Consider the following 243,793-nt stretch of genomic DNA (forward strand, 5'->3'; position numbering starts at 1 on the left):
TTTCTGTGAGCACTGGGTTGGTGCTAAAGTTACAGGTTAACATCATCTCAAAGCAGAACAATTTTTCTTTGTACAGATCAAAATGGAGTTTCTTGTGTCTTCCTTTTTCTACACAGACACAGTAACAGTCTGATCTCTCTTTCTTTTCCCCACACTATCCTGGCTAACACGGTGAAACCCCATCTCTACTAAAAAATACAAAAAAATTAGCCAGGAGTGGTGGCAGGTGCCTGTAGTCCCAGCTACTTTGGAGGCTGAGGTAGGAGAATGGCATGAACCTGGGAGGCAGAGCTTGCAGTGAGCCGAGATCGCACCACTGCACTCTAGCCTGGGCAACAGAGCCAGACTCCTCTCAAAATAAAAATAAATGAATAAATACACAAATACATAAATAAATAAATAAATAAATAAATAAATAAATAAATAAAAGAACTCAAACAGTTCTTTTCGAGTGTAGCACAACTCCCCATGAGTCACACACTCAACCTCACCTCTAGGGGGCCACTGGGACTTCAGTCTATTTACAGATCTAGAGGCAAACAGAGATGCTTCTGAGGAAAACCAATATTATCTTGACTGGCAACTGCCTCGGGGGAGGCCATCACTGTTGCCTCAGGCAGCACAGGATTTATCTCCTCAGCCAAAGGTGGAAAAGCTGATGGCAGCATAGGTCAGGGAGGGAATGTTGCCGCTACTGGAGATGGGGAAGCTGTTTCTTCTGGCAAAAAAGTTGCATCAGAGTTTACAAACTCAGTGTCCCTAGCTTCATCAGGGCCCCTCCAACACATCTCCATTCCAAGTTGCAGGGTCCCATTCTTTTCCAGTCAATGCCCTCAATTTAACAGTAGGCACCTGGCGAAGCTCTGCATGCATCTTTCGTTGAAGGTCAGCCACTCGCATGATAAGAGTTTATGTCTGTTTTTTCCACAATTTCAGCTGTTTCTTTGCAGGAGATAAGAATCTCACTCAGGGCAATCTTAGTAGATCTGAGGCTCAGTATCTACTTCTGAAGCTGGGAGACAGAATCCCTGAGTTTATCATTTTCTTTTATCACTTTGTCCACTAAACTTAGGAGCAACCAGCCAGCTTCATTATGTTGCTTGGTGTTCCATATATGGTCAAGGGTACTATGTATAGTCACTGAACTCCTTGCCTCTCACAAGTGGTGAATCAGGAGTGTCAAATGCATTTATTTTGCATAACTCTCGAAACAGTTTCTGCCAAGGACTATTGGTATTCTCCACACTATTAGAAATAGAGTCCTTAGCATTTTTGGGTCGAATCATATTAAGCAGCCAACTCCAGAAACCCCAAAACCAATGAAAGAACTCCATCCTTAATGTTCTGTTCCTCTAGAACCACTCCTGGTACCAAAATCTGTATTAGTCAGGGTTCTCTTAGAGGGACAGAACTAATAGGATACACACACACACATACACACACACATATATGTTTATACTTAATAAGCTCATATATATATATATATGAGCTTATTAAGTATTAACTTACACAATCACAAGGCTGTCTGCAAGCTGAGGAACAAGAAGAGCCAGTCCGAGTCCCAAAACTGAACAACTTGGAGGCTGATGTTCAAGGGCAGGAAACATCCAGCATGGGAGAATGATGTAGGCTGGGGGGCTAGGCCCATCTTGCCTCTTCACATTTTTCTGCCTGCTTTATATTGACTGGCAGCTAACTAGATGGTGCCCACTCAATTAAGGGTAGATCTGCCTTCCCCTCCGCCCACTGACTCAAATGTTCATCTCCTTGGGCAACAACCTGACAGACACTCCCATGATCAATATTGCATCCTTCAATCCAATCACACTGACACTCAGTATTAACCATCACATCCTCAATGGCTGCAAATATCATGAAAATACAGAACACCATAACTTTTTGTCTCCTGATGAAAATCACGAAGAAGTCGAATCAAATCTGGTTCTAATCAAGTCTTCAGGACAATTTATAGGTTTACAGTTAATGCAGAGGAAAGAGGAAGAGGTGAAAACACTACAAATGCAATTAGTCAAACCCAAACTCTGGAAAACTACATCATTAATGACCTAAGTTTTAAATAATTCAAAGATAGGAAAATATAAATGAGGAAAAACTAAAGAACAAAATAAGATTATAAAATAAAAATGGAGCAATTGAAACATTTGAAACATATTTGAACACTGATCCAAACAAAAAAACTTTTTAAAAATTTTATGAGACTATATGGGAAATTTGAAGTTTCTGAACTCGATATAAAAGACTTACTTTTTTGGTGTGAGAAATAGCAGTGTTATTATATTTTTTAAAAAAGTCATTTGAGAGTATATTAGTCCATTTTCCCACTGCTATAAAGAAATACCCAAGACTGGGTAATTTATAAAGGAAAGAGGTTTAATTGACTCATAGTTTCACATGGCTGGGGAGGCCTCAGGAAAGTTACAATCATGATGGAAGGGGAAGCAAGCACGTCTTACATGGAAGTAGGAGAACAAACAGCAGGAAAAACCGCCACTTATAAAACCACCAAATCATGTCAGAACTCACTATCATGAGAACAGCATGGGGGAAACTACCACCATGATGCAATCACCTCCCTCCCTCCATGTCAGGATTACATGAGATGAGATTTGGGTAGGATTACATTTAAGATGAGATTTGGGTAGGGACACAGAGCCAAAACATATTAGTGAGATACATGCTGAAAGATTTATCAGTGAAATGGCAATGCCATAAATATTCAGGAAACAAAATTGGGTTCTCGAATATGATAGCAGGAATGGGGGGAAATTGTTGATATGTCTTTCAGAATGCAGAGCAAAAATCCCAAGAGATGGGAAATACAGCATAATTTTTTAGAAAAGAAAGAAAAGAACAGTCCAGGAAATCTAACATCCAAGTATTAGAAGTTCTAGGAAGAAAAAAAAAAAAGAGAGAGAAAACTCACAGAAGGAAATCACCATGGCAATTATTTAATGAAATTTCCTAGAACTGAAATGCTTCCCTGAATGCCTAACTCAGCAGATAAAATCAAGCACAGAAAAAACGTAGCACCATGAAGTTTGAGAGTACTATTATACAATAGTTCGAAATTGTTTGGAAACTCTACAAGGCTCCAAAGAGAGGAAGAGTTCATGAACAAAGAGTCAGGAATAAAAATGAATTAGAAGTTGTCAAGAAAAATACTGCAAGTTAGAAGACAAATGGACCAATACCTTCAGAGCTCTGAAAGTATTTTCAGTTAGAATTTGGAATTGCTATTTATGCTTTCTCAAGGAAATACTGGAGGATATGTTCTGTGGTAGGCCAATTCTCCCTGACAATCACACAGACAGGCCTGCATAGCACTTCAGTCACACAGACAAATTTCCACAAAGCTGCCTTAACACTGAGCAAATAGTTAAGCCTAGGGAAATCAGTGCCCAGACATCAAAGCTAGAAATGAAACATATGGTCAGTAGGAGCCTTGCATGGGCTTCTCCCTAACCTGGAGCAAACCAAAATAATAGAGACAGTCTTACATCCCTAGTGCCAGGAACCATATCTCAGACAAGTCAAGGTAACAGAGGCAGCTGTTTGAATAGATTCATTGGAGAGTCTAAGGCAGCTCTCCAGACTAAGCTGTAAAAAAGATAAGATAGAAATAATCATGCTGGTACCACAGTAGACAGGCCTTGAAGGTACTGGGGCCCTTTTAATCAGACTTAGCAAGCATTTTTTGCCTCTGACCTTCTAGCTGAAACAAAATAAGTTACCAATAGGCTTAGGCAAATGCTATACTGCATGTAGGCACATAACCCCAACCTATATAAGCACTAAGAAAGTTGTAATACTTTGAATTGGTCTGGTGGAATTATCTCCGGCCTTCTCCCTGTATCCAGTTACAGCAATAAATTCCCTTCTTCCCTAGTTTGTCTGCTTCTCATTATTGGGTCTAGAGAAAACACAGCCAGATCCAGCTTGGTTCCAGGAACAAAAATTTTGGTGAGCCAGCCAGGAGGCCGCCAGGATGGTGCTGCCTTTGGTGACTGGCAGTTTGCGATGAGACAGTCATGAGGAAACTCCCAGCAGTTACTGGGTAAAATTGTCCTGGGGACTCTACTGAGGGCTGTCCTGTGGACAAAACCGCATATCCTTTTCATCACTGGGAAAGAACGGAAGTTTGGCAGGCGCAGACATGCTCAACGAGTCAGTGAAAACCGGACCATTTATTATTTCCTTATCTGGGCTATTAAGCCTTTTGTTCAGTACCGTTAGGAAGATAATAGATCTTTTTTGTACACGCGTTTGCTACTTGGTTTGCAGGCCGATTTCACCTAGGTGCACTTCCTTCTGTGTCTGTCTGACACTATCTCTGTGTCTGTACCCATAGCCTTGTTGAATTTAAGATGGGGAATGCTGCTCCCTTCCCCCAGGGAGCCCTCTGGGAAAGATCCTGTCGGATTGGAAACAGTATGGGTACTCTCCCATTACTAAAAATAAAATGATTTACTATTGTAATATGGCTTAGCCAACATATGTTTTGGGATCTGGGGAATGGTGGCCAATTTTTGGATCTTTAAGCTACTTTACTATCTATCAGAACAGTTTTGTCAGTGTCAGGGAAGACAGGCAGAGGAGCCTTATATACAAGCGTTTATGTTACTGCATAATCAAGAAGTCAAAGGAAATAAGCTAATGGTGCAGCGCTCAGACAAGGTTTGTCTCAAGTCCCAGGGAGAGGGAGAAAAGGAATTAGAGACTCAACAAGTATTAAATGTGCTTAACCCAGTAAGTGGCGACCCAGAGGGAGTCAATGCCCTGCCACTCACTAAGAAGGGGGAAGGGCCTTCACCCTTGGAATAGGAAGAGGCTGCAAAAATAGTCTCTTCCTCCCAAACTAGACAAGGCACTAAATTTGACCGGAGAGACACTGAGCCTGGAGTAGGGCAATTTTCCCTCCAACAATATCCTGTGTGAGTTCATAAGCAAGGAGCCAGCAGGATATTATTTGGCATATAGTCCTTTTCCATGTCTGATTTACTGAATTGGAAAAATTCCAATTCTCCTGCAGGGCGGATCCCCAGAAAATGTCCAAATTGTGTACTGCTATCTTTGCCACCCATTGCCTTACATGGGCTGATGTGCAAGCCGTCCTAAACATCACGCTCACAGCAGATGAGAGAAGGCTAGTGTTACACAGGCAAAGGAGGAGGCACGGTGCCTTCATGATGAAAGCCCCAATGATAGCCCAGACCCTAAAGAGGCAACTCCCCCAACTGACCCAAATTGGGATCCTAATGAGGCAGGTGGAGCTAGGATGAATCATCTGGAACACTATAGAAAGTGCATCCTAAAGGGCATTGGATCAAGGGTGCCAAGACCTGAAAGTCTGAACAAAGTACAGGCACTTTAGCAGACACCTATTGAGGACCCCTCAGAATTTAGGGAACAGATCTCTCAGACATGTGGAAAGTATACAGAGTTAGACCCGCAGGACCCTGAACTAGAATGGTGGATATGACCTTTATAGGGCAAAGTGCCCCAGACATTAGGAAGAAACTACAAAAAGTGGAGGGGGCTATTGGAATGAAGCTTCCCAATTAATCAACATTGCTTTCAAGGTACATAATAGCAGGGAGGCCAAGGAAACCAAGGCACTTCGGCAGGCAGCTGTACTCCTGGCAGCTTCAGGAGGAAACCCAAAGAAAAAAGGACCCCCAAGGCAGAAAGGGAAAATAGAAAAGGACCAGTATCCTTGCTGTCAGGAAATAGGACTGCCCCAAGTTAACTCAGAAGGAACCCAGGTCACTTATGGCTGTCAAACCCAAAAATGAACCTGAGGAAGATTGAGGGTGCCCAAGACTCCCAGCAGCTCCAACTCTAACTGACACCAAAATTTCCCTAAAGGAGCCTCAGGTAAAGTTGATACTGGTGCTTGTTATTCGGTAGTTAATACACCAATCACTAAGCTTTCTGATACTTTCTGTCAATATAGTCAGGGTAAGTGGGCAATTGAAATCAGAACAGTTCCTGCACCCCCTTTCATGTAAAGTGGGCAACAATTTGATAACTCACCAATGCACTTATGTGCCAGACTGCTTGATATTTTTACTTAGCAGAGATTTACTACGCAAGTTAGAGGCTCAGATCATCTTCCACCCAGAGGAACATCAGCTGTGCCTTCAAATGCCTCCAGAGCATGGACTGCGGCTGCAAGCACTGCTGGCGAGCACTGAGGCCCCACACCCTGAGGCAGAGGCAATTCCTCAAGAAGTCCTCGACAAGGTGAAGCCAGAGGTCTGGGTATCAGATCAACCTGGGAGGGAAATTAATGTGAGTCCAATAAAAAACAAACTGAAGGAAGGGGCCCAGCCTGTCCGGAAAAAAGCAATACCCCTTAAAGAAGGAAGTCTTGGAAGTTATCCAGCCAGTATTAATCTGGTTTTGGCAATATGGCTTAATAAGGCCTTGTCAGTCCTCATACAATACTCCTTTCCTGCCATTAAAGAAGCCTCATTCCCATAAGTATAGGTTTGTGCAAGATATCAGAGCAATTAATGATATTGTGGAAGGCATTCACCCCACTGTGGCTAACCCATAGGCTATGTTTGCTTTACTACCTAAGTATAACGAATGGTTTACAGTGTTAGACTTAAAGGATGCCTTCTTTTGCATACCAGTGGAAATAAAAAGCCAACTATTGTTTGCTTTCGAGTGGACAGACCCTGAGACAGCTGCACAGTTTCAATATTGCTGGACTGTGCTCCCTCAAGAGTTTAAAAACTCCCCAACTGTATTTGGAGAGACTTTGATTCAAGCCTTGAGAGGCTTGCAATTAGAAAATGGGGTGCTACTTCAATATATGGATGAGTTATTAATTTCTAGCACCTCAAAACAAGAATGTCAAGAAAACACTGTAAAGACCCTAAACCACTTGGCAGCTTGTGAGTATAAAGTTTCAAGTAAGAAGGCCTGAATATGTAAGCAAACTGTAAAATATTTAGGGTTTCTGTTACAAGATCAACTAAAGCTCTGACAGTGGAAAGGCGAGTGCAATTGCCTCCATCACAATGCCCACAACCAGGAAGCAACTAAAGGGGTTCCTAGGAATGGCAGGATTTTGTAAAATCTGGAGTCCCAATTATGTGTTAATAGTAAAGCAGCTATATCTAAAAGGAGCAGACCATGGGAAATCAAACACCAAATCACATTTGAATAACTAAGCATAAATTAATATCTGCTCTGGCTCCAGGACTGCCAAACCCACACAAACTTTTCCAACTTTATGTGCATGAAAGACTAGTTCCAGCACTCTGGGTCTTAACACAAAAATTGGGAGAAATACTGCAACCAGTGGCCTGTTTTTCAAAGCAGCTCCATACTGTGGTTAGGGGCTGGCCCCCTTGTCTTAGGGCAGTAGCCACCACCTGCCTGTTGCTCAAGGAAGCTAAGAAGCTGATCTAGGTCAGCCCACCACGATTTCTGTGCCACACTAAGTCTTGGCGTTGCTAGAACAAAAGATGGCTATTAGTTAACGGCAGGCAGATTAGGCCAATATCAGGCTATCCTGCTTGATGACCCTGCAGTGAAACTGCAGACCACTGGAACCTGAAACCCCACCACTTTGCTGCCACCTACTGGGGAATCAAAGGAACTAATACATGACTGCCTAGAAGTTACTGATCGAGTGTTGTCTAGCCCCCCAGATTTGAAGGACGCAGCCCTCTCACGTGCAAAAGGGACATTGTTGGTGAACGGGAACAGTTTAGCCATTAATGGAAGAAGGAACACTGCCTATTTTGTAGTGAGTCTCAGAGGGAATAGAGGCAATAACTCTCCCAATGGGGACTTCTGCACAGAAAGCTCGGTTAATGGCCCTTACTAGAGCCTTGCAACTGTCCCAAAGTAAGAGTGCCAACATGTACACTGATTCCAAAAGTGCCTTCATAATAGTCCATGCACAGGGTACTATCTGGAAAGAAAGGGGCCTACCGAAGGCTGACAATACTGAAATCAAATACACAAAGCTACCAGAGGCAATAAAGTCCCCAAGAGAAATAGCTGTTAAGCATTGCCCAGGCCATCAGTGCAACAATTCTGAAGTAGCTAGGGGAAATGCTTTCTTAGATTACACAGCCAGGCACCTGGCCAGCTCCAATGTTGAACTCTGGGCTCCTTTAATTCTCCAAATAGATTTGGCAGCCTTCAAACCCAGGTACAGTCTTGAGGATGAAAAGACTACCAAAGACAAAGGGTTTATTCAGGATGAAAAATTGCTGGAAATTGAATGACAAAGGCCTAGTTTGGGTGTCAGAGATAAAATTTCTTTCATCCTATTCTTTCTCTTTACACCTAGAATTGTTTCTGCACACACTGCTAACATCTTTCCACAATGGGCACAGGACTATGCAGACAGCCTCCAGCATGATCCCTGTTGGGTCTATGGCCTGTTACCCTTTTCTAGCACCACAGGTTTACCATGGTGGGTCTCACTTAAGCAAGGGAAAGATTGGAGACATATACAAGTCTTCCTGGATTTAAAACACTGGACCGGGTCACAAATGATGGGAGTGACTAGGGCTAATATATCAGAATGGCTGCACAACTTTAAATGACATAGGACATGGGTCTTTCCTTCACCCGATACTAAAATATATTCATGATGGCACACCTTTTGGGCAAGATGTCTCATTAACTTTCGTATAGAAGTATATGAAAAAGAAAAGGAATGAGGGCCCATTTAGAAAGTAAAATCCTATGATGCCCCTTTTGTATTAAAAATGAGCCCAACGACCATAATACAGGACAGCCTGGACAGCAAGGGAGAGAGAAACAACCACTAGAGAATTGGCAAATTGACTTTACTCAAATGTTACCTGCCCCAGGAGGGTACAAATATCTCCTAGTTCTGGTGGACGCCTTCTCAGGCTGGGTAGAGGCATACCGATCCTGCTCTGAGTGGGCAATGGAGGTAGTTAAGGTACTGCTAAAGGAAATTATTCCTCAATATGGGTTTCCTGACATTATCCAGAGTGATAATGGACCTTCAGTCACATAGGAAATAGCCCAACAAGTAAGTAAAGTACTAGGGAAAAAATGGAAGCTACACACAGCCTGGAGGCCTCAATCCTCCAGACAAACTGAAATGATAAATCATACCTTAAAAACAACCCTCACCAAGCTATGTCAGGAAACACAGCTAAAGTGGCTTCAGTTGCTTGGGATTGCTCTGCTCCAGGTAAGAATAGCTCCCAGAAGTGGGATCAAAATAAGTCCCTATGAAATCTTTTCCAGGAGGCCTTTTGCAGCCAACTTGTCCCGGGTGGCTAGAATGTCTCCAGACAAGGACCTAACTATTAAAACTTATGCCACTCACTTGGAACAAACTCTTAACCCTTTGCATAAATTTGCTTCTAACAGAAACGTCATAGACTTCGTGGAAGCCCGCCACCGGCTCCAGTCTGGTGATCAAGTGCTGCGGAAGGAATGGAAGGAAGCTGGTCCTGCCCAACAACTACAAGAGAAAGGGAAAGAGCCCTATGACGGGCTGTCAACTACTGACTCGGCACTGACACTAGCAGGCATCAAGCCTTGGGTTCATCATGTGTGGGTAAAGAAATTCCAGTCACCCGAGAACTCCACCACGGGAACACCTGCAACCACTCAATGGGAGGCAGAGCCCCTAGAGGACCTGAAGTTTCTATTCAGAAAATGATAAGAATTTCTTTTATCCTATTCTTTCTCTTTTATACCTAGTATCGTTTCTGCATACACTGCTAACCTCTTTCTACAATGGGCACAGGACTATGCAGACAGCCTCCAGCAGGATTCCTGTTGGGTCTGTGGCCTGTTACCCCTTTCTAGCACTACAGGTTTACTGTGGTGGGTCTCACCTACGCAAGGGAAAGATTAGAGACGTTTACAAGTCTTCCTGGATTTAAAACACTGGGCTGGGTCACAAATGATAGGAGTGATTAGGGCAAACATGTCAGAATGACCCATAAGCACAACTTTAAATGACCCAGGACATGAAAAGCCATTCTTGATTAACAAAACAAGAGACAAAGTCACAGCACTAGCTTGTTAGAACCAAAAGTGCCCATGCAAACTTTTAAACCCCAAAATGTTTGATACCAGCGTGGCTTTCTCCAAATTTTGGATGGGCTTATATGGTTAACCACCTCTACTGGGCACTCCAGTCAACTAGCCCCCTTGTGTTGGGAACAATGAAACCACTCCCTTGACCACTGGCCCAATGCCACATGGGTTATGGGATGGATTCTCCCAGATCAGTGCCAACATATTATAGCACTCCAGCAAAGGGATGCATTTGCCACAGATTGGTCTCAACTGCCCAGCCTGAAGATTGGGAGCAACAGCCCAGTATGCTCCCAACAGGACTCAGTGGTTTTGTGGCACCAATTTGTGGCCATGGCTCCCTGTGGGCTGGCTAGGATGCTGCACTCTAGGCCTCCCATGAGCACAAGGCTGCTGGGTACAAAAAAAAAAAGAAAAAAAAAAAATCCAGCCAGTCTTCCACATATGATTAATAGGTGGACTAAGTCAGTCTTTCATTAGTATGATCATCTAGCTGCAATATTCATGCCCTCAGTAGGGCTAGGAACTGTTATATGGCATATAGAAACCCCAGCTAACTTTACCAAAAGGGCTCTGAATGACAGCCTCCAGAGCATCTCTCTAATAAATACTGAAATGTGTCACATGCAGAAGGCTATTCTACAAAACTGAATGGCCTTGGACATCCTTACTGTAGCTCAAGGGGAAACTTGTGCCCTCATCAAAACTGAATGCTGTGTGTATATTCCAGATAACTCTGGGAACATCTCCCTGGCATTAAAAGACGTGCACCAGAAAATTCAGGCCATCTCCAGCCCAGAGCTGTCACTAAGTGATTTCTTGCATCAGGGTTTAGTGGAAGGCCCTCTTGGTGGCAGAAAATTCTGATGTTCTTAGCCATTATCCTAGGCATAGTTGTCACTTTATGCTGTGGAATGTATTGCTACTGTGTGCTGTTTCAGAACATTCCTTGGACTCATGCAGTTATGTTTCAACAGGCACTGCCCCTAAGACCCAGAAATGAAAAATACTTCAGAGAACAGGTGGACCTCTTCCACTCCAACCCCAGGTTCAAGCACCCCTGATGACGACCCCTCTCAGCAGGAAAGAGCCAGAATGATCACAACGTCCAGCACTCCAGCAGCTCCTCTGGCACAAGCATGACAAAAATCATACACAGATTGACAGTGGGGATTGTGGCAGCCCAATTCTCCCTGACAATCACACAGAAAAGTCTCTATGACAATCACACAGACAGGCCTGCATAGCACTTCAGTTACACAGACTAATTTCCACAGAGCTGCCTTAACACTGAGTAAATAGTTAAGCCTAGGGAAATCAGTGCCCAGACATCAAAGCTAGAAATGAAACATACGGTCAAGACTTCTCCCTAACCTAGAGCAAACCAAAATAAAGAGACAGTCTTGCATTCCTAGTGCCAGGACCCATCTCGGGTCGATGAAATCTGAGATGAGTCAAGGCAAGAGAGGCAGCTGTTTGAATAAATTCACTGGAGAGCCTAAGGTAGATCTCCAGACTAAGCTGTAAAAAAGATAAGATAGAAGTCATCACTGTCATACTACAGTAGACAGGCCTTGAAGGTACTGGGGCCCTTTTAATCAGACTTAGCAAGCATTTTTGCTTCTGATCTTCTAATTGAAACAAAATTAGTTACCAGTAGACTTAGGCAAATGCTATACTGCATGTAGGCACATAACCCCAACCTATATAAGCACTAAGAAAATTGTAACACTTTGAGTTGGTCTGGTGGAATTATCTCCGGCCTTCTCCCTGTATCTGGTTACAGCGATAAATTCCCCTCTTCCCTAGTTTGTCTGCTTCCCGCTATTGGGCCACGAGAAAACACAGCCTGACCCGGCTTGGTTCCAGGAACATGTTTCACAAAAAATGAAAGCATGGCATTCAGAAAACAAGAATTTTTACACTGGAGACAGCTGAAGGGAATCCACAGACTGATGGAAGAGAATCCCAGGATGACTCTGTGTCCCAGTTCTAGAGGGTGATCAGTGAGATGGCTCTCAGAGAGGTCAGAAGCCCTCAGAAACCTTGTTTGAAAAAAAATGAAATTGGTAGAGTATCCACTAGGAATAACCATATTAAAAATGATTCAGACAACAGGCAATAGTTCAGGGTTGAATTCGTGATAACTACTTAAAGTCATCAAAAAGGACACATTTATCCTACCCTCTCTGTACAAACTACATTTCAGGGGAATCAAATAGTTGATAAAGGAAAAGTTAGTGCTGACAGAAGAATTTTAGCTAATGCAGAAAAATACTGGATTTATTATTTTTATTTTTTGGGTTTTTAAAATTTTTTTGAGACAGAGTCTCGCTCTGTCGCCCAGGTTGGAGTGCAGTGGCGCGATCTCGGCTCACTGCAAGCTCCACCTCCTGGATTCACGCCTTTCTCCTGCCTCAGCCTCCCAAGTAGCTGGGACTACAAGCGCCCACCACTACGTCCAGCTAATTTTTTGAAAAATACTGGATTTAAAAATCACCATTTAAAATACCTTATGAAGTAATATTAACAGATATAGGCAATGATCATCAGTGAGTGCTAAAAAGTATTAGGTGAAAGGTAGGAAAGAGAATTTTATAATGAGGGGATCAGGCTGACACTGCCTGCATCCACTGATCAATCTTAGCATCTCTAAAACTGAGATGCCAAATATCTTGTGCCTTATAATGTGACATAATTAGCTGTGCACAGCATTGTCTTAGTTTGGATTGTTTAAGAAGCAGGCCTGGGGAGAAGAATTCTAGTACAATAATTTGTTTGGGAGGTGATCCTACAAGTTTCCACTAGTGTAGTAGGAAAGTGATACAGGGACAAGAAGGAAACCAATAGCGTTTCATCAAAGAGGCATCCTAGGGCCAGGCGTGGTGGCTTAGGCCTGTAATCGCAGCACTTTGGTAGGCAGATTTCTTGAGCCCAGAAGTTGGAGACCAACCTGGCCAACATGAAGACACCCCCTCTCTACAAAATATGCAAAAATTAGCTGGGCATGGTGGTGCACACCTGTAGTTCCAGCTACTCGGGAGGCTGAGGCAGGAGAATTGCTTGAACCCAGGAGGCGGAGGTTGTAGTGAGCCAAGTTCATGCCACTGCACTCCAGCCTGGGCCGAGCAAGACGCTGACTCAAAAAAAAGACATCATGGGAAACTGAAGCTTAATCCCACTAAGGAACACTAAGAAACAGCATTGAATATGTGCCTCAGAGTATATTACCTAAGAGGAGAGGGAGTTGGAGTATTTATGAAATGCTCTTCAGTTGTTAGTCAAGAACTACTCTCAGGGAATATTCATTCCCTGGTATTTTTGGATTGCATGCACATAGGTCAAGAAGACTCTGGACCCAAAGGAAACCCTCATGCAAAGAAATGGAACTACTCACAGGTGGAAGTCAGAACGATATTTGCCATGGTAGTAGGAATTAAGGGGATATGGGTGGGCACCAGCAGTGTTTCCTGTACCGCCCATGAAGTATTTGTTAAAAAAAATATGTAGCATGGGTATATTTCTGTAATGTTTCTCTTTGTTTACACAAGAAGTTACTACTTTTTAAGAATAGAAAAAACAACAAAGAATTCCACAAGGAAAACTATAAATATGTACAAACACGTGTATATGTACACACAAACATTCAGAGGAAAAATATTTTGCTAAAAGAAAGGTAATAATGGTTTTACTGCATAGCTCAGTTCTAAGTCATACATAGTCATGAGAATGTAAACTATGAATATAAACCTTAACAAGATTGCAATGTAACTAGATGGAAATGTTGAAGGGATATGAGAATAAGTATGTGTGTGTGGTGGTGCTGGTAGGAGAGGAGAAATAAATTTTCACTTTCTGTTGTGAGAAACCAATAACAAATGCTTCTAAGGTCTGAATGTTTGTGTCACCTTATGATTCATATGTTGAAATCCTACTCCATGCCCAAAGTGATGGAATAGGAGATGCGGCCTACCCATTAAAGTTTCTGGGACTTGCCAGAAGATTTCTAGGTCAATCTGTGAGAAAATTACCCCTCTAGTCAAGCAGTTTCATTTTACCAATGACTCAGCAAAACTGTGGAGGTACATCTTCTCCAACAAGGACATTTACTCTAATAAAAGCAAGGTAAGAGGAATAGGGCTCAAGGAAACCTGAAATATCACTTATTAATTTCATCTGAAGTATTTCCTTATGGTTAACATAGTCGAGAGACAGAGCAAGATGGCCGAATAGGAACAACTCCAGTCTCCAACTCCCAGCACAAGTGACACAGAAGACCGGTGATTTCTGCATTTTCAACTGAGGTACTGGGGTCATCTCACTAGGGAGTGCCAGACAATCGGTGCTGGTCTGCTGCTGCAACCCGACCAGCGAGAGCTGAAGCAGGGCGAGGCATCGCCTCACCTGGGAAGCGCAAGGGGGAAGGGAATCCCTTTTCCTAGCCAGGGGAACTGAGACAAACAACACCTGGAAAATCGGGTAACTCCCACCCCAATACTGCACTTTAAGCAAACAGGCACACCAGGAGATTATACCCACACCTGGCTGGGAGGGTCCCACAGTCACAGAGCCTCCCTCATTGCTAGCACACCAGTCTGCGATTTAACTGCAAGGCAGCAGCGAGGCTGGGGGAGGGGCGCCCGCCATTGCTGAGGCTTAAGTAGGTAAACAAAGCTGCTGGGAAGCTCGAACTGGGTGGAGCTCACAGCAGCTCAAGGAAACCTGCCTGTCTCTGTAGACTTCACCTCTGGGGACAGGGCACAGCTAAACAACAACAAAAGCAGCAGAAACCTGTGCAGACGCAAACGACTCTGTCTGACAGCTTTGAAGAGAGCAGTGGATCTCCCAACACGGAGGTTGAGATCTGAGAACGGACAGACTGCCTGCTCAAGTGGGTCCCTGACCCCTGAGTAGCCTGAATGGGGTACATCCCCCACTAGGGGCAGTCTGACACCCCACACCTCACAGGGTGGAGTACACCCCTGAGAGGAAGCTTCCAAAGTAAGAATCAGACAGGTACACTCGCTGTTCAGCAATATTCTATCTTCTGCAACCTCTGCTGCTGATACCCAGGCAAACAGGGTCTGGAGTGGACCTCAAGCAATCTCCAACAGACCTACAGCTGAGGGTCCTGACTATTAGAAGGAAAACTATCAAACAGGAAGAACACCTATACCAAAACCCCATCAGTACGTCACCATCATCAAAGACCAGAGACAGATAAAACCATGAAGATGGGGAAGAAGCAGGGCAGAAAAGCTGGAAATTCAAAAAATAAGAGCGCATTTCCCCCTGCAAAGGAGCACAGCTCATCACCAGCAACGGATCAAAGCTGGTCAGAGAATGACTGTGATGAGATGAGAGAAGAAGGCTTCAGTCCATCAAACTTCTCAGAGCTAAAGGAGGAATTACGTACCCAGTGCAAAGAAACTAAAAATCTTGAAAAAAGAGTGGAAGAATTGATAGTTAGAATAATTAATGCAGAGACTGTCATAAACGAAATGACAGAGATGAAAACCATGACACGAGAAATATGTGACAAATCCACAAGCTTCAGTAACCGACTCGATCAACTGGAAGGAAGAGTATCAGTTATTGAGGATCAAATGAATGAAATGAAGCGAGAAGAGAAACCAAAAGAAAAGAAGAAAAAGAAATGAACAAAGCCTGCAAGAAGTGTGGGATTATGTAAAAAGACCAAATCTACGTCTGATTGGGGTGCCTGAAAGTGAGGGGGAAAATGGAACCAAGTTGGAAAACACTCTTCAGGATATCATCCAGGGGAACTTCCCCAACCTAGTAGGGCAGGCCAACATTCAAATTCAGGAAAAACAGAGAATACCACAAAGATACTCCTTGAGAAGAGCAACTCCAAGACACATAATTGCCAGATTCACCAAAGTTGAAATGAAGGAAAAAATCTTAAGGGCAGCCAGAGAGAAAGGTCGGGTTACCCACAAAGGGAAGCCCATCAGACTAACAGCAGACCTCTCGGCAGAAACTCTACAAGCCAGAAGAGAGTGGGGGCCAATATTCAACATTCTTAAAGAAAAGAATTTTCAACGCAGAATTTCATATCCAGCCAAACTAAGTTTCATAAGTGAAGGAGAAATAAAATCCTTTACAGATAAGCAAATGCTTAGAGATTTTGTCACCACCAGGCCTGCCTTACAAGAGACCCTGAAGGAAGCACTAAACATGGAAAGGAACAATCGGTACCAGCCATTGCAAAAACATGCCAAAATGTAAAGACCATCAAGGCTGGGAAGAAACTGCATCAACTAACGAGCAAAATAACCAGTTAATATCATAATGGCAGGATCAAGTTCACACATAACAATATTAACCTTAAATGTAAATGGACTAAATGCTCCAATTAAAAGACACAGACTGGCAAACTGGATAAAGAGTCAAGACCCATCAGTCTGCTGTATTCGGGAGACCCATCTCACGTGCAGAGACATGCATAGGCTCAAAATAAAGGGATGGAGGAAGCTCTACCAAGCAAATGGAGAACAAAAAAAAGCAGGGGTTGCAATCCTAGTCTCTGATAAAATAGACTTCAAACCATCAAAGATCAAAAGAGACAAAGAAGGCCATTACATAATGGTAAAGGGATCAATTCAACAGGAAGAGCTAACTCTCCTAAATATATATGCACCCAATACAGGAGCACCCAGATTCGTAAAGCAGGTCCTTAGAGACTTACAAAGAGACTTAGACTCCCATACAATAATAATGGGAGACTTCAACACTCCACTGTCAACATTAGACAGATCAATGAGACAGAAAGTTAACAAGGATATCCGGGAATTGAACTCATCTCTGCACCAAGTGGACCTAATAGACATCTATAGAACTCTCCACCCCAAATCAACAGAATATACATTCTTCTCAGCACCACATCACACTTATTCCAAAATTGACCACATAATTGGAAGTAAAGCACTCCTCAGCAAATGTAAAAGAACAGAAATATTATAACAAACTGTCTCTCAGACCACAGTGCAATCAAACTAGAACTCAGGACTAAGAAACTCAATCAAAACCGCTCAACTATATGGAAACTGAACAACCTGCTCCTGAATGACTACTGGGTACATAACGAAATGAAGGCAGAAATAAAGATGTTCTTTGAAACCAATGAGAACAAAGATACAACATACCAGAATCTCTGGGACACATTTAAAGCAGTGTGTAGAGGGAAATTTATGGCACTAAATGCCCACAAGAGAAAGCTGGAAAGATCTAAAATTGACATTCTAACATCACAATTAAAAGAACTGGAGAAGCAAGAGCAAACACATTCGAAAGCTAGCAGAACGCAAGAAATAACTAACAACTTTAAAACAGTTTTTTCCAATTCTGTGAAGAAAAAAAAAAGTGACTATGTTTTTTTTTCCCCCCCAAAAATGGGAGTTTAATGAATAATTAACATTTCATAATATAAATATAGTACAACTTATTTAATAATTTCTGTAAAGTTTGGAATTGGAAGTTTTTTTTTTTAATTTATTATACTTTAAGTTCTAGGGTACATGTGCATAACGTGCAGGTTTGTTACATATGTATACTTGTGCCATGTTGGTGTGCTGCACCCATCAACTCGTCAGCACCCATCAATTCGTCATTTATATCTCCCAATGCAATCCTTGCACCCTCCCCCCACCCCATGATAGGCCCCGATGTGTGATGTTCCCCTTCCCGAGTCCACGTGATCTCATTGTTCAGTTCCCACCTATGAGTGAGAATATGCGGTGTTTGGTTTTCTGTTCTTGTGATAGTTTGCTAAGAATGATGGTTTCCAGCTGCATCCATGTTCCTATAAAGGACACAAACTCATCCTTTTTTATGGTTGCATAATATTCCATGGTGTATATGTGCCACATTTTCTTTTTTTTTTTTTTTTGAGACGGAGTCTGGCTCTGTCGCCCAGGCTGGAGTGCGGTGGCCGGATCTCGGCTCACTGCAAGCTCCGCCTCCCAGGTTCACGCCATTCTCCTGCCTCCACCTCCCAAGTAGCTGGGACTACAGGCGCCCGCCTCGTCGCCCGGCTAGTTTTTTGTATTCTTTAGTAGAGACGGGGTTTCACCGTATTAGCCAGGATGGTCTCGATCTCCTGACCTTGTGATCCGCCCGTCTCGGCCTCCCAAAGTGCTGGGATTACAGGCTTGAGCCACCCCGCCTGGCCACCACATTTTCTTAATCCAGTCTGTCACCGATGGACATTTAGGTTGATTCCAAGTCTTTGCTATTGTGAATAGTGTCGCAATAAACATATGTGTGCATGTGTCTTTATAGCAGCATGATTTATAATCCTTTGGGTATATACCCAGTAGTGGGATGGCTGGGTCATATGGAACATCTAGTACTAGATCCTTGAGGAATTGCCATACTGTTTTCCATAATAGTTGAACTAGTTTGCAATCCCACCAACAGTGTAAAAGTGTTCCTATTTCTCCACATCCTCTCCAGCACCTGTTGTTTCCTGACTTTTTAATGATTGCCATTCTAACTGGTGTGAGATGGTATCTCATTGTGGTTTTGATTTGCATTTCTCTGATGGCAAGTGATGATGAGCATTTTTTCATGTGTCTGTTGGCTGTATGGATGTCTTCTTTTGAGAAATGTCTGTTCATATCCTTTGCCCACTTTTTGATGGGGTTGTTTGTTTTTTTTCTTGTATATTTGTTTGAGTTCTTTGCAGGTTCTAGATATTAGCCCTTTGTCAGATGAGTAGATTGCAAACATTTTCTCCCATTCTGTAGGTTGCCTGTTCACTCTGATGGTAGTTTCTTTTGCTCTGCAGAAGCTCTTTAGTTTAATTAGATCCCATTTGTCAATTTTGGCTTTTGCTGTCATTGCTTTTGGTGTTTTAGACATGAAGTCCTTGCCCATGCCTATGTCCTAAATGGTACTACCTAGGTTTTCTTCTAGGGTTTTTATGGTATTAGGTCTAACATTTAAGTCTCTAATCCATCTTGAATTAATTTTCGTATAATGAGTAAGGAAAGGATCCAGTTTCAGCTTTCTACTTATGGCTAGCCAATTTTCCCAACACCATTTATTAAATAGGGAATCCTTTCCTCATTTCTTGTTTCTCTCAGGTTTGTCAAAGATCAGATGGCTGTAGATGTGTGATATTATTTCTGAGGGGTCTGTTCTGTTCCATTGGTCTACATCTCTGTTTTGGTACCAGTACCATGCTGTTTTGGTTACTATAGCCTTGTAGTATAGTTTGAAGTCAGGTAGTATGATGCCTCCAGCTTTGTTCTTTTGACTTAGGATTGTCTTGGCAATGTGGGGTCTTTTTTGGTTCCATATGAACTTTAAAACAGTTTTTTCCAATTCTGTGAAGAAACTCATTGGTAGCTTGATGGGGATGGCATTGAATCTATAAATAACCTTGGGCAGTATGGCCATTTTCACAATATTGATTCTTCCTATCCATGAGCATGGAATGTTCTTCCATTTGTTTGTGTCCTCTTTGATTTCACTGAGCAGTGGTATGTAGTTCTCCTTGAAGAGGTCCTTTACATCCCTTGTAAGTTGGATTCCTAGGTATTTGATTCTCTTTGAAGCAATTGTGAATGGAAGTTCATTCATGATTTGGCTCTCTGTTTGTCTGTTACTGGTGTATAAGAATGCTTGTGATTTTTGCACATTAATTTTGTATCCTGAGACTTTGCTGAAGTTTCTTATCAGCTTAAGGAGATTTTGGGCTGAGACAATGGGGTTTTCTAAATATACAATCAAGTCATCTGCAAAGAGGGATAATTTGACTTCTTCTTTTCCTAACTGAATACCCTTGATTTATTTCTCTTGCCTGATTGCCCTAGCCAGAACTTCCTACACTGTTGAATATGAGTGGTGAGAGAGCGCATCCCTGTCTTGTGCCAGTTTTCAAAGGGAATTTTTCCAGTTTTTGCCCATTCAGTATGATATTCGCTGTGGGTTTGTCATAAATAGCTCTTATTATTTTGAGGTACGTTCCATCAATACCAAATTTATTGAACGTTTTTAGCATGAAGGGCTGTTGAATTTTGTCAAAAGCCTTTTCTGCATCTATTGAGATAATCATGTGGTTCTTGTCTTTGGTTCTCTTTATATGCTGGATTACATTTATTGATTTGCGAAAGTTGAACCAGCCTTGCATCCCAGGGATGAAGCCCACTTGATCATGGTGGATAAGCTTTTTGATGTGCTGCTGAATCTGGTTTGCCAGTATTTTATTGAGGATTTTTGCATCAATGTTCATCAGGGATATTGGTCAAAAATTCTCTTTTTTTTGTTGTGTCTCTACCAGGCTTTGGTATCAGGATGATGTTGGCCTCATAAAATGAGTTAAGGAGGATTCCCTCTTTTTCTGTTGATTGGAATAGTTTCAGAAGGAATGGTACCAGCTCCTCCTTGTACCTCTGGTAGAATTCAGCTGTGAATCCATCTGGTCCTGGACTTTTTTTGGTTGGTAGGCTATTAATTATTGCCTCAATTTCAGAGCCTGCTATTGGTCTATTCAGGGATTCAACTTCTTCCTGGTTTAGTCTTGGAAGAGTGTAAGTGTCCAGGAAATTATCCATTTCTTCTAGATTTTCTAGTTGATTTGCGTAGAGGTGTTTATAGTTATTCTCTGATGGTAGTTTGTATTTCTATGGGGTCGGTGGTGATATCCCCTTTATCATTTTTTATTACGTCTATTTGATTCTTCTCTTTCTTCTTTATTAGTCTTGCTAGCAGTCTGTCAATTTTGTTGATTTTTTCAAAAAACCAACTCCTGGATTCATTGATTTTTTGGAGGGTTTTTTGTGTCTCTATCTTCTTCAGTTCTGCTCTGATTAGAAAAATTTCCCTAAATAATGAATTTTATAAGGCCAGGTTACTAAAAAATGTATTTTTAAATTATGTCTTGCCTGTAATTTAAAGGAGATCTTCACAGTGAGTGGAAATAGCTTCCTAAAATTCTAGGTTTCTACCAATTTTGTGGCATTGAGTAAACACATAACTTCCATGAACCTCAGCTTTCTAATCTGTAAGATCAAAGGGTGGAGGTGGATCAATTTATCTCAGGATATTCTTTCTTCTCTAAAATTATTCTAGGTTCTTAATTTAGGTGCCAGTAATATCTGAGAATAGTAATTTAATCAAAACCACAAATGGTCTTTGTACCCCTTACTCTATGTAAAACATTGTCTTAATATTAATAATTTCTATATGTTAAAGTAACTGAGTTGTAAGTAATGAGATGCAGCATATCTTATTTTCCCTCGGTTCTTTTAGCATAATTATGAAATTCATCCAACATTTTTCATGTGTATCAGTAGTTTATTCCATTTTATTGCTGAATAGTATTTTTATGGATATACCATGATTTGATTAGTCTTTCATCTTTTGATGGACATTTGGGTCATTTCAGTTTGAGGCTATTGCAAATAGAGTTGCCATGAACATTCACATACAAACCTTTGTGTGGACATTGGCTTTCTTTTCCCTGGGTAAACCTAGGAGAGGAATCACTGGGCCATATGATAGGTGTATGTTTAATTTTTGTAGAAACTGCCAGAACTGCTTTCCAAAGTGGTTGTACAATTTAACATTCCTCACAGTGACATATAAGAGCTGTAGTTGCTCTACATCCTCACCAACACTTGATATGGTTGATCTTTTTACTCACTGTAGTCATATGCAACAGTTTCTCACTATGGTTTGAATTTGCACTTCCCTAATAATTGATGATGTTGAACATCTTTTCATGTGCTTATTTCCTATCTATATATCTTCTTTGGTTAAGGGTCTGATTAGATATTTTGTCTATTTTTCACTGAGTTCATTCTCTTATTATTAGGTTTTTTAAATTACACATCCCATCTCAGACATTTTATTTTTTATCTCTAGAAGTTCAACTTGGGTCTTTTAAAAAGTATCTTTCATGCCTCTACTTAACACGAGCAATCTTTCCCCATCCTTTTGAATTTATGAAATATAACTGTGTTAATGTCATTATCTATTATTTATACATGTTTACATCTTTTTGTATTGATTCACTTTTCTCATTAGAGTCATATCTTTCTCTTTTTGTTCTCTTCTTTCCTCCGCCTTATTAATCCTCTGACATTGTGAATTTTACCTTGTTGAACACTGCATATTTCTGTACTCTATTAAAAATATATTCTTGAGCTGTGTTCTGGGTCACAGTTAAGTTACTTGGAAATAGTTTGATCCATTCATATCTTGTTTTTAGCATCATTAGGTGGTACCAGAGCAGCTTTTTGTTTAGGGTTAATTTTTCTCTATTACTCAGAACACCCTCTTGAGTACTTTGCCCAATGCCAAGGTTTTGTACTCTGGCTAGTGGGAACACAAACTCTTTCTGCTGGTTGTGAGCTCCAGACATTTTCCCTCTGCTCCTTCTAGGTAGTGTTTTCTCTGGCCTACATTAGTTTTCTCACTTGTCTGTGTTCAGGTGGCCTTTCTGTAATCTCTGGAGCTCTCTCTGTGGTAGCTCCCTCTTCGCTGGTACTTTGTGCTATCTCTTGGACTCCCAGCTTCGTATCCTTAATTCAGGGTAACTGCTGGTTTTTGTCTAGGCTCCTCCTCCCATAGCAATGGCCTGAAAACTCTCCACAGCTAGTAAGCTGGGACAATTATAGGACTTACCTCATTTGTTTTCTCATCTCTCAAGGATCATTGTTCTTCACTGCCTATTATTCCAAGTCTGAAAACCATCGTTCCACATAGCATTTTTGTTGAGGTTATTTTAGTTGTTTCAGGTGGAAGAGTATGTCACATCCCTGCTACTTTCTTTATCTGCCTAGAAATTGAAGTTGCCTTTTTAAATACTATTAATTTTTATCATAATAATTTCCTTGCTTTAGTTTTTAAGTTTCACCATTTAAATATACATCTTTAGACAATGTAATTTAGTCTTGGAAAAATTGGAAATATTGGGTTTGGGGGTATGTATTAATTCTGTACTATCTGCTTCATATTTCTATAAATCTAAAATTGCCCAAAAAAAAGACTTTTTAAAAAAAAAAAAAAAATGAATCCTGGCAGCCCAATGCAAATACACTTCTCTCTTGTTAAATCCTCAAATGCTCAACATCCACTGAACCTTTTCAAACAACAACAGCTGGCAAATTCTCTTTACCTCTGGTATCTTAACTTCATTAATGCAGCCCTACCAGTGATTGACATGGTGTTATATCAGTATTCTATTGCTGCTTCTCTCTTCTGTGGACTTAAAATGAATTATCTGGGTGATATTTCCTGCTCCCTTTTTCTAATAAATATCCTAGAGAGCGGTTGCTTTTTGACTTCACCATAGACTCAGACTAGGGAGCATGCCAGCAGAACCTATCTCCTGGTTTTCCATTGTTCCCTAGATAGCTCTGTTTTGGTAATTAGCTAACATTGGCACAACAGTTCCAGCTTCATGGGTGTCCATGCGCTCTCTCTTTCCACTCCTCACCTCCTTCTTCTAATTAAATAAATTAAATAATTACTTTTCTCATTATTTTCCGACAGTCATCCAGAGCAAGTAACATGCTCAAAACTATAATTTTCAGCATATATTTCAGAGATCCTTTAAAGAAAAATGCTCACCTAGAGCAATTTTTTTTTTTTTCTGCAGCTATTGACAAAAGCATTTCCTCCAGCAGTTGAAAAAGCTGCCTAACCAGCTGGTTTACCAGCATGACTTGTAGTTGAGTTTCCCAATAAAAGTCCCCACTGGGCTTGCACATTGGTGAAGGGACATGTAATATTGGCACTTCTCCCCGAGCTAAACAACTGAAGGAGTGTTTTCTCACTCTTAATAAGAGTGCATATACCTCTTTTCCTGATGTTACGTACAGTTAGACTCTTTCCCATAATAAGAAATTGAGACAGGTTATGTTAGTTAATGGAGTTTTATTCTAAAGATGGGGGGAAGAAAAGGGGAAAGGAGGTGTTTTCAGCAGCCACACAACCAGAAAATAAGCAGAGCACCCTAGGACTGCATATAATGGAAACTCAGTTACTCTTAGCTTCTGCTTCTATTGGTCTTACCCCTACCAACTAATTGACTGATTTTCTCAAATTCAAACTACTCAAAACAGAATATATAATTTGGTCTCCCTATCACATTCCAATTTAAGTTACTCATGTTTTCTCCTTCTCCTCCTCATCCTCTTTCTTTCTCCTTCCCTTTTGCTTAGCCTTCCTATAACCTCTAGTCCTTTTCTCCTTGGGGGATCCAAAACACTGAGTAGGTCATAGTATCCTGAGTTTTTGTGATGTAGAGTCCTGAAAAATCCACACATTAATTTCAAGCAAGCCACTCAGAAACCCAGATGTTGCATTACTATTTTATAATGGTGAGAATCTTCCCCCTTTTAGAAAGATCTTGTGCTAGGCTTCCTTATCATTGCTGGCTGGGCTAAGGAGGGCTGCCTTTGGGTCAGGTGCTCAGTTGGGTCTTGTCATCTGGGACCAGGAGATGGGATCATGTCATTTAAAGTGCAATAACCAATTCACTAGGAAGCACCCAGATAGAAGCCATGGGTCAGGAAGAAAACGAGTCACATACTACTCTCTTCCATAACAGACCAGTTTTCCCAGAGTTCCTTCAGTGGAAACACCACTTCATTGGGAATGCAGTGTGCTTTTTGTGAAAAAGGATCTTGTTATAAATTTCATTCCACAAATATTTATGAATGATTACTAAGTGCCAGGCACAGTTCTATACTCATAAATATTTGAGGAATGCTGTGTTATACAAATTAAACAGATTTTTATGCTGCAAAACTCTTACCACTTTTAGCATGCCAATGAGCCCAAGTGAAGGGCCATAGATTATACTGTCTCTCAAATTTATAATACAAATGCTCTTTATCTGGAAAACATTTCTTCAGCCTCATATTAAATAAAACATACATCTTGAGAAACACTTAAGTCTACATTTGAGGATCCAGGAAACCACACTGTCAAGGGACACATGTATTGTAGCTAGTCCCCACAGCTACCCTCCACCCCTGATGAGCCACACATCCTGGTATTCATACTCCTGTGTAGTGCTCACCTACTTTGAATCCAGGCTGACCTTGTGACGACTTACTTAGCCAACAGAATGTGGCAGAAGTGACTGTATGTCAATTCCAGACTCAAGCTTCACAGCCTCTTAAGAAGTGTGGCTACCTTGCTGGAAAAACTGCATGAAGAGGCCACATGGAGAAAAAGAGATTCTCAAACTATTTGGAAAAGACCAAGGAACCCACCTTCCAGAAAGAACTGAAGTCCCAGATATATGACCCTGTTGAGCATTAGCCAGATGCCATCATTCATGCCATCCTAGCTGAAGTGACAGACATGGGAGTAAAGAAGCCTTCTTGGATGTTCCAGTCCCAGTAGCTATCAAGCAAATCCAAGATGAGCCCTCTCTGTATGTCCAAGCCAAATACCCAGTGCACAAAATTGTGTGAGATGAGAAAATGCTTGTTGTTTTAAGCCACTAAATTTTGAAGTAGTTTATTAGGCAGCAATAGTTAAACAAAAAATATATTAACTATTCTGGAAAAATTACTACATAAACAATGTATCGCACCTAGATTACATTTATAAACACATATGTCTATTTCAGAAATGACCCATTTTAGAGGAAATACTTTAAATATCATTTTTTACAGAGACTTAAATAATTTCACCGTTTATTATAATAATTGTCCTTCATTTACTTTTGTACCTCTTTATCAGTAAAAATTAAAGATCAAATAAAGGAAGTTATAAAATATTTAATCACAGAGAAACCAATTTAATTGTACATATTTTTGCAGTAAACACATTAAAAAAGGCCGGGCGCGGTGGCTCAAGCCTGTAATCCCAGCACTTTGGGAGGCCGAGACGGGCGGATCACGAGGTCAGGAGATCGAGACCATCCTGGCTAACATGGTGAAACCCCGTCTCTACTAAAAATACAAAAAACTAGCCGGGCGACCTGGCGGGCGCCTGTAGTCCCAGCTACTCGGGAGGCTGAGGCAGGAGAATGGCGTGAACCCGGGAGGCGGAGCTTGCAGTGAGCTGAGATCCGGCCACTGCACTCCAGCCTGGGCGACAGAGCGAGACTCCGTCTCAAAAAAAAAAAAAAAAAAAAAAAAAAAAAAAAAAAAAAAAAAAAAAAAAAACACATTAAAATGTTTGCATACGATAAGTAACTAAGAAAGAATTGGATTGAACTTGAGACATCTATTTGTTTGTAAGAGGCTAATCTAATTAAAAGCACATCTGTTTGTTTATGCTGCAACGAATCTCAATAGCAATTAGGAAATTATAAATTCTTAACATAAAAACGAGCCCAATTTTAGTCAGAGAACACCATCCTGTTATTTACAAGCTTGGGGGTACTAATTATTTACCCTGCAGAAGGTAAAAGGCACTAGTGAATACAGTACTCCTTCTCCTCCTGCTCTTCCTCCTCTTCTCTTCTCCTTCTCCTCCTCATCCTCTTCCTTTCTGGTTCCCTTTTCTCAACCTTCCCATAACTTCTAGTCCTTTTTTCCTTGGATGTCCAAAATACTGAGTAGGTTATAATATCCTGCGTTTTTGTGATGCAGAGTCCTGAAAAACCCATACATTTATTTCAAGCAAGCCACTCAGAAGCCCAGATGTTGCAAGACTATGTTATAATGGTGAGAATCTTCCCCATTTTAGAATTTGCCCTTTTTTAGGCTGAGCAGCCTAGCAGCATAAGATGCACAGGATCCTAAATCACAGTTCTTCAGTCCTTACATTAAAGCTGCATTCTTCTTGGTTAACTTTATTGGGCATGACTTTCTGATGTTCACACAAATTATTTCATATGGATGTTTTAGTATATACAAATGACTAAAGCAGAGTTGTTTAATAAGAATTTAAATATTTAAGCGTACGTTTTCATTTTGGAATTACAGTAACATATTTCAAGAGAATACAAAAAGATGCACTAAATGGCATTATGTCCAATAAAGCACAAAGTTAATAATGCTATTTAAGGAAAAACTGGAAGAAGGAGGGCATTTTTTTCCTATTTCTTGCAACCAAGTGTTTGGAGGCTATCATAAGGTTGGCTACTTTGTTTTGTGTTTCTTTTTAACATGTTGGCTTCACCCTTTTCAGTTTTGACCTTTTGATCTCTCTTTCATCTGACAATTCCAGGACAAATGCTGGCATATAACACATATTTAATAGAAGTATTATAATTCAGGCAGACTTGCATGTCTCTGGTTCCTATAAGAATTTATTTCTATCAAGGAACAGTAGTACTCTGTGTTATCTCATCGGTTAGCATACAGTGCCTAGTGTTAACTTTCCTTCACCTTCTAATCATAAATTAGATTCTACTATGCTAATCTTAAGAGAAACTGTTGTATTAAAGGAAACAGATCACTATAACTCAATCTAAATTTACTTAGAAGGAATTATTTCATTAAAGGTACTGCACCTGAATATATCAAGAAACTGCTCTCTAGTTGTGTTTCTGCAAACAATGAACTGACCGAGACATGAAAGAGTACCCCGAAGAAACTATAGATATGAGTACTGTGGCTCATTGGTTTGAAGAACAGAAAGTTTCTCTTTGATGCTCCACAATGTTTTCCTTTCTTCTCGTTTTTTTTTTTTTTTTTTTTTTTTTTTTTTTACATTAACTTCGTGATTTATTGTATGTATGTATACAATCTGCCCTCTGCAAACTGGAGAATTACAAAAGTCTTTGGTGTAAGTATTTAGTCTTAATCCAAAGGCTTGTGAACTGGGAGAGCTGACAGTGAAACTACCAATCAAGTTTGCAAGCATGAAAACCAGGGTGAGGCCGGGCGCAGTGGCTCAAGCCTGTAATCCCAGCACTTTGGGAGGCCGAGATGGGCGGATCACAAGGTCAGGAGATCGAGACCATCCTGGCTAACACGGTGAAACCCCGTCTCTACTAAAAATACAAAAAAAAAAAAAAACTAGCCGGGCGAGGTGGCATGCGCCTGTAGTCCCAGCTACTCGGGAGGCTGAGGCGGGAGAATGGCGTAAACCCGGGAGGCGGAGCTTGCAGTGAGCTGAGATCCGGCCACTGCACTCCAGCCTGGGCGACAGAGCAAGACTCCCTCTCAAAAAAAAAAAAAAAAAAAGAAAGAAAACCAGGGTGGACCACTAGTGTAATTACTGGAGTCTGGAGGCCCAATAAATGGAAGCTCTGATGTCCAAAGGCAGGATAAGATGACTCCACCAGCTCAAGAAGAGAGAGTGAGGATAGGCACAGTGGCTCACATCTGTAATTCCAGCACTTTGGGAGGCCAAGGCGGGAGGATTGCTTGAGGCCAGGAGTTCAAGACCAGCCTGGACAATATAGCAAGACCTCGATCTCTACAAAAATAAAATTAGCTGGATGTGGTGGCATGTGCCTATGGTCCCAGCTACTCAGGAGGCTGAGGCAGGAAGATCACTACAGATTGAAGCTGTAGTGAGCCATGATCATGCCACTGCACTCCAACCTGAGTGAGAGAGGGAGACTTGAACTTGTCTGGGGGAAAAAAGAAGAAGAAGAAGTAGAATAAGAAGAGAAAGAGGGAGTGAATTCACCCTTTCTCCACCTTTTTGTTTTACTGGACTCTGTAAGGATTAGATGATGCCTACCCACATGGGTGGAGATGTGTCTTCTTTTTCCCAGTCCGCCAATTCAAATGCTAATCTCTTCCAGAAACATCCTCACAGACAAACTCAGAAACAATGTCTTACCAGCTGTGTGGGCATCTCTTAGCCTGGTCAAGTTGACCCGTAAAATTAACCATGACAGGAGTAAACCTAGATAAAGCAAAAGCTACAGAAAAACATATGCAAATATGTTTTATCTCTCATCAGATCCTAAAAGATGTCATTTTATCTAAAGAGAAAGAACCCAAGGTGAATAAAATCTTTGATATGTCCATTCCATTTTTACTTTGTGTTTACGCATGGAGGAGTATGGGGGTGTATGTATACACAATACATACTTGTGTACATACTTGTATAAAAATAAGGCCAAGTTATTTTTTCATTTGGACATCAAGGTAGAGATACCATAAATGTCTGGTAAAACAGAATCTTAGCTGCACTGATTACTCTTTAACCAGTCAAACTAATCAGGACTCTTTTGGTCGCAAGTGACTGAAACAATTCAATTGCAATTAAGATGAAAGTGACTTTATAGGCATAAAGAACTGATAAATTTAGATGTAATACAAACTTCTAACACAGCTGGTTTGAATGCTCAAAAGACACGAGGATTGTTTCTATGAATCCCTCAGCTCTCCGTCCATCTGTGTCAGCTTTACTCTGGAAAAACTTTTTAATGAGGAGTATCAGTTTGGCCCGCAGCAGTTCCAGGCTGCCATCCTAGACTAAAAACTTCAGTAGAAAGACAGGAACCAGAGAGATGCAGGTCTGTCATGCTAGGAGGTGTCCAGGGGCTGTGTCTTATCTGTCTGTCCTGGACAATAAACCCACCTATTCTAGAACTTATCACAGGGCTGGGGTGAGGGCAGTGTATGGAATGTTCTGACTGGCCAGACTAAGCCACAGGTCTTCTGGAACTTGGGGAGGGGCTGCACAGTAAGAGATGTTATTCCCACACAAATGATAGGAAAAGATGGAAGATGGAATAATTCACTAAGGAAAGTTGGAAGTTCTTCTACCAGTATTGGGAGGGATAAATACTTGACAAATAACACCTTCATATTAACCTGCTTAATTTCTTTCTTAGAAAGGTATACAACAGGATGGGGTGGGAAGATTCAGTTATTTGTACTTGATAGTTATTTGAGTTCTAGAGAAGGGAGAGTTGGTTCAATGAAAACAAAAGTAGATTCAAGAAAAGTTTAAGGACTGTGGAAAGAATAACTAGCTTTCAGGGACAGTACCAAAGAGCAACTGGCCAAAAAATCGTACTACTGAAGTTTTACAGTTGATTCCCTTTGCCTTTTCTGACCTAGCATCACCTTTTGAGCATCCTTTTCACATGTAGGTAACTTTCTGCCTTTTAATCCACCTCCACATGGTAGAAGCCAGAAAGCTGACTCTCTCACACTCACTTGCGGGGAAGCTACAGGTGTATAACCTAGGCTACCCCAATCACACATACCCGTGTGAGACATCATCCCAGAAATGAGCTACATGACAAGGCAGGAGCTGAAGGAAATCCACATTCTGGCATAGGTAGCAGCTGAGATGTCATCTCTTATGGTCAGAATGATGGAATTCCTGATGTTTCATGTCCAGAGTGAGTGGTGTGTGCCTTAGTGTCTAGTTGCATCAGAGCCTTTAATGGCACAATTTCACAATGCAGTTAGAGCATTGTTTCTGACTGCATAGTCTCCAAACCCAACTTTTAACCCTCCAAAGATTCTCTGGGCTAATATTCCTTAAGAAATATCCTTTTTCTGCTTAAACCAGCAAGAATCTTAATTTGTAAACTAAGACCCTAATTGAAACAGTGACTGTATCAGATTTCTAGGGCTGCCATTACAAACTACCACAGAGTAAGTGGCTTAAAAAACAGAAATTTATTTTCTCTTATTTATGGAGGTTAGAAGTTAGAGATCAAGGAGTCTTCAGGGTTGGTTTCTTCTGAGGCCCCTCTCCTTGTCCTGCAGGTGGCCATGTTCTCCCTGTGGCCTCACATGCTTTTTCCTCTGCAGCCATCTGTGTCCAAATTTCAACTTCTTATAGGGACGCTCGTTATATTGGATTAGGGCCCACCCTAATTACCTCTTTAAAAATGCTATCTCCAAATACAGTCACATTTTGAGGTACTGGAGGATTAAGACTTCAACATATAAATCTGGGAGAGACACAGATCAGCTTGTAACAGTGACCATAACTGTTCCAGAGATAACAAAGAGGACCAAGATTTGCAGAGAAGAAATTTACCATTGCTATCAAAGAAGTTAATGTACATACTCTATAAATGAAAGAGGAGTATTAAAATATTTATGTTGGAAAGAAATTTATGTACTGAAGTTTACCAGAGGTATAGCATGGTGTAAAAGAGAAAACTGAGCAATTGTTAGATGAGTTTACCAGTGCAGACACTAGTTCCTAATAATAAAATTGGGTCAAAATTATTTGGATAGTTAACTAAGCTTTCTATTGAACGTTATACAGTGACTCCAACCTAAATTCTGTACTTACTGTAGGAATAAGTATAGCCCTCCTAGATTAAGAACATGGACATTGGAGACAGCCTCTTGGTTTACACAAATCACAGTTTTGCCACTTACCAGCTTTGCAAGTTTTCTGTACCTCAATTTTCTCATTTGTAAAATGGGAGGAATTAACAGCATAATTTTAAAAGTCAAATAGGTATTATGTGCAAAACATTTATAATACCTGGCTGATATGGTTTGGATTTGTGTCATCACGCAAATCTCATGTTGAATTGTAATCCCCAATGTTGAAAGAGAGTCCTGGAGGGAGGTAATTGGATCATGAGGGCAGATTTCTCCCTTGCTGTTCTCGTGATAGTGAGTGAGTTCTCACAAGATCTGGTTGTTTAAAGGTGTGTAGCACCTCCCCCTTCACTCTCTTCCTTCTGCTCCAGCCATGTAAGATATGCCTCCTTCCTCATCACCTTCTGTCATGATTTTAAGTGTCCTGAGGCCTCCCTAGCCATGCTCACTGTACAGCCTGTGAAACCATATGCCAAACCTCCTTTTTTTGTTTTTTTAAATAAATTGCCCAGTCTCAGGTAGTTCTTTATAGCAATGAGAGAATGGACTAATACAGAAAATTGGTACTGGGAGTTGGGCATTGCTATAAAGATACCTCAAAATGTGGAAGTAGCTTTGGAACTCATTAATGGGCAGAGGTTGGAACAGTTTGGAGAGCTAAGAAGAAGACAGGAAGATGAGGGAAGGTTTGGAACTTCCTAGAGACTTGTTAAAAATGCTGATAGTGATATAAACAATGAAGTCCAGGCTGTGGTGGTCTCAGCTGGAAATGAAGAACTTATTGGGAACTGGAGCAAAGGCCACTCTTGCTATGCTTTAGCAAGGAGACTGGTGGCATTGTGCTGCTGCTCCAGGAATCTGTGGAACTTTGAACTTCAGAAAGATGATTTAGGGTTTCTGGCAGAAGAAATTTCTAATCAGCAAAGGATTCGAGATATGGTTTGGCTGCTTCTAACAGAATGGGCTCATATGTGTGAAAAAAGAGATTATCTGAAATTGAAACTTATATTTTAAAGGAAGAAAAGCATAAGAATCTGGAAAATTTGCAGCCTGACCACATGGTAGAAAAGAAAGAAAAGAAAACATTTTTTTGCGGGGGAGCAGGGGGTGGGGTGGGGGGGTGAATTCAAGCGAGCTGCAGAAATTTGCATAAGTAAAGAGGAGCTGAATGTTAATAGTCAAGACAATGGGGAAAATGCCTCAAAGGCATTTCAAAGAACTTCGAGGCAGCCCCTCCCAACACAAGTCCAGAGGCCTAGGAGGGAAGAGTGATTTTCTGGGTCACGCTCAGGACTCCATTACTCTGTGCAACCTGAGGACACTGCTTCTTGTATCCCCACTGCTTCAGCTCTAGCCATGGCTAAAAGGGACCCAGATATGTCTCAGACTGCTGCTCCAGAGGATGCAGGCCTTAAGCCTTGGTGGCTTCCCCGTGGTATTAAGCCTGTGGTACACAAAGGGCAAGAGTTGAGCCTTAGGAGCCTCCGCCTACATTTCAGAAGATGTATGGAAACCCTGGATGTTCAAGCAGAAGTTCAGCTGCAAGGGCAGAGCCCTCATGGAGAACCTCTACTAGGGCAGTGCAGAGAGGAAATGTGGGATTGGAGCCCTCACACAGAGTCCCCACTGGGCCACTCCCTAGTGGAGCTGTGAGAAGAGGGCCACTGTCCTTCAGACTCCAAAATGGTAGATCCACCAATAGCTTGCATTATGCACCTGGAAAAGCCGCCGGCACTCAATGCCAGCCCATAAAAGCAGCTGAGGGAGCTGTACCCTGCAGAGCTACAGGGGTAGAGCTGCCCAAGGCCTTGGAAGCCCACCCTTTGCATTAGTGTGGCCTGTATGTGAGATGTGGACCCAAAGGGGATTATTTTGTAGCTTTGAGATTTAACTACTGCCCTGCTGGGTTTCAGACTTGCATGGGGCCTGTAGCCCCTTTGTTTTGGCTGATTTCTCCTTTTTGGAATGGGTGTGTTTACCTAATGCCTGTATCCCCACTGTATCTTGGAAGTAACTAACTTGTGTTTTATTTTACAGGCTCACAGATGGAAGGGGCTTGCCTTGTCTTGGATGAGACTTTGGACTGTGGGCTTCTGAGTTAATGCTGAAATGAGTTAAGATTTGGGGACAGCTGAGAAGGGATGATTATATTTTGCAATGAGAAAGACACAATATTTGGAAGGAACCAGGGACAGAATGACATGGTTTGGCTCTGTCACAACCCAAAATATCATGTCAAATTGTAATCCCCATGTGTCAGGGAAGGGGCCTGGTGGGAAGAGATTGGATCATGGGGCAGATTTTCCCTTATTGTTCTTGTGACAGTGAATGAGATCTCTCACGAGATCTGGTTGTCTAAAAGTGTGTAGCACTTCCCCCTTTGCTGTCTTCCTCCTGCTCTGGCAAAGCCTGCTTCCTTTTTGCTTTCCACCATGATTCTAAGTTTCCTAAGGCCTCTCTAGCCATGCTTCCTGTACACTCTGTGCAACTCTGAGCCAATTAAACCTCTTTGCTTTATAAATTACCTAGTCTCAGGAAGTTCTTTATAGCAATGCAAGAATGGACTAATACATGGGCATTCACTAAACACTCACTTTAGGTGGTTATTACTACCTAAAACAAATTAAATTCCTTCAGAAGTTGTAAACGTCCAATATATTTTATTCTTTTTTATTTCCCATCCAATACATTTCCATGACTAATTACAGTATTTTCCTACCACTTCAAAGATTTTTCTCCCAACCTTCCCCTCATGTTCTTTATTTACCCTAAATGATCCTGGGCATTTGCTACTTTTTCTTTCTAGTACCTTCCTCATTCACAGTTGTCTTCACATGTATAGATACACACATCATTAGCAACCTCTTCCTTTCTTTCCTGAATTTTTAAAACTCTCCTCAGTTACCTCGGGAAATTCCTTCTTGATCTCTGGTTCCAATTTTAAAGAGTCGAGATCCAATTATATTTTGAAATAACCTGTTTATATTACACAAATTTTATAGGAATAATTCTAAAGGTGAACACTAGATGGCAACATTTTTAAATTATGCTGTTCTAAAACTGTGTCTGATAGATGGCAAATGCTGACAGCCTTAAAATAGGAGTATAGAGTTCTTTAGTTTCTGAAACATTTTTTTCTTTTCAGTTTTAAACATCAAATAAGCTTTTAGATATCTCCATAAAGGAACTGTATGGTGTTTAATTCTTAAAAATAAAGTATTTCTTTTTATATCTTATATAATCTCTAGTCTTTCTCTTTCTAAAATATTTTCTAATTTTATTTTTTTCTTAAAATAACAAATCTAAGCTGTATTTATTTATTCATTGTGCCATATTCTGTTTAAGGTATTTTCAGTAGTTTAGTTGTTTGAAATAATGAGTTTTTATTTAATTTAATTTTATAGAGAGCTAGAGATATTTTATATAATATCCATAATTATAAATATAATATATACATATTTATAATTGTATACATATATAATTGTATTCATACATACATTCTATGTATATACATACAATAATTGTATTGTGTACATATATAAATACATATATACACACATATATAAAGAGGTATACATATTTTTTTCTTTCCTCATGTGTTTTCTTATGGAAATTTGAGCTCAGAGACTAAAAAATAACAGGTGAGAATTTCCTGTCATGAGGATGAGGGAGAGTAGGGGTGTATTTTCTATGAAAACCCAGTTGTTTTGCAAATCTAATTTTCCTTAGGAAGTGAAAATGTGAACTGGGATTTCATTCTTGGTGAAAATGTAAAATTCATTAAATAAAAATATACCTTATTATAAAAATATATTTTACAGCAAGGAGCTTTCAATACAAAACATCACTTATGACTCCAAGACAAACATGGACAAAGAATATGAACGATAAAGAAGACATGCAGAAAGCTAATTACCACATGAAAAGCTTAAAATCACCAGCATTTTCACAAATCAACAATCAAATGCTCTTTTGCCTTTAAGCTTAGCAAAAATAAAAACAGTGTTTGCTTTCTTCCTCTCCCCCTTATCATACTGAATATTCAAAAGATTGTAGTAACAGCCTGAGTTTAAATCCCAGCTCAGAAATCTACCTGTCTATCTGGACTTGGTCCAATTTTTTTGCTTCTCTCTGCTACAGTTTCCTAATCTGTAAAACAGGACTAATCAGCAAAGTGAGGATTAAATATGTTAATCTATGTAAAGTTTAAACAAGGGTATCTGGGTCGGACATGGTGGCTCATGCCTGTAATCCCAGCAGTTTGGGAGCCTGAGGCGGGTGGATCAAAAGGTCAAGAGATCGAGACCATCCTGGCCAACATGGTGAAACCCTGTCTCTACTAAAAATACAAAAATTAGCTGGGTGTGGTTGTGGGCACCTGTAGTTCCAGCTACTCAGGAGGTTGAGGCAGGAGAATTGCTTGAACCTGGGAGGTGGAGGTTGCAGTGAGCCAAGATTGCGCCACTGCACTCCTGCGACAGAGCGAGACTCTGTCTCAAAAAAAAAAAAAAAAAAAAAAGGACCTGGTTGGCATGATGATATTTTGAATACACTGGGTTAAAGAGAATATATTATTAATTTTGTAAGAATACCTGCCACATATGTGTTTACCTAATATATGTACCAGTTATATTAGCATTGTATACATATTACATAGTATACATATTATAATTTTATTCCAGTGGTGGATTGGGTATAGAATGTTTAAAAAAATAAACAACAGAACTATAAAGATAAGTAGACAAAAAAGTCTACAGAAATATTATCTGAAAAAGAAACAGAAGGATCTTCTAGAAATGTAACTGTTTAATCTTTTAATCAGTAAACAGATTAAGCAGGTTTTAAAGGTATTTAGAAATAAACTCTGATGCATCAATAATATCTATAATCATAAACTTAACTCACTGTTCAATGACTGATTGTCCAATTGCATTTTAAAAATCCAGCTAAACACTATTTAGAACATGGGGACATAAAACATAAGGACATAGTAAAGCATTAGTAAAAAGACATACCTGACAGATATTAACCAAAAGACATCTTGATGAAATATTAGTATTGGAATAGGTTTATGACCAAAAATATAAAAACAAAAGCAAACTACCCCAAAACATTTTTAAGGAAAACTAAGTTCACCAAGAAGCTTTAATGATTTCTGTTTTGTATGTATGTGACAAAAGAGCCTTAAAATATAAAGCAATAATTGATAGAATTACAGGAAGAAATGGACAAATCTACCATATAATGGAAGATTTCAATATTCATTCACTCATCTTATTCAACAACTATTTTTGAGTGTCTGCATGCTAGGGACTCTTCTGTTCACTGGGAATAAGACAAAAATCCTTACCTTTTTGAAGCCTAGATTATAATGGAAGGAGAGAGAAAATATATACAAATACATAAATGTAGTAAAACCTTGTGAAAATATATCCAGGATATCATACATTCTAAAACTATAAAATGGATGTTTTGCTCCCATCCACCACTCTATCCTACATGTAGAACAGATAGGGAGGAGGAATAATGTTTTTGTTCCGAGGTTGGTGGATGGAATGGGGTACATAATAAAGAGGGCATCCAGGCAGCAAACTAGCACAAAATCCACAGGAGAAGTGGGGTTCGAATCCTGCTTGCTCAGTAATTGCCCCATTCAGTATTCCCAAACTGGGCCAATAAAATTAGCACTATCTAGCTAGGAATTTCCTGGAACCATTACTGCTTTCCTGATGTCCAGTCAACTACAGGCCCTGAATCAATCCCATCAATACTTAGGTTGGAGTGGACAATCACCGCCAGGTGGTGCCAAACTGTTAGGACCAGGATTGGTTTGCATAGTGAAGCAATATCTCCAGGACTGTGCACTCTCCTACTCATTTTATTAATTTCCCGCTGAAAAACAATAAAAATAAATCAAAGATGAAAGGTTGGAAAGGAAGACAAAGGACTTCATTATTTTACAAATGATACAATAGTGTATACAAAAATTCCAAAAGACAACTTATTAGAAGCAGTAACTTTGCCATAACATTGCTATGCAAAATTCAGCCACATTTCTATAAAAATCTAACAAGTACTCGGTAAAGATTTCTATAGCATAGCAAGCACAAAGAAAATTTAATGTAAAAAGAGATTCCATTTAAATAGCTCAAAAATAGAATACCTAAAATTAGTTTAATAAAGAATAATAAGGCCTGTACAGAAACTTTATGAAATGATATTAAAATACACTCAGATCTAAATAGGCTGTGTTCATGGAAAGGAAAACTCAGTTTTTTCAAAGTCAATCCTCCCCAAATTCATCAAGAGAGTTAATATAATCACAATTAAAATATCAATAGAAGTTTTGTGAAACATGACAGTTTCAACATAATTCTGAAATTTATGGAAAAGCAAGAATATTCACTCACGGCTTGCCTCAATTAAAAATGGAAACTTGGACAACCAAATACTGAAACTAATGATTAAGCCATAATAATTCAGATAGTGTTTTGGCATAGGGAAAAGCCAAATGACCAACTGAACGAAAGAGATAACCTAGAAACACCAAAGACTATATGGAAACTTGATACATAACAGATGGCAATGGTGATCAATGAGAAAAGTTTATACTGAGATTAAACAGATAAATTTCTATTTATAATAAATAAGTAGGGAAAAAAATCATTCTACCTTAGAGTAAAATCTCATGTAGATGGAAAGACGGAAGTAGAAAATCACCATTTGGCAATCATCATAGTAATAACTGATTCAGACAAAATTGCCAACCAATGCCAAAACCAGTGGGTTGAAATTTGGTAAACAACAGAGTAGTTACATCGTCTCAAACTACTTCTACTTAAATTGCTTTATTACAAAGAAGAACAAACAGTACTATTAGAGTGAATAAACCTTGACGACATCACCTTAACCAAGTAATCAAAGTAGACAATATCAAAATTGGAAAAAACTGATATTTTATTATTTCTGTTGTGTTGCGTGGAAGGGACACAACCTCATTTATGTTGTATTCCTGATAAAAAATGGATAACCTAAATCTAATCATGATGAAACATCCCATGAAGAAAACCCACATTCAAAGACCTCCTACAAAATAATTGGTCCAAACTGTTAAAAAATGCCAAGGTCAAGAAATATAAAAGATAGACTTAGGAACTGTTCCAGATTAAGGGAAACAAAAGGGACATGACAACTAAATGTAATATGGGATCCTGCATTGGATCCTGTACCGTGGGAAGAGGAGATGGAAGGGTAGAACAGGGTGGCTATAAAGGACATTTTATTAGGACTATTTTATTAGGACAACTGAAGAATTTTTAAAATAAACTATAGAATAGGTATAGTATTACATTGGTGTTAAACTTTCTAATTTTGATAATTGAATATTCCCATTCTTAGAAAACATATGCTCAAGTATTTAGGCAAAGAGATGTCATATCTGCAACTTATTCTCAAATGGTTCAGACAACAAAACACGCATAAAAAGAGGGATCAAGAAAGCAAATTTGGCAAGTGATAATAATTGAATCTGGTGAACGTGTACAGGAAGTTTTGCAATGTTCTTGAAACTTTCCTGTGCTTTACATTTTTTTTTAAATTAAAAGCTAAACAATAGCAAGGGAATGGTAAATAAAAAACTGAAAACAGTGGTTACCTCAGAAAGTTGGGGGAGGCCAGAGAGTGAGAAGAGGGGAGGAAAACATAGGTAAGTGCAACAGTGGTGGTTATATTCTAGTTTCTACAATAGAAGATGGAATTTTGAACATTCATTGTGTTATTTAGCTTTAACAATTATCTATGTGGTCAGCCCTCTGTATTCATGGGTTCTGCATCCCTGGAGTGAACTGATTGCAGATTGAAAAATATTTAAAAATATACAAACTAAGACAACAATAAAAATAATACAAATTTTTAAAACAATACATTGAAATGACTAATTACATCGTATTTAAATTGTACTGGTTACTATAAGTAATCTGAGATAATTTAAAGTATACAAGAGAATACGCACAGGTGAAATGCAAATACTATACCATTTTATATAAGGAACCCAAACATCCACAGATTTGGGTATCCCAGGGTGTTCTGGAATCAATTCCCGATGGATACTGAGGGCTTATTGTACATTATACATTATATATTTGTGTATGTATCAAATATTATATTTTAAAAGATAATAAAGGGATAAAAGGATAATGAGGCATGAGTCAAATATGTCTGATGAGCTGTATGAATGCATGAGCTGTATGCCCTTGAGTTATGTTTCTTTTTCTCTCTGAAGTTCTGGTTCATCACCTACAAAAAAAGGGAATAAAAAGATCTATTGTGTTGTTTTGTGTAAAATGTTTGGCAGCAAGTATTCATTAGATGGTAGCTGTTGTTATTTTCTCTGATAGGGCAAAGATAAAGGGAGAATACCTACAATGATAGGCTTGATAAAAGTGATGAAAGTTTGGAATGCTCTTCATTATCAATCGGTAAGGAAGTTACCTAGGGAGTAAAACTGAGCCAGTGTTGGGAATGAAATAGATAGAGCCAATGAGCTTTATATGTAGTTTTTTTCTCAGCTGCACGCCATAGTCTGGAAGTAAGACTTGGAAACAGAACCTCAGATATTTATATTGAAAGGTCTAGAGGAAGCTCAACAAAGCAGAAGGGGCCACAGAGAATGAGGCAAATGCAGCTGGTCAGGAGATTCTGCCTGGGCAGTAAGCTTTCTCTTATTTAAAATATTGGGAAAGGAGACACTATTTAGGGGAAGTCAAAGATATAAAGTGAGCTGATAATTTAGTAGATTAACTAGAGACTGTGTATGAAAGAATGCCTAACAGAATAATAGTTTTCCAGTACAAAATATGTGAATTCATTTCTAATTTATACAAGAAATTAAAAAAATTATTCTTTTTAAAATTTTGTATTTCCATAGGTTTCTGGAAAACAAGTGGTATTTGGTTACATGAGTAAGTTCTTTAGTGGTGATTTGTGAGATTTTGGTGCACCCATCACCCGAGCAGTATACACTGAACCAAATTTGTAGTCTTTTATCCCTCACCCCTCTCCCATGCTTTCTCCCAAGTCCCCAAAGTCCCTTGTATCATTCTTCTGTCTTTGTATCCTGGTAGCTTAGCTCTCACTTATGAGTGAGAACATACAATGTTTGTTTTCCATTCCTGAGTTACCTCACTTAGAATGATAGTCTCCAGTTCCATCCAGGTTGCTGTAAATGCCATTAATTCATTCCTTTATATGGCTGAGTAGTATTCCATTTTATATATATATATAACAATTTCCTTGCCCAATCATTAATTGATGGGCATTTGGGCTGGTTCCATATTTTTGCAATTACAGTGTGGAGATTCCTTAAAGAACTAAAAGTAGAACTACCATTTGGTCCAGGAATCTCACTACTGTGTGTCTACCCAGAGAAAAAGAAGTCACCACACGAAAACTCATTCTTACATAATATACATACAACTAGCTTGTACAATTTTCCCTATAGTTTACCACTTTTTATGTACCAACATCCCTACACAAATTTTAAAAACTCAATTAAATATATATTGAGCAGCCACTTTGTTCAAGGACAGCTTCACTATAAGGTATATAATAAAATAACTGTTATAAGTCAATGATTGAGTGAAATTTTAATTTTTCAGTATCAATTGCTTTATAGGAATGAGCATATATACACAGCTCATTTAAGCCCACCATGCATGAAATCAAACTCAAAAAGTATGAAAACTAGAGCAAATTTAATGATGTTTATACATCGCCAAGAGTCAATTCAGTGAAAAAACTAAATAACATCAATTGTTTGGTATCCGAAACCTGAAATTTTTTCTATGTAAATAGTATACAGAGACAATCTATCTCTCTAAAATAATAGAAATATTGCCAAAGTACTACACTATACTAGCTGTTGGTATGTGGGAAATTCTTTTGGTTACTTGTTTCTGTGTTTAATTTCTTGAATATTAATTATTTCTATCTTACATCAACTATTTATCATTATCTTCTTTTTATATCAATATGGTACTTTAAGAGACAGGGTCTCACTATGTCACCCAGGCTGGGGTGGAGTGGTACAATCATAGCTCACTGTAACCTTCAACTCCTGGTTTCAAGCAATCCTCTTACCCCAGCCTCCCAAGTAGCTAGGCCACAGGTATGGGTCATTATGCCCAGCTAATTTTTTATTTTTATTTTTTGTAAAGACAGAGTCTTGTTATATTGCCCAGGCTGGTCTCAAACGCCTGGCCTCAAGCAATCCTTTGGCTCTGGCCTTCCAAAATGTTGAGATTATAGGTGTGAGCCAATGTACCCAGCCCAACATGATACATATTAATCAACACAATGTTATCTATCCTTTCTCCTTTCCTTGCTTCCTGTACTAAATGCAGACAGCTTCAGAGATGACGGCAGGTATTCAAGTAGAGGATTTTAAAAGAAATTCACTATAAAATTCTGGGAGTTACAGGTACAAGAATTAGTAAGCTAACCACTGTCTTGTTTTTACTCCAACAGCTTTGCTACAGTCACTGTGTTCTCCACAAATAGAACTATGTAGAGAAGTTATGACAACTAAAGTGAATTTCCTGAGAAATGTAATTTTGGAGAAATTGAAGGATTTAGGAAGAGATGATACAAACAGAGACATAGCAATGTTGCATTTGAACTGATGTAACAAACTGATTATGAAGAGGCATAGGGGAAGAAAAGGATATTCAGGGGAATAATAAAAAGTCATCCGTGACCAACTAAAAATCCCATGTTCAAAATAAAGAATGAAAATGCTACTGTTATTTTAATCACTATGTTTTAAAAAAGAAAGATAATGTCTTAATTCATTACCCATATTTCTGCCAAAATTATCTTTGAAAAAAATTTCTTAATAGAAAAAGAAAAGAAAAAGATAATGCCACAGGATTATTTAAAGAGAAATGGAGATTTCTGGTTTGACATGGTGAATTGAATAGATGTATCACTTCTATTCTCTCCTGAATGCCTATTAATATGACAATAGTAATATTTAAAATATATAGGCCTAAAAGAATCAAAATGACAGGAGAGAAGACACAGGGGGTCAGGAAACATCAACGTATTTTGGAGGATGGAAAGCTTGATTACTCAGGAGAATAGAGGAAGCTGAACCTGTTTCTTTAGAAGGAGGAAACAGAACCAAGCTGCAAAGGCTCTAGAATTGGGTTTTGCAGAAAGGGAGTGCAAAGCCCAGGTCTGGAATTAAGAGAATTATTTGAAATCCTGTGTAAGAGGTGGTTAGACCCTGAAAAGCCTCAACATCCCCTTCCAAATTCTTAGGCTTGAGATTTATTCCTTATGGAACATGAATCACAAAGAATTTAGGCTTACAGACAACAGGAACAGAAAGACTCAAGAGGAGATATGGGACTAAAAATAGGTGGATTAAGTGGAATCTATATATTTATCACAGAAACACACCCCCAAACCCTGCCAGCCCTCATTCCCTGTCCAGGTCCCCAAATACCCACAGCCAGGTACACACACATCCCAGGGACAAGACTGAGAAACTTTCAAGACAGAAACTGAATGACCCCTGAGAACATGCTACAGATTCAAAGACATTTTCAGGTATGTAAAGTCTCAAATAGGGAGAAAATCAGTCAAGAAGAAGCTAGGATTCTAGAAACATGGGCTTCAACGGAGAAGACAGCTGAGGAGATTTCCTAGGAAAATATCAAAAGAAAGTGCCAGAGTAACGAAGCATAAAATGGAATTACAAGGCAACCAGTCAAGATTGGAGAAGAGAATAAAGATTTCTGGAAATAAATTTAAAATGGAACTCAGATTCTCTGACAAGCACTGGACTATGTGAAATCATATTTAGAAGACAAGTGAATGAATAATTGACACAATTATTGACACCAGGGGAAAGGAAGGAAACATAATTATGTCACACTACTAGATTCAGCAATGAAATACATGTAGACAGTGAAACTAATGTAAATACAAAATAAAATTTAGCCAAATTTGTGATTAATTTATTTATGGTGGGAAGTTGGAGGTAAGGGAAACAGGGTGGCTGTGTAAGAGAACTACATCTTCATCTACCAATGTGAAAAGCCAATAGATTATGTAAAAGATGAACATATCAAGATATAGCAGTGTAAATGTATAGCTCTTACATATACAGATAAATGCCAAAAGACACAGGAAAAGGATTAGAAATTAGAGGGTAAGAGTGGATACAGGGACAGGTGGGCCATTTTTAAAAAATTATAACTCTCTGTTATAGCCTATTATTTTAATTACATTAGTGAAAAATCATAACACTTGTGCTTATATTCTGTGTTTCTCAACAATTTTTAACCCATAACTGCATTTGGTGAGTCGAAAAAAAAAAAAAAACCCATGCATTTAAAAAATATTATTTTGAGGTTGGAATAAAGCAAACTTTGTGACTAAAAACAATTTACACAAAATGCTGTTTTGTTTTCAAACTGTTCATACCCTTGCTTGACCCTACTTTCAGAATTAGTTAAGAACATACTTCGCCATCTATCTGTAAAGAGAACGTTCACTTTTTTTCATTTCATGGCTGAGGACTTTACAATGTCTTCTTATTCCAGTCAAACCAGTTGAATGCATTCAATCCCCACTCTTTTCAATCTGGCTTTCAATGCCTGCTTCTCTCTCCTACTACCCTCAGTCTGCTTATTTAAACTTACTGTCCTTCACATTGCAACAGGCACCCTCTGCTCAAGTTAAATGAATCTCTGAGAACTCTGCATACAATGGGCCATGCCTACTTTCATCTTTTGGGTCAGGCTATTGAATATCTGGACCCATTTCCTCTGTACCTTGCCAAGGCCTTCCTGTCCTTCAAAATCTGCCAAAAGATTGGCAAAGACAATTCTTACCACAATTCTGAAATTTTATCATCTTTGAAACTTAGATTTTTATAATTAAAACTTGAAAGTGCTACTTATAGAAAATGAAAAAAAATGAATGAAAGACATCCTTTATGACATTCTTTGGCAAAAGCAAAATTTAAACAAATGAACATTTGTCCAAATTCAAGAGACTTTGCTAAGTCTATTCAGCTGACGCCATACCAGTTATCGTCACAAACAATGTGATGGGCCGATGATTTTTTTCAGCATTGTGGCATTCCCCATTAGAGAGGAGTCATCTCTTTAAAACACCCAGTCCCAACAACATGTACATGCCTGTAATCCCAACACTTTGGGAGGCCAAGGTGGGTGGATCGCTTTTAGCTCAGGAGTTCAAGACCAGCCTGGGCAACATAGCAAAACCTGTTTCTACAAAAAAGTGAAAAAAGAAAAAAATTAGCCAGGCACGGTGGCTCATGCCTGTAGTCCCAGCAACTTGTGAGGCCAAGGATGGAGAAGAGCTTGAGTCTGAGAAGCAGAGGTTGCAGTGAACAGAGATTGTGCCACTGCACTCCAGCCTGGGTGACAGAGTGAGACCCTGTCTCACCAAAAAAAGAAAAAAATTGGAACACGTATGCAAGCAGATCCGAAAGAAAAAATATGAAACAAACCTTAGTAAAACAACTGATAACCCCAAAATCAAGATGAAAGATATACTGTCAAATTTCTATTTATAAAAAAGCACAGTAAAAAATTTATACTCCCACCAACAGTGTAAATGCATTCCTTTTTCTCCACAGCCTCACCAGCATCTGTTTTTTGTTTTTGTTTGTTTGTTTGTTTTTGACTTTTTAGTAATAGCCATTCTGACTAGTGTGAGATAGTGGTATCTCATTGTGGTTTTGATTTGCATTTCTCTAATGATCAATGATGTTGAGATTTTTTTCATACGAGCTTTTTTTTCATATGTTGGTTGCATGTATGTCTTCTTTAGAGAAGTGTCTGTTCATGTCCTTTGCCCACTTTTCAATGGGGTTATTTTTTTCTTGTAAATTTATTTAAGTTACTGTCTGGGCATGGTGGCTTGTGCCTGTAATCCCAGCACTTTGGGAGGCCGAGGCAGGTAGATCACCTAAGGCCAGGAGTTCGAGACCAGCCTGGCCAACATGGTGAAACCCTGTCTCTACTAAAAATACAAAAAATCAGCTGGGCATGGTAGCAGGCACCTGTAATCCCAACTACTCAGGAGGCTGAGGCAGGAGAATTGCTTGAATTGGGGAGGGAGAGGCTGCAGTAAGCCAAGATCTTACCATTGCACTCCAGCTTGGGCAACAAGAGTGAAACTCTGTCTCAAAAAAAAAAAAAAAAAAAAAAAGTTGTTTAAGTTGCTTATAGATGCTGGATATTAGACCTTTGTCAGATGCATAGCTTGTAAAAATTTCCTCTCATTCCATATGTTGCCTGTTTATTCTGTTGATAATTTATTTTGAGGTGCAGAAGCTCTTTATTCTAATTAGATCCCATTTGTCAATTTTTGTTTTATTGCAATTGCTTTTGGCATATTCATCATGAAATCTTTGCCCGTGCCTGTGTCCTAAATGGCATTGCCTAGGTTGTCTTCCAGGGTTTTTATAGTTTTAGGTTATACATTTAAGTCTTTAATACATCTTGAGTTATTTTTTGTTTATGGTGTAAGGAAGGGATATAGTTTCAATTTTCTGCATATGACTAGCCAGTTATTCCAGCACCATTTATGGAATAGGGAATCCTTTCCTCATTACTTGTTTTTATCAGTTTTGTCAAAGATCAGATAGTTTTAGGTGTGTAGTATTATTTCTGGATTCTCTATTCTGTTCCCTTGGTCTATGGGTCTGTTCTTGTACCAGTACCAACTGTTTTGGTTACTGTAGCCCTGGAGTGTAGTTTGAAGTTGGGTAGCATGATGCCTCCAGTTTTGTTCTTTCTGCTTCTGATTGTCTTGACTACAAGGGCTCTTTTTTGGTTCCATATGAACTTTTAAATGGTTTATACACTGTTGGTGGGAGTTGAATCATTGTGGAAGACAGTGTGGCAATTCCTCAAAGACCTAAAGACAGAAATGCCAGTGGACCCAGCAATCCCATTACTGGGTATATACCCAAAGGAATATAAATCATTCTACTATGAAGACAAATGCAGACCAGGCATGGTGGCTCACACCTATAATCCCAGCACTTCAGGAGTCCAAGGCGGGAGGATCACATGAGGTCAGGAGTTCAAGACCAGCCTGGCCAATATGGCAAAACCCTATCTCTACTAAAAATAGAAAAATTAGCAAGGTGTGATGGCGTGCCTGTAATTCCATCTACTTGGGAGGCAGAGACACGAGAATTGCCTGAACCCAGGAGGCGTAGGTTGCAGTGAGCTAATATAACCCCACTGCACTCCAGCCTGGGTGACAGAGGACAGAGTGAGACTCTGCCTCAAAAAAATAAGTAAATAAATAAAATAATAATAATAAAGACAAATGGACATGTATGTTCATTGCAGCACTATTCACGATAACAAAGATATGGAATTAATCTAAATGCCCATCAGTGATAGACTGGATAAAGAAAATATGGTATATATATACCATGGAATACTATGCAGCCATAAAAAGAAGGCGATCATGTCCTTTGCATGGACACGGATGGAACTGGAGGCCATTATTTTTAGCAAACTAATGCAGGAACAGAAAACCAAATACCATATATTCTTACTTATAAGTGGGAGCTAAACTATGAGAACACATGAGCACAAAGAGGGGAACACACACCGGGGCCTATCGGTGGAGGGTGGAAGGAGGGAGAGGATTCGGAAAATAATTAATGTGTACTAGGCTTAATACCTGGGTTATGAAATAATCTGTATAACAAACTCCCATGACACACATTTACCTATGTAATAAGCCTGAACATGTATCCCTGAACTTAAATAAAAGTGAAAATACATAAATAAATAAATATTGCCATCAAGGGGGCATTAGGTCTCTCTTGCTCATGTCTCCACAGCTAGCACAATACTTGGTACACAGCATAAACTCACCGCATATTTTATGGAAGAAGGAAGAAAGGAAGGAAGGAAATAAAAGAGAAGGAGGAAAGGCAGGAAAGGAGCAAGAGAGGAAAGAAAGGAAAAAGTGGAGAGGAGAGGAAAGGAGAGGAGGGAAGGAGATAGGAGACAAAGAAAATAAAATAAAAGAGTAAAACAGAAAACTCACAGTCAGGAGTAGAAGACCAACAGTGATATGCCATGATTTCATGTTCGGGAGAACTCTTCCGTTAGCTTCACAGGTAACTTGATTGTCCTCTTTCTAAATCTACCTATTTAATTCATTTAACAAACATGTACAATCACAACAGTTTAAATACATTACAGACCTGCTTCATGGTTTACTTCCTAAAATTTTTCAAGCATTTAGTTCGTACACAAACGCTAAAAAGTATAAGGGAAAACAGAAAGAAATATAAATTCATGTACACAGGCTTATTCAAAGTTTAGCTTTTAGACTTGTTTACTTCAAAGTATCTCCATGTGTTGATACTGACCAAACAACTGGGTAGTTTGTTAACATAAAAATGTCATAATCTTAAGAAATAATAAAACCATTATTCTATTTAAGTCATTTTAAAAATTTCTTTGAATTGATTATTTACTGAATAGTGAAATTATAATCATACATAGTAATGAAAAAAAGTAACAATAATGTAATAAAATGTAAAAATAAACTCAAAGCTGGTAATTATCTTGCTAATTTAACTAAATCCAATTAGAATGAATTTGGGTGACCTAAATGATCTAGTTTGACTGACTAGATTTTCTCTTAATAGTTAATTTTTTTCTTTGTACTTGATAAACTTAGTACAAAGGTACTCATTTATAATTTAAAGTGACCTATTTATCATGATTTTCCAGTAACACTAATTCCTTCAGAACAAATATTTCCTCAAAATCTTGTGCTTTACTGATAAACTATTTTTATTCACTTGATAAACATTTTCTTTTGTGTATTTTTGTGTGGGACAGCTCTTTATAAACCCCTCGAATTATTCATTTATTTATCTTACAAGTGGAATCATAACTTTTGCTGCTGTTTTATTTGCTATGGAAAGAATACAGTGTTTTACTACAAAAGCACACCAGGAAGCCCTTTAATTCTGGTACTTCTTACGCTTGAGTTATAAAAACAGGCTGGGATTATGGAGGAAAAAGATTAGAAAGCAGTGTTTATCATTTTATCCAAAACTATACCCCAAACTAGCTACAAAAGTAAGTCTTTTTAAAAACATCACACTGAGAACTATGATTTTAAACCCCTTCATTTAACTTTGTTTTGCCTTTGAAGGGTAAAAACTCCTTGAACTTTAAATAGCTTTTAAATGTTGACTCTACTCTCTCATTGAGTTTTTCAAGTCCACAAGTCACTATTTGTTTGATCCCAAATAGCATTTGCAGGATAGGCCCCTCACTAACTATGCACATGTACTTGCCAACCGCCATTTCTAGAGCTAATTGTGGTACTAGTGACCAAAGGGTAAAGTCATAATAACCCCAGTGGGTAGAACAAAGGCTAAAAGAGCAAAACTCTGTTTCTTTCCTAGTCCATTTTTCTCATGTTGAATTCTTAAATATACTAAAAACAGAAGGGGAAGGAGAGGTGACGGGTAGGGGAATTTATTTTATTCTTGGCCTTAAAAATAGGGCAAATGTGTATATCAAATCTCTTAGGAAGCCTATGTTATTAGATATTAATGTAATGATAATAAAATGAAAAAAACGTATTCAGGTATACATTAAAATAAATTTCAAAAACATTTGGCCTACATTAGTGGTTCTCAGCCCTGGCACTGATTAGAATCACCAGGAAAGCTTTTAAGTAACACAAAATGTCTGTGCCCAGTCCCCTTGAGTTTCTGACTTCATTGTCCTGTGGTGGAACCTAAGCATGGGCATTTTAAAAATCACTAAGATGATTTTAATATGCAGCTGCAGCTGAGAACCACAGGTCCAAATCTTGCTAAATAAATACTTGGGCAGATTTTTAACCAGAGCAATTGGTTGCCTCAGCACCAACAAACCTTTGCCAAGGGCCTACACAGTCCAGCCACTGTGGTAGGCTCTGAGGATACAAAAATATTTGAAAATGAAAGACTTCATAATACACTTGCAATTCAAATTTCTAAAAAAGTAATATTTTTTAAAATCTTCCTTTTTTACTATAATAGAAATATACACTAACATATTTCTGATGAAGTGAACTATTTTAAAATACCACACTTGATTTGAAAATAAACCATAATTTGAAACATAAGGACATAAATGGCAATAACAAACAAAATATTTACTAATAAAAAATGAGGACTAATGGCTCTAGGATTTAGATCAACACTAGAATGGTGAGCTCAAAGCAGATAGCCAAAATCATCATTTTCCAGATTCATACACAATCACTTTTTAATGAAAAATCCTAAGAGTAACAGTGGTCATCACTTAACTCTGATAAACCAGAGACTTTCCACAACACAGAGAGATGGAAATAACAAACACTGGAAAAAAGAAAGGAAGAAAATGCGAAGAAATTAGCTCAAGCTATTGCTAGTCAGAAAGAAGAGGCTGCTTACCATGAGAAATGAAGTGGTGAGATGATTCTAAACAACTAAAATTTAAAAAGCCAAAAAATTCTTCAGCATCCTCAGCCAGAAACTTTATGTGGTTTTATTTATCTTGACATGTGAATTCTAAAGAATCATAATGGCTGTTAGGTTCAAGTCCTAGCTGAAGTCTGAGGGGGTGGGTGGATGGGGAGCAGGGAGTTGGAAGAATACTCAAGAGACAGTAGGCAGATGAGACATGGTTTTATTCAGCAGCTCATCCACATGGTCAGTGCTGCATTTATGCACCTCACAAACAATAGTGGCTCCAAGCCAGGTGATGAGCCCCTATGTATGTCTACATAGCTGTGCTTACATTATACATGGGACTGTGTACCTGCACTCCAATCCTGCTGTGTCATACAGGAGGTTTACCTTGGCCTATCCTCGACCAAAGCACATCCATTACCTCACAATAGTACATATTCAACTGTGAAAATAAAAACATCCTCCAAAGGTAACTAAAATTATCAGTAGATTATTAATAAACCAACTAAAAGCTCAAAGAATTAGAGTTCCCAATTGAATAAATCCAAAGATTTGAACCATAACGGGCCATGTTTACAAAAACCAAGAAATTGGCCTTAAAAAAAAAAAAAAACTTTCTTTTTGACAGGTCTGGCAAAAAAAAAAACAAAAACAAAAAACAAAAAAAAAAAAAAGAGAGAAAAAAAAACATAAACAATATCTTGCACCCTAATTGGATATCCAAATAATAAGTATTAGTATTAGCATTACAATCAGGAGTCACATATATTGGTCTGATTCCAAAGTTAGTGCTAATAATTATGTTTCCTGAGGAAAATCTGGAAGGTACATAACACCTATTGAAAGATACTGATTTAAAATGCATAGTTTCCTCAGATTTAAAATGAATCTCTATTCAAAGTCTATCTGGAAAGAAAGACATTGTTTGAGGGAAACATGTAACATTTATTTGCTAGTCTTCTTGTACTTGTTTCCTTGAGAATGTCAATGCTTTTTCAATTATGAATTGTTTAAAGGAGTTCTTAGATATCCTTGGAATAGCCCACTATGCCTGTATAAGGTCTGGTCACTACCATCAACACTACCAATAATATTAACAATGATGGCAGTGATTGTGATAATTCCTGGGTCCCTATTATATGCCAGGTCCTTAATGTAGATTAAGCATGTTGTATATCGTCTCATTTAATCTTCACAATTAACTCATTTATTCATAGTTTAAGAATGAGAGGACTGAGACTAAGCAAGACTTTTAAATCTGCCAAAGATCACAAAATTAAGAAGTGGCAGAACTAAAACCAAAGTTTCTTAGTCTTCTGTTTCTTTTTTTCCAATGTGGAAATCTAATACATTTCAAAAATACATGCTTACTATAGGAAAATTCTAAAATACAGAAAATTTGAAAAGGATTAAAAGTTTGACTCTGAAAGATAACTGGGAGCCGGGCGCGGTGGCTCAAGCCTGTAATCCCAGCACTTTGGGAGCCCGAGACGGGCGGATCACGAGGTCAGGAGATCGAGACCATCCTGGCTAACGTGGTAAACCCCGTCTCTACTAAAAATACAAAAAAAAAAAAAAAAACTAGCCGGGCGAGGTGGCAGGCGCCTGTAGTCCCAGCTACTCCGGAGGCTGAGGCGAGAGAATGGCGTAAACCCAGGAGGCGGAGCTTGCAGTGAACTGAGTTCCGGCCACTGAACTCCAGCCCGGGCGACAGAGCGAGACTCCGTCTCAAAAAAACAAAAAAGAAAGAAAGAAAGATAACTGGGAAATAATTTTCAGTATATTTTCCTCTTATTTTTATTTTTGCTGTGCTTTTTTCACCAGTGCCTGTGCTCCTAAATACGAAGCTCTGCCAACCCCCCAATGCTTTCATTTGTATGTACTCAAAATGCATCCTTTGGGAAATTCTAGTCATTCTTTGTCCATTCTGGTCATACGTATGCTTCAGTTAGAAGCACATACAAATGCACGGTGAGTGAGCACCTGCTGTTCTTCTTTCCTACCTTCCCCATGGTTATCATTTCCTCTATCCTGTCTATTCCTAATCAATAACTGGCAAAGGGAATGAAGCAAAAATCCAGATGACCAGATAAGCCTAGGATTTTTTGAAGACACACCAAAGTAACATAATGAGTCACTGGGAAGCAGTGTCTCTGGTCTCAGCACAGAGATCAAAGTTGTCATCAACCCAGGTCTCTTGAGAATGGATAGTGGGCACGTTGGTATCTTCAAAGTTCAACAGTAATCTAATGACATATGCTCTAATTTCTAATAAACACACACACACACACACACACACACACACACACACACACACACACACACATATAGCTTATAACTGTCTCCCTAGTGATTTTCTTCTTGAGCCAATATTTCTGGGACACAAATTTCAGAAAGTGTAGATTGCTGTGACTTCTTTGAAAGGCATTTTGGAAATAACTATTGGAGTCTAAAATACACTTACTCTTTAATTTGCAGGTTTTTTCTAGAAATGTATTCTTCTGACCTACTCAGATAAGTGCACAAAAAGTAGAAAAGTACAAGGATATTGGTAGAGCACCGTTTATAATTGAGAGGAATTAGAAATCACTGATACATCCATCGATGAGGGATTTGTAGGTGCCTGCCCTGTGGAATTTTCATTCTTGTGGATGTTTAACTTACCCTGCAGTTGCTCCTGCAGTTGCTGTCTTCATTGAAAATACACTCTGAGTTTGCGTTCTGGAACTGCTCCATTCCTACCACAAATGGTATCACTGAAAGATCGTAAAATTTGCTTTTTTTATGCCAGTACAGCAAGAACAACTAAATGGAGGCATTATTCCGTTTGTTTAAATGTTCCAAGAGTAACATAAAATTAATCTACCTAAAATTTTTTTCTACTGAAACCCTTAAAATATATATATATATTTTTCTCCCCAAAGTGACGAGGAATTCACGTTCTCTGTTTGCTTTCCAGATTCTCTTGTGATGACAGTGGTAGCTGAGTATCCAGATTAGATTTTAAAACCAGAGTCACTATTGGGATCCTTTCAGAATTCCCATGACTCTCAAAAATTGTGGAAGGATGAAAAAAAAAAGAGGGAAATTTCTTCCTGGCCACTTTCCCCAGGCAGTAGTCCAAGAACAAGAATTATAATGTGTTTTATATCCTGAAAGTCAACTATTTCAAAATGTGAGAAAAATGTATCTTTGGAAAGGAATTAAGCAACAACTATTGTTCATCTTTGCTTGGAGATTACAACCAGCCATTGTGTTATTTTCTAGAAATTGTCTACCTTTTTTCACAAATGCAACTACTTTGTGAAAAATTCGGTAGAACTCAATGTTTAGATTATAGGTTTAACTTATATAAGTATCATTTTATTATTTGCATAAAGTAACAGCATACAGTTTCCATGAGGATCATGTCAAAAATTTTAACAAAGGATACAGAATATCCTTTTGTAGATGAGTACATTGACCGTATGCAAATTAGACTGCCAGGGTTTAAAAACAATTGGTCTTAAACAGTCTCTAAAATCTTAAATACAGATTTGACTAGGGCCCCTGTGCCTGTACAAGTCCCCTGTACTATATTTGCAGAGAAAAATCAAAGTCCCTGATGGAGAACTAGGACGGCACACAAAAATTTAGATAAATACCAAAAGCAAGAGCAAAGATGGTTTGGGTACTTCAAAATAAAATACTAGATCTAAATTTCTCCACATAAAACTCTTGAGCTGGAAAATATGATTACATCATAAATAGCCTAAAATATGACCCAATGCCAACCTGTAGTTATAATAATCTTTCTTGCTGAAATGTTGGTTTCCTTATAATGCAAAAAAAAAAATCAAGAGAAAAAAATTACATCTGTTATAAATTTCTAAATCAAGCCATTTGACAGGGCAAAAGGAAACTTCAACATAATCAAATTTGCTGTATTATCACAAATTCAGAATTAGTGCTGTCATAGAATCTTAAGACTGGAAGAGATCCTTAAGTTTATCTAGTTGAACATCCAACATTCTATAACATTCTTACCAATTCCTAAGTATATATTCATTGAGCACATATCATGTACCAAGCCTATGGTAGGTGATTTCTACCCTATTCTTAAGAAAACATCTAAAAGAAAAAATTCTCCACCTCCCAGAGCAGCCATTCTTCACTGGACAGCTCTAGCAATTATCCCTGAACTGACAGCAGTTTATCTTCTCTTTCTAGAATCTTCTGACACTGTTCTGAATACATTCACCATTGACATCTCTATTGTAAAATTCAATGTCCCTCTTTAATTTCCTATTGTTTAAACCAGAGTTCTCCAACGCTCTTGGGTCCGGACTGGATACTGGTCCATGGCCTATTAGGAACCGGATTGCACAGCAGGAGGTAGGTGGCAGGCAAGGGAGCATGACCGCCTGAGCTCCATCTCGTCAGATCAGCCGAGGCATTAGATTTTCATAGGAGCGCAAATCCTATTGTGAACTACACATGTGAGGGATCTAGGTTGCACATTCCTTATGAGAATCCATCGAATACCTGATGATCTGAGGCGGAATAGTTTCATCACGAAGCCATTCCCCTGTTCCATGGAAAAATTGTCTTCCACAAAACCAGTCGCTGGTGCTGAAAAGGCTGGAGACCACTGGCTTAAACTATGTAGAACATTTGACACTAATAACCACACCTTTCTTTAAACTTCTGGTCTAATTTCATTTCTTCTTTCCAAATTAGATCAGATACCCTAATTAGAAGTTATTATAGAATGCTACATTTTTCCCACGGAACACTTAACAGAGATTGTAAACAATTGCTTAAGAGGGTGAAACTTGATGCCAGACTGCCAGGATTCAAATCCTGCTCTAACATGTACTAGGTGACTTTGGCCAAGTTTTCTCTGTATTTCCATTGCCTCATCTATAAAATGAGGATAATAATGGCACCTACCTCATAGGTTGCTATGAGTACTAAATGTGTTAATATTCATAAAATCCTTAGAATAATATAACTGGCAAATAGTAAGCACTGTATTTGCAAGCTCTGTAAATTATTTGATTAAAGTCTGTGGTCTCTACTAGGTTGTAAATTCCATGAGGGTGAGAATCATGTCTACTCTGCCCACCATTTTATGTCCCCTGCCTAGTTCTGTCTCTTTGGCATCAAATGTTTGCTAAATGACTGAAGGAATAAATGTACAAATGAGGAAATGAGGGAAAAAATCAAACAATGGCTGTGGAATAGGCACCATCTCATATGAATATAGTGCATCCACACAGCGATCATCCCATATCTCACCCATTCTGGTCACTGCCAAACACCTATTCTAGACCATTTTCCAGGAATGCTCCCTTCTTGACAGAACTCAGTTAACTGTTCTTCTCTTCTAGGTCTCATCTCCTGACTTGCACATTTCTGATTATATAAACCGAGCTTTGAGAAATGCTTATGGTTCCTTCAGTCTTGGCAACATGAATAAATACCACTTTCTAGCACACTGAATGCACTTCCTCCTCGGCCCTCAGTTTTGCTCACTCACTTGATTTAATGTTTCCCCAAAACCTAACAGTCCAAGGCTGGTGTGTGTCTAGGCTGATACTGAAACTCAGGTCTTCTGACTCACGATGTATGATGCCATTTAAACTCTAGAAATTTGCCATTTTAGGATAAAAGGTTATGAAATGTGTCAATCTACTACTCAAGGTACTTACTTATTCTCCTCTTTATTTCTCTAAGATCTTTCCATTTTGGCTACATATAAAAGTGTGGTTCCTATCCAATATTTCCTAGTATTACTATATATTTGATAAAGTCAGCTTTGCATTAGCAACTTTGTTTTGTTTTTACTGTTGTTGCATTCTCTGTCATCTTTAAAAGGGAGCACTTAATGGAATTTAAATCATATAAAACACTGGGACCATGACAAACATTATTTTCCTAAAATGAAAGCTTACAGGGGTACAAAATCAGCACTGTAATAAAATGGTGGCAAAGATCCTCATGTCTTCAGGGTACAAGATGATAATAGGATATGAGAGAAAAGGGATGACAGCAAACAGACTTTGTCTAAAAATCTTAGTGTGGTTTTCTCATGTAATATTCAGCCACTATCTTGTGAATATGTGCATACTATAAAATATCTGGACACAGAAACAAAATTTGAAGGCTACATAACAAATTATGGGTATCAAAATTAATTTATCTCTTCCTGTTTATTTCCTTCAGACAGAATAATTCTCAACCTGGTTGAGGAGGTAGATTTCTTGGCCCTTGAAAGTCAGGAGAATTAAATACAAGAGAACCGTAGGATGCCTGGAGTCAAAGATCACAAAAAGTGCTCCTCAAATCAATCATCTCTCACTATCTCAATTTTCCCTCTGAAAAGTTCTCTGGAAAATGAAGCTGGAAACGGTTGTTAAATATATAAGAAGATTGTGTTTACCCAGAAACAAGTCTTTATCTAAGATTAAGAAAGTGGTAGTGAATTCTGAATTACGTTTTTTTTTTTTAAATCATAAAACATTTAAACTCTTTCAACACAAACACAAAAACACAGCACATTTCAAAGTTAACACTGAGAACTTTTATAAATGTAAATTTTGTTGTTGTTGGATATTTATCTCGTGATGCTATTGACTATTTGCCTGAAGTTAGAATAAAAGTTTAAAATTTTGTATCAAAGAGCCAACACATAGATGGACTCAAAATAATGAAGTCTATTTTTTCTGTCATTTACCCTCCCACAGGTGAATAAGTGGGTCGCTTTGCTCCACATAGTCATTCAGGGATCCAAGTTTTCTCCATCTTTCTAACTGACTTCATTTGCCTTTGAGAACATCATATCATACTTATCTGGTATACCGCCTATCTTTTTCACTATCCTGTCTCAGTTGATTAAAATCTGTGGTCTTATTTTTCTGTGGTTTATTTTTGTTTGGCTGGTTTCTCCTCATCTCCCCTACCTCTAAATGGTGCTTGAACTATTTCTTTTTTCTATTATCACTCACTCCCTAAGTGATCTCATCTAGTCCTGTGGTATTAAATAGCCTCTATATTGATGGCTTCCAAATTAATACTTTTAGTCTGGATCCCTCTTCTGACCTATAGACCCAGATGTTCTATGGGTCACTTGTCACCTCAGTTGGAGTCTAATAGACATCATCATCATGACATATCCAAAATAGAGTTACAAGTATTCCCCCCAAGTCCTCTTATAGTCTTTGCAATCTAACTTAACACTAATCCTGTTTCAAGTTCCTCAAGCCAAAAATCTTGGTGTCACCTTTGACTCTTTTTTTCTTCTCTTAACCCCTGTATCCAATCCCTCAGCAAATCTTCATGGCTTTATCTTCAGAATATCCAGAATTCAACAGCTTCTCCTCCCACTGCCGTTAATTTGTCTGTGCTACTATTTGCTCTCATTTTATTTCCTATAATGGCCTAATACCAAGTTGGCATTTCAAATCTTTCCTCCCTGCTTTATTTTTTTTCTTTAGCATTTGTTCCTAATAAACTATACATTATACTTCTTTACCTTTTTTATTGTCTGAGTTCGAGGAGGGCAGGGATTTTGTTCTCTTTTGTTCACTGACACATCACCAGCATTTTGAATGCTGCCTGTGTCATGGGATCTTTCACCAGCCAGAAATCTCTGTGGCTGGCAGTGCCTTCTGCCTGAGCATTACTCATGCCCACTGGGTTCATCCCACCCACTCAGCCTGGCAGGCTGTGCTTGGCTTGCACTACTGGCCTGGGTCCCATACCTGCCAAGGTCAAGCCAGGTGCAGAACAGCAAGGGGTGTGTGAGTGAGCAAGTGTGGGGTCCAGCCACTGTGCACAGCCAGGCATGCTGGCTGCTTCAACAGGGTGGGTGGTTGTGCGAGGCTGTGGCTGGACCAGGGTGTACCACAAGCAGCTTCTGTTCCAGGTACCCACGTCTGGATGAGGGGAACACAGTGGCGCCTGGAAGCTTGGAGACACCAGGAAGTGCAGAGCTCCAAAGAAGTTGTCACAGCTCTGGCTCAGGCAGCCCCTAGATGTGAGCTCCCCAAAGGGTCACAGCTCTTCTGTCCATCTCGATGCCAGCAATGTGGTGAGCGGGAGGTGGTGGGGGGGGGTGTGTTTCAGCCCTGTTTGTATTACAGCTCATTCAGTCCTACCACTAAGCAGGTCTAGAGTTCTTGTCCCATGTCCAGGAAGAAAGAGGTTCATGGACGACTGGAGGGTGAGGGAATCAGAGAGGAGATTTACTGAACGACAGAACAGCTCTCAGAAGACTTGAGTGGGTAACTCCTTTCCACAGACAGCTCTTCCTGAGGAGTCAAGGAGACCTGAAGTTGGTAGCTCCCTCCTGTAGCTGGTAGTCCCGACATCTGTGTGGGTCTGCCTGAGTCCAGGGTTTTTATGGGCTCAGAAGAGAGTAAGTGCATGCTGATCGGTCCATGGGCAGGATAGGAAAAAGTACCTCAAGTTCTCACTCCACAGCAGACTCCACCCAGAACCGGCAGCCTGGTCCCCAGGCTTCAGGCCTTCCCTGACTAGAAGGTGGGATTTCACCAGGGACCAACCCCTTTCCACCCAGGAGCCTATCTGCCTCCTGCTGCCATTAACATGCCTTCCATGGCAGCCAGGCTGTTCATGCCCAGGGGGCACCTGCAGGCCAGTGCTGAACCACTCTCATCCCCACTTTGGCCTCCTTCCCATGCTTGTCAGCATCCAAATTCTGGAGGGGTTCGAGTCAGCATAGCATGTCAGTGTTGCCCCGAGCATACACACATGCAGCTGGGTTCTGACAGCTCCCAAGCTCAGCCACAACTTTGCTTTGCCTTGGAGTGGATGCCAGGAGCAGGGAAGAGGCCAGGGAGCAGGAGCAGGCACTTTCAAGCCTGCAGGGGCAAGGGGCTTCCTGGGTCCCCCAAGAGCACAGGGATTCTCAGAACTGGAGCTGAAGCTAGGTGGCTGCAGCTGTGCCCAGGAGCACAGGGTCTCCCTTGCCCCACCGCCAACTTGGTAGGGGGCAGGCCTGCTGCCCCCACCAGCTCTGCAGAACATGCAGCCTTGTCCATGCTTCCCCTGCTGAAGCTGGCATCCCCACAGTGGCTATTCCACATAAGCCACTGCCACCATCGTCTGCATGAAGTAGACTCAGTAAATATTAGTTGAAAGAATGCATGACTGTTGTTTCTTCTCCATTGTCTACTTTTCCTCAACTTTCTTCTCCATTGTCTGTTTTCTTCAACTTCATGGTTGAAACTCAGTCCCAGGATGGTCCATGTTTACCACCCAGAGATGGGAAAGAGAATGGAGGAGTGAACATGCCATGTTTCCAAGTCTTAACCTGGAAATAACATATATCACTTCCACTGGTACTCCATCAGGGAGACATTGGATACATGGCCATCTCTAGCTGCAAGAGAGTTTGGAAATAGTATCCCTAGCTTGTAAGCCAAGGGCTCACATACGTCTCTATAATTTAGAATAAGGAAAGAACATAATCTCTGAACAGTTGGAAGTTTCCATCTTACTTGGATTTATAACAGCTTAATTCATTCAGAATGACAATGGAATTAAACTGCTTTAAAGTCCCAAAGTGAATTACAGACTAAAGGTAGACCAAGTTGTTCAATAATATACAAACCCAGGAGTATTTTACAAGCTATTGATCACAGAATTGCTTACTAAAGCATGGCTGAGACAAATCCCATTTAAAGACCACACCAAGTCCCATATATTCTTACTAATTGCTTTAGACAGAAATGGTCCAGAACATATGCACCATATCTTCAGACTTGTATTATTTTATTGTTTAGTGCAACTTGCAAAAGTTGTACAGAAATAATATTGGAACTGAGGTGGAAAAGAAATGTGGGTCAAAACTCCTGAAATAGTGTAAAGAAAGGAATTTGTTACTGAGTTTCCTATCTTGTCACCTCAATTACTACAACTCCTAAATTAACAAAACATTGGACTGACTTTCCTCCTTCTAAAAGAGTCTAACAACCTATGAAATAACCTAAAGAGATTCCAGCAGGACTTGGCAAAGGAAAAAATAAATGAAACATTCAAAAAGAGAGCTAGAAGATGGAGTGTAGAAAACCTGCTAATCCAAGACCAAGCACAGATCCTTGCGGGAAACAGTCTCAGGTATTGAAATTAATCAGACTAGAAATAACAGTATTATGCTTTACCTAACATTTAAAAATTTTTAAAATCCTTTTAAGTCTTGTAAAATTAATTAATTGAAGTTAATTCCCACAATTGGCAAATAGAGTTTATGTTCTCATGCATCAGGATAGAAATGTAATAAAAAAAGTGTTTGTTCATTGGGCCTCCTTTTTCAGCATCTAAAATGTGTTAAGTGCCTGAAAATAAGCACGGTTCATATCTAAAAGGCTTTTGTTGACCTACTGCAAGACTTTATGATATTTTAGGCAATGACTTTGTTTCTCTGCCAAGGAATCCAAAGAAACAGTGTCAAATAGCCATCCTTTCCTCTGGTTTTCACTGTGTCACATGAAGGGTATTCAAATAAAAACAGCTGATGGGAGCAAGGCAAGAAGATGAGGCGCTTAACTGTATACTTAAAACTAGTATCTCAATTGTTGTAACTCCAAACTACTGTTACTCAGCTTCTAAACATTCTCTCCTCCCCTTTTTAAATTATTAACAAGATTTGGATTTCATCTAATATAATTTATTAACACATGTAAAACTTATAGCATATGATTTGCAAAGTTAAATTTTAGTTACTATTTTAAAAGTTTCTTTTCTTGGTTATAGCTGTTTCGGAAGCACTCAGTTTATTGAAAAAGTTATACACCTTGATGTGCTGAGCATTTACTTGTTTTTTTTTTTGTTTGTTTGTTTGTTTTTATTATTATACTTTAAGTTCTAGGGTACATGTGCACAACGTGCAGGTTTGTTACATATGTATACATGTGCCATGTTGGTGTGCTGCACCCATTAACTCGTCATTTACATTAGGTATATCTCCTAATGCTATCCCTCCCCCTTCCCCCTCCCCACAACAGGCCCCGGTATGTGATTTTCCCCTTCCAGTGTCCAAGTGTTCTCATTGTTCAATTCCCACCTAAGAGTGAGAATATGTGGTGTTTGGTTTTCTGTTCTTGCAATAGTTTGCTGAGAATGATGGTTTCCAGCTGCATCTATGTCCCAACAAAGGACATGAACTCATCATTTTTATGGCTGCATAGTATTCCATGGTGTATATGTGCCATGTTTTCTTAATCCAGTCTGTCATTGATGCACATTTGGATTGATTCTAAGTCTTTGCTATTGTGAATAGTGCTGCAGTGTGTGTGCATGTGTCTTTATAGCAGCATGATTTGTAATCCTTTGGGTATATACTCAGTAATGGGATGGCTCGGTCAAATTGTATTTCTAGTTCTATTTCCAGTTCTAGATCCTTGAGGAATCGCCACACTGTTTTCCACAATGGTTGAACTAGTTTACAGTCCCACCAACAGTGTAAAAGTGTTCCTATTTCTCCATATCCTCTCCAGCACCTGTTGTTTCCTGACTTTTTAATGATCGCTATTCTAACTGCTGTGAGATGGTATCTCATTGTGGTTTTGATTTGCATTTATCTGATGGTGAGTGATGATGAGCATTTTTTCATGTGTCTGTTGGCTGTATAAATGTCTTCTTTTGAGAAGTGTCTGTTCATGTCCTTTGCCCACTTTTTGATGGGGTTGTTTGTTTTTTTCTTGTAAATTTGTTTGAGTTATTTGTAGGTTCTGGATATTAGCCCTTTGTCAGATGAGTAGATTGCAAAAATTTTCTCCCATTCTGTAGGTTGCCTGTTCACTCTGATGGTAGCTTCTTTTGCTGTGCAGAAGCTCTTTAGTTTAATTAGATCCCGTTTGTCAATTTTGGCTTTTGTTGCTGTTGCTTTTGGTGTTTTAGACATGAAGTCCTTGCACATGCCTATGTCCTGAATGGTATTGCCTAGGTTTTCTTCTAGGGTTTTTATGGTTTTAGATCTAACATTAAAGTCTCCAATCCATCTTGAATTAATTTTCGTATAAGGAGTAAGGAAAGGATCCAGTTTCAGCTTTCCACTTATGGCTAGTCAGTTTTCCCAGCACCATTTATTAAATAGGGAATACTTTCCCAATTTCTTGTTTTTCTCAGGTTTGTCAAAGATCAGATGGCTGTAGATGTGTGATATTATTTCTGAGGGCTCTGTTGTGTTCCATTGGTCTATATCTCTGTTTTGGTACCAGTACCATGCTGTTTTGGTTACTGTAGCCTTGCAGTATAGTTTGAAATCAAGTAGTGTGATGCCTCCAGCTTTGTTCTTTTGGCTTAGGACTGCCTTGGCAATGCGGGGTCTTGTTAGGATCCATACGAACATTAAAGCAGTTTTTTCCAATTCTGTGAAGAAAGTCATTGATAGCTTAAGGAGGATGCCATTGAATCTTGAATTACCTTGGGCAGTATGGCAATTTTCACAATATTGATTCTTCCTATCCATGAGCATGGTATGTTCTTCCATTTGTTTGTGTCCTCTTTTATTTCACTGAGCAGTGGTTTATAGTTCTCCTTGAAGAGGTCCTTCACATCCCTTGTAAGTTGGATTCCTAGGTATTTTATTCTCTTTGAAGCAATTGTGAATGGAAGTTCATTCATGATTTGGCTCTCTGTTTGTCTGTTACTGGTGTATAAGAATGCTTGTGACTTTTGCACTTTGATTTTGTATCCTGAGACTTTGCTGAAGTTGCTTATCAGCTTAAGGAGATTTTGGGCTGAGACAATGGGGTTTTCTAAATATACAATCATGTCATCTGCAAACAGAGACAATTTGACTTCCTCTTTTCCTAATTGAATACACTTGATTTCTTTCTCTTGCCTGATTGCCCTGGCCAGAACTTCCAACACTGTGTTGAATAGGAGTGGTGAGAGAGGGCATCCCTGTCTTGTGCCACTTTTCAAAGGGAATGCTTCCAGTTTTTGCCCATTCAGTATGATATTGGCTGTGGGTTTGTCATAAATAGCTCTTATTATTTTGAGATATGTTCCATCAATACCGAATTTATTGAGAGATTTTAGCATGAAGGGCTGTTGAATTTTGTCAAAAGCCTTTTCTGCATCTATTGAGATAATCATGTGGTTTTTGTCTTTGGTTCTGTTTATATGCTGGATTACGTTTATTGATTTGCCTATGTTGAACCAACCTTGCATTCCAGGGATGAAGCCCACTTGATCATGGTGGATAAGCTTTTTGATGTGCTGCTGGGTTCAGTTTGCCAGTATTTTATTGAGGATTTTTGCATCGATGTTCATCAGGGATATTGGTCAAAAATTCTCTTTTTTTGTTGTGTCTCTGCCAGGCTTTGGTATCAGGATGATGTTGGCCTCATAAAATGAGTTAGGGAGGATTCCCTCTTTTTCTATTGATTGGAATAGTTTCAGAAGGAATAGTACCAGCTCCTCCTTGTACCTTCTGGTAGAAGTCTGGTCCTGGACTATTTTTGGTTGGTAGGCTATTAATTATTGCCTCAATTTCAGAGCCTGCTATTGATCTATTCAGGGATTCAACTTCTTCCTGGTTTAGTCTTGGCAGAGTGTATGTGTCCAGGAATTTATCCATTTCTTCTAGGTTTTCTAGTTTATTTACATAGCGGTGTTAGTAGTATCCTCTGATGGTAGTTTGTATTTCTGTGGGGTCGGTGGTGATATCCCCTTTATCATTTTTTATTGCATTTATTTGATTCTTCTCTCTTTTCTTCTTTATTAGTCTTGCTAGGGGTCTATTAATTTTGTTGATCTTTTCAAAAAACCAGCTCCTGGATTCATTGAGTTTTTGAAGGGTCTTTTGTGTCTCTATCTCCTTCAGTTCTGCTCTGATCTTAGTTATTTCTTGCCTTCTGCTAGCTTTTGAATGTGTTTGCTCTTGTTTCTCTAGTTCTTTTAATTGTGAGGTTAGAGTGTCAATTTTAGATCATTCCAGCTTTCTCTTGTGGCATTTAGTGCTATAAATTTCCCTCTACACACTGCTTTAAATGTGTCCCGGAGATCCTGGTATGTTGTATCTTTGTTCTCACTGGTTTCAAAGAACATCTTTATTTCTGCCTTCTTTTCATTATGTATCCAGGAGTATCCAGTAGTATTCAGGAGTAGTTTCCTGTAGTTGTTCAGTTTCCATGTAGTTGAGCAGTTTTGAGTGAGTTTCTTAGTCCTGAGTTCTAGTTTGATTGCACTGTTGTCTGAGAGACAGTTGGTTATAATTTTAGTTCTTTTACATTTGCTGAGGAGTGCTTTACTTCCAATTATGTGGTCAATTTTGGAATAAGTGTGATGTGGTGCTGAGAAGAATGTATATTCTGTTGATTTGGGGTGGAGAGTTCTGTAGATGTCTATTAGGTCCCCTTGGTGCAGAGTTGAGTTTAATTCCTGGATATCCTTGTTAACTTTCTGTCTTGTTGATCTGTCTAATGTTGACAGTGGGGTGTTAAAGTCTCTCATTATTATTGTATGGGAGTCTAAGTCTCTTTGTAAGTCTCTAAGGACTTGCTTTTTGAATCTGGGAGCTCCTGTATTGGGTGCATATATATTTAGGATAGTTAACTCTTCCTGATGAATTGATCCCTTTACTATTACATAATGGCCTTCTTTGTCTCTTTTGATCCTTGTTGGTTTAAACTCTGTTTTATCAGAGACTAGGATTGTAACCCCTGCCTTTTCTTGTTTTCCATTTGCTTGGTAGATCTTCCTCCATCCCTTTATTTTGATCCTATGTGTGTCTCTGCATATGAGATGGGTCTCCTGAATATAGCAAACTTATAGGTCTTGACTCTGTATTCAATTTGCCAGTCTGTGTCTTTTAATTGAACCATTTAGTTCATTTACATTTAAGGTTAATATTGTTCTGTGTGAACTTGATTCTGTCATTATGATATTAGCTGGTTATTTTGCTCATTAGTTGATGCAGTTTCTTCCTAGCATCCATGGTCTTTACATTTTGGCATGTTTTTGCAATGGCTGGTACTAGTCGTTCCTTTCCACGTTTACTGCTTCCTTCAGGATCTCTTAAGGGCAGGCCTGGTGGTGACAAAATCTCTAAGCATTTGCTTGTCTGTAAAGGATTTTATTTCTCCTTCACTTATGAAACTTAATTTGGCTGGATATGAAATTCTGGGTTGAAAATTCTTTTCTTTAAGAATGTTGACACTACTTGCAGGCAGTTAGAATGTCAATCATTAAAAAGTCAGGAAACAACAGGTGCTGGAGAGGATGTGGAGAAATAGGAACACTTTTACACTGTTGGTGGGATTGTAAACTAGTTCAACCATTATGGAAAACAGTATGGCAATTCCTCAAGGATCTAGAACTAGATATCATACGACCCAGCCATCCCACTACTGGGTATATACCCAAAGGATTATAAATCATGCTGCTATAAAGACACATGCACACGTATGTTTATTGCGGCACTATTCACAATAGCAAAGACTTGGAATCAACCCAAATGTCCATCTGTGACAGACTGGATTAAGAAAATGTGGCACATATACACCATGGAATACTATGCAGCCATCAAAAAGGATGAGTTTGCGTCCTTTGTAGGGATATGGATGCAGCTGGAAACCATCATTCTTAGCAAACAATCACAAGAACAGAAAACCAAACACCACATGTTCTCACTCATAGGTGGGAACTGAACAATGAGATCACTTGGACTCAGGAAGGGGAACATCACACACCGGGGCCTATCATGGGGAAGGGGGAGGGGGGAGGGATTGCATTGGGAGTTTACCTGATATAAATGACGAATTGATGGGTGCTGACGAGTTGATGGGTGCAGCACACCAACATTGCACAAGTATACATATGTAACAAACCTGCACGTTATGCACATGTACCCTGGAACTTAAAGTATAATAATAATAAAAAAAAAAAGAAAAGAAAGAAAAAAAAAAAAGAATGTTGAATAATGGTCCCCACTCTCTTCTGGCTTGTACAGTTTCTGCTGAGAGATATGCTGTTAGTCTGATGGGCTTCCGTTTTGGGGTAACCCAACCTTTCTCTCTGGCTGTCTTTAACATTTTTTCCTTCATTTCAACTTTGGTGAATCTGACAATTATGTGTCTTGGAGTTGCTCTTCTTGAGGAGTATCTTTGTGGCATTCTCTGTATTTCCTGAATTTGAATGTTGGCCTGCCTTGCTCGGTTGGGGAAGTTCTCCTGGATAATATCCTACAGAGTGTTTTCCAACTTGGTTCCATTCTCCCCATCACTGTCATGCACACCAATCAGACGTAGATTTGTTCTTTTCACATAATCCCATATTTCTTGGAGGCTTTGTTCGTTTCTTTTTACTCTTTTTTCTCTAAACTTCTCCTCGCTTCATTTCATTCATTTGATCTTCAATCACTAATAATCTTTCTTCCAGTTGATCAAGTCAGTTACTGAAGCTTGTGCACTTGTCACATAGTTCTCGTGTCATGGTATTCATGTCTATCAGTTTATTTATGGACTTCTCTGCATTGGTTATTCTAGGTATCCATTCTTCCATTCTTTTTTCAAAGTTTTTAGTTTCTTTGCGCTGGGTACATAGTTCCTCCTTTAGCTCTGAGAAGTTTGATTGACGGAAACCTTCTTCTCTCAACTCGTCAAAGTCATTCTCCAACCAACTTTGTTCCATTGCTGGTGATGAGCTGAGTTCCTTTGGAGGGGGAGATGTTCTCTGATTTTTTGAATTTCCAGCTTTTCTGCATTGCTTTTTCCCCATCTTTGTGGTTTTATCTGCCTTTGGTCTTTGATGATGGTGACGTACTGTTGGATTTTGGTGTGGGTGTCCTTTCTGTTTGTTAGTTTTCCTTCTAACAGTCAGGACCCTCAGCTGCAGGTCTGTTGGAGTTTGTTTAAGGCCCACTCCAGACCCTGTTTGCCTGGGTACAGCAGTGGAGACTGCAGAAGATAGAATATTGCTGAATAGCATGTGTTGCTGTCTGATTCTTGCTGTGGAAGCTTTGTCTCAGAGGTGTACCCAGCCGTATGAGGTGTGAGGTGTCAGTCTGCACCTAGTGGGGTATGTCTCCCAGTTAGGCTACTCAGGGGTCAGGGACCCACTTGAGCAGACAGTCTGTCCATTCTCAGATCTCAACCTCCATGCTGGGAGAACCACTGCTCTCTTCAAACCTGTCAGATAGGGACATTTACATCTGCTGAGGTTTCTGTTGCTTTTTGTTTAGCTATGCCCTGTCCCCAGAGGTGGAGTCTACAGAGGTAGGCAGGCCTCCTTGAGCTGCGGTGGGCCCCACCCACTTCCAGCTTCCTGGAGGCTTTTTTTTACCTACTTAAGCCCCAGCAATGGCGGGTGCCCCTCCCCCAGCCTGGCTGCCACCTTGCAGTTAGATCTCAGACTGCTGTGCTAGCAGTGAGGGAGGCTCCGTGGATGTGGGAACCTCTGGGTCAGGCATGGGATATCATCTCCTGGTGTGCCATTTGCTAAGACCCTTGGTAAAGCACGGTATTAGGGTTGGAGTTACCTGATTTTCGAGGTGTTGTATGTCTCAGTTTCCCCTGGTTAGGAAAAGGAATTCCCTTCTCCCTTGCACTTCCCAGGTGAGGTGATGCCTTGCCCTGCTTCAGTTCTCGCTGGTTGGGCTGCACTTGCGGACCAGCACTGACTGTCTGACACGCCCCAGTGAGATGAACTCAGTACCTCAGTTGAAAATGCAGAAATCTCCTGTATTCTGTGTCGCTCACGCTGGGAGCTGGAGGCTGGAGCTGTTCCTATTCCACCATCTTGGGCGCCCCTTGCATTTACTTGTTTTTAAGGACTTCACTACTTGTTGGAAAATTACAAAAAAACTTCATAAACTGTGAAACCCAATAAATAAAGAGCATTTTCCATTTTCATAATACTATAATCTACTTTAGCTGTAATATCAAAGTACCAGCACCAATTTTTAAATCAGAAGAGATTTCTATCCAATTTTAAATAAAATAGTGCTTAGCATGAGCAAAATAATCCTTTCCCTTTTTGTTAGCACTACTTCCCCAATATTAATTGTTAAAACCTTCAACCATCCCTTTTAGGGATTATTCCTTAAAAGATTAGCATGTTGCCTAAATGGGACCTTAAAATCATTGAACCTGAAGTAACTGCAAAGAACAAATTAATTTTGAAACAATTAAAATATGGCAAGAAGCATTTGAAATCATTTGGGCTCTAAATGGTAATCAGAATTTAACTCTCTCACCTTCATGCCATTTTCACAGCTGAGGGGTGCTAATTTTGCTTGCATTGTAGTATAGAATCATTTGGATTTTTAAAGTGGGTCTCAATCAGCAATTATTTTTATAATACTGAGTCTGTAGTGGTCTTGTTTATTTCACATTTTATGGTTAGATTGTCTAGTCCAGCTGGCTATATCCAGTCTCCAGGATCCAAACCTTGCAAGGCAATGAGAACAGTATGGCTGTGCTGTCTGGAAGGCCAACTTCACAATCCTGTGGCAAGTAGAGCCTGAGAAATATTTGCTGAAACCTTATTCTGCTCAGTTCTGTGGATCCAGCATACATTTGCCATTTGCCAATAGCTTTATAATCACTTTTCCTCATGGCCATACTTCTTAGCTATGAAATAGGTTACTATTATTTTTCCATTTTTCTTAAGATTATGTAAATGAGACAGAGGAAAGGAAAGTTATTTTTCTATGAAATAAGGCACATAATAGGGTATGTATTAATTCAGATTTACTGTGTTAAGACTAGAGACTGCCAGTCATCTGCTGAGCAGAGCGTGGGGTTCATATATACTGTACATTCCTAGCACATTTTTGTTCTCATTCCCAATCTTCTGAAACAATTGGTCCATTGCCTCTCCAACCCATTCAGATTCACTCTGTAGCAGACATGGTTGTGATCTGTAATATTTGCTAGAAGCCAAGAATGTATTACTCTTCTGACTTAATACACCTGCAAACAATGGATCATGTGACCCATCTGGTGGCCTATATAGAATGCTTTTATGCAACTTCCTTTTAAAGAAATACTTGGCAGTTGAACTCATAAAACCATAACTTGAAATGATAGCCTTTTCCTCTGCTAATCCATATGGTTTCCCCTGGTTTGCTGGGGTTGGAGGTTTTGAAATACAATTGTACATATGCTTCCAATACACCAAATGTAAAAGAAATCCCTTTCCAGGTGAAGTGCAAAGCATGTTGAATTGCATTCTTACAAAAAACATAAAGTACATGTTCCTTGTGATTATTGCTAAGATATTTATAGAAAACAAAATCCCAGTCCAGGCTTTGCAAATGTGGGCAGACCCCTAGGCATTCTTTGGAATATGAAATATTTCACAGCCTGGTATTTTTTGGTTACTCTTTCCTAAAAAACATACAACATTTTTTTCAAGCTTAGGCAAAGAGTCTAGTGATTGATGTATGATTTACTTAAATATCCCTCCTATTTCTTGAGCTGAGGGGCAAGGAGAGACTCTGTTAGGGTGGGATGTCAGGTAAAAATCTGTCTTCAGGTTCCCTTTCGGATGGCACCCTATCTGCTCACTGCCTCTACCTTCTCGATGATCGCATACATGTTCATGGCATCTGACATTTTATAACAATGCATGATTTTATGCCTTTCCCATAATCTTGATAAAAGTACTATCACCAGTGTTGATAACCTACAAAATGTGCTGTAAAATGTGACTCTGTTTCATGGGCGTTGCACCCACGGTCACATTCTAATCCCTGCACACTTTGAAGAACCTCTGCTGACAAGCACTGTTGTACTCCACTCCATCATCTCACTGAGAGTCACTGGCAAACACACCCCTACCCTTATGATGATATCCCAGGTGCTCAACATGGCCATCTTCACCTCCACCACCATAGGACAACACACTGGCTTTCAGTTCCTCAAAAGGGCCCATCTTCCCTCATAAGACCTTTGCTGTTCTTTTAGCCTAGGATACTTCCCATCTATCCAACATTCATTTCCCACCCCTCGAACACACAGGCACAGGTACACACACACACACACTCACGCGTGTACGTTTTTATTGACTCTGACTCAGCTTTCAACTCTCAGTTTAATATCATTTACTCAAACTATGGCCTTCCCCAATCCCACACTTCTAAATTAGAATCTCCTATAGCAATGACTCAAGTACCTGATACTTCTTTTTCACAACAAATATCACTATTTGAAAATACATATATATTTGTTGTGACTTGGTTTTAAAGTGTCTTCCCTCACTAGGCTAACAGCAAGCTCCATCAAGACAGTCTGGGTCTCTCACTTACCACTGTAGCCCTGGCAACTAGAATGTAGCAAACACTCAATAAATAAGTATTTGTTGAAAGAATAAATTTTGTTTCCACATTGCATGTCAGGAGAAAAGGTCTCAGTACATTGGTCAAACATTTTCCCAAGGTTCTGGTTCCCTGCACTAATACGAAGTTAAAAAAACAAAACAAAACATTGAGATGTGCCTTTTAATTGTCACAGGGTAGCATGCCCAGAGATGGCTATCCAGTGTTGGATCATTCAGGCATCCTTCAGAAGAGCAGCTATCTCACCTCCTGTCTGGTCCTAGTAGGAGAGAGCTAATAGCACGTGGCCATGCAATCCCTTTGCATGACAGGTAGAAGCTATTTGGATGTTTCCCTGTGTTCTCCACACAGATTTTACTCCTTCCCCACTTTCTTCTGGATATCTTTCTCCACCTGAACAGCTAGAAGGCATTAATCATTCCCAATAACTATCTTTGTCTTCTAACGTTGTTAGGTGGAGTTGGGGAATGTTACCTTTCACAATGCCTCAAATCAGATTGTCACACGTTGTTAAGCCTGGACTCCATGGAGACCACATCATATAAGCTCCAAGTCCAATCCTTCATCCCTAGAGCTCTCTAACTAGGGGAGATTAATGTGCATGCCACTACTTTGTTGCAGGATTGCTATTGCCTCAAGACTTCCTTATGCAGCTACAGCACAAACCATGGTTACAGAATGTTCAAACTAGCAGTTTCAACTCTATCACATTCTTGTCCAGAATTTCTGTCAATCCCTTTGCATGACATGAGGAGAATTCTGCTTAGTAACAGAGGACAGAGTCTCATGAGAGGAACTCAGTGACCCTCCAAAGGCAATCTGTGATGAATAGCATAGTCCTGGAGCCACTCCTATTAACAACTAACTCTAGGCAGGCCCTGGGTCAGGTGTGCATTCTCCATAGCTGGCTTATGACCCATGGCTGTAATCACCAGAGACACTCCTTAGCATCTTCCAAGGCCATAAGCAAGGCTAGTAGCTATAACAAATAAATTATTATCAGAAATTCTTGCTGAAGGCAGCTGACTTTACAGTTCTTGGGCCACTTCTTTTAAATGTCGTTCCCTTGCAGTTCCTATTGGTCTTGGCTATGCATAATTTATCACTTCTCTTTTTAAAGCGCTATCAGTAATCAATAAGAATATAAACACACCAACTGTTTATTAATGTTCTCAAAGCAACTGTTTTCCCATGCCATGTTATTCTTTTCGCAGCGGTAACTAGAACAATTGATGTCCTTTTTATGTTGGTTGTTTTGCTCAGGTTGAGCCACAGCTAAATGAAACATTAGCTCGTCTTAAGGAAGAACATGCTACCCTGGAACTTGTAAGTCAGGATGAATCATTTAAAGCATAGTTGAAACTCAGCAGTGCTGCAGCACATTTGAGGATTCAATATATTAAAGAATGTCTATTGTGTACATTATGTTGAGATATTTTTCCCAACTAGCAAATCCTAACTACATTCCTACCCTGCAAATCACTTTTTGGTAATTATTGAAGTTATTGAAGTCTTTATCCATATTACATGTATTTAGTAGTTTAACACTACTGTGTAACTGTTTAATTAATATATGGCTAACGCCTTCATTAAGTCACTCAATAAATATTTATTAAATGCCTACTACATACCAGTCACCATAGTGTTGGTGATACAACAGTGAAATAAGTCTCTCTCCGTGCCTTCGAGGTCCTGCTTTTAGTCTACTCTATTTCTGCATGTGAATTTTTCATTAAACTCTGGAGAATGGGCACTAGGTCTCATTCATCTCTGCACTCTCAGTGTCCTACTGAGTGCCTGGCAAACAATAGATCCACAATGAGGGCTTGTTGAATAAGTGAATAAATAAACAAAGGAATGAATTAAGAACCAGAGGCTACTGAACAAATATCTAGAGATCTAGGTAGCCCAGAGACCACTGGACTAAGAGGCAATATCCATTTTTCTCTCTCTTTAAGTTTAGAAAACAAAATAGACTTAATCTTTGCCATGATTCCTGACATCTGGCTCCCAACGAGCCTTCAGAACCTGCCATTTTCCCATGAACATATTATTTCCTCCTGTTCTTTCATTTGTTCTATATGAAAAAGTTGTCCAGAGTAGCACAAGGAGCAAGCTGTTTAGTTTAATAAGCAGCTAATTAGCCAGGGCTTCTTCCCCTTCTATCTCCCAAAGCAGGTCACGTGGTGGGTTATTGCTAGCTTTTGAGATTCATCTAATATATGCATTTTCTTCTGTGAATTTATTAGATCAGTCCTGAGCCTCAGGCGACTCAGAAAGCTGATGCCTTGTAGGAAGTAGAATGTAGCAAAAACGTGATTCTTGTGTCTTGAAATTCACTATGTATGTGAACTCCACATTTGAGTAAGGCATAGAATCAATCTGCAATTCTTTACTAACAATGGCCCAAAGAGTCACCCCGTCCCCCTGAGCCTAGGAAGAGCCTATTTAAGTGATTGCTCAAGAGGTTCCCTGAAGATGTTCAGACACTCAGCACCAAGCACCATCCCCTGGATGCTTCCACTTAGAGATGTAGGGAGAAGTCGGGCTTTGTCCATTAAAACTGAGAGGAAAGTTCTAGTTAGTGAAGAAGAATGATCAACATAATGTCACTTGTCTGCATATAGATCATTAGCCTGAACATTTTTGTTTCTGGGTTTGAAGCAATCACTATGCATGAATCATGCTACTTTCAAGACTATGATAATTCTGGCAGATTATAAAACAGCAAAATAAATAAATAAGAAAAAAGGCTATGATAACTGTGTAGAACAGAAAACTCTTCAAAAGCTTCTTTGGCAAGAATAGTATTCATTCATTTAATTAAAAACTTACCTACAAAGTGAGAGACAGCAAACTAGCCAATAAAGATGAGTATAGACAGGTTCCTATCCTGGAGGGACTTACAATCTAAGGAGTAAGAAGAGGTCAAAGGAAGGGGGATTATTCCGAATTTATTAAGTGTTGTGGAAGAATGTATACAAACTGCTCTGACAGTAAAGAGGTATGCAAAATCTGCTCTAATTTATACAATGGAGGCTGTGTAGCTCAGTGGTTAAGAATGCAAGCTCTGGAGACAGATGCCCCAGCCCACAGCCCAGTATCAAGCCTCACAGGGCACGAAGACTAAAGGACTAAATGAGTTAATATAAGCACTTGGTGAACACTCAACAGTTATTAGCTCCTCTCCCTGAATGAAGCTATCAGGCTTGTTCTATCCATTGCTATTTGAAATGATCTTTGCCCGATGTGTAACTCCATTTTTTTCTCATTATTGAATATTAATTCCACTCTCCCAAGTCTTTGCTAAAAATATAAATACAAATTGTTGTTGAGCATTAGCTGTTAAAAGCTGTTTCCAAGACCAATGAGTGTGTTGGCAACAACAACAACAACAAAATCAGGCTTGAAAGGGTGTAGATCCCAAAAACAGCCACTTGGAGGTGGCCGCTAGTGCAACATGAAAGAGTACTCAAGTCTCCCAGGGTCTAGGAAACAAGTTTTTTCAGTACAAATAGGTATACTGTTGAGCCCCAGGAGAGATGAAGGGACTCCAACTGACAAATTTTAAGGCATGGCCACAGGTAGTTCCAAATACTTGTTTAATCCCAAAGCTATCTTTGGATTATATTTTGGGGATGAGGGTGATGAAGTCTGTCCCTACCTCTTCATTTTTCATAGGGAAAGAGGGAAATTTCTAAACTCCAGCCCTTGGAGGAAAGGACTAGAAACACTTCTGGACTCTCTTGACTCCTCCTTCCCAAGAAAGGGGGAATGATATCTCTGATTGGTGACATAGGAAAGAAGAAATAGTGTTGGTCTTTGGTCTCTTTTCTCTCTCTTTTAGAGGGCCTGATCTCAGGATGCTATGGACTGAATTGTGTTCCCCTACAAAAGAGATGTTAAATTCCAAACCCCTCAATGCCTTAGAATGTGACCTTATTTAGAAATAGGATCTTTAAAGAGGTAATCAAGTTAAAATGAGGTTATTAGTGTGGTCCCTAATTCGATATGATGGGTTTCCTTATAAAATGAGGAAATCTGGACAGAAACAGATGCAAGAAGAGGGAAGGTAAAGTCAAGAGGCAGGCAGAACACCATGTGACAATGAAGGAAGAGATAAGAGTTAATGCCACCATGGCCGGGCGCGGTGGCTCAAGCCTGTAATCCCAGCACTTTGGGAGGCCGAGACGGGCGGATCACGAGGTCAGGAGATCGAGACCATCCTGGCTAACATGGTGAAACCCCGTCTCTACTAAAAAATACAAAAAACTAGCCGGGTGAGGTGGCGGGCACCTGTAGTCCCAGCTACTCGGGAGGCTGAGGCAGGAGAATGGTGTAAACCTGGGAGGTGGAGCTTGCAGTGAGCTGAGATCCGGCCACTGCACTCCAGGCTGGGTGACAGAGCGAGACTCCGTCTCAAAAAAAAAAAAAAAAAAAAAAAAAAAAAAAGAGTTAATGCCACCACAAGCCAAGGCATGTGTGGGGCTACCAGAAGCCGGAAGAGGCAATGAAGGATTCTTCCTGCATAGGCTTCAGAGGGAGCATGGCCCCACTGACATCTTAATTTCAGACTTCCAATATCCAGCACTGTAAGACCATACATTTCTGTTGTTCTAAGCTCTAGCAAACTAGTACCCAAGACACTTTCTCCATTCACCCTGCCATAGAGTGCCTTCTCCTACAAAGAAACCTGCATGTTCATCCTGTTCAGTGACTAAAAGTGTTGAATTAAATAGATGTGAAGTGGGTATGGCCAGGAAGGGGGTCCCCTTTTCTCAACAGATTTCACTGGTAGCAAAGCGAATCATTTGATGTGTATCTTATTTCTCAATCATTCCTGAATTTAGAGTGGGGAGAGAGGCCTGATTTTCTAGCCTAAACCCCAAATCTAGGCTGAGGCACATACTTTACATGTATTAATGCATGTAATCTTCATAATAAACCTATAAGAATATGTCCTATTATTATGCCCATTTTATAGATGAGAGAAGAGGTCACATAACTTTCCCAAGGACAATGAATGCTGAGGACTGAACTGCAGGCAGCCTGGGGCCAGAGTCTACGTCCTTGCCCAGAGTCTACGTCCTTGCCCACTAAGGGGCTACATTCCAAGGAATAAGCCGTTAAATGGTTCTATTAAAAGGGATTCTAAGGGTAATCACTGTGGTCCTCCCTGTGTACATGTTAATAAGTTTGTATGCCTTTTCTCCAATTAAAAAAAACAATAAAATAAAAGGGATTCTGTGGTCAAATTTATGAAGAGAACCCTGGGTGAAAAGAAATGTTTTCTTTAATCTCTTCTAATCTTCTCAGAGTCCTTAAAATGTCAACATGCCTTGTGACTCTTAATCAGGATATGGAGCACAGCGTTTGACCACAGAGCACTTTTCAGGGAGCACTTCTTGGGACCGGTGTTCTGAAGAACACCAATTTGGGAAACACTGAGAGAATATTTTGAGTAGGAGGTACTCTTTCATTTGGATATAGTTCTCGAATCTTTTGTAATTTCTATAAGCCAGTCAAAATGCTCAGAAATCCCTTAGTTTAAATTTTACAAAGAGTTTTATAGGGTTTATAGGGAAGGCTGGGCATTGAGATCCATGCGCTGAAGCAGACACATGTCCCAGGCACAGAAATAGAAGACAATGGAATGACTGCAACATGGGAACACAGCAAGGACTGCAGAAGGTAAGGCACAGCCTCACAGGAGGATGGGATGATTTCATGGAGGAGTTGGGCTTGAGTGGGCCTTGAAGGATGGGTGTGACTTCAGGCAATCATTTTGGATTAACTACCTTAGGAAAAAATCACTCTGTTCCAGGATGGGGTCAGATGTCCTGCTGACTCCTGAGATCTGTTTTGATCCCACAGTTTGGACAGAGTAATTTTCCTACAGCTAAGCAGAGATTATAAATTGGTAGCCCTTAGGAAGGATGTGACCAGCAGATCCTTGTTTGGACAACACAATGTGGCTGGCGTGTGTGTATACGTATGTGTATGTGTATGTGTATGTTTAATTTCACATATGTACTCTTGGGACTCACCATCTCTCCCATTTTACTTTCCTGTCCAGTCCCAGAAGTCATCTGAGTTCCCCTTTCTAGGCTGATGTAATCACATGCACAACTAAAAGATGACGTGCCTTTACGCCCCTGTCAATATTTCTGTATGACTGACAGTATCATGGGAAACATCAGAGAGGAAGGTTCTTCCCAACCATTTTCAGCATATATGTTGTGTTACTTACCAAAACCTGCCTTCAAAATGAATTCCCACTCTAGAGTAGTAGTATATATATTTGCACTAGTCCTGTCTATTCAGTATTCAAGTTCAGTACTTTATATAATGGATTATATTACATTAAACTAGATAGATCTATCATCCTCTTAAATGTGGTGGGAAAAGGAGAGGCACAGCATGCCAAGTAATTTAAAATGTAATCTTTAAGAATCATTAGATAATGATCTGCAGGCCAGCTAAGTTATTTTCCTAAGGAAATTTTTGTCTTGAAATCTTTTATACTTTTGGTTGTTCTATGCCAGTATGGTTGCTTCACTAATGTTCAGAAAGTAAACATTATATGCTTACAACATATTGGTATGGTCATAGGCACTTGAGTGCAATAAAATACATCCCTACCTATAACACTCTCAGTAGAAGCGTCACTATAAGAACTACTCTATGCCTGTTTATATTAATAATTACAGTCACAGGAGGTCTGGACGATGATGTCAACAGAAAAGCTATTTTGAGCTCATTTTTTCCTTTGCTTCTCAAGAGGGGCAGAGATACTCATTTCACTTCCCCAGTCAAATTCGTTTCTCACTTTCAGCGATGCTGCAAACAGAATTGACTTTTTTCTTTCACCTTTGCACCAGCATTTTCCTAGTGGGACGTTGTGACTCTGAGAGTCCACAGGATTTTGCAGAGCAGTACTGTGGAAATGCCCTGACTTCTGACTTCCTCACCTCCCCTCTGGGCACTCATTCCCTCTGAAGGGCTTGGGTGGTGGGAAGAACAGGGCAGAAGATTGTGCCAGCAGCAGTCGCTCCCTCACTGGAGAGGGGTTGCCCCTGTCCCTTAGCAGATATTGCTGTCTATGCCTTCCTCTCACGGGGCAGGAAACTGCACTCATGTGGACAGCAGGGCACTGAGAGCAGCCAGCATTGAAATGTTTATAAGTGAACAGAAAACAATGAGTTGGAAAGGGTGGAGCAGAGGACTTTGTTCTTCATTATAAACCCTGCACTAATTGATGGGTTAACTAAATATTATTAGTATAATTTTTTTAAGTTTAAGTCCTCCCTTAAATGTTTGGGCTGCTGCCTCAACCCCTTGCTACCCTTTGCAGGCAAAGCTTCCTGAAGGAATTGTCTACACTTCCTATATCTCCTTCTTCATCTCTCCTTCAATCTTACTGAAAAAAAAAGGAAAAGAAGTTGCAATGTATAAATGATTTTTATCAATATGTGCATAGAATTTTAAATATTTGGCTAGTACTAAAAGGCTTTAATGAAAACTCACACTCCCCTGCCCAGTCCACAGTCCTGTTCCCCTATCCCACTCCCAGTGGAAACCACCTTCAACTTTTAGGCTGTTTTTACTGGTAACTATTTGCTGCTATTTCTTGATCTATTTTAATTTTTTAAAATTCACCTCCTGTTATAGAAGTTGAACTCTGTCAAGACACACACACACACAGAACTTCCCTTTCTTTCTTCATCCTCTCAATATCAATTTACTATAATGTTTGGCTAAGTCAGCAGTCACAGTCACTGACATTCCTATGAGCAGTAAATATTCACTGCTTGACCCAAGTTATTCCTTGTGAATATTGTGGTTTATCCTAGAGTTTAAACTGTCTTTGCTTAGCTTTCCATGTAGCTAACAATTTTTTTTCTAAATGTTCTGATAGAGCTGCTGAAACTCTACTAATAATTTTTGCCAGAAATGTGAACACATCAGTTCCTTTTTCACCTGGCAACCTCCCTCCTAAAGACCTCTGTCTTCTACCCCAGGTAGGATAAGCTGGTTGCCCTCTAGAAAGACCAGTGCATGAAACCCCGCTCTTTCTCTGTTGTATCCCCTTCTCTTAATCAAGGTAAGGTAACTGCCATTATAAATAGATCTCAAAATGTATAAAAACACGCTACTGAAGTCTATTTCGTACTCACTGCTATGGACCACATTGTGTTTCCCTCTCCTGTGCCATACGCAGTGAAGCTCTAACTCCCGTGTTTATAGATAGGCATTTTAGGAGGCAATTAAGGTTAAATGAGGTCCTAAGGGCCAGGTCCTAATCCCATAGGATTGGTGGCCTTATAAGGAGGATATCGCAGCACCTTGATGTTGGAATTCCTAGCTCCAAAACCGTGAGAAATTAATGTTCATTGTTTATGCCCCCCAGCCTGTGATATTGTGATATAGCAATCCAAACTAAGACACATACATAACTGTATAGTGGGTAGGGTGAACTAGTTGTCAGGAAGCCCTCTTCCATGCAGCCACTCAGAGACCAGGTGGACAAGGGCACTCTGCCATCTTTAAGACACCCCATTAGGTTTGCCTGGGAGCCATTCCCATTCCAGCCTGCCAAAGGTGGAAATGAGCATGGAGGAACACGTGTGGGAAGTTTTCATAGGCCAGACCTGGAAATGGTGCCATTCATAAACACTACTGTTAAAGTGGCTATGTGTCAGCCACGTGGGCACACTTAATAGCAAGAGGAGCTAGGGAATACAGTAGTGCGTCCCAGGAAGAAAGGAGCATGGGTCAGGATAAGTGGTTGACTGACTGCTGCACCTCTGTATACTGGATCTCATTTTCCTTTTGTATTGCTAGAATTTATACACCAATAATTTTCTTTAATTCAAATGCACATGGAGGGGGAAGTCTTCAGTCTTTACATGTCAAAAAACAATTTTACCTCATATTGACTAAGTTGACTGTGCATATCAAAGTCACAGCTCCACCCTCATCTAGCATTTTGTGTGTTACTCAGCAGTCCATGCCATTCTGCATGCTCATCCTTTTCACTTGCTTTATTTTTTCTCTTAATAATCTTTTGGTGTCTCATCTTTGTTGCTGGTTCTGAAATGCCACGTTTTATTGATTGTATTAGGTATTAAGTGTCTCTTTCAATGTAGAAACCCATGAAGTTCAGTTTTAGACATATTATTTCACTGATAATTTGTTCCCTCTTTCCTTTCTCAAATTCTGATTAGTCAGAAGTTGGACTTACTGAATTGTTCTAATTTCCTTGCCTGCTGCTTTGGAAAAGTCTATTGGAAAAACAGCTTTGAAACAGTCTATTGGGTGTTCAGTTTTTCCCCACATAATCTATGTGAGGATGTTTCATATAGCCAAGGGATACACCTGTCAACTGATGGCTATTTCTTTTAGTGATTTATTGGGAAGCAGAGGTCACTGTATCACGTCATACTTGCTTCCCATTCTTCTTTGCTTCCTTTTTCCCTTATTTTCTACCCTGGGATTTCACTTCCCAATAAAGGAATCATGCTTTGCCTTACTCTATATTCTGAAAGAATGTCAGAATATAGAGTAATGTCAAGGTTGAGGGGTGTTTGTCAGCTACAAATATTAGGGTGCTTGTTATGGACGGAATATTTGTTGAAGGTCTAAGCCTCAATGTGATGGTATTTGGAGGTGGAGACTTTGGGAAGAAATTAGGTTTAGATGAGGACATGAAGGTGGGCCTCCATGATGGAATTAGTATCCTTATATAATAATAGTTATATACAATTATAAGGATATAAAGATATCCTTATTCTTATAAGAAAAGGAAGAAAGACCAGAGTTCTCTCTCTCTCTCTCTCTCTCTCTCTCTCTCTCTCTCTCTCCCTGTGTGTGTGTGTGTGTGTGCAACATATGAGGACAGACAAAGACAGTGCCTATCTACAATCTAGGAAGAGGGCCTCACTAGGAATGGAATCTTTATGGTCCTTGATCTTGGAATTCCCAGCCTCCAGAATTATGAGAAATGAATATGTGTTGTTTGAGCCACCCAGACTATATGGTTTTTTGTTATGAAAGCCCAAACTGACCATGACAGTACCTTTTCCCTGGATGATTCTGAAAATATCAGTACATGTCAGTCTTTTCTCAGGGGTAATTTAGATTCTCTGGAGAAGAATCCTTCAATCTGCTAATCCAGTCTGTTGCCAAATTCTGGGAGTAGGGCAGGAGAAGGGAGTCCAGAAACTACAATTCAGTGTGACAATTTTCTCCACATTAGGACTCCATGCCTTGTCCTTTTGCTGGTCCTACTGTCTCAAAGTCAAGAGTCTCTAATCAAATTTCTCCAGAGAATAAGACTCCTTAGGCAGGTTGGAAGCACATGGGGATAGGGTCCTCTGGCTAGACCATGAAAGGAAGGGGATTGGTGAGCTCAAGCATTCTATAAAACTTTCAACAAGCATTCCTGTTTTCATCCAGGCTTCTTACCTCTGCCTTCTGTAGTACCTGGAGTACCTGGAGAATCCAAGTGCAGAATATCTAAAGGTTCCTACACAGCAAACTGCCTCGTTCCCCATTAAATTTCTCATTCCTGTTACCGCTTCCAAGTATACAGGTGTCAAATCCATTTCTACTTCTCCATATACTTTCCATATTCCAAAAATGTATTGCCGTTGTTGCCTGCTCTTCTTTTCTTTCTCATATGCTTTGACATTGTGTGTTATTATCTCTTGTTATTCCTCTTTTCTTATTTAGTGGGGATATATGGCAGTGCAATCCTCCAACTTATCCTTGAGCCATTTCCACTGCCCAGAAACTTCTTTTACTGAGGTCAGCAAAGATCTCCGTGTTGCCAGTATAGTGGGGGCTTTTCTAGCTTTATCTTCCCCAGCTCCACAGCCAGAGATGATATTGTTGACCATTCTCCATTCAACACCTCTCCAGGCATCTCCTGGTTTTTCTCATACATTACTGGTTCTAATTATCTACCTTTTTTCTTGGATTCTTCACCTCCACCTGACTTTGACATATTGAAATTCCCCAGGTCTTAATGTTAGGACCTCTCTTTTCTAGCTGTGTTTTTCCTCTGGATAATTTCATCCTCTCTCATGACTTTAACTACTATCTACTTCCAGATTGATATTTCTAGATCTCACCTCTCCTCTGAGCTCCAGATTCTTCTACCCAACCCCCTATTTAACATCTGCTTTTAGACATCAAATAATTATTTTTACTAATCCAGCCAACATTTATTGGGTACCTACTGTGTGTCAGGGAATATTCTAGGTTCTTGGGACAGATTAGTACCAAATCCCTCTCTCTCATGATGCTTTCTGAGGAGACAAGACAAAGATTAATAATAGACTTTATAGAAGTGTTATAGTATAACAAAAGCTGATGAAATAGAAGTGATGCAAAAAAGAAAGGGTAGAGTGCTGGGGATGAAAGAGCAGTTGGGATCTTAAATACGATTTTCTGTGTAGATCTCATTGAGATACTGAAATGTGACAAAAGACTTGAAGGAAATGAGATCAGGAAGGTATCTAAGATATCTGTAGAAAAATTATTCCAGGCAAAAGGAAGATACTACAAAGGTCCGAGATAGGAATGTGCCTGGCATGTTCAAGGAACAGCAAGGAGACCAGTGGAACAGAATGAGCAAGGAAAGTGTAGGCAACGAGGTAACGAGGAGTGGGTTGCAGGTAGGGAGAAAATATAAGGATTATATACCATTGAAATGACTTCAGCTTTAACTCCAGAATTAGACATGGACTCACTGGATAGTTCTGAAAAATTTTTTTAAATGTTCCTCTTACTGCTGTGCAGTGAATAGATACCACAATGGAGTATGGGTAAAACAAGTAGGAGACTGGGTCTGTCTAGTGCAGAAATTTCAAACTTAACATGTATAAAACTGAATTTTTAACCATTCTCCCCTAAATCTAGTCTTCCCTATCTCTGCCCAGAAGCTGAGGCCAGACACCTACAAGTCAGGCTCAGTTCCTCCTTTTCTATCACCTCCTTCTCTCTAAACCCATCAGTAAATCCTAACCTCATCCTGTGAACTCCTCGCCATCTCTGCAGCCATCCTATTTGTTCAACAACCATTGTCTCTTACCTGTTCTGTCACAACTGCCTCCTCATTTATCTCCTGCTTTCACTCTTACCACAATCCATTTTTTTCCATACAGTAATCTTTTGAAAATATAAATCAAATCACATCATTCCTTGCTTAAACATCATCAAAAGGAAATGGAGAGAAACTGCTTACTAAGTAAGAGTTGTATTTGGAGTGATGGCATGTTTGTGAATTAAATAAAAGTGGTGGTTGCACACACCGCAAATGTACTAAAAGCCACTAAATTGTTCACCTTTAAATGGTTAATTTTATGTTATATGAATTTCACCTAAATCAATTTTTAAAAACGCTTTGATGGCTAATCATTGCGTTTCTTACTATATAATTAGGTGTAGATTTGGTTGCAAGTTTTAGAAAACCCAAAATAACAGGGACTTAAACAACGTAGAAATTTATTTCTCTTTCACATTAAAAAAAAAAAAAAAAAAAAAAAAAAACCCTGAGAATAGCCCTTATCAATAGTCAGATAGGATGCACGTGGAGTGCAATGAGTTAAATATGTTTGACTGAGGGGCTGAGAACACCAACCAGTGCTATTCTCCATGATGTAACCCCAGATATAAGTTACAAGATAGTGCAGTGTCAAACAGACAAACAAACAAAAAGACAGCATCCAAGAGAAATAAGGCTCTGGAATCAAATTTGTGACAAATACTGGGGTCTCCTTCACTGGGGCTACCACAGCAGCAGAGACACATCATCTGATGATTGGGGGTGTCTATCACTCTCTTAGCCAACCCCTGGGCTTCATTCCTCCCAATCATCTCCTAAAAAAAGAAAAATAATTTTATATTTATTATTCAGATGTATTATATTTTATAAAAAAGAAAAATGCTGAGATCGTCTTTCAAAACCATTATTTAGGGGTAGAAACTGCCAAAACAATACAGAAATCAGAAGAAACAGAGCAATAAAATTTTCCAGTTTGGGAAGGGAGAAAAACACAATGATAAAAGCATTCCTTGGCTTTTTTCTCTGCCACCCAAGTTCTATTTGTACTTGACAAGGCCAAACTAAACTTTTTTGCCTTGTTAGGAACTGCAAGGATTTTTCCAATTCTTTTTTTCCCAGACCACAACAGACCTCTTTCAGTATAGCTGGTTGATTTCAACATTTCACCTTAATCCCATTGGATTTCTCTCCCCCGTTTTCTCAAGAGAATGTCATTGGAGTACATATTTCAGTGCCAAAAGAATGAGGGAAATGTTTTAGTTGAGTTTTTTTTTTTTTTTTTTTTTTTTTTTTTTTTTTTTGAGACAGAGTTTTACTCTTGTTGCCCAGGATGGAGTGCAATGGTGTGATCTCGGCTCACTGCAACCTCCGCCTCCCAGGTTCAAGCAATTCTCCTGCCTCAGCCTCCCGAGGAGCCAGGATTACAGGCATACACCACTGCATCTGGCTAGGTTTTTGTATTTTTAGTAGAGATGGGATTTCACCATGTTGGCCAGACTGGTCTCAAACTTCTGACCTCATGTGATACACCTGCCTTGGCCTCCCAAAATGTTAGGATTATAGGCGTGAGCCACTGCGCCTGGGCGAATACTTTTATATCACTGATTCCTACTCAGTGAAGCTTGGATGTCCAGGATAAAAACAGATTCCTTCCTTCAGATATGTTTTCATTTGGCCAGAACTCTGCATCCATCTTTCTGTTGTTGCAGTGGCAGACATCATGGGAGACAATCTCAAAGAGTTTCAAGGACTAAGGAATTGCCTTATTAAATGGTGGTATCCCAAATTTTTTTGCTTTGTTGACTATTTCATTTACCTCACTAATATTTCTGCAATTCTAAGCATTTCTGTTCATGCAAAGTAAGAACGGTGTCTCAGTTAAGAGCATGGTCTCTGAAGCCAGCTGCTTAGCTCAAGCCTGGCTAAGAAAGCTATATAATCATGGGTGCTCCCTCAGTTTCCTCATCCTATTGAGATGTAGAATTGAGATAAGCCAAGCACATTCTAAGTGCAATGTAAGTGCTAGCAACATTCAAGAGTTAGGTATACATTTGTTGCTATGGATCATATGAGGCAAGACTAACACCATCCTGCCCTTATGCAGTTTATTAAGGTTTAGGCAAATTGCTTAACATAGCCTCGATTTAATTATTTGTAATAAAGTGTCCTCTCACAAGATTGTTGTGAAAATCATGAGATATGCCAAGAAACATGCTTAACATGTGGTATGGTGAATATTAAACACTCAATGAGAACTAATATTGTCCGGCAAGAAAAGCAGATAATTAAACAGCCTGAGAAATGTAATAATGTATGATAGAAAAAGTTCAGGGTGCTAAAGGAGAACCTACCAGGATATCTAAATTGAGTCCTGATAAGTAAGAAGGAGTTTGCCAGATAAAGAAGAAGGGAAAGAGAGTTTCCAGAAAAGGAGGCCAGACAGCCTCACCATTTTAGATGAACTAAAAGAAGTTTAACACAGAATGGGAGCTGGGAATAGCAAAAGAAAAAAACGAAGTGATAGACAGAAATCAAGTCATAATAGACATTTTAAGTTACACTCACAGTTGTACTTGATCTTGAGAAATAGGAGAAAAAGGAAGCTATGCAATGGGCTTAAGCAGGAAAGTGATAAAACCAGAAGGCACAGAAAGCATCTTAGAGTCTGGTGGCCATAGAGAGTGGAATGGAATGGAGGGGAGCAAAACTGGAGGCTAGAGACGCCTTCAGAAGCTGCTGCTGATCCTAAATGAGAGATGGAAGGGGGCACTTGGGCAGGGTAGTGACAAAGGGTGGAGACCTAGTATCCTTCCTCAGTCACACTGCTTTGCTGAGCACTTCACATCTTTATTTGAAATGTCCTCTTTTTTTCTTACACGTACAGAGTTCACTGTGACTGTTTCTTTGGTTCAGCTATTCTCTGTAGTGAGGAGTATCACTTGTCCTCCTGAAACTTCCAAAATGTGATACCACTGCTGCAGGTGCTGGAGGAGCATTCACATGTTTGCTGGCTTCGGTGCTTATTATCTCCCACAAAGAGATTATCTCCCACAATTTTATCTCCCTCAATTCTTTTTTTTTTTTTTGAGATGGAGTCACCCTGTCGCCTAGGCTGGAGTGTAGTGGCACGATCTCGCTCGGCTCACTGCAGCCTCCGCCTCCTGGGTTCAAGTGATTCTCCTGCCTCAGCTTCCCAAGTAGCTGGGACTACAGGCGCATGCTGCCACACCCGGCTAATTTTTGTATTTTTAGTAGAGATGAGGTTTCACCATGTTGGCCAGGATGGTCTTGATCTCCTGACCTCATGTTCCGCCCACCTCGGCCTCCCAAAGTGCTGGGATTACAGGTGTGAGCCACCATGTCCTGCCTATCTCCCACAATTCTTAATCAGATGTTGTTTAAGTGTTGTACCATGGGTTTTACATGCTGTTGTCTGGAGCTGCCCCCAGATATGCCATGTGACCAGGAGTGCCGCAGAGATGATTAGGACCCCAGTTTTCTATCCAGAAGGTTAATGTTTACCTTACCTGAAGAAGTACAAGAACTTCTTCAGAAAATCAAATAATGAGTTACAAATTTCTTCCCCACCTGACTATACACTATCAAACAATTTTTTTTAATTCCTTGGAAATGACTTGGCTGGTGGAGAACAGGAAGAGTGTAAATTAGCTCTTTTATGGGAGCCCCACCCCCTCAAATCACCGACTTCTTCATCAGAGTACAATGTGACTTGGCATAATCCGTATAGAGGTTACAAGTTGTGATAAGATTAATGAGCAATAACTAGCTTATTTAAATAAAGAAGAAATGCCATGTTAAAGGTCATTGACCTTGACTGTTTTTCTCATAAAGCATTATGGGATTTGCAGAGGAGAGGATTTATGATTTGTTTTGTTTTTATTTTTGTCCAATAGATACCCTGGGAAGAATGACCTCAAGCAAAATTGTAAGTAAAGGAGGTGAACTTAGCATTTCCTACTTTACTGTTCGCTTTACTCTTTGCTTTCCCAGCCTTCAACTAAGACAGGCCCAGTCCCAGGGAAGCAGAAATGATCACGGACTCAGATGGCAAGAAGAACCTGCTGAAAAACATGGATTTGGGGTCACGAAGATAACAGAAGGAAGTGCAAGTCAGAGCCAATTCAGTTGAGATCAATGTCCAATCTGAGTGCCATAAACAGCAGGTCTTCCTCCCCTTCTCCTCCCTTCTGACCCTCCCCTGTGCAACTTAACAGGTAACTTCACAAACTTCAGATTTGTACTGCCACTACAACAGCAAGCTTTGCTCCATGTCACTAGTGCAAAAAAGACCCTTGGTTACTACTAGATTAAATCATATCATTATTTGGAACTGTGCCCAGTCCAAAACAATAAACTTGTAAATCTCCCTCCTTTTTTCTCTCTCTCTGACAACAATGTCCTCAAATCTACACTTCAAGTTCACATGGAGACTTAATCTTTACCCCTTTCCCAAACTCCCAGTTTCCTCATCCCCTTCATGGACTTTGTAGTCTAACCTGAATTCTCTCCCCTCACTGAATTCAATGTATTAGGTTTCTACTTTATACCAGACATTGTTCTAGACCAATTGTTCTCAACTGGTTGTACACTGGAATCATTCGTAGAGCTTAAAAAACAAACCAACACTGTGAGTAGTCCCCAGCTAGAGATTCTAATATAATTGGTTCATGGTGCAGCTTAGGTATAAGAATTGTTAAAGCTCTCCAGGTGATTCTAATCCACTGGTAAGGTTAAGGAAAGCAGGTACTGATCCAGGTGCTGAAGATATAACAATAAAAAGACAACTAAGGCAGAGCCCATATTCTAACAAGCTCAAATTCTATTCCTCTTCATTCCTCTTCTTCTTATCAGTTGCCTCAATTCTCTCTCTCATTTTTTTTTTTTTTTTGATACAGAGTCTTGCTCTGTCACCCAGGCTGCAGTGCAGTGGCATGATCTTGGCCCACTGCAACCTCCACCTCCCAGGTTCAAGCAATTCTCCTGCCTCAGCCTCCCTAGTAGCTGGGACTACAGGCATGCGCCTGTAGTATTTTTAGTAGAGACGGGATTTCACCATATTGTTCAGGCTGGTTGCGAACTCTTGACCTCAAATGATCCTCTGCCTCGGCCTTCCTGGATTACAGGCGTGAGCCACCATGCCCAGCCAGCTGCCTCAATTATCTTTCCAGCTTGTTCTCTTACTATAGTTGCTCCTTCAGGTTTTGGTCTTAAATGGAACCATCAAACCACTGACTGAACTCGAGCACCCAGGTGTCCTGGCACAGCTGTGTTAAACATGTGACTCTGCTGGTTAGCTCCATTACAAATGTATGAGCTCCATTCTCAGCTTGGCTTTCAACACTGGAAAATTTTTACTTATATTTTGCCAATTCCCTTTCTCATTTCTGTCAGTAGATATTTCAAATCTTCATCTCTCTCTTAAGCCCCCATCAAGAGCCTGCCTCTCTACTCTTAGCTGATAATTCAACCTCTTATTTAACAAAGAAAATCACAGACATGGTAGTAAATTCCTTCAGTGATCTTCCTCTCAACATTAACACTATACCTTTTTTTCTCACTTGTATTTTTCATTTTTCTCTCTTCTCCACTCTCTACAAATGTGCTCAAGCATCTGCCTGCTGAATCTGCTTTGAATCACTCCATTTCCTCTCTCTCCACTCACTGACCTATATCTTGAAAGAAATCCCTATACTTGTTGCCACAACCTCCTTTTTTCCACTTATTCCTTCATATTGGCAACTTGATTTCCAATGTTATCATTCTATAGGACTTCTTCGCAATTCTTCCATGTCATGACACCCAAAGAAAATTATTATGTTTATTCAGCATCTAAGGACAACAAACAAAGTCACTTTAGCTGCTCCTGGTCATGTCAGAAACTGAAGGGGCTTATCTTCAGCTCACCTGTAATCATTCATGACTTACCGTCCTGCCTTGGCATATGAGGTGGGAAGGTGTGCTCCACTAAGCTGCTCTGGCGAGGGACACTAGTGGCCCCCATTGACAAGTGGAACATCTGCTTCTCTGTCCTCATCTGCTGTATAGCAGAGTTTACTGATTGTGAAAACTCTTTAGTTAAAATGGTCACAGGTTGGTCAAGATAATGTGGAACTGGAAGCCAGAAAGTAGGTGAGAATAAGAGAAGGCTACTTTCCTTTCACTGTCTCCTAAATTAAATCATTTGAGAAAACTCTGCCATCAACAGGCAATGCCTTGGAATCCATGCTCAGATTAGGTGGCCAGGGATAGTCATTACTACAGGCAAAGGGCCTCAGAGTCTTAATTTGGCTAAACAATAGGTAAATGGTGACACTCAAGAATTACTTGTAGGTTGGGCGTGGTGGCTCATACCTGTAATCCCAGCACTTTGGGAGGCCAAGGCGCATGGATCATTTGGGGTCAGGAGTTAGAAACCAGCCTGGCCAACATGGTGAAACCCTGTTTCTACTGAAAAATACAAAAATTAGCTGGGTATGGTGGTGGGTGCCTGTAATCCCAGCTACTCGGGAGGCTGAGGCAGGAGAACCACTTGAACCTGGGAGGCAGAGGTTGCAGCGAGCCAAGATTGCGCCACTGCACTCCAGCCTGGGTGACAGAGCAAGACTCCATCTCAAAAAAAAAAAAAAAAAAAAAAAAATTACTTGTATATCACTGTAATCCTATAATGGTCTCACAAATTAATTGTACGTAATTAAGATCCTGAGCATAGATTACCTGCATGTTTCTAAGGAGAGGCCATTCAAGGAGTTTTTGCATTAGAAACCTTAACATGATGTGTGTGTGTGTGTGTGTGTGTGTGTGTGTATGTGTGCGCACGTTTTGAGATGGAGTCTTGCTCTGTCACCCAGGCTGGAGTGCAGTGGTGTGATCTCAGCTCACTGCAACCTCCACCTCCTGGGTTCAAGTGATTCTTCTGCCTCAGTCTCCTGAGTAGCTGGGACTACAGGTGCGCACCACCATGACTGGCTAATTTTTGTATTTTTAGTAGAGACAGGATATCATCATATTGGCCAGGCTGGTCTCAAACAACTGACCTCGTGATCTGCCTGCCTCGGCCTCCCAAAGTGCTGGCATTACAGGCGTGAGCCACCGTGCCCGGCCATGTGTGTATGTTTTAACTTGGGATTGTCCAGGGAAAACCTGTTCACCCTACCTTTACATAGATTTCTTTTCTCCTTATTGGCCCTTACTGTAGAGGTTAAGGTTTGGCCTGAGAAAAGAGCATTTTTCCAATAAAATAAGAGAGGATAGAATGTTAACAGCTTGGCATACAACTGTATATCTAAACTGTATAGCAGTTGGTATAGTGGGAGGTGGCCTGATCAGTAATTGGCTAAGTGAAATTCTGAGAGTATGGTCTCTTCCATTTGTCCTATTATTCCTATCCCACACTGGGCTGGGCATGCTGGAATTTACTGCTTTAGGGAGTTGTGCTGGCTACTCATCATTTGCTCCTCCAGATCCATTCTCCACCCTTCTCAGCCCTGTTCTCTACCCCTGGACGCTGACTGCATTGCCTGGGTGTCCTCACCCTTCAACTTCTGATCGGGGGTCAATCAGCAGGAGATACCAGGGAGAAATCTGAGAGTAGGAGGAGAGATCAGGATACTTGCATCTCTCATTCTCTCCCTCTTTTGCTGCAGTTCTGAGCAGCTACAGTCCTCCACCTAAGGCCACAGCTCTCACCCAGCAGCTCCCCTCAGACAACCCCTGTTCCATAATTCCATCTCTTATTGGCTCTGGAAACATTTTTCCTTCCCTTACAGCCTACAGGTGGTAATGACTTCCCAGTAGACACTGGGTTCTTCATCATTTTTTATGGTATCTTTGTGCTGACCTCTCTGCTACACCCTTTATAAATAGTCCCTTCATTAAGCTCCTTTTTGTTAAACTCTTTGAGTATGCATCTTTTCCTTGCCAAGATCTTAACAATATGAGTACATGTATAGCTATATTCCTATGGTTCTGCATTTCAGTGAATATAATTACTATTATTATTCTAGGTTTTTCTCTTAACTTTTTCTATTTATGCAGTTATTTACAACTTATATTACTTAGCATGTAGGAGGGGCGCCCAGAAGTTAGTGTGTTGGCACTGTCAGAAACAGGTGAAACCAGTTCTAAGTGGATTGGCATGTCATCCATGAGTTGAGTTGAAAATGTATGAAAATAAATATGAAACAAGTACACTAAGTTTTAATTTACTTCCAGGTGAAATATGATTATGTTATGATAAATATAATTCTAAGTGTTTATCTTATTTTTCCCAACCGTATTGAGAGCTCTGTTGCTTAGGCTGGAGGGTTTGGTGCAATCCAGGCTTACTGCAGCCTTGAACTCCTGAGCTCAAGTGAACCTCCCACCTCCTGAGTAGCTGGGACTACAGGTGCCTGCCACCATGCCTGACTAACTGTTTAATTTTTTTTAGAGACAGGGTCTCACTATGTCACCCAGGCTGGTCCAGAACTCCTGGCCTCAAGAGATCCTCCTGCCTTGGCCTCCCAAAGTGCTGGTATTATAGGTTTGAGCCACCATACCCAGCCTGAGAACACTTTGAAACCAGGAATATATGCTACTCTTTTGTCTCTTTTATAAAACTCAGGCTAACCATGGTGGCTCATGCCTGTAATCCTAGTGCTTTGGGAGGTGTGGCCGAGGTGAGCAGATTGCTTGAGTCCAGGAGTTTGAGACCAGTCTGGGCAACATGGAGAAACTTCGTCTCTACAAAAAAATACAAAAATTAGCTGGGTGTGGTGCCAGGCACCTATAGTCTTCGCTACGCAGGAGGCTGAGGTGGAAGGGTCACCTGAGCCCAGGAGATCGAGGCTGTGGTGAGCTGTGATTGTACCACTGCACTTCAGCCTGGGTGACAGTGAGACCCTGTCTCAAAAACTAAAAAATAAAAAAAAATTAAAAATAAAAATAATAAAACTCAGCATACAATAAGTACTTGATAAATGGTTATGGGTTAAATGGGTGAAAAGGACACTTAATTAAATGTATTTATTGAATAGCAACAAGTTGCTAATAGTGAAACTGGAATACAAGTCACAAAAATAAGGTAAATTCCTCTTTCAAATTTAATCAGAAGAAAAGTAAATGTAATATATTAAACCAGATGAGAGGAAGAGAGGGTTAAAAGAAAGACAAGATTAATTTATGTGAACCTGCTAGAACAGGGCAAGGGCAGGAGAGAATGAAGACTATCAGGTTGGGTGTGTCTATGGGGCTGGGTATTATGTCAGGAAATTCAGTAGAAAACATTGGATTTTGAGAGCCCAAAAAGAAATAAGAATTAAAAAAAAAAAAAAAAGGTAGGCAATTACTTTCTTTTGAATCTTTAAGCATTCGATATTAATTACTGAATTTCTAGGACTAAAAAGTCCTAGAAATTTAATTTAAGGGGATGTTGTAAAGATATAACAAATGAGTTATGCATAAATCCATATGCAAGTGCTCTGGATTCTTTTCAGTAACACCATTAGTACAAATGCAAGGTGTTATTTCACATTGAATTTACAGATTGTATGTATGATATATACTTTAATGGTTACTATCTGAAAACACCCAAGCTTAGGAGAGTTGAAGAGGCTGAGGAGAAGTCAAGAGTTCAGTTTATTATTACTCCTCTTTCAGTCTCTTTATCATACCATATTAACTACTAGGATGTTGTAAAGATTATTGACATCTTATTTATTCATGTTTGAGATCATTGACTGGATACTTTCATATGGAAAATATAGCACTGTATAATTATTACCTTCCCTTCCTGTATAATTATTACCTTCATTATAGAAAAGGTTTGGATAATCAAGCAGACTTTGTACATTTCTCGTTAGACAGTTCAGCTTGAGATAACTGCTGAAAAGTCAGGTCTGCGTAAAGTTAGCATGTCCTCCAGCAATATCACTCTTTTTTACATTTTTAATTAGAAAAAAAATCTGTTTTAATTTGCAATTCAAGTACTTTTAAGAAGGGCAAGTTGGAGTAAGGTGATTTAATCATATGTAGTGCCCCAATAAACTGTGGAGAGGAGGATGTATGTGTACTTCTCACTGGAATAGAGCCAGGGGAAACCACGGAGAGGCAGTTGATGGAGACATGTATGGTCTAGAGGGCTAGCAGGCTGTCCAGATGTATCCTACAGGGAGTCACTTTCCTGGTGTGGGCACCAGTTTGTTAAGAGTTTGGCCTTTAGTTTGGTAGACTTGTCATTCAATTTTGCTAAAACACTGAGGTGGCTGGCCTTCTAGTGACTGACTTACAAGAATTATAGTCACAGAACACTCTCGAAACTGGAATATAACTATTAAGCTTGTAAGTGAATTCCCTTCCTCTAGACTATTCTAGGCTGGTGACTGAAGGAGATTGGGAATGGGATGGTGAGCCCTCGTCTTTTTCTTTTTTTTTCTTCTTTTCTTTTTTTGAGACAGTCTTGCTCTGTTGCCCAGGATGGAGTGCAGTGGTGTGATCTTGGCTCACTGCAACCTCCGCCTCCTGGGTTCAAGTGATTCTCCTGCCTCAGCCTCCCCAGTAGCTGGGATTACAGGTGCCCACCACCATGCCTGGCTATTTTTTTTTTTTTTAGTAGAGATGGGGTTTCACCATGTTGTCCAGGCTGGTCTTAAACTCCTGATCTCAGGTGATCCACCCTCCTCGGCCTCCCAAAGTGCTGGGATTACAGGCGTGAGCCACCACACCCGGCCTTAGGCCTCTTCTTTCTATTGAGGCCACTGAGAAGAGGCCTCAGTCTCCCTGGAGAAGCTTTTCAAACTACTTAAGTCACCTCTGTCTTCCCTTCCCTTCTCCCTCTTATCCAACCCCAGACAGTCTTATAATTTTGATAGCCCCTTCCAAAAAGATGGCATCATCCCTGATGAATATTATAGCTAATATTTCTTTAGATAGTATATAATATGCTTCAACTACATAGCAAAAAATTTGAGGATTATCACCTAAGCCTAAAAATTTCTAAATTTTTTTCAACATAAACATCATTTCAGGCACTTACTTGAAATAGTGTCTGGAATCCCTCCCCTGAGGGTTCATGAAATCATGGGTGAACCCCACATGGTGATGATCCTTAGGAAACTTGCAAGTTCAGGCAATGCTGTGCTAGACCAATCCCCCTGGGAATCAAATCATTGTCAACGTACAGAACTCCTTTTCTTTGCTGCTGCTGAATTTTCCAAGGCGTGTGTTCCCACTACTCTCTAGAAAACTCTCTGCCTATATCTGCCAGGTCCTACGTGGCCCCAACACTTACCCCTTGATGATGGAAGTGAAGGTCATACAGTAAAAACAAAGCAATGTTAACCAGTCAAGCACACCCACAGAATTCCACAGGTTAGACCAGCTTTACTTCTGGCTCAAGCATTAAGTTTCAACCAGACTCCCCCGAGTGATGGATATTTGTACTGTTTTCTCTAGCCCTATCAGTTTACTCCCTAACCACTCCTGCTCCATCCATAGCTGTATATTATCCCAGCAGGGCCCATGGCTTCCTCTCTTGATCAGCAGAGTGGTCCAAGCTCTACCCCTACTAGAATCTCTCTCACTCTTCCCCAAGAGCTGCTCAGTACTTTTTAACTGTTTTTCTCCTATTTCCGTAATATTCATCATAATTTGTCATTCATTATCACATATATCTAAGTGCAGGTTAATGGTCTTTGGGTCCTGCAGGAAGAAAAGGGGAAAGGTAGGGATCTTCATAGCAGTGCCAACCTAAAAGGAAGAAGTTGAGGCAAAATTAATATAAGTGGAGAATTTATTTGGGCCAAGCTTGAGGATTGCAACTCAGGAGCACAGATTCAAGTTGCCCTGAATATACACTCCAATTAGCAGCAGTTACAAGTGGATTTTTAAAGGCAGAAAAGGGGATTCATACAGAGTTGTTTGTCAGAAATTCTCATTGGCTTATTGTTACAGAAATAACAGTGATTAGTGATTGGCTAAACATTGTTAAGCTATAGGGTGTGAGTTACAGTGTCCAGTGTGGCATTATCAGGCTAATTTATAGCTACTTGTGGCAACAGCAAGAAGTTTCAAGACATGAATACATAGCTCAAAGCGGGGAGTGGTACATCACAGTGGTTTCACTTTAAGGTCTTTCTGCACCTGATAATTAAAAGAACTTGCATTCTCAGATAAAAGTTCTTTTCTCCCTGTGGAATCTAAAACAAAATCAAACTCGCTGGTTGTGGTGGCTCATGCCTGTAATCCAGCACTTTGCAAAGCCAAGGCAGGTGGATCACTTGAGGTCAGGAGTTTGAGACCAGCCTGGCCAACATGATGAAACCCCCATCTCTACTAATAATATAAAGTTAGCCGGGCGTGGTGGTGCTCCTGTAATCCCAGCTACTTGGGAGGCTGAAACACAAGAATCGTTTGAACCTGGGAGGCAGGGGTTGCAGTGAGCAGAGATTGTGCCACTGCACTCCAGCCTGGACAACAGGGTGAGACTCTGTCTCAAAAAATAAATAAATAAATAAATAAATAAATAAATAAATAAATAAATAAGTCAAACTCGTAGAAACAGAGTAGCATGGTGGTTGCTGGGGACTGGGGGAGGAGGAAGTGGGGAGATGTTGATCAAAGTGTACACACTTTTAGTTGTAAGATGAGCAAGTTCTGGGGACCTAATGTACAACATGAGTGGTGGCAAATGTGATCATCATTACACAATATATAATATATCAAATCACATTGTATACTTTGAATATCTTCACTTGTCAATCTAAATATTTTTTAAAAATTATAAATCTCACCACCTGACCTCTTATGTTTCCAAATTCTTCCATCTGTTACCCCTGGTCCATATGTTTTGCAATGTCTTTGGAAACTCTAGGCCACTGATCCTTTCACTTTTCCCTTATTCATTAACCTCCTCCTCTATTTGCTTGTCTCCCTGACCATCTTTTATTTCCTAGTCCATTGTTTCACTGATGCCATCCTAGACTTTTTCTTTTTTGGTCTATCAATTCCATCTACCAGCCCCATTCTCTGTGCTCATGCCCAGGTGGCTGAGTGCTACTAGAGAAAGCCACTTTTAGTTAATACCAAGATTATGCCTGATTATACAAGAGTATAGTAATCTATAGTGCTGACTTCGATTCAGCCTTTGGTGCCATCTGTCAATTTTACAAAGTTCTTGTTCTGACTTTCCAGAATGGTTACTTCAAATTGTTTCCATTGTTTTCAAAACTTTCCATGTGTTCTACTTCCTTATTCTCAGTTGATGATGTCACCTTGTGGTCAGCAGAATGGGCCCACAAAGTTGAGCACATCCTAATCTGTGGAACCTGTGAATGTATTATATTACATGGCAAAAGTGACTTTGAAGATGTAATTAGGATTGTAGACTTTAACACAGTGATAGTATACTGGATTATCCAGGTGGGCCCAATTTAATCACATGAGCCCTTAAAAGTGGAGAATGTTCACCAGCTCAGGCAGGAAGATGCGGCTGAAGGAGAAGGCAGAAACATTCCATGTGTGAGAGCATTCCACACACTGTCACTGATCTTGAACAGATGCCTCTAGGAGCTAAAAGTGGTCCCCAGTTGAGAGCCAGCAAGATGTTAGAAACCTTCGTCTTGCAAGTGGAAGCAACTAGATTCTGCTAACAAGTTGAATGAGTTTGGAAACTTACCAGAGTCTCCTAATGACAGCCCAGCTGGCCGACACCTTGATGTCAGCCTTGTGAAACTCAGAAATGAGAAACGCGCAGAGTAGTCTATAGAACTTCTGACTTGCAGAACTGTGAGATAATACATTGGTGTTGGTTTAGGCTGGTAAATTTGTAATTCATTTGGTATAGCAGCAATCGAAAACTGACCCATGTCTCCTAACAGAAAAACTGAAGCATCAAAAGGAACTTTTTCTTTTATTTTTTTGAGACAGGGTCTGGTTCTGTCACCCAGTCTGGAGTACAGTGGCACAGTCTTGACTCACTGCAACCTCCATCTCCCCGACTCCAGCCATCCTCCCACCTCAGCCTCCCAAGCATCTGGGACTATAGGCATTCGTTCCATCCCTGGCTCATTCTTGTGTTTTTTGCAGACATGGGCTTTTACCACGTTGCCTGGACTGGTCTTGAATTCCTGGCCTCAAGCGTCTGCCCACCTTGAGTCCCAAAGTGCTGGGATTACAGGTGTGAGCCACCACACCCCCACCTGAAAAGAACTTTTTCAACGTTGTACAAGCAGCCTATGAACACAGCTGCACCACTCCCATGTTTTTCTTTTCCCTTTCTCCCCCTTGTTGTTTTGGAGGAGTTGTTCCCTCTCATCTTTCAGGCTATTACTTCCATCTGTGTTCAGATGCTATTTCCTCCCAACTTCTCAGGAACCTCAACTCCTCACTAACCTCCCCATTACCTCTTTCCTTATCTTCTTTACAGATTCCTTCCCATCAATGGTCCATCAATCTTAGAACATTTTCATCAGTCTAGAGAAAACCCTGTACCCATTAGTAGTCACCCTTCATTTCCCACCAACCCAAATTATATTTTAACAAACTTATTCTGGGAATGCTTTAGCACCCCTTTTGTTTATTAATTTATGAGACAGGGTTTTGCACTGCTGCCCAGGCTGGAGTGCAATGGCACTATTACAGCTCACTGCAGCCTCGATCTCCTGGGCTCAAGTCATCTTCCCACCTCAGCCTCCTAAGTAGCTAAGACTACAGGTGTGTGTCACTATACCTGGCTATTTTTTTTTCAATTGTAGAAATGGGAAGGGCTAGGCTCAAGCAATCCTCCCACCTCAGCCTCTCAAGGAGTTGGGATTACAGGTGTGAGCCACTGTGCCAGGTGTGCACCCTTTACTGACCAGCTTTCCAGGTAAGCCAACTCACAGGTTCTCTGCTGAACCAGCTCTTCCTCACCCCACTCAATCAGGATTCCCCACGTCCAAAGCATAAGCAAACCCCCTCTGGTTAAGGTCAACAAAGACCTCAATGTCACCAAACCCAATGGACATTTTCTAGTCTATTTTAATTGTGATCTCAGGAACATTTGATATAAATGGCATCTCATCTTTCTCAAAAAGAGGCTTTCCTTGGCTTCCTTGTCACCACATTCTCCTGGTTTTCTTCTCTTTCTGGACATGTATTTGTAGCCTCATCTGCTATGTTTTCCTACTTTACCTAAACTATAATGTTGAGTTTTTCCCTTGGACCTCTTCTCACTCTCTAATCTTTCCAGACCATCTCAGGTGATTTTCCGTGGCTTCCCTTATTATTACATGCTGGCAATTCTCAAATTTGTACCTCCAGTTCATGCCTCTTTTCTGAGTTCCAGACCAGTATCATCAGCTGCTCACTTTTCATCTCCTTTTATACATCTCACAACTCAAACTCATCAAGTTTGAAACTCATAATTTGCCCCCCAAAAGCTGCTGCTGTCTCAGCACTCCCTCTCCTGGTAAAGGGCACCACCATCCACCAAAGAGCTCAAACCAAAAAAAAAATATAGAAGTCATCTTTGGCTTCATCCTCATATCCCAACTGATCTGCAAATCCTGCAATAAACATCCTCATGCAAAATTTAAAAAAGAAAAACCTTTCAATTCCTGAGACATATGTTTGTTTAGAAGGTAACATGGTGATTCTTTTTATTTTTCTTTTTATTTTTTATTTTCTTTTGAGACAGAGTCTTACTGTTGCCTAGGCTGGAGTGCAGTGAAAGGATCTTAGCTGACTGCAAACTCCCCCTCCCAGGTTCGAGCGATTCTCATGCCTCCGCCTCCTGAGTAGCTGGGATTACAGGCATGTGCTACCATGCCTGGCTAATTTTTTGTATTTTTAGTATAGACAGGGTTTCACTATGTTGACCAGGTTGGTCTTGAACTCCTGGCCTGACGTGATCTGCCTGCCTCGGCCTCCCAAAGTGCTGGGATTACAGCCATGAGCCACTGCGCCCAGACCACAGAGATTCTTAGATAAACAGCCATGGGCACAAAGTGGGAATTCAACACAAGTTTGTGGGTTGAGCAAATGACTTTAGATATGTTCAGATTCGAGATATTATAAGAGGAGATAAGTACTCTAGATATACATGTTTTCCTAAATCTGTATGTTTTATCAAATCAAAGAAATATCTGTAAAACTTGATTCACACTGCCTTGGAGAAAACAATTGACAGGAACACATCTATCATCCATTTCTCCCCCTTGAAACACTCAGTGCCATTATTTTCGAAAGGTGATGAATTGCAAATTTTGTCAGTTTTCATACACGGTAGAACAAAAGGTACAGTTAAAAAAAATCATCTTTCTGTGAAAAGGATGTTACTATTTTTTAAAACATAGAAATTGAGTAATTTGCTTTCTCATATGTTGATGATGAATAGATTGAAAAAAACTACATATCATCCATTATCAATTATATTATTTAATATATGTAGTTGAGGATATTTAAGTGGTATAATAAAATGACCTAATTATTTATTTCACAATATTTAAACTGAGGCACAATAGTAACCACTAATTCAAAACTACTCATTCAACAGCCTTCCACACAGAGGCTTATGAGGGAACTGCAGGGTTTATATCAGGCAACAGTGCAGACAGAACTGCAGGCTGTTTGGAGCTTTTTGACTTTATCCATGTACACAGGCCAAAAAGCCCACAATATCATTTGAGATCTGTAGAAAATTGTATTTAGACATATCCCATAATGTCCAAATATTTGGATCATGAAGTAGGGAGTAGGTGGGATATTCACCCAAACTTACTTATAGATGGCTATACATTTGAATCTAGTCATTCAGTGTTACCAATGGATAGGACACCCACGCTTCTGAATTAGCTCTGTGATTGTCTATAAAAACTGCTGATTTGAATTTTGACTGCATCCTAGCAAACCAATCCATTTGCTATTGCCTTCTGGGCAAAATGCCTGGGCTTTGTAAATTTGAAAATGAGCTCCTTATTGAAGAGAAAAAATAAACCCCAGGACTATAACTTTCGATTGGTGGTCTCCTCTGGATGCTAACCTTTAAAAGTAGATTTAAAAGAGTCCATTTTCCACAACAATGATGTTGAGCCCTTGGTTAATTTTAGGAGCATTTTTCATTTGGGGGAAACTTCTGCATTGTGACAACATCTTTTTTTGGTTTTATTTTTTTTAAAAAATTTTGGGGGAACTGGGTGCAGTGGCTTACACCTGTAATCCCAACACTTTGGGAGGCCGAGGCGGGTGGATCATGAGGTCAGGCATTGGAGACCAGCCTGACTAACATGGTGAAACCCCGTCTCTGCTAAAAATATGAAAATTGGCTGGGCGTGGTGGCGCTCACCTGTAATCCCAGCTACTCAGGAGGCTGAGCCAGGAGGTGGAGGTTGCAGTGGACTGAGATCACGCCACTGCACTCCAGCCTGGGTGACATGGCAAGACTCCATCTCAAAAAAAATTTTTTTTTAATTTAATTTTTGTAGGTGCATAATAGGTATATATATTTATGGGGTACACACAATATTTTTATATAGGCATATAATGTGTAATAATCACATCAGGGTAAATGGGGTATCTACCATCTCAAGTATTTATCCTTTCTTTATGTCACAAACCAATTACATTCTTAGTTATTTTAAAATGCACAATTACTGTTGCCTGTAGTTGCCATTTTGCTATCAAATACTAGGTCTTATTCACTCTATCTAACTATATATATATTTTTTTACCCATTAACCATCCCCCCTACGCTTCCCAGCCTCTGGTAACCATCATTCTACTCTCTATCTCCATGAGTTCAATTGTTTTAAATGTTAGCTCCCACGAATAAGTGACAACATGTGAAATTTGTCTTTCTGTGCCTGGCTTATTTCATTTAACATAATGACCTCCAGTTCCATCTATGTTGTTGCAAATGCCAGGATCTCATTCTTTGTTATGGCTGAATAGTACTCCATGGGTATATGTAACACTTTCTCTATCTATTCATCTGTTGATGGACACTTAGGTTGCTTCCAAATCTTGGCCATTGTGAATAGTGCTGCAATAAACATAAGAGTGCAGGTATCTCTGATATACTGATTTCCCTTTTTGGGTGTATATACCTAGCAGTGAGATTACTGGGTCATACGGTATCTCTATTTTTAGTTTTATGAGGAACTTCCATACTGTTCTCCATAGTGGTTATACTAATTTACATTCCTACAAACACGAGGTTCCCTTTTTTTCCCCACAACCTCGCCAGCATTTGTTATTGCCTGAACACCTTTTCATATACCTGTTTGCTATTTGTATGTCTTCTTTTGAGAAATGTCTATTCAGATCTTTTGCCCATTTATTACTCAGGCTATTAGTTGTTTTTTTTTTTTTTGGTTGTTGTTGTTGTTGTTTGTTTTTTCCTATAGAGTTGCTGGAGCTCCTCATATATTTTGGTTATTAATCCTTTGTCAGATAGATAGTTCCCATTCTGTGGGTTGTCTCTTCACTTTGTTGTTTCCTTTGCTGTGCAGCAGCTTTTTAGCTTAATATGATCCCATTTGTCCATTCTTTGGTTGCCTGTACGGTGACAACATCTTAAAGTTGTGAGTTTGGGGACTGCCTGCCTTGTATATTCTTTTCTGTTACTGTCATCTTTAAGAACCACAGACAAATGATTGTTGACCCACATGATACCTGCACTAGAAACCCAAAGATTCCCGTCATTATTTTTGTTGATTATATGGAAGCACCCATAAACCAGTGCAAATTCTAAACATAATTACCTTGTCCAGAAGCAGACATTAATGTAAAATATTTATGTCAATAAAGATTTAGCCAAATTCCCTCAGATTGGTCATTCCTAGTGAGAGTCCTTGAGACTGCCATCGTTTACTTTGAAAACTGCCCAGCAGGTGTATGAATAGCAACTCCAGGACAATGTAGAACCGTTACCATTTTAAATATAGCAATCCCCCTTTAAAAAAAACTACTGAGGCCTTCGAAGAAACCACGCACGGCTGCCTTGGGCCCCAAAAGCTGTGGAAAAGCGCAGTATTCAGTTAAGCAAATAACTACTTCCACTGTTTATTTTGGTTACGGTTCCTTAAGTGAGAAGTAAATCAATTAACAGAAAAATGACACGATGGTTAGGCATAAAAGGGACAATGCTGCCAGCCTCATTAGCTTGGAGCACCCTTCCAGCTCACACCATAGGGACTGATGACTAACCTTGCCAGGCAGCGCTGGAGGTTTGGAAACCCACCTCTTTGACCTAGGCCCGGTCAACACCGGTCAACCCTCTGAATCAACGCTGGCGCTCCCAAGCCCACTCACACGGAAGCAGTTTCCGAAACAGGCGGGGTGCGGGGGTGGGGGATCCCGTTCCAGCCCCACCCCTGAAAGTTGCTGGGAGTGGCACCCAAAGAACTTTCCCAGATTGATCTCTGTTGCCGCTCGGGGAGGTCAGTTCCAGGCCCTCAGCCTTTCGGCCGGGAGCCAAACTGCCCTGCCTGCCAAGCCCCTCCTTCTCTGCACCTTAAACAGCCGCGAGGGGAGAGTCGGCTGGGATTTTCTTCTTAAGAAGTCGCGCAGGTTTTTCGAGCTCCACTCTGCGCCTGGAGAGCCACGGCAGCAGGAACAGGCACTGCTGCCACCGGGCCGACGGGTGAGTCACTGTTTGGAAATGGAGTGGGCGGGCGAGGGTGTGAGAGAATGAATGATGTCAGGAGCGCGCTGGGCGCAGGGTGCAGGGAGCGGGCCGCGCGCGGCGGGCGGGGAGAGCGGGCGCGGGGCCGCGGTCAACATTGAGCGCCGCGCCGTGGGTTGAGTGGGGCGGGGAGACCCAGCCCTCGGCGCGCACGGAGCCGCCTTCGGCCGCTCGGAGCCTGGCCGGTGCTGCAGCGCCGCCGAGTGCGGCCTCGGAGACGGCGGCCGCGGGAGGGACCTGGAGAGCTGCTTCCCCTAGTCAGGCCGCGGCGTGGGAGGGCGAGACCCCGAGCAAACTTTCTAGCGGCTTCGGCCCGGGGGTGGTGACGCCCGGACCTGGCCGCGGCGGCTGCGGCAGCGGGCTCCATCCCGTGGCAGATCCCCTTCCCGGGAGCAAGTGCCTTCAGCTGGGAGTGTCTGGAGCCCCGGCAACCAGCGGGTGAGGAGCGCGCGGAGGGGCCAGGAGGAGGATGGGCTGGGGAGCGGCTAGTCCTCCGAAGCGCGGGAGGGGAAAGGTGGATTGCGAAGCGGGGACGTGGCTCTAATCCGGCCCCCACCCTCCCTACCCAGGGCATCCTTCCTCGATTTTGTGGTCTGGTGGAGAGATGTGTGCCTTAGTCTCCTTCCTCTGAGCAGTCAGCGCATTCATTTGCAACCCATTTCGGGTACCTTGGTCCTGGCGTTGAAAGGGCACAGGTTATAAACCACAGATTGTCCAGAACCACTCTGGAGGTCAGGACTGAAGTTCAGGTGGTCAGGTGGTGGAGGAGGAACTGTGTGTGGTTTGCTTTTCTTTCTTTCTTTTTTTTTCTTTTTTTGAGAGGCACTTACTGATGATGTGTGAACAGTAACAGCCCAGCTCTTGGGCAGCCCACACCGAAACCCTTCAACGTGTGGCATTTCAGAGCTGCTCCCCTTAGGGAGGGGAAGACTTGGTTTCTCAGCGAAAATAAGGGGCAGTGAACCCCTGTCAACATCCAGTCAGCAGTATGGATAATCATTACTTATCCGCGGCTTGAAACCAACTCAAAATGTTATGTCCTGTAGTCTTTTTTATTAATGTTGCCATTCCTCTATTTCAAGTCTTGCGTGCTCTAAAATGACCTTAAAATCATTTTGACGTGTGTGTTATGTTTTGAAGAGATTCAGCTGTTTAGTGTCACTGGATTCGGCGTGGATTTTGAATCTGTACCTAACTTTTCAAATGCTTGGTTTCATTTCCAGTCTTCTGTGTTAACGGTGGGTGCTCAGGTACATTAAACATTCTGAACCAGTAAAATGGGATTATTTCTACTTCAGATAATAAAGTGGATTAAATAAGGATTAATAATGAGGATAATAATGAGGATTAAAGCGCAAAAGACCTCTCATAATGTCTGGTACAAAGCAGACCCCAATAAATTGTAGCTGTTTATATATAAATAATAGTATGTTCCAGCTGGCTTAGCTAATAACCAATTAATTTCCACAGAATGTCCTTCTTATAAGCCTGGTGGGCCGAGGGTTAGCGTGTGAAATGCTGTGGCAAGTTCTTTAGATTGGGAAGTGATGTTTTCAGCAAGTTAAACATTTTAGTACGGATACCTGAGAAGGTTATGGTTTTCATCCTGTGTCATGGGAACTGCCATTTACTGTTTAAACAATGTCAGAGCAATGGCTGAAAGTGACAACCTGGAATTTACAGGAAGAATGTGTAGGAAGCAAACTTTACCTTTACCTTTTTTTTCTCTCTCTCTAAAGAAGCAGTGCAAGCAGTGCAAAATGTCCTCTTTATGGCCCTTTCCTTGGTCTTCTGAAATTCTTACTTCACAATAGTCTGGTTGAAGTGGTTTTGTTTTTTTGTTTTTTGGGTTTTTTTTTTTTTTTTTTTTTTTTTTACAAGTTAATGTTTAATTTGGTTCGTTTGGTTTCATTTTTAAGAAAGCTGGTTAACTTGTGAATCTAGAGGGAAGCACTTGGACACCTTGAGGTGGCTGCACCCTGTTCTGAGTTTCTCCCCTTCCAGAATCTTGTAAAAGCCCTAGGAAATGTTTGGAAGAAACTTTAGCACTGTGCACGTGTTTTTGAAGACATGTACTCTTACCATAACTATAACAACTTATAGGGTGGAAGATCTGGGAGCTGTGTTACCAGCGTACCGTGTAGTGAGATCATGGACATGGGAGTCCAGGAGGCCTAAGGCTCTCTGAGAAGCTGTGTTCCTTTGAGCAAGTTTACTTAAGCTCTTTGAGATTTTTGTGGGACTTTAAACAAAATATAGGGAAAAAATAGAAATAATCTTAGAACTGTTAAAATAGACAATGGAATACCAGTGAGAACTTTCTTTTAAAGTGATACTTTGAGGTGAGATGTTTCTTTTTTGAAGGAATAATTACTGAGAGTTTTGGACAGTTTTAGACTAAACAATTACTTACTCACCTTTAGCACATTGTCTCAATGGAGAAACTGAAGGCTTTGTCTTGAACTACTAGTACCAGATATTTATTTGCTGAACCTTTAGTGTGCAACAACTACATAACAGCCACCGTGCTAGGGGCTAGCAATGCTAAGGAAGGAGGAGATAGTTGCTACCACAAGGCTTACAGTCCAGTAGAGACCTCAGGCTGTGATTATCAAGAGGGGGAAAAAGGAGTCAAAAAAGGAGAGTGCTGGGGACTTGGGAAGAGACAAGAAGTGATTCGGCTGTCATAGGCTGCCTCCCACTGATAATAGAAGATCTGGTGGCATTCTGAATGGTCTTGAATAGGGGCTCATAAATTCTTTATGAGGCTGAATAATAAAAGTATGCCTTCTTGCTTTACCCAGTAAAATATTATGGACAAGTGATAGCTCTTCGGTTTAAATAATTTTAAATATTCAAAGCAAGCTTGTTTAAATGAAATCTGAAGGGTCAGCTCAGCTCAACTAAGATATATTTGCTGTGTGACTGGGCGCAGTGGCTCATGCCTGTAATTCCAGCACTTTGGGAGGCTGAGGCAGGCAGATCCCTTGACGTCAGAAGTTCAAGAGCAGCCTGGCCAATATGGTGAAACTCCGTCTCTACTAAAAATACAAAGATTAGCCAGGCACGTTGGTGCTCGCCTGTAGTCCCAGATACTCGGGAGGCTGACGCAGGAGAATCACTTGAACCCAGGAGGTGGAGGTTGCAGTGAGCTGAGATTCCATCACTGCACTCCAGCCTGGGCGACAGAGCTAGACTCTGTCTCAAAACAAAACAAAAAAAGATTTACTTGCTGTGAACAAAACACTGGTACATTTTTAAGAGGATTATCAGTGTATGAGTATTCCAATTTATTAGTTTTCCCCATATTATAAGTAATGTGTTACTTATGGAAATTTATAAGTATAGGCAAAACAAATCAGCCATAATCTCACCACCCAGAAAATCATTTAACATTTATATCTGCCCCCTCTTGATTACGTCTCTACTGGGCTGTAAGTCTTGGGTAGCAACTATCTCCTTCGTTTTTGACCCTGTGCACAGATAAACAGCTAACAAGTATTGATCTTACTATGGGCCAGGCAACGTGACAGTTGCTTTATATATCAAATCTCTTGTAATTCCCACTCCAATCTAGTGAGGTAGGTACTCTTATTACCTTCTCTTACTGAGGATAAAACTGTTTTAGGGAAATTAAGTAACTTTCCTGAAGTTGCACAGCTAAAATTTATCTCTACAAAAATGGGTTCGTTCTCTGTGTTCCAACTTAGGTTTTCTCTCCTCATCCAAACACGGACAACTGTGTGTCACTAACATACTTGTACACAGCATCATTTTTAGTTTTCTGTTACGTGGTTGTGTCTCAAGCAATCCCCAATTGCTGAACACTTAGTTTGTTTCTAGTGTTCACTATTTTAAGCAGCTCTGTATTAAATCTTTATGGCGATATCTGTCTACACGTTCATGATTATTTCAGTTATTTTGCATTTTTAAAAGTGAAACATAATGTTTAATTTAGCTGCCCTTTTTTCTAAACTGTATTCGGAATTAGAGAACTGTTCCCTGTTCTTTAATTTAAAATTCCAGAGTCCTAATTTCTGAGTTCCTTTAGTGTGTCTCATAAGACTTCAGCAATAGGATCAACTTTCTCTGTGGAGCCGCACAGTGGATCAGTAGCTCATTATGCAAGGAATTTATCTGTTGAAAAGGGAACATACAAACTTTCTTAAAGTACTGTTTGCGTTTGTTATTTTTTATTAGCTATGAAGCTAAATGTCTTTTGTGGGGAGGTATAGCAGAATGGAGGGCTGCTAATTTTGCCAAGGAGCTCTCTGAAGGACTTTCTACTTCTACGGTTTGATGAAGCATTAGAACCCAGTGAGATAGATGAATGACTTTCAGGTGTTGCATTTAGCAGCCTTATCACTAGCTTTAGAATAAGTTCCATCAATTTTAAATAGGTCATCTGGTTTTTAAAACGTTACACATTTGTTGTTTGACATTTTGGGGCTGATTTAATCAAAGCGTGAGAAATTTCCGTTAGTTTATTTTCGTTATAAATATAAAGCATTTCTTGAAACATTCTGAAGTTTTACAATAATATCACATCTTTGCTACTCTGAGTCAAAATTTTAGTTTTTCCTTCGGTTTTCTATTTTGATTTCCAGTGTTAATTTGTCTTTAAGGTTTTGATAAAGGATGTTAGAATATGAGTAGTGTTCATTTCAGCCACTTCATACGGATACCCAGATCGGTTCACTTTATTAATTTCTAACAATGACTTGTAATTCAAAGCAAAATTTAAAGAAACAGCTAATATAATTAAAGCCAAATCAGATGAGTTATTTTATAATTGGTTTTCCCTCTATTGACAAACTCCTATACAATTTGAATTCAGCCTTATAATTTTGTGTTTATAGTTATTTAAATTGATATCTCACCTTAAACTTTCAAACCAAACTTGTGCACATTTTTTTAAAGAAGAAACTTTAACTGAATTGTTACTTTTATAAGTACAGTCTTTTCTTTCACTATACCCCTATTTACTATTTATATTATTTTTATTTTACTTTTTAAAATTGAGACAGAGTGTTGCTATGCTGCCCAGGTTGGTCTTGAATACCTGAACTCAAGCGATCCTCCCGCCTCAGCCTTCCAAAGTGCTTGAATAACAGGCATGAGCCACCCTGCTCAGCCACACAATTCCTTTATTTTTCCTTCCAGCTTTTATTTTGGGTGTGCAGGTTTGTTACATGGGTAAATTGTGTGTCACAGGGGTTTGATGTACATATTATTTTGTCACTCAGATAGTATAGTAACTGATAGGTAGTTTTTCAGTCTTCACCTTCCTCCCACCTGAAGTAGGCCCCCGTGTCTGTTGTTCCCTTCTTAGGGTCCATGTGTACTCAGTGTTTAGCTCCCACTTATAAGTGAGAACATTCAGTATTTGGTTTTCCGTTCCTGCATTAATTCACTTAGGATAATGGCCTCCAGCTACATGCATGTTGCCGCACAGGACACGATTGCATTCATTTTTATGACTACATAGTATTCCATGGTATGTATGTACCACATTTTCATTACCCAGTCCACTGTTGATGGGCATCTAGGTTGATTCCATGTGTTTGCTATTGTGAATAGTGCTGTGATGAACATATGTGTGCATATATCTTTATGGTAGAATGATTTTTATTCTTTTGGGTGTATATCTAGTAATAACATTGCTGGGTCAAATGGTAGTTCTGTTTTCAGTTATTTGAGAAATCTCTAAACCGCTTTCCACAGTAATTAGCTGAGCTAATTTACATTCCCACTAGCAGTATATAAGTGTTCCCTTTTCTCTGCAACCTTGCCGGCATGTTTTTGACTTTTTAATAATAGCCATTCTGACTAGTGTGAGATGGTATCTATTGTGGTTTTGATTTGCATTTCTCTAGTAATTAATGATGGTGAGCATTTTTTCATATGCTGTTGGCTGTGTGTATGTTGTCCTTTGAGAAGCGTCAGTTTGTGGCTTTGCCCATTTTTTAATGGTTTTTTTTTTTTTTTTTTTTTTGCTTGTGTATTTAAGTTCCTCATAGATTCTAGGTATTAGACCTTAGATAGCATCCTGTTTCCAAACAGAGGTGGAGACCGTTCAGGAAGACTTGCAGCATTAGTTGAATGTGAAGTTCTGTCTTTGAAACAGAGAGAGGTCAATTGTGTGGATTCTCCAAGCTTCCCCAAACACAGAAGATGGAGTTAGTGTTGATAAATAGTGGTGGTTAAATAATGATACCGTAAATACTAGTGAAGATTAAATGAACTGCTATCTTCATCTTCAGACAGCTCTGCAAAAATGGAAATTCTATCCACTCTGGAGGTATAGAAATAATTAAGAAAGTGTTTAAAGGTGAAACAAGGCAAAAGTAACCTCAAGCCTGTGATCCCAGCACTTTGGGAGGCCGAGACGGGCGGATCACGAGGTCAGGAGATCGAGACCATCCTGGCTAACACGGTGAAACCCCATCTCTACTAAAAATACAAAAACTAGCCGGGCGTGGTGGCGGGCGCCTGTAGTCCCAGCTACTCGGGAGGCTGAGGCAGGAGAATGGCGTAAACCCGGGAGGCGGAGCTTGCAGTGAGCTGAGATCTGGCCACTGCACTCCAGTCTGGGCAACAGAGCGAGACTCCGCCTCAAAAAAAAAAAAAAAAAGTAACCTTAAAGTAGCCAAGGGTACAGAGCTGGTGGGAAGTGGAGCAGGGATTTGAGGGCAGGCCCAAATGATTCTAATGCCATACACTTCCCAGTACCCTACATAGCTTTCTGTCTTCTCTCCACTAGCTTCAGCGATATATTGGGTTTTGAGAGACATAGTTTGATATAGGACTGTATGTGTACATTCTCGTGGAACATTTCTCTGGTCTGTGCTGCCTTAAGATCATGAAATTATGCCAGAGGTGAACCCTGACAGGCTTAGGCGGGCTTGGACTTGAGTCACAGCACTGCTGCTCACCACTAGATGCCCTGGAGCAGCTTCCACAGGTGAACCTCTCTTTCCTGGCTGCATAACGGGAGTAAAATAATATTTACCCCATAAAGTGACTATACGAATTACATGGCTCCCTGTGTGTAAAACATTGAGAGTAAAGCCTGCTTCACAGTAAATATTCAAGGGCTCAGCGATCGTTGTTTTCTGCATATAAGCTGCACTTCTAACTTTTAAAAGAGTTCAGTCCTATTGTGTCAAATGGAACCATTCTTTCTCATTAAGGTAGCATGTTTCTTTTGGAATGGTATGTCCACATCCATGTGTTACATCTTGGCTGTGCTAATAGGAGCTGGAACCTGTCCCGTATTTTTCCCTGCCCCCTTTCCTTTGGGGTTAAAATAAAATGATTGAAGTTCGTTGTACACTGCCATTGAATTCAAGAACTTTCATAAGAAGTGTATAACATCAGCTGTGAATGCTGAAAAGCTTTTGAAGCCACAGTCACAATATGCCTGCCCTCTTAGCAGATGCTGGTAGCGGTAGTCTAGCACAACTGGTACTGTCCCTCACAGAGCTTAGGCTTCTGGGGAGTATTGTACCATGAACACCACTGTCCCAGAAAGTGCCTGGGCCACTAAGAATCACAAACCCTACTGTCCTCGCCAATGCTGTGCGTCTTTCTTTAGGAGGCCCTGAGACAGTTTATTTAACACAGCTGCTACTGTCTTCTGACATTTGCATTTGTTCAGCGAGTTGTTGAACCACCCAGTTATTACTACCCCAGTAATTGCTACCAAACTTTAATAGCAACAAAGTGTATTGTTTTGGTTAGTGTAATATACCACTTATTCTGCATGAATGTAATTGAATATATTTACATATATATAAAATATATGCCATATGCTAAATTAGCTAGGACTCAGAAGTTTGCTCCCTTGAAATATAGTTTGACTGGCAAGTTATAAGCAGCAAGCAGGAACATTTAAAAGTTTATTTAACAAATACTTATTTTCACTATGTGTCAGGGTTTGTTCTAAGTACTTAAAACTGTTACTCATTTACTCCTAAAATTCGCTTTAAGGATCCCTACTTGAGACACAGCGAGGTTAAGTCACTTACTTAAGGCCACACAGGTGGTAAATAGTTGAATTAGATTTTGAAAGCAGGCAGCCTTACTGCAGAGTCTAATCAGTGCACTGTTGCTTGTGGAATCTAGCATGTTTCTCACAGTTTGGGCCCTATTTGTGTCCTTGTATATGCAATTTTGCCAAAGAAAAAATTGCACCTGTTCAAACATATGATCAACTCTGTGATTTACCATGTGGCGGATTACAATTAGATTATGTATTTCAATATTGCTATTGAAAGACATTGATAGACTGGGCACTGTGGCTCACACCTATAGTCCTAGCACTTTGGGAGGCCAAGGTGGGTGGATGGCTTGAGTCCAGGAGTTTGAGACTAGCCCAGGCAACATGATGCAACCCCTCCTCTACAAAAAAACACAAAAATTAGCTGGGCCTGGTGGTGCATACCTGAAGTCCCAGCTGTTTGGGAGGCAGAGGTGGTAGGATTGCTTTATCCTGGGAGGTTGAGACTGCAGTGAGCTGAGATTGCGCCACTGCACTCCAACCTGGGCGACAGAGCAAGATCCTTTCTCAAAAAAAGAAAAAAGACGTTGATACTAATTTTCACTATGGTGTTATCAAGCATTTCTCTGTAAAAGCTGAGTGCATGGTCGACCCTGGTGATGGTCTGGGAAGGAAGCATGTATTCTCCCATTCCCCACTGAGCACACTCAGCTAAGCAAGATGAGCAGCGATCTCGGGTCTCTTGTCCTAACAGCATTCGTTTTATATTTTAGCTTTAGGGTTTTCATTTGTTGTAAATTAAAATAGTTAAAAATCTTTATTGGAAGGGAGTAGCTTGTACACTTGAGGTTTCTTTGTTTTCTAATTACTGTTGGAGATGGTAGTAAGCAAAATAATGGCTCTCCAAACATGTTCACATCTTAATTCCCAGAACCTATGAATCTGTTATGGTATATAGCTTGAACATTCCTAATCCGAAAATCGAAAATGCTCCAAGATCTGAAACTTTTTGAGTGCCAGTGTGACACTGTAAATGAAAAATTGCACACCTAATGTCACATGATGGGTCATAGTTAAAACAGTCAAAACTTTGTTTCATGCACAGAATTATTTAAAACATACAAAATTACCTTCCATCTGTGTGTATAAGATGTATATGAAAAATAATGAGAATACTCCAAAATTAAAAAAATCCAAAACACTGCTGGTCTCAAGCATTTCAGATAAGGAATTCTCACTCATCCTGCATGGAAGGGGGAATTCGGGTTGCAGATGGAGTTAAGGGTGCTGACCAGCTGATGTTGATATTAACATTATCCTGGATCATCTGGGTGAGCCCAGTGTAATCACAGGGATCTTCTGAGTGGAAAAGGGAAGCAGAAGAGTCACAGCAGGAGAGTTGACATTATTGGAAAAACTCAAACATCCATTGCTGGCTTTGAAAATGGAAGGAGGCCACAAGCCAAGGAATGCACACAGTCTCCAGAAGCTGGAGGAAGCAAGGAAATGAGCTCTCCCATGGAGCCTCCAGAAAGGAGTACAGTCCTTCTGACAGTGTGATGTTTAGCTCAGAGGGATCCATTTGGGACTTCTGACCTCCAGAACTGTAGGAGAAAAAATATGTGTTCTTTTAAGCCACTGACTTTGTGGTAACTTGATAGAGCAGCAGTAGAAACAAATACAGAGCAATCTGTGTTTTGATTTGTTCCTTATGCCAGTCCTAGAAGAGGGCTGCCTGATCTCATGATTTATTACAGACACATTAAGAATAGCAAGGTTTACATTTTGAGGGCTGTTTTATTTTACATGTAAAATTAACCACTTTGTGGGAGGGAGAGTTAACTTTTGATAATTCTATGTATTTCTATACCTAGCAATTATTTAAAATGACAGTACCAAGGTTTCCAGGAAAAAAGTGTCTTAGTGATTCTGGAGCAGGTAGAACCACTTGAGCCTTTTTTGTCAGAGTTACCTAACAGGAATGTGTCTCTGCATCCCGTGTAGTTGTGTCATGCCTTTGCATTTGTTTAGGGTGAAATGATAGTCCCAGCATGGTGATACTGGGATGGTGGAGATTATCACTTAATTTTTACTCTAGGTTCCTTTTAATTTTTAAAGATCTTGTATTTTCTCTATTTGCCTAGCAATGTTATTATGAAGTCCCAGAGAACAACAGCTGTAAACAAAAGGTGGCATCATTCATTGGGTCATCTATTGTAAGTACGTAGAGGGCTATAGACTCTCAGAGTAGACAGTATCTCAGAATCATAGTGTCAACTTCTGAAAGTAAAAAGAACAAGAAGCTGGGCCCAGTTGCTCATGCCTGTAATACCAGTGCTTTGGAAGGCCAAGGTGAGAGGATCACTTAAGGCCAGGAGTTTGAGACCAGTCTGGGCAACATAGCCAGGCCTCCATCCCTATTCTGCCCCTCCCCTGCCTCCCCACCACCGGGCCTCCCCCCCCACCAAGCCCCCCCCCGCCTCCCCCCCACCCCACCTCCCCCCCACCCCACCTCCCCTGCCTCCAAAATTAGCCAGGTGTGGCATGCACCTGTAGTCCCAGCTACTCAGGAAACTGAGGCAGGTGAATCTCTTGAGCCCAGGATTTGGAGTCTGCAGTGAGCTATGATCATGCCACGGCACTCCAGCCTGGGCAATAGTTAGACCCCATCTTTAAAAATAAAATGAATAAGAATTATAACAATAGATGGGGTTTTTTTTTTAAGGAACCTGTGATAACAATCCTATATTCAGTTTAAGTTCTTCTCTTTGTACAATGTAGCAATAGCACTTGTGTAAGAAATAAAATCTTGGGAATTTTCTTGTGTCTTAAAAAATGGAATCAGAAATAGTGTAGAATTTTGGTAATTTTTATGAAATACAGGTGGAAAATTAGCTGGATGGTGTTAATATACATAGCAGTTTCTAGGGGGACGAGATTGTCTTATGTAGAAGTATAAAAAAATTGGAAACTCTAAAACCATAGAGATAGAATATTTTCGTATTTGTAATTCTTTTAAATGCATTCTTTTTAGATTTGGAGTCACTTTGCGACTTTAAGAGGAAAATATCTGTACATATAAGATGGATTGAATTCCTCTTATAAATGTGCATGTTTGAATAAAAACTTGATGTGGGAGGATAGAAAGTTTTGGTCTGTATTCTAAAATGCTTTTAGAGATTTTTCTAGGCCCTTGCTTCTCTAATTTAGAAACTTCTTGAGCCCTGGCTCTGTGGGTGTAGTATCCCATCAGACTCTGACTCATTTGCTTACATTTTATCCTTGTCAAGCACAATTCTTGGTTAATAGTTTGCTTTGTCCTGCCAGTATCTCCATGACAGAATGGGGATGTCTTGGCTATATAAGTAGTCAAGTAAGGAACCTTCGCTAGTACCAGAAGGGTATCTGTTCCATCTCCCAGCAATTGTTGATAAGTTTAAAGATTGATGTTCTCTGTTGCATCTTTTGTTAATATGAACTAGAGCTTATTTTTCTTTGATGAACTAGTTTCTGAGCTTAGAAAGAGCAGACTCCGGACCAATGTGCCCAGCATCCCTAAAGAGTTAACCATCTCCCAAGAACCTAGTACTGTCAATGGAAATATAACGTGAGCCGTACATAATAGCCATTTATGTAATTGATTTTTCCAACAGCCACATAACAAAAAGTAAAAAGAAACAGATGAAATTATTTTTATAACATTTTATTTAGCCTAGTATACCAAAATATTATATGTAATGTTACCAGTTATAATCAATATAAAATTCTTGAAATTTTTACATTCTCTTCCAAGCCTTTGAAATCTGATGTATATTCTACACTTACACGATGTCTGAGTTCAGACCAGCTACATATAAAGCACTCAGTTGCCACGTGTGCCTGGCACCTCCTGTACTGGGCAGTGCAGCTCTAACCAGCCTTATCCTTAAGGAACAATATCCCACGTAAATCTGAAGACAATTCATTAAGCGTTGCCATCCAATGACTTTGACATGTTGTATTTTAAAAACTGAATTATATCATGGAGTTACTCAGTGAGTGCCACAGCACACTGGTTCCAGTATCTTTTGCAAGTATGAGTTAACAAATGTTACAGTGAAACTTCTCTCTGAGGTTATCTGTACCTTCGATTTGTGACTATCCATGCCAGGAGATGTGCCTGGGCCTGTAAATGAAATGTTTAGATTATTTTATTCATGAGTATGGGAAAGATGGCCACTCATACTCTTTAGCATCTGGTCTGTTCTCTTAGCTCCAGTGCATCAGTACATTTAACTCCTGATCTATCACCTCATTGTCCACCATCATCTTTACCCTATCCTTGCCTTGTTTTTGTGTGTAATGTTGTTTACTAATTTGTGTTCTTCCTCAGTTGCTTATTGTGACAATTTGGGAAGCAAGGCCACTGTAAAACCTCGATCAGAGAAAACATTACTTGATATCAAATATTCGGCGGCCAGGAACAGATATGATTAGAATGTAAGAAGCCCCAGGCATTGTAGAGACTGGGAGAAAGGATGGGCAGGGGAGGGAAGGGAGAGGAGAGTACAGTTCTCTGGGGGAAAAATAACTCAGTGCAGATGAAGGATTTCGTAGCAGAAAATTCACTGACTACTAGGGAAGCCACTGCATTCATCAAGCTCCCAGGATAGGTTACCTTGGATTTCATAAATATATTGACTTAATCAAATACCTACATGACACAGATTGCTGAGACACAGTCCCAAGCCCTCCTCCATTCCTTTGAAATTGATTAATGTATTTAACACTTTTTTTTTTTTTTTTGCACTTGCTAGGTGCTAGACCTCATTTTTTATTCTGGGGATTCAGCAGTAAACAGGAGTCTAGGTTTCTCCTCCATTGGAAATCGGTTGTATATGTTGAGAGAGGAAAAGGTGTTGGAAAGCAGGATTGATAGGATGATAGGCAAGTAATACCAATGAATAAGTTGAGATTTGGACTAGTTCTTGGAAGGAAATAGAGAGTGACTGGGGTAGCCTACCCTAGGACAGTCAGGAAAGGTTCGTCAGAAGAGGTCAGGTTTACACTGAGATGTGAAGGATGAGAAAGACTCAGCAGAGTGAACAGCATGTACAACCTGTGGAGGGAAAGAGTGTGCTTACACAGGAATGGGAAGAAGGCCAATCTGCTGCAGCCTGTGAGCAGCAGAAGTAGGTGAGAGATGGGTGTGGCGAGGCAGGTGGGACCGAGTGGGGTAGGGCTTGCAGGCTTTGTAAGGAGTATGAGCCTTGTTCCAAATGCCATGATAAGGCATTGTGATGTGACATAAGAGGGAGAGTGAGGTCGATTTACATCTGTAATAGATCACTCTGGCTGCTGGGCTGGCAGAGAGTGGAGTAGGAGGGGGTTAGAGTAGAAGGAAGGAGAGTTATGAGGCTATTGGGAGCATTCTATATGAGAATTGATGCAACTTGGAGAAGGGTGGTGGTGTTGGAGATCGAGATTGACGGATGGGTTTGAGAGTTTTGGAGACTTAAGGTACAGTATGTACAGTACTTTCTAGTAGTAGAAAAGTACAGTACCTTCTAGTAGTAGAAAAAATTAAGCATGGCTCCTAGTTTTTTTTTTTTTTTTTTTTTTTTTTTTTTGTGGGTGAAGAGTTGTAGTTTAGCCATTGATTAGAGTTGCCATTAGTCATCCTAATGGTGACAGATGTCAAATAGCCAGTTGTGATGCAGAGACCTGCATTCAGGGGTGAGATCAGGGCCAGAGTTGTGTCAGTGTAGAAGTCATATATAAAGTTATGGGAAGTCTAGAATCACCAGGGAATATTTTGTAGGCAGAGAGGCCCTGAGAAATAACAGTTAATAGGTCAAGTAGGAGACCATAGGGTAACCAGTGAGGAGGACCAAAAGAACAGTGTCCCAGATGCCACAGGAACCAAATGTTTAAGACAGGGTGGAGTAATCAGTTCTCTTGTAAGTTCTTGAAGAGTTGAGTAAGATGAGAACACAATGTTCAATGGGTTTAGCAATGTGGAAGATACTTGAGATCTTGTTGAGCATTTTTAGAGAAGTGATTCAAAGCACAGCTGAATCACCTCCAGCATCCCCTGCAGGAAACTTTCCTGCTCTCTCTCGTTTCCACTTTACCCTGTGGGCTAGAGGCCTTTTTCTTCTTTTCCTTCTCCTTCTCCTTCTTCTCCTCCTTCTTCTCCTCCTTCTTCTCCTCCTTCTCTTCTTTCTTCTCTTCTTTCTTCTCTTCTTCCTTCTTCTTCTTCCTTCTTCTTCCTTCTTTTCTTTTCTTCTTCTTCTTTTTTTGAAGTTACATATTAAAAATTTTTTTTGAAATAATTGTGCATTTACAGGAAGTTACAAAGATGATTCAGAGGGTTTTGTTAGCCTTCACTGGTTACTCCTGATTGTTGCATCTTGTGTAACTCTAGTATCAAAACCAGTCTTCTTTTTGTTTCAAAGTTTGCAGGCCCTTGTCACTCCACTACCATATTGTAATCTGGTTTTCTGTTTATATTGTATTTCTTCTAGATGGAGCTCCTTGAGCAGAGTTCATCTTTTTTTTTTTTTTTTTTTGTACTTCCTAGCATGGTACCACTTCATACGTGTTTGCTGAGTTAATGACTTGAATATTCTTGAATGCTGTATTTTTGCTTCCATCATCTGCTACTGTGTTCTCTTAGGCAGAAGCAAATGAAGAACCCAGGTTTCCTGTTTTCCAATCAATCTGCTAACCTCTTCCTGCACCACCTGCCTTCTGTAGCCACTGCCTTGCCTGGGCTGAGGATATCTTTGCCCAGAATTACATCACTCCCTCTCCTCTCTGACTCTTCCTCCACCACCACCAAGCCAATTGCCAGTGATTGATTCTGAAGGCTTGCTTAGCTCCATTCCTTTCTTGGACATTTCATTTGTACCCTGTACTTTCTTGGGAGTCATATATGAAAACTTGTGGAAATCCCCTTCTTACCCATTTCAGAAACCCCATCTTTCCCCCACCTCTTGAGTTCTTTGGGTGAAGACATCTCTGAATTTACTTCATACAATTTACCATTTTTGAAACCTTCATTTGCTCCATTGCACATTTAAGTATCTTAGAGACCTGGAAAGTTTGGGTTCTATTTGCCTGGTAGCAGTTGACTATGGCAACTTCAAAAGGGTTCTTTTTAGCAACTTCCCCCCCGCCCAGTAGTTATTTTGCTACCAGGGCTGTGTGGAAGTGTTTTTTGTTTTTTTTTTTTTTTTTTTTTTTTCCTTCTCTCCTACTTCTATCAGTTTGTTTTCCGCTTCATTATCCTCCTGTTGCAACACCCCAATTATGCTAGTTGCTGTGGAGATGTTAAGTGTATCGCTAATGGAGGATTATTCCTTTAGGTGGAGGGGTAGAAGTGAGAGGAGGTTATAAATCTTGTTTTTGTGTAAATGTTTCCTAGTAACAAAAATAATGTTACTAGAGACTGTGGTATATAAATGGCCATATAGGATTTGCTTGTGCTTTTAGAAGGGATTGGATTTCTTAATTAAAGAAAATATTAACTTAAGATTCTGATCTTATTTGAGATTAATACCCTATTTTAATACTTTGCTGTTCATTCTTTAAGTCCCTTGAACATAAATTCCCCATATAGACAGAATATTTTCTTGAAGTGATCTTTTAAAATTTATTTTTTAAAAACTTTTTAAAACTTTACTAGAGGGAGACACATTTTTGAATATTATTCCATCTGATTTCTATTTCATGAACTCTTGCAGCTTCCCATGGCCTTTATTCTGTAATAATTAAGGTGATTCTGTGTCCTGGTTCACACTAGTCATGGTGTGTACCTATTGTCCTAGTATACTTATTCATTAGTAAGGCTGTCTTTCACTCTCAAAACTGGCCAGGTTTGGATGTTAAATTATATGGTCACCTTAATTAAAGACTACATTTAATAGAAAACTGAAGGAATGAAGTATTTCATGTATCTTGTTTTAATCCACATAACTTTTATACACATATGCACATACATATGTAATTTTTCACTTTTTTCAACTAATAGAATCTTGCCCCAATGTCTTGAAACTGCAGAAAGATATATATTTTCTTGTTATTGTTGTAAGCAAGTGAAAAGAGCTTTTCTTGATAGAGCTCTGATTTCCTCATATTATGTTTTCACTAAGATTCACTGCACTGTAATAGTGCCTGACTTGGCTTCTCCTAACTGGACGAGGGCTGTTTTTGGGTGGTCAGTGTTGTACAAATATTAGCTGTTGTGATTTGAAAAGATCGTATCTCAAGTTTGATTCCCTCCTCCATATACATTTTCACCTCATGTTCACGGTAGATTTCTTCTCCTAGACTGTTCGTAGTCTCATCTCTCTATTAGCAGCTCAGTTATTGATATACCCAAGGATAGACTAATAGCCACTGGAGTGAATAGGAAAGGAAGGATATTTTAAAACTTGAACACAGTGAGGGGTATAAAAGTTCCATGTTGATATGCAATCTTGCATTTAAAAAGTATTCACATTCTTTCCCTAACACCTTCCTCTTAATATCAAGTATATTATTGTAAAAACTCTGAAAATGATACTAAAATTTTTATAATTTAATGAAAGATCCTGGAGAAATTTTTGGGCAGGTTATGTTCTAGGGTCAACAGGATCTTGAAGTGATTGTAAAGGTAAGTAAGAGTTAGTGAACTACTAGTATTGGAGGCCACCTTTCAGGGTTAATCTCTAGAAAAGAGTCCTGTTTCACTCTTCAACATGTCAGCAGAATCAGGGTTGGTGAAGGGAAGAGCTTGGTGACAGCCAAGCAAGCACCTATTTTGTGCCAGGGTGAGTGTACTGTTGTAAGCAAAACAGACGTGGTCCCTACCCTCATGGAGCCTACCACCTATTGTGGGAGATATCCAATTAAAACAAGGAAATCGGTATGTAATTACAAGTTATGGAAGAGGACCCATGTTGGGAGAATAAGAAGAGAGACCCACTTTAGAGAGTGATTAGTAAAAGGCCCCTTTGAGGAAGGAATATTAAAGTTGAGAAGGTGCTGGCCATGTGTATTTGTTAACCTAAACTAAAACTCTGTGAAGTTGGTGGTGTATCAAGGTCAGACTCATTAAGTAATTTGTTCAGGGTAATCGAACCAACTATTAGCAAACATGAGGCCCTTCTGGGTTCCTCCTGCAGAGTTTCCCCATCTTTTTTTCATTATTGACCCCTGAAGGCATGTTTTTAGACAAGTTTTTTCTAGCCACTCTTTTTCCCCTGTGAAATTTTAATGCCTTTGGAAGACTACAAACCTTTTTTTTTTTTTTTTTTTAAATATACCTTTCAAGCACCAATCTTTGCCCTTGTTGAGAATGCATCATCTATTAGTAGGGCTCATTTTGAGGCAGTCAGAAATTATTCTTGGATGTTCAGTTGGACTTTAAGTCCCTTGAGGTAGAGACCAACACTAGTTGGGAAAGCTGTAATAATAGATGCTACCTACCATGGTACTTTTTTAAAAAAAATTATTTTTTTGTGGGTACATAGTAGGTATGTACTTATGGCCTTTTTTTTTTTTTTTTTTTTTTTTTTTTTTAAGGGACAAGGTCTCACTATGTTGCCTAGGCTGGAGTACCATGATGCAGTTACAGCTCACTGCAGCTCAAATGATCCTCCCACCTCAGCCTCCCAAGTAACTGAGACTACTGGCAGGCCACCATGTCCAGCTAAGCTTTTCAGTCTTTTTGTAGAGATAGTCTTGCATTGTCACCCAGGCTGGTCTTGAACTCCTGGGCTCAAGCAATCCTCCTGCCTTGGCCTCTCAAAATGCTGGAACTTACAGGCATGAGCCACTACACCTGACCTTTAAAAAAATTTTTTAAAAATATTCCATGAGGTTGGGAGAGGCAGAATACAGATGTTGGAAGTAGAGTTTGAAAGTTCTTAGATGGCTTATTAAGGGTAATCATGTAAAACATATTAGGTTGTGAAGAAAGTAGGGAATATACTTGAAATTAGGTAAGAAAGCTGTAGTCTGTATCTTCTTCTCTGTATCTGTGTCTGTGTATTAAGCTGTGTATTAGGCTGTTCTTGCATTGCTATAAATAAATTTATTTAATTTATTTAAAGGCTTTAATTGACTCACTATTCTGCAGACAGTACAAGAAGTGTAATGCCAACATCTGCTACTGGTGAGGGCCTCAGGAAGCTTACAATCATGGCAGAAGGTAAAGGGGAGCAGGCGTCTCACATGGCTAGAGCGGGAGCAAGAGAGAGACAGGGGAGGTGCCACACACTTTTAAAGAACCAGATTTCATGTGAACTCAGAGTGAGAACTTGTTTATTACCAAGGGGATGGTGCTGAACCAATTCATGAGGGATCTGCCAGGTTCTACCTCCAACACTGGGGATTACATTTCAACATGAGATTTGGAGGGGACAAACATCTAAACTATATCAAGTTATATATATATCTCATATATATATATGAGACATTTAGATCAAATTAGTTCTAGTTGTCTGGTAGACAGTCATGGAAACTAGAGTAAGGTATACACGACTTAGTGACCTGTCTTGTAATTCCCATGTGTGCCTCAAAGAATTTTTGAGGTGGACTCATTCTATCGAACAGACTTCAACATTTTAAAGGTATTACATCCTTTTATTTCATCAGCCACTAGTGCCAGATAGATCTTAATTTTTTTTTGACTCTTTAAATCCTGTGGTGTAATCCAAGCTGATTTTTCCCCCTTTTAATCTTTTTCTTTTGTTTTCCTTCTTAACAAGCAAATTCCCTTTAGTAGGGGCAGGAAAATTATGAAACTACATCCAGAAAGGATGTGATATATAAAAGTTCTTTCTAAATGGTTTAGTAGGAAAGGCAAAAGAAAGACAATACATGGTATTAGTTGCTACATTTCATTTCTGTTCTTTTTGCCGCATTTGCGCAAGCAGTTGAGCCCCGACTTTGCCATCATCACTAAAGAAAACAAGGCCTTCAGTTTGTTTTTAAATGGTGTGCTTGAACCTTCTATTAAAATGTTGTTTGTGAAACAGTCTTAGGGTTGGGTATAGACTTACTTTTTTTTTTTTTTTTGATGAAAACTTCTTTACTTTTTTATTCAAGTAATTAATTATTCTGGTATTCTGAGACTCCTTTGATCCCTTCAACTTAAATATTGACAAAATGCTTAATTTGAATCATTTGCCCTCAAAAACATTTTTACTCATTTATATGAGAATTGATCTAAAGAGAATGTGGATTGAGACTTTAAACTTATCCCTAATTTAACAAATTATTAAATGTTTATAAAGCACGAATGTTCCTAATAGTTTCTTAATATGGAATTTGGAAGCAGAAGTAGTGGAAGACGTGTGGTGTCAGCTGTGAATTGCCATGGATGTGCTTGTCAACAAAGAGAAGCCAAATAAGCTGAGTGTCATGGCAACAGAGATTGGAGAAGGAGCTCTGAGTCTTGGACTGCTCAGATCAACCTCCATCCTCCGGGTACTTTCACCTGAAAAGGCTCAAAGATCTCACATCCTTTGGGTTAGGACTGAAGAGTAAATTTATTGTGCAACAGAATGCTATGTTATAAAGGGCATTCAGTGTGACCAACCAGGTTCCAAGAAGGCTTGGATGTCATCTTCCCTGTCCCTCAAGTCAGGAGCAAGGCAGAGCCCATTGAATTCTAGATGTAATTCACAGAAAACACCAAAAGGTTGTTTGAAATTGAGATGTTTTTATTTAAACTCACAGTATAAAACTTACACGGAATTTTGAAAATGGCAGAAAATTATTTTTGGGGACCTGGCTGTTATTTCTGCAGTCAGTTTTCTGTCTTATGGTAGAATCTTATTTGTAGATATGCTTCATGTTAACTGTAATTTAATTTATTTAAAGGCCTTAATTGACTCACTATTCTGCAGACAGTACAAGAGTAGTCTGTAGGTAGTAGACTACTACCTGCAGTTTCAAGAGGTGTTTCAAGAGTAGTTTCAAGAGGTGATTAAAATACCTCTTTTTGCTGGGTGCGGTGGTTCACGCCTGTAATCCAGCACTTTGGGAGGCTGAGACAGGCAGATTGTGAGGTCAGGAGTTTGAGACCAGCCTGGCTAACATGGTGAAACCCAGTCTCTACTAAAAATACAAAAAAAGTTAGATGGGCATGGAGGCAGACACCTATAGTCCCAGGTACTTGGGAGGCTGAGGCAGGAGAATCACTTGAACCTGGGAGGCAGAAGTTGCAGTGAGCTGAGATTGGGCCACTCCAGCCTGGGTGACAGAGTGAGACTCTTATCTCCAAAGAAAAAACAATTCGCTTTTTAAAATCATCTTGTATTTGGCCAGGTTGGGTGGGCATGTAACTAAAGTGGCTAGGGGTATTTAAAAAAAAAAAGTGTTGGATGGACATGGTGGCTCACACCTGTAATGCCAGCACTTTGGGAGGCTGAGGCTGAAGGATCACGTGAGCCCAGGAATTCGAGACCAGCCTGGGCAATGTAAGGAAAGCTCATCTGTACAAAAAATAAAGATAAAATTAGTCAGGCATGGAGGCACACACCTGTGGTCCCAGCTACTCTACTGGAGAGTCTGAGGTGGGAGGACCACCTGAGCTCAGAAGGTCGAGGCTACAGTGAGCTGTGATTGCATCACTGCTCTCCGGCCTGAGCGACAGAATGAGATCCTGCCTCAAAAAAAAAAAAAAAAAGTGTCTACTCTCATTACGACTGAATTTTAGATTCTAAAATGAACCAATGAAATGACAGCCCATCTCTTCAAAGAGCTCATGTGTAAATAGGATTTAACTAGGTACAGTCAAATACAGGTGAATTGTCTTTCAGGTGCTAATTGGTGTAGCCTTTGATCTGCCTTAGTTCCTAATGGAGACTGGATCATTCGTTCTCTCTTAAACTGGGGAGAGAGTTAATACGAGCTGTGGCAGATGATTGTAGCTCTCCTAGAAAGAAGCTTGGAAGTCGTCTTCCCTGTCCCCTCAAATCACAGGCAGGCCAGAGCCCATACATGCAAGAGCAGTTTTGCTGAGCCAGGAAGGGGAACTAATCAGGAAAAATGAGACAAGAGGCTGGGCTGAATGCCCCAGGCCAGGGAGCAGCCAGTTATAGAACTCCTTAGAGATGGAGTCTTTTGGGCCACAGGATGAGGAAGATGATGTAGCATCCTGCAAGAAGCATCTGAGGCCTGGGTTAGCAGAACCTTCCTTCTCCGAGGCTCTGGGAACAGTCTGGATTTGGAATTGGAAGCAGGAAACAAGAAGAGAGAGTGATATGATATGTTGCAGGAGTAGTAAAGGAGCCTGTGATCTGAAAGGGAGGAAGAGGAGTGTGTGGCCATTTCATGAAAATAGGGTTACTGAGAAGAGCATCGTGAGGTGTGCTCTGCACCTTCCTCTGTTGTGTGTGGTTTGTACCCCAACATTCTCAACGCAATCAACTGGTCCCCAAGGGTGCTTCACTGTTGTGAACCTAATGGGACTCACAAGCCAAAGAAAGTATAGGATAGCTGTCTCTCCTCGAGAAAAGGTTTTTACAAAAGAGAAATCTGGCTTGTAGTATGGTTCCTTGAGACAAGCAGCTACTGAACTCTTTAATTAGGGGCACTATTAAAGTGAATCTTGGGCTACAAGCATGTTCTTAAGGGATGTCCAAAAGATGTCATTTTGGAAGTAAAGTATCTCTTAGGCATTGTTTCATCAGGGTACAATTTTGCAGATGCACATTAAGGATTTGTGCTATGCTTCCCTACATGTGCTTGTGTTGCACACTGAATGAGGGATAAGGCATGTCCTGTCATTTGTTATATAAAGCTTCACCTTCATGAATATGTATGTTGAATAGGAAAGCTATAGGAGGCAGTGATGGAGTTACAGATCTAAATGTTATGCCACAAAATGGAATGCTGCCCTGACCACAAATGTCGTTTCATCAACATTAAGCTGCATTTAGAATGCTCTCTACTTTTAGAAGGCTTAAGTGCTTTGGAATTATAAGGCAGATTTAGATCAGTGATTGTATTTGAGCAAATTGTCATTATTCTTAAAGGACCTAACTAGGGGTGGGGAAAGCTTTTTTTCACTAATATTTGGGTGTTGCTTTGCATCTTAAATCATGTAATTGGAGTATTTCTTGTTTTACTTCTTGAAAACAGATTATTGTTGTCTTAGATATTACTAGAGTTTATAGTTTATAGCTAATTCTGAGAAGGACTTTTTTTTTGGTAAATTAATAGGTGTTTCTTAAAAAGCAGTTTCAGATTTACAGAAACAATAAGCAGAAAGTACAGAGTTCCCATAAGCTATACCCCTACCCCTCAGTTTCCCACATTAGTGTAGTACACTTTGTACAATTAATGAGTCAATATGATACATTATTATTAACCAAAGTCCATAGTTTAGAGTTCACTTTTTATATCATACATTCTATGGGTTTTGAAAAATGTATAATGACATGTAGCTCTCATTGTACTACTATACAGAGTAGTCTCACTGCCCTAAAAATCTATGCTCTATTTACTCCTCCCCATCCCTCAACCTCTGGCAACCACTGGTTTCTTTACCGTCTCCCTACTTTTACATTTTCTACAATTTCATGTAGTTGGAATCATACAGCATACAGCCTTTTCAGATTGGCTTCTTTCATTTAGCAATTTACAATTAATGTTTCTTCATGTCTTTGTAGTTTGAAATAGCTCATTTCTTTTTAGCACTGAATAATACTGCATTGTGTGACGTACCATAGTTTGTTTACTCATTCACCTATTGAAGGACCTCTTGGTTGTCTCCAGTTTTTGCCAGTTATGAATAAAGTTGCTTAAACATTTGTGTGCAGGATTTTGTGGGGACAGAAGTTTTCAATTAATTTGAGTAAATACCAAGGAGTACTATTTCCTTGTCACATGATAAGACTCTGTTTAGTCTTATAAGAAACTGCCTTACCATCTACCACATGGGTGGATTATTTTGCATTCCCACTAGCAATGAATGAGAGTTCCTGTTGCTCTACATCCTCATCAGCATTTGGTGGTGTTAGTATGGATTTTAGCTGTTGTGTATGGTTGTAGGTCATTGTTGTTTTAAATTGCAAATTCCTAATCACATATGATATTGAGCATCTTTTCATATAATTTTTTGTCATCTATATGTCTTCTTTGGTGAGGCATCTGTTCAGATATTTTGCCCACCTTTTAATTAGGTTATCTTTCTTGTTGAGTTTTGGGAGCTCTGTTTATGTTTTGAATATGTCTTTTATCAGATGTGTGTTTTGCAAATACTTTCTCCTGGTCTATGACTTGTCTTTTTCTTAACAGTGTCTTTCTTAGAGTAGAAGTCTTTAATTTTAATGGAGTCCAACTTACCAATTTTTTCTTTCTTTCATGCTTTTGGTGTTACATCTAACAACCTATTGCCAAACCTAAAGTCACTTAGATTTTCTCGTATGTTATCTTGTAAATTAGTATCTAGATTCATTTTTGCACATGTGGAAGTCCAGTTGTTTAGCACAATTTGTTGAAAAGACTATCCTGAGAAGCAGTACTTTAACATGCAGAGAAACAGACTGGTTCTCTAAGGGAATGCTTAATTTCTGCTTGAGTCCCTCGTGTTCCCTCTGTAAACCTTTCATGAAGTTTCGTAGAATAGAGAGCCATGTCTACAGGAGGGTACAGTGTGTTGCCTTTCTCCTCAGTTATGTCTGAGAGCACTCCTGTCCAGCAAAACTGACTGCAATGATGAAATGTTCCATAATTTTGCACTGTCCACTACAGTAACCATAAGCCACATGTGGCTATTGAGTACTTGAAAGGTAGCTAGTGTGACTGAGGAACTGAATTTTAAATTTTAATGAATTTAAATTCAAACTTAAGTAGCCCCATGTACCTTGTAGCTGTTATATTGGACAGTCCGGCACTAGAAAGTTAGAACAGATTTGAGAGACTATTAAATCAGTGTCTTTATTTTTCTCCTTCAACAAACACTTGATAATACTTACTATGTACTAGGAGATTTCTGAGTCCTGAGGGTACAGATGAACTGCAAATTGTGGTTGAATTCACTGTGGTCCACAGAATTAAAGTGACTTTTTAAAGATCACAATTGACTTTTTAAAGATCACAATGTCAGAGTCCAGATTAAAACCAGATCTACTAATTGTAATAAATAGTTTTTGCCCATGGTCTTTTCCCCAGAAAGCTCCTTGGCTTCTTGTTTTCATCATATTTCCCTCTGCTCTCAATTAGAAAGTAGCTCATGGGCAGGGAAGGAGCAAGATGGCCGAATAGGAACAGCTCCAGTCTCCAACTCCCAGCGCGAGCGACACAGAAGACCGGTGATTTCTGCATTTTCAACTGAGGTACTGGGGTCATCTCACTAGGGAGTGCCGGACAATCGGTGCTGGTCAGCTGCTGCAGCCTGACCAGCGAGAGCTGAAGCAGGGCGAGGCATCGCCTCACCTGGGAAGTGCAAGGGGGAAGGGAATCCCTTTTCCTAGCCAGGGGAACTGAGACACACAACACCTGGAAAATCGGGTAACTCCCACCCCAATACGGCGCTTTAAGCAAACAGGCACACCAGGAGAATATATCCCACACCTGGCCGGGAGGGTCCCACGCCCACGGAGCCTCCCTCACTGCTAACACAGCAGTCTGCGATCTAACCAAAACAGCAGCAGCGAGGCTGGGGGAGGGGCGCCCGCCATTGCTGAGGCTTAAGTAGGTAAACAAAGCCGCTGGGAAGCTCAAATTGGGTGGAGCTCACAGCAGCTCAAGGAAGCCTGCCTGTCTCTGTAGACTCCACCTCTGGGGACAGCGCACAGCTGAAGACCAACAGGGGAAGCAGCGGGGCAGGTGCAGATGCGAACGACTCTGTCTGACAGCTTTGGGGAGAGCTGTGGATCTCCCAACTCGGAGGTTGAGATCTGAGAACGGACAGACTGCCTGCTCAGGTGGGTCCCTGACCCCTGAGTAGCCTAGCTGGGAGAAATCCCCCACTAGGGGCAGTCTGACACCCCACACCTCACAGGGTGGAGTACACCCCTGAGAGGAAACTTCCAAAGGAAGAATCAGACAGGTACACTCGCTGTTCAGCAATATTCTATCTTCGGCAACCTCTGCTGCTGATACCCAGGCAAACAGGGTCTGCAGTGGACCTCAAGCAATCTCCAACAGACCAACAGACAGTCCTTCTGACTGTCAGAAGGAAAACTATCAGACAGGAAGGACACCTATACCAAAACCCCATCAGTACGTCACCACCATCAAAGACCAGAGACAGATAAAACCACAAAGATGGGGAAGAAGCAGGGCAGAAAAGCTGGAAATTCAAAAAATAAGAGCGCATCTCCCCCTGCAAAGGAGCACAGCCCATCGCCAGCAACGGATCAAAGCTGGTCAGAGAATGACTTGGACGAGAGGAGAGAAGAAGGCTTCAGTCCACCAAACTTATCAGAGCTAAAGGAGGAATTACATACACAGCACAAAGAAACTAAAAATCTTGAAAAAAGAGTGGAAGAATTGACAGCTAGACTAATTAATGCAGAGAAGATCATAAACGAAATGACAGAGATGAAAACCATGACACGAGAAATACGTGACAAATGCACAAGCTTCAGTAACCGACTCGATCAACTGGAAGAAAGAGTATCAGCGATTGAAGATCAAATGAATGAAATGAAGCGAGAAGAGAAACCAAAAGAAAAAAGAAGAAAAAGAAATGAACAAAGCCTGCAAGAAGTATGGGATTATGTAAAAAGACCAAATCTACGTCTGATTGGGGTGCCTGAAAGTGGGGGGGAAAATGGAACCAAGTTGGAAAACACTCTTCAGGATATCATCCAGGAGAACTTCCCCAACCTAGTAAGGCAGGCCAACATTCAAATTCAGGAAATACAGAGAACGCCACAAAGATACTCCTTGAGAAGAGCAACTCAAAGACACATCATTGCCAGATTCACCAAAGTTGAAATGAAGGAAAAAATCTTAAGGGCAGCCAGAGAGAAAGGTCGGGTTACCCACAAAGGGAAGCCCATCAGACTAACAGCAGATCTCTCGGCAGAAACTCCACAAGCCAGAAGAGAGTGGGGGCCAATATTCAACGTTCTTAAAGAAAAGAATTTTAAACTCAGAATTTCATATCCAGCCAAACTAAGTTTCATAAGTGAAGGAGAAATAAAATCCTTTACAGATAAGCAAATGCTTAGAGATTTTGTCACCACCAGGCCTGCCTTACAAGAGACCCTGAAGGAAGCCCTAAACACGGAAAGGAACAACCGGTACCAGCCATTGCAAAAACATGCCAAAATGTAAAGACCATCGAGGCTAGGAAGAAAGTGCAGCAACTAACGAGCAAAATAACCAGTTAATATCATAATGGCAGGATCAAGTTCACACATAACAATATTAACCTTAAATGTTAATGGACTAAATGCTCCAATTAAAAGACACAGACTGGCAAACTGGATAAAGAGTCAAGACCCATCAGTCTGCTGTATTCAGGAGACCCATCTCACATGCAGAGACATACATAGGCTCAAAATAAAGGGATGGAGGAAGATCTAGCAAGCAAATGGAGAACAAAAAAAAGCAGGGGTTGCAATCCTTGTCTCTGATAAAACAGACTTTAAACCATCAAAGATCAAAAGAGACAAAGAAGGCCATTACATAATGGTAAAGGGATCAATTCAACAGGAAGAGCTAACTATCCTAAATATATATGCACCCAATACAGGAGCACCCAGATTCATAAAGCAAGTCCTTAGAGACTTACAAAGAGACTTAGACTCCCATACAATAATAATGGGAGACTTCAACACTCCGCTGTCAACATTAGACAGATCAACGAGACAGAAAGTTAACAAGGATATCCAGGAATTGAACTCATCTCTGCACCAAGCGGACCTAATAGACATCTATAGAACTCTCCACCCCAAATCAACAGAATATACATTCTTCTCAGCACCACATCGCACTTATTCCAAAATTGACCACATAATTGGAAGTAAAGCACTCCTCAGCAAATGTAAAAGAACAGAAATTATAATAAACTGTCTCTCAGACCACAGTTCAATCAAACTAGAACTCAGGACTAAGAAACTCAATCAAAACCGCTCAACTACATGGAAACTGAACAACCTGCTCCTGAATGACTACTGGGTACATAACGAAATGAAAGCGGAAATAAAGATGTTCTTTGAAACCAATGAGAACAAAGATACAACATACCAGAATCTCTGGGACACATTTAAAGCAGTGTGTAGAGGGAAATTTATAGCACTAAATGCCCACAAGAGAAAGCAGGAAAGATCTAAAATTGACACTCTAACATCACAATTAAAAGAACTAGATAGGCAAGAGCAAACACATTCAAAAGCTAGCAGAAGGCAAGAAATAACTAAGATCAGAGCCGAACTGAAGGAGATAGAGACACAAAAAACCCTCCAAAAAATCAATGAATCCAGGAGTTGGTTTTTTGAAAAGATCAACAAAATTGACAGACCGCTAGCAAGGCTAATAAAGAAGAAAAGAGAGAGGAATCAAATAGATGCAATAAAAAATGATAAAGGGGATATCACCACTGACCCCACAGAAATACAAACTACCATCAGAGAATACTATAAACGCCTCTACGCAAATCAACTAGAAAATCTAGAAGAAATGGATAATTTCCTGGACACTTACACTCTCCCAAGGCTAAACCAGGAAGAAGTTGAATCCCTGAATAGACCAATAGCAGGCTCTGAAATTGAGGCAACAATTAATAGCCTACCCACCAAAAAAAGTCCAGGACCAGATGGATTCACAGCTGAATTCTACCAGAGGTACAAGGAGGAGCTGGTACCATTCCTTCTGAAACTATTCCAATCAATAGAAAAAGAGGGAATCCTCCCTAACTCATTTTATGAGGCCAACATCATCCTGATACCAAAGCCTGGCAGAGACACAACAAAAAAAGAGAATTTTAGACCAATATCCCTGATGAACATCGATGCAAAAATTCTCAATAAAATACTGGCAAACCGGATTCAGCAGCACATCAAAAAGCTTATCCACCATGATCAAGTGGGCTTCATCCCTGAGATGCAAGACTGGTTCAACATTCGCAAATCAATAAACGTAATCCAGCATATAAACAGAACCAAAGACAAGAACCACATGATTGTCTCAATAGATGCAGAAAAGGCTTTTGACAAAATTCAACAGCCCTTCATGCTAAAAACGCTCAATAAATTCGGTATTGATGGAACGTACCTCAAAATAGTAAGAGCTATTTATGACAAACCCACAGCTAATATCATACTGAATGGGCAAAAACTGGAAAAATTCCCTTTGAAAACTGGCACAAGACAGGGATGCCCCCTCTCACCACTCCTATTCAACATAGTGTTGGAAGTTCTGGCTAGGGCAATCAGGCAAGAGAAAGAAATCAAGGGTATCCAGTTAGGAAAAGAAGAAGTCAAATTGTCCCTGTTTGCAGATGACATGATTGTATATTTAGAAAACCCCGTCGTCTCAGCCCAAAATCTCCTTAAGCTGATAAGCAACTTCAGCAAAGTCTCAGGATACAAAATTAATGTGCAAAAATCACAAGCATTCTTATACACCGGTAACAGACAAGCAGAGAGCCAAATCAGGAATGAACTTCCATTCACAATTGCTTCAAAGAGAATAAAATACCTAGGAATCCAGCTTACAAGGGATGTAAAGGACCTCTTCAAGGAGAACTACAAACCACTGCTCAGTGAAATAAAAGAGGACACAAACAAATGGAAGAACATACCATGCTCATGGATAGGAAGAATCAATATCGTGAAAATGGCCATACTGCCCAAGGTTATTTATAGATTCAATGCCATCCCCATCAAGCTACCAATGAGTTTCTTCACAGAATTGGAAAAAACTGCTTAAAGTTCATATGGAACCAAAAAAGAGCCCGCATTGCCAAGACAATCCTAAGTCAAAAGGACAAAGCTGGAGGCGTCACGCTACCTGACTTCAAACTATACTACAAGGCTACAGTAACCAAAACAGCATGGCACTGGTACCAAAACAGAGATATAGACCAATGGAACAGAACAGAGTCCTCAGAAATAATACCGCACATCTACAGCCATCTGATCTTTGACAAACCTGAGACAAACAAGAAATGGGGAAAGGATTCCCTATTTAATAAATGGTCCTGGGAAAATTGGCTAGCCATAAATAGAAAGCTGAAACTGGATCCTTTCCTTACTCCTTATACGAAGATTAATTCAAGATGGATTAGAGACTTAAATGTTAGACCTAATACCATAAAAACCCTAGAAGAAAATCTAGGTAGTACCATTCAGGACATAGGCATGGGGAAGGACTTCATGTCTAAAACACCAAAAGCAATGGCAGCAAAAGCAGAAATTGACAAATGGGATCTAATTAAACTAAAGAGCTTTTGCACAGCAAAAGAAACTACCATCAGAGTGAACAGGCAGCCTACAGAATGGGAGAAAATTTTTGCAACCTACTCATCTGACAAAGGGCTAATATCCAGAATCTACAAAGAACTCAAACAAATATACGAGAAAAAAACAAACAACCCCATCAAAAAGTGGGCAAAGGATATGAACAGACATTTCTCAAAAGAAGATATTCATACAGCCAACAGACACATGAAAAAATGCTCATCATCACTCGCCATCAGAGAAATGCAAATCAAAACCACAATGAGATACCATCTCACACCAGTTAGAATGGCAATCATTAAGAAGTCAGGAAACAACAGGTGTTGGAGAGGATGTGGAGAAATAGGAACACTTGTACACTGTTGGTGGGATTGTAAACTAGTTCAACCATTATGGAAAACAGTATGGCAATTCCTCAAGGATCTAGAACTAGATGTACCATATGACCCAGCCATCCCACTACTGGGTATATACCCAAAGGATTATAAATTATTCTACTACAAAGACACATGCACACGTATGTTTATTGCGGCACTATTCACAATAGCAAAGACTTGGAATCAACCCAAATGTCCATCTGTGGCAGACTGGATTAAGAAAATGTGGCACATATACACCATGGAATACTATGCAGCCATAAAAAAGGATGAGTTTGTGTCCTTTGTAGGGACATGGATGCAGCTGGAAACCATCATTCTTAGCAAACTATCACAAGAAGAGAAAACCAAACACCGCATGTTCTCACTCATAGGTGGGAACTGAACAATGAGATCACTTGGACTCGGGAAGGGGAACATCACACACTGGGGCCTATTATGGGAGGGGGGAGGAGGGAGGGATTGCATTGGGGAGTTATACATGATATAAATGATGAATTGATGGGTGCTGTCGAGTTGATGGGTGCAGCACACCAACATGGCATAAGTATACATATGTAACAAACCTGCACGTTATGCACATGTACCCTAGAACTTAAAGTATAATAAAAAAAAAAAAAAAAAAGAAAGTAGCTCATGAACTACATTATTCCATTGTTATTACATATTAAAATTTAGCCAAAGTACCATGAAAAACAAAGTGGAAAATGAGTGTGTGTATCCCCACTGGAAAGAACACATGTGTGATATAGTTTGGATATGTGTCCCTACCCAAATATCATGTTGAATTATAATCCCCAGTGTTGGATGTGGGGCCTGCAGGGAGGTGATTAGGTCGTGGTGGTGGATTTCTCATGAATGATTTAGTGCCATCTTCTTGGTACTGTTCTCACAATAGTGAGTTCTCAGAAAATCTGGTCATTTAAAAGTGTATGCCGTCTCCCCCATCACTGTCTCCTGCTATGTGATGTGCTTGCTTTTCCTTTACCTTCTGCCATGATTGTAAGTTTCCTGAGGCTTCCTGAGAAGCCAGGCAGATGCCAGCATAATGCTTCCTATAAAGCGTACAGAACTGCTATTCAACCTCTTTTCTTTATAAACCACCAAGTCTCAGGTATTTCTTTATAGTCGTGCAAGAACAGACTAACACAATGTGGTTACTTTTCCCTTATACTTTTTTGTTTGTTTAGAAATGTGATGGAAAACTGGTATTGTTTACTATCTCTAAGCCTTTTTGAAAAGATAAGAATTATTCTTTACTTTTTTGTATAGCAAGCTTTAGACTCTTTAGGGAGGTAAGGGAAAACCTCAGAGGTTCCCTTTCTGTGTGCTGAACCTCATCCTTCTATTGAAGATGCCATATTCTGAGATCAAGGGGCATCCAGGGTATCTAGCCCAGGAAGAATGGTGTGATCACTGAAAATGACATTAGCAACATTCACTCCTTTCACTTTCCCTTCCTATGGTACCTGAGGTGTAGCCTCTGACCTTGCGTGACTTAAAAGTCTGAGGTAAAAGCCTGTGGCTGCCCTATTTACATGGTCAGCATCACCATCCCATTTTGTTACAGCCCATTAGAGAGAGCTTGGGTGGTTTCTGAGGTTCCACTGACAGATCCTCTGATTTCCACCTTGATGCTCATCCAAATGCATTCATGTTCCCAGCTTCTGGGGGCTTTGCTTTATTTTCCTTTATGTTGCTGAAGATTCAGTTGCAAAACCTTCTACAAGTATACCCCCCATTTCACTTTCTTCTTCTCTTGCTCCAGTGATTCCAGTACTTTAATACTCCCTTTTATATGGACATCACCAAATAACTCCTGAATATTTAATTTCTTAGCTCCCGTTTTGTTCTCTCTACATGTCGTCCTCCCTCCAAGACTTAAAAGAAGACTTGAAAAAACTTTGCTTTGTGAAATAGGGGTTTATGTAAATATGCTAATATGCAACTTGCTTTTTGATTGCTTGGAAGGAATGTTGGAAGCCTGCACGGTGTGGAAGTCTGTGGTGCATGCCATGCTCATGGTACACCTGGTGGAAGACTTTGTAAGAGTTATGACAAGTGCAGATCATTCATCTTTCAAACAGGTTTCTCACAAGAGAAGCAAACTGCTAACTACGGAGGAGGCTAGAGTAAGCAACCTCTTGGAAATCTTAAGAACAAGGGCAACAAAAGATTAGGATAGAGGAAAATAAAAACTAGAGGACATGGATTGCCAATCAGGTAATCTAAGTAACTACCATCCAGTCAATGAGAGACTTGGATGGCTAGAAAGCTGAAGGGCACTGCCTAACTTGGATAGTTAACACAAACTTAGCTCTGGCTAAAGTACTCAGGTATAGCCATTCTGCTCATTCTGTTAACCTACTCAGGTGTATATTCTACAGGATTCTTACAGTTTTGATAATAACACTTCTGTATATCCTGGTGAGTTTTTCTGCCTCCCAGCAAATGTCCTGTCTCCCTGAGCAGAGGGCAGCTTCTCTATCATAACCCCCTCCCAAATTTGCTTCTATCTTAATTCACATTTATGAGTTAAGTTTCTTGTTTTATTTTTACTTTTGGTTTCATTTCTATTTCAAAGACAGGATTTTCTTTGAGTGTGAGTAGTAATCATAGTAAATATGTACATTTTCCTTTATCAACTATGTAATTAGGCTATATTTAACTGGAGAGGCTGACCTCTTCGCTACTTGGTGGTACATCACCACAAATGGCATCTTGCTAAAAGGAAAACTTTTAAGATTCCAGACTGAATGTCTTTATTTGTTTGCCCCACACACAGACTGACCAAAATGAAAAATGAGGTGTACCGTTTTTATCCCCAGAGCATAATGATATGAAACAATGTGCTTGTCATAATAATTTTTTTTTTTTTTTTTTTTTTTTTTTTTTGAGATGGAGTCTCACTTTGTCGCCCAGGCTGGAGTGCAGTGGTGTGATCTCGGCTTACTGCAAGCTCCGCCTCCCAAGTTCACGCCATTCTCCTGCCTCAGCCTCCCAAGGAGCTAGGACTACAGGTGCCTGCCACCACACCCAGCTAATTTTTTTTCGTATTTTTAGTAGAGACGGGGTTTCACTGTGTTAGCCAGGAATGTCTCGATCTCGTGACCTTGTGATCCGCCCGCCTCAGCCTCCCAAGTCATAATAATTTTTTAAAAGAGAATGTGACTATGGTAGCTATTTGGAAATGTGTTTCGAGAGTTTTTGTGTCATCTTTTCTCTTTAACTTTCTAATTATAATAGCAACTCATGTTTATTTTAGGACATGTTATGCCTCGATAAGCAAAAGAAAAATTTAAGTCATCTATAAATCTATTATCTGTTAGCATTTTGCATTGTCTTTCTAGTCACGTTTATGTTTACACATGCAACTTGTAAAAACAGGAGAAATAGGATCATACACATATCATTGTTTTGTACCCATGAATATATAATGAACCTCTTGTCATTCCCCACTAACTGTGATAGGAGCATTTCATTCTTCCATTGTATCTACCCACCATGTTGTTTTTAACAGTCCCTTATTATTGGACACTTGTTTCTCTTTTTATTTTTTACTGTTATCAGCAATGTAATGGTTAATATGCTCAGAGCTAAATCTTTGTTCACATTCTTAGGAGGTTTATAGAATATAAGAAATATATTTTACAATACCCCTGGAGAACAGCTTAATAATTTTATATTGGTATTTTAAAGAGCCGATGTAGAAAAATGCTATCTCACTTCTTTGAGTTTCTTTGCTCACTAGTAAGGTTAAACACTTTCTCACTTTAAATGTTAAAGTGTAAGAGTTTTCTTTTATTGCAGAAGGTTTGAAGGCATTTGTTTAAAATTATTTAATTTTCACCGTTATGATACCATATGACCTTGTCATTGCTCATGACTTTAACTTTAGGAGGTTAATTGTTTGGATATAACAACTTTGTGTCATGAAAGAAAGAACAAGATTGCCAATTGTCTGAGCCATGGAAGACCTAACAGAAACTGTAGAAAGCAGTTCTTACGAGACAGAACTTTTTAATGGGTGTGTCAGTGTTTCTGGGCTTAAAAAAATGTCCTGTTTCTTGGATATTTTAATTCAGTCTGCATTGGGCAGAGAGAAGTACAGAGTGGCCTTTCAATGTATTTTAAATTTAACAGTCTATAATTAGAAAACACTATTTGAGCTCTTATAATAAACTTTCACTCTGAAAGCACCCATCTAAATTAGTGGGTTATTCCTCCCCACTCCTTTTCTCCCTCACCTTCAGTCACATCTGCCATAGCCATATCCCTGGACTGTGCTTCTGTAATTTTCAGAGTTCAAACTTGTGGGTCACTGTTTCATAATATTAAATGGTATTAGTGGGGCTTACTCCCTCTCCTTACTCCCCTTATAAGATTACTTCAGTGACTTCCTTATCTTGAGAGGAACTGACATGTGATCCTTTAGGAACACAGCTTATCTTATAAAGTGGGAGTTAGTCAGTGAACAGATATTTATAACCCTCAATTCTGTGCCAGAAAGACAGCAGAGAATCTGACACATGTGATCCCTTCCCTCACAGAGCTTGCAGTCTGACTGGAAAGAGACAAGTAAATCTCTACAAATAATTGACCAAAGTTACAGTTAGCAAGCTGTTATGTCAGAGAAAAAGCAGAGAGTAACGTGGAGCAAGGGAAAGGAAACCGAATGCAGTCTGGGAGGGTCAAAAAAGGCTTCTCCAAGAACGCACAGGAGTTAGTTATAAATGCCATCTCTTGCTGTCCTTCCTTACAGAATGCTACATTTAGTGTACATGAACCGCAAGGGAATTAATCTATTTTCTACTCTCTTTAGCAATACTCCCTAGGTATGCAAATGAAAATACATTGCTATAGTTGATTAACCACTATAAGATTAGTACCATTTTTATCTGAAGAAAACATTATTAAATAATTAGCCTTAAGAACAACATACTTTGCCAGATGGAGTGAAAAAGGCTGATAAATCACTGGGACATCAGCTTAGTCACAGGACTGTGTAATAGCTGTGGAAATTCAACTTTATCATGTCTTCCATGTACAATATGGGACTATCTGAAGGAACACAGGTTGTTTTCTAGCTAAGGTTTGCACTGTATAACTAATCATTTAAATAAAAGTTATCTACTGTCCAATTTACAGTAAAACATGGCTTAAGCATAATAGCTTTTGTAATTCATGAAAGTTCTATGTTTAACTGTTAGTTGGAGCCTGAAATGACTATGACTAATAGGAATATTCTTCCAAGTTCTTTAATCCCCTGAGATGATTATAGCTGTTCTTTAGCCAGACAATGACTCTGAAGTCCATTAAACTTAAAAACGTGCTTCTAGGGGGAGTTGCTTTTCAATGCATCAGGTTACTTAGTGTTTTTATGTGGCTATATTTTGGCCATCTCCTAATGTTGGAGAATTTGTTTCAGAGATCTGGAACTGTCTCCTCCTCAGCTCTGGTTATCAGAAGCATGGCAGAGGGAAATGGAAGTAAAAGATGGACTGGAGATTTCTGGTGCAGTTGTGAGCCGACCATCAGAGTTGTATATTTGTATCACATTGCCTTGTCTTCCTACTACAGAAATTCTAGAGAGTTATGCCTTGGGATTTATTGAGAAACGCAGTGAAAAACTATCAAGTGACATCATATGGTGGTCTTCCCTGGTCTGCAGTATTGCTCATTGCCTCTTGTTTACAGGCCATATTAAAGCTAAGTGTCAAATGCTTTCTTTTTTCTCCTGAGGAATAAAATATGGTTCCCACTTGCCTTCCTCCTAACACATATGGAGATACATGCATTTTCTCTTTCTGAGTTTGGAAAATTTCTTCCCCTGTAGCTACAAAGGAGTTGGGAGCCAAATATGCAGCACAGTTTTAGTCATTTTGCAAGACTTAACTAGTATACTGTATGTTAATCATTTAACAAATACATCTAATGCTTATTGTATACCAGGTGCTCTTTCTGATCTCTTTATTAGTATTAACTCCTTCAAGTCTTTTTTTCTCCATTTATTTCTGCTTTGATCTTTATTATTTCCTTCTACTAGTTTTGGATTTGTTCTTTTTTGGTTCCTTGAGGTACACCATTAGGTTATTTATTTGGAGTCTTTTTTTTTTTTTTTTTTTTTGAGACGGAGTCTCGCTCTGTCGCCCGGGCTGGAGTGCAGTGGCCGGATCTCAGCTCACTGCAAGCTCCGCCTCCCGGGTTTACGCCATTCTCCTGCCTCAGCCTCCCGAGTAGCTGGGACTACAGGCGCCCGCCACCTCGCCCGGCTAGTTTTTTGTATTTTTTAGTAGAGACGAGGTTTCACCATGTTAGCCAGGATGGTCTCGATCTTCTGACCTCGTGATCCGCCCGTCTAGGCCTCCCAAAGTGCTGGGATTACAGGCTTGAGCCACCGCGCCCGGCCTATTTGGAGTCTTTCTATGTTTTCGATGTGGGCATAAGGTGCTATAAAATTTCCTCAGTACTGCTTTTGCTATATCTGATAGGTTCTGGTATGTTGTGTTTCCGTTTTCATTTATTTCGAGAAATGTTTAAATTTCCTTCTTAATTTCTTCATTGATCAGGAGCATGTTGTTTAATTTCCATACATTTGCACAGTTTCCGAAGTTCTTCTTGTTATTGATTTTTAGTTTTATTCCATTGGATTCAGAAAAGATGCTTTGATTTCATAGTGACTTTTTTGAATTTGTAGAGACTTGTTTTGTGGCTGCTGGATGAAATGTTGTGTAAATGTCTGTTATAGGTCTATTTGGTCTAGAGTATAGTTTAATTCCAATGTTTTTTTACTGATTTTCTGCGTGGGTGATCTGTCCATTGCCAAAAGTGGGGTGAAGTCCTCTACTATTATTGTATTGCAATCTGTCTCTCCCTTTAGATCTATTATTTGTTTTTATATAACCTTTGATCCTTTTAAGGACCTTGTTAAGTTAGTACTATTTATAGATGAGGGAACTAAGTCTCAGAGAAATTAAGTATCATGCCTGGAGCCACAATACTTAATCGTGCAGTCATGCTAAGTGTGGAGTCGGCCTTCAGAATCCTTTTCATAAACATCAAGCTTTGCTGCCTCTGCAGTGATTCGCTACCGGGAGCAGGTAGAACAATATTCAGTCCCAGGAGATAGTGTTCCCTCTTCCACTACACCTTGTGATCAAGAACCTCTCTCTGTGTTTACCTGCCTCTCTGATTCTACATTAATCGTCTCACAGTAGTATTTTGCTGTTGTTATATAATTTACTTTATTCCTTTGTGAAATTATATATTCTACATATACTTTAAAATAAATCACGAACTTATAAGATACTATTTAAAATGAATGTAGTCTTAATGTAACACCATGTTAAGATGTATACAGAAAGGGATTTTAGAGTAGTAAGCTTGAATTTGTTTTGCATTCCAGTATCTACCCTTTTGCCCATTCTCCTTTTTGACAAGAGCACACATTTTCAGCTTGACTAGATGAAAAGTGCTAGGTTTGGCTCTATAACTGAATAAAATCTATAAGCTGACCATATTAGAAATATAATTAATACTATGCTCTAAACAATTGTAATTGTCCACAGACTTGAGTTAGAGCACAAAAGCAACTATCTGCTTTAATTTCATTTGCGTGGAGTGAGTGGGGATGGTAGATGGAGTCGAGAGAGGGTAATAACTGGAGAAAGGTTCCAAGTGAAACAAGAAAAACATCCTCCAAGGATCAGGTCATCTTTCCAGAGGGATAAACCTGTCCCACAGGGAGTGTAGTATACAGTATCTGAAGTGTAAACTGCTTATCCCTTTTAATGGGGTCTAGTAATGCTTACTGGAATATAGCATTTTGGGCCACTTGAAGTTTATTTCATCTGTTCACAGCATTTCAGATATTCTTTTGTTCTTCTATTTTTACAACAGTTTTACTGAGTTATAATTCACATACCATAAAACTGGCCTTTTCAAATTGTACAAATCAGTAGTTTTTGGTATATTCAGAGTTGTGCAGCCAACCCCACTATTTAATTTTAGAATATTTACAGCACTCCAAAAAGAAACCCTAGACCCATTAGCATTCACTTTCCCTTCTCTTCGTCCCCCAGCCCTTGGCAACCACAAATCTGTCTTTATGGATTTGCCTATTCTGCACATTTCATATAAATGGGATCATATAACATGTGGTCTTTGTGACTGGCTTCTTTCACTTAGAATAATGTTGTCAGGATTCATTCGTGCTATAGTGTGTATCACTACTTTATTCCTTTCCATTGCTCAGTAATAGTATATGGGTTTGCCACATTTTGTTTATCCATTTAATAGTTGATGGACATTTGGGTTGTTTCCATTTTGGGGCCATTATGAATAATGCTGTTATGAATATTTGTGTACAGTTTTTGCTTGGACTGGTGTTTTCATTTTTCTTGAGTATATACCTAAGAGTGACACATTTGTTCTTGAGTTTCTTCCAAGAGTTGAGTATTTTTGATTAAGATGGGATCTCAACTAAAAATCAATTTCTGGTTGCAGATGAGTGTACATCCTGCAGTTGTTAAACATAGATTTTAATGAAATTTGTTAGGTAGTTAAAAGATATATATATGTGCACTACCAAATCATATACATATATGCACTGTTGGGTAGTCTCAGGCTGTATTCTTTGGATATTCATATTGTGGTTCTATGAACTGCAGACCTCTGGCCAGTGGCCTATATTTTGCTTCCATCCACAGGGCAAATTTCAGCTACTTAAAAATCCATTTGATTGCAGCAACTGTATGTATTTCAAAGCAAATCTTCTACCATTTAGTAGGTGGCAGATTATGCAAAGCACATCAACCTAAGTTTCTGTGACACTTAGTTTGCCCTTTATGTACATAGTCCTTCTACTGTCCTATAAAGCCCTCTGCACTCTTCTTCCCTTCTCTGTGCCTAGTTCACAATACTCTAGCCGTGCTTGCCTTTCCGTTCTTTTTAAACCTTCCTGGCTCATTCCTGCCTCAGGGCCTTTGGGCGAGCTGCTCCCTCTGCCTGGCTTACTCTTCTTTTGCAGCTGCCCCTGCCCCATCCTCAACCCTTATTAAGTCTTAAATATCCCCTCAGAAAGGCTTCCCTGACTGCTTGCTCTACATCAACCACACCAGCCTTGCCCTGACTCTGACTTTTTTGAGCGGCATTGACTGGTCTTGTTTATCTGTGTGTTCCTGTGTTAGAACATGAACATCAGGAGGGAAGGGAATCTGCCTGCCCGCGCCACTCCAACTTTAAATAGGGGCTGGCAGGTGGTAAATATTAGTGGAATGAACGGCTGAGTTGTTCTTCTTGTCCTGAAATGTCAGTACATGTCAGAGCCAGTGTTTTCCTGGCAACTCTCCTGGAGGGTCAGTATTGGAGAGCTCTAGGAGGGTAGCATCAGAGGGCTCTTAATTTCACCTCCTCCCCCAGAAAACTAGCAAAACATAGCATCAAAGCCTCATTCTCATTTAATCTCTGACTTTTTCTTCCCCTAGAACTGTCATCCTGTGGCCCTATAACACTCTGCTCCGAAAGGATCTGCCAGAGACTGGGAGTGTTGACTGCTGCAAGGATCAAGGTGGGAATTACTGTGCTACCATCTGGAAACAGTAGGTTTGGTAGGTTTGGTGCTTCCTGCTGCTATAGCATGAGTCTAACTTGCTTCAGCTGAAGGTTGGCTGTCTATCAGTTATCCTGCAGCTTTGCTGCTATCTTCCCTTCTCTGGTTAAGACATTTCATAAATGTCTTAACTCTGAGAATTTTAATTTTATCCTCAGGAGAGTCTTAAATTTCAAGCTCTTTCAGGTGAGTGGATGTTTTCTCAGTCTTGGATTGCCGTTTTAAATGACAGCCAGAGAAATAGAGGTGACCCCAAAACTTCCTAACCTGTTTGCATTACTGCCAAAAGAGAGCGCTCAATCAACTCTCTCAACCACGCCTTAAGAAAACAGAAAATCTTCAAAGAAATATCAGCCAGCCATGCACCTTTTAGCAACAGTACTGAAATTACTAGCAAAGTTATTCTGTTTTTTATAGTTATTTAAACCAAAATTAAAGAGCTGTAGTAGTTATACCCATTCTATGCCCACTGAGGAGGAAGAGGTTTTGCTTGTTGTGGTTGAAGCAGTACAACTCAATTCACTGCCTAGAGTACTTTGAATTTTATTTCAAGTATAATTTTATTATTGAAAATAAAAATAGTTGCATTTTTCGGTACAAAAGATTTTCTCTTTTCTTGCTATATCTCTGGGCACCTTAAGACTAAGGTTCATTTGACCCTGATGATAGCTGTTTTGGTTTTTTTTTACTTTTTATCATTGCTGTTTGGTGTTTGCCTAAAAAGATTTTTACCCTAAGATAGACACCAGGGCCGTGTAATCCCAAATTATTTAAAATAAATATTTCTGGGTAGTTAGTATTATTGAGCACAGTATTCTATAACATTATTTGTCTTCTGTGAAATTCACAATAATTCTAGGAATGTTGCTAAGGTTAGAATGCCTATTTTGAGCTGGTACTAGGAATGGCAGCTATTTCTAAATATTTGACACCGTTTTGATATCTTTCCCTTTGTCTGGTGGTGTCTGTCTCGTTGAAGCTGAGTGAAGAAAAGAATTCATTTATTCAACAAATACTTACTGAACGCTTTCTGTGTGCCAGGCATTCTTTTCAGTGTTGCAAATGAGGCAGTGAACAAAACAAAATTCTTTCATGAGCTTTAAAAAGTCTCTTGAATATCCTCAGTCAACAAACCAGAGCAGGGAGACACAGAGGACTTGCCTCACTCTCAGGTATTCTGGGGAAACCCCCTTCAGGATGGCAAATGGACACAAGCAGGAAAGGAGAGAGTGGAACCCTGATTTGGAAAATAAAGCGGTCTTATGTTCTAATTTAATCACTGCAGAATTTTAGAAGCGTGTTAAAATAATAAACCAAAAAAAAAAAAAAATGTGCTAGGTTGATATAACTTGGGCTTGAAAAATAAAGGATTACTGTTTTTTTTTTTTTTCCTTTTCAATGTCCCACACACTTGATGTAAGGATTACTTTTTAAGTATGCCATTTTCGTACATTTCACATTCAGAGTCTGCCCAAATTCTGCCTCCACCATCCTCTCAGCCTCTGTCAATGTCTAATGCATCCTTCGAATTTCTTTATGCATAAAGAAGCAAATAGGAATATTCCTATTTGCCCCCTTCATAACATAAAAGATAGCATACTATATTTCTCTGCAATGTATGCTTTTTTTCCTTACAATATATGGAGGAGGATTTAATAAGCGAGTACTAAGACACTTTCCTCATTCTTTTTTTAAAGCAGTTACAGAATAACAGAGTCCATTTATGGATGTTCCACAGTTAAAATAGCGATCTATTGATGGACAACATTCGGGTTGTGGCCAACTGTTTGCTCTTAAACAATACTACAGTAAGTAACTGTATGTAGGTTATTTTGCATGTAGGCAATATATCTATATAAACTTGTAAAGTAGAATTGCAAGTCATAAGGTATATGTGTAATTTTAATAGATATCATTAAATTGCCTCTCTGAGAGGAAGATTTTCTTTTTTTTTTTTTTTTTTTTTGAGGCAGAGCCTCTCTCTGTTGCCTAGGCTGGAGTGCAGTGGCACAATTTCAGCTCACTGCAATGTCTGCCTTCTGGGTTCAAGCAATTCTCCTGACTCAGCCTCCCAAATAGCTGGGATTACAGGCACCCACCACTGTGCCCAGCTAATTTTTGTATTTTTAGTAAAGATGGGGTTTCGCCATCTTGGTCAGGCTGGTTTGAACTCCTGACCTCAGGTGATCCGCCTGCCTTGGCCTCCCAAAGTGCTGGGATTACAGGCGTGAGCCACCACGCCTGGCTAAGGTTTTCTTATTGCATGTCTGCTAGAAACCTGTGAGAGTACCTGCTGTCATCCGCATCTGGATATTTTGCCAATTCTCATAGCTTAAATGCCAGACTAGGTTGGGTGCCTTGGCAATGTGTTCTTATAGCATCCTGAACTTTCAATTATCTAAACATTTATCTCCCTGTGTGATAATGATTTGTTTGTTTCTCCAACTAGACTGCAAGCTTTGTGAGGCCAGGGACTACGTCGGTCTCCTTCACCTGGCCATAACAGACATTCACGTGTCTAATGAAGTTTAAATACATTGTCAAAAGATGAGACAATTAGTGGTAATTTAGCTCTCAGGTTATACAAGTGCAGTAAACTGGCTCGCTGTCATAGATGGGGCTCTACTGCTCTTTAATTATTAGAAATCTTCAGTTACAGCATGGGAACAAACATTCTTCTTTTATGTTACTGAAATTTATATTAAACAGGTAGTCAGCAACAAATTCAAGAGGTTAAATCCTCAGTTATCTGCTGGCAATTTGATTTCCCAAGACCTAGACTCGATTTTGAGAATCTGAAGAACTAAAGCTTTCTATTTCCGGTTATGTGCATGAGCCAAAACATTTTACAGGGCTTCAGGAGGTCCACCTATCAACTACGAACCCCAGAGTGGGAACACCTGCTTGAGAGACATGGTTAAGGACTTTGAAATATTTTGGAGAGTGATTCAACCCCCTTATTTCTTGCCACTAGTAATTGCAGTCTACAGTTAGCCATTTCTAGATAATGAGAGTATTCTTTTCTTAAGTCTGTTCTGGACTTTGTCTGGTAGAATTCAAGAATTTTTTAATATGGAAAGATTTTTTTCCTTAAATATGCCTTTCAAAAAGAAAAATATTTTGGAGGAGATAAAGGATTAACATATGCTTAAGTTGAAAACCTTTGCTAAGTAAACTCATACCCGTTTTATAGTTGTTAAAGTTAAGTGATTCATATCTATTTGATTTTTAATAGTTCTTATGAATATCAGGCATACTGAAACCCCAAGGTTAGGATGAATATTATTGGATGAAAGGAAGAAAAAATAAAATTTTCTAAACAATTTTTGTATCCTCCTGTCCATAAACATTAAATAAACCTAGAACTCAGGACTTTCCCACTAAGATTAGGAGTAACATTTAAGCACACCCTTACATCTTATTTTCTTGTTTCCATAGCAGGCATGTCCTCTGACAAGAAGAGCAAAAACGAAAGAACAACAGAAACCCCAGTATTGGGGCGGTGGCGGGGCAGCTTTTTTAAAACCACTTTTCCTCCTCTGAATATTTAACGCATAGAAATGACTGAGAAAGTAGCGGAGACATAAAATAATAGAGGAAAAGCCATAACTGTCAGAGAATGTATAATGGAATGCAAGCCCAGAGTGTTTTGTTCTAGATTTTTGGCTCTTAGAGTAACCCAGGCACACATGCTAACTTAAATTTGAAGACGAAGGTTAGTAAGGTGACTTTAGCCAGCTTTGCTATATATTTGTATTCATGACGGTATTGGAGGGTGAACCTCCTTGATTCTGAAGCTGCTTATATTGTGGTAATCAATTCTTGTTATCAAAAAAAAAAAAAAAAGGGACAGATATGTGAATATGTGAGAGAACTAATTCTTTTAGGGATGACAAGTAATTTCCATGATACCATGTAACTCCTTTCCCTTTTATACGTAAGAACCCTGTAATTAGCTTTGTCTTAAAAGTTCTTTTTCAAAACTCTATAGGAAAAAGAGTAGCCTATATTTCAGCTACAAAGGATCTGTTGATTCTCTGTACAGCATAGTGCCTTTTGAATGCTCCTGACTTAAAGAGAATGACTGAAAGGGCCTCTACCAACAGTGAGAAAGTGGAAAGAACAGTGTCAAGTTTAAGCACTAAATCAGCAGTCTAGTGTTGGGAGGAGGATGTGCTGAATAGATACCTGTCTTGTGTCTGACTGTTCCTGTGCCTGAGTTGTCTTCATCCTGCCAAACACAAACAAGTTACTAGGCAACAAGAGTGATTCAGATGCTCTGAACACCTCACTGAATGAAATGTCTAACCACGATGTTTCCAGGAAATGCCTCCTCTATAAGTCACTGGGTAGCCTGATAAACATTTGCACGTGCTCTGAGGTCAAGTGACCTAGAGCTTCTAGCCTGTGTGTTATAAGGTGGGGCCAGCTAATGTTTGAAAGAATGCCACCTTACTGGGCAAACATAGATAGTTTGCATGCTCCTACATGGTAACTATGAGGAGGAAGGGTTGGGGACAGGGCTGGGAGAAGTGCAGTCTCTCCCCAAAAGAACTCACCAGGATGGAAATCCATTGCCCTTAGGTCATATCTCTAATTGTAAAAATAGCCCAAGATCCCAGAAAATCACAACATAGCATAGTTACACAGGAGCCTGGACTCAGATGCATTCAAATCCTACCTCTGTCACTTGTTAGATTTCTAACTTCTTATACCTCAGATAGGGGCGATTGTACCCCATACAGTAGTTGTGTGTATTAATGTTAGTATTTGGGAAACACTAGAACTAGTATCTGTCATAAACTCTGGGGATGCATTAGCTTGCCCGCCATGCTTTTACATAGCTCCTTGAGAGGTGGGGGCTGAATTGTGAAGAAATGAAGAAAAAGAGAAGTGAGGTCTTTTCCAAGGATGTATTTATTCTTTTATGATTTCCAGGACTGCCATCATAGAAATTTTAACCATAAATCATTTAAGGAATCTCTTCAAGGTCTTTCAGCATTACATAGTTTGAGAATTATGTATCAAAAAATGACCTCAGGGCTATGCAGTGGAAAGGCTGTGTGCTCATGGAGCATTGCTTTAGGGTTTCCAGTGGATATGTAATGCTCTGAAGCTAGATATGGGTTTTTGCTTTACTGTTTTTCCCTTCTGTTATATCCCCCTTTTTATATAAGATATTTTATAATAAAAATGCAATCACAGAAAGTAAACCACAGTAAGATGAAATTTTGGGGCTCTGCATCACATATGGAAACCATAATTATACAGACACATTAGTGACTCATTTAGGAATAGAAAGGTACCTGAAGCTCTCTGGGAAAGGGTAAGATAATTCTGGTGTCTTTGAATGTGTGGGCTGCTACATTCATTCAGCTGCTATTCTAGGGCTGGGCTGCAGGTTCTTGGCTAGTGGCCAGGAACACCAACACAAACAGGACATGGACTCTGTCCTTGCGGCTCATAACCAGCGGAGGAGATAGCCCTGTGTAAGCAGTGAGCTTTAAAACCCTGTGCTGGGCTGAAGAGATGTGTAGGAGCATAGGTATGGGGAGAAAGCCAATGGCATTCAATCTCAATCTGATCTTTAAGAGTTCTAATTTTGCTTGAATTTATTTTTGGAAAGGAAATCAGAATGTTAGAGAATTGTGTTGGGAATGTCACCACATGCCAGGCTAGTGGCTCTGCAGTTCCTGAGCAATGTTTTGTAGTAGTGACTAAACCCTGCTCTGAGAAAGTGATGACATTAGGAGATGCAACAGAGAGTAAAAGTAGTTGGAACCTTTCTTCCTGAACTTGCAGTCTCTCTCTCTCTGGTTCTGTCTTTGCTGGCTGAGAGATGGTGGTGTTTCCCAAGGAAGTAGTTGGCCTGAAAGTCAAAAGGATGAAAAGGATTGGGGAGTGACTCTCAGGGTTGCCTCAAAAGCCAGTCATAATAGTTAATTTGAATTAGGTAGAAACTCTGGTCAGTTGTACAACATAAGTACATGACGTTTTATTCAAAAGCCATAAAGATATCTTTTAAAATACGTGTTTTGTTGTTGTTTTTAAAACGGAGTCTCGCTCTGTTGCCCAGGCTGGAGTGCAGTGGCCGGATCTCAGCTCACTGCAAGCTCTGCCTCCCAGGTTTATGGCATTCTCCTGCCTCAGCCTCCCGAGTAGCTGGGACTACAGGCACCTGCCACCACACCCGGCTAGTTTTTTGTATTTTTTAGTAGAGACGGGGTTTCACCGTTATTAGCCAGGATGGTCTCGATCTCCTGACCTCGTGATCCGCCCATCTCGGCCTCCCAAAGTGCTGGGATTACAGGCTTGAGCCACCGTGCCCGGCCTAAAATATGTGTTTTTAATTGACAAAAATTGTATATAATAAGGTGTATAACATGATATAATGATTTATTTATTGCCAACATAATGACCTCGTGACTTAAGGTTAACTTTTCAATCTCTATAAAAAGTAAAAGAGAAAGCCCGTTGAACTATAACATTTCCCAGCTTTCCTTGAAGTCACAATATATAAAGTGCTTCACTGAATTTAATGTTGAAGGGAGAATCCCTGTTTTATATGCAGTCTTATGCCTTGAATAACTTTCTGTAAGTGTATGTTGGTTTGGGGAAAATGCATTTAAGTTTGGTTTATTTTATAAAGAGCCCAGAGGTGTTTCTATTTTATTACAATTCACATGAATTTAGATTCTCCATCTTTCATCAGGTATCTTTATGTTACTTGGTGGAAAACTGTATTAACATTATTCATAAAATATTACTGAACAAACATAACATTTTCAAAAACAGCCATAAATAATGCCTCAAGTGATTCAAATAAAAAAGCTTCGATAGAATTCATGTTGTTTACATTTGTTTGTTCCAAAAAGCATTTGAGATAGGAATTTATAGTTTTAATTAACAAAATTCGAAGACATAATCAGCTGCTTTCTCAAAGCTATCTGGCTTAGGAGTGTATGTCATATATGATGTTAAAACTGGAATAGTCTGCAACCCAGAACAAAATATACAATCTGGGATTGCTAATCTATTACAATAGAGGTCTCATCTAGCTTAATACTGTAAATTGTCTACCTTTAAACATGAATGCTAATGGAATTTATAGACTAACTTTAAATCAAAATATGCAATTTCAGATTACTTGGGATATTATTATATTTCAATTTTAGGTATTTTGGAAAAGGCCTTTTAAAGCACCAACTATTTATAAATACTAACCAGTTTATACTAATTGGTATTATATTATTTCCTAATTTTGAATCTGCATCTGTATAATGGTCAGTTAGCATTATAAAGCATAATACTTTTTTTATATTCTTTCCTGTTGGCCTCTGAGCTCACCCAATAACTTTTCCATTATTTACCTTCTAATTAACCATCTCTTGTTCTAGGGAATACGACCTTTACCTACAACTTTATAAAATTATTTTCATTCTCTTTAATGCCTTATTTCTTCTCTAATAAACCTGAATCAGGAGCTCTCTTCATTAAGATCTTATTTAATTGGTTTCAGTCCTGGTGGAAGCCTCCCCTGCACCCCCATAGTCTCCTCTTGTTCCATTTAGATGCTTTAAGTAGTGACTAGAACCTAATGGATGATTTTTCCATGAATGTATTTTCCTTTTCATGTGGCTTATTCTAACTGTGTGATTGCCACAAGAAATAAAAGTACAAGATCAACTATGATATGCCAATGGCCAATCATTTGGCATAGCCCCTTATTTGAGAATGTGATAGGGGTAGGACAGAAGAAACTAAGAACCTGGGAGATTGCATTAATTCTCATCAAGTGGCAGAGTCAGGTTAGAACCTGGATTTTAGGATTCTAAGATGTTACAATGTACACTTGACCTGTGTTTAATTTGCTTCTGAGATTAGCAAGGGCATGTTGTAGGGGCCATGGTTATTGAATAAACTTTTGTTATTTATTAATAGTAAATTCATATGGATGTGTTATCCACAAATTATCTGCATCAAGCTAAGTAAAAATACCAAGTTAAAAAAAGACTCTTGGCTGGGCATGGTGGCTCACACCTGTAATCCCAGCACTTTGGGAGGCCAAGGCAGGTGGATCACCTGAGGTCAGGAGTTGGAGACCAGCCTGGCAAAACCCTGTCTCTACTAAAAACAGAAAAATTAGCCTGGCGTGGTGGTATGCACCTGTAATCCTAGCTACTTAGGAAGCTGAGGCAGGAGAATCGCTTGAACATGAGAAGCGGAGGTTGCAGTGAGCTGAGATCACGCCATTGCACTCCAACCTGGGCAACAAGAGCGAAGCTCTGTCTCCAAAAAAAAAAAAAAAAAAAAAGTGTTTGGGAAATATTGATTTCTCATATGATGGGACCAATCTCATGGTGGTGTTCTGAGCACTAGATCATATGATGGTTATTAGTACATTCTTTATCAGTAAATTACCTTACCCTACTTCTTTTCTTTCTGTGAGACATGGGATTTTTATTTACCTTTTTAAACTTTCTTTGGTGAGGTCACTAACATATCTTTTATTTCTTTCTTTTTATATAATGATATATTTTAATATGGCCAAGAGTCATAGAAATCTGTAAAGTAATGGTGTTACACTGAGAAAACTACAACCCAAGATTGCAAAATTACCGACCCAGGATTAATCATGACTTGTTTGTGGCCAAATTGAGAGAAAGATTCTGGTCTCTTGACTTCTGATCCAGGGCTTTGTCATGGCACTATCAGTTTTTAAACTTCTTTAGCCATGGAACCCATATTTCAGATGAGATTTTGGGCAACCTTCTAACATAGAAAGAAAAGCAGAGCTCCTCAAGTTGAAAGGAGATGGAGGCCTAAAGACATACGCACATGGTCTCCCCAAGACTCTCTGTACTGTAATATACTGACATAGTTCACAACACAGATGAAGGGTGTACTCCTTCTCTCCTCCTCCAAGTATGGTCTAGTTCTTTTCTGGAGCATTTCTGCCCCCTATATCTGAAATGAACGTAATTGGAAAGGTTGGAGGAGATACTGACCCAGCCTGGGAATTACATTTCTAAATGCAATGCCAGTCTTCCCAGTTGATTCTGGAACATTTTTCCTGTGTGTCAAGAGGAAGCAGCGGGAGAGATGTTGCTATGAGAATCCACTGATGTTTGATGTTGGTTCTTCTGACATAGCAGGGCTGTGCTATCCCATTTCCTTTTCTTTGCTGTAAGAATTCACCCTGAAGCTGTGTGCTCATTTGCGATGCTTTTCCCAAGGAGGGGTAGAACAGCCTGCCGAGTCAGAGCTACCAAAGTACCAAATGCTGGCTTCACTGCTTACTAGCTGGTGACCTTGGGCAATTCACTTAATATCTCTGTGCTCATCTGTAAAACATGGGTAATAATATTTAACCTCATAGAGTTGTGGGGAAGATTAAATAAGATAACCAAAGCATTTAGAACTATGGTGTTTGGGCAATAGTAAGTACTTATGAGTGTTAGCTATAGCTCTTATTCTTAAGTCTAGGCTATATAAATTTATTTTTTATTTTTTTACATGAAACACTTCACGAATTTGTGTTATTACCCTTGTGCGGGGGCCATGCTAATATCTGTATCATTCCAATTTTAGTATATGTGCTGCCGAGTCAAGCACAGGCTATATAAATTTAAATCATTAATAGGATACATGGTCAAAATTTTTAAACACTTGGAAAATATTCCAATCTAGTGTTGTTAAACTGAAATAAAAATATATTTTTGGCAGAGGAATATAGCATAATAGTGATAAAGCCCAATTAGCTTTGCATGATCACAATGTTGATGAAATTGTTTAAAGTGTATATTTTTAAATACTTTTCCAAATAAAAGCTTAAAATAACAGCACAGCCACAATATAATGATCACTTGGGTTTGCAATATAAATTAGATTGTTAAAGGCTTGGAGACATTTTCACTTTTACTTAGTTTTGCATGATTTTATTGTAGGTAAGGAAAGCTGCACAAAGTGGTCAACCAACATTTCCTAGAAAACTCTTTTTGACAGTTGATCTTCAAATTAAGGTTTCTGATTGCACTTCAGTAAAAACCTCTGCAAAGAAAGTGTGTATTTAGGCCGTTATCTGTTGAAGAGCAATAATGCCCTTGATGAGTGCATTCTTGTTCTTAAAGTTGCTGCCAACCAGGTCCAGTGGCTCTTGCCAGCACTTTGGGAGGCCGAGGAGGGTGGATCACCTGAGGTCAGGAGTTTGAGACCAGCCTGGCCAACATGGTGAAACTCTGTCTCTACCAAAAATACAAAAATTAGCCGGGCATTGTGGTGGACACTTGTAATCCTAGCTACTCGGGAGGCTGAGGCACAAGAATTGCTTGAACCCAGGAGAAGGAGGTTGCAGTGAGCCGAGATCGTGCTATGCACTCCAGCCTGGGCGACAGAGTAAGACTTTGTCTCAAAAAAAAAAACAAAAACAAAAACAAAAACAAAAAACTGTCATTTTCAGAATAAAATGAAGCCTTTTTCTGCTCCTGTAACCATAGGATTCTGGAGCCTTATTTTGGAGTGAGGATTTTCTTTTTCCACTATCCTTTTTGTACCTGTCTTTATCACATCCGGATATATTTCACATGTGAAAGCTTTATGATTATTGAATATTATGTTCAAGTAATTTTGTGTATTTTCTTACTATTGACAGCCTTTGAACAAGTCTGATTTGCACTTACAGAACACCATTTTAAAGAGATTTGTATAATCGTGCATGAATATAGGTCAAAAGGTAGACGTAAAGAATAGTAGCCATACCATGAACATGTTGGGCACAAACCACCCAAGAGGGGAAGGTTGGTTTCTTAAGAAGCAGAATGTTATAAATTGGTGTTTCTTTTTAAAAGGGAATTTAGGGGAGAAGGGACACTGGGTTTTATAACCCAACTGGGTAGCAAGTGCTATATTTGAAAGTTCATTTCTAGGTCCAGCAGCACATACCAGGGAGTTGTAGCTGGAAAGATTTGTTGGAGGATGTGACATCTGCTGAGACCTGAAGCATGAGAGGCAAATGTGTAAGCAAGTGGATGGGGTTGGGAAGAAGTTTAGGCCGCTAAAGAAATTATACAAAAAGCTTGATAAGAGGGGATATTGCATGTGAAATGAACATAAATTCAGTAAATATGGTGGAAGCACAGGATTTAAGGAATGGAAAAAAACTAGTTTCAAAAATTGAGGCTAGAAGTGAAGGTAGGGGCCAGATTATGAAAAGCCTTGTAAGAAATGCTAAGAAACAGCAGATGTCAGAAGGACATGCCACCATCTAAAAAGCAGTCTTGAGAATAAGTAATTGGATAAAGGTGACCTGAGTAGGTATTTGTTTTTTAAGGAAATTGTGTTAATTTTGTTAGGTGTAAAAATGGCATTAGGGTCATGTTGGGGAAAAAAGAATCTCTATCTTACAGATGAAATTACATGATCTCTGAGACTGCTGCCAAAAATACAGAGTAGAGGACAGATTTAAAAACAAAAAAGATTTCCTGTGATAATTGTTATAGCTAATGGGGTTCACTGTAGTATTTTCTACTTTCATTATGTTTGAGATTTTCTATTATGAATTTTTTCTTAAGTCAAAATAAGCAATGGACTTTCGGGTCATAGGGAGCCGTTTAGTCTTTAACGAGGTCAGTAAAGCAGGAAATAGATTAGGAACAAAACCAGAGAGGAAGGGAATGCTGCATTAAATACCACGATTGTAGAGCTGTCAGTTTTCCCTTGTGTAAGAATGTCCATGTTTTTATATTTTCTTGGTGAGCTGTTCTTTATTATCTATTTTCTGTTAATACTTTTACTTTGTACTCTAGTTGTAAAAGTACTAGTAATGCCTGCTATTCCTAATACTGTATCAGCCTTTTATTTACAAAATAATCTTGTATGTATCTTTTTAATGGATGGATTGAATCTATTTAAAAATTGTTGTGGCTGTTGATTTTTTTGGACTTACGTCTGTCCTCTGCAAGTAAGAGATGTCTGTGAAAAGAGAGCAGAGGTAAATAGATGGGAGATTAAAATGGATAGGATTTGGAGTGATTTTCAGGTGAGCAGGGGAGGGAGTTTGAAGTTGGATAATAGCTAACATTTATTGACTCCGAAGACCTGATTGGATGGTGGTACCATTTACCGTGATAAGAAATGGAAGAGGAGGTGTGTGACTGGAAGGAAATGGCAAGTGTGTTTTGGTACATGAGTTGTAAGCATCTGCTTTATCTTTGTTCTTAGAGCTATGAACTCTTAGATGGAATTCATTATTTTCTTTTAAAGATACCCCCATTTAACCCATAATCACTTTTGCCGTTTTTAAGATTGCCTCTAAGGTATAGATGCACATTAACCAGAATGTCATTTTTGGTCTCGTTTGGTTTGGTATAAGCTTTGGAAATGGGCTCCCAATGTCCTATTCTTACTGATGCAGATTATGCTGTAAGAGATAATTTTAGAAACAATAAAAACAAAAACTCATTTTCTAGGCTGTTTCTTTGTTTCATAGGAAGCAAAGAAGTATAATTCTTTGATGTTTTTAAATATAAATATTTGATAGCATGTTTATATTTTAAAAAGCAATTTAAAGTGATTATTTATAGGCAAGCACTTTTATTTATATAGGGTCATCAATGACAATTAGATTTAATGGAAATAAGATTAACTATAAAATTACATCTTTTAGCTTCCTAATGCTAATTGAACATTGAGTTTGTAATGTTTCCTGACTACCTCTTGGCATTATGTTCAGGTTTAGAGACAGTGATTTTAATCATCCTGTGTTTTCTAAGCCCATTTCACCCTTTAGAAAACAGTTTTGATCATAGTTCACTCCCATGGATAGACCAGTGCCAAACCAAACAGGATAACTACTTGGCTGATTTTTATTCACTGCTGATAGGTGGAGCTTGGCATTTTAAAAGACTATTAACAGAGAGACTGTTTTACTTCTTTCTGATTTTATTTTCAGTTTTTTTTTTTTTTTTTTGAGACGGAGTCTCGCTCTGTCACCCAGGCTGGAGTGCAGTGGCCAGATCTCGGCTCACTGCAAGCTCCGCCTTCTGGGTTCACACCATTCTCCTGCCTCAGCCTCCCAAGTAGCTGGGACTACAGGCGCCCGCCGCCACACCCGGCTATTTTTTTGCATTTATTTTCAGTTTTTATATACCCTACATGTTTTAAAAATTCCTGTTAAGTTATATATAACCAGTCTTTTTCCCATTTTATTTCCGTCATTTGATTTTCTTTTCACTTTTACATCTACCTGGCATATGGTTTTACTAAACTTCAAATGTTATTTCAGGCTGTTTTCTACTTTGTGAAAGTTTTTATCTCTCATTGTTCTTTTTAAGTGACTTCTGCTTGGGAAGGGGGGGAAAAAGCAGTTACTAATCAAAAATGCCTTGAGGACAGGAGCCAGCTTTCTCTTCTGCTGCCTTCCTTAGCACTTAGGACCCAATTCTGCACAGAACAGGAGGACATAAATAATTCTGTCTTTGTTGGCTGTTTATTTGCTTTACCTTCTAGGCTATCAGCAGTAGTATTAACAATTGCTACATATTTAACCGGCAAGTACTGATACCTTGAGTTTGGTCACTGTTTTTCATTCAACCCAGGGTACAGTTTTAAGTTTTCTGTACCTGTAGCTTCTATCCCATTTACTTAAGATAAAATTGAAAAATGTCTGCACTGAAGGTCAAATTCTGAATTCTTGTTAGATATTTGATAGCTTTAACTTTTATGTCTCCACATAATGCTTTTGTTTTTATTCCTCCTCTGCTTATAATATTGCATCTTTAGCCTTTTTAAAAAAGCCTAATATGCATTAAACACTTATTTAAAAACACAGCACTGGGATGATCAATTAAATAAAAGTCCATTATGACCAGTGTAGTTAGAATACTATACACATGCTATTTTGATCTATTATAAATGGAAAAGAACTCAAAGGCAAAAATCCATAATTGAGTAAGTATGGGAGCATTTTCAGAGGAATCTTTTTAGTTTTAGAAAGTTATATTAGTACAGGTTTCTAGAGGGCATTTACTGTAATTGGATCTCAGTAGGTTGGAACATAGATGTTCCTGATGTTCTTTTGACTTGATGGTGCACTGATTTTTTTTCTGACAATGGTTGTTCACTTAAAATTTTAAATTGAGTATTATCTCATAAGCCTGGTGAGCCTAATTTGAATAGCCACCCTGTTACTTTAATGTCCCATCCTGCTTTGTCTTTGTAGCACTTTTAATCTTTAATTACTATTGTCTTACATTAGCAGAATTCAAGCTCCATGAGGGAAGTGACTTTTTTAAAATTATTGTATCCCTAGAACAGTGACTAGTACATAGTTGGCACTCACTGAATATTATTGAATGAATAATTATCTTAGCCAAGCATAGTATTGTGCACCCTGTAGTACCAGCTACTCAGGAGGCTAAAGCAGGAGGATTGCTTGAGCCCAGGAGTTAGAGGCTGCAGTAAGCTATGATTGTGCCACTGTGCTCCAGCCTTGGTGACAGAGTGAGACCCCTTCTCTTAAAAAATAAGAACAACCTTTGTCTTTTTAGGCAGCAGAATTAAAACATGCTGCTTATTTTTTCAATGCAAAAAAAAAGATAAAAAGTGAAGTAAATGTTCCATGTAGTATCACCCTTCCAGTAACCATGTAATTTATGTAACACAATTTTATTCATATAATACACATTTATTTATAATGTAACTAGTCCCATTTTGATGGACAGTGTGGTTCTGGTTTTTTAGTCTTACAGATCCAGAATCACTTATCCGCAATTTCAAAATCTGAACAGTAGTAGAAGTACTGTGTCAAAAGATAAAAGCATTTCCAAAGCTCATCACATATTTACAAAGACATTCTCAAAAGAATGGTACCAATTTATGATTCTACCAGCAATTCAGTGCAGTTTTTATGCTCCTTTCTGATTATAGCTTAAATTACATTTTAATGGGATTTGTTTCAAAATAACTTTCCAGTGTTCCTTATCCATGAATTAGAATACGGTAGAAGTTTGTGTGCTAATTTGTCAGTGAGACATTCTGTAGGAAGTTCTATATTATTGGTAATTGGGAGATATTTAGTCACAGGAACTCTTTCACCTATGATTTGTCAGAGAAGGTGTAGGGGAAATCAGCTTCAAATAGGAAGTAAAGAAATGAGTTCTGGCTCACCTCAGATTTATCTTCTACTTGTTTCCCTACTCACTGCAGAAGCAGATATCTCGCAGCAAAAGTTATTCTCTGTTCCCCATGTTTTCTCAGGGTTTAGATTCCTGAAATCATTTGCCTTCATATATATACGAGGGATATGAAACGAATATGAAAATGAAAAACTGACAATGTACAAAGAAAGATGAGCATCAAGGCCCCAAATGAAAGCCTTGATTATATAAATAATCATAATTATATTGTATATATTATTAATCTAAAATTATATACTTATGCTGTGTTTATTTACATATAATAATGAACTGTTCCTGATAGAGTATCTGACTTTTTCACATGTTAAATTAGTTTTAATTGTGGCTTTGTGTACGATTTACAATTGCCACAGTAGAAATATTTCAGTTCAGTCTGTAGAATTTTAATATCACGTCGCTGTGTAAGAGCACCTGCCCACAGTTCCCACCACAGTTTGGTTTTTCATCCAGATACTCAGGATTTTAATGACAAGGGTTGATCCCCCTGTAAGTTTTACTTTTACAGAACATGTCTTACTTTGGACTCCTAAGAACTATTTAAATGCAGCTCCAGTGTCTACCTTCACTTTTCCACATTTTTATTCTCTTTTAAGGCTTTATTGCAGAAACTCTTTCTTTTGTTCACCTATTCCTTTTCTTTTCCAAACTCATTTCTCGCTTCTGATCACCTTCTGAAGGGACAGCTTGGATATGTTGGAACTAAATTTCTTGTATTATAATATATCTAAAAGAAACACAAAATAAGAGCTGTATACCGTGTTCTAGGTTTTTGCAAAAGAAAAACAGGCAGGATCACAGCATAATTAATGGTGTACAAATAGACACTCCATGATCATTATTGTGCCAACAGCCACCAAAGCTTTGTGAGGAATGTTCAAGCTCTGTACAGGGGACATTACTTTAGTAGAGTAGGCAACAAAAGACGCATTTGTTTATTAGAAACTTTGCTTTGCAACTTTGTGAACCAGCACAGTTGGTCACAAATGGAAATGAAAGTCTTGAGTGAGCTGTTCTGCCTGTTTTAAGAGAGAAATGCGTCATTCCCTGAAGGTTACTGGATTAGTTTACTTGCTCTAGAGCTAACAACATAGGGATTTAGTTCTAAAGAACCTTATTTTTCCCTAGGAGACTATGTCTATTGGTAGCCATTCTGAATATCCATATACTAAGCCACTAATATTATCTAAAACAGTACTTAGGTACTATGATGAATAAACCAAATTTATTTCCAAGTGATTTTTTTAAGTATACAAACTTTCTAGTGAAAATTTTGGAAATTTACATTTTATGGCAGTTTCTTCATTTCCTTGATTTATTAGAATAAATGAAAATTCAATAGATAAATATAGGTATATTTTAAGTATCAATATCATTGTCACTTGCATCCCTTGAAATTGTTTATATGGCATTCTGTTAGATTAACGATTTTAATCTTTTAGGTACATTTCATCTCTAAGGTTATTCTCTTTGTGTATCTACCTCATGTCTTCAATGAAGTGTTGGGTTGGATTGAGATATCTGGGTCCCTCTTCCTAGAGCCAAATTTGAATAACATAAATCATCATTATTAGGTTATTTGCAGAAACCAATCTCTGAAGCCTATGATTGGAAGCACTGGTCAAATAAGTGCTTTTGAGAGATAATTATTTATTTAAAAGCAACATAATGGTTTAAATTCTAGGAGAACCTACAGCCTATTACAACAACCTTAATAGCTTTAGAGAAGGTATACCTTTTTATAATTTCATACCACTTGAAAGCAGTGGCTTATTTAGTCACTTATGCAAAAGGAACTCTGGAAAAACAGCTCTGCATAAATCATTCTGTTATAAAGACAGACTCGGGAAGGGGAACATCACACACTGGGGCCTATCATGGGGAGGGGGGAGGGGGGAGGGATTGCATTGGGGAGTTATACATGATATAAATGATGAATTGATGGGTGCTGATGAGTTGATGGGTGCAGCACACCAACATGGCACAAATATACATATGTAACAAACCTGCACGTTATGCACATGTACCCTAGAACTTAAAGTATAATAAAAAAATGAAAAAAAAAAAAAAAAAAAGACAGACGCACATGTCTGTTCATTCCAGCCCTATTCACAATAGCAAAGACATGAGGTAACCTAAATGGCCATTGATGATAGACTGGGTAAAGAAAATGTGGTACATGTACACCATGGAATACTATGCAGCCATTAAAAAGAATGAGATCATGTCCTGTGCAGGGACATGGATGGAGCTGGAGGCCATTATCCTTAGCAAACTAATGCAGGAACAGAAAACCAAATACCACGTGCTCTTACTTATAAGTGGGAGCTAAATAATGAGAACACATGGACACATAGAGGGAAACAAAATACACTGCTGCCCACCCACCGAAGGGTGAAGGTGGGAGGAGGGAGAGTATCAGGAAGAATAGCTGATGGATGCTGGGCTTAATGCCTGGGGGATGAAATAATCTGTACAACAAACCCCCATGACACGCATTGACCTGTGCAACAAACCTGCACTTGTATCCCTGAACTTAAAAGTTAACAAAGAAAACAGCCTTGCATTTTTAAATGGAAGCAGAAAATAGTATAGACTGTATATGAATGGTCTACATTGTTTATTACTTCATTTATGGAACATTTTTGTGGTTGGCATAAGAGAATGAAAAATGGAGGGTTTACAGTCCTTTCTAGGTCTTCTGTGTTGTCTCCCTTTCTCTTTTTTCCTCTCCTTTTAATGAAGACCCTGCTGTACCTTGAAGAACCCAGGTGGACTGAAGCATAGGACTTCAGGACACTAGGAGCTTTCTAGCCCTCATGGTCCCTACTCCACAATACCCTATACTAAGACTTGGTAAATTGCAGAAGTGATGGAACTAAACTGCTCAAGGTACAGATTCTAGAACCAACCTTCTCCTTAATAATTTTTCAGTGCCCAATTCCTGCTTCTAGGAAATGTGCCCCTAAACCTCTCAGGCTGTATTAAACTATTTCTTGAACTCATTTTGTTAGCACAGAGCACAAAGCACAAATGTGATAACCAGTAACCCATTATATTTTAAATAAATATCAGTGTCTAATTCTAGACGTTAGACTCCTACAAGGAAATGATATTGAAGTGTATCTAGGTGCCATTTCTGCAGCAGCACAGGGATTGAGTAAACTTCCTGTTCTTAGGCATGTGCCATCCGCTGTAAACACCGAATGTACTGGCCACAGCACCTGGTTAAATGTTTCTCCTCAAGTCTCTGCCTTTATCTCCATACAGAGCAGGATTATCTAACTCATTTCTATAGATTTTTGCTTAAAGGTAACTTTGCTTAAATCTCAAAACAGAGCAGTAATATCTCTTCCATTGCATTAGTAAACAGCAAGCAATGTTTCAAGAAGTCATTTTTAAATACCCATTTCAGTGGCTTGTTTTTATTAGGCTTTGCAACATTTTTTTTTGAAATAGTATGAAATACATACACTGGTCTCCATGTGGTAGAGGGAGCAATCAATATGTGGATTTCTAAAATAATCTGAAGGTCATAGAATACAAGAGCTGTATTAAAATAGAGAATTATAAAGTTATTTCAAGGGAACAATTCTTTTTTTTTCATTTCATTTGTTATCCTGATTGTTCTGCAACAAGGTTATTCTTTCAAATCTAGGAAATTTTTTGTTGTTGACAAGGATGATATACTGTTGACTTTGACTGTGATCTATTTACTTAGAAGGAGATCTCTAGTTTCATTTAGAGAGTGTTATGTGGTTTACGGGAATATAATGTTAAACTATTAGACTCGGGTTTTGCTTTTCTTTCTTCCCTGGACTAGCCATTATTCTTAGGAGAAAATATTAACTCCAATATCAGTCTTAAATATCTTATTTTAAAACTATTAAAAGGGACTGGTTGTGATGGCTCACACCTATAATCCCAGCATTTTAGGAGGCTGAGGTGGGAGAATCACTTGAGGCTAGGAGTATGAGACCAGCCTGGGCAACATAACAGGACCCATATTTCTACAAAAAAAAAAAAATATTTAAAAAATTAGCTGGCATGGTGGTGTGCACCTGCAGTCCTAGCTACTCGGGAGGCTGTGGCAGGAGGATCCCTTGAGCCTAGGAGTTTACTGCAGCCTGGATGTCAGAAAGACACCCTGTCTAAACAAAACAAAACAAAAATGACTAAATGGGATTTTTTTTAAGGTTTTCAACACCTCTCACTTCAATAGGTAATCTATGCAGCCTCCTATTACAGAGTAAATTAAACCCTAAGGTATTAAAACCTAAGAGAATCGGTTTCTAGGTATATAAATCTTTGGGGTATATAAGGAAAGCCAGGAATGTAGAAGCAGATAATTATCACTGTTGTTCAGTTAGGCTGTTATATTTAACCTTACTGATAAAAAGCCCCCAGGGTGTTGGCCCTAAACAAGTGCTGACTGCTTTTGTTTGACCATTAAACATGGAACAGGTAATGCAAGTTGTATGAAATGATTCTAGTGACCACACGTGTCTATCTTGTATGAGATGATTCTAGTGACCACATATCTATCCTGTAAAGTTTTTTTGTGAATTAGTAAAATGATAGTTTAGGTTATTGAAAGTGCAAATGTCTCTTTATATTATAGGGACTTCTTTTGTTCATCTGCTAAAGTAGATAAACATTTTAACACAAAGATAAACCTTCAACCCAGCTTATTCTGGATGTCATATTTCACTAGCAGTGAGTCCAGAAAGGGGTGGAAAGTCACAAATTTCCGCCTCACTCTTTCCTTTTTTTTTTTTTTTTTTTTTTTTTTTTTGAGACAGAGTCACACTCTCTCGCCCAGGGTGGAGTGCAGTGGCGCGATCTCGGCTCACTGCAACCTCCGCCTCCTGGGTTTAAGTATTTCTCCTGCCTCAGCCTCCTAAGTAGCTATGACTACAGGTGCACACCACCACGCCTGGCTAATTTTTTTATTTTTAGTAGAAATGGGGTTTCACCATGTTGACCAGGATGGTCTGGATATCCTGACTTCATGATCCACTTACCTTGGCCTTCCAAAGTGCTGGGATTACAGGCGTGAGCCACCGTGCCTGGCCTCAGTCTTGCTCTTTATACTAAACACTGAAAACATCTACATCAAGAAGGAAGACACTATTTAGGGAGTCCCCTCTTCCCCACCCTACTGAAACTCTAGATTTGTCAAGAATGGAGCTGGGGGAAGTGAGCATAAACCATCATTTGGGAAAAGCTCCAATGCATATGCTCCCCAACTCTCACACCTTGACTTTGAGAACCTCTCATTTAGGGTAAATTTGAATGGAAATGTGAAGAATTATTTTAAATATCCCCTAGTCTTTGACCTTGTTTTTTTTTTTTTTTTTTTTTTTTTTTGAGACGGAGTCTCGCTCTGTCGCCCAGGCTGGAGTGCAGTGGCCGGATCTCAGCTCACTGCAAGCTCCGCCTCCCGGGTTCACGCCATTCTCCTGCCTCAGCCCCCCGAGTAGCTGGGACTACAGGCGCCCGCCAGGTCGCCCGGCTAGTTTTTTGTATTTTTAGTAGAGACGGGGTTTCACCATGTTAGCCAGGATGGTCTCGATCTCCTGACCTCGTGATCCGCCCGTCTCGGCCTCCCAAAGTGCTGGGATTACAGGCTTGAGCCACCGCGCCCGGCCGACCTTGTTTTATAGTCTTCTTCTATCTTCAGGGTTTGGGTAACCCTTTCTATCTTTCCATTAACATACCTACCTATCTAAATAATCTACCTCCCTACCTATTTATCTATTCACTCCTTTATTTTTTCATTCATCCATTCATTCACCTTACTGCATGTTCCATATTGTACCATGGATTATTAAAGCGACTTCCCATGTGACTCCATCTTCTTTTAAGCTTTTTCTCCTTCTGGAGAGCTTTAGCTTCACAATCCCAGGGCTGCAATTTCTGTCTTTCCAAAATATGCTAAGAATCAGATTTAATCATCAAATTTTCCAGTCACCAATAGAAAGCCTCACAGCTAGGAAATGTCCACAAAAAGAAGCCAAATTTTAAAATATCCTGTGGAACTTCCAGTTGTATTGAAGGTACTTTATTATATCAGCATCATTAAGGCAGAAACAGTTGATAAGGTGAGCAGTCTTCCACCATCTCTGTATGCTACACTATGGACTGCAGATCATCCCTGCTTGTGAGATACTCTCAGTTCTACAGTTTGTTGTTTTCAAATTTGTATAGCTAATATTTGCTGTGGGTAAGTACTGTATTCATTTCAACAAGTATTAAATGGTTTATCTGGTCATTTTTGTGTGTGTGTGAGATATAGACCATTTTTCCCCCTTTAAATCTAACTCATTGTAAATTTTGATAAATTTTGCTAGAAAATCCATCTTTTTTGTCATTTCATGTTGTTTAGTTACAAGTTTATTTTTAGAGCACAGTTTACACACATTTTGTTAAATAGTTTGCTTTTCATTAGATAGTTCTTGATCTTGTCTGTAGAAAACTTGGAAATGTGTATTGTTTCAGAGTCACTGTAAAAGTAGTGTTTAGCTGGTAAGTACAACACTTTAAAGGGATAAGTGAGCCCAGAAGTTAATAAGAGGGTATGGGATGTTCCTTGGTTTTTTAGTTCTTTAGAAATAATTTATCTTGATGGGCTATTTTTTTTTTTTTTTTTCCAAGACCAAGTCTCACTCTGTTGCCCAGGCTGGAGTGCAATGGCACCATCTCATCTCACTGCAACCTCTGCCTCCTAGGTTCAAGCGATTCTTGTGCCTCAGCCTCCTGAGTATCTGGGATTACAGGTGCACCCCACCACACCTGGCTAATTTTTAGGAGAGATGGGGTTTTGGCATGTTGCCCAGGCTGGTTTCGAACTCCTGGGCTCGAGTGATCCACCTGCCTCAGCTTCCCAAAGTGCTGGGATTATAGGCATGAACCACCGCACCTGGTGGGCTATACCTTTTTTAACAGCTTACTTGAGTGATAACTCCATATGATAAAGTTAAATTGTTTTAAGGGTAAAATGAAATGATTTTTAATAAATTTACAGAATTATGCAACCATCATTACTAATTTTAGAACATTTCTGTCACCCAAAAAGAAACTTCCAGCCCACTTGCAGTCACTGCCATTCCCACCTGCATTCTCAAATAACCACTAATTACTTTCTATCTCTGTTTGTTAGGCTGTATCTTTCTCTTCTTATGAAAACTGGATGTAGAACCAAAGTAGTCCAATCTACCTGAATATGGGATGGAAAATAAGTACCAGAAATAAAAATATCTGCCCTCTACCCAAGCGTATCTCCCCTAAAGTTCAGAAGTACAGTTACTGTGTGTAGCTAATTTTTCAATTATATCTTTTTCTTTATTCTTTTTTTTTTTTTTTCACCAAGCCATTCTCAGAAGAAAGTGTCATCAAGATACCATCAAGCTTTCCCATTTCCCAAATTAAAAATCCTACCACACTAAAATGATGTAGGACTTAGTGGCAGTATAAAAACTTGTAATGATCTGACAAGGACTCTTTTCAATGTTACTTTTGTTGTGAAAGTATTTCAGAAATACATGATAATTTTTTGGTAAGCAGTGACTCTTCTGTCGGTTTTCAAGAACTTGTTAGTAAAAATACTTAACAAATTTTGTGGGCACTTCTGAAATAGAATCCCATCACTCACAAAGCACCCTCACATCCGTAAGCATATTGGTACCTCCCCATTTTGGCTGGAAAGAATTTTACAAACAAGTTAGTCTCAAATACTGTTAATAAGAAAAAGCTGGCTGGGTGCAATGGCCCATACCTGTAATCACAACACTTTAGGAGGCTGAGATGGATGGATTACTTGAGGCCAGAAGTTCAAGACCAACCTGGCCAACAAGGCAAAACCCCGTCTCTGCTAAATATACAAAAATTAGCTGAGCATGATGGTGGGCCTGTATTCCCAGCTACACGGGAGGCTGAGGCACGAGGATCGCTTGAACCTGGGAGGCTGAGATTACAATGAGCCAAGATTGTGCACTCCAGCCTGGGTGACATAGCGAGATTCTGTCTCAAAAAAAAAAAAAAGGAAAAGAAAAGGTAAGATGTTGTGGTGTTTAGGAAAAACTTTATGGGCATGAGATTTCTAAGCTAAACTGGATGCTGTTAACATAAAATTATATACCTAACTGTATTACAGATTTAATATGGTGGCTTATTAGTAATATTAACTATAATTAAATGGCAGATATAGGTGATAGGGAAATTTTTAACAGCCCCCTTTTCTTTTTACCCTACAATAACGGTGAATTATAAGTTAATTTTTTTTCTAAGTTTATATTGATTTTTACAAAATTATAAAGACTGAAGAATTGCCTGTACTGTAATCTAGAAAACCTCAGCACCATGCAATATAGCCAGGTAACAAACCTGTACCCCCAATCTAAAATAAAAGTTTGAAATTTAAGAAATGAAAAAAAACCCCACCAAGTTCATAATTGATTGTCTCAATCTTTTTCACTGATGCTATTGTTGACCTTTTCATATGGAATGCTACTAGAGGCAGTGGTATACCATTTGGGAACAGAGGCTCCTGAGGTCAGATTCCTGGTTAAATCTAGGCTCTGCTACTTCCTCTCTGACCTTGGGCAACGTACATCATCTTAATTTATTTTTATTTTTTTATTTTTATTTATTTATTTATTTATTTATTTATTTATTTATTTATTTATTTATTTTTGAGACGGAGTCTCGCTCTGTGGCCCAGGCTGGAGTAGTGCAGTGGCCAGATCTCAGCTCACTGCAAGCTCCGCCTCCCAGGTTCACGCCATTCTCCTGCCTCAGCCTCCCGAGTAGCTGGGACTACAGGCGCCCGCCACCTCGCCCGGCTAGTTTTTTGTATTTTTTAGTAGAGACGGGGTTTCACCATGTTAGCCAGGATAGTCTCGATCTCCTGACCTCGTGATCCGCCCGCCTCGGCCTCCCAAAGTGCTGGGATTACAGGCTTGAGCCACCGCGCCTGGCCTATTTTTTTTTTTTTTTTATTTTTATGGGTACAAAGTGGTTGTATATATTTATGGGGTACATGAGATATTCTGATACAGGCATATAGTGTGTAATAATCAAATCAGGGTAAATGGGGTATCCATCACCTCACTTTGTTATAAACATTACAGTTATAATTTTAGTTATTTTTAAATGTACTAAATACATAAATTATTGTTGACTGTAGTCACCCTTTTCTATCAAATACCAGACACTTACTCATTCTATGTAACTATATTTTTTTATCCACTAACCATCTCCACTTCGCCTGCCCCACCACCCACCACTACCCTTTCCAGCCTCTGGTAACCATCTTTTTACCTCTATCACCATAAGTTCAATTGTTTTAATTTTTAGATTCCACAAATGAGTGAGAACGTGTGAAGTTTGACTTTCTGTGCCTTACTTATTTCAATTAACATAATGTCTTCCAGTTCCATCCATGTTGTTGCAAATGATGAGATCCTATTCTTTTTTTATGGATGAATAGTACTTCAGTGTGTATATGTACTACATTTTCTTTATCCATCCGTCAGTGGACACTTATGTTGCTTCCAAATCTTGGCTATTGTGAATAATGTTGCAGTAAACATGGGAGTGAAGATATCTCTTTGATATGCTGATTTTCTTTCTTTTGGATGTATTCCCAGCAGTGGGATAGCTGGATCATATGGTAGTTCTATCTTTAGTTTTCTGAGGAACCTCTGTACTGTTCTCCATAGTGGCTTTACTAACTAACATTCCCACCAACAGTGTACAAGGATTCCCCTATCTCCACATGCTCACCAGCATTTGTTGTTGCCTATCTTTTGGATAGAAGCCATTTTAACTGGGGTGAGATGATATCTCATTGTAGTTTTGATTTGTATTTCTGTGATGATCAGTGATGTTAAGCACCTTTTCATATACCTGTTTGTCATTTGTCTGTCTTTTGAGAAATGTCTATTTGGGACTTTTGCTTATTTTTTTACTCAAACTATTAGATTTTTCCCTGTTGTTTGAGTTCCTTATATATTCTGGTTATTAATCTCTTGTCAGATGGATAGTTTGCAAATATTTTCTCCCATTCTGTGGGTTGTCTCTTCACTTTGTTTCCATTAAAAAAAATTTGGCTAGCAATATTTCCTAGGGTTGTTATTGTGGTTAATTTAGATAATACACAAGCATAGTACCTGCCATATAAGTAAGATTTGTTGAGAACTATTATGTTGTGAATATTTTATTCCACAAGTTGATTTTTTTAATGGTTTTATAGTGACAACAGAGTTTTCTTTTTTAAGGTCTAAGAAAGCTTTTGTGTCTGTTAAGAAATTCATCCTCAGATTGTTTCAACTGATATTCAATTCAATCAAATTCTGTTTCAAGACCTAGTTTTTCTTAAATCTTTAAGCTCAATGTATAAACATCTGTTATTATTGCAGTTTATAAATGCAGGAACTTGCTTTCTTTGATCAATATTTTGCATCTATCTTGAACAGATTAAATTCTTCTAAATATTAAAACTATAATAAACTGTCGATAAAAATCTCTTAATTTTTTAGTTATATTTACACATTTAATATATCTTAAACACTTCATATGCACCACAAGGCACACTTACACATCTGGAACACAAAGCATTTCTAAGCCCTTCTACTAGAACCCATGTCTATACTCAGTCACCTCTGCAGCTGCCGTCAGTGAGCGTCAGATCTGAACTGCATTCCCTGCACCTTTTTCTGTAGCCATGAGTATCGATCACATAGTATTTTCCCATTTTGTAAAACCATAACCTTTGATATGAATGAGATTCTACAGTTTCTATTAAAACTGAAGTTTCTTCTTAATTTGATACTTCTTTTTGAGATAGAGTCCTGCTCTGTCACCCAGGCTGGAGTGCAGTGATGCATTCTCAACTCACTGCAACCTCTGCCTCCCAGGTTGGAGGGATTCTCATGCCTCAGCCTCCCAAGTTGCTGGGACTACGGGCGTGTGCCAACATGCCCAGCTCATTTTTTGTATTTTAAGTAGAGATAGGGTTTTACCATGTTGGCCAGGCTGGTTTCAAACTACTGGCCTCAGGTGATCTGCCTACCTCAGCACTGTTTTCTTCTTATATAGTATTTATATATCTGTCTTGCAGTTTTACAGTTACTATGGTATCATACGTTACATGTAATATTAAGGTAACCATAATTCATTTTGCGAACCCCATGTTCTTGGATATTAGATTATTTCCAATTTTCCCTTATATGTAATGGTTGAAAATATGCTTGTAAAAATACGTTTTGTACATCTAATTCCCTTAAGATAAAGTCATAAAATAGGATAACTGAATAAAAATGCTATTCAAAGCCAATTTAAAAGCCTATGCAAAAATAATTATTCTTGCTGCACTGTATACAAATAATTAGGCCAAGTATAATAAAGCAGACCAGTCCTAGCATGATTTGTCTTTAGTAAAAACAGGAAACTGCAGACAGAAAAATTGTGTTTCAAAAACTATAGTACACCTGTTTTTAGATTCTAGTCTTGCCTAATGTTTTTCAATTTTTAATATTTTCTTTTCTTTTCTTTTTTTTTTTTTTTTTTTGAGACGGAGTCTTGCTCTGCCACCCAGGCTGGAGTGCAGTGGCCGGATCTCAGCTCACTGCAAGCTCCGCCTCCCGGGTTTACGCCATTCTCCTGCCTCAGCCTCCCGAGTAGCTGGGACTACAGGCGCCCGCCACCACGCCCGGCTAGTTTTTTGTATTTTTAAGTAGAGACAGGGTTTCACCGTATTAGCCAGGATGGTCTCGATCTCCTGACCTCGTGATCCGCCCGTCTCGGCCTCCCAAAGTGCTGGGATTACAGGCTTGAGCCACCGCGCCCGGCCAATTTTTAATATTTTCTACAGTTTGGACCGAATTCTAATTTTTCTTGGCTAGAAGTCTTCAAAATAATGTTTTCAATTTTTTTCTTCTTTCTTCCCCATTTTTCCTAATTTGAAGTCACTGAAAACTAAGCTGTGCTTTCATGAAGACCTGTGAACTAAAGCTAGACAACTTAAACCTCAGAAGAAAATAACAACCTATTTACATTCATAAGCCACTTTCATACCTGCCTACTAATGTATGAACTTCAGAGTAATGTGATCTGTATTGATTTTCCAGGATTATTTTGTTTGTTGTTGTTTTTCTCCCTTCCTTCCCCTTTATTCTCTTCATAGGACATCAGGACTTCATGACCTTCTAAAAATGAGCTTTCCTAATAACTCAGGACCTACCCATCTAGGAACAAACCACCCTAGCCATGAGAGATAAGATGAAACCTGAGCCCAGAGACTTTTTCTTCTAAAATGCTTTCTCCTAAAGATTTAAAAAAAACAAAAGGGGGAAATGTGAAAGGAAAATATCTCTGGGCCCCAAAATCACTAAGCTAGAGGGAAAAGTCAAGCTGGGAACTGCTTAGGGAAAACCTGCCTCTCATTCTCACACATCTGCTTACTGAGATAAATGCATATCTCATTGCCTCCTTTGGAGAGGCTAATCAGAAGCCCAAAAGAATGCAACCATTTATCTCTTATCTACCTATGACCTGGAAGCGCCCTCCCTGCTTTGAGTTGTCCCACCTTTCCAGACCGAACCAAGGTTCATCTTACGTATATATGTTGATTCATGTCTCATGTCCCCCTAAGATGTATAAAACCAAACTGTGCTCTGACCACCTTGGGCACATGTCATCAAGACCTCCTGAGGCTGTGTCATGGGTGTGCATCCTCAACCTTGGCAAAATACTTTCTAAATTAACTGAGACCTATTTCAGGTTTTCAGGGTTCACACTATAGTTATCCTTTCCTTCCTACCCGTGTCTGGGAAAGCGAAAAAAACCACAATAGTTCCTCTCTCAGTGGGTGGCAGTTCCATTAGTTCATTTGTTTAGGGTAGTATGCCAGAGTACAAAGCAGATGCCAAGCCTTCAGAGTCCTCTTACATTGCAAAATACTGGAAGTTAACCTAGAAAATACTGAAAAAATTAAAGATCTGTATAGATTCATCTCCCTTTAGAAGGCAAATGGCAAACTCTGAACCTTCCAGTACACTGCTAGTGTTTTGTTACATTTTTTTTTAACTAAGCCTGATTTATTCCAGAAATGTAAGGAAGATTTAAAATTAGAAAATGATTGTAATAAAATACATCACAAACATGTTTAAAAGGAAAAGATATTATTATCTGGAGTGAAGCCAAAATGGCATTTGGTAAAACTTAGTATCCAATTGATGTTTCAAGGGAAAATTATTCAATATTTTATTTTAATAGAAGTAAGTATAGTTAGGCTCTTTTAATGTCAATATCACACAATTTTAGCTGTGTAATGTATGTTCTAATACCTAGTGGGAAAAGTCTGCTGCTTTCATTTTCACTCCTAAATGAGCTTTAGAATCTTTCTGTCAAATTACAAGAAAACACATCCATAGACACCATTGTACTTCCGTGTTTTGCTTCTACATCTCTAATTTTTAACATTGTTCTAGCCAATGAAGCCAAGAAAATAAAAAGAAAACAGGCAGGTAATGACTAAAAGGCAGAAAATATATATGTGAAAATAACTAAAACATACAGTATTCAACTGGAAGGTTAGATTTTGTTTATGAATTAAAAACACAGTATCCTTATAGAATCAGTAATAACTTTTTAGGTAGAAAACCTAAAAAGAAATCACTTACTTGACTGTTGGTTACTGATGTAGCCACCATAACAAAGAAAAAATGGCCTCAAATTTTAATAAATAAATGTTCAGAACTTATATGAAGAAAGCTATACAAATTAACTGATGTGGATAAAAGTAAGCATAAAGCTATACTATATTCATACATGGGAAGCTGAGGTATTATCCCAGTAAAGATTTGATGTTGCCATATTATATAATGAGAGTCATTTCCTTTTAATAATGCCAATAGAAGTTTTCCTATCTGATAAAATGATTCCAAAGTTCATCAGAGAGTAAAAATGGTAGCAGCAGCAGGTTTATACCACTAGGCTACATTACATAACTAATACTGGGTAACAGCAACATTTTTTTGTTTGTTTGTTTGTTTTGGAGACAGGGTCTCACTCCATCACCCAGGCTGGAATGCAGTGGTATGATCACTGGCACTGCAGCCTCAACCTCTTGGTCTCAAGCAATCCTCCAACCTTAGCCTCCCAAGTAGTTGGGACTACAGGTGCACCACCGCACACAGCTAATTTTTTCTATTTTTTTTTGTAACCATGGGGTTTTGCCATGTTGCCCAAACTGGTCTTGAACTCCTGGGCTCAAATGACCTCCTGCTTGGCCTCCCAAAGTACTGAAATTACAGGTATGAGCCACCACATCAATAGAAGGAATCTCAGATAAGACTTTTTAAGAACCAAGCCCAGCCATGGATATGTATCATCAAATACCTGTGAATTGGGTGATTCTCTCCTCTTGAGGTTCTAAAATAAAACTTGGAGCTCCTAGGCCTGTCAGAAAGTGACATTCTTTACTTACCACAGGTCAGGAACCCTATACAGGGACTGTGTAGACGAGTATGAGGCCAGTTTTCCCAAGAGGCTTTTATAGGCTCCATAAGTCAAGTTTGATTCTTTAAAGGAAAGCACACCATTCCAGCCTAAGCCTTGGTAAAATAACCAGTTTCTCCAGTTGCGTCCTATTATAAACGAAAACAGATTCTTATTGTACTTAAGCAAATAACTGTATTGCCATAAGTTAAGAATACAAATAGTTTCCAATAGTTTCCAAATTCTGGAAAAATCAGGTAGAGAGAACATGAATATGCTCCAAATTTTGTTCATAGGAGTATACTTTACTCAATTGTTAAAAGTTGTAAATAGCTTAAAAGTTTTCCTGACTCTGAAAAACAAAACAAAGGATGAGCAGGTTTTAAACAAAAAAAGTTAAAAAGATTACTTCAGACTTCTTTTAGTTTAGTCCATCAGTTAATTCCTGTTCTGCTTAATATTCATGAACATTTCAGCTCTCCATGAGTCCTGAAAGTTTTTCCTCTATTCTGATGTCACAATCTCCAGAGTTATCAGAAACCTGCTTTCAGGAGCACCTGTAAGGGTTTTATAGCTGATTATAAAACCCCATTCTAAAGAGGACCAAAATAAGACAATTTTCTGTGGATGACAAAATGTTTTAGGGCAGCCATAGTCAAAGACATAATTGACAAGGAAATTTGTTATGTCTGTGGCACACAATAATTTAACATAATTATAATTATTACTGATAATGTACATTAAGTCATATCAGAATTATGGAAGTTTCCCATAATTTTGGAACACATACTAATACCATATTTATACAAATACAGCCCAAAGAAAACTAAACATCATTTTATATTTGACAATGCTTTCTGCATAATTTTTATACCAAAGTCAAATACATCATTTTTGGACTTTAGGGAATCTAATATCTTAAAGGATTAATTAGGTAAGAAAAAGATATAATTTATAATTTGATTTGGAAAGCTTGTCAAATATCCGAGGTTTAAAACACTTCATATCACAAAATAGGATCACAAGTCATTGTAAAATAAGTCATTTCATTTAACCAAAATAACACAAGGATTAAAAAAAAAAACAAATGATAACACAAGGATTAAAAAAAAAAAACCAAAATGATAACACAAGGATTTTAAAAAAAAAGGCAATACTTTCATTCTTTGGGAAAGGAGACTTAATTTTCCAAACAATAAGCCCGAATAAGAACAGCATGAAGCCAATTAAATTTGTTTTTCAAAATTTTATAAACTATAAAATTTTAATTTTGACCATAAGATAAAATTTCCATAAGCCTTTTATAAGCTTCATAACCTTTACTACGGAGTCAGTTAATGCTTCAAGAAAACCTAAGCAGGCACAGGCGCCCATATGGTCATCTTACATCAGTGTCTTTGACATTGATGATTAATTTGTAGAGAAACTGAACTTATCTCTCAAAATCAATTCCTACAGTCTCATATACCCACCTGTTCCATGATAGTTCCTGGGCCTTGAGGAGTTTAATAGCTTTAATTTCTGGCCCAGTGTCTCAAGAATGCAGTTTATTTTGATTGGCATCTTCTACCGGGCCTGAAGATGGGGTTTAATTGCTGTCAGTGTTTAAAATTTAGTAGGACTTGGTGTCTTTTTTAGAAACAAAAGTCAAAGACCTGTAACTCAATGTCACAAGTACTTTAAAAGCACATACAGAGAGCTACATGCATGTAATAATCTCAATTTAAAAAAAGCTTTTAATCTCAGTTTTTTCCTAAGCAAACCAAAACTTAATGTGACAACTTGAAAATACAAGTTCTCTTTAATCCTCTCCTTGTGACTTATGCAGACCATTCATTACATGCTTGGACTTTCTGGTTTGTCCTGAACATCTCTCTTTCTTAAACAACCAATCATTCTACTCTAGGACTAAATTCTTTCTCATATGAAGAATCTCATACAAAATTATTTCTTATTTGAAATTATTTCTTTTTAAGCTTTCTTACCAAAAAAAAAAAAAATTATTTTTACAACTTTCTCTACATCTCTCTTATTTCCTGGTTTGTTTTACCTTGTTTTATACATGACCTTTAAATAAGCTTTGAATTAGACAAAAATTGTTCACCCTTTTTTAAAAGGACACTTTTTTTTTTGAAAGAATGTTTTCCTACAAATATATTTTTATTGGAAAATACCCAAATAATGAAATATCTTTTATTTAATATAACTTTAGATTCTAAATTATGACCTGTTTGTCCACAGTCATTTATCCCATTACATTTACCTAATTATTTTAATTGTTTACCTAGATTATTTATGAAAACTGTGATAGTCATCATGAAAAGTTTTGGAACCACCATTGCAAAATTATAACTGAAACAGTGAAAAAGATTTGACCTAACTGACTCCATCTTGCTAACCTCCAAGCTGTACTTGTTCATTCCTGGGTGTAGGACAAACTAACTTTGGGACCTTAGCTTATAGTTTAGCTTTAAAACAAAGACAATAATAGTCCTTTCTCAAAACAAACCTCAGTCCCTGTGGACTAAATTGCCCAAAGCCACAAGATTAGAAGTTACGATAATCCCTGCCTTTTTTTTTTTTTTTTTTCCATTTGCTTGGTAGATCTTCCTCCATCTCTTTATTTTGAGCCTATGTGTGTCTCTGCATGTGAGATGGGTCTCTTGAATACAGCAAACTGATGGGTCTTGACTCTTTATCCAATTTGCCAGTCTGTGTCTTTTAATTGGACCATTTAGTCCATTTACATTTAAGGTTAATATTGTTATGTGTGAACTTGATCCTGTCATTATGATGTTAGCTGGTTGTTCTGCCCATTAGTTGATGCAGTTTCTTCCTGGCATCGATGGACTTTACATTTTGGCATGTGTTTGCAATGGCTGGTACCAGTTGTTCCTTTCCATGTTTAGTGCTTCCTTCAGGATTTCTTGTAGGGCAGGCCAGGTGGTGACAAAATCTCTAAGCATTTGCTTGTCTGTAAAGGATTTGATTTCTCCTTCCCTTATGAAACTTAGTTTGGCTGGATATGAAATTCTGGGTTTAAAATTCTTTTCTTTAAGAATGTTGAATATTGGCCCCCACTCTCTTCTGGCTTGTAGAGTTTCTGCCAAGAGATCCGCTGTTAGACTGATGGGCTTCCCTTTGTGAGTAACCCGACCTTTCTCTCTGGCTACCCTTAACATTTTTTCCTTAATTTCAACTTTGGTGAATCTGACAATTATGTGTCTTGGAGTTGCTCTTCTCGAGGAGTATCTTTGTGCTGTTCTCTGTATTTCCTGAATTTGAATGTTGGCCTGCCTTGCTAGGTTGGGGAAGTTCTCCTGGATGATATCCTGCAGTGTTTTCCAACTTGGTTCCATTCTCCCCGTCACTTTCAGGTACACCAATCGGATTTAGATTTGGTCTTTTCACATAATCCCATATTTCTTGGAGGCTTTGTTCATTTCTTTTTACTCTTTTTTCTCTACACTTCTCTTCTCACTTCATTTCATTTGTTCGATCTTCAATCACTGATAATCTTTCTTCCAGTTGATCAGTCGGTTACTGAAGCTTGTGCATTTGTCACGTAGTTCTTGTGTCATGGTTTTCATCTCTATCAGTTCTTTTAAGGTCTTCTCTGCATCGATTATTCTAGTTATCCATTCATCCATTCTTTTTTCAAGGTTTTTAGTTTCTTTGCGCTGGGTACGTAGTTCCTCCTTTAGCTCTGAGAAGTTTGATCGACTGAAGACTTCTTCTCTCAACTCATCAAAGTCATTCTCCATCCAGCTTTGTTCCGTTGCTGGCGATGAGCTGCGTTCCTTTGGAGGGGGAGATGCGCTCTGATTTTTTGTATTTCCAGCTTTTCTGCATTGCTTTTTCCCCATCTTTGTGGTTTTCTCTGCCTTTGGTCTTTGATGATGGTGACATCCTGATGGGGTTTTGGTGTGGGTGTCCTTTCTGTTTGTTAGTTTTCCTTCTAACAGTCAGGACCCTCAGCTGCAGGTCTGTTGGAGTTTGCTTGAGGTCCACTCCAGACCCTGTTTGCCTGGGTATCAGCAGCGGAGGCTGCAGAAGATAGACTATTGCTGAACAGTGAGTGTTGCTGTCTGATTCTTGCTCTGGAAGCTTTGTCTCACAGGTGTACCTAGCCATGTGAGGTGTGAGGTGTCAGTTTGCACCTAGTGGGGGATGTCTCCCAGTTAGGCTACTCAGGGCTCAGGGACCCACTTGAGCAGTCAGTCTGTCCGTTCTCAGATCTCAACCCCCGTGCTGGGAGAACCACTGCTCTCTTCAAATCTGTCAGACAGGGACATTTACCTCTGCAGAGGTTTCTGCTGCTTTTTGTTTAGCTATGCCCAGTCCCCAGAGGTGGAATCTACAGAGGCAGGCAGGCCTCCTTGAGCTGCAGTGGGCTCCACCCAATTCGAGCTTCCTGGTGGCTTTGTTTATCTACTTAAGCCTCAGCAATGGCGGGTGCCCCTCCCCCAGCCTGGCTGCCGCCTTGCAGTTAGATCTCAGACTGCTGTGCTAGCAATGAAGGGAGGCTCCATGGGCGTGGGACCCTCTGGGCCAAGTGTGGCATATAATCTCCTGGTGTGTCGTTTGCTAAGACCTTTGGTAAAGCGCAGTATTAGGGTGGGAGTTACCCGATTTTCCAGGTGTTGTGTGTCTCAATTTCCTTTGGCTAGGAAAAGGAATTCCCTTCCCCCTTGCACTTCCCAGGTGAGGCGAAGCCTCGCCCTGCTTCAGCTCTTGCTGGTTGGGCTGCACTTGCGGACCAGCACTGACTATCTGACATGCCCCAGTGAGATGAACCTGGTACCTCAGTTGAAAAGGCAGAAATCACCTGTCTTCTGTATCATTCACACTGGGAGCTGGAGGCTGGAGCTATTCCTATTCGGCCATCTTGGGCACACCCCAGATTTTCAGGATCTTGATAACCTGTTTCATAACCTTAGGTAGTTGTCAGCTAAGTAGCCTTAAATTTGCATATTAAAGGAAACAACTCAGGTGAAAAATAGCAAAATTTGCATCATAAGATACAGAGAGAAAAAGTCTAGAGGGAGATTCAAGATGGATGCCAAATCAAACATAAAATTATAAAAATCTATCATAGGATTGCATAAGGAGACCAGTTTTATTTAGAGATTACCTATGTATCTTTTAACCAGATCTCTGAACCCTGGGCAGAGCCTACACTGAATCCTGGGTTTCCAAAAAGGGAGACTTTTTGTGAGGCTAGACCATGTGATGTTTTTATGGTGCACTTTAAAAAATTTTTTTACACAAAGATATTTCTAAGTGTTTAAACTACACTTTTCTTTAAAAACTGAACCATAGCCTCTGTTGCAATAACTATTTTAGTCAATAAATCAGGTAACAATACAAAAGCAAGCAGTTTAAAAGCTGAGATGAACTTGTCTGTTTACACTCTTGAAGTTCCGTAAGGAGAAACAGGTTTCTCCCTGAAAGGGAGTCTGATGCCTTCTCCATTTTCTTTAAGGAACCCCAGGCTATTATAAAGTATTTTTGGTTCCTCATGCAGCGGAGGGTGAAAGAGAAAGGAGAGACAGCAGAAGTAAAGGAAGAAAACAGAATCCAGCAACTGAGAAGAAAAAATTTTTTTAAAAAGGGTGTTGGGCATGGTGGCTCATACCTATAATTCCAGCACTTTGGGAGGCCAAGGCAGGTGGATCAACTGAGGTCAGGAGTTCAAGACCAGCCTGGTTAACATGGTAAAACCCCATCTGTACTAAAAATACAAAAATTAGCTGAGCATGGCCTGTAATCCCAGCTACTGGGGAGACTGAAGCAGGAGAATCCTTTGAACCCAGGAGGCTGAGGTTGCAGTGAGCCACGATCACACCACTGCACTTCAGCCTGGACAACAGAGCAAGACTCTGTCTCAAAAAAAAAAAAAAAAAAAAAAGGACAAGGTCCTAGGGGAGAAAAAAGAAATAAAAACATGAAGTCCTCTTAAATACAAACACATGCAAACATACAGACCCACATCGTGGATGGTAGTTTTCAATTAAGCTGACTTTATTGAGTTCCTTTAAAAAAAAAACTCTTTAAATCTCATTTCCATATTTCACGAGCTAGGACAAATTGCTGCTATTTCAAAAGTACCAAGTATCAAACCAGAAAGGGCTTGATTTAGTAACAAAACCTCAGGCTGTTATGGTGGGAAAAGAAAAGGCAGAACCTTAGCTATTGAAATGCAGCATGGGGTGACTGCCATTGCTTTCAGTTTGACCTGGCTAGCAAAAAGGTGGCTTTGTTATGTAAATAAAGCGCCTTAAGTAATCAAAATTAAAAATCTTTCCTTTTCTTTTTTCCTTTTTCTGGCTGTTTTTCTCCCCCCACTAGACCACCTTACCATACTACCTTTTTTGTGTGTGTCTATGAGAATTTAGCCACTTCAGAGGCCTTGTTCCCCATAATTTGGAACTTTCATTCGGATTTGATCAAGTTGGATGAAGTTGGTCAAACCCAATGGGAAAAAGACTGAAACAATATCAAAAACAGAAACAATAAAAAAAAACAGTTAAGCAAAACAAATGATTGTACAACTTATATGATTACTGAACGCTCTAATGGTAAAGAGACATTAAGAGCAGCTGGTTGTTAATGTTAACTTTAGCCAAGACAAACCCCGATTTAGTTAGTTATCTAGGGGTGGGTGGGTCTCAGGCTAAAGACTGCTGTCTATCCTAGTGAAGCAGCCTTGTTGTCTGGGGTGATACCTGAGGTTCGTTGTCTCATGCAGAGGAAATGAAGGACATGGACACACAAGGAGCGAGGTTAAAAGCAGAGAATTAATAGGCAAAAGGAAAAGAGTTTTCTGCAGAGAGAGGGGTCCCAAATGGGGACCCCATTTTCCTCAGTGAAATGCAGGAGGTTTTACAGATGAGTTTGAGGAGGTGGTGTTTGATTTACATAGGGCATGAAAGATTGCTTGGACCAGGTGTGCCATTTGCATAAGGGTGCAAAAAACTGGCCGCCTCCACCCTAATCTTTTATTATGCAAATAGGTTATCTTCCTGGCCAGCACCATGTTGCCTGTATCTTTACTGTACACATGGTGACAAAAGGGAAGATGGAGCCTCCATGTTGAACATACCTGGCTACCAGGTAGCCATTTTGTATTGGCACAGCTGCCAGCAGCAACCTGTGCAAGCTTCCAGCTTGCTTATCTATGTTTGCAGCTCAATTTTTCAGGCTGCTCTTTGTTAGACAAAAAAAAAAAGTTTCTCAGGCTGCTTTCTGTTAGAAGGGAAGCCTTGCCGAGGACTCTTTTACCCTCACTATCTGCCTAAATAACTGTTCTATCTTCTGTGTCACTAGGAGCAGGAAAAAAAAAACTCATCTTCCCTGTTGGAAGGGAAACTCTGTAAAGGAGTTACCTGCATTCCATCATCATGGAAGCAAGAAAACTTGTCTTCCTTGTGTTGGAAGCAACTAAAACTCCACAAAAAAGTTGTCACAGCAAAATAAACTTTAGATCTCAACCAGAATTGGGGAGATCAGGGATTCTCTGGAATGGGTGCTTCTAGGCCTCAGCAAATTGTCCTATTGGTTTAAGCCATAAAGATAGCCCAAGACTGAACCAAGCACTTATAGATTTGTCAAAGGTTAGGGGCACCTCCACTCAGAATCCCTCTGTGGTTACCAAAATGTGAACCCTAAAAATTTGAGACAGGTCTCAGTTAATTTAGAAAGTATTTTGCCAAGGTTGAGGATGCACGCCCACGACACAGCCTCGGTAGGTCTTGATGACATGTGCCCAAGGTGGTCAGAGCACAGTTTGGTTTTATACATCTTAGGGGGACATGAGACATGAATCAACATATGTAAGATGAACCTTGGTTCGGTCTGGAAAGGTGGGACAACTCAAAGCAGGGAGGGGGCTTCCAGGTCATAGGTAGATAAGAGATAAATGGTTGCATTCTTTTGGGCTTCTGATTAGCCTCTCCAAAGGAGGCAATGAGATATGCATTTATCTCAGTGAGCAGATGTGTGAGAATGAGAGGCAGGTTTGCCCTAAGCAGTTCCCAGCTTGACTTTTCCCTCTAGCTTAGTGATTTTGGGACCCTGAGATATTTTCCTTACACAATAGGAATGAATATGTTGCGATCATTGTCTTGATGACAAACATTCTGTCCCAAGATTTGTTGACACATGATGAATGTGCTGTGTATATTTAATCTTAATGAAATCCCAAGGAAAATATTAATTTTAACACTAATGACAATAAATGGGCATTGTACTCACATAGTGTTCTTACTCCCAGGGGCACAAAACTCTTCACAATTATTTCAGTCATTCTCATAGCAGTCCCATGAGGTGGGTGGCTGAGTGTTTCCTCTTGGAAAAAAAGAAAAAAGGTTACTAATTGGATTTTCTTCTGTTCCACATTCTGTGTTCTAGAACCAAGTAGCTACCTTATAAAGACCATCTGTACATCCACTGTGAAATGGAGTTTCAAAATCACAAGCTTCTTTCACACATGAACACAAGTCTAGGAGCACATATGAAAGAGTAAAGTTGAAGGGAATTTGCATGATGGTTTGGCAAGATGCTGTAAGTGGATTAGGCAAGGCTGCTAAAGAGAGATAGGAAATGGCTTTGTTAGTGCTTCAGACTGACCTCCGTTAGAAGTAGTAGTTCATGGTGTTGAAGGTTTGTTGTTGAAAATACCTTCCTGAGGCACCTCTTCATTGTGCTTATTCTTCCCACAACATTGTGCCAAGACACTGTCAAGCCAGAGGGCCACTGGGCCTTTCTTATCCTGCTGTAATGCATTGATAGCTGGGGGCTCTGCAGAAGGACAAGAGAAAGGTGAGATGTTTATAATTCTCAGTAGCACCTTTTAGCTAGTCTCATGCTCCCTTATCCCCCATTTCTCTACCAGACCAGCTTTCCACATGCTTTTGTTTTCTCAGAATCAGAGCCTGTGTGTGGACACATCTTGTCCTGGAGTAGGGAAACAGTACAACTAAACCTCTCACTTTATCTAGTGATCAGCACATCCCTCTCCTTCCTTTCACAATATGCCAATCAGTCTTCTCCAGTAGTCTTTCATCGTTTTAGCCCTGTCTCTTTGGTTAGACTGCAAGCTCTTTGGCTGAATGTTCAGGTCAGGTGTTTTTCACTCCTTTTAATTTCCCCTATGTAGCCCTGAACACTGGGGCGTTTAGGTGTACAGTAAACACTTGTGGCTTATTTGCCACCCATAATTGTAAACAGGCATTGCCTGTACATATTGACTGCCATTTTCACTTTTTTTTTTCCTGTCATTAAATAAAGGCTTAGCTGTCATCACTTTGAGTTTGTCCTCCTCAGTTTTCCCTGAAGTTACCCTGAAAGGGGGTGGGGAGGCGCTTTAAAATGCAGTGGATTGTGCTTAAGTTGAGCAATGTATCCAGGGAGGGGACTAATTACAAGGTTTGAAAACCTCATCAGGTGGCTGGCTTCTGTAGCAGGACTAAAAGACTGCTCTCCTAAATTGAGAACAGCTGGGGCCGTGTACTAGCAAGTATAAAAGAGGTGGCAGTGGTGCCCTGTGTCCTAAAGAAATGTGTGCTCTCTGGAACCTGTGGAGCTGAAGCCAAAGGTAGTTATCCTCATCAGTGTCATGGTGGGTGAGTCCCCTGAGCTGGTCCTCTGGAAGCCCGTTTCTATTGTTTGGTAGAAATTGTGGTGGCTGCATCAAAATGTTGTTAGTTACTAATTTATCATGCCAGTTGTAGTGAGGTATTTTTATCCTTCAAATAAATTCTACTTGTTACCTGCGTGAGAGACATAGCTAAAGCTTGGTGTATCTTTTCAGAGTTATTTTGAAGACTGCCAGCTTTTCTTGTGTATGGCATGCGTCTCCGAATATAAAAGGATAAATTGAGGCTGTGCCATTTTAAATATCTTGAATGTGTTGTTCTTGAATCTGTTCTTAAAAGCGATCACTTAAAAAGACTTCTGTTTTTTAATTAGAAAATAGAAAACTGACTATTTTGACAAATGCAGAGCGTTAACAATTATTCAATGCATATAAGCCACTTACCAGTTTTGTATTCTTTCTTTATGGCTCATAGAAAATACAGTCTTTGGAAGGATTGATGTGATCTCTGGGAATTTCTAGCTTATTATGACTTCATGGTTAGCAACAAGTGATAGTGTCTGATGAAGTGTTTGCAATGTTGGGTCCTGATTTTTCTTTAAGGAAATTTAAAGGGAACTGATTGTTAAAATGTTCCTATGTCTACCGATACTAGCTCAAAAAGAGACAAGATTTCCAAGATAAAACAGTTCAGTATTTTGTAAATCAACTTGATCTCGGCAACTTTAACTAGGTTCTGACATTATGTTTATAAAGCAAATGACTTTGGTATTTGTTTCCTTATTTTAAGAATTTTTTTTTTTTGGATGGTTGATAATTGGACAAGCATAGTTTCTGAACATAATTTTGTTTTGCTTTTAGGTGGGATAGTAACATCTTTTTGAGGGAAGAATTGGCTTCCTTTCTTGAAAGTGGTGAAAGTACAGCATATAGCTGCATGGAAGGAACAGTAATCAGATGGCTACCTTCTACCTTTTGTGTTAGGAAACAAAGTCCATTGTAAGAGTCCATGTTGATCTTGGAAATAAAAGGATTGAAAAAAGCTAAATTTCCACAAAGAACAAGAACTTGACCATCTCCTTTTTGATCTGAAGACTTAGGGGACGATGGATATCATAGAGACAGCAAAACTTGAAGAACATTTGGAAAATCAACCCAGTGATCCTACGAACACTTACGCAAGACCCACTGAACCTGTTGAAGAAGAAAACAAAAATGGCAATGGTAAACCCAAGAGCTTATCCAGTGGGCTGCGAAAAGGCACCAAAAAGTACCCGGACTATATCCAAATTGCTATGCCCACTGAATCAAGGAACAAATTTCCACTAGAGTGGTGGAAAACAGGCATTGCCTTCATATATGCAGTTTTCAACCTCGTCTTGACAACCGTCATGATCACAGTTGTACATGAGAGGGTCCCTCCCAAGGAGCTTAGCCCTCCACTCCCAGACAAGTTTTTTGATTACATTGATAGGGTGAAATGGGCATTTTCTGTATCAGAAATAAATGGGATTATATTAGTTGGATTATGGATCACCCAGTGGCTGTTTCTGAGATACAAGTAAGTAAATCTAATGTTTTGGGGATTTGCCATGGGTTTGTTTTTGAGTGAATAGATAAGTAATTGAGATCATCTTTCCTTTTTTTCTAATAAATTCAGTCTTACCCAAACATTTGATGAAAGAAAGCAGTAGAAAGCTCTACCACATTGAATAAATTCAGTCACTATTCAGTAAGTGTTTGTTGAGCAACTGTGTATGAAAGTGGCAGTGTACAGCAGTACTGTGGTGGGTGACTCAGAGTTGATGAATTTAAGGTGCAGTTCCTGACTTCCAGCAACTTGGTGCTATGGTATTTGTATGATAAATCAAGAGGCTTGGAAAGGAATAACATTCACTTCCATCATGTTTGTTATTTCAGGCTCTTGACAAGTGGGAAAAGGAATAGGTTGAGAAACTTTTTTCTCCATTACTCATAATGTGATGTCTGTATTGGTCTAGAGTCAATAGCCTGCTTTAAGGTTTGCCTGGATTCAGTTCTCAAATTTTACATTTCTGTGGGGCTGGGTGTGTGGGTGTGGTTTTGGTTTTTTGTTTGCTTGCTATCTAGTTACAAGAGTTTAAGAAACTGAGTTTAGAACTGAATCCATGCGGTTTTGATTTTTAGATTTCTAAAGTAAACTTGCCCTCTGGTTTTCCTTGGACATCACAAAGGAGCTCATGGTTCACTGGGTTCAGCCTCCTCATTTTTGGAATAGTAGGAAATCAAGAAGAAATAAGTCAGGTACTTTTGCTTTGAAGACACTTAAGAATTGGACATAGCCCTGAAGTGGTTATTTCTGCTTCTCTATGTGAATTCTGACTCCTAGTCCATAAAAACAAAGGCTCCTTAATTCCTCCTTTCCTCTCATTCATCATTTAGACATTTGTTTTCTACTGGGATGGTAGCGATTAAATCACTAAAATATGATTTTGATCAAAACACTGACCATAATATGGAGTTTAAAAATGTAATATATGCTAACTTGGATACAATCTGAAGATTCCAGGTCAAATAGGATTTCAGTATTAATGCCACAAGATCATTCTTAGAGAATGTTGTATGTATTGTTTTTCACTTGGTAACATTTTTCATTACTTGATCAATTATAGAACTCTCAATGTGGTATATCCACTCAGACCCTAACACTGTTACTGTTTTGTGATTAGAGGAATTCAAAGAGGTCCCCAAATGCAACTTTGCAGTCTTAAAACCTTATTCCACAAACTGCAGTCATTCCTAAGCATTTTCCTTAATATAACTCTTCATGTGTTTCCTTAATATGCTTAAGTAATAGACTTAACTATGAGTTGTCTTTTACTTAAAAAACTAACCTGCTCCTTAAATTATTAAAGGATGCTTTATGCTAAAAGCAAAAAATGTATTTATGAACTTCAGTGTCTTTCTTTTTAGTGTCTGGAAATTAACACAATGTAAGAGAGCCTGCTAAGGCTGCAGATAATTTGCTTTCTCCTTTATTTAGAGCAAGGTTTTATTGATATATGTGTGAAACGAGAAATTGTCCAGGATCTGGTAAGTATGTGGACTCCACCCTGAAGTATAGTCTTTCCCTCAATTTAGCTATATTTTCATCTAGATTCTTTTTGAATTTTCATTAGATAGTTATTGTTAACTGCCTCTACTTACCACCTTAGATTTCAACATGTCCAAACACAGGGTCACATAGCCGGACCATACATTTTAATGATATCCACTGTTTCAGTTGCAATTCACACAAGTTTGCCTTTTTACATTTGAAGTAGAATTGGATCTTACATTTTAGTAACTAGTAGAATAATTTTTATAACCTGTTTTGAGCATCCTAGCTGAATGAGGAATGTTGCTTACTCTCTCTTTTAAAAGCACCTTTCAAAGCTATGGTAAAAAAATCATTAGCACTAGTTCATTTTCTAAATAAGGCTGTAGAGTACATCTTTCACCTTCTAAGTTTTCTGTTTTGAGTACAGCTGAACTCAGAATGCTGGGATGAATGTAATTGACTCATAATAATTTCTGCTTATTACTTCACCCTGTCTAACAGCATGGAGCACAATTCAAAACAGCACTCTGTTGGAACCTGAGGTTGGATCAAAGGCTGAATTGGTTTTCTCTTAACCAAGGGGAGAAACTCAGCACTGTTTATTACCTGCTCCTTTTTAGTACCAGGAAAGGCAGAACTAGAATAGCAAGCCTTTAAAGAAATGCCTTAGGGATAAATAAATACTCTCATCTACCAGTCTAGGTGGTGTTCCCTTCTATTTTTTTTTTTCTTTTGACCCCAGAAACCTTGGAATACTCTTAAAATAGCTGTTGGAAACAGACAGCTGAAATATATATTTATACATAATTCTTGAAATTAGAAGTTCCAGATGGTACCTGAGTTAGACCTTGATTCATGTCAGAACTACAATCTTAGGGAAAACTTAAAATATGTCACATTACCTGAAACTGCCTGTTTTTCCCGAAGTCTTTGATCACTACCAGTCTTGAAAGCTTGAGAGCTCTGAAAATGAGAGACCTAGAGTAATATGTTTTATGTACTAAGGAAATTACACCTAGCAAGTCTAGGGGCTTTATGTGGAGTCCCACTCATCTCTTAATCCCCAGAGCCCAGAGCTTATAGACCTAACTATACAACAGAAAAGGAGCGGTCCTGTTCAGCTGGATTGAGGACATTCAGACCTGTGATGCCCATTCAGATACCCATGAGGCAATGGTACAATGGCAGAGCCCTTCCCTTTTGAAGACAGGATCCTCAGTCATCCACCGGGAAGCCTGCCTTAGGCTGAGGACTCAGGTCATGAAGCACAGGGGCTAATGTTAGTTAAGACAACTTTCTTCCCACAGAAATATAAAGTGAAAAATGACTTGTGGGATTTTTTTTGTCCTTTTTTGATCAAGATTGAATAAAATAATCAGCTTACAATTCACTATTAAATGTAATTAATTGTATGAGAACACTTATGGATATTTTCAAGATAGAGTTTTTTGAAAATCTATTTAGCCACAGAGAGAATAGTTCATGCCTGTGTTGTCAAAATACCTTCAGATGGTCCTCAAATAAACCCTGCTTATACCGTGGGTTAAATGTGTTGTCACATTTCCCTATGTGTCTAATTATGTAATGTCACCTTGACTCATTAGTTAATTCCTCTGTGATTGTAGCTTGCTTATTCCTTTCATATGTTCTCAAGAGAGGGTTTTAATGCAGTGAGTTGACTGAAAATACAGACAGGTTCATTGAATTCTCTGGTAAAGAGTGCCTTTGAGGAGAGGTGATTATGTAGACTCTTCATCTACTTTAGTTGCCCCACTCCACATACACACATCCTTTGGAAGTCAAACCACCTAGATTTATTGCAGTAAGTGAATCTTCATTTTGAAAACTGTGGTGCAATCTCTCCATGGAACTGTAGGGATGGGCCACTCACAAGTAAGCCTTTAAACTCTGTGAAACTGTGGTTTGTTTGTTAATGCCATTCTGTACCGATTATTCATTATCCTGTTAAACATTGTTTTATTTTTCATTAGGAATAAAAACAACCATTAAACTTGTTTTTCCCCATCCCTATTTTTTCCTTTAGGTCAATAGTGGGACGCAGATTCTGTTTTATTATTGGAACTTTATACCTGTATCGCTGCATTACAATGTATGTTACTACTCTACCTGTGCCTGGAATGCATTTCCAGTGTGCTCCAAAGGTCAGTACTTCCAAACTACCACTTGGAAGAAACCAGGCAAACAGTCATTGATCACTTACCCTTTATTATACATTCTTCTAGACACTTTCCTATGTGTTAACTGAAATCCAGCATCTTTTCTATCTTCTATTTAGATTTGAGAGGAAGAAATTAAAATGTATTTATAAAATATATTTTGTGCTAAAAAAATGTATTTTCTGCTAACTGAAAATTACCATTGGGGGTTTGACTCTGCTTTGTTACCTTCTCATTTACTTATTCATTAATGCATTCATTCTACAGGCATTAAGCTTATGTACCAGGGATTGTAGTAACCCAAACAATGTCCCTCTTCTGGAGCTTATATTCTATTAGGGATGACAAATTATAAACAAAGTTATAATTTGTCACATGATGATAAGTCAGGTGATTGTCACATGGAGAACAGCAGAGCTGAGTAAGGTGAAAGGGTGCTTGAGGGTTCTATTTGATGTAGAGGTCAGGAAAGGCTTCTTTAATAACAAAGCATTTGGGCAGGAACCAAGACCAGGAAATGAGGCATGTGGATGGCATGAGAGCTCTAGGCTAAAACACTGCTTATTCACAGTGAATAAAGGAAGAGTAGGGAGGCCGGTGTGTCAGAGTGGAGTTGTAAAGGGTCGGGGTGTGCAGACCACAGATCACATAGGGTCTCGCAGTGCGGTATAGGAACTTCAGCCTTAGCGGTAGCAGTGGAAATAATGAGAAGTTGTTCAGTTTGGGATATAGGATATGCTAGTAACTTGGATATGGGTTTGAGAGAAAGGAGTCAAGGATGACTCCAAGGTTTTTAGCAGCTCGAAGGAGAGAGTGGCCTTTGAGTGAGACAGTGCATGAGGATGTCTTCTGAAACCGTCCTAAGAAGGAATTACAGTTTATCCAGGAAGAGCGAGTTCTTGAGAGGGCTGTTAATCATCTCGGACTTCAGTGCACCCTGGTTTACAAAATGGAAAATTACAAATCACGTGCTTTCTGGACAAAGGAATGAAGTCTAACATCATATTTTACTGAACACTAAGCAGATGTCTGAGGTGAAAGAAAAATCGAGCTTCTCTGAAGACGTCCACAGTCTCCCTCACCAAATATAGGTGTGGTTGGAGAAGCTATACTTTTCCAAAGCCATCAAAGCAGAAAATGTCTGTAATTAAAACAGTGTACATATTGAATTTAAACACTGGCTGATTTTAGTGAAGCTAATTTAAGGTGTGGGAGAAGTTCAGAAGTGTAATAAACACTTCTAAGGGGCTATTGCAATGTGTTAAATGGAGAAATGGCCACAGAAAAGAAGGCAAACCCATCTTAGTAACGGATGAGGTTTGCAGGATGAATTGCTATGATTACAGAAAGAAAGTAAATTAAAGATTGTCCTCCGTGGAAGAGTTGCCATCTTCAGAAGCCACATCAGTGCTGTTGGATAGCCAAGCTACAAATAGTCATAGTGGAACCTCTGATAACATCCTTACTAATCATCTCCCAGGTTCACTTGTCGGGACCCCTTCCTGAAGCATAAGCAAGCTACATATGCCTGAATCATGGTTCAGTAAAACAAACACAAATCACTTAGTTTGACTAGAGGTGAGGTGGTGTCATAGAACAGGCATCAGAGTTGTGTTCTGAATTTGGTTCGTCTGCTGGCTTTGGGTGCTGCTTAGAGGTTTATGGTTACAAAGCTATTAAATCTATTTGTCTCCTGTGTTGCTGACTCTATAGAATGTCCTTCATGACTATAAGGAATATCAGAACTTTGTATATGGAAGCAACTCACTATGGAAAAGTGTCATATCTGTTACAGTAATTGATGCCTGTACAACTTGTAACTCACCAGACATGCTTACAAGAGCCATCATAGTGAAAGCTTTGCTTTCCTAGTTTTCCAGTTGCCTTCTCCTTTATGTATCCTATGGTTCACTTTTAATTTTTTGCTTAGAATTTGCTTTAATCTCCAATCCAAGTTTTGATTGACAGTCGGACAATCTGTGTTCTTCAAAGTGTGTTTAGATAAGTGTTGGCCCAGTTATTATAAAATGATTACATGAAATGATTTAGCTTTGCAAACCTATTTTTCCACATACAAGAATGTTTGGCTGGGAGAGCAACATTCCCCTTCCCTGAGAAAGCTTTCTAGGGTGAGCTATCCCTCACCTTGGCCATAGGTGGCCAAACACCTACTTTTTTTTTTTTTTTTTTGAAGCAGAGTTTTGCTCATTGCCCAGGCTGGAGTGCAATGGTGCAATCTTGGCTCACCGCAACCTCCGCCTCCCAGGTTCAAGCAATTCTCCTGCCACAGCGTCCCGAGTAGCTGGGATTACAGGCATGTGCCACCACAGCTAGCTAGTTTTTTTTTTTTTTTTTTTTTTTTTTTTTTTAGTAGAGACAGAGGTTTCTCCATGTTGATCAGATTGATCTCGAACTCTCGACCTCAGATACTTACCTTCTTAATGGAAGAAACAGTGTAGATGATAAGCTTTCCTGTTTGGCAGCAGCCAAGTTGGTCTCTCCTGTACCTAATGTACCACCCATTGCACTCCAGCCTGGGTGAAAGAGCAAGACCCTGTCTCAAAAGCTCTTTCTGTATTTCTCTTCCGTGTATTCTATTACATGATTTTTTTTCTGAGCATTATTCTTTGATTTTCTCAATCAATTTGCTCTACACTCGTCTGATCTGAATCCCCCACCCTATGTAGCCCCTCAATAATTCAGTATTCCAATTTTCTGTGCCTACAGTTTTGACCAACTCCTTCCTGTATGATTAAATTGTAATGGAGTACAAACCTCTCCAGCCCTTGGCCTAGCCCAGCATTGTTTCTCATGTCATCACAGTGGCTTTGCGGGGCTGCTGCACCTTGTCCAAAGGAGCTCTCCTAGCCTCCTGCCATAGCACACAGGCTATTTCTTTAGGGATGTTTTTCCTAATCAAAGCTACTCGTTTTTAAAGCTGCCAGTATATCCCTAACCCATCATTTCAAACCTATTTAAATTATGTAATGAGTTGCAACTCCTCTTCTTAATTGTAAATGTTTTGATCAGACATTAATACAGCTATATGTCTGTCCACTTTAGGCTGCCCACCTAATACAAGGTACCAATACACTGTAGAGAATATTGGTAATGTGGTATGCAGCTGAATCAAATATTAACCATTCAAAACCCTCACTTCCCCCTGCAAAAAGGAAAGAAAGTAGCTTTGATCTGCTTTTTAGCACATAGCCGTGGTGAAGTCATTGGTTATTAATATTTTTAAAAGCTTTGCCCAAGGACACACCACCACCAAGACATATTATTAGTAACATATTGAATAATTTAAAACATGTCAATAAAACTTGCCAATAAATGAATAAAACCCAGTTTGAGGAGCTTCTCCTTGGATTCTTTTTGACTTTTTAGGTTAAAAAGAAAAAAAAAAATCACAACCTGGTGTCCTTTCTAAGAGTCACATAATTAGACTGAAACATGATTTTAGCCACTTGTAAATTCCCTTCTTAATCTTCTTGTGTCGTTCAGCTTAATGGAGACTCTCAGGCAAAAGTGCAACGGATTCTACGATTGATTTCTGGTGGTGGATTGTCCATAACTGGATCACATATCTTATGTGGAGACTTCCTCTTCAGCGGTCACACGGTTACGCTGACACTGACTTATTTGTTCATCAAAGAATGTAAGTAATAGCCCATTCCCACTGAACTGATAACTGTAGTGGGAGGGGTCCCTGGGCTCTGAAATTGATAGGAGACCTTATTCTCTTGGGATTGATAAGCTGTGAAAGAGACAGATGTGTGTGTGTGAATATGTGTGTGTGTGTGTATATATATAGATATATAAAAAATTTCAACTAGTCATATGTGATTTGAACCCTGAAGGCTTAAAACCTGGTCCTGGCTTCTCTCTAGCACTCAACATGCCTCTAAAACATCTCCCTTCTTGGTTAATACTTCTTAAGGTATGAAAATCTATCTTAATATTGGAATTAATTGTTAATTTTGTTGCATAAAGGATTGGTACATTCTAAAGACAGTTGTAATGACCTTTGCATTATTTGTAGGACACTTCCATTCTAGCATTCCAAATAATTCAGTTAATGTGTTCCTCTTTTTAAAACATTTCCAAGTCCCATTTTATTCTAATTTCATCATTTTCCAGCACTTTCTATGCTTTCATAGGAGTCTTCATGGACCATTTTGCCAATACTGATTATTTTCTTCTCAAGAAGAAATATGGTGGCAAGAAATAAAAATCTTTCTATATTTATACGCTTAGTTCACATTATACAAAATCCTTGGGTTTTCTAGTAGGTTTTATGGCCAAAATCATGTCTATCATGTCTTGTTCTTTGTAGGGATGTAATGTTTTAGCTGCCCAGTAGATCCCATTTTTATATCTTTCCGAGGTTTTGTATATTTAGGCCTGTTACCTCAAAATGCTTTTGAAGTAATAATGCTTCTCCCTTCAGGTTTGCAAAGCTGGTCAGTATTACCCTTCATCTTTAGTTCCAAGTTACCTCATGCCAGTATTTTTTAGAGGTTTATCTTAATCCTTTTCACTGGACATATTTAAAAGGAGGTCTTTCAGCAGAGAGCAGCAGAAGGCAGCTTCCCCTCCCCTGTCCTCCTTGCTCTTCCTCCTCTCTTGGCCCTTTGTTAATCCAAATAGGTTTATCCTAATTGAATGGTGGTGTGGAAGTCAAGGGTTATCTTTAGTGGTGCAGAAGTGAATTATTGCCCCTTTGATGACCTGGGGTATTTGGTTTAAGTTCTGCTGTGAGGGCAAGATGACAAAAGAGTTGAGGTTCTCTGTAGTAGATGAAGTCAAGTCTTTTTTTGTGAGAATTGTAGCATCTCTTTGTTGCTTCCTTTGTAAATTCTACATACAGACTTGCAGTAGGGAGAATATTGGGATACATGTGGGGTCTTCATACTTGACTTAAAAGTTGAAGCCTCTGCACCTTTTCCCTTATTTGTATTCTCACACTCTTGGGGTGGTGGGGTGGGTCCTGGATCTGTCTCTGCACCATCATCAGAGGATGGTCTCTCCCTTAAATTTAGTCACTCCATTTCTAATATTGGGTTATTGGTTCTGGGGGGTTGGGTGGAAGGATATATGTTGCTATGGTTCTAACTCTAATTTTGCCAAGGAAAGTTCCATCAGTGTGCAATGTAAGATCAGTCATTGTCTAGTCTAGATGTACATTTTAGTTTCGGATCTTCTCTCTAATCTGAGAATCATAAAAAACTTACAGAAGGAGATGGGGATGAGGGTGGAGGTGTGGAAGTGCATTTCAGAGTGAAGGCATTGTAGGTTTAAAGTAATAAAAACACCCCCAGGAAACTTAGATTCAGTTTTCTAAAAATAACTGAAAACCAACTGATATTAACTGTATTAGTCTGTTTTCACACTGCTGATAAAGACATAACCAAGACTGGGTAATTTATAAAGAAAAGTGGTTTAATGGACTCACAGTTCCATGTGGCCAAGGAGTCCTCACAATATGGTAGAAGGTAAAAGCCACATCTTACATGGCAGCAGACAAGAGAGAATGAGAAACAAGCAAAAGGGGTTTCCCCTTATAAAATCATCAGATCTTGTGAGACTTATTTGCCACCCCACAAGAACAGTATGGGGAAAACCACCCCCGGATTCAGTTATCTCCCACCAGGTCCCTCCCACAACACATGAGAATTATGGGAGCTACAATTCAAGATTTGGGTGGGGACACAGCCAAACCATATCATTAACAATATTAGCAAATAGACATAATACTTACTCTGTCCCAGGCACTATTCTAGGGCCTTGATGTAAATTAACTCATTTGATCCTTACAACCACCATCTGAGGGATGCACTATTTTTTCTCATCTTTCAGATGAGTAAACTTAAGCATAAAGTGATTGGCCACAGTGCACAGCCATCATTTGGAGAAGCAGGTATTCAAGTTGAAGCAGGCTGAATCCAGAGGTTTTGCTTTTAATTTCTTGGCTCTGTTTAGAACTTTGGAAATTCAAGCTGGCTGACTCTATTGTATTGCCAAGGAATAGTATACTTATCTATAAGCAGGGACATTGCTCATTATTGTACATTCTTTCACCTCAGAGCAACAGCAAGGCAACTTGTGATTGATTTTATACTTTAATGAAGGCCACTCAGTATGTAGAGACATTTTTCCCCAAGACATGATTTTGACTAGAGGTTTCTAAAGTTGTGTAAATTTATATATAGCATGCAAGGAATACCATTTTGCTTTCTCCAATTTTTGGTGAGAAATAAAGGGACATATCTGTAATACTTAAACTCAATTTTATAGTCAATTCTGTATGTAAGCAGAGCATTCCATGTTTATATCTGCTTTTTTTCTAGGCAATTAGGAAAAACATTTATCTTCTGAATTATACTGTACGTTCTTGTTCTGAGTAAGCAGTGGTTCCAGTGGTTTCTTTGAAAAGTCTGCTTCTAGAATTAGATGCATCATTTATATATTTTTACTTTCCACCTTTTGATCACTTTGGACTCTTTCCTTCTTTGCTGTGTTGTCATGAGTAGATTTAAATTTAGTTGTGAGAGCACATGAAAATGTGGCACCAGGACCATTTTGGGGTTAACAAGGGAGGGCTTCATACAGTCACACAAATATTATAATTGGGGTGTAGATTCCTGATAAAATTAGCCTGGAGAAATCAGACTAGCTGTTAGTGCCAAACATCTGGCTAGTAGAGAACAGTTTTTTTGGTTTTTCACATTGCCACCCTACCAAGTCCATTGTCTCTATTATTTAATGCCTCCTAGGGCTAGAATTTCACACAGACAGTGATGTTAGCTACTATTTGTGTCATCATCTAGCTCATTGTTATCCCTAGGGGATGAATGAGAAAGTAAGAGGATTGCCATTTTGCCATTTCTATTTCAAAACACCTTCTATTCAATCTTTTCTTTGGGTCAGCCAGTGTTCTCAGTTAATGAGTGGTGGGCCCAATGTGGTAGCAAAATAGGAAATACATTTTTATGAGAAAGCACTGCTGGGGTTTCCAGCTATTCCTAAAACCTCACTTACAATTCCATGAGTAGTAAAAAGAAGATTCAGGCCACCTCTATACCTACTTCAGCTTTGCTTCTTGTGAATAAACGAATGCAAAATAGTTCTAGTTTGCCCAAACATTTTGAACTTCTAAGGTAAATACCAGATGACCTGTACGTTGGGAAGCAGGATTGCGAAGAGACCTTAGTGAGTGCCATAGTTGTTTCTTACAGCTGGTAAGTAGAATGAACTTTTAAGTGGCCTTACCAGGAAGGCTGAGTCCATAAGTGAATGGTCAGGAATCCTAACCTTTACAGAGGGAATGTTTTATAGTTGGTATTAGCAATAACAGTGTAAAATTGCTGAGAATCAAAATACTGCTAGCCACAATGCCATTCCTTCTGACGCCCTTACCCTACACATACCCCTGGAGAAATAATGTAAATTTAAAACCTGAAATTACTCCTGTTTTTCCATTTCCCTCCTTATTTTCATAGACAACCACCTTTTCTTTTGACCCCTACTATCTTTCTTTCCAGTGGGAAAGTGGCTCCTTTATGTGAGCCAGTATGCAATTCCAGCCAACCTAATAAACAGTTCTGTTCTCTTTCTTTTGAAACAGCTTATTCACATGGGCAAGGCCTAGAATGTCTAGTGTTACCAGCTTCCCCAGTGAATGACTATCATGTCCACTCAGGGAGCCCCTCTGCCTCCCTCCTACCTGAGCAGATCCTGGGCGGTTCATAGTGACTCAGTTTACGTGATCAGTTTTCTCCTTCTGGTGACCTCTTGATCCTGGGTTATTCTACTTAAGGTCGTTAGGACAGACTGTAATCATTATATTCATCTCTGGGAATCTTATTAACTCTGTAATTTTTCTGCTGTCCAGATTCGCCTCGTCACTTCTGGTGGTATCATTTAATCTGCTGGCTGCTGAGTGCTGCCGGGATCATCTGCATTCTTGTAGCACATGAACACTACACTGTCGATGTGATCATTGCTTATTATATCACAACACGACTGTTTTGGTGGTACCATTCAATGGCCAATGAAAAGGTGAGAGCAGTGAAGATGCTTGAATAATTTCTTTGCTTTGAATGCAGTGGACCCTTTTCATGTCGTGGGGTTTTAGATAGCTTAATGGGGATAACTGATATTGCCACATTCACTTAAACATATATCCATTACTGCTTTTTAAAATAAAACAAAGAACTTCACAAATATGAATGCCATTTATGGAAAAGATGCCATAAGGTTATGGAGCACAGTGCATCACTAACTCAGGTAATTTATACTAGAATGAAGAAATACATGTACTAAATTAAAATTTAGGAACCTTCTCTGTAAAAGTATTGTAGTGCAGCTGGGTAAGACATAATCCCTGCCTTCAACTTAGATTAGTTTTAAGGAGAAGGTAACAGCTATTTTTTTATTATTTTTTTATTTTTGAGACAGTCTTGTTCTATGGCCCAAACTGGAGTACAGTGGTGCAATCTTGGCTCACTGCAACCTTCACCTTCCAAGTTCAAGCGATTCTTGTGTCTCAGCCTCCCAAATTGCTGGGATTACAGGTGCACCCCACCACGCCTGGCTAATTTTTATTTTGTATTTTTAGTAGAGACAGGGTTTCATCATGTTGGCCAGGCTGGCCTTGAACTCCTGACCTCAAGTGATCCTCCTGCCTCAGCCTCCCAAAATGCCAGGATTACAGGCATGAACCACCTTGCCCGGCTGATAGCAGCTATTGTTTAAAATCACTAACTAAATAGCTTATGAATGACTGGATTTGGTATATCCTCTGGTGATAATGGTGCTCTCTGGCTTCCTTTCCGATTCTTCCTCATTTGCTACTGCTGCTTCCTTGTTTCCAGATACCCTTTTCTTTCTTCTCCCATTCATACTTAAAGAGCTAGCTCAAATGCCACCTCTTTTTTCTGTAACTCTTGCTCTTTTCCTCTGGTCCCAAGGCGGAATTATTCCTCCCAGTCTCTGTTTTCTCCTGGTCTTGGTAAGTGTCCTTGGTATAACAGAGTTGGTCTGTGTACTATGACTTACTTATCTTTGAATAGACTTGCCATATTTTCAATTTGGAGAATTTGTGAGCAATTGAAATATGACATTTCCAAAGGATCGACATCCAACTCTTGGTGTCCACTAATAAATGCTCTTTCTATGGATTACTTTATTTCTCTTTGTAGCTCTGTTTCCTATTTTATAGTCTCCTATTTCCATCTTCCTTCTTACACTTCCATCTAGTTGACTGCTGACAACACTGAACAAAAATTTTCATCTTTCCTCTTAAATGTGTTCAACCTTCTGAGCTCTTCTTTCACTCTTTGACCCCTAGATTTGATCACACACATCCTGAAAATTATTCCTCCTGAGTAATTCTGACATCCATTCCCGGAGTCTCCATTCTTACTGGAATTGCAGGCAGAAGAAATTGCATGAGCCACAAAGGAAGGAAAGACACCTAGGTGTGTTAGGGGACCGGAGTCATGGTAGAGTTAGGGAAAGGACTATGAAAATCATTACTGCTATGTGATCTGAATTCTCTTTTTCTTAGGTTACAGTGAATGCCAATTTAAGAAAATAATTAGGATGCAAATTGAGAAAGATATGTCTCATTTTACTTTTTTTCTACCATTTGCAGAACTTGAAGGTTTCTTCACAGACTAATTTCTTATCTCGAGCATGGTGGTTCCCCATCTTTTATTTTTTTGAGAAAAATGTACAAGGCTCAATTCCTTGCTGCTTCTCCTGGCCGCTGTCTTGGCCTCCTGGCTGCTTCAAATCATCATGCAAAAAGTATTCACGGGTTCAGAAGATTGGTGAAGACAATGAGAAATCAACCTGAGGAGCAAAACAAAGGCATCAGCTCTTACACCAAAAGAGTTAACGCTGTAACCAAAGGTATAGTTTTGTTTTTTATTTTAGGAGAACTGACTGGTAAATGAAGAAATGGACCAAATTTTGTGTAAATGAATAGAAAGATAAACAAAGTATTATCCTTTGACTGCTTTTCTTCTTCATCCCGAGAAAGATACACATTCTCTTGCAGCTCTTCATTCATTGGTGACAAGCCCCCACTCTGGGACTTTACTAATGAGCTTGTTAAAGAGGTGCCAAAGAACATATTCCTCCTTTCTTTATTCTTTCTCCACCAAAACCCTCTACTTCAAAATTTTTTCAGGATATTTTTCCTCCCAAGGTCAGAAGAATGTGTTAATATTTTAAATAAAATATCTGGACATCTGCAGCCACTGTGTAAATAGCACAGCCTAATGTTGAGAGTGGTTTCTAGCATTAGGTTTAGCAAGGGGAAGATCCATGGGTTGTGCGTCAGCTTTGGGTGAATTTTGTTTCTACCCTGTCACATGGAAAGTTAGGGTTGAGTCCAGGAGTGCACACTGCTGCTGCCACCCAACGCGCTGTATCACTTTTAATTTTTTGTTTTGTTTTGTTTTTAAAAGATCATTTTATCTTAAAAAGGAAAGCTGATCCAAGTAAACATGAAAGTATTTGACACACACCCCACAGATTTTACATGTGTGTAAACGTTTCACTTTAAAAGCTCTATGACAGATACAGAGGAAACATGAGGTGGTTTCTGCTAATGAGTGGCCCTTGAGTACACACTTAGATGCTGTCTGCCCTGTAAATTTGGATCTGGTGTCCCAGGGCAGTCAACTCTTCTAGCATAGGCTGAAAACACATGTGTGTCAACTGAGGCTCACGCCACTTGGGGAATGAGCCTGTTTCCCTTCCAGGCCAGGCCCTGGTGTGAGATCAATTTTAGGGCTCCTAATTGGAGCACAGAAATATATTTGGTCAAATTTCATTGAAGGTGATTTCTTCCTTTTTATGTTGTACTTTATGGAAAAACCAAGATGGAACCTGAAAGTTCCTTGCTAAAAATGTACCCTTGCTTTTAGCAAGAGACTCAGCTTCTCATAACTAGTCCTAAGGACATATGCCACAATTGAGTAATTTTACTTCTACCCTGTGAAAATAACATGGTGCTGCATTATAATATACTCTCGGAATCAGTGTGTTAGTTACAGCTACACAGTGAAGGGGGATGACTGTTTCTAAATTTCTTTAAGGTGATGCCAAAAAAATGGATTAAAAAAATCTGATCAGATTTAATGTTATCAGATTTAGTGCATTATTTAATGCTATTGGATCTTTTGGATAATTCTTGGCTTAATTTCTTAACTACTTATGAAGGTTAATTTGCAAGACTTTTAGAAACCTTAGAAAAGTTTTAAGGTTGCAAAGTTATCAACACTAGGGCAGAGGGTGGAGAGGCCAGTGCGGGTAGAAGGAGGCAGTTATGTTTATATTGAAGGTAAAATTTTTCTTTCATTTAGAATGGAAAACATTCCCAAATTTATCATTATAAACTAGTCAGCTTTGACTGCACAAAATTGACCTTTAAATTGCTTGAGAAAAGCACAATGCAAATCGTTCAGAAGGGTCAACATCCTTCGGTGCTAAAATCTTGTGTATGTTTTCAGAATGGCTTTTTCTGTGTGTCGTAGAATAATCAATCACTAAAGGAAAGGTAGTTGAATTTAATGTCATGAAGCAAGACTCTTTAATTCAGTTATTTTAAACAAGAATTAAAACTCCAGACATTCTTGGCAGGCTTTGAAGCACACTGAATTTTCCAGTATTTCTTATTAAATACACCAATAATAAACATATGCCTAGTTTACCTGATGAGTTTAGACATAATTCTATATAATGTTCACTTATATTCATTTATTAAATAGCAACACTTGTGCAAGAACAAGGTGTTCAGCTTGAAAACACTGATTTTTAAGTTCCTGTTGCCCGATTATAAAGAAAATCATCTGACACAGAAGCCTGGATTTTGCTCTCCTAACACTGGTGTTTTCCTTGAGCCTCTAATTCAAATAAAACAAATTGATACACCTCACAGCCTTATTCAGCTGTGTCTGGATAACCCACCTTTCGTCTCTTGAATAAAAAAAAAGTGTTTAAACTTAATAAATAAATAAAAAAATTGTGCACCAATTACTACAGACCCCTGAAAAAGTAAGCCTTGGATTTTAGTCAAGTAATCCAGTTTTTTTATTTTAAAAAAACCCCATCACCTTTTAAAGAACTTTAAAAACACCTGTGATGCCAATGTGGCCACTGCCATGTCTTTACACACACGTGTCGTATAGCTCTGTCATTCAGTTGAGGAAGTCCATGGTTTGCAAATAAGGGTGGGAGAATCAAAATTTCAGGATGGGAAAAAAAAACAAATAGTAAAACCCATTTACATGTAGGAAAGAAAACTTGACCTTCAACCCAATGTGCCACTTTGGGATATAAAACAAGTACGATCTTGCCTTTGAAATCATAAATGTTTGGAGCACCTATTCTTTGCCAGTTAAGATACATATCTTATTATCCTTTTTTTTTTTTTTAAAGTCTGTGCTCCTGTTGAAGCTTTTCCTGTAATTTAGGTTGTCTGTGAAATACCTATAACATATAATTCCTATAGAGTATGCCGCATTTTTTTCTGAATGATTTCAAATGAAGTTCTCTCAGATCCTATCATTGAACTCGTCCCCTAGATCTGAAAATAAAGCATCCTTTCCTGAGTCCACTTGAACTAATTGTGAATTTGTTACTTAACTTACTGGCATCTTGGGAAACAAGTTTTGCTGTGGAAGCAAGGCTGTTTTGAGAGTGAGCATTGAGTCTACTCTGGTTTGTGGATGACATTGCATTAGGGTTCTTTGCTGTATTACCAGTGCCCCCTTGTGGCAATATACTTTATGACTTGGAATGCAAACACCACTTTTAAAAGCCTGTTTTCAAGTTTTTGAAAGGCATTTGTTTTCTGTTATGTGTGCCAATAATCTGAAAGTATCATGTGAAAGGAATTATTTTAAAAGCATTTTAAACCTTTCCCAAAGGTAAAATGTGCTCAGATGATAGGCACATGTAATTCAACCTTTTATGCATTTGATCAAAGAAAATTTGTAGAACATTTTTACCTCTCATGATCACAATCATTAGTGTCTCCCTTTATAACGACCTACATTTTGTTTACTTTGAAACACCAAATTTGTTGTCTTGTTTTTTTAATGACAGAACTCATGCAGTTTCTTTTTTCATTGAAAGTTCATATCTTGCCCCTTAAATAGTTTGAACATTTCTTTCTTAATTCTTTTTTGTTTTTGTTCTGCACTGTAAAACTGATTAAAACTTTAAGCCAATCTTAATGCACTAGCCTCTGTAGTGTAAGGAAGTGTGAGAAGGAATTTCTTAATGAGTTTACATGTTTAAATCAAGCATATTATAAGTTATATGCCATGTGTTGAAGGCTTTTCTATTTATATATATAAAGATTTTTAGTATTTGTTTTTAATGTCCTTGTATTGCAATAATTTAACTCCTTTGACTCAGTTGCTGAAAATATTTCTTCTGTAAAGAAGTGCTCTTGACTTCAACACCCAAACACTGAAAATCATGTCAATGGTACCCAAAGATAAGTTTTTATACAGATACACACCTTATAAGTTCTGATTTATTTTCTTACTCATTAATCTATGCTATGTTCTAAATAAATCATGAATGAGAAGAGTGCTTTACTGTGGAATTATTTAAAACTGTCCTTTAAAAGAAAAAGAGGAAATGATGAACAAAAACTAATCTAATTGCCAAGTTGGAATTCATTATTTAATTTACCTCCTATGCAACGATTAATGCTGCAAAATGTATGGTTATGTTACCGTATATTCACAAAAGAAATATTATTACAAGGTTTCAGAGGTAGCCAATTGCATTCTTTTGGAAATTTACTGTACTGTTTCAATGTGTTAAGTGCCTTGTTGTAAAGTAAAATTTTAAGTCTAGAATTCATTATTTTCCTGACACATATTTTTCATTATGATATCTACTGTATGCTATTGTGATAGTTTTATGAAATGCTTACATTTTAATCCAGTATGTAAATTTCAGAAGCTCTTTTCTCCTACCCACCAGTACCTTAATCATTGGTTTATCACATTGGATTCAAATTCAGGTTCCTTTTTTGATAAAGAGGAAATTTGTTTTCCATGCTTGTGATTTTGTGTTTGTAAACATTTCAGGAGGAATTCAGGAGTGTAACTATAGTTTATACTTCTAAAGTGTTGTCTTACATTTACATTTTTAAGTGCCTAATTGTTGAAACTGATTTATGTTTCTCTTCTAAAGAGGATATGTCTACTTGGTTTCTAATCTCTTTGGTTTGCTTTTTTAAAAATGCAAGAGCCTATACTTTGTATTTACCTAATAAACCACAATGACATCAACAGTCTTTTCAAAATTATTACTGTTTCTTTCCATTTACAAAATGTGTCATTTTTAAAAGAGTTCTAGTTTTAGAGTACTTGTTAAAACCACAAGAGGGATATTTTCTTCAAAGACTTTTAAAAATAAAGTAATAACTTTCAATTAATGGATTTAAGGTGAAAAATAATTCAGAACAATACAAGGTCATTCATGGAGAAGAAAATCACACATTCCATGATTCTGATTTTCACTGTTCACAAGAGGACAAAGTCACTCATGAAAAGCAGACCCCTTTCTGTCACTATGTCTCCTTTATGCCTTCACAAGACAGAAGCCTAAGGTAATGTCCTCAACTGGAGTTTGCTAGACATTGCAACGGCAAGGTGCAGAAAGTTGGTTTTGAAGCTGCTGATGACAAATGTCCCTCCTCCAAGATAAATTTTGTAAAAGCAATTCAGTGGGGTGAAGTGAATAGGATAAGATAATAAGGTTCAAAGCATAAGTTACAGGAGATAGTCCATGCTTTATCCTTGGATTGTCTAGAAATGATAGAGCGTAGATCAGAATAGTTTTTCTGCCACCTCCACTCAGACCTTGGATGAAAAGCTCATCATAGTGATGTTCTGATTATCCTGTGGAAACACTGGCATGCTGATTTTGCTGGCCATATAGCTTCAAAGGCTGCCCTTATCTAGAATGCAGTGTGCAAGAAACTAATGTGAACTCTTGTTCATCGTGCAAGGGACTAACACGATTAGCCCCTTTTACTAAGGGGCTAATTCATTCTGGGTTCCATTTGTTTTCTTCATACAAAAGCTCTTGAGTGTGCCTCCTATGAGAGAATAAAACTCTGGGCATTTTTGAAAGTGCTGAGGATAGTGAAGTCTTTTAAAGTAGTACTCTGTCTCTTACTCCAGTAAGGAATCAATAGGAACTTTACAACTGCAGTTAAAGTGGCATTTTCAATCACACTAATCATGGGCAAGTTTCATAAGTAATAAAACCACTTTGAAACAAAAAAGAATGGTGATCATTCATGCTTGGTTTGAGATCTCTACCTCACAGCTGTTGATTTTAGAATCAGAGTGTAGTGGTGTGTCCAAACAAGTTTTGCCACCAGGATTAGATGCTAGTCTCACTAGAAAGTGAATTTAAATTCACTTACTTCAACCCCCATCCCATCCCCACCACATTTAAAGGTAGCAAAGTATCTATATGATCCATATGCCTACTTAACGACGGACTCAGCTTCAAGTCTGTAAGGTTTTTTGATTGCAGGTCATTACAGTCTTGACCCTGTGCAATGCCTTCAGTCTCTCCAGATGATCATGCTATTAAGAGGTCGCCACAACTTTTAATAATGTTCATTTTCTCTGATATTTTGAATCTCCTGCTGAGACATAGGAAGACAGGAAACTAGACTATGTTCACAAACCATCTGAGTGATTCTGTGTGCCATGCACTAGAGCTGCTGATACATAAAATTCCTGACATCAAAGTGGGAATGTCTGCACTCTAAGACTCATCCATAACTCCTGTCACATCATAATAAATTCAATTGCATAAAATATATGCAAGTCTTAGGAAATGTTTGTAAGTTTTAAGAAATGTTGGTCAGGGCCTTCAAAGCCAGCTAGATGTTTCAGAAGTAGAAGTGAATTGCTTTTCTGGATGCATTGTCACTGAATTTTACCATTATTTTCTATTTAATATTTTAGCAAAATTGCAAAATAGACACCAAATTTTATCTCATCCAAAGGTTGGGAGAGGTGATGTGCCATGGTCTCTGAGCACCCAGCCAGCACATTTTTTGCTGGGCATGCTGAGTGCAAGGCCCTAACTCCTGTTACCCAGGCCATTTCTCAGGATTGTATTTGCAGTAAGCAATGTTAAGTAATGAGGTAGCATATCACCCTAAATAAGTCTTTTTTTCTGTTTATTGTAAAGCAGTAAAAACGCCAAGCTCAGTGGTCCTCAGTTAAGGTGCAAACCCACTACATATGTAACATCTGTCTTGACCTCTCCAAGTCATCCCCATGGGATTTGAGAGACAAGGGAGCCAAAGGGACCATGCTGACACTTTGGCTACTGCTATGCTATGCATAGTGAAGTCCTTTGTCTCTGACTCAGGAGTCTTGTGTCTTCTTCCAGCGTCCAATGAAACAGGAACCAGGCTAACTTGTGGGCTTGTAAGTAAAGTCATAGATGCTTCAGAAACTGACATGTAAATTTTATTTTCTTCTAATACATAAGAATATCAGAAGCGTAATACTGTATTACTAATATAAGTTAGGATAGTAATGGATTATGTATTACTATGTGTGTGTATATAGATATATATATAAAATGCACATTTAATCCATATGTGGCACCTGTAATCAAACAGCATTTTACAGTTAACGCTTGACATACATTCTTTAATCTTCACAAAACCCTGTGAAGTAAGCAAGGCAAGAGAAGGTGACCTCATTTTATGACATGAAAGGGTTCATAAATGTTAGAGCTAGAACTTGAGTTTTGTTTTTGTGGGCTACAGCTTGCTGCCTCCCTGTCATAATTACTATGGTCACCATCACCGTTTGTTAGGGTTTTGTTAGGAAATTAGTTTCAGAAGCAAACTGTCCTTGGGCCAGGTTCTTTGTCACATGCTACAGATTTTTCTTAAAATTACGATTCACTACATTTCAAAGGGGAGAAAAGTTGACTCCTAGTGCAAAATGACTTGAAGGCAAAAGAATCCTCAAGAATCCTCAAGTGTCTGAGCCCACAAATTTGTTAGAATAAAGCAAACTCACTGTTAATGAGTTTTAATGTCATATGTGTTAAGATTATGTTTCCAAAGCCCCCGCTCTGCCTGTCTTTCCCACATTTGTGCACACTAATCAGATACATGAATTGTTTGGCCATAATCTCTCCAGAAACTTCCAGAAAAGTGAAAGATGAATTGCTAGTGTGGAAATGTCTTTTTTCTAATAGAGAAGATTTCATTCACTAGTCTATGGTGCCCTTGACCATGGGATTAAAAGTGTTGTTATCCCAGTCCCAAGTATTAGGTTGGTGCAAAAGTAATTGCGATTTTTGCCATTGCTTTTAATTTCAAAAAACACGATTACTTTTGCAATCAACCTAATAACTACAGCTGATCCAGCACAGCGACACAATGTGTTTAGTACCATCCTGTACTACCAACAAAGTTACTGTATTTCACCAGTAACTAGTGAGTTGATTTTTTAATAACCTGCCTAAATATTGGAGAGAATATCAGAGTTTGGGCTGTTCTCAAGAGCATTTTGAGATTAAATTATATCAGAGTTCAGTTCAAAAACAGAAATAATTGTTCAATGTTGTTTTGTATAGCAGGCTTTACAAAAGAAGTGGTGACAAGACTTCTCCTGGAGCTATATAAAATGAAATTGCCCAAACTGAAAAAAATTGCAAATAAGAAAGTACAAGGGGAATTTGAAAATATCTTGAGACGAATAACGAAAATACAGCATACCAAAACTATGGGATGCAGCAAAAATAGCAGCAAAAACAGCACTGAATGAAATGTATAGCTGTAAATGCATATGTTTTAGAAAAGAAGAAATCAATAATGTAACTTTAGATCTTAAGGGACTTGAAAAAAGAAGACCAAATAAAATTCAAAGTTAGCAGGAGGAAGGAAATAATAAAGACTGGAGCAGAGATAAATAGAGAATAGAAAAATAATAGAAAAATCAATGAAATGAAAAACTGGTTCTTTGAAAAGAGCAACAGAATTGACAAACCTTTAGCTAGACTGCCTAAGAAGAAGGCTCAAATTACTAAAATCATAAATGAAAGTGGAGATATTACTACTGATTATACAGAAATAGGATTATAAGAGTACAATGAACAAATGTACACAAAACCTACCAGTATTGAATCATGAAGCAATAGAAAATCTGAACAGACCTCTAATTAGCAGGAAGGTAGAATGAGTAATCAGAAACTTTCCAACAAAGAAAACCCTGAACCGTGGCTTTGTTGGTGAATTCTACTAAGCATTTAAGGAAAAAGTAGCCAGACATGGTGGCTCACGCCTGTAATCCCAGCTCTTTGGGAGGATAAGGTGGATGGATCACTTGAGCCCAGGAGTTTGAAACTAGTCTGGACAACATAACAAAACCCCATCTTTATGAAAAAAAAAAAAACACAAAAAAACAAAAAACCTGGGCATGGTGACACATGCCTGTGGTCCTGGCTACTTGGGCACAAAGTAGGAGGACTGCTTGAACCTGGGAGGTTAAGGCTGCAATGAGCTGTGATCACACCACTGAACTCCAGCCTGGGCAACATAGCAAGATCCTGTCTCAAAAAATAAAGAATTAAAACCAATCCTTCTCAGACGTTTCCAGAAAGAGGAAAGAACACTTCCTAATTTAGTCTATGAAGCCAGAGTTATCACCAACACCAAAGCCAGACAAAAACACTACCAAAAAAAAAAAAAGACATATCCCTTATAAACATTGGCACAAAAATCTTCAACAAACTACTAGTCAGCTGAATTCAGCAGCATATTAAAAGGGATATATAACAAGACCAAATAGGATTTATTCCTGAAATGCAAGGATGGTTTAACATGAAAATTAATCAACATAATACATTACATTAACAGAATGAAGGGTGAAAAGGACATGATCATTTCAATTGATGCAGAAAAAGCATTTTACAAAATTCAACATTCTTTCATGATAAAACTAAAACTAGGAATAAAAGGAAGTTACCGCAACATAAGGAAGTTATCATGAAAAAGCCAGTTAACATCACGCTCAATGGTGACTAAAACCTTTTCCCCTAAAAAGGAAATGTCAAGAATGATCAGGAACAAGTGAAGAATGCCCAGTTCTCCACTTCCATTCAACATAATACTGGAAGTTCTTGCCAGAGCAATTAAGCAAGAAAAAGAAATAAGAGGCATTGAAATTGGAAAGGAACAAGTAAAATTAACCATTTCCATATGACATGATCTTATATGTTAAAAAATAAATATTCAACAGAAAAACTTTAGATTTCAAATCATATGAGTCTGAATGAAAATTTAAAAATAAAAAAATAAATTTTAAACTTTAATGAATGAATTCAGCAAATTTGCAGACAAAAACACACAATCAGTTGTTTGTATGCACTAACAATGAACAATCTGAAAAAAAATTAAGAAAGTAATTTCATTTATAATAGCATCAAAAGAATAAAGTACTTTGGAATCAGTTTAACCAAGGAGGCAAAAGATTTGTATGCTGAAAGTACAAAACATTGCTGAAAGAAATTAAAGATCTAAATAGATGGGAAGACATCCCATGTTCATGGATTAGAATACTTGATATTGTAAAGATGACAATATTACCCAAAGCAATCTACAGATTCAATGCAATCTCTATGAAAATATCAATGGTGTTTTCTATAGATACAGAAAAACGTGTCCAAAAATTCATACGAAATCTCAAGGGACTAAAATAGCCAAATTGTTTGTCAGGATAGCCAAATTTTTCAGAATAGCCAAAAGTATTGAAAAAGGAATGGTTGGAGAACTCATATTTCCTTATTTCAAAACTTACTACAAATGTACAGTAGTGAAAACAGTGTGGTACTGGCACAAGGACAGACATATAGACTAATGGGATAGAACAGAGACCCCTGAAATAAACTCTCACATATATAGTCAGTTGATTTTCAATAAAGGTGCTAAGACCATTAGATGGAGAAAGGATTGGGGCAGGTGGGAGGGATTGCTGTTGCTGTTGCTGTTGCTGTTGTTGTTGTTGTCTGTTTGTTTGTTTTGAGACACAGTCTCACTCTGTCACCCAGGCTGGAGCACAGTGGCACAATCTCAGCTCACTGTTACCTCTGCCTCCTGGGTTCAGGCAATTCTTGTGCCTCAGCCTCCCAAGTAGCTGGGACTACAGGTGCATGCCACCACACCCAGCTAATTTGTGTATTTTTAGTAGAGATAAGATTTCGCTATGTTGGCCAGGCTGGTCTTGAACTCCTGGCCTCAAGTGATCTGCCTGCTTTGGCCTCCCAAAGTGCTGGGATTACAGGTGTGAGCCACCATGCCTGGGCAGGATAATGTTTTTAACAAACAGCTCTGTGAAAATTGGAAATCCACATACAAAAGAATGAAGTTAGACTCTTACTTGATACCCCATACACAAATTAATGCAAAAAATGGATCAAAGACCTAAATTTAAGAGCTAAAACTATGAAACTCTTAGAAGAAATAGATGAAGCTCTTTATGACCTTGGACTGTGTACTTATTAAGTATAACCTCAGAAGAATAGGCAATAAAAAACAGATAAACTGAAATTTATCAAAATTTACTTTATTGCATCAAATTACAATATGAAGGGAGCAAAAAGACAATCCACAGAATGACAGAAAATAGCTGCAAATCCTATATCTGATAAAGCAGCCGTCTCCAACCTTTTGGCACTAGGGACCAGTTTCGTAAAAGACAATTTTTCCACGGACCAGCAGGGAGGAGGGAGATGATTTCAGGATGAAACTGTTCCAACTCAGATCATCAGGTAATAGTTAGATTCTCATAAGAAGCATGCAACCTAGATCCTTCGCATGCACAGTTCACAATAGGGTCAGCACTCCTATGAGAATCTAATGCCACCACTCATCTGAAAGGAGGTGGAACTCAGGCAGTCATGCATGCTCACAGGCCACTCACCTCCTACTATACAGCCCAGCTCCTAACAGGCCACGGACTGGTACCAGTCTGCAGCCTGGGGGTTGGGGACCCCTATGATAAAGGATTCATATTCAGAATATCTAAAATGATCCTACAACTCAGCAACAACCAAACAACCGCTTTCAAAAATGGGCAAAGGATTTGAATAGACATTTCTCCAAAGAATATATGTAAATGTCCAGAAAGCACATGAGAAGATGCTCAGCATCATTAGTCATTAGAAAAATACAAGTCAAAAACCACAATGAGATACACTTTACTACCATTAGGATGGCTATTACGGAAAAGACAAACAGAAAATGATAAGTGTTGGTGAGGATATAAAGATATTGCATTCGCCATTTACAGAACCCATTAAAAAATAATAAAAGAAATTGCAACCCTTATTGTTGCTGGTGGGAATGTAAAATAGTGCAGCTTCTGTGGAGAATAGCATGTTGGGTCCCCAAAAGAATTACCATATAATCCAGCAATTTTACTCCTCTGTATGTAGCCAAATAAATTGAAATCAAGGACTCAAACAGATACTTGCACACCAGTGTTCACAGTATTATTCACAGTAGCCCAAAGGTGGAAACAATCTGTGTGTCTTTCAACAGATGAAAGGATAAACAATGTGATATATGCAACAATGGAGTATTATCCAGCTATTAAAAGGAATGGAATTCTGACACATGCTACAAACATGAGTAAACTTTGAAAATGTTATTCTAAGTTAAATAAGCCAGATACAAAAGGACAAATATATGATTCACCTTAAAAGAGGTACCTATAGGCCGGGCGCGGTGGCTCAAGCCTGTAATCCCAGCACTTTGGGAGGCCGAGACGGGCGGATCACAAGGTCAGGAGATCGAGACCATCCTGGCGAACACAGTGAAACCCCGTCTCTACTAAAAATACAAAAATCTAGCCGGGCGAGGTGGCGGGCGCCTGTAGTCCCAGCTACTTGGGAGGCTGAGGCAGGAGAATGGCGGGAACCCAGGAGGCGGAGCTTGCAGTGAGCTGAGATCCGGCCACTGCACTCCAGCCTGGGAGACAGAGCAAGACTCCGCCTCAAAAAAAAAAAAAAAAAAAAAAAAAAAAAAAAAAAAAAAAAAAAAAAGAGGTACCTAGAATAGGCAAATTCATAAAGACAAACGGAATAGAGCTTGTGACTAAAGGAAAGGGAGAATGACAAGTTGTTGCTTATTAGGTACAGGGTTTCTATTTGGAATAATGAAACACTTCTAGAAATAGTAGTGATAGTTACACAACACTGTGAATGTACTTAATGCCACTGAACTGTACACTTAAAAATGGCTAAAATGGTAAATGTTACACATATTTTTACCACAATAAAAAAAACCAAAAAACTCCCAATATTTCAGCATATTTTTAATTGAAAGAAACCGAAAATAACTTAGATGTTTACTAGGAGAGGCTTGAGTAATAAGTTGTGACATACTTAAATCGATTTCTTAATGGGCTCCTTGGTTTGACCTTTGTCCCTTTACAGCCAGCAAAAGTGATTCTGTTAAAATACAAGCCAAATGATGGCATTCCTTCTCAAAAACTCTTCAGTGATGCACCATGTTACTGAGAGTAAAGATCAACATCTCTAAAACACCGTACATTAGTACCTCTCTGATTCCAACTCTTACCACCTTCCCCTTGCTCTTTCCACTCTAGCCAGGTGGCCTCCTTGTTCCTGGAAAACTCCTAGCACACCTCAGCCTCAGGGCCTTTACACTTACCATTTCCTCTGTCTGGAATGCTCTTTCCCCAGGTATGTAAAAGCCTTCCATCAGGTGATCAGCTGTCTATTTAAAAGAGGCCTTCCCTGAACAACCTGATTAAATAAACCACTCCCCTACACACACACACACACACACACACACACACACAGAATACCTACCATCCTCTTCATGTGCCTTATTTCCTCCATAGTACTTATCACCAACTGACATTATACATTTGTCCATCTCTTTCTATCTTTTGTAGAGATGGGGTTTTACTATGTTGTGCAGGCTGGTCTCAAACTCCTGGGCTTGAGCAATCCACCCGCCTCAGCTTCCAAAAGTGCTGGGATTACAGGCTTGAGCCACCATGCCTGGCCTGTCCATCTTTTGTCTTCCCCAGCGGAAAACCTCTTCTAAGGGCAAGCACTTTGTTTTGCTTAGATAGTATCCCCAGTGCTGAAAATAGTTGATGACAATTAGTGTACTCCAGTAAAAATCTATTGATGAAGAATCTATTCAGTGAAATTATCAGACAGCTATTAAAAAGGATGAGGCTGATGGATTCTCATTGGCATGGAGAGATTCTCAAAATACACTGGTAGGTTAAAAGAGCAGATTAATTAACCAAAAGCAGAGTGTGACACCATTTATGGGGGAAGAGGAGGGAAATTATGTAAACATAAGAAATCCAAAAGGATATATCACATTTTTAATGCAAATAACTCCAAGAGGTATAAAGGCAAAAGTTGTGTGTGTGTGTGCATGTGTACACTTTATCAATAGCCTTAGAAATGTACCAGTTCTTTGTGGTATTTATCCTACTGAAATAATCAAAGATATATATATCCCAGTATGGTTTATAATAGCAAAAAACCTTTAAGGAGGGTCAACAACTAGCTATTGGTTAAACTTTGAAATATTTTTAAACAATGGACTAGCTTTTTTTGAATTTAAGTGTGAGGAAATAAAAGCCTGCAGGCTAAGCACAGCTGCTGCCTTTTTCCATAAAGCAAATTTTATTGGATATAGCCATGCCCATTTATTTACTTATTGTCAATGGCTGCTTTCCTACTCCCACGGCAAGCAGAGTTACACAGTTGTGACAGAGACCATATGGCACACAAAATCTGAAATATTTACTATTTGGTCCTTTTCAGGCAAAAACTGCTGATCCCTGTGCTAGAATATAGTAATTAAAAATGATTTGTGGGAGGCAAGAGGATCACTGGAGGCCAGGAGTTCAAGACCAGCCTGGCTAACATGGCAAAACCCTGTCTCTACTAAAAATACAACAACAGCAACAACAAAAATTACCCAGGTGTGGTGGCACATGCCTATAATCCCAGTTACTTGGGAGGCTGAGGCATGAGAATCTGTTGAACCTGGGAGGTGGAGATTGCAGTGAGCCAAGATTGCACCACTGCACTCCAGCCTGGGCGACACAGAAAGACTCTATCTCATAAAATAATAATAATAATAATAATAATAATAATAATAATAATAATAAATTTAAAAACAAATGAGCTGGGCACAGTGGCTTATGCCGGTAATCCCAGCACTTTGGGAGGCCAAGGCAGGCGGATCACGAGGTCAGGAGTTCCAGACCAACCTAGCTAACATGGTGAAACCCCGTCTCTATTAAAAATAACAAAAATTAGCCGGGCGAGGTGGCATGTGCCTGTAATCCCAGCTACTTGGGAGGCTGAGGCAGGAGAATCACTTGAACATGGGAGGCGGAGGTTGCAGTGAGCCAAGATCGCACCACTGTACTCCAGCCTGGGTGACAGAGTGAGACTCTGTCTAAAAAAAATAAAACCATTCAGGACATAGGCATGGGCAAAGACTTCATGACTAAAACACCAAAAGCGATGGCAACAAAAGCCAAAATAGATAAATGGGATCTAATTAAACTGAAAACCTTCTGGACAGCAAAAGGAACTATCATCAGAGTGAACAGGCAACCTACAGAATGGGAGAAAATTTTTGCAATCTACCCATCTGACAAAGGGCTAATACCCAGAATCTACAAAGAACTCAAACAAATTTACAAGAAAAAAACAACCCCATCAAAAAGTGGGCAAAGGATATGAACAGACACTTCTCAAAAGAAGACATTTATGCAGCCAACAGACATATGAAAAAATGTTCATCATCACTAGTCATCAGAGAAATGCAAATAAAAACCACAATGAGATACCATCTCATGCCAGTTAGAATGGCAATCATTAAAAAGTCAGGAAACAACAGGTGCTGGAGAGGATGTGGAGAAATAGGAATGCTTTTACACTGTTGGTGGGAGTGTAAATTAGTTCAACCATTGTGGAAGACAGTGTGGCGATTCCTCAAGGATCTAGAACTAGAAATACCATTTGACCCAACAGTCCCATTACTGGGTATATACCCAAAGGATTATAAATAATGCTACTATAAAGACACACCACACAGTATGTTTATTTGTGGCACTATTCACCATAGCAAAGACTTGGAACCAACCCAAATGTCCATCAATGATAGACTGGATTAAGAAAATGTGGCACATATACACCATGGAATACTATGCAGCCATGAAAAAGGATGAGTTCATGTCCTTTGCAGGGACATGGATGAAGCTAGAAATCATCATTCTAAGCGAACTGTTACAAGGACAGAAAACCAAACACTGCACGTTCTCACTCATAGGTGGGAGGTGAACAATGAGAACACATGGACACAGGGCAGGGAACATCACACACTGGGGCCTGTTGGGGGTGGGGGCTGGGGGAAGGATAGCATTAGGAGAAATACCTAATGTAAATGATGAGTTAATGAGTACAGCAAACAAACATGGCACATGTATACCTATGTAACAAGCCTTCACGTTGTGCACATGTGCCCTAGAACTTAAAGAATATTAAAAAAAAATTTGTGGGAGAACAACATGGAAAATGTTAATGATAACTTTTTCCTCATATATTTATAAATATGTGAATATTATAAATAGGAATATTTATAAAGTTTAGAAATACATAAGACTAGAAGAATATACACACAAATATTATAAATGATTACTTCTGATTGGTAAGAATAAAAAGGTGATCGTTTGCTCCTTTATAGTTTCCTGCATTTTCAAATTTTCTATGAAAACTGTATTACTCTTTTAAAAAGCAGAATAAAATATTGGCTTTGAAATATCTGCTTTGCAATAAGTATGTTCTTGCCTAAAAGAAGAAGTAGGTAACCTTTCAATGTCCTTTCTTTGTAAAACTTCATTCTTAGTGAGTTTTAGAAATAAGACTTCACTATTAGGCAAAGGGCCAAGCACAGTTACCTAAACGAAGAGCTAACAACCTTGTGTTAGTTTTTTGTTGTTGTTGTTTTTTTCATTCTTTTTCAAGACAGAGTCTTGCTTTCTTGCCCAGGGTAGAATGCAGTGGCGTGAGCTCAGTTCACTGAAACCTCCACCTCCTGGGTTCAAGCGATTCTCCTGCCTCAGCCTCCCAAGAAGCTGGGATTACAGGCATGTGCCACCATGCCCAGCTAATTTTTTTTTTGTTTTTTCAGTAGAGACAGAGTTTCACCATGTTTGCCAGGCTGGTCTCAAACTCCTGACCTCCAGTGATCTGCCTACCTCAGCTTCCCAAAGTACTGGGATTACAGGCATGGGCCGCCGCGCCCAGCCTCCTTGTGTTAGTTTTATTTAAGTAACTGGCATGTAAATATAAAATATATTTGCCATGTAAATATAATTTATTCTTTCAGATTTCATTGACTAAGCATGCTGTTAATCAGAGGCCAAAGTCAAAGTCCTGAGAATCCACTTAAGAAGAAGAATGTTAGACACCAGAGGAATCTAAGAGTCCTTGTGTTACAACTCTCTCTTTTGACCAGATGAAGAAAACAAATCAGAAATGTTAACAACATACCCTGGCCAACCCAGTTAGATTTGGACAGAGGTCCCCATGTGGTTTCCACGATGATTTCTGCATAGTAAATGGAAGTAAATGAGGAAGAAGTAAGGAACAGAGAATTCAGCAACGCTTTGGCCTACACAAAAATAAAACATCAGGAATCAGTAACAATTGTGGCCAGGCTAACTAAAGTGACTAACTGTTCCTATGGGTACCCACTTCACAATACATGCATCTCATAAATTAAACCTGCTAAGTCTTCTTACTTTACCATGTCTTTTTCACCAAGATATTGGCTTTTTTTGTTTGTTTGTTTGTTTTACTAAGGTATAATTTACCTATAGTGAAATGTACAGTTAAGTTTTGACAAGTGCATACATCCAAGTAACCAACACTTCATCAGGATATAGAACATTTCTACCACCCTAGAAAAAATTTTCAATGTCCCTTTCCAGCCAATCCACCCTGTTCTAATGTCTGTCACCATAGGTTCATTTTGTTTGTTCCAGAACTTCATATAAATGCAGCTATTTAGTACGTACTCTTGTGCCTGGCTTTTTCACTCGGCATGTTTTTTTGATATTTATCCATGCTGTAGAGTGTGTCATAGCTGATTCATTTTTATTGTAGTATAGTGATCTATCAAATAAATATACCATAGTCTTCCCTGCCCCTGCCCCCCTCTTTTGTTGAAGGACATCTGGATTGTGTTCATTTTGGTGTTAAATAAAAAATACGTCCTAATCAATCCTGGCACCACCTTGACCAAATAAAGGGATGTTTTGGGAACTGGATTTTGTGACTTTTGAGATTCTGCCTTACACTGATATTTTTTTTTTTTTTCAGGGGCCTTTCTCCCGTCATCTCTTCTCCAAGTAAATCATACATAATACATGCAAGTGGAGAGGAATGAAGTGGGTGATACTGAAGATAGGCACGTTTATTTATTCATTATACAAGACATAAAGGCTAAATATAGGAAACAATATCCTGGCAAGTCTCACATTCTAATCTCGGAAAAGACTAGTAAATCTGCAAGGTGCAAAAAAGAGGCAGCAATAGTGACAATCTATTAAGTTTAAACTATTATCAAGAACCCAGTGATAACTATTATAATTACAGCTTTTGTTTATTGAGTACTAATTGCTAGACATTGTGCTAGTTATTTTATTTAATCCCTATGCTTGATATAGGTATATTTATTATCCCAATTTCAGTTCAGGAACATGGAGGCTCAGAGAGTGCATAAACACATATATAGAAGACACTCAAAGGAGTATATACGAAGCGAATCATAAGAACTTAAAGGGAACGAAGCTGTTAATTTTTAAATGATCTGTGGAGTTGTGCAACTAAATAGTGTTAATAACATTTCTACTTTCTCTCTTCATTAGCATTTTGCAAACCCTTCTTAAGCCATGCACGCTCTCTGTTCATACTCACTGACTCTGGATGGGTGTGGTGTGTGGCATTTACCTCCCGAGAATTACAAACCAACTGAACAATTGTAGTTTTACAAATAGAGTAATTTAATACCACTCTTTATAACAAAATAAGTACTCAGCTATTTTAGATATACTGTAACCAACAATTCTGGCCAAAATCCATGTAGAACAAGGAGGATATAGGTAGGAAAGTGGGTGGTTTAAAATTATCTTTAGGGTCTCAATAAAAATGATTTTTCCCATAATCCTCTCACTATCTTTGTTACCACTTCTGCCCACCCAAAAGATCTCTTAGTATTCTCTTCCTTTACTGCTTCTGCTATTACTTTTTTACCTATATAAAATAAGAGACATGAAGCAGAAAGTATTCCTTTATGTGGCAAAATCACCCTGAATGTAATTTGGGGAAATTCATCCTTAAGGAGCACTGAATGAGCTGTGTGGTTTCGTGTTTAAAATAGTGTATCCAGCTGGGCATGGTGGCTCTCGTCTGTAATCCCAGCACTTTGGGAGACTGAGGTCAGAAGTCCAAGATCAGCCTGGCCAACATGATAAAACCCTTCTCTACTAAAAATACAAATTTGTCGGGCGTGGTGGTGCAGGCCTGTAATTCCAGCTACTCGGGAGCCTGAGACAGGAGAATCGCTTGAACCAGGGAGGCAGAGGTTGCAGTGAGCCAAGATCACACCACTGCATTCCAGCCTGGGTGAGAATTCTATCTCAAAAAATAATAATAATAAAATAAAACAGTGTATCCATAATATGATGAACAGTATCACTTCCTGTATTAGTTTGCTAGGACAGCCATAACAAAGTACTACAGACTGGATGTTTTAAACAACAGAAATTTATATTTATATACTCACCATTCTGGAGACTAGAAGTCAAAACCCAAGGTGTCAGCAGGGTTGATTTCTTCTGAGACCTCTCTCCTGACTTGCAGATGGCTGCCTTCTGACTGTGTCCTCACATCCTCTTTCCTCTCTATGTCCTTATCTCCTCTTCTTTAGACACCAGTCATATTGGTAAGAGCCCATCCACAGGACTCCATTTGAGCTTAATTACCTCTTTAAAGGCCCTTTCTCCAAATACAGTCTTATTCTGAGGCACTGGGGGTTAGGACTTCAACATATGAATGGTGAGGAGAGGCCGAATTCAGCCCAGATTTCCTATCTGCCCCACAGATCTGTTAACATAGTGAAAATGAGAGATTTAGGAAAACACTATATATGCAGTTACATCCTGTACAATATAAAAGGGTGGCTGTTGGAGTTGTTAAATTAGTCACAGCTTCAACTATTTTAAAATAATTTGTGAATTTAAATTGCTTGTATGGGATGATGTATATAGTGGCTACTGTTTTAGAGAGCAAAACCCTAGAATCAGATGACATCCAGAATGTCATGTTGAAGATCATATCTGCAAACAAGTAGTTTAAATTTTTAAAAACTTTTCTTAACAATTTAAAAATTCAAAAAAACTGAGAAAAGTAATCTCACAAGTAGTGGTTAATTATAGAAGATGAGAGGTGTGGAGGTTTTTTTTGTTTGGGGTGCATAAGCTTAAAATAACATGAAAAGCATGTCAAAAAGAATATGAGAACAGAGCGGACTTGAAATTTAACATATCCTACTGGCATCACTTGTTTATAGAAAAATAAAATAGATCATGTATTTATTTAGAGGATTCACTATGCTTTATTTGGTCACATTTTTATAGGTACAGCGTGGTGTTCAAACTTTTCATGTATGGAGAAGAATGAAAAGGCTAGAAAAATGACCCAGTACAGACAATTCTATGCTCAACCCAACTTGAACAGAAACTACAGGATTTGGCCTAAACAAGACAGAAAGGGAAGCCCTTATCAGGAAAGCCATTATCTGGGAAGATTAAATAAAGTAAGACTTTGTTTTTAAAGTATTATACAATTCATATCCAATATTTCAACCTCAGCCTTTCAAGTGTTGTCTAACACCAATAATATTGCCACCCTTCCCTCAACCGGTTATTTTCTTTTTATATTTCTGGCTACTTAAATCCCCCAAGCAAATTCTGGTTTCGCTATTTCTGGATTTAAGCACATTTTCTGCTGCACCCAGGCCACACGCAGGAATGGACACAGCTTTCGCTCTCCGCATAGAAGTTTTCTAGCCCAGGGCAAGCTCTCAGAACGTGACTCCTGCCTCGCTGCCCGCCCCTCGCTTCCCCTACTCCCGCCATCATCCCTTCCGCAGCGTTGGCTACCGAGCTGACACCCACAGATTCTGCATTCCATGGCTTCCCAGCATCCTGCTGTCTCTGCGTGGAGAAAAGGGTGCTGCGAATCCCGGTTTGGATAAAGAACTACACCGAAGCCTGCGGGAATATGGCTTGACCCCATTCTCCCAGCTCAGGCTACAGTTGCTAAGGCCAAGCTATCTCACTGGCCTGCTCACCAGTTTACCGCACTCAGCACAGATCCTAGCACGGTTTATGCACTTCATAACTACGCGTTTGTGTTTGTCAACTGACAAACGAGTGATAATCACAAACGAATGACACAAGGGAATCCAACAGCCAATCAGAGCGCAAGGTTGTGTTGCCAGCATCCCAGTTTCAGGGACAGTCACCGCCAGACCCGACCCAACAAAGGGGCGTAACGGGACTTCGGAGCAAAGTTCAGGTTCCGCGCCCGCTCGCCCGCCAACCCCCTCCGCCAGGCAGCCGGCGCGTCTCCAGGTTCCGCCCGGGCGTCGCTGAATGGAGGCGGCGGGGAGAATGCGCGCGGCGCAGCCAATCCGGGCGCGCTTCTACGGCCCCTGCCCGCCCCCGACCTTCCAGGGCACAGCAGGACACTGACGCCGGGGGTCAGGCAGCTGCCTGCGCGTCTCCTCCGGGCAGCAAGGGGAACCCGAGGCAGCCGGCGCCCTGACCATGTCCTCTCCGGGGCCGCCACAGCCCCCTGCCGAGGACCCGCCCTGGCCCGCGCGCCTCCTGCGCGCGCCTCTGGGGCTGCTGCGGATGGACCCGAGTGGGGACGCGCTGCTGTTGTGCGGCCTCGTAGCGGTGCTGGGCTGGAGCTGGCTGCGGCGTCGCCGGGCGCGGGGCATCCCGCCCGGGCCCACGCCCTGGCCCCTGGTGGGCAACTTCGGTCACGTGCTGCTGCCTCCCTTCCTCCGGCGGCGGAGCTGGCTGAGCAGCAGGACCAGGGCCGCAGGGATTGATCCCTCAGTCGTGGGCCCGCAGGTGCTCTTGGCTCACCTAGCCCGTGTGTACGGCAGCATCTTCAGCTTCTTTATCGGCCACTACCTGGTGGTGGTCCTCAGCGACTTCCACAGCGTGCGCGAGGCGCTGGTGCAGCAGGCCGAGGTCTTCAGCGACCGCCCGCGGGTGCCGCTCATCTCCATTGTGACCAAGGAGAAGGGTGAGCGGGGGCGGGGGGCGGGGGTCGTGGGCTGTGGGTACGCGGATGCCGCGGATGAGTCTCCAGGTGCGCGGGGGCTGCAGTCCCTGTGCCCCTTCCGGCCGCGCGCCCCCAGCCTGCCTCACACCTGCATCCTGAACTAACAGGTGTTGCTGGCTGCGGCGCCTCTCCTTCCTGATGCTTTTAAGATCCCATCAAGTAGTGACTGACGCGTGACTTGTTCATACTCCAAGATCAGAAGTAGAAAAGTCATCCGGAGGTTGAGGGAGAGGAATAGGGATAGCGGGAGGACAAGGTGGCAAGCCAGGTTCCATCTTTCCAAAAGTAGTCTTCCCTTCCACCAGCTGTGACCTCGGAGAGAAACTCTGGCCCCCATGTTAGAAAGAGGGAAGGATATTCTTTTTACCTTGTGAGTTTCAAATGCAAGAATTTAAGATATTTTCCAATAAGATAAAAAGTCCAGAAAACACGGTAGAAGCCTATTACCAAATCTCAGGCGCTGGTTCATAGCCTCTGATTCCTGCGTATGGGAGTCTAAATTGGACATTTTTGCGGGTTGGAAAACGTGTTATCTGCTGCAATAAAATGTCCAGTCTAACCTGTCTCCACCGTCCCCCTTTGTCTTATTGGCTGGCTTAGGTCTCTGACTTCTTTTCTGAGTCACTCCTATCCATCAGTCAGGTGTTAAATGCCTTTTCCTCGGGGAAGCCTTTTCTCACAGCCTCTCCAAGTAGGGTAGGCTCCCTTATTAGAACTAGGTCCCTTACCCAAGCACTTTTCCTTCACTGAACTTTCCAAAACTGAAGCTACATAAGTTTATGACCTTGGGCCTGGATATCAGTCTTCACCACTGTTCTGACATTTAGGAGGACAGAGTCATTACTGCCTGAAACATAGTAGGAGCTCAAGTATTTATTAAATAAATGAATGCTATTTCCTGTCCTTATGACATGGCAAAGAGAGATCTAGGCTTTTCAGAATCTGATAAAGCCAGAGTTTTGCATCAGGATTTTAAACGAAAAAGACAAATATTGTATGATCCACTTATATGAGGTGCCTCCTAGCATAGTGAAATTATCATAGAGACAGAAAGTCTCAGTTTTGCAAGATGAAAAAGTTCTGTGGCTGGACAGTAGCAGTGGTTGCACAACAGTGTGAAAGTACCTTATGCCATTAAGGTATGCACTTAAAAATGGTTAAGATGGTAAATTTTATATGTATTTCACCACAATTTTTTAAAAAGAAAAGAAAAGCAGGTAGGTTTTCTCCAGGCAGCCATGAGCTCAGAAGAGAATTCTAGGTAGAAGCAGTATTACGAAAGCATGCAGTGGATGAGGTGTGAACTGTGACATTTGTTTTTCAGTGGGACATTTGAAGTATTATGATTTTTTTTTTTTTTTTTTTTTTTTTTTTTTGAGACGGAGTCTGGCTCTGTCGCCCAGGCTGGAGTGCGGTGGCCGGATCTCAGCTCACTGCAAGCTCCGCCTCCCAGGTTTACGCCATTCTCCTGCCTCCCAAGTAGCTGGGACTACAGGCGCCCGTCTCGTCGCGCGCTAGTTTTTTGTATTCTTTAGTAGAGACGGGGTTTCAGCGTATTAGCCAGGGTGGTCTCAATCTCCTGACCTTGTGATCCGCCCGTCTCGGCCTCCCAGAATGCTAGGATTACAGGCTTGAGCCACCGCGCCCGGCCGAAGTATTATGATCTTTATCTCTACTCATTTAAAATCCTTAGCATAATGTCCTAGAGTTCATCCATGTTGTGGCATATGTGAAAATTTTCTTTTGAAGACTGAATAATACTCCATCATATGTATAATCATCCCTCCTTATCTGTAGGGGATTCCTTCCAGGACCTCCTGCGAATAACAAAACCCTAGGATGCTCAAGTCCCTGGTATTAAATGGTGTAGTATTTGCATATAGGCTATGCATACGGATCTTGGATACTTTAAATCATCTCTAGATTATTTATAATACCTACTACAATGTAAATGCTTTGTAGATAGTTGTCATACTGTATTAAGGAATGACAAGAAAAAAAGTCTACACATCCAGTACAGATGTGGTTTTTTGATCTGCGGTTGGTGGAACCCACAGATGTGGAACCCATGAATGTGGAGGGTGAACTGTATATACCACATTTTGTTTACCCATTCATCCATTGATAGACACTTGTGCCTCCACCTTTGGGCTATTGTGAATAATGCTGCTATGAATAGAAGGGTACAAATATCTGAGTCCCTAGGAGTTGCTTGATCATGTGGTAATTCTAGGTTTAATTTTTTGAAGAACCATCATACCATTTTCCAGTGAATGCACCAGTTTACATTCCCACAGGGGTCCCAATTTCTCCACGTCCTCACCAACACTTTCTTCTCTTTTTTCACACTTGCTTTTAAGATTGGGCTTAAATGTTACCTCTTTGAGAATGTGTACCCTGAGATGCTTCCCTACCCTGTAGAACGAGATTAACTTCTATGATACTATTGTTTCATTTCAAGACCTTCCCAGTCTCTTCTAATCAATCCATAAGTCTTATTGACTCCTACAGTAGATATGTGCTACATCCATCTACTTTTCTCCATCTCTACTGCCAGCACCCTCATCCAAGCTACCATCATTTATTTATTTTTCTTTTTTTCTAAAGCTACCATCATTTCTAATCTGATACTTTAGAAGCCTCTTGACTAACCTGCTTGCTTCCACTCCAGATTTCATCCACAGAGCAGCCAAAAGGATCTCTTACACAAACCATGAATCAAACCCTGTAGCTCTCTGGCTGAAACCAATTGCCTCCCCACTCCATACTTGACCTACTGTGGCCTGAAGGATCTGGCTGCTGCATTTCTCTTTTTCAGCTCTCCCTTCATTTGTACATTTCAACCTGGCCTTTCTACTCTAGACACACTAACCTGATTTCTGCCATGCCTGGGCCTGCCTCAAGCTACAACGTTTGTCTTCTTTGGGCCTGGAATAACTTCTTGCTTGATTGATTGCTTGTCATCCCTCAGGCCAATTGTCACCTTTCAGTGCTATTTTGGTCAATGCCCAGTACCACCTCTTATTTTATCTCATTCATATTTTTCTCTTTAAACACTGGGAAGTATAGTATTTAGCCTATTACCACCCCCCACCTCTCAATGGAATGTGAGTTTCTTTAGGGCAGATATTTTGTTCCTTTTGTTAACCACTGTATCCCTACTTCTTGGCACAGAATAGAGAACCAAAAGATGAATGAATTTGTGCATACAAGCATCTATTGATGTACATATCACATTTTATTATAATTTGTTTTATGTGTCTGTCTCTTCCTCTGGATTTCTTAAGGTAGGAATTAGATTTTCTTCTTTGAGATCTTAACAGTATAGTTTCCAATTCTTAAAAAAACAGTTTATCAGAGCGCTTCTTGGTGGCTGTTTGGTTGAGAATCTATAACAAGGTCATTTCTAAGCATTAGTTGGACACTGCTTACTATTAAATCTCTATTTAGAAAAGAGCGGGGAGCCTGGGGGCAATTTGGTGCTTCAGTAGTATCTCAACTAAAGTATTCCCCCAAGAGACAGGGTTTTCTTAGGCAATGCTGCTCTGGTATGTGTTGGGTGAATGTGCTGTAAAAGAATTAATGAGAGAAATTTCAGTGGCTGGAGAAGCTGTTGACAAGATAATACAAGGCAAGAACCATGTGGCATGAAGAAAATGCTTGTGGACTTAACTTCGAATAAAGAACAGATCATCTGAATAAGAAAATGTAGCTAGCAGAGGATTTTTTAAATAGAACTTTTTCAAGAGTGAAGAATAAAAAGGGAGGATGTGAATTTATTTCAAGATGATCATCAAAGGATGAAGGAGCAGATGAGTTGTGAGTGGACTTCCCAGATCAAGAAATGGACAGCATTATCAGCCTGAAGAAGAGAGGCCACTGTGACTACAGTCAAGATGCTCAACTCAGCAAGACTTGAGGACAGCTCAAACCATCTTTGGCTACTGTGCCCAGTAGCAAAGAAGTAAATGTGATATTGTCCAGAAACAAGATGTGTAGGCCATAAGAGAAAAGAAATTATGTTAGGAATTAGAGGCCGATAACGTTATTCGATATTTATTATTTTTTGAAAGAACTTTGCTGCTGAAGTTGATGAGAATAGCAGAGGAGAGTATGTTTCATAAATAGTGATGTGCGAAGAGAGGCTAGAAATAGTTGACTTAATACGTTTGCTGAAAGTTCCAGATGTAGGCAGTTTATTTGTTATGTTTAAATTTTTCAAAATTTAATGATTAGACAAGTTGGTCATCTTCTTAAGCCCATAAAAACTACAGTAAACTAGGTGGGCCGTTAAGATGCTGTATCCATCATTCTGATTGATTCTTTTCCTAAGCACAAAAAGAAAAGAAAACTACAAAATCAGAGCTAAGTCTACCAGAGGAGTGTTTCACTCTTAAGTGTGCTGCTATGGTTTAAAGGTGTCCCCAAAAGTTTATGTGTTAGAAACTTAATCCCTAATGCAACAGTGTGGAGAGATAGGAACTTAAAAGATGATTAGGTCATGAGAGCTCTGCCCTCATCAATGGATTAGTGCTGTTATCACCAGAGTGGGTTAGTTATTGTGGGAGTGGGTTTCTGATAAGAAGGATGAGTTTGGCCCCCTTTCTCTCTCTCTCTCTTTCATCCTCTCTTATACTTCTGCCTTCTGCCATGGGATGATGTAGCATGAAGGCCCTTGCCAGATGCCAGTGCTATCCTCTTGGACTTCCCATCCTTCAGAACTGTAAGAAATAAATCTCTGTTCTTTATAAATTACCCAGCCTGTGGTATTCTGTTATAGCAACACAAAACAGGGTAAGACATGTGATCTGTTTCTTCTAACATTACATTTTTATTTTAAAATATTCAAAATAAAGCTCAAAGAACAGTATAAACTTGATTATCTGCAGCTCAGATCTGCTTCAGATTCATAAGTAACACATAGCTTTATTTGGTATGTTCTTCTAAAACTTGCATATGTTGGATACTTAAAGTATCTTTCTCTAACTAGCTTTTGTTATTTAAAAGTGTTATGTTTTAACCATATTATGCAGTATTCCACTAAATAGAATGAATATAATGGCATCATATTCTCTATTTCACTGTTGATAAAAATCAGGTAAATTTTACATTGTTTTGCTCTTACCAACTATACTACCACAAATGTTTGTTGGACACTAGTCATGAAAGTAGAAAAAGAAACACTGATTTGACTCGTAAAACTTGATATGGCTCAGATAATATCACTGGAGACTTGGAGCAAGAGTCAAAGCAAATTGCAAAGCCATAAAAATAGAAGGTAAAATGAAATTTTGAAGAATTTTAAAAGTATGGGATAGATCAGTCTGATATATACCTCAAAGGAGAACAAGATGCAAAATGAAAGTAGGAAATGAAGATAAACAGAAAATGAAAGTTCATCTGGGGAATTTGAAAATGAATGAGGGAAACAAGTTAACTGAGTATGCAATAAAATAGATATTTGAACTGATTTTGAAATAGTTATGTACTCACATTGAGATGGCCTGAATTCTCCCACTAATAGGAATACTTCTGTGATCCCATGGAAGGAAAGGGTAAGTGTAATCAGTGTATGACACCCTCTCTGTTCAGTAGGTAAAGATGTATATGTGGTCAATGTAGAATTGCTTCATGTTTAATGTATTTTGAGTATTTTTATTATAGTAGTATAAGTTACTGGAAAACAAAACAAGGAAAATGAAAAAATGGACTGAAAATCATCTGTGATCAGCATTATTTTGAGATAGTATTGACATTTTCATGTATCACCTTCCAGTCTTTTTTCTACATGTACATGTATTTTTAGAAATATATTTGTCTCCTTAAAATGGAATAATTTTCATAATTTTAAAAATTGCTTTTTATCACTTAAAGTATTATGAACATATTTTCATATTATTAAATATCCTCCTGTAAAGTTCTTAGGAGCTGTATAATATCCGTTTGTGAGAAGGTATCAATGTCAATTTAGTCTATCCTTTATTTGGTTAGAGTTGGATTTTTATGTTTCCACTGCCTAGCACCTGTTCCTTGGATAAGAATACCCACTTCTTCTGAGGAATTCTTTATTTCTGACCTCAATCCCTTTTGTTGATGGAACAGGAGATGCCATATCTTTACATGAACTTACCTTCTTGGCCACAGTGATAAGTTGAGGGACACACTGACCAAAAGTGGACTGATCAGAATTTCTAACCTTTTTGTAACTGGTTAATCTGTAGGCCAGGCACAGAACTCAATAATTCACAACTACACATCAAGCCCTACATAGTTTTGGGATCAGAATAGCATGACATAGTTAGAAACTTCAAGCCACAAAATAAGGTATCTCAAGTTGGTATCACCGCAGGACACCCTCCTGAAGCATTTGAATCCTTCCCCAGAATTTCTCAGGTTGAATCTAGAAAATAGAGGGCTTTTCCTTTTGGTGGTGAAACTGGGGAAATAGGCATCTCAGGATAGCTCATGTTTCACTGAAAAGCTGGTTTGTAGTTGGAAAGAATGAAGTCAGACAGAGAGGAGGGAAAAATAGATACAGGGAGAAAGAGTTCTGTGACATTTAGTACTCCCTGAGGTGGCAATACCCTTTTCTTCCTGTTTTTTCATTCCATAGCCTAACTGGCCTGTTCGATGACCTAGCTTGAGGGTATATTTTTGTTATTCTGAAGCAAAAGAGTCCTGATTTTTGCTTCCGAGCTATTTTGGTAGACAAAATATTTCTAAAATGCAAATATGTAGTTTAAAAATGGTTAGTAGATGGTAAGATCAAGGACCTAACAAAGGAAAAATAATGTTTTTTGATAAATAGGACAAAGCAGAGATGTTATATGTACTATATTAAATAAGGAGAGGGCCAGGCGTGGTGGCTCACGCCTGTTATCCCAGCACTTTGGGAAGCCGAAGCGGGTGGATCACCTGAGGTCAGGAGTTCAAGACCAGCCTGGGAAGCCCCATCTCTACTAAAAATACAAAAATTAGCCGGGCTTGGTGGCATGCGCCTGTAGTCCCAGCTACTCAGGAGGCTGAGGCAGGAGAATCACTTGAACCCAGAAGGCAGAGGTTGCAGTGAGCTGAGATCGCGCCACTGTACTCCAGCCTGGGTGACAGAGTGCAGCTCCGTCTCAAAAAAATAAATAAATAAAAATAAAGAGAGAGGGTAGGTGGGATTGGTATCAAATCCTAAAGCTGGTGTGGAAGACCATATCTATCCAAGAAAAGAGGAGGCCCACCAACACTTGGCCGCTGAATACTCTGCAGCAGAAGACTTGCTCATAGTTAAAGACAGGAGGAATGATTAAACTTTGGTAGCCTAGGAAATAGTTTATGGGCCTTTATTACACAAAAGGAGAGTTCTGGTTTCAGGAGTGGTTAAGACATTTCCAATCCTTCTTTGTCGCAACAATCACATACCATACCAGAGGGATGCCGAACAGAAGCACATACTCTATCTACATTGAAATGAAATGACACATCTACATTTCTGCACCATAACACCTGAAGACAAAGTGGCTGTAGGATTGGCAAATGACTTAATAGAGTGGAGGATGACTACACCTAAGCATCTACAGAGGGGAATGCCAGTGGAGTATGAGAGGATAGAATGAAAACTACTGCCCTAGTTTACTATGCAGAATCTCAAAAAGGATTAGAAATTGGAGGTACCAGTGATCACAGGAGACAGAAATGAGCCAGTAGACTGAGAACAAGGATAGTTTGAAATGCACATAAAATAAGATCAGGTCCTTATCACTGCCCCCACCCCTGCAGAAAATAGTAGGTAGATGCTCTGGAGGGCCTTGGCTGTAGAATGGGGGTGGGGAAGAGATACAGCCTGGCAAAATGAAAAGTTGTTTCCAGACAAAGACAGAACTCTTGAAATGCTTCAACTGGGTGAAAGTTTGACAACGAACACTTAACAACCCTGGCCACCAACAAAAGAAAACAAGGACGTTTGTCTGTCTTGGCCTGGACCTTGGCATAGAAAATGTTTTCCCACCCCCAGTCTAAGCAGCAACTATATGCTTGACGCTGCCTTTTCTTTCTTTTCTTTTCTTCTTTTCTTTCTTTTTCTTTTTTTGACAGTCTCACTGTGTCACCCAGGCTGAAGTTCATTGGCATGATATCGGCTTACTGCAGGCTTGACCTCCCAGGCTCAAGTGATCCTCTCACCTCAGCCTCCCGAGTAGCTGGAACTACAGGCTTGAGCCACCACACCCAGCTAATTAAAATTTTTTTTATTTTGTAAAGACAGGGTCTCACTGTGTTACCAAGGTGGTCTGGAACTCCTGGGTTCAAGTGATCCTCCCACCTTGGCCTCCCAACCTGCTAGGATTACAGGCATGAGGCACCATGCCTGGCAGATGTTGCTGTTTTAATGCAAAAACAGCCATAGAACATAATGTAAACAAATTAGTGTTACTCATGAACTGGCTGTGTTCCAGTTAAACTTTATTTATAGATCATGAAATTTGAATTTCTTTTTTGCCCCTTGATTTTACACTAAAGGAAAGATTTAAATTTCGTATGATTCTCACATATCACAAAATAATCTTTTGATTTTTTTTCAACCATTTATTAATGTAAAAACTAGTCTTGGCTCTCTGGCTGTACAAGGGCGGCAGGCTGGATTTGGCTTTTGGGCTGTAGTTTGCCAACTGCTGAACTAGACTTTAAGTAAGCATGTTAAAAATGTAAGAGTGAACATTCACCCTGTTTGTCTCAACTGGAAGATGAGAAGGAAGGGGGAAAAGAATGAGCAAAGCAGATAAACAAATCTCAAAATAGTATGTTAGAAATTAGTAATTAGAATAAATGTAAGAGGACTAAACTTACTGGCTAAAGGACAGCTTGCCAGAATGGATATTTTTTATATCCAATTATATGTTGTTTTAAGAGACATAATCTATCTTCCCCAAAAAAGAGACATTCCCCCAACATAAGGGTACAGAAAAGTTCAAAATGAAAAGGTATTACAATACTAAGAAAATACTTTAAAAAGAAAAGCTGGTTCTTTTTTGACAAAAGGTACTCTAAATGATACTTCATTGTTAAGAAAAAGGAGGGCATTCATGATAAACGGATCCATTTTTAAAAAATTTAAAAAACAGGAAGATAGAATTCTAAGCTTGAATGTACCTAACAATGTCATCTAATAGATATCTGTATTTAACAGCATATATATATAAATATAAATCTGTACAGCTACATTGATATTTATCTACCTTTAGCAAAAACTTACAGAACTGTAAGAGAAATTGATAAATCCACCATTATAGCAAAATAGCTTAATATAAGTATTTGGTTGAGAGATCAAATAGTTAAAAATTTGTTAAGGATACAGAAAATTTGGCTTTGACCATTATCAAGCTTTCTCTATTGGACATATAGAGAGGACATATTCCTCAAAATTACTTGGACAAACATTCTTCTCAACTTTATTTAGAAATTTCATTGGCCACATACTAGGGTAAAAAAGCAAGCAAATGTCAAATGTCAAATATCAGCATAAAATAAACCAGGTAAGGTAGCAAAGAAGACTTAAAATAGAAAGTTGTTTGTTTTTTTTTTACTTAAAACCAAATAATGAAAATACATGGAAACAAGATTTGTGGACTGCAGCTAGAGTAGTACCCAGACAGAGGCAAATGTAGAGCTTTAAATTATTTATTAAGATAGAGGTCTGACGATTAATGAGTCAGATGGCCAACGTTATAAATAAACCTAAAGGAAAAGAGAAACATGTTCCAATTTTAGACAGATTTCTTTCAGAGACAAAGACTACACCCTGGCTTGCTTTAGGAGGCCAGTATATTCAAGACACATATAGCATGAGAAAGGAAACTTATAAGCCATTGTCATTCGTGAATATACTATTTTTTTTTTTTTTGGTGTATTTTTTTTTTTTTTTTTTTTTTTTTTTTTTTATTATACTCTAAGTTCTAGGGTACATGTGCATAACGTGCAGGTTTGTTACATATGTATACTTATGCCATGCTGGTGTGCTGCACCCATCAACTCGTCAGCACCCATCAATTCATCATTTATATCATGTATAACTCCCCAATGCAATCCCTCCCTCCTCCCCCCTCCCCCCTCCCCATGATAGACCCCAGTGTGTGATGTTCCCCTTCCCGAGTCCAAGTGATCTCATTGTTCAGTTCCCACCTATGAGTGAGAACATGCGGTGTTTGGTTTTCTCTTCTTGTGATAGTTTGCTAAGAATGATGGTTTCCAGCTGCATCCATGTCCCTACAAAGGACGCAAACTCATCCTTTTTTATGGCTGCATAGTATTCCATGGTGTATATGTGCCACATTTTCTTACTATTTTTTAAAAACTTACATTAGGAAACAAAATTCAGCAATTTTTTAAAGAAACTTAAAAACAAGCAAGTTTAGATTCATTCTTAGATTACAAGTTCAATCATCATAAAGAAGGCGGTTTTCAAATTAATGTAGAAATTAAGTGTATCTGCATGAGAATGGAGACGTAGAAGCTACAAAGTGGGCGTCCAAGCCAGGTTCTGCCAGCAGAAATTCTGCCTCTCCTGGGGTCTTGGTGGCCACATCCAGAGACAAACAGGCTCAGGGTGGGGATGGGGCCTGGGGGTGAACCCAAGCCCTCCCAGGAGACAACTTAGCTGCCAGTCACCACCTATTAGGCTCCTCCACCCACTGCCTGCACCTCAGCAAACACTCCTATGCTCCGTGGATCCCCCAGACCTCTGTGTTTAAAAAAAAAAAAAGAAAGAAAGAAAAGAAAAGAAAAAAAGAAATTAATTGCAGTTCCAACCAAAATCCCTAAATACGTTTGAGAAATTCATTTTGAAGTTTTTGAAACAGTTTTTAAAAAGAACGAGGTTTTGTAGGGAAGAGGGGACTTCCCTATTCGATATAAAAAATTAAAGTCTATTTATATCTTATTATAAGGTAACAGTAGTTAAGACAATGTGCTTTGAGCACAGTGATAAACACATAGACCAATATAACCAACTAGAAAGCCTGTCAACTGGCCCACCCCTATAAAGGAAATGTTTGTCAGAGACAGCACTACAGATTGGTGGTTTGGTGAGGTGGAGTGAGGACCCTTTGACAAATCATACTTGAACAATAGGTTGTCTACATAGGGAAAAAATGTTTGGATTCCTACCTCACAATAGGTAGGAATACCTAACACAAATATAAATTCCAGGTAGATTATAGAAACTTAAATGTGAAAACAAAATTTAAAATTTTTACAGGAAAATAGAGAATCTGTTTATGAACCCATGGTACGAGGAGATTTCTAAAATAAGATATGCAGCACAAATCAAAGGATTGATAAATACAACTATATTTAAAACTTCTGCTTAACACATAGCACTTAGAAAGTAAAAAAACACATGCTAAAAGATCTGCTATGCATTTCAAATATATAAGAAAAAGAAAATTGCACAGTAGATAAATGCAAATTACAGAATAGGAAATCTGGTGAATAACCATATAAACAGCTGCTCTGACCCACTGGTAACAATCAGAGAAATGCAAATAAAAATCAGATGAGATATGTTCCAGGCTTCTGTTGACAAAACTAAAAACATTGACAAGTATCAAGTGAGGGCAACTATTCTGAACAAATGAGAACATTTAAACACTTCTATGAATACACTTTCAGAGTACTCTCCACTTCAGAGAGTAATCCGCAACGTCTAGTCATACTGAATATGTACATATCTTATGACTCATCAGTCAGTCCAGTCTTAGCAATGTCTTTAAAATTCTGAGGAAGTCCAATGGTAGAATAAATAATCACACATAATCTTTAGAAATTCGCCTCCCATGCATCCTTTCTCAGAAGCTACTAGAGGATGTGCTTCAGCAAAATGAGGGAGTAAAACAAAGAGGAAGAACTATAATTCAGGAAATGGGTTCTGACACAGAAGAGTCTAAGAAAATTCCCAAATAATGACTAATAGAAGTCATAGCACCTGAACCAAAGGCCTACAGAGCAACCACTGCAGATTTGAGCAGACATTTGGAAGATTCCAACGAGGAAAGTGGAGCTGATAAATTGTCTGATACATTTGACTGCATGGATGTTTATATTGAAAGACACTTTATAGGCCGGGCGTGGTGGCTCAAGCCTGTAATCCCAGCACTTTGGGAGGCCGAGACGGGCGGATCACGAGGTCAGGAGATCGAGACCATCCTGGCTAACACAGTGAAACTCTGTCTCTACTAAAAACTACAAAAAACTAGCCGGGCAAGGTGGCAGCGCCTGTAGTCCCAGCTACCCGGGAGGCTGAGGCAGGAGAATGGTGTAAACCCGGGAGGCGGAGCTTGCAGTGAGCTAAGATCCGGCCACAGCACTCCAGCCTGGGTGACAGAGCGAGACTCCGTCTCAAAAAAAAGAAAAAAAAAAAAAAAAAGACACTTTATAGGGATATGAGAAAATTTAACCACAGAGCAGGGTCTTTATTTCATTTGCAGCTGTATCTACTGCACCCCCATGCCTGGCACATAGTAAGAATTCAGAAGTAATGTGGGAAGGAAGAAGAGCTAGCCAAAATGATAGAGTATACCATGGAAAATAGGATGAAATAGGTGACAGAAAACAAGGAATATTTGAGAACAATCTGATATATCTGGGAGCAATTTTGTGGGGTTTGATGGTGGGATATATAAGTGAAAATCAAATAGGATGTAGTTGTGGATGACCTTAACATGTTCATATGTTTTAAAATCAGGGCTGCTGCCAATAACAGACATTTTAGATTACCTGCCAGTTATCAGATTCCAAATTTTGATGTCCAATAGTTCTAATCTAGTTGGGCTGTTCATTTAGTCAGCTAATATTTAACAACCTCTCCTATGTGCTGAGCACTATGCCAGAAGCTAGATTTTAATGGTGAGCACTATGAGATATGGTCTCTGCCCTCATTTTAATCTGTTGCTATAATTATCCTTCAGTTCAGAATGTTTAGAATATAGGTGTTTAGAATATGGGGATATTTAGCCTGAAATATTTATTGTCTTTTTTCTTTTTTTAGAGGCAGGGTCTTTCTCTGTCACTCAGGCTGGAGTACAGTGGCATGATCATAGTGGACTGCAGCCTCCAACCCCTGGGCTCATGTGATTCTCTGACCTTAGCCTCTTGAGTACCTGGGGCTTACAGATGCATGGCACCATACCTGGCGAATTTTTTTTTCTAGACATGGGGTCTTGTTCTGTTGCCCAAGCTGGTCTTGAACTCCTGGATTCAAGCAGTCCTCCCACCTCAGCTTCCCAAATCTCTGGGATTATAGGCAAGAGCCACTGTACCTGGCCACCTGACAAATTTTCTAAGCCTGGATTCACTCTTATGAAATGTAATACTTTGAAATGCACACTAACTTTGGAAAATGAAACTCATTGCTTTTCATTTCACCAGGAGTTACTATCTATAATAATAAGCTTTAGAGCAAATTCTCCTAATTTAATTAGATATGATTTTTGTTATTAGAAACACATACTATCTTGATAACTAAATTTTGCCAATCGTTTTTCTTGACTAGTGGTCTTTATCTATATATGAGGAGTTTTCCATAAGTGACTTGAAAAATACAGAATGCACTCCATGGTAGGTCTGTTCAGTGTTATCAGGAATGCTGTTTCTCATCTTCCTTTCTTGGTGTCCCTTTGCAGGGGTTGTGTTTGCACATTATGGTCCCATCTGGAGACAACAAAGGAAGTTCTCTCATTCAACTCTTCGTCATTTTGGGTTGGGAAAACTTAGCTTGGAGCCCAAGATTATTGAGGAGTTCAAATACGTGAAAGCGGAAATGCAAAAGCATGGAGAAGACCCCTTCTGCCCTTTCTCCATCATCAGCAATGCCGTCTCTAACATCATTTGCTCCTTGTGCTTTGGCCAGCGCTTTGATTATACCAATAGTGAGTTCAAGAAAATGCTTGGTTTTATGTCACGAGGGCTAGAAATCTGTCTGAACAGTCAAGTACTCATGGTCAACATATGCCCTTGGCTTTATTACCTTCCCTTTGGACCATTTAAGGAATTAAGACAAATTGAAAAGGATATAACCAGTTTCCTTAAAAAAATCATCAAAGACCATCAAGAGTCTCTGGATAGAGAGAACCCTCAGGACTTCATAGACATGTACCTTCTCCACATGGAAGAGGAGAGGAAAAATAATAGTAACAGCAGTTTTGATGAAGAGTACTTATTTTATATCATTGGGGATCTCTTTATTGCTGGGACTGATACCACAACTAACTCTTTGCTTTGGTGCCTGCTGTATATGTCACTGAACCCCGATGTACAAGGTAATTAATAGGTGTTTCCTTTGTTCATGGCAAAACCAGGTAATTTAAATCAGGATTAGCAACCTCAGTGATCTGGTGGCTCCTAACACTGAGCAGTGTCTTCAGGCTGGCAAACAAATACTTGCAACTCATAGGGAATTGGTAAGATGTTAACAGTGAAACCCAAGTTTCTAGACAGTAGGACTGAGGTCATAACTTGCTTACCCCTGCTCAAATCTCTACGGGTTTGATTCTGTGTGAAATCTATGATCATGAAAGACCTTTAGAGAAGAACATTCTAGAGCTGAAGGGAATCATAATGCTGATCTGAACACATCTTGTGTTTTTGAAATTGGAGAACAGAGGTTCAGAGAAGTTGTGTGACTTTCACAAGGTCACACAGCTAGTTCTACCACCTCAGTCCCAATAGATACTGAAAGTCCATGGCAGTTCAGAGTAGAAGAATACAGGGAGGATGGTGTATTATTAGTTTCTGTTGCTGTTGTAACAAATTACCACAAACTGAGTGGCTTAAAACAACACAAGTTTCTTAAGAGTTCTATACATTGTAAGTCTGATATATGTCTCATTGGGCTGAAAATCAGGACATTGACAGGGCTGTATTCCTTTCTGGAGGGTCTAAAGAAGAATCAATTTCCTTGCTGTTTTTGGCTTCCACAGCTCATGGCTTCCTTCTTCTGTCTTTGAAGGCAGCAGTGTTGCATCTCTCTGACCATTCATTCATAGTCACATCTTTCTATGATTCTGAACTCAACTGGGAAAGGTTATCTGACTTAAAAACCCATGTTCTTAGATTGGGCACACCCAAGTGATCCAGGATAATCTTCCCATCTCTATGTCTTTAATTACATCAGTTTAGTCCCTTTTGCCATGTAAGGTATTATGTTTACAGACTCCAGGGGATTAGGGTGTGTACATCTTGTATGGGCCCTTATTCTGCCTACTATAGATGTGATTATACCTACCTGTATTAGTTAATTATTGCTGGGTAGCAAACCACCCCGAAATTTGCTAGCTTTACAAAAACCACCACCATGTATTATCTCCCAGTTTCTGAGGGTCAAGAATCCACGAATGACTTCCAGTTTAGGGTTTCTAATGAAGTTAGAGTTAAGATGTTGGCTGGGTCTGCAGACTTGACTGAGACTAAAGAATCCAGGTCCAGGGTGGCTATCCATATGACTGTTGGCCAAGTTTCTTACCACTCTGACCCTTCCATAACGCTGCTTCACTTGGTGGCTTCCTTCCCCAAAAGTGAGCAACCTGAGAGAGAGAGAGAGAGTGGCAAAGATGAGGAGCCACAGTGTCTTTTATAATCTGATCTCAGAAGTGACATGTCCTCACTTCATCCTTATTCTCTTGGTCACATAGACCAACTTGGTACAGAGTAGGAGGGGACTGCACAAGGATATAAACCACAAGAACAGGGAATATTGGGGGCTACCTTAGGCTATCACATGTTGTCTCAGTCTACTTAGAGAGTCAATCCCATGTTCATATGAGAGTATGACTTAGGATGCTCCTGAATCCAGAGTGCTTTCTCTTTGGCCCCTCTATGTGTTACTATCCCACTTCTAAGTCACAGGGTAGCACAGGCACCCTGGGGCTAGCTGTCTCTACTTGAAATGTCCGACCAACGCTTCACCTTTACTGAGGCAGAGTCAGGCCTGAACTGCCAACTGACCAGTTAGGTATTAGTGGTGATGGAAAGTATGCAGAGGAGGGCAGGTTCAACTCTCTCCCACGCTTATCTTCTGGTGTATTCTTCCCTTTTTACATAGAGAAGGTTCATGAAGAAATTGAAAGGGTCATTGGTGCCAACCGAGCTCCTTCCCTCACGGACAAGGCCCAGATGCCCTACACAGAAGCCACCATCATGGAAGTGCAGAGGCTAACTGTGGTGGTTCCGCTTGCCATTCCTCATATGACCTCAGGGAACACAGGCAAGTCCAGGGTCTTCCTCTTTGAATGTCCTTGAGGGAAGCAGGGCCCTCTAATCCAGGGTAGTTGAGGTGAGGGGTGTGGTGACTGTTGTCTAGCTTGATCCTTCTAAAGATTTAGTATTGTGTCATAGATAATAAAATGTCTAGGGAATGTTCAGCCCTCTGCTGTGCATCACTGGTTGTACTAGAATTCTACTACTGCTTAGTTTTACTAGTAGCTCTATAGCCTTCAGAACATACACACTTATACTGGCAAAACAAATAATGTCGAAATTTAAATTGGCTATGTTGGCAGAAAAAGCTCCAGAATTGACAAAGGCAACTCTCCCTTCTTTTCATGGAGGTCAGAAGAGTTAGTCTAAATGTGGATTAAGGATTTTGCCTGAAAATTATCTTACTTCAACTTTTAAAATTCTGCAGCTGAAGCATAAATATTAAATAATTAGAAGGCCGGGCATGGTGGCCCACACCTGTAATCCCAGAATTTTGGGAGGCCGAGGCAGGCGGATCACTTGAGGTCATGAGTTCGAGACCAGCCTGGACAAGATGATGAAACCCCATCCCTACTAAAAATACAGAAATTAGCCAGGCATGATGGTGCACAACTGTAGTCCCCGCTACTCAGGAGGCTGAGGCAGGAGAATCGCTTGGACCTGGGAGGTTGCAGTGAGCTGAGATTGTGCCATTACACTCTAGCCTGGGTGACAGAGCAAGACTCTGTCTCAGAGAAAAAAAAAAAAAGGTCAGGCGCAATGACTCACACCTGTAATTCCAGCACTTTGGGAGGCCCAGGAGGGTGGATCACTTGAGGCCAGGAGTTGAAAACAAGCCTAGCCAACATGGCAAAAACCCATTTCTACTAAAAATACAAAAATTAGCCGGGCGTAGTGGCACACTCCTGTAGTCCCAGCTACTCAGGAGCTGAGGCAGGAGAATCCCTTGAACCCGGGAGGCAGAGGTTGCGGTGAGCCAAGGTCACGCCACTGTACTTCTGCACTTCAGTCTGGGCGACAGAGTGAGACAGCCTGTCTCAAAAAAAAAAAAAGAATAGAAAAGCCCATCTTATTCTAAAGTCACCTGTTTCATCCTCTCATCTACAGTGAAATATGTCTATTTGGTCATGTCCAGACTCTCTTTAAACATCCCTATTAACAAGGAATTTACCTCTGGAGTCAGCCCATAGTGTAATGGGCTTGATCTAGTTTTAAGACAGTTATAGCATGCCATTGCTTATAAATGACATTGGATCACTTAACAGGTTTTTTTTTGGTACCAGATAGACCATGTTTATAGTATCTTTTGGGCATTGTTTAAAGTGCATATTGACTTGTCAGCTAGTAAAAGCCAGGGTTGGCTTCCCTGTGTATCTCTTTATCTTAGTTTACCTCCTCACTACATTGTTGTATGGACATAAATGACCCTGTAAACTAAGTTTTATACATATTGGGAATTTTAATTTTTAGGGAAAGTTTACTTGAAATGCCCTATTTTTTGTTTTAGTGTTTTCTCTTCATTGTAATGTTTTTATAGTTTTATGTATTAATTCAGCATTCATTGGAACACTGCCTGCTCCCTGTCTCAGGTGGGTCCTGGGATGGTGCAGGGAGAGGGATGCCAGTTGACAAGATTATATCCCCACCCTCAAGTACCTCACAGTTTGGTCTCAACCAATTAAAGTGCTAGGTATATAACTACATTTTTTTTTTTCAGATAATGATGTTTAGGGAGAACTACTAGCAAAAGCATACTGAATAACACCCATATGTTTTCTTTTGTTTTAGTGCTCCAAGGGTATACCATTCCTAAAGGCACGCTGATCTTACCCAACCTGTGGTCAGTACATAGAGACCCATCCATTTGGGAGAAACCAGAAGATTTCTACCCTAATCGATTTCTGGATGACCAAGGACAACTAATTAAAAAAGAAACCTTTATTCCTTTTGGGATAGGTCAGTTACACTTTTTTAAACTGTGTAATTTTTAAAAGAAGTAGAACTAAAATAATATTTTATTATTTCATGTTGTTTTAAAAATGTTTATTTCTTGGCAAGCTAATGTAAGAGAAGGGATCAATAATTTAGATAAGGCATCTCCACTAGGTTCACTTCAGATTTTAATAAAGCAGTTGGTTTTAAATCTGATTAGAAATTTTACTTTCAGGGCTGATCAGGTAATTCTGGGGGGGGGGGGCGGTCCCAGGGAGCTACTGAAGTTAAGAGCAATTTCTGATCTGTTCTGGTGGGTGAGAGGATGGGTTCCCTAATCTCAACAGTTCCTCTTTTAGGTTCCTAGATTAGGAACATAGGATTCTTTCTATGGAAAAGGGAGGCTCTAGGGATTCTTAATCTGAATTTTTTTGCCTTAATCTTCCAGGTAAAAGTGAAGGAAAGAGGTAAGCAGGCACAGAAGAGACAGGGTAGCTGCCACATTGGATCTGTCTCTAGTTCCTGTCTAGAATGAGGATAGGTTTTTATGAGTAGGAGTTAAAATGTGTATTTGATATGTAAAAATTCTGATCAGCATATGCTTGGGAGGCTATGTAGTATAAATGGCAATTTGACTTAAAAACTCCATCTGCATTTAGAATACTCAATTTAAATATTTCCTATAAATTTGTACTTTTTGAAACAGGAGAAGGGATGGTGTTATAATCCTTCATTTTTTTCTGATCTCATTTTTAGGGAAGCGGGTGTGTATGGGAGAACAGCTGGCAAAGATGGAATTATTCCTAATGTTTGTGAGCCTAATGCAGAGTTTCACATTTGCTTTACCTAAGGATTCTAAGAAGCCCCTCCTGACTGGAAGATTTGGTCTAACTTTAGCCCCACATCCATTTAATATAACTATTTCAAGGAGATGAAGAGCATCTCCAAGAAGAGATGGTAAAAAGATATATAAATCTTTCTAAGCAGATTCTTTCTACTGCAAGGGACAGTGAATCCAGCAACTCAGTGGATCCAGGTTGGGCTCAGAGAGATCAGAAGGAGGGTAAAGCACACTGGGAGCTTTCATCTTGGAGGATTCCTCAGCAGGATGCTTCAGCCATTTTAGTAATGCAGGTCTGTGATTTGGGGCATAGAAACCAAAGTACCTAGGAAACAGGAGATCTGGATTTTACTTACAGTGGCTTCCACCAATGGGCCGATCTTCTCATTTCTCAGTGCCTCAGACATCCCATATGTAAAATGAGAGTAATAAAACTTGGCTTCTCTCTACCTCTCAGCACTAATGATGGTCAAATGCCTTACATCTTTTCTGGTATCTCTAAAATCCTGTTAAGCTCTGGAGAAGAAATTCAGGAGAAGAAGATCTATCAGCTGGCTTTTAAAGACCTGTGACAACATGAAAGTGGTGTTCAGCCTGTAATGCTTTGTCAGAGATGGTTATGGATTTAGGTTATAATGGGGGAGAACTTTTCTCAGCACAGATTCTATGCCAGCTTCTTGGGCTTGTTCTGTTATTATCTTTTTGTTTATGATTTTAGTTTTTACTTTTTGTAGATGTGGGATGAAGTGGGTTCTGTCATGTATATTGAGGAAAAAAGAAATTATAATTGTAAAAAATCCCTTGTAGGATGACTGTATAAATTTATATGTCTACCTTCTATTTCAACTACAGGAACCGTGAGCCTTGCTAAAGAAGTAGCTTCATGGCACAATTCCTTTCTACAGAGTTATTTGCAAAGATGCAGCTCTGCCTTTTTACTTAAGGCCTGAATGGTGAGCTTGGGGATTTTGATGCTGGGACTCATCAGGAAAGAATTCTGCTTTCAAACTATACTGAACATTCCTGTCCTAGCCTCCCTGCCACCAGGCCCAATGTATCTGATCCTTGAATACACTCTCAAAGAATTCACTCTCTTTTTATTAAGAGAACTAAATTGTTTCTAAATGTAGAAGGTTCCTCTGGAAGAGCAGTTTTCAGCAGGGGTGGTAACCCCTTCAGCGGGAGTTTGGGAATGTGTGGGTTTGTTTCTTGGTTATCATAATGATGGGGGTGCTACTGGCCTTCTGCTGCCATGGGACCAGGATGCTAAATGTCAAGGTAGTCCTATACAGTGAAGAATTGTCCTGCTCAAGATGCCAGGATTTCCCCCAGTGAGAACGTGCTCCAAAGAATGACCACCCCTTTCTTTTATTCTCCCACAGTGCTCCATGTATACAAGTAAGCATAGTAGTAATATGAGCAACCATATTCCTGAACCTTTCCTCATGCTGGCTCTATACTTAATCCTTTACTTGCATATTTCTGTAATTGTTACAGAAATTCTATTAAGAGGGTGGCATACTGTAGTGGATGAAGCTGAGGCTTAGAGAAGGAAAGGCACAAAGTTAAAAAGTAACATCAGTGAGTTTCAAACCTACTGGTCTCTGTGACTAAAGAACACTTTCAGAATCACTTCTCGATTCTGCCACCACTTGATCCCATAACACGCTACCCCTTGGCCTCATGCTGGAGTTGTGTGTGTCCGTCTCCATCCCAGGCTGAGCTCCTTGAGGTCAGGATGTCATGCTGTTTGCCTCCCTCACAGTGCCTTGGTCTTAGTGGATGCCCAGTCATCTTGTGAAGGACTTTTTAAGAAGTGTACCTAAGAGAAAAATCTTACCTTATTTGAATAATTACAAGTCATATTTTTGTTGTTTAAAGGTCATAAATCAGTGTATGTTATTTGTTAATGTCCATTAAAGCCAGTTTTTAAAAAATCACCAGACTTTTGTGTTTATCATTTAAAACAACCATTTTAAACAAACTTAGAACGATGCCTTAGCTGTTTATATCTAACAGAATGTAAGCTCCCACCACCTGAAGGCTGGGCCATATCCAGGGACCTCTCATTCACTTTCCTAAAGGAGAGAAGCAGCTACTGCTGTTCCTACTGATAGAGAAGAGGGCGAGAAAAGATCCAGAGTGGTTGTTACTTTGGGAATTAAACGAAAGATGAAACTGAACTTAAACACTTCTGTCTGACTGGCCTCCTGTGACTGATCATCCTTCCTTGCTCTGTTTTCCAGATAAATGGAGACACCAGATCTCCCCAGCCTCTGACTTCATCTGCCATTAGCCATACTCTGTGTAGTTAGATCTCAGTCTGGGAATGGCATTCCAGGGCAATTGTGAACATGAGGCTAGATTTTCCTTTGATTTAGCACATGCCTAGGCAAACTTTTGCAAGCTCAAAAAATGAAAATAATATCTGCTTAATCAAAACAATCAGAGGAAAAAGAAAAGATATTTTAAAATAATTGACTGATTTTTGACTCTACATTCTTTATCTACCATGCTGCTCTTTGCCTTTTTAAAAATATTATTAAGTACTTTCAATATAGATAAATGAAATACAGGCTAATCTTTAGGTGTCTTAAGAATTTTTGCTTTTTGAAAAAGAAAAGCTAATAGCCTAACTGCAGAGCAACTGAGTGGATGGTGCGGCTGCTGTATTGATTTTTAGATGAGATGATACAGTGTGGATTACACTGCACCTTGGGCAGGACAGTTTGTTCTTGATATGGAATTCATATGCTTTTGAATCGTACTAATAACTCAGCATTAACAAGTGTATTACTCCTTAAATTCTACAGGCATTTTCAATATTCCTAACCAAAGAGTTTATAACTTACTTGAGAAGAAGTCTGTTCTTGGAGAGATGTTGAAATTAGATGTTTATTAAACTTTAAAATACAATGCCTTAAGCTGTAGCACCTTAAAAACATCTTTATATATAAATTGCTAAAAGGACTGTTAATGCTTTTCTCAGACATGTTGACATTTTACAATTTTGCACATCATGGTTTATTTGAAATGAAAAACTAACTGTACTTTGTTTTATAAGTCTACCTAATATCTCATTTTTGGTTCTCATCTTTAGCATAGTTTTGATGCTTTTATTAAACTATTTTAACTGAGAAAGTGTCATGTCTGGTTTTTTGTTTTGTTTTGTTTTGATTTAATTGCTATACAAAATTTTGTTTTCCAGATGTCAAGTTAATGAAAAAAGAAAATAGGCCTCCAAAGACAGATGTTCACAATAGAATGTAAGCATGGTCCTTAGAAACAAGGGTAATTCTTTTAAAATTTCCCTGTGGAGTGAAGTTCTTAGAGGACTGCATCACCGCCCAGGTGTCTTATATTCCCTGTGGAAGCCCAGCATGAGTTGAGAGGAGATGGGCCCACATGATCCTGCTGTGGCCAGGTACTGAGTGCTGGTCTCACATTTCCCAGCTCAGGAAAAAGAGCTTTTTCATACTTGAACCCTATTTTGCCTGTGGAGGGACCCCCCTGCCAGTTTTTTCCACAGCCTACTCTTCTTCCTGAAGTCACAGCTCAGACAGCATCTCCTCGGAGAGGTCACCCACCGTGACATCCAAAGTGGTCTTTCCTGAGAACTCCCTAATCTCATCACCCAGTTTATTTCCTCCAGAGCTGTCATCACTAACTGCAACTACCTTGTTTAGTTAAACCTTCTGTTTCTATCATCTCTCTCATCTCCGCTCCATGAGGATGTCAGGGACTGACTGTATCTGATACCTTACCAATAGTGGATGCCTTATGCAGAGCAGGCATCAGTAAGTATGTTGGGTAAATGAAGAATTAAGTGAGTTTGATGGAAGGTGATTATTTGATCCTTTAGGCTAGAGAGGAGATGATACAGGCAAACCTGTCATTGTTTTCTGTCTGCTTCCTTAGTGACTGTGGCTGTGCCACCAGAGTATGAGTTTTAGTGAAATAACAGTAGTGAAACAAGAAGAACACTGAATAATGTGGCACCCTCAAATCTTCAGTTTTGCTGCATTATTTTTAGAAACCAAATTCATTTAAGTAGGGTATTTGTTCATTAGTAAATAATTTGGTATTATCATGATTGAAATGATAATACTTTTATATTCTTTTATTTTTTTGAGACAGGGTCTCACTCTGTTGCCCAGGCTAGGGTGGCATGATCACACCTCACTGCAGGCTCAAGTGATCCTCCCACCTCAGCCTCCTAAGTACCTAGGACTACAGGCACATGCCACTATGCCTGGCTAAGATATTTCGTATTCTTATCAGTTCTTCCCTTTGTATGAGGGTCAAATGATCAGTTTTCATTAAGGGATAAGGCTAATTATCCATAAGACTCTCAGTGGATTGCTCAGCAAAATCCCTGCAGCCAAGGATAGAGTAGGATGATGTATTCAAAATTCTAAAAAAAAAAAAACAAAAACAAAACACTGCCAAATAAGAATATTGCATTTGGCAAAAATACCCTTTAAAAATAAAAGATAGAGAAAGTCATTCCCAGACAAATGAAACTGAGGGAATCTGTTTGTTACTACTAGACCTGCCTTATAAGAAATGCTTAAGGAAATTCTTCAAATTAAAATGAAAACATGTTAAATAGCAACATGAAAGCATAACTCTTACTGGTAAAAGCAAATATACAGGCAAATATAGAATAATATAACACTATAATAGTACATAAATTACTTTTCACCCTAATATAAAAGCTAAAAGACGGCTGGGCCCGGTGGCTCATGCCTGTAATCCCAGCACTTTGGGAGGCCAAGGTAGGCAGATCATGATGTCAGGAAATAAAGATCATCCTGGCCAACATGGTGAAACCCTATCTCTACTAAAAATACAAAAATTAGCTGTGCCACCGTAATCCCAGCTACTCAGGAGGCTGAGGCAGGAGAATCACTTGAACCAAGGGAGTCGGAGGTTGCAGTGAGCCGAGATCGTGCCACTGCACTCCAGTCTGGTGACGGAGCAAGACTTCGTAAAAACAACAACAACAACAAAAAGCTAAAAGACAAAAACATTAAGAATAATTATAACCACAAAAAATTGTTAATGGATACATACTATAAAGAGAATTAAACACTGAATTCAAGGACACAAAGGATGGGGAGAATGGCATTTTTTTTTCTTTTTTATTATACTTTTAAGTTCTAGGGTACATGTGCACAATGTGCAGGTTTGTTACATATGTATACATGTGCCAGGTTGGTATGCTGCACCCATTAACTCGTCATTCACATTAGGTATATCTTCTAATGCTATCCCTCCCCTCTCCCCCCATCCCACAACAGGCCCCAGTGTGTGATGTTCCCCTTCCTGTGTCCAAGTGTTCTCATTGTTCAATTCCCACCTATGAGTGAGAACATGCGTGTTTGGTTTTCTGTTCTTACAATAGTTTGCTGAGAATGATGGTTTCCAGCTGCATCCATGTCCCTACAAAGCACATGAACTCATCCTTTTTTATGGGTGCATAGTATTCCATGCTGTATACATGCCACATTTTCTTTTTCTTTTTCTTTTTTTTTTTTTTTTTACTAAACTGTTTATAATTACAGGAACATACTTTGCTTTAAAAATGGGGAAGAAATGAAACCTTGCATAACAAAATGAAACTCCTTGTATGGACCTAGACTTATAGCTATGGCTGAAAGTGAAGAAAATATCTGGTCAATCTATTTTTTTTTTTTTTTTTGCAATGCTAATATAATTTACTTATTTATTTTTCAAAACAATTTTATTTTTATTATTATACTTTAAGTTCTAGGGTACATGTGCACAACGTGCAGGTTTGTTACATATGTATACATGTGCCATGTTGGTGTGCTGCACCCATTAACTCGTCATTTACATTAGGTATATCTCCTAATGCTATCCCTTCGCCCTGCAGCCCCGCCCCCCCCACCACAATAGGCCCTGGTGCATGCTGGTGTATGATGATCCCCTTCCTGTGTCCAAGTGATCTCATTGTTCAGTTTCCACCTATGAGTGAGAACATGCGGTGTTTGGTTTTCTGTTCTTGCGATAGTTTGCTGAGAATGATGGGTTTCCAGCTGCATCCATGTCCCTACAAAGGACACGAACTCATCCTTTTTTTTGGCTGCATAGTATTCCATGGTGTAGATGTGCCACATTTTCTTAATCGAGTTTGTCACTGATGGACATTTGGGTTAATTCCAAGTCTTTGCTATTGTGAATAGTGCCGCAATAAACATACGTGTGCATGTGTCTTTATAGCAGCATGATTTATAATCCTTTGGGTATATACCCAGTAATGGGATGGCTGGATCAAATTGTATTTCTAGTTCTAGATCCTTGTGGAATCACCACACTGTTTTCCACAATGGTTGAACTAGTTTACAGTCCCACCAATGGTGTAAAAGTGTTCCTATTTCTCTACATCCTCTCCAGCACCTATTGTTTCCTGATTTTTTAATGATTGCCATTCTAACTGGTGTGACATGGTATCTCATTGTGGTTTTGATTTGCATATCTCTGATGGCCAGTGGTGATGAGCATTTTTTCATGTGTCTGTTGGCTGTATGAATGTCTTCTTTTGAGAAGTGTCTGTTCATATCCTTTGCCCACTTTTTGATGGGGTTGTTTTTTTCTTGTAAATTTGTTTGAGTTCTTTGTAGGTTCTGGATATTAGCCCTTTGTCAGATGAGTAGATTGCAAAAATTTTCTCCCATTCTGTAGGTTGCCTGTTCACTCTGATGGTAGTTTCTTTTGCTGTGCAGAAGCTTTTTAGTTTAATTAGATCCCATTTGTCAATTTTGGCTTTTGTTGCCATTGCTTTTGGTGTTTTAGACATGAAGTCCTTGCCCATGCCTATGTCCTGAATGGTATTGCCTAGGTTTTCTTCTAGGGTTTTTATGATTTTAGGTCTAACATTTAAGTCTCTAATCCATCTTGATTAATTTTCATATAAGGAGTAAGGAAAGGATCCAGTTTCAGCTTTCTACTGATGGCTAGCCAGTTTTCCCAGCACCATTTATTAAATAGGGAATCCTTTCCCCATTTCTTGTTTTCGTCAGGTTTGTCAAAGATCAGATGGTTGTAGATGTGTGGTATTATTTCTGAGGTCTCTGATCTGTTCCATTGGTCTATATCTCTGTTTTGGTACCAGTACCATGCTGTTTTGGTTACTGTAGCCTTGCAGTATAGTTTGAAGTCAGGTAGTGTGATGCCTCCAGCTTTGTTTTTTAGGCTTAGGACTGTCTTGGCAATGCGGGCTCTTTTTTGGTTCCATATGAATTTTAAAGTAGTTTTTTCCAATTCTGTGAAGAAAGTCATTGGTAGCTTAATGGGGATGGCATTGAATCCATAAATTACCTTGGGCAGTATGGCCATTTTCACGATATTGATTCTTCCTATCCATCAGCATAGTATGTTCTTCCATTTGTTTGTGTCCTCTTTTATTCCATTGAGCAGTGGTTTGTAGTTCTCCTTGAAGACGTCCTTCACATCCCTTGTAAGTCGGATTCC

At 39.4% G+C, this 243,793-nt stretch overlaps 2 protein-coding genes, 1 long non-coding RNA gene and 1 other non-coding gene across 7 annotated transcripts; 2 read left to right on the forward strand and 2 right to left on the reverse strand.

Annotated features, from left to right (window-relative positions):
* Positions 1 to 101,565: 101,565 nt before the first annotated feature.
* On the forward strand, positions 101,566 to 200,113 carry SGMS2 (sphingomyelin synthase 2). Of its 2 annotated transcripts, XM_010373208.2 has the most exons (7): positions 101,566 to 101,796; positions 141,098 to 141,180; positions 181,375 to 182,074; positions 185,637 to 185,754; positions 189,274 to 189,427; positions 193,664 to 193,830; positions 195,428 to 200,113. In XM_010373208.2, the coding sequence occupies exons 3-7, from the start codon at positions 181,620 to 181,622 to the stop codon at positions 195,629 to 195,631; spliced, it is 1,098 nt and encodes a 365-aa protein (XP_010371510.2). In that variant the 5' UTR covers positions 101,566 to 101,796; positions 141,098 to 141,180; positions 181,375 to 181,619; the 3' UTR covers positions 195,632 to 200,113. The 2 variants fall into 2 exon arrangements, with proteins under 2 accessions (XP_010371510.2, XP_030770994.1); XM_030915134.1 differs by lacking the exons at positions 101,566 to 101,796; positions 141,098 to 141,180 and adding an exon at positions 142,979 to 143,030.
* Positions 146,128 to 217,237, reverse strand: LOC115892801. Its single transcript, XR_004052718.1, has 7 exons — positions 217,089 to 217,237; positions 179,172 to 179,717; positions 170,905 to 171,064; positions 157,026 to 157,140; positions 156,388 to 156,502; positions 149,846 to 150,566; positions 146,128 to 147,091 (listed from the first exon to the last, which is right to left on the reverse strand). It is a non-coding gene; the product is annotated as an uncharacterized LOC115892801 (long non-coding RNA).
* On the reverse strand, positions 150,733 to 150,837 carry LOC115896051. Its single transcript, XR_004056058.1, has one exon. It is a non-coding gene; the product is annotated as a U6 spliceosomal RNA (small nuclear RNA).
* Positions 216,487 to 239,437, forward strand: LOC104670048 (cytochrome P450 2U1). 3 transcript variants are annotated; one of them, XR_004052712.1, is made up of 6 exons: positions 216,674 to 217,251; positions 230,952 to 231,587; positions 233,369 to 233,530; positions 235,312 to 235,479; positions 236,212 to 237,249; positions 238,543 to 239,437. XR_004052712.1 is itself a non-coding variant. In XM_030915118.1 (5 exons), exons 1-5 carry the CDS (start codon positions 216,762 to 216,764, stop codon positions 236,388 to 236,390), a joined length of 1,245 nt encoding a protein of 414 aa, XP_030770978.1. In that variant the 5' UTR covers positions 216,487 to 216,761; the 3' UTR covers positions 236,391 to 239,433. The 3 variants fall into 3 exon arrangements, 2 of the variants coding, with proteins under 2 accessions (XP_030770978.1, XP_010371512.1); XM_030915118.1 differs by having other exon boundaries at positions 216,487 to 217,251; positions 230,952 to 231,197; positions 236,212 to 239,433; XM_010373210.2 differs by having other exon boundaries at positions 216,667 to 217,251; positions 236,212 to 239,433.
* Positions 239,438 to 243,793: the final 4,356 nt, after the last annotated feature.

Source organism: Rhinopithecus roxellana, chromosome 2 (genome assembly GCF_007565055.1).
Source record: "Rhinopithecus roxellana isolate Shanxi Qingling chromosome 2, ASM756505v1, whole genome shotgun sequence".
NCBI classification, from domain to species: domain Eukaryota; kingdom Metazoa; phylum Chordata; class Mammalia; order Primates; family Cercopithecidae; genus Rhinopithecus; species Rhinopithecus roxellana.

Coding starts and splice junctions, on each gene's coding strand:
- SGMS2 (XM_010373208.2), top strand. CDS start 181,620: ATGGATATCATAGAGACAGCAAAACTTGAAGAACATTTGGAAAATCAA. Junction 185,755..189,273: donor ATTTCCAGTGTGCTCCAAAG/GTCAGTACTTCC, acceptor TGTGTCGTTCAG/CTTAATGGAGACTCTCAGGC. Junction 189,428..193,663: donor TTATTTGTTCATCAAAGAAT/GTAAGTAATAGC, acceptor TCTGCTGTCCAG/ATTCGCCTCGTCACTTCTGG.
- LOC104670048 (XM_010373210.2), top strand. CDS start 216,762: ATGTCCTCTCCGGGGCCGCCACAGCCCCCTGCCGAGGACCCGCCCTGG. Junction 217,252..230,951: donor CATTGTGACCAAGGAGAAGG/GTGAGCGGGGGC, acceptor GTCCCTTTGCAG/GGGTTGTGTTTGCACATTAT. Junction 233,531..235,311: donor TATGACCTCAGGGAACACAG/GCAAGTCCAGGG, acceptor CTTTTGTTTTAG/TGCTCCAAGGGTATACCATT.